The sequence below is a fragment of the Cavia porcellus genome, unplaced genomic scaffold (assembly GCF_034190915.1).
Source record: "Cavia porcellus strain 051 isolate PalLab524CR breed Dunkin Hartley unplaced genomic scaffold, mCavPor4.1 scaffold_10, whole genome shotgun sequence".
Lineage (NCBI taxonomy): Eukaryota > Metazoa > Chordata > Mammalia > Rodentia > Caviidae > Cavia > Cavia porcellus.
Genome location: NW_026947493.1, coordinates 37912266 through 38200623, shown reverse-complemented (window position 1 = coordinate 38200623; position 288358 = coordinate 37912266). Strand labels below are relative to the sequence as shown.

Here is a 288358-nt window from a genome sequence, read left to right as displayed (position 1 = left end):
ATGAACATTGACCACAGTAGTAATAGTAATAAATGACATAATTTCATAGTCAATAAATGTAACCTGCTCTGGGGAAATCACTGGCTTTGGAGAATATGTTTGAATGCCAGCTTAAGTGCCAACAAACTGTGTGACCTCAGAAAAGAATCTCCTACTCTGAGCCTAGGTCTTCCAGAATAAAAATATACTACTAATGAGTTGTTGTTCCACCAGCAGCATTTCCTCAATCCCTTACATGGCTTCTGCTTTTGCTCCTCTCAGTGGCCTTAAAGTAATGTAAAGGTAGCAAGCTGCCTACCGTTCTTGCCCACTTCCAGGGCAGACATTACAAACAAATCATGATTTCTTCCCTGGAGAGTCCAGACAGCCTCAATTCTTTGGCACAGCTCTCCAGATATACCAATCAGAACTGCCAATGGGATGAAATCCATATGCCATAACTGCAAAGTTAGTGAAAAATCACAGCTGAGATGAGAATGAAAGCAGCACTTACTAGGTCCCTTCACAGTTATGCTGAGATCTCCGCTTCCAGCAGCTTTGGTATCAACTCTGAAGTCTGCAGTCTCCCGGATTCGAACACCTTTGGGCTGCAAGCCCCGGCCACTGGCCCGGCAGGCATTTGGATTGCAGGCTACAAGCAGAGTTTTGACATCAGTTCAAACTTTCATTCTTAGTCAGAAATAAGAAAACCAAGGTAACTTGGAGCCAATCTCCAGGAAAATATTTGCTTTGTACAAAGAAGTACACAGCAGTTGCCCAAGCCCAGGGTCCCGTTCAGGAAGCAAACTCACTCACAGACAAGGACACAACCCAGCTCTGTCTAGCCACACTGTAGAAAAACTGGACAAAACTACTTTGGCAATGAAGACAGGAGAGTGCAGCAAGCCCACTTCATGCTCCTGGATGGGCATTTATTCTTTAGTTAGCACAGAGTGCTGGACATTACTCAAACCTCACTGCTATACTCAAGGGCCCAGTAATTGGGAAGATCAAACATTTTCAAGTCTACTTGGAAAATTCAGTGCTTGAAAAAGTCTGTCTAGGTTCCAAACCATGGGTCAGCCATTTCTGAAGCTCTAAACACTGTTGTTGTCTTCTGCATGAACAGCCAGGCAAAACAACAAAGAGCTCCAGAGAAATGGTTGAGCCTACTCAGCCAAAGCAGCCCAATCTTTCAGCACTAGCTGTTACAAGATGCTTAGAACCTGGGAGGTTACAAAAGCAAGGATCAGCAGAAAATGCAACTGCCAACTTGATTTCTGGGGCTATTTTAAAATGCTAATGCTCTCAGTCTAAAAGTTAAAAACAAAGGTACTTTCTAATGTTCTTTTCATGAAAGGTCCACATGGACCTCTGGAGCTAGTCAGAGGTTGATAAATGACACCTCTGTACCCTAAGAATTTTTTATGCAGAATGGGCAGCCTTCTTTCTCATTAAGCAGAAATAGGAAACTCATGGGTATAAAGTCCTCTTGTCTAATAGGCAGCTTTTCCTTTCCTAGTCTCACACTGCATGCACCAGGGTTACAGACTCCAGAAGAGATTCTAATGCACAGGAGGAACGTAACTGAATGCCTGGCTGTTTCTCCCTGCCATGTCCACAACTTTCCAAAGGTACAGACAAAACATTCTTGGAATTAGGATTTTAGATGGATTGTGGATGGGCATAAGTATAATTGTGATACTTTGACAAGTGACATAGGTTTTCCATTGTGACACATCTAAAAGTCCTTTTAACGTTAACAGGAGGCAGTAAATCAAACGAAATGGTCTATTAATTAAATACTACACAGTATAAGTGATGGATGGGACGGATATGCCAGAAATGAAAAAGGTATTCCATGAGTGAGAGTAGGTCAGGAAACATTAGAAAAAGGAAACCTGTTCCAAATTCTTCCTTTCCTTATGTTAAAAGTAGTTTTGCTTATGAGTATGTTAGGGGTTTTTTTTGTTTTGTTTTGTTTTGTTTATCAATGGGAGAAAAGTTGCTCATACTAGAAAAAGTCACAAGATGACAGGACTTCCTCAGAGGGTTGTAATGTGTCTTAAAACACATATATTCATGGAAATTCTGAACATGTGTAACATTCTTGACATCAAAAAGGTAAATGCTCAGTTTATATAAACATAGAACAGAGCTAAAGAACTAGAAGGAAACAGTCAGATTTTCTGCTATCTTGAGAAGTCTTAGATATATTTAAAACAAATTAGTAGTTTTGGGGTCTGCACCATTTGTACTAAGACCTGCACAGGAATCTCCTGAAGTCACAAAGAGCACAGGCTCAGCTGACAAAAACAAGCAGCACAAAGACCTGGCAAAGACACCCCATCCAATCAGCCCTTACCAAGCAAGAGCCTCTGGCCCAGTGCTCGCAATTAGGAAGCCAGCAGCTTCGGATCCAGGCTGGCCCAGAGGCAGGATTCCCAAGAGGAAGCCAAGTGTGCAGGCGCAGAGGTGCAGACGCAGAGGACAGAACAGGAAAGGCAAGTCTGGGTTAGAAAAGGCAGCACAGTTGGGAAGAAAAAAATTAGGCAGCAACAAAGTCAGGGAGAAGGTCTAGTATTAGAGAAAAATGTATGTTCCTGGGCAAACAGGGTTTAGAAGTGTGGTTGGTGCACAGTTCACAGACACTCTAGTTCTACTCTTATTAATGCTTCATAGTACTGATGCCTCAAGTCCCCACACACACAGGTCAGGGTGACAGGTAGAGGCAGTTGTGCTGAGTGTCTGGCAGCCAGTGAAGGCCATGGAGAAGCAAGCTACCTGCTGTACCAACCTTGGTGACAGACCCCAACTTCTCTGTATGCGTGTTTGGGGAGCTAACCCATTAAATGAGTTCATAACGTCTGTGTGATTCACGAAAAAAACAGATTGAGTATTCTTTACCCAAAATGCTAAGGCCAAAAATATGTCTCAGGCTTCTGATTGTAATTTAATTTTTCTTTTTTGGGAAGGTTTTAGAATATCTGCATAGATTTTGATAGTTAAGCATCCCTAATCCCAAAATCTGAAATCTAAAATGCTCTAAAATCTAAAGCTCTCAAAGCATCATTTTGGTGCTCAAAATACTTTAGATTCCAAAGTTTCTCAGATTTCAGATTAGGGATGTTCAATGTACCACAGACTGGATCTAAACTGAACACCAGTGGCCCAGGTGTGGAAGCTTGGTCCCAGCCTGTGGCATTACTAGGAGGTAATGGGGCCTTTAAGAGGCAGGGTCCAGTAGAAGGAAATTAGGCCCTAAAGAGCATCTGAAATGGGATACTGGGGTCTTAGCCCTGGCTCTCTCTCCCTTTGCTTTCCAGCTGCCATGAGGTAGGCAGCTTCTGTGCCCTCATGTACTGTGCCAGGACAAGGTACAGAGGCAACAGGGGCAGTTGTCCATGGGCTGAAAAAAGTGTGAGCCAAAATAAAGCCTTTTTCCTATTAATTTGAGTTGTCTGGCATTGTATCACAGTGACAGGAAGCTAACAACCTACATTAGTATTTACAGTTTGATGACAAAGTAATTCACTTCCCACTGAATAGGCCATCGCAGAAAGGGCAAGCTCAGTATTGGGTGAAATCACTTTGTGGCCTCAGTGCCCAGTTGCACAGTTGGACTCCATGCCAGAATCACTCACCTTCCCCCACCTGCACAAGAAAGGGACTCTTCGGAATGGTGTCTCCAGCAAAGTATACCTTGACCACGTGAGGGCCAGGCTGCACTGGTTTGTACACACATCGATACACCTGGTTTCCTTTGTCTTCCACGAGCAACTCCACAGTGTTCTTCCCCTGGGGATCTTCCACCTCGACGCCAAGGTCACCCACACCAGCTCCTGGGAAACAGTGAGCAATTCCATGAGCCTGAGCTCCCCACTCCCCACAGGAGGTTCTCCCACCTGCCAAGCAGTGCAAAATACAAAGGGAAAGGGATACAGAGGCCTTGGGGAAAGTCGCATGGAAACATTAACCACCACCAGCATCTTAGGGTGGTAGGGGGATCATTGGACTTGTCCGGATTCACATTCTCTATCTTCTAAATTACCTACATCAAGAAGAAGGTTAATGATTCACGTAATATGCCTTAGCCCCTCTGCTGCCCCCACAGGATCTAGCATAGAACTTCTCATAGGTAGATGACTGTTAAAACATAAGTTTCCAGGCCAAGAGTTCAATCTCCAGTGCAAAAAAAAAAAAAACCTTATTTTTCTTGGAAAACATAGTGAAATCAAAAATTTTGCAGAAATTGATTACTAATCATAGTCAAGCCTGATGGGAATTTTTTTTAAAAAGCTGGTTTTACGAAACATAAACATATGTAACACACATTGGAAAAGGTTGATTTTGTTGTTTGTTCAGTTGAAGCGACAAGTCTTCAGCTGCATGCTATGGTGCATGTCTGTATTCCAGCACTGTCAGAAGCTGAAGACAGGAGAATCACAAGTTCAAACTCAGCCTAAACAATGTAGCAACTTAGTGAAACACGGTCTTCAAAAAAAGTTTTTTGGTGGTGCACATCTGTAATCCCAGCATTTGTGAGGCTGAGTTAGGAAGACTGCTGTGAGTTTGAGACCAGCCTGGACTACATAATGAGTTAAAGGCCAGCCTGAACTACAGAGTAAGACCTTGTTTCAAACAAACAAACAAACAAAAATATTTTTAAAGGGGTAGCAGACTGGGGGATTGTCATGGTTTATGTCTGTGTCCCCCAGGCCTCATGAATTTGAATAGTGCATTTGTTATTCGTTCATTATCTAGTGCTTGATGGTGTCTGTGCTCCGCCCACAAAGGGGTGGAGCCAGGATGTGATGTAATGGCAGGAAGAAGGTGTGTCTTTCTCTTTGCTGGTTTGAGTTTGCTGCTGGCGGCCGCCACAAACTGCGGCCCAGCCGTGCCTGCCTGTCTTGGAGACAACTGAGTGTGGACTGAAACCTCCAAAAACTGTAAGAAATAAACCTTTCCTTTCCCAACTTGGGCATCAGGTATTTTGTCTCAGCGACGAGCATAAAGTAAGACAGAAATGTAGCACAGAAAGAAGGCTCTGGGTGTAGTCCCCAGTACCAAAGGACTGGGGACAAATAAAAAGCAAGTCTTCAAATTCCTGAGGACTATTTGCATTTCAGAAATATGGAAGAAGGCCCAAAAGTTCAACCCATTAAAAAAAGACACATTACCTGCTGTGTAGATGTCGAAATAGGTGGACTTATTGGCAATGTTCCCTGCAGCTTCCAGCCCTGGGCCTTTGGCAGTGACTTTACTGGCATCTCCTTGGGCCTTGTCAACATTCACTTCAAATGGACTTTTGGAGATGTGCTGTCCTGCAAAGAGGACAGTGACCTACAGGTGACAGACAGGTGAGATATAACACCTTCTCCATGCTAGCAAAACCACTATTAAGCCTTGTGCATCAATGACCTTTTGCACCCTTCTCAACATTGCACACAAAAAGACAGCTGGAATTGGGAACAGGGAACCAACTTAAATACTCTGACAGAGACTCCCAGCTGGCCCCATTGGCTATACAGCTGCGAATGGGATATCATGCCCTCAGCAAACTAAAAATACTTACTGCAGATACACTTAGCCTTTCAAGCAAAAAACAATCACTTACAGTGAATCTCTAGACATGAGTCCATCAGAGGGCTGTAGATGAGGCCTCTGTCCTCCCAGAATATAGTATGTGTTCCCAAGATTTCAGACTGATAAAGTATTTTGCAAGAAACCAAGATCCTTCCTAGACTTACATATTTGAGACAAAGTACAATGATTTCCATCTAAAACTTGAGGCACACAGGTCTCAACTTTGAAATTTTTCAAGAGAAATGGATTGACTGAGTTCCATGTAAATCCATATTTGGCTAGAATAAATAAACTGCTCCTCTTTAAGATTTCTTTTTTCCAAATTCATAATTTTTTAAGCATCAAAGAAGGCTAAGTCCACAGTTCCATGGGGATTCATGAAAAGCCCAAGGTAGTAAATAGAGTCTGCATCTCAAAGACTGGGCCTGGTACATGGGCATAGGCCCAACTATGCTACAGGGGCCTTCTTCAAAGGTGGGCACACTGCTGAGTCACTGCACTCTCCTGCAGCACAGGTGCTCAGCCTCTGCTATCAGGCCACCTGGATATACTTGTGACCAGAATCACGGCAAGAATTAAGCTTCTAAAGTTAGGCACAAATATACTGTCTCAAAGAGAACTCAAGGTGATGCTGACACAAAGGGCCAGAGGCTCCATCACTATCTCCTTCTACTACAGTCAGCCTGCTTCTCCGACCTCCAGCTTCAATGCTGACATAGCCAGAGCCTCGAGACCACTTCAGTGGACACCTAAGGAATCACTGAGGACAAAGAGTCCAAAGTTACAGCACTACTGCATCTATATGCCAGAAACGTAGCTGCAATCACCGGATACCTATAATACAGAGGCAGACAAAACTTATGACTTTACAAAGAACTTGCTGGTGGGGTTTAAATACAATAAATGTATTAGCTAATTCGAAAGTCTGAATTATATGGATTTCAAATTTTCTACAATGAGAATGGATACTTTAAAAAGAAGTTAACTTGAGAAAACCTCTTTTGGGCTTGGGTATAGCTCAGTGGTAGAGCGCTTGCCTAGTATACGAGAGGCCCAGAACTTGAGAAAAAGACCACTTTTCTTCCAAGATCTCCCTTTTCTACAAATAGCCAAAAGAGTGCCAAGCCACGATAACACGTCTTACTTTGTGCAGCCCGGTGACCTTGGGCAGATATTCCACAGAATATGTCTTGTTCTTGTCACTGTGAGGGGTCACCTGTGCCTAAAAAGGAAGATGCACAACGGTTAGAGCAGGTGCCACGTGTGAGTAAGGAATGACGTGTTGGCCAAGGTCCTGCAGCAAGCAGCCAGGACAGGAACCTGGGCGGTGCTACTTTCTGTTCTGCCAGTCCTGCAGAGGGCACAGGAAAGAAGCAGCCTGAAATCACTGCAACAAACCAGCCAGCACAAAGTCAGGACTGTTAAAGTCCAGGACTAGTGCACTGTTAATGACAGGGAACATGTTTGAAACAAGTTTGAGCTCAGTAGTTATTCACTTTGGAAGTCAGGCACGCAGTACACATATATCATCCTGGCAGCTGGGAGGCGAGCAGAAAAAACAACATGTGCACAAGCCTTGAGGAAACAGAATGACCAGTGTGAAGAGATCAGGTCACGAATCACCAGTCTCTCAAACCCCCACTCACAAAGCCTTTTTACTAAATCCAAAGTGAACTTTACTCTGTTTGCCCTTCTATCTTTCCGGAAGCAATTTATAGTGTATTTCAAGGAACCGCTCTCCAGCAGGTTATTTTAACCACTACAAGCTTCAGTGTCCTCTTGGTATACAACTCTGTGGTTGTAATCTACAGGGAGGGAAATGAGCATCCATCCTCAGCCCAACGACAAACCCCGTAAGCAACAAGAATGGGGCATCTTCCAACATACCTCTTCTTTGTTCCCTTCTGGGTCCTCAACAAACACTATCACCTCTCCCTGCCCAGCGCTGATGGTGTCCACCGTGAACTTGGCCGGCTGCTTCACCATGTTTCCAGTGGGCTCGATTCCTGTCACAAGTTGACACAGCTCATTATTCACTGAGCAGGGCTGTGGTGCAACCATCACCAGCAGGATCCCTTTCGGGACAGAGATCCCATGTAGGAGACAGGGGCATGGTCAACTGCCACAGCATCAACAATCAGATAGCTGCAAAGCCCTAATTCTGTCCAAGTTATTTAAGCAACATCCCAGTCATAAAATACTCAGTGCAGTTCTAAAGGAAGCCATACTACATGACAGTGCACAGCTGTACCTAGCAGCAGAACACACCTGAAGGCAGGTACCGTGCGAGCTCAAAGACTCATTTTCCCTGAGACCCCTTTCTGAATCACTTAAATTTTTACAAATTACATTCAGCTATCATTTATTCAATTAGTTTTATTTTCAGATAACAGGAAATTAGAATCAGACATACATGCAAGTGGAAGAAATACCCTTTACCCACTCTCTCCAGTAGTAACACGCAAAACTGTAACACAGTAGGACACCAGGGTTAATGTTGACACAGTCAAGATATAGAATCTTTCGTCAGCAGAGACGCCTCGTGCTGCCCTTTTAAAGTCCCACTCACTTCTCTTTCCCCCCACCCTTTTCTTCCTCCTGACAACCACTATTTTGCCCTCTATCTCTATAATCTTATGTCAAGAATGTTATGTAAGCAGAGGCATGCATTATGAAATCTTACGGAATCAATATTTTTCTCCAAGAATTCTCTGTAGGTCTAACCAGGTAGCTATTTGTGCAATAATTGCCTTTTTTTTTTTTTTTGCTCTTTTTGAGAGAGGGTCTCACTATGTGGTTCGTTCAGGTTGGCCTTGGGCTCACTTTGAAGCCCAGGCTCGTTTCTAATTTGCAACAATCTGCCTACCTCCACCTCCCGAGTGCTAGGATTATAAAGTGTACCACCACACCCAGCTAATACTTGTTTTTTCATTGATGAGTAATATTCTGTGGATTGGGCTTGTTTAACCAATCACCCACTGAAAATCATCTTGGCCATTTCCATTTGTCTCCTTGCAAACCTACTATAAACACTGATGTATAGGTTTTTGTGAAGATATCAGTGTAAAAAAAATAATGACAGATAGTCAGACAGACAGGTTATCTGCTCCTAGTTCCTGACACAGAGCTTAATCTCCTACGTAAGGATGCTAGAAGCAGCCTTTGTTGTAAAGTCCGGTCTTTGGCCTAGTTCTGGCACACATCTAAACCTATTGAAAGTTACTGAGTATTAGAATCTCTCGTTCTAAATAAGCAACTTTTGGTGGGCTCCTGGTTAGGGGACAGTGACAATAAACACAAGGCTCCTTGAAATAAAATGGATTGAGGGGGAGGGGTGCTGTGATTAGCAGATGTGAAATTTCAGTCCACTCCACCCTCAACCTCTGCGGAAGAGAGGTGCTAAAGACTACATTGATGTCAATCGCAGATCATTAAAAATCCTGGAAGTGTAGAGGCTTATAAGCTTTTGATGGACAAATTCATGTGCCAGGAAGGTGGACAGCTCCAGTTCGACAGGCTAGCATCTCCTGCACCCAGGACCCTTTCTAATCTCACCCCACAGGCCACTTCATCTGTATCCCTTACACAATAAACTAGTCAGCATACATGTTCCCTGAGCTCTGTGAGCCACAGCAGTGACAGATTAAACCTCCAATTTAAAGGCCAAGTCAGAGAGAAGCTGCAACCTGCTGTTGGTATCTGGAGTGAGGAGCACTTAAGGGATGAGCCCAGAACTGGCCACATTATATATAGGACACTCTGGTGCTATTCACAGAGAATTAATTCAAGAACTGCTTGTGATGGAGAAAACCCACTGTTTGGGAACCAGGAGCACAATTCTAAGAATAGAAGGAGAAATGAATATTTTTCTTTTAGTTTTGAGTGAAACACAGGACAGTTTTTCCTACACAAGCTTCCATTCTTCTGGGATAAATGTTGGTGAGTTAACTCACAACTGACAGGTTGTATAGCAGTTCCCTGGATAATAGTTTAGTTGTTAATTTTTGTTTTTAAAGAAACTGCCATCCTGTGCTCTCGAGTGGCTATCCCACTTTAAAGTTCCATTGGCAATGTCGGAGTGATCCAGGTCCAGGTTGATGTTGTTAATCACTAACTTTTTAGTAACTCTGATAGACTGTCATGGCTTTAGCATTTCTCCGATGCCTAATGAGAATGAACATCTTTTCATATATGCCTCTTTGCCCTGATTTATTTTCTTAAGAAAAAGTGAGTTTTGCCCATTTTCCAATCAGATTGTTTTTCAACTACCAAATTTTGTAATTCCTTAGATGTCCCAGAGGCAGGTATTTTGCTGGCTATACAGTTTACAAATATTTTCTCCCAGTCTTTAGCTTGATTTTTCATCTTTTCAACTGTAAAAAGTTTTAAGAAGTTTTATAATTTTTTTAAAAGCAAAACCAGCCCCAGGCTCTAAGTTTGGAGATAATGTCCAAGTCTTCGGTAGGGATTGCAGGACTCTGTACTGCACAAGAATGGGGTGAGACAGGAATGTACCTTTTGCTGGGGGGGGGGGGGGCTTGCTTAATAGCATAAGAAGGCTTCCTTCTGCCACGCCACATATGGAACACACAGATTGCCTTTCTAAGACTTAAAAGTTTATGATGAAGTCTAGTGTATCATTTCTGTTCCCCCTTTTGGTGCCAAATTTACAAATTCTTTGTATAGTCCTAGATCCCAAAGACCTTTTTTTATATGCTTTCCTGGAAGTTTTATAGTTACATGTTCTACATTTAAGTTAGTGACCCAGTTTGAGTTAATTTTTATATTAGTTATGATACTAAGAGTTTGTGCCTATTTGTGTTTTTGCCTTGGATGTCCAGTTTTCCCAGCATCATGTATCCAAAGCGTCCCTCCCTTGATGACTCCAATACTTCTGTCAGGAACCAGAACTAGCTGCACTCTGGGTTCTCTACACCGCTCCACTCATCTATGATCTACCCTTCAACCAACATCACAAGGTCTGGATTTCTATAACTGAATGTGAAATCAGGTGAACTGATTCCCCCCCCCCCCCGTGTCCTTCTTTCTCAGTCTTAGCAGTCTCCCAACAAAGCTTTCCACTGCCTAGACTTTATTCTTTTATCAGAACTGTTTCCACTACTGTTGAAACTGTTTCCCCCTCTGGATTTCTGTATGCATTTCAGAGTAAAAATTTTGTCTACATCTGCAAAAGATCTTGCTGGGATTTGGCTGGGGAGGGTGTGAAATGCTGGGCGTCAAACCCAGGATCTCATGCATAGGCAGCAAGTACCTCACTACTGAACTCCAAACCCAGACATGCTGGAACTCAATAACAAATATGTTGATAAGACAATTTGGTAAGAACTAACATCTTTAGTATTTGATATTTATAATCCATGAAAATAGTACAAGCAGTATGTCTCTCCATTTACTCAGGTCTTTGATTTTTTTTTTTTTTAATCAGTGTTCTTGTAGTTTCTAGCATATAAATCCTACATTTATACTTATTTTATCTTTTTGTTTTGGGTTGATTGTACACTATTTTTAATCTGGGATTTAGATGCCTACCTCTGTGTACAGAAAAAAACTAATGCTGATGTACTGCTTTTTGTATCCTTGATCTTGCTAAACTTACTTATTCAAAGAGGTTTTTTGTTTTGTTTTGTTCTGCTTTTTGCCAGGCATAGTGGTGCGTGCCTATAGCACCAGCACTAAGGGAGGAGGCTGAGGTAGGAGGATCACTGAACGTTCGAGGCCAGCCTGGGGGACATACTGAATGCATAGCAGGAGCCTATCACAAAAAAATAAAAAATAAATAAAAAAACCCAGAACAAAACAAAAACCAGAGAGAGAGAGAGACAGAGAGAGAAAGATCCCTTTGGTTTTGTTAAGATTCTTTAGAACTTTCAACATGCACAATCATGTCATCTGCAAGCAGGGGAAGTTTGCATTCTTCTTTTTAAACCCACATGTTTTTAACTTCCTTTTCTTGTCTAACATCGCTGTTGGAAGCTCCCGTATCATGTTGAATAACAGTGGTCAAAGCAGCCTCCTTTGCCTTGTTACTGATCTGTGGGGAAGATGTTTGGTCTTTAGGCATTACTCATGACATTAGCTGTGGTTTTCTTGTGGTAGCTACTCTGTACTGAATTGAGAAAGTTCCCCCTCTATTCCTGTTTTTGGAACTCTTATCATGAATGGCTGTTGAATTTTGTCAGATGCTTTTTTTGCTTTTGATACAATCATATGGCTTTTCTCATTTGCTTGTTATAGTAATGAGATTGAAAACTTTTCTAATGCTGAACAAGCTTTGTATCACTGGAATAAGCCCCACTTGGTCATGAAGGATAATTCATTTTATGTACTGCTAAATTTTCTATGCTAATATTCTGAAATGGTCTTTTACACCTAAGAAATATTGGTCTGCAGTTTTCTTTTCCGGTATTGTCTTTGGTTTTGGTATTTGTTTCATAAAATGAGTTGCTAACTGTCCTTTCCTCATATTTTCTGGAAGAGGTTGCATAAAATTGGTTTCAATTCTTCTCTAAATGTTTACCGATCTCCACTGAAACCTTCTGGGCCTAGAGCTTTCTTTTTTCAGATGCTTTCAAAATTTTGCAAAATTAAGGCCAGCCTGGATGGTAGCACAAGCACACAATCCAACCTACTCAGGAGGGTGAGGCAGGAAGATCACAAGTAGAAAGCCAGCCTGGGCAAGCCAACAAAAACTTGTCTAAAAATGGAGGTGTCAGGATCAGGATGTAGCTCCCCACTCCTCAGAGGCACACCAATTTTGCTGGGCATAATGCTGCATACCTATAATCCCAGCACTCAGGGGGCTGAGGCAGAAGGATCACCTCAAATTTAAGACTAGTCTGTGAGAGACAGCAAATCCTTCTCTCCCCTCCCCGCAAAATATGGCAAATTAAATTTCCTTAGTGGTTACAGAATAATTCAGATTACTTCATTGTGGTCGAATTTGGTAGTTTATGGCTTTTGAGGGAAGTCTACTGTAGCTGCCCACATTTTTACTTGCCACATTCTTTCTTCCTGCTATTCCAAGATTTTGTCTTTAAATTTCCTTCCAAGGAAATTTAATTCTTCTTTAAATTCTTCCAAGAATTTCCTTTAAAAGGCCATCTCTTTAGGGTAAGGCTACTGGTGGCAAATTCACTTAGTTCCCTTTGTCTGAGAATGTGGTGATTTCCTGGTTCATTCATTAAGGATATTTCCCCTGGATGTAAGATTCTGGGTTCACAATCCTTTACCTTCAGCACTTGAACAGTGTTGGGCCAGTTGCTTTTGGGCTCCATGGTTTTGAATGAGAAATCTGTTGTTCTGTTTTCCTCAGTGAATAAGGCGTCCTACTACTTTGGCTGACTCCCCTTGTTTTTGCAGTACTGGGGATTAAACCAGGACTCTGCACTGCTGAGCCAAGTGCTCTACCACTGAGCCGCATCGCAAGCCCAGCTTGCTGCTTTTCAATGTTGACTGTCTTTAGATTTTCAACTTTATCTAAAGCCAGGTGTCGTGGCACACACCTGTCATCCCAGCACTTGAGAGGCTGAGACAGGAGGGTTGCCTTGAGTTCAAAGACAGCCTGGGCTATATAGTAAATTCAAGACTAGTCTACACAAGGAGACCCTGTCTCAGAAAAAATAAAAGTAAAATAAAAAAAATAAAGTAAAATTCATCTAAGAGGCAGATATAGTGGTACAACCGGGTAATCCTAGCACTTCCAGAGGATGAGACAGGGGTAGCCTGGGCTATATAAGTGAGTTGAAAGTCAGCCTGCATTATACAGTGAGGCCCTATTTTTAAAAAATCATCTAAGATGTATTTTGGGTTTCGGTATGCTTTTGATGGAGGGTACTATCCTGTTTGGGTTTCACATAGCTTTTTTTTTTTTTTTTTTTTTTTTTTTTTTTTTAATTTAAGGAGAAAAGAAAAGAAAAAAAAAAACCAGTGAAGGGGTACAAGTTATACAGATTTACAGAAGAAAAAAATGCGCAGTAGGAAATCACTAGTTAATGGATTACATATTGCCATCTTAGAAATAATTGTTCAAGTCACAAAATTAAAGCTTGTAGAGTGGACATTCCAACAATGATACTGCAAACAGTTCTGTTCAATGATCCAATAAAACTCTGTGATATCATTTTCTATCTTATACATTTAAATATACATGCAGTTATATAGTTTAGAGCACTTTCTTTTCCTCTCTTTTGTACAGTGACTATTACACATTTTGGGTTTCATTGCTCCCACGGTTCACATAGCTTCTTAAGACTGTAGGTTTCTCTCTTTTGCCAAATTTGGAAAATTGTAAGCAAATTTTTTTTAATAATTTTTTATCCATACTCTCTTTCTCCTGGGTCTCCTCTAACATGAAAGTCATCTGCTATAAGTTATAAATCCCACAGGTCCTGCCTGGCAAGTGTGAGGTTGTGAGTTCAATTCCTGATGCCAAAAAGAACAGAAATAAAAATCATCATCATTATCATCATGCCCCCCACAGGTCTCTGAGGCTCTGTTCATCCATCTTTCTTTCTTTTCTTTCTTCCCTCCATCCTTCCTTTCTTTCAGACTGGATGATCTCTACTGTTCAATCTTCCAGCACCCTGCTCTGTTCTGCCTTCCATTCTGCTGTTGAGAGCAGTCATTGAGTTTTACTGGCATTACCGTGCCGTTCAGTTTCACAGTTTCCCCCAGGCTGTCCTCCAGGTCTGCCCTTTAAAGCCGATCTCTGCCGATGCCACTCTTTGCTCACTTGTTTCCAGGGTGTCATACCCACTTGTTGAAGTCCACTTTAAAGTCTTCATCTGATAATTCTAACATCTCTGTCGTCTCAGGGTTGGCAGCAACTGGCATACACTGGGTTCCAGATCTTCCTAGTTCTTCATATAACAAGTGACGTTTTAAAAAGTCTGAATATTTTATGTCATGTTCTGCTGGCTTTTTATGATTCCACTCCAGCAGGGAAGGGCAGAGTAGAGTGCGAGCCTCCCTGGTACCAGTGAGAAGTCCGTGGATCTCCACCCTAACTCTACTGATCCCCAGGTGTGGAGAGCTCCCCACCGGGGTGTGTAGGGTGGGAGCTCCAGTTTCCCAATGGGCCCCCCCTGGGGGCAAGAAGGAGCAGGGCGTCCCTACAACCCCTGGCCTGGCCCCTGGTCTCCTTATCACCACACCAGGATAAAGGTGAGGTTCCTCTGGTGCTTCTGCTGGCGGAAGCAGGACTGGCACAGGTTTTGAATGGCACCTGGCCGGAGCAGCAATGGCTGCCTTACTCAGGTGCCCTTCCCGGTCTTTTGAGTAGAGATAGCAGGCTTCTGCCAGAACTTTTTATATTTGTACTCTAGTATCATCAGGGTTCTCATCATCTTCGGCCCAAGTCTGGGACATACAAGGCAAAGGAAAGCCCAAGGAACTCACTACCCGTCGTCCTTTGGGTCTCGGTCCTTCAGAGCTTCCTTATCTTATATTACATGTAATACCCAAGAATTTTAGTGGTTGTCAGCAGGATGAACTAGAGTAAGTTCTGTTTATTGATTTACCCAGAAGCAATAGTTCAAAGTTATTATTCTGAGGGGTGGGTGATGGGGACTGAGCCCAGGGCCCTCACACTAAACTACATCATCAGTCCTTTTTTGAGACAGGGTCTCATTAAGTTGCTAAGCTGCCTAGGCTAGGTTCAAATTTGCCATTTTCCTCAGCCTCTCCAAAGCACCAAGATTACAGATATGTACCACCACAACAAATTTATGACATGTTTTTAACTCTTTTTTTTCTAAGTTTCTTTAGATAGGGTCTCCCCATGCAGTTCAGGCTGGACTGTTCAAGCCCAAGATGGCTTCAAACTCATGACAATCCTTCTGCCTCAGCCTCCCGAGTGCTTAGGGATTACAGGCACACACCACGATGCCTGTCTAAGAAATTTTTTCTTATGGAGAACTCAAAACCTTTGCAGACATAGAGCTGTCCAACAAATAGTGTGCCTGTCGCTTTATTTCAAGTACTGTTCTGTGCTGTTTCACCACCTCTCTGGCCCCTTCCCTCCACCTGTATCATTTTAATGCAAATCCTAGACCTCCCATGTTTACCCATAAATATGGACCATGTCTTTAAAAGATATTTTTAATGGTGGTACACACCTGTAATTCCAGCACTCAGGAGGCTGAGGCAAAAAGATTGCAAGTTCAAGCCCAGCCTGGGCAATTTAGTGACAACCTGTTTCAAAAAATGGGGTTGGGAGGGGTTTTAAAAGTGCTCAGCGTGAAGACTCTAGGTTCATGAAGTTTTCTGTCCATCAACTGGAACAGGATCCAAATAAGGTTTATATAATCTCTTAAATCTCATTCAATCTCTGAGCGTGTCTCTACCTCTGTCTCCTTGTGATAATCTGTTGAAGACCCAGGTTCTCTGGTACTCCCCACACTGATAGATAAGAAGCACAAAGTGACCCAAAAAACCACAGTTTAAAGTCATTTCAACATAAAGAAAAAGATAGGAAAAAGGCCTGAGACTTCGAAGGGAGGAAAGTGATTGGCAGTTAAGAGGTGGGCTTTCTGGTTTTTGTTTTCTACATTTTTCTTTTGCTTAAACTTTACACAAGGACTGTCTCATACACAGATCTAAACATGCATCCACAATACTGATGCACATCCACTGCTTATTTCCTGTAGCCTGAGAAATGACCTGATCCTCAGCCTCACAGTGGACAGCTGGACCTGCAGGAGTCTGAGCCATGTCCCCACGCCCCTGCCCTGGTTAAAGTTAAATACAGAATTCCACATGCTCTAGCAATTCCACTTCTAAGTTTAGACTCAACAGAACTAAAAGCAGGGAGTCAGATACTTATAAACCCATGTTCAAAGTAGCATTATTCACAACTGCTGAAAGGTGCAAACAACCCAAATGACTATCCACAGACAAATGGATAAACAAAACACCATGTATAATACAATAGGATACCATTCAGCCATAAAAAGGAAATTCTGTACATGCTACAACATGCTTGAACCCTGAAAATGTACGTGCTGAGTGAAGTAAGCAGACACAAGGGTGCAAATAACACATGCCATTTCTACTGGTGCTTATACAAATTCAGAGAGACGGAGATTAGAACCAAGGTTACCAAGAGCCAGCAGAAAGAAGGAACAGGTAAGTTATTGTTTAAACAATAGGGTGTTTTAGTTTGGGAAGTTTAAAAATTCTGGAAATGGATAGTGGTGATGACTGTATGACATTGTGAATGTACTTAGTGTTGTCTGAACACTTAAGAATGATTTGTTACAACTAGTGATTTCTTAGTTTATTTTTTTTAAATTCTCTATTCCTTGTACCCTTTTTCTATTTTGTTTTTTTTTCCTCTTTAAATAAAATTTTAAAAAAAGAAAAAATGATTTGTTACTTCTTGGTTCACAAAATATACATATACATATTTATATTTCCAGACTAAAAATGCAAAGAAACTATAGATACCTACATAAATATGAAAGAAAAAAGGTTCATTTTCCCTTAGGAGTTCACATGCTTACAGAGTCAGAAAAAGGAAGTGACAGTGGCCAGCTACATTCCTGAATCCTAGCATGTGGTCATTTTCTAGAAAACAGTACTGTGAAAGGAAACCATCTCACATTAACAATGGGGAAGCTGGACAGTCAGTGATAAGGTCATTACAAACAAGTATCTTATACATTGATTAGATTCAATCCAGTTGGCCAATTTTGTTGACAAGAGTTTTATGTGGTGGTAGCTTTTCTGTCACTCAGGAAGCATAATCTTTCAACTCAGAGATTCCTCACTCCAACACCCACTTTGGTTATGGCTTAGAGAAAGGAAGGATGGACAGGCTGGCCTTGGAGTGACTGGCCTCCAACGACATCCTTAATCCCTACACAGACACAGATCACTGCACCCATTGCAAGTGTATCCAAACCAGCCTTTTCAGGCTCTCTGCTGGTCTAAAACATTTCCAAAAAGACAGAGAAGACCTGGCCACTGGGGGAGAAAGCAGCACCTGGTCAGTGTCTCTGGTGTGACCTGTGTTATCCTGAGGCTAATGTAATGCCAGGCAGGGTAATACTTCACTTCAAGGGAACATATGCATGCAACAGCCTGTGAGATACACATCTGAATTTCCGAAACTCAATGCTACTGAAAAAGCAGGGGAAAATTTTTCTACATTAAAAAAAGTCTAAAGAGAAATAATAAACAAATGTTAAGTGATCCTTAATCAGGCTTTTTTTTTAGAATCTCACTTTATATAGTGCAGGCTGGCCTCAAACTCAGTGATCCTCCTATCTCAGCCTCCTGAATGCTGGGTTATAGGCATGTGCCACCATGCCCAATGCTTAATCAGATCTTGATTTATAAAACTATAACTAAATATTTTAGGACAAATTGAATACAAATTGAATATTCGATGATATGAAATGACTGCCTGTTTTCCCACATGTGATAATGAATATTGTGGTAACGTAAAAAGAGATTCACTGAGGTATGAAGGAGCAACCATCACCATGCCTGCAGCTTATTTTCAAACAGTTCGACGACAACAACAACAACAACACACACACACATATTCACACTCACATACAGAGGGCAAGAGAAAATTAAGTTACAGTGGTAACAATTGTCGATTCTGGGAGCGGACGCGGAGGATATTCTGTGTGAAGAAATGTTATCCCAATCGTAATTATGAAAACAGAAATAAAATGTACTTTTCTTCTCCGTAGGAAAAAAGAGTAAGCTGCATCTCACTGAGATGATTGTTACCAGAAAACAAACTATACAACCATGGAATTTTACTCTGTAAAGGATTACTGTGAGTTCAAGACTAGCCTGAGACAGTGAGCCCCTTCTCAAAAAAAAAAAAAAAAAACAAGAGAGTGGGAGGCATTCGTGTGCTTTAGGTCAAACAGCAACCAGAGCACCAAGTGCTTCAAAACGGCTTTAACCTGCCCTCACATTCTGAGTGGTACAGAGTCCTAGATAAATCTGTCCAAATCATAAACAGGATGTCTCAGTGAGGAAGTCCGCCAGGGGTTAACAGTAGCTCCCACCCCATCTGGAAATTGGAGGCAGCTTTTGCCCTACAAGAGAAATGAGTCAGCAGCCAGGTGACCCGCCGAGTCCTGCCGACTCCATCAGTGAGAACCTAAGAAAAGACCCACCCCTCCCCATACACCAGGCTCTGACTCTTTGAAAAAATAGGCAGTGACCCTTTCTTAGTCCCACCAAAAAAATTACTGAAATTACTCTATCATGTGACATAAATGTTTCTTAAAGCCTTCAACTGACAAAGCAGAATATGATTGACAATCATAAACAAATCAGCCAGGCACAATGGCACACACTTGTAATCCCAGCACTGGGGAAGCTGAGGCAGGAGGATCCCTGTGAGGTGGAGGGCATCCTGGGCTACAGTGAGTTCAAGGTCAGGCTGAACTACACAATGAGAACCTATCTCAAAAAACCTGAAGAATATATAAATAAGTGAATCTCAGGTTTTAAAAAAAAATGACAATGGAGGCCTAGAACATCTTTTAAGGCTTAAGCCAATTCTATCTCTCTGATCCCCTTGAAGCAATGTAATAATGCCAGAGAACAAGCCTCAAATCCAGCAGGACCAGCACTTACCTCTGCCATAGGCCCTGGCTTTCTTTGGGTTGAGTTTGGGTTTCAGAGGAGCACCTGGCTTGAGTTTGGCTTTGGGAAACTGGGACAGATAAGTCATCACTGAGTGCTCATCCACATCTGGGTGAATAATTTCTTCAGGAGTGATGACCTAGGATAATGACACAGTAAGTGAATGACTACATTACTTCACACCCACAAAAGGCTACAAATATTAAGAAATTAAATCAGCTTCTCAGCTAAGTGAAATTACATTCAACCAAACACCAAGACCAGAATTTTTCGAGGCATCACCAGCCTCTTTGGAAGCTAGGGGACTCTAGGAAATTTGCATCAACAAAGATTCTTACTCCGACCTCCCCCAAAGGACCCTATTCAATCTTCCCAGAAAGGATAAAGAAATACACTATATCAAACAGGAGGAAGAAGAAATAAGCACACACATGATTAGAAATATTACCCAAAAAGCTCGTAAAAGGGTCTCTTTCTTCTGTTCTGTCTGCATCTCTATTAATCCCTACTAACAAAATAACATAGGGAGCTGGGCCTGGTGACTCACTCCTGTATCCCAGCACTCGGGAGGCAGAGGCAGGAGGATCCTTTGAGACCAGCCTAGGCTACAAAGTGAGCTCAAGGCCAGCCTGAACTACATATCCAGACTCCGTCTCAAAAAGACAAAAAAAAAAAAAAAAAAACTAGGAAAAAATAGGAAGTGATGACACAGAGAGCTCTCAAAACATTAGGAGTCATTTCTTTAAAAAGCAAAAAAAGGAGTGACATTCTCCTGACACTTGGCTGAAGAGCAACACTGCACAGGTGAACACCCTGAAGGTGTCAACAATCTCAGCTGCCCCAATGGTCTCCCTTCTAAAGCTCCCTTCTAAAACTCCCTTCTAGAGAGGACACAAAGTCATCTCTGTCTGCAACCATGCTGCTGCACATAAGCCACAACTCCTTGGATAAACAGAGGCTCTGTCTCACAAGTCAGATTAATCAAAGTGACTAACAGATGAACTCAATTTCACTCTCCCAAGTCAGATATGCTAGCAAATGCCTGCAATCCTAGCAGCTAGGGAAGCTAAGGCAGAATTGTTGTGATTTCAAGACCAGCCTGGGCTACAAAGTGAGCTCAAGGCAGACCTGAACTGCATAGCAAGCCCTTGTCTTTAAAAAAAAAAAAAATTCACTCTCCCTGTAATAGAAAGTACCAGAAAACACTGAGCATTAGCCTACAAGAACAAAACAGCTATTTGGGTTTGAGCAGTCGCCTACGATACATTCCACACAGAGTAGGATGTATGTATGCTGATCTGGTGTTTCTCCTCAGCTCCCTTAACAACATCCCAGTGCCAACAACACATCAATGTGTGAAGGAGATGGCTTCAGGTTTAAGATAAAAAGAAAAACATACCACATCACTTCCTGAGATTGGATGAGCCAACAAACAGATCATGTAGCAGAGACATGACTTCCAAACCAAACCACAGAAAGGGTAACCTTTTTCTACCTTTCAAATAATCCTGTTACAAATACACTGAACTCAGCTCTGAACACCAACTCTGATCCCTGCTGAGCCCAGAGCAAGGTGTGGGGTCCCCTGTCACTGGCTACCTATACCCACTCTCTGACAAGGCTTTCAGCATGGGAACCAGGGTGCTTAACAGGCAGGAGGTTTTTAGAGGGAAAACACTAGTTCTCAAATCAGTTAACAATACTGGACTCAAACGAGCAACATGACTGCTGTAGATGATATCTAAGACTTACTCACTTTCCAAGTTCCTTTTGTTATTCCTGTGACAGGAACACTGGAAAGTTCTTCCACAATTTCCATTAATGGCAAGATAGATACACAGATTTCACCAAAAAAAAAAAAAGTACACAGGGGACCACCACTTGGGACTCCCTTCTCTCTCTTTTTAGACAGGAGCTATCTTTCTTTCAAAAAATATTTTGTATTTTTTGGTTTTGGGGGTTTTTTTTTTTTTTTTTTTTTTTTTTTTTTTTTTTTTGGTACTGGGGAATCAAACTCATGATCTCATGCTTGCCAGTTAGGCACTTAGGCTACTGAGCTAAATTCCAGGCCTCAACATTTCTTACTCTTAAAAAAAAATGTATTCACACTTAACAGTTCACTGTACTCATGAATAATGTCTGGAAGCTCATGGCCAGCACTTTGAGCACCTCTTGTAATTGCAGAAGCCACAGGTAACTTGTTTTTCCTTGTTTTTCTTTTGTTTTGTTTTGTTTTTTTTTTTTTTGGGGGGGGGGTGCCGGGGATCAAACTCATGACCTCACACTTGCCAGGCAGGCACTTAAGCCACTGAGCTAAATCTCCAGTCTCGCCACAGGTAACTTGTATTAAATCTCCTGTTTTAATACATTAAATATTAAGATATTTATCCAAGTTTTTCTTTTCCTGATGTATACATTTCGTACCTAGATTTCCATACGTGTGTATGTGTGTGTGTATGTGTGTGTGTGCGCGCGCGTTGTGTGTGTATGTGCACCTCTCTTTAGTATCATCTACAGTAGCCATGGCTCTATGAGTTAAAACTTTGGATATGCAGCAAAAAGAACAAAAATTTCCATCACGTGACAAAGAAGAGCGAATGAAGATTTCTGGATAATGTTCAGGTACTAGGTCCATGAGAGCCTATTATTATGATAAATGGAAGAAGACTGAAGTATGCCAGTGGAAAGCCAAAGTAAGCTGAATGCCAAGAAGGTCGGCTGCCTGTCTGACCCAGAAAGATGCCCTACACAAGTTTAGAGGGTAGAAGCAGCCTGGTGGGACACAGCCCAGGCACACACACCTGCGGGACACCCAGCCAGTCGTCTGCCTGCTGCATGGCTTCTCGGGCATTATCCACAGGCTTTCGGGGATCCCACGATTCCCAGTCGGGGCACAGGCCTGTGGACACACACACAAAAGATGTTGTCAGCATCAACTGACCAAAGAAATTACCAAAAAAAACCACAGACCGAAAAATAATATCATTTTGTTTTGATTCCCCCAAACTCTTGGTGAATTACACATTTTATGGGCAAATTTTGCTACAGATAGAAGTGTGACAGAAAGGAGACTATTCTATATTAGCACTGATTTCTGCTTTGGTGCATTATCTTGTATTAAGAAGCACTTGAGGGGTTTGGGGATTTAGCTCAGGGACATGTCTGCCTTGCAAGCAAGCAGTCGTGAGTTCGATCCCCGGTACCAATTAAAAAAAAAAAAAAAGAAGTACTTCACATTCCTGGAAGGTCTGTTATATAAACAAATACTGTAAAATTGGTTGGGTCTGGGGCCTTTTCACAGGAGAGACTTTTTTTTACCCTATTCCTGGCTGTATCTAAAAGTACAGAATTAACTTACTGTGTGATTGACACACGTACTTTGTTCAAAGGCACAATACTACCAGGCATAGTAGTACATACCTGTAATCTCAGCACTGGGGAGGCTGAAGCACGAAGAGTGCTCCAAATTAAAGGCCAGACTGGGTTACGTAGTGAGTTCAGGACCAATCCAAACTATAGAACAAGACCCTGTCTCCAAAAGGAGGAGGAGTAGGGGCTGGGGATTTAGCTCAGCAGCATAAGCGCCTGCCTTGCAAGCAGGCAGTTGTGAGTTCGATCCCCGGTACCGATAAAAAAGGAAAAAAGACCAAAAAAAAGGAGGAGGAGTGCCGGCAATTCTACAATTACTATAGAGCCTTCATTAGCACAAGTCATACAGAACTACAGTAAAAATCCTCAACTTTAAACTGGAAAGAAGCTTCCTAAATTGTGTCAGAAAAGAGAAGGAAGAGGGCATAAGGCAATTAACTAGCACTGCTTCAGATCATTCCTGGGTAATACCATTTTACAGCCTCTGGAGGAAGAATGAGGCCTTGAAAGAGCCCTCCTCCGTGCTCAGCTGACATTAGCCTATCTGCTTTGACCATGCTGAGAACCTCTGCCTTACTAAATGGCAACATGCCTAGCACATAAAGAACACTTGGAAAATATAATTATTAGGCTTTTTTTAAATTAAAAAACAATTTTGGAAGAGATGTATAAACAGTGGCTCTGGTTTTTCTGTTGAGTGTGTATCAGCAAACTCTACTGATCTAAACCCTCCAATGAGGATAATTACAATCGTGGGGTACACTCAACCACGGGTGGAGAAGCCTCCAAGTGGATCCTGACCAACATGGTTCCCCAGCAATTCAGAAAGAAAAGGGCAAGGAAAGCCTTATATAGTCAAACCAGTGGTTAATAAAGGCGGGTACTTTCCACTCAGAGGAATTCTTTAGATTTTCATGCCAAGCCACCTAAGAGGACCACAAGTTTCTGTGGAAGCCAAAGGGAAACTAGGAACCGATGAGAGAAGATGTAGGACTTCAGAGTCTTGAAGCTAAACTCAAAGCTGGCTTGAAGCATTCACTCAGGCCTTCATGGGGAATTTGCACAAATGCCTGGGTTTGCCACTTAAATGTGCCTATGGGTCCCCCCGGAAGACCTGCCAAAGGAGGGCCAAACAGTATGCGTGGCCCCATGGTCTGTCTTTCACAGCAATCACAGCAGAGCCTCAGACTAGAGACCCACACACTCCAGGTGGAACACGCACCTGCGGGGGCCAGGGCACTCACCTGGAGCACAGCTGTCCACCAGAGCTCCCAGGGCTTTGCCATCTTGCCAGTTCTGGTTAAAGTTGGTGATGGGTAGGTAGGGGATCTTGTTCTGAATCCATCCCAGCAGCCTCTGCTTTGGCGTCTGCTTCTTGGCATCATCGTCCCCTTCGTCCTCCCACACAGGCATGGAGATGGAGTAGTGGAGAATCAGGGTCCACACCAGGCCGAGGATGAGTTTCAGGTTTCCATCCACAATGGCCTTGCTATCTGAGGAGACAGGCACAGGCTTGGTTATCCGGGGGTTACACAAGCATGAACATCACACTCTTGGTAAAAAGTAAATGAAGTTTTCACCCACTAGAGAACTGTAGTGAGAGTGAAAGGATGCAACTGCTAATACTTGTTTGCAAATATTGGAGGATGGGAATGGATGAAAACTGATCCTAAAATGTTATTCACTGATACCATCAGATCATAACAATATAGTATTGTCTCTATTTTAGTGTATACTTAAAATTTTCCAGAATACAATTTTTATCTTTGAAAGAAACCATGCCAGGCACATGCCTCTAATCCCAGCATTAAGGAAGGAAACTGAGGCAGGAGAATAACTACAAGTTTGAGGTAAGCCCTAGCTATAGAGTGCAGCCTAAACTACATAACAAGACCATGACCCAAAAAACTGAAAGAAAAACAAAATTTCAGAAATATAGACCAAAAGAAATGGAGTAGCTGCATCACAGACAACCAACTGATACTTGATGCCATATAACCTGTCAGAGTCTGAACGTACTATTGCACACACTAACAGCCACATGTGTGCTGCTGTATGATTAGGCTCTGTTTTGTTCTCCTGTTTCTGGCTTTGTCTTTGTATTGCTGCCCTGCCCTGATTTGTATGTCCAAACCTACAATTTTTCTCTTTTGCCTCAGTACTAGAGATTGAACTCTGGGCTTTCCCAATGAGCTACATTCCCAGTCCATTTTTTATTTTCTAATTTGAGACAAAGTTTTGGAAATTGCCAAGCTGGCAAACTTGTGATCCTCCCACCTAAGCCTTCTAGAACACTGGGAAGACAGGTGTATGCCATCATGTCTGGCTTATGATTGGTTTTGCAATTTTTTCCCACTAATACTTAGGTCTTATAGTCATCTTTTCCTAGTAAAGTTGTTTCTATTTACACCTCTATATACAGGTTCAAGAAGCCCGCTTCTCTTTAAATCTCACAACAACTGGTGTTACCATTTGTCTTCTTCATCTTTGCTGCGCTCACAAATGAGTCATTCAGAAGAGGAAACCCTGAACAAGCTAAAGAGGGTAAATGATAAGCCAGTCTTCCAATATGATGAAAGCTGCCTGCCACAGTCCTTCCAGCTGGCCAATCACTTTCCTCTCCTGCATCCACTAAATACAAACATCTATAGAGTCAGTATCTCCTCCTTTTCCCCTCTCCCCTCAAATGTTATCCACTGAAGTGGCATCTCAGAGCCATCACCCCAACCTGTCCCACCCAACCCCAGCAGCGACCTGAGCTGGTTAAACACAACCAAACTGCATGTAATGAAACCCAGTGACAACCACATGAAATGCACACACATGCTCTGCTGCTGGGGCATGCTTGGCCTGCCACTCAAAACAGTAAGACTAGGGCATTTTTAAACATTAACCTATTGTTACCTCTCTTGCAACAAAAGACCCTGTTTTAAAGCCCACATCCAAACCCACAGAAACCAGAAGTAATTTCACAGCTGTACATTCAATACCTATAATCTGATCATCTATAAGTAATCATCTATCTACATTGGACAAATAGAGATTACTGTGAACTGTCTGACAAGACTAAATTCAAACAATCCTCATGCCAAATTAAGCTATCAGGAGATTGTGGTTTTGTTTTCGTGTTAGAGATTGGACCCAGGGCTTTGTGAATGGCAGACAGCATTTTACCATTGAACTACACACATCCTGAGTCTTTTTTTTAGACGGGGTGGAGTAGTATCTCACTGAACTTCCCAGGATAGCCTTGAACTTGTGATATTCCTGCCTTGGCCTCCTGAGGAGTTAGGATTAGAGACATGCACTATGACATCCAACAGCTCCCGGGGATTTTCTATGTAATCAATTACATTTTAAAAAAAAGAAAGACTAGCAGGACTATTTACTCATACATAATTCATGGAGTCCAGTAAAAATGGAAATGAAAGGCCTTTTGTTCAACAGCATGCCAGTAATCCCAGCAATCAGGAAGCAGACAGGAAGATCCCCCGGAGTTCAAGGCCAGCCCGGGCTACATACTGAGTTCAAGACAAACCTGAACTAGACACTGAGACCCTGTCTCAAAAAAAAGAAACGAAAATTACAAAAAGCATTGAGAATTTAAAGGTGACAACAGCGGAGCATTCAATCAAGGACAGGGTCCTCTGTTGCCTAACCATGAGGCCAGCCCTGCTTCTGAGACCTACAGTCAAGATAGCAGCAATGGTCTGCATGGAACTCTGGGCCCTGCATAAAACTCAGACTTTTGGGCAATTCACCCAAGTCCAGCCACTTTTCCAGGTGATAGTCCTCGACTGTGACTTTAATGTTTTGGATTAGATGTCTTATTATAAATGTTGTCTTTGAAATGCTATTGATTATCAGCTACTACCTACTGATCACCAGAAATTCCACATCAAAAAAATTTCCAAGCCAGTTTTTTTTTTATTCAAGCTAAAGGGAGGAGGGAGGAATGCAATCTTCAAAAAGGTGGGCAAAAAAAGAAAACTGACATAAAACATGTGTTTGCATGGCTACATAGTCAGGGCACTGGTAGCAGCCAAACACCTGGAAGGCATCAAGGCTCTCGGACCTCTGAGACTCTAAAGGACTAGAGTGTCTCATCCAAAATGCTCTTCAAAAGTAACCCTGCGGCTGGGTCACGGTGGCACATGCCTATAACCCCAACACTGGGAAGCTGAGGCAGGAAGATCACCATGTGTTCCAGGCCAGCCTGGCCTACATAAAGAAAAATCAACAACAAAAAGATCTGTTAAAAAAAAGTAAACCTGTAGATTTAATACATAATTGAAAGCATAGAACCAGTTTGCTCTATTTTTATCCAGCTCACATGTGCTGCTGTAAAGGAATGAAACAAGAGATTCTTCTCAAGAAAAAAAATCTTGGGGGAAATATGACCCAGTTAAAATCTGAGCCAAATGTATGAAAAACACAATGCCCAGAACTTCTGTTTCCAATGAATTCAAGGTGGGTGTCCAAACAGGAGAGCCCCCATTAAGGTCTCACTGGGATACAAGATACTTCATCCTGCTATTCTAAGAAGCTGGAGCAAAAGCCATTTTCATTCCAAAAGTGATTTTGACAGGTGAAAGTTCAAATGCTTGACCAAACTCTTGGAACAATAAAAAGATGGAGGCTTGTTTAAGAGGCTTTGCGGGTTCCTATCCACAGGAAACAAGAGTCTCCCCAGGGATGAAAATGAAATGCCACACAGAGTTGCAGTGTCAGTGTCAGACCATCACTTGTATCACAGAATTCTCAGTATGGAGTGTGCCCCGCCACGTGTATGCCAACAGTAAACAAGAACAGAAATGCAGAAGGAGGAAAAGGCCAGATAAACTAAAGCCTGGCCTTCCTGAGAGCCATTTCAGAAATAAAATCACCCAGTGCCCAGCCTCCCAGAACCTGCCTGGATCTCAGTGGACGGAGAAGTTGGCCATGGGTTTCCCCACCCCAACTATATAATTCCTACCTAATGTTTCTGGTTCTGTATAATACCGACCCTCAAACCATTCGTATTCTCTCAAACTACTTAAAATTAAGCAGTGTAAGGGCCAAGGATTTAGCTCAGTGCTTAAGTGCCTGCGTGGCAAGCGTGAGGTCATGAGTTCAGTTCCTGGGTACCAAAAAAAAGAAAAATTAGGCAGTGTTGTTTTGACATTTTGTTTTTAAGATACAGTCTCACTAAGTAGTTCAGAGTGCCCTTGAACTATGTAGTCTAGGCTGCCCTCAAATTCAAAGAAATCCTCTGGCTTCAGCATGAGTGTTGGGAGTACAGATGAAGTAGTGTTTTATTTGTTTGTTTTGGTTTTTTGATACAGGGTTTCACTATGTAGTTCAGGCTGGCCCCGAACTCATTATATAGCCCAGGCTGGCCTTGAACTCATGGTAATCCTCCTGCCTCAGTCTCCCAAGTGCTGGGATTTCAGCATTGTTTTTAAATGAGGGTAGTAGTTTTTTGGGGTTTTCTGTTTGTTTGGTTGGTTGGTTTTGTTTTGTTTTTTGTAACAGGTAAAAGGTTCATTTGAGCAACTACAATTCTAGGATGGAATTTTTCCATCATTTCTGTACATTATTTCCCCAGTCCTGTATACCAGTGTTCCATGGAACAGGGATACTGAGGGGGTAAACCAGCTGTTTTTTAGGGATTTCTCAGCAGCATCTTGGAAGCATCTCCTGGGTGGACCAGTTTTCCAGAGGACAGGAGACTTTCCTCTCTCTGCTCTTGTATCAGGAGAGCCCAGATCCACATAGCCATCTTCTATGCCCCAAGTAGTGCACTATCCCTGGCATTCTTGGAAGCCAAGGTTGGCACCCATTTACTGGCTATTAGTGATTAACAAGTTTACAGGGTGGCCACTCCCATGGACAAAGACAATGGGTCATCCTTTGGCTACAATACAGCTGGCTGTCCAGTTACAAACAGGCACAAAGTAACTACAAGACTCATACAAAGAATGACAGTGTGTGCACTTGGGAGCTGTCACCAAGCCCTCAGTTGGCACCATAAGTTGGCCATTTGGGTAACAGGATGCCATGTACTCTATTCCCTCTCTCTTAGCTCCACTGCCCTCTGGGAGAAGGTGGGGCAGAGTGAACAGGTTCTGGAACAAGCAGCTCAACTAGTTTTGCCACTTTGAACAATCCATCCCCCTCTGTGAGCCTCGCTTTTCATCCAGCTCGAAGCCTAGAAGCCATCATCCTAGTGCTGCGTGCAAAGAAGAAACAAAACCAAGTGCCTCGTGAACAGGCACATAGTTCTTGCTCCACCTGTCACTTCTGGGTCAAGTGATTCATTAGGAAAGCCAGGACCATAGCCTCAAAGGTCCTCCTTTCCTGTCACCAGTGGACACACTGACCCATCATCATCTTGCTAAAAGCTTGAGGGCCCTGCAGAGCTGCCGCTAAGCTAAGCAGATAAGAGATTGTGAGTCAGATGTGGTGGCGCACTCCTGGAATCCCAGTACTCTGATAGACTGAGGCAGGAGGGTCACAAGCTCAAGCCCAGCCTAGGCAACTTAGTGAGACCCTAAGTCAAAATACAAAGGTAGAGAGGGATATTTTAGTGTGAAGGTCCTTGGTTCAATCCTAAGGTGAAAGAAAGAGAAACAGAAAAAAACATCAAAAACAACATAGCCTGAGGCTCCCAGACAGCACTCAGGAACAGAACTGCTGACCATGCACCTAACCTTTCTGAGAAATAATATGAGACTACAAGTAGCCCAGGTAAGCAAGGTGTTCAGCCTTCTCCTGACTTCCTGGCTTCAAAGAACCCCAAATTCCTTGAGTCGTGGCTCACAATCCACTGGCCTGGAACTCACCATTTCTTCTCCCACAACATCCAACTCTGCAAAACTAGAAAAGTGTCCCTGCTAACTGTCCCTCACAGTATATGTCCTTGTCATTTACCTACCTCCCACAACTGTACTCAGAGAACCACCATGGCAGCACATCAGCCTCTCTGCCCAAAGGGTCAGCTCCACCTCTCAGGAACCAGGTAGCTTTTGCTGTTCCCACAGCAGACCACCTTCACCTGTCTGGGCGACAGGCTGCCACATGCTCCACCCCCTCCACCTCCAGTACCCTAAGAGAAGCATGCTATAGATGTCTCCAAAAAGTAAGCTGGCATCTGTAGCCCCAGCTGCTTGGAAGGCTGAAGCAGGAGGACTGCTTGAGCCCAGAAATTCCAGGCTAGTATGGGCAGTGCAAAGATATTCTGGCTCAGAAACAGGTACCCAAGCAGCCTCTTCAGACAGAATCCTGAACCTCCCCACCCCCCCCCCCTCGCATCACACACAAGCAATATGGAATGTGGTCCTGAAGGCAGGCCAGGGAAAGCTGGGGAGGGGACATGTGGGCTACACTTCCCACTCTGCACCTCAGTCCCTAGTGAACACCAGGATGATGCTGGAACATGAACACATAATGGCTGCGAACCCAAATGGTAGACCCTCACTCAGATGCAGACTCCCAGTCAGTTTTCATTCAGTCAACACTAACGTTTTGACTCTTCCGTCCCTGTCTTCCATGTGAAACCTGAGACACAAGGCGGTAGGCTGCATGGCTGAGCCCACAGCAGCAGCGCCCAGTGCAGAGGACACAACTAAGCTCCAAGGTCACCCTGGCTGCAGCCCTCTGATGACCTGGCAGGGGACCCAGTGCTCACCAACACCCCAGGTCAGCTCTGCAGTTCCTCTCTGTCCTGCCTTCTTTTAGAGCTGAATCCAGCCTTCAAGTGCCCACCCCAATGAGGGCAACCTGAACTGAAAGGAAGTGACATTTCCACAGTTTCTCAGTGAAAATCAAATCTACTACAGATGCAGCCTATCCTCCTGAAACTGGGTTAAGGAAGATCCATCTTGGTCAGCTGCCCAGGAGTGGGTCACATGTCAGGGAGGTCAATGAACCTTACTTTTGGACAGCACTGGGGATTGAACTCAGGGCCTTCACCTGAGCTATAAAGATAGAGATGTTCAACCACATGACGCATATCTAAAATCTTCCTCCCTTTTTCCCTCCCAGCCATGCTCCTAGCTAGACAAGTCTCTCCCAGCCTCCTCCAGAATGCAGGGGTATGGCTGTCTCCCAGTGGACAGTGAGCTGGAGCCAAGCAGGCTATGGTTCTGGGCCCTGGGCAGTGAATGGTATCCTCCATGCATTCTCCCCTGAACCTTGCACATCACTTGCAGTGCCCAAGGCCAGGCCAGGGGACAAAAGAAACCTGGGTCTTAGAATTCGGCATCCTGCCAACCTGAAGGCCAGAAAGTAACACATTTCACATTCTTTCCACTACAGTTCATCTTGATTTTTTTTTCCTACCTCTTTATTATAGCAATTGAACCATAACGAGAAGATGTTCTTAGCTTAGAAGACCTGAAGTTACAAGGGCTTCATTCCCTTGTTAAGAGGAAAATACAGACCACAGTAAAATAAGGGCAGACTGGGGTGGTGGGACATCTGATTCCCATGAACTGCTCAAGGATTATGAAGGAGCTGTTTGAATGGCGTTTTATACATCACTATGCCACAGTTCAGTTACTAAGGGGTTCACTCAGCCTTTTCATGTTGGAGGTCCTCCCTTCTAAGATGACCAAAAAAAGGAACAATGCTCATGCCTGAAAGAGCCACGGCCACATGCAGCCTATTCACTGCAAGAGCAGTTGCATCTGGTGCATGTCCGGGGATAACGCTATTAGGTTGGTCATCCAAAGCAAAGTATTAGCTGCTGCTATCAAGGATGTTTCTGAAGCGAGTGTGGCTGACACTTGTGTGCTTCCCCAGCCCTATGTGAAGCTGCATTACTGTGTGAGTTATGCCATTCATGCAGGGTAGTCAGGAATCGATCTCACAAAGCCCAAAAGGAACAAATGCCTCCTCCCCAATTTGGACCCACATATGCTGCCCCCGACCTCCACCAAAGCCCGTGCAAGGAGCTGAGTCTCAATGGAGCTGAGTGAGAGTGCTCACTTGGCAGCACATATATTAAGGGAATGAAGAAAGAACTTCTTTATCCTGGGAAAGAAGTAATAAAAATGGATGTTATACTTGAGAGAGAGAGAGACAGAGACAGAGAGAATCCTGCATGGGTTCAGGCCGTATGTCCTGCAGGTGGGAGACATGAGGCCAGGGCCAGCACCTGTGCCTGCGGCCATGGGAAATCCAAGTATCTAAAATAACTCTAGAAGAGAGAGTCTAATAGACCAGTAGCAACGGAAAAACTGAGAAACTTACCAAAAAGCTGTCATTCCCTACAATGCAAGGCTCAGCTGGTAGTACAGGTTAAAAAAATCTTTCATGAACAAGAGAAGTCAGAAGCAACACAATGAATTCTGAAGCTCATGAAAAGAGGCCACCAATCCAACATCTTCAAAACAAGCCCGGTCCCCTCACATCACCAATGTCAGTGAAAGGAAGCATTGCTCGTGTGGCTACTGCACAGCTCACATCTCTGGTCTCAAAGGTCCTCTTTCAGCAGCAGCTTAATGGGATCCAGGGCCAGGATGCACTCACTACATCAGTTGAGGTGGGATGGATTTCAAACATCATGGCCTCTTTCCCCCATTAATGCAGGAAACAACTACCCTGACACTTGCATTTGGACTATATGAGGGTTTATCTTGCCTTCTCCATATGCAAACCACAATGTGCGGGCAAAACTTGAGGGGACAACAGAAGCCATTTTTCACTCCACTGGAAAGAGTTCAGACATTGCTTCAAGACCACAAACATCACGACAAACACCTTCCAGGCCTTCAGGGTGCTGAAATGTCATGGAATTTGAGTATTAGTGAGACTTAGTGCCCACTCTTTTCGGTAGTGGATTTAGCAATGTTCTTTTTTTCAGCCCTTCAGGATCCCATTCAAGATCATCTCCCTACTGCGACAATTCCAAGGGCTCATTTGGTGAGTGACTTTATCTGTGGGTATGTATTGGATGCCATGTTGGAGTTCTTGGGTTTTGCAGTTAATGTTATAAAAACTCTCATATAGTCTCAGATTGGTGGGGAGTTTCAATCTGTCTCCAGGGTTTTCAAAACAATCTAGGATGGGACAGAAAGCCAACACATCCCTTCAGGGATGCCCATCTGAATTATCACCCATCCCAATCTCTTGGGGCACAATTATGTGATTTATGAGTTTTTGTTAAAGATAACACAAAAAAAGGCATCAGTGAAGTGTCATGTAAATAGACCTGAGAAAAATGCATTTTGGCTTTGACTCAAATTGGCCCCAATACAAGTTGATGTCACTGAGTACAGGCCACAGTGAATTAAGGGCAGAGCCGTTTCCCATGAGTATGAATTTAAAAAAAGTTTCAGTAGGAAATGTTGGGTTTTTTTAATTGTAATTCTTATAATTTTAATACAATTTCTAGCATACAATGTAAACACTCATCTTTGGAAGGAATTGGATGTGCAATCACAGAGCTCAGTTCTTTGTTCTTGCCTTTCTCATCATCTCTGTTTTTAATTTTTTTTATTATTATCCAAGAGTTTTAAGGTAACTGCTGATGAACAGCTGTCTATCTGATGGTCTTTCACAGGGTATCTGAATAGCCAGCATATGAGTCTTTTCCCCAAAACAGCCTTGAAGCCTTCTGTGTTGAAGCATAAAGTGGCCATAACCAGCCAGGGGGAAAGTTCGTGGCCCCTGGGACTTCTCAGGCTTTCTGTGTCACTTCATTTCTTCTGCTCTTAGGGACAGTTGCAAAGAGTGGTCTTCAATAACCTCAAGCATGTATGTAGCAGAACATGAACAGAACAGAGAAAAAAAAAAAACAAGTTTAATGGGCCGTGCTGAAATTGTTGGTGTCAGTTTTGAAATGAAACACCTATTGGGATGGTCATAACCCAAACTATTTTCTGTTTAGATGAGATAGATGGAATCACGCAGCCAAAGAAATTTCTAATTTTGCTTTCCACCTCTGGAAGTTTCTTGTCTAATTCTGAACCTGACCTTAAGCCCTTTCAAAACATCCTTATGTTAATTTTACTGACTTCAGCCAAAAGATGAGAGGATTCAAATCTTTTTATAGGTGTTTCATTCTGTTAAGAAATTGTTAAATACTATATTCTTATTCTGTCAACTTGTTTTCTTTGAATTTTTGGCACCAACTTAGCAGAGGGCTTTGGGAGCTCTTTCCTCTGTAAGTGGTAATTTGTCACATTTGAGCATCCTGTTTTCTTCCAGCTATACTTTTAAAAAATAAAACATTTATAAAACTTTACCTTAGGAGGTAAAGTTTATATCCCCTGTTAATATCCCAGTTGTTTTTTGCTTGGTTTGGTTTGAGTTTTTTCCCTTTGGTTTCTAAATGTTATAAGGGGAGAGGGGAAACTGCTCAGGATTAGCTCTTGCCCCACAGTATTAACCATCTTGATTTTATTCTTGGAGTCTCCTCTAGGATTTAACATTGGGGGAACCTAGTTTCACCACTGTGTCATTAGAGCTGGATAGTTTAAGAACATTTGACCTAAGTAAAAACATTTGAAGAGCTACATTGAATTCCAGAGGTTAGTGGTAGCTAGATAGCCTACTCGCCTCTTACAGACAAAGCTTGTCATGAAATCAGAGAATATTTAAATATTTTTTCCAGATTGCTGAAATGAACTCATACAGCAATTGAATAACAAATAAAATATAAGAAATTCTGGAAAATAGAGGATGAATCTTTTTAAAAATCTATCTGTAAGCCGGACATGGTGGCACATGCCTATAATCCCAACACTTGGGAGGCTGAGGCAGGAGGATGGTTGGGAGTTCAAGACCAACCTGGGTTACAAAGAGTTCAGGACCAATCTGAACTGCATAGTGAGACTCTGTTTCAAAAAGACAAAAAAAAAAAAAAAAAAAAAATCTGTGAATATCAATGTACTTAAGATTCCTTCCCGCCATATTACAAAAAAATAGATTTTTCTTGTGGTTCCAGGGATTGAACCCACATGCTAGGCCATTGCTCTACCACTGGGTTATGCCGCAGCCATTCCCCTTCCTTTTTAAAGGTAGATTTTGAATTTCCACTTTTTATTTTTGGGGGTTTTTTTGGGGGGGTCATTTTTTTTTTCATTTTTCTGGGTAACTGCATATGAATCTGTACATATACAGACCCAAAAATCAGGGCCTCAGCTGGTTGCTTACTCCCTGGGCAGACAGCCCCAAACGGCTGTTTACCTGAAATGCACTATGGCTGATTCAACAGAGTGAACATCTTTTCTCCAGCTGAAAAGGGTTAGGAAGCACATTAAGCATTAGTAAGTAGTAACTGAGCTGAACAGCTTTATAGCAGCTCTGCTTGACAATTCTGTGCTAGATACGGCCGATTAGAGGACAAGGTGCAGATGTGAGGATTTCAGAAAACAAGAAGTTGACACTAAATATTTCAGTAGTGTTCTTTAGCCTGCTGAAGAAAATCAGAACTTGAAGAGAATTGCAGAAATGAATGGAGACAGTGCCTGGGTTCCTGGTCCCTCTCACATATGTAACTCTGAGCACCTGCAAGCCTGTGTAGCACCAGGGCATACCAGGAGAGTTGGGGCCACGCCCTCAGGCAGGAGCAAACAGCATGGGCCTTCGGTTCTCTCGGGTTTGCTTTTGTCTTGCTTTTATCTACACTCCATGCAGGTGACAGATTTTGCTTATAAAGCACTTTGGAGAAAACTGTAAAGAGGAGGTTTGGTATATGCCCCATCAAAGAATATGTGGCATTTTAAAAATTATTAATATTTTAAATGGTTTTTAACTTATCCTTGAATTTGTTACTTTTTACTTTTTTTTGAAGACCGAACTACGAACACATTACCAGAGAAGGTTTTGTATTATGCAGTAGACTTAATTTGACCAAAAAAAAAAAAATTTTTTTTTCAGAACTTGTTCGTAGCCAACAGTTTTAACTGAACTTTAAGTCAAAATGTGTAAGAAATTCTGTTGTTTTTACCATCCATGTAAATCAGCATGTAATAACTTTTAAGGCAAAAATGACTGGAAAACTGATCTTAAAAATGGTCCGTTCTATGCGTGGCACAGATATAGCCATGAGCACAAGTCCAGATTTCGTGTCCTATGCTTCCTGTCTGATGCCATCAGAAGTGTCACAAATACTATTCCATTGGTTTTTTGGTTGTATTGTTGTTGTTTATACCAGGGATCAAACTCATGAACTTGTGCTTGCCTGGCAGGCGTTTATGTCACTGAGCTAAATCTCCAGCCCCAGAAATACTATATTCAACACACTTTTTGAGTGAAATGATCCCTGCAGGCTGCACCTCACACAGCCTTTACACTGTAACTTTGTGTCTTCCTTGTTTCACTTGTGGGTGAGGATAAACTTGATGTTTTTCATCTAAACAATCACCATTCATCTTAACTTATGGTTGGTTATATAATCACCTGCTATACACCAACCTGCGCAATAAAACAGAATTGTGTACATATCAGTGACTTTGAATAGCTGAAATTCCCAAGCTTAACTACTGTGAGTATAAATGTCAGCATACGGTTGTGCAAACCTGTAAGGGAAGAATGAGTAGCGGGCAGGATATGTGAAATGGGATCCAGAAGGCTTACTGTGCAGAAGCTGATCTTGTTGGACTAATACTGGTGCTGTGTGGACGAGGGCTGTGCAGTCATGAAAGGAAGGCTAAGCAGGACATGATGCTGGAAGAAAGGGTAGTTCTCGGCCTTGCTTTCCTTTATATTGAAGTACTTGTTTTCTTGTGTATAAATAAATGCTTATCAAAGACCTGAACATCAATCTCTCAAAATCTGATAACTTTTAGTTTTTAATACTCTCTTTTTGTGTAAAAAAAAATACTTGCTTAAATGGCTCCAAGTTGTATGATGGTCTCTGTATGTTTCTTTTTTTTAAGTTATTATTAAAAGTCAATTATCAACCTTTACACACACACACACACACACACACACACACACAGAGTTAGCACTATGTTGAGATGGGCTCTCAGTCCACACATGGCTCTCAGCAAAAAAAGACTGCTAAGATAACCCAGGTGTGGTGGAACATGTCTGTAATTCTAGCACTGAAGGAGGCTGAAGCACAAATTTGAATCTCGCATAAGCAGTTTAGCGAGACATTGTTCTAAATTTTTAAAAATATATTTTAATATTATTTAAAATATAATTATATAGTTACTATAATGTCATTATAGTAATATATATTTAAATATAGCCATATATTTAAAAGGCTAGGGATTTAGCTCAGTGGTAGAACATTCCAAGGTTTGATCCCAGATACCAGAGGGAAAAGAAAGATTGCTAAAATCTATTACCAGTGCCTACAATGAACAAAGCATATGGCATGAGAGTCATCTAAAAAAAAAAAACATTGTACAAGGTAGCAGTACTTGCCCTGGGAAGGGCACAGGGGTGGTGGTCAGAGTTCTCTGCAACAAAACTGAATAAACACACTCAAATCCCTGATTTGAGATTTTTACTATAGGCTCATAACACATTCTTTATGCATAACCTCACACTTCAAATTTTCTACTTTGCAAACTATTTCTCCTGTTTTCTCTCACTTACTGGACAATCTGCCTGAAACCAGTTGAAACAATCAATTTAATAAATATCCAGTTTGCTGTGGATTTAGCTCAGCGGGGTAAGTGCCTGCCTGGCAAGTGTGAGGTCAAGAGTTCAGTCCCCAGTACCAAAACAAACAAAGAAACATAAATATATGGTCTTTATTTCAGCACAAAGAGCTTAGTGAACTTTTCAATCATAAACCTATGCTTGTGTACTGTTTTGCAATTTATCCCACACAACCTATTTCCTGGTTAAAAGGAGTCGCTTTATTTTCAATGCTACTTTTGAAACATTATTTAATCACTTTTAAGAACTGCACTATAGAGCCAGGGATTTAGCTAAGCTGCATAAGCACCTGCCTGGCAAGCCTGAGGTCATGAGTTTGAGTCCCATTTATCAAAAACAAAAACAAGAAGGAGGAAGATGAGGAGAAGGAAAACGGGGAGGGGGGAGGGGAAGGGGAAGAAAAGATTAGAATGAAGAATAACCTGATCAGAAAAGTTAAAAAGGGAGAGGACACTCTAAAATAGGCAAAGCAGTACACTATAAAAGTAGGTTTTGAACTGAACATGCCAGTAACCCCAGAAGGCTGAAATAGGAAGATCACAAGTTCAAATTCAGCCTACCCAATTTAGCAACATAATGACACCATGCCTCAAAATAAAACATAAAAGTTCAGTGCAAACATTCTGGGTTCAATGCCCACTATAGCTATCAATCAATCAATCAATCAATAAAGGCTTTGATGCCGGGTTTGGTGGTGCATGCCTATTATCCCAGCACTTGGGAGGCTGAGGCAGGAGGATCACTGTGAGTCCCAGGACAACCTGGACTCCATATGGAAGTTCAAGGCCGGCCTGCATTACATAGTGAGACTGTGAAAATAAAAACCAAAAAATAAAATAAACTAACTAAAGGCTACGGCCTCAAACCTGTAGGTCCCTACACAAACTCATTCTGTTGCTGCCACCAGTTCTATTGGGTAACAAACAAGGGAAGGCCCCCAGGGACTCCTCAGCACGAGTACATGTTGAGGAACCAGTGGCCAGCCACTGGAAGCTCAGGCTCACCCCAGCAGGAACTCACAGATGACAGTCATCAGACCCTGGCTCCCAGCTCCTGCACCCAGCATTCTGAGAACGTGGCCAGCTGCAACAACAACGGCTGGCTGTGAAGGAGGTCCTCGTGCCCTGCTAACACCAGTCCAGCTGACCTGCAGAGACCACCTCCCCTGAAAAGGAGCTCTCTTCCCTGGGAACCAAACCAAGCTGGGGCCCAGCTGGGCAGGGGCCAGGGCAAGCAGCCCACAGGGAGTCCTTGAGGTAGGGGTGGAGGGCAGAGACTAAAGCATGGCCTCCTCGTCGTCTCTCCTCCAGCCTCTCCCTGGGCACTTGCATCCCATCTACAACCACCACACTGACACTGTGAGGGGGACGTCCTTGGTTGATTCCATTTTACAAATGACGTAACGGAGGCCTGCAGAGGTGAATCCCAAAGTGACATTTAATGAAAGCCAAGATACTGTTTCTTAACCAGAGCCCAAAACCTCCCTCTTGGCTGCATGCCTGAATCTACATTATGTCACAGCAGGTCTGGGAAATGAGTGCAGTCATTAACTCATCCCTTAGACCAGGAGGCTGGGGACTGTCCCACAGTGTGAGGCACAGAGTGTGGGAGGTGAGCCGAGAGTCTGTCACCCAAGGAGGGCCCGGGAGTCACACCTGCCTGGCCACAGGCTGAAGGAGAAGAGGCGGAGGCACACGCGTATGGGGACAGCACAAAGGCGCGAACAGGAGTCAGAGCCTCAGAACCGGGTTCCTCTGCCTAAGGTCTCCAGGCAGGCCGAGGAACCATCCTCAGTCAGCTCCTTGCAGAAGATGCAGCTCTGCCTTAGGAACTCGATTCACCAGCCTGTTGTTTCTCTGGAAACTAGGAATTAGGTTGCTGGTATCCCTGCAAGCTCAATTTGTTCTTTTTTAAATTTATTTTTCAGCATGGGGCAGGGTGAGGGGGCAGGATCTCGCTATATTAATTCAGGTTGAACTCAGGAATCATCGTGCTTCAGCCTTCCAAGTGCTCAAACTACACCATGTCCCACCAAAGCAGCTCTTCTACTCATGTTCTTGTTCTTGTACTCAACAGATTTGTCTTTACTGCCTACTGAGTGCCAGGCCCCGTGCTGGATGCAAATTATACCTTTTTATTCTTTTACACCAGCAGTTGAACTCGGCACCTTTACATTGAGCTACATTCTCAGACCTTTGTCAGTTTTATTTTTTATTTTGACAATGAGACTTGCCAAATTACCTGTGCTGGGCTTGAATTCATGATTCTCTTGCCTCAGAGTGCTGGGATTACAGGAGTGCTGGGATCACAAGCATATGCCATGATGCCTGACACAAATTATATTCTTTTTTTTTTTTTTTTTTTGTCTTTTTCGTTTTTATCAGTACCAGGGATCGAACTCACGACTGCCTGCTTGCAAGGCAGGCGCTTATGCCGCTGAGCTAAATCTCCAGCCCCCAACAAATTATATTCTTAAATAGATTAAATTGGCTCTAAAATGCTCACAAAGAGATGGTGACATTATTACAACAAAAATGGGTATGTGTCCACATGACAAACACAGAAGGCCTTATATAAAGGACAAAAAAAAAGAAACTTCCAGTGGCTTTCTGTCACTCATGCTAGGTTATAGGAGAATGGGAGTCTTTTCTTCCTACAATTTTGAGTTAAATAAAAATAGCAGAAATGATGAATAGGGCAGGTACTCGTCCTTTCCACTGCACACTTGTAAAAGTCGGTGCTGTAACAGAGCAGATCGGGTGGCCTCCTTGTCGGAAAGGGGAGAGGTCAGATCGCACGTTCCCCTGTTACTCGCCTCTTGTTACACGACTCACACGAGATCGTTACAGAGATGGCGGCCGCCCAGCAAATGTGAAGTCATAAAAGGAACAAAACTCTCCACTTAAAGTCCTGAATGGAAATCAAACTCCAGAAAATTCAAATAATGTATACCCCTTGGCTCTCTCTGCCACCAACAGAAAGAGGATGCAGTCGGAGGGAAGAATTCTTGACTCCATGTAAGTGTCTCTATATGGACTCTTTCAGGCTGCTTCCCCTCCCTGTACTTGGCTTGGTTGAATTTAGAGTTTTCTAGCCATGATGACATGCAGGAGCCTCTGAATACACATCCTACCCAGTCCCAACGGAGCTCCCTGCAAGGAGTGTCAACCCAGAACTGGCCCCCTCCCAGCATGGGGGGAGGGGTCAGACTGGGGACATGAGGGTCAGGGGCTGGGCATGGCTCATCTCCTCACATGTAAAATGAGGACAACACGGGCCTCACCAAGCCACTGGGACGGCACATGGCAGAGCAGGTAGTGTCTGCCTGAGGCAGTTCCAACTATATCGACAGGGGCTATACAGACTATTATTTTTAGATGTTTGTTGTTATTAATGTATTTCTATTAGCACATTTGCAACACATCATGATTATACTTATCATAGGGAGTCCGCAAATGCACACATGTTAATTCTTTTTTTGTTTCCTTCCTACTCATTCTTATTTCCTCCAACTGTTACTCTCCTTCCCATTTGAAAAAGCTCCATTTCCATTTTTTTCTGTGAATCCTTTTTTTTAATCTTTCCTCCTCTCCTCCATCTCTATGCTATTACTTTTATTATTATAATAATATGAATACAAGTTTGAGGACCAATGGTGCCTTATGAGCACTGTAGAAGACTTCGTGGACCCCATTCTGAGCTGAGGCTTTTGAGAGCCAAGAGCCCCAGAACCCAGCCCCCCAACACTGCCAAGCATTCCATCTGCTAATGACCCGAGAGCTGGCCCAAGGGCCCCAGGATTAAGGCTGATAGAATCAAGATGTTCTCTGCTCCATGCACTGCTGAATGAACTGGCAGTTTGCTAAATAAAATCTGCAGGCCACCCCAGACTCCTCCAGCAGATTCCTGAGCAGTCTGCAGGGGACAGGCTAGGCCACTGCTGACAGAAAATTCAATGTGAGGTCCATAAATTTAACGCAAAGCATGAAGTATACAAGCAAAGTCCTCTAAGGTGATTTCTTTTCCGAATGGGAGGCGGAGGGGGTTTTGGTATTAAAGTGATTTAATCATTAAAACAGTTCATAACAATACAATGCAGAGAATACAACATGAATACTCCCACTCCACGTAGTCACATAAACTTCACATTCACGGGAGAGACCAAGCTGTTTGTGGAAACCATAAGAGGGCTGTGTTTGTTCCGATAGGAACAGGCATTGTGCCGTACTTCACAGGGGAAGAGGGAAATCTGCAGGAAAGCGCGGATCACGCAGTGCTTTTGGGGAGATGTACAGCTCTGCAGCTGAGCAGAAGGCCTGGGAGCAGCACACCAGTGTCCTCAAACCCTTGGCAGGAGATGGGTTTTCATTTGTTATCTGCTTCTGGTTTGTTTGAATTTTTAAATTTTAGAATATATTTATTCCTTTTATTATAAATGCTGACACATATCATCCCCAAAATAGAAACATAGCACACATGTTAAGGAGCTAGTTATTCTAACAAAATTGCTTGTTGGGATCTGCAGGCACTAATGTGGCCAAGTGAGTCGGCAGCCTTCCCCCAGTGACGAAAGCAAGCCGTTTGGCAAGTTTGTGTTTAGGAAAGTGATGGGGGTGCTGTATAATGGGTTCGTCTATATGTTCAGGAGCTTTCAGAAGAGGTAAGATCAGCTCCCCAACTATCCCAGGAGGAAGGGGTGGCCCCTTGCCCTGCACCCCATGTGACTTCCACTGTGTGTGAAGTTCCCTATCCATAAATGAACACTCAGATGTGTTGCACACTTCCTGGGTTGTCTTTGAGGATCTTTGCTCAGGGACTACAGCGGTCAGGCCATTCTCATTCCTCATTACACACCCTGGACAAACAGACACAGGTCTCAGGAGATGACCTTTGCCCATTCCAAACAGCGGCCTGGAGGACGGAAGATGGCAAGGGCTGCATCCCCATACCAGTGCCAGCTGGATGCCTTCAGGCTGTTTTTGAGCCAAGGACAAAAGCAATAACCCACATTCCCAGGCCCTCCCAACCCCTTCCCTGGCACCCTAAGGACACTCTGCACGAGGCAGAGGTCCAGCCTCAATTTTCACCACTGCTTTACGAGGTATTTTTGTTAGCTCCATTTTCCAGACTTATAAAAACTGATGAACGAGTAAACTAAATCTAAGCAGTGCAGCAAGGATCTGAACTCAAGCCCTCAGCCCCAAAAATCTGCTGTTGACCATTCTGCCTTAGATTCTGGAACAGCCACACAAAGAAAGAGACCCATACATGGACATGATCGTGTCACAAATGCTTCAAAAGTCATGAAAAGCAAAGGAGGAAAATAAATGCTGAGGGTTACATCATCCTCCTAAAAGAGATTTATCATTGTGCCCCTTAACTGTTCCACGATAAACGGCCATGGCAATAAGACAAACAGACTAAACCCACGGCAGTTCAGCCTTGCAGCTTAGAGGGGCACACTCTCACATTCCTGAGGCACACTGTCCAACTGCAGGGCAAACAAGGGCCGCATGATTAACACAACAGCATTGGCCCAAGCAGCAGCTGCTGCCCCCACCCAAGGCCACATGCACACTCCACGACTCTCTACCACCAGCGAGCTCCTCACTGATGGTCTACTGATGGTCTGCCCCTGAGCCAGAAGCTGCCTCGACTCTGCCAGAGTCCACAGCTCAGAACCCCTTAGTCTCAAGGTGGCTGTGAGGGGCATTTGTCCAGCAACTCTAGGCCACACAGGAAGCCAGCCCTAAGCTCTGGCCATATGGGCCATCGACTAGTGTTTTCCTTAAATCAACTCATTTTTTTCTGTCTCTAGATCTTAAGCAATTATGTCTATGAAATCATAGCTTTGACACATAGCTGCATTTTTCAGACACACATGAAAATATCTTTACAAATTTTAAATGTTGCCTGCCTAACCCAAATGTCATCAAGAATTCTGTTTTTGAGAGGGTGTGCTACATGTTTACTGGTCTTCCCAGACCAAAGGTCTCTGTGACAAAGTAACTGCAGATGCACTAGATTAGGAAGAATTTTTTTAAGAGCCTCACTACGCTGCTGCTCGTAGTGGCCCTGAACTCCTGGACCAAGTGATCCTCCTGTCTCTGCCAGGCTTGCATGTTGCATAATTTTTAAACTGTGGCAGGACTTCTAGGAGCTTTTAATATGCAAATGTACATGGATAATTCCAAGGAAGGACTGGGCATGTCAATTTTCCAAGCATTATTGGACTAGGGAAATTTTTAAAATTCTATTTCAAAGAAGACTAATATTCTGCAGAATACACTTTAAAGGATTCTACCTTAAACTGCTCTTTAGATCCTTCCCAAACACTTCTCCCAAATACTCCCAGAATCTGGGAGATTATATTTTCTAAGCCTGGTAGGAGTGGGGTAAGAGAGACATAGGAAACAAAGAATTGTAGCTTCTTTCTCTAACTTGTAACTGTTTCTAAGGCAGTGATTAAGAAATTACATCCCTGTTTGGAATCCAAAAGTTCTGCAGACAAAGGACAGAGAAAGGCACTATTTCCTAATTAAGAATACTAAAGGGAAGCACATCCTTCTGTACACTCCTTTGCCCAGTGCTCATGAAACTGGTAATAACCAACAACCAACTCAAAAACCCACACTAAGAAACATCATACAGTACTGTGCAGTGTGAACAGTAATTCTTAAAGAGGCAACGATTTAAAGGAATTCAGGCCAAAACCAGACTCTCCCTCTCCCAAGGTTTGCTTTTAGAGCTTCTAATGTCAAAATCTTTCTCTCTAGACAACATACTGCCAAAGTGGGAAGAGGCAGAGATGGAACCCAGTGATTTGGATAGAAAGAAAAGAAGTCATCCTGATGTGAGCAACTGGAATACCAATTTATGTGACCAGAAGAAAACTCCAGAACTTCCACCCAAAACTGCCACTTAGCTCTAAATTCCTGTGCAGGGGAGAGAAGAGAACTTAGTATTAAAGTTTAGTATGAATTGAGTTGGGCAAGATGGTGCATGCTTGCAATCCCAGCACTTGGGAGGCTGGAGCAAGTTTGAGGCCGGTATGGGCTACATAGCGATTTTAAGACCAGCCTGAGCTACATAGCAAGACCCTGTCTCAAAAAAAGAAAGAAGGGCTGGGGATTTAGCTCAGCGGCATGAGCGCCTGCCTCGCAAGCGCGAGGTCATGAGTTTGATCCCCGGTACTGCCAAAAAAAAAAAAGGAAAAAGGGTAGTCTGAATTATTTATTTAATAAATGAAACATATCCAAGCAGAGGTATTCCTGGTCTGGTGCTATTTAAGAATTTAATACTTCTAAGCACAACAATAATGGCAATGAGCCTTGCAACCCGGATGTGACCTAAGATGCAGTCAACTGTACCACAGAGACAAGGCCAGATGTCTGTAGCATCACCGGGATTCTAGCATCTATTACGGTCCCCACCACATAATGGGAACAAATAAAAGGAATGTAGGGGAGGAGAAAAGAATCTACCACCACCGGGCGCCCAGTCAACCAACCAGTTAGTTACACAGAGCCCAACTAAACAACCACTGACTCTTAAACATCCACCCATAACAAGCCAACCAAACCACAATCACAATCAACCAACCATCCATATTGATCAAAAAATAACCACCAAACACCAGCCACCCAATCACCAACCATTCCAGCCATAAACCAAAATGGACTTTGCCTTGCGCATCCTGTCCCACCAAGGCTACTCTGCCCCGGCCTGCCGCAGGCACAGCACAGAACTCTCCTAAGGCCCCTGAAGACAGCAGGGCCACCCCACGCCCCAGGCCCCTCAGGTCTCTGGGTCCTCACACCCAGGGAGTCTCTCAGAGACCTTCAAAGCATCCTGAATGCATGCACTAGAAGAAGACATGTACAAAACTAAGACAAACAGAAACTAAAAAAAACTTTTAATATATGCAAACCACTGTCTTTTACTGATTACTGTTTTAATATTCACAGAAATTTTATTGCTTTTGAAAATGAGTTATAGGTTTGTGTTTCACATCTCAAGAATTTCTAGGTACATGTTAAGATTATTAAGCAATCACAATCAACTATAAATTAAATTAGCCATAGCCAAAAAATAAAATGCAAAACAAACAAACAAAAAAAGGAAGCCAAGCATGGTAGCACACACCTGTGATCCCAGCATTCAGGAGGCTGAGACAGGAGAGGCTCACTAGGAGTTAAGGCCAGCCTAGGCTACTTAGTAAATTAAAGACTAGTCTAAACTATGTGGCAAGACTGTCTCAAAATAAAACAAAAACAAAATCCTTTTTTTCCTGTCACCCTGTACTCCACTATGTAGCCCACACTGATCTCAAATTGCTGAGTGCTGGGATTATAAACATGTACAGTACCACCATGCTCAGCATGCAAAACAATTTTTTAAAAAAGTCTTTCAGGCCAGGCATGGTGGCACAAGCCTGTAATCCCAGTACTTAGGAGGTTAAGGCAAGAGGGCCACCAAGAGTTTGAGGCCAGCCTGCACTACATAGTGAGACCCTGTCTCCCAAAAAAAAACAAAAGTTCCTTTTCTTTTCTTTTTAAATGGGAAAGACAGGTGTGTTTGATTGTATTTTGTACACTAAGCTCTGGGTCCTGAGTCTTCACACACCCCAACATCTCAGACAAAGCCACAGACTTTCAGAGGACAGCCTTCCCAGCCTGCCTGGTCCTCCTCCAGAGGAACTCCTGTGCTCCAACTGCTGGCAGAGCACCAGCTGAAGCTCCTCAGTTCCACCAGCCTGTTTCCTCTCTTAAGTCACCCTTGCTCCTGAGCCCGTGGTGCTCTGGCCCTCTGGGTCACCCATCAACATGCAGCCTCCACCAAGGGTCCCTTCTCTTTGGCCCTGTGTTTTGTAACTATGTGAACAGCCCTAGCACGGAGAAGTCTAACTTGCCATGAGATCTAGGATGAAGCTAAATGCCATGACATGTCTTAAGACCAGCCTCCACCCTCCCTGCCCCACCATGCCTAGGAAGGAGACTACCTACACATCAGGGGTTCTTGCAGGAACAGGAGGCAGGACAGTCTAGACTCCAAACAGGAAAAAAGTCAAACCGTGGTATTCAGTATTCCCTAGTCAATTAAAACTCGGTGTGTCTTTCCATTAGGAACAAAGGCTGAGCCTGGCATACTGGCACATGCCTGTAATCACAACACTCAAGAGGCTGAGACATGAGGAATGCTGTGAGTTTAAGGCTAGCCTTTTTTGAGATCCTGTCTCAAAAAAAAAAAAAAAAAAAAAACCACAAAGACCACAGGACACAGGTGTATCAGCAGCACCTGTGGTTTTGCCACCAATGAAATCATATCCTTTCCCATCACAGTAGTGTTAGTGACAGCTTGAAATATTTCCTATGCCATTACTACATCAAAACTATGGTAATGATTAGAATCACTACTCAATCTCAGTATTAAACATTTACTATATCGAGCTGGGGAATTTAGTTCAGCAGCATAAGTGCCTGCCTGGCAAGTGCACTGTCCTGAGTTCAATCCCCGTCCCCCCGGCCTCTGCCGCCAAAATTTAAGATAGATGTACATTTATTACTATATTCCAAAAGTTTATTTCTTGTAACTATATTTCAATATGACTGGCTTTCTGTGTAACACTACTTATCTAGTTATAGTCAAGGTCTTAACAGAAGCTCTTTCCCTTTGGGGAAAAAATATCTAAAAGTATATTTGGATTGGGTGGAGAGAAAGAGGGAGGTATGGGGGAGAGAAATCCAGCCCTTTTCATTTTGGGGCAGGGTTTTCCTAAATTTTCCAGGCTGTACTTGAAATTGCAATCCTCCTGCTTCATCCTCCCAGAGTGCTAGGATTACAGGCATGTACCACGATGCCCTGGCTTTGTACTTTTTAAAGCCTGGAATTTAGACAAAGGTAGAAAGTCTGAAACTCTGATGAACAGGCAGGGATGGTGAGTCTGCAGTCCAGATTGGCCTTGAGCTATCGATTGCCCTGTCTCTACCTCCCAAGTGCTGGGAATTGTAAGCCTATGTCACTATGTTGGGCTAGGCTCAAATCTTTTGAAAACATACATTCTCCTAAGAGTTCATTCACTTCGTCAATATTAGTCATTCACAGGGCAACAATTTCTTACCTGTGTGCCCTGCTAAGCATTTCATCCACAATGGGTATAGAGATTTAAAGATGTCAAAACAGGCTAAACTTCTGCCCACATGGCAGTGAGTACCGTGGAAGAACAAGGACATGGGGGAGTCTGTCTCAGGTGTCCATGTCAGGAACAACATTCTGAATCCTAAGCTGAGGCTGCAAGGCAGATGGGAAGGCCACTACTTCAGACTCAGCTCCAAGCCTCCAGCATATCATGGAGTCCTAGGGAGGCCAAGGATCTCCTGCAGGCAGTGAGGACTACATCACCAGCAGAAATGCTGGGCTGAAATCCCAAATGTAACCTCCAGCAGGCTCAGAGAACCCTAAACGACAACGAGAACCCCCAGCCCTGGAATCCCTCCTTTACTGAAATGGTGTGAGAAGCTTAAAGAAAGTAAAGTGGTAACAAAGCTGTCACTACTAGTTACATCAGGTCGCGCTCTCGTCTGAAGCCCCCATAGACCCAGCAAGTTACCTTCCAAAATGGGAAGAGATTTGGAAGCTTGTTGTACTTCTTCCAGCTCACCAGGTAAATAAGGGTTTAGGGAATGTCTACTAATCCAGAGGACTCCCCCACTCCAACCCAAGAGCCTTTCACAGTAAAAGGGGAGATGTGAGGTGGCAAGGACCCGGATGATCCCAAAGTGTGAATTCTCTAGGACTATCCTGAGCAGCGCAAGGAACAACTTCCACATGCCTCTGTGTCCCCCTGCCCAGCTGAACCCCGTGCAGCTCCTGGAGGTTCTCTGAGATGAGCCAATTTCTCCAGGGCCCTGGGCCGGCAGTGTAATTGCAGGCCACATCAGAAGCTTCTGGTTGCTCATCAGAACTCAGAAAGCTAACTGGGAGCTGCAGGCAAGAGGGAGGGAGACTCCATCAGGCTTCCTGTCATAATAAATTCCTCCACGCCCCACCTGTGAAACTCTGTTCACATTTATTACCAAAACTGGAGCTCTGGCTTTGGAGCTTTTTCCTGAGGCTTGGAAGCTGGCTTTTCCAGCTGATGACATCACTGACAAGCTCCTGACAATGGCTCCCAAGAGCCTAAACCTCTACTAATACCTAGCAAGCACGAATTCCTCCTGGATGAGGTCATGTTCAGCTAATTGCTAATCTGTGCCCCCTCCACTCCTCGCCGCCCTCCCCCACCCTTCCTCCACCTCCTCTCCCTCCCCCCACCCACCCACCCAAAGCACAGCCTCTGTACTCAGGCCCTCAGGGATCTCCTGCAGCTGCAGGCACCACCCCCTGGAGAGCTGCACAGTAGGGGCCACTAACCGGCTGCCAGTGGGACCTCGGGTAGCTAGATTTTGTCAATAAAAATACAAGGTGGCTAGTTAAGTATTAACTTGGAAAAAACAACAAATAATTACTTAGTGTATGTATGTCCCACGCAAGGATTTGTTAGAGCAAGACCTGGGGCATACTTACATTTAGAAAGTTATTCATTGTTTATCTGAAATTCAAATTGAACTGTGTTTTCTCTGGCAATTCTGGTGGGAACACATGTGAATCTTTAGCCTTTTGTCTGGCTTATGTGATTTCCTAAACTGTCAATTACATATTACAACAAACGTTCTACCAACAAAATAAACAGTGCTGGGGATGTAGCTCAGTGGGAGAGCACTCAGTCAGCATGCAGTTGGCCCAGCATACTGTATGTGTGTGTCTATGTATTGTGTACACAGAAAAATACACACTAGGTTATATCTAGGAAAAAAGCTAGGAGCTGCTGAATTATGTGGAACTGCAATCACTAAGAAATCGAGGTGGCAGGGACACTGCAACACAAATCCAGAATTCCACTCTGCTTTATAAATATCCTTATTCCGTCTTACAGATGCAAAAACTAGAAGTAATGCACTTTCAACGTGATTTATGCAAGAAAACCCACAGGCCTCCAGACACTGTACTGATTGTTAGGGGGAATATCTTGGCCCTACATAGAAACAAGGGTAATCGACCACCAGGATTCTGAGTCACGTGTGCAGACCCCGAACTGGAAAAGTGCCAGCACAAAACAGGAGCTCAGGGATAGGTGCAGAATCAAGCTCCCCAATTAGGCTTACTTCCAGAATAACAATGCTGCCAAAAGTGGGGCTAATGTAACCCACTTACTCATTTCCCACTGACACCAGCACGCTGGGCACATAATAGTATCTATTTTAGAAATTTCAGTTCTTAAATTACCTCAATAAACCAAAACATACAGAGTCTCTAATACAAGCTAACACTCATTTGTTGATTTAACAGGGATAAAATCAAAAGCACAAGTGCTTGAAAAAAACATCAAATATGCTATGTAGTTACAGGTTTTAAACTGGTCTAAGATACTGTTTTAAGAACTAGAAATTGGGGGTTGGGTATAGGTCAATAGATAGTTGGGCATGATCTTAGCATGTGTGAGAAATTCATTCAAAAGGAAAAGGAAGCTGGGCATCATGGCGCATGCCCATAATCCCAGCACTCGGAAGGCTGAGGCAGGAGATCTCTAAGTTGGAGGCCAGCCTGGCTACATAAGTGAGTTCAAAGCCAGCTGCCTGCACTACATATAGTGAGATCCTGTGAAGAAGATGAAGAAGATGAAGACAAAGCAGGGAAAGGGGAAGAGGAAGAGAAGGAGGAGGAGGAGGAAGACAGGAAGAGGAAGAGAAAAAAGAGGAGCTAGAAATTCATTCAAACATGTCTAGTGCAAGTGAACCAATCCTTATGTTAAGCATTCCCAAAGTCACCTCCTACTTTCAAGAGGCCTTCCTCAGGAGGCCAAGACCCATTATTACCCTAATTTCAGGGACCAGAAAACTGGGGCTCTGAAACTTGCCCAAGTCCACTGTGCAGAGCAGGAGGGACTGCAATTAAGGACACCCTTCTCCCAGAATCTTTTCTCCTCCACACACCAAGATGAAGCTCAAGCTTAAGGGTTCAGGGCTAAGATTCCAGACTACCAAGCACCCCAACATTTACAGGTAAGGAACCCTCACTTGAAAATGCTCTACTAGGGTTTTCATTAGCTGGGAGATCACTGGAGCCCCAAACCCACATAGCATATGTTTTGTTTGGTTTTGTTTTGCTTTTGGTCTCTTTGAGATAGGGTCTCACTATGCAGTTCAGGCTGGCCTTGAACTCACATCCATTCTCCTGCCTCAGTCTCCCAAGTGCTAGGATTATAGGCATGCACCACCACACCTGGCACACTTTTCTGAAATACCTAAATACTCCATTCTTGGTCACCCAAGTCTTTATTTCAATTAAAAAAAAAAAAAAAAAAAAAAAAACAGTAACTTCTCAGAACTGCCCGTCTGCTGAGTAATTTTCTTAAGTTTGTGGGATAAGTTACAATCCCAATTAGAGTACTAGCAAATAACCCTAAGACATTTCAAAAACTTTTTAAATTAATTGATGGGGGTGTTGCTGGGATGGAACCCAGGGGCACTCTACCACTGAGACATACCCTCAGCCTTTATTCTGAGTCAGGGTCACACTAAAACTGTCTCAACTGACCTTGTAATCCTCCTGACTCAGCCTCCAGGGCAGCCAGTATTGCAAGCATGTGTCACTAGAAAGAGCTTAGTTGATTCTTTAAAAACATCATACTTCCCTGCTTGTGGGACACAGACACATCTCACAGGAACCATATAAAATAGGGTTTTAACACATCAAAATTTGGAAAGCTGTAAAAGTCAATGTTTACCAGGTGTGGTGGCACACACCTATAATCCCAGCACTCAGGAGGCTGAGGCAAGAGGATGTTGTGAGTTTGAGACCAGCCTGGGCTACAAAGTAAGCTCTGAATAGTGAGATCCTGTCTCAAAAAGACAAAAAATGAAATGAAATAAAAGTCAATGTTTAGCAGTATGAATGGTAATCAGTCAAGCACTAGTTACATTTTTTTAAGTTACACATAATTAGCTACTCATTACATAAGGAACATATGTTACCAGCAGGGCATTATAATTGCAAGATATTCTTTAACCTAAAAAAAGTTCATCAGTGGGTGAAAATTACTAACAAGACAGCCATGCAGTCTCAATGACTACTTACTAATTATAATTACAAATTACCTAATAATTAAACTAGAAGAAAGCTACCATTTCAACAGACAGTTAACAGATTCCACTTGGATCAAGTAATTGCACTTAGCATTTTTAATAACAGGACAAATTGACCTGATGTGCCTGTTGGTCTACTCCAGGAAGTATCTACAAGCTCTGGAAGGCCACTCACCAAAAATATTTAACTCATTTAATCTTGAGGCCACAGACATCTAGAGGATAAAACATTCTACAACTACTCCAAGCTACTCCAAGTGTGCATAGCCTTGTCATCACCTCGAAACCAGCCGGAAAGCCAGGTTCTCAGGCCTCCACTATCCTCCAGAGTCAGAATCCACATAGACCGAGGGGAAGGGAAGGAGACCCTCCTCAGGCATGTGCCCAAAGTTTAAGACAGCTGGTCTAGATTCTTCAAAACTGTCAGGATCCTAGCCAGGTGCAATGAGGTGAGCTTGTAATCCCAACCACTCGGGTGGCATTACCCTGTCTCAAAATTAAAAGGGGCTGGGGATACAGCTCAGCGGTAAAGGGCTTGCCTGGCACTCACAAGACCTTGGGTTTAAAAAAAAAATTTTTTTTTTAATGTGAACTTTTAGAGACAATGTGACAGAACAGTAATGATTGGAGATGGCAGGGGAAGGCTTTATGAGAGCCTGCAGGACCAATTTTTCACACCATCTGGAGGACTGAGGATTCCTAATAAACTCAGGAGGAACAGAAAAAGTAACTACATCACTGCTAAAATGGTAATTTTCAAAACAAGTCCTTATTTGAAAAATAAATAAAGAAAATGTTCATTAAACTCTGTTTTAAAAAAACTCTGATTATTAAGTATCTGTGTTAATTGTGTATATTAATTTTCTTGGCAGTGCTAGAAAGAACATTCTTTTTTTTTTTTTTGTGGTACTAGAGATTGAACTCACAACCTTGCGCTTGTCAGGCAGGCCCTTATGCCACTAAGCTAAATATCTGGTCCAAGAATATCATTTTTTCCAGAAGCCAACTTTTCTGCCCAGATGTCAAAACATTTCAGAAAAGCAGCAGTAATTTAGGTATAAGGAGGCCGAAAAAGTCTCTCATTAAATGTCAAATGTAGAGACTTGGCACTCCAAGAAAAAACTACAGGCAAATGAAAAATAAACCTGGAAGCTTTATCTCCAAACCCTATACATTCTATCATTTGACCATGAAGAGGAATCATACATGAATATAACATGGACGAACTTGGAGACTATTCTGCTGCATGAGAGAAGTCAGTCCCATCGGACTATGTGCACAGTGAACTCCACTCTCGGAAATGCCGGACAGGAAAGGGCAGAGCAAGAAGGGATCGTGTGGCTGCAGGGTCAAAGAGAGGAATGGGAAGCAGCGCCGGAAGGGTATGGCGATTTCAGAGGGAATAAGTGTCCTGAACTTTGCACAAATGTGTGAATACACTTAAAAATGTATCCTTTAAAGAGCTGAATTTCAGGATATATGACTCTTACGAAAGCTGCTTTTTTAAATAAGTCCTATATGTTTTTCTTTTCTGTCTTTTTGAGACAGGGTCTCACTGTGCAGTTCAGACTGGCCTTGGTCTCACTTCGTAGCCCAGGCTGGTCTCAAACTCACATCGATTTCTTGCCTCAGCCTCCCAAGTGCGGGATTACAGGCGTGCACCACCATGCCCACTAAGAAGTCCTATACATTTTTTCCAGACTACAAGCTCTGGCCTATTCTTTCTAGCAGGAAGTAGAGACACTTACAAGGAAAACTAAAAAACAATCTCTACTGAAGTAGAAAAAATAAATGCAAAAAAGGGTACAAGGAAGTCATAATTTGTACTTTTTTTGTTTTGGTTTGGTTTGTTTGTTTTGTACTAGGGATCAAACTCATGACCTCATACTTGTCAGGCTGGTGCTGTGCCACTGAGCTAGATCTCCAGCCTAGTTTGGTTTTTTGAGGCACAGTCTGGCTCTGTAATACAGGCTGGCCCTTGAACTCACTATGTAGCCCAGACTGGCCTCGAACTCATGGCAATCCTCCTGCCTCAGCCTCCTGAGTGTTGGGATCATAGGTGTGTGCCACCAAGCACAGCGACAAAATGTATTTTTAAGAAGTCTGCAAGCAACTTCAGGAAGCCGGTGAGTCACCCAGGGCAATCCATTGCAGCGTTCCCTTGTTAAATGTTGGGCTCATTTATTTTGAGAGCCATCACATCCCAATTCCACATGAATGCTTAAAGTTGGTAAATCAGCTTGAGAAAGTGAAAGACAAGAACCTGATCCTAAAATAAAGGAACAGGTTGAGAGAATCCAAAAAATACCTACCTTAGATTACCCACGTTTAAAAAAGGAAAAGAAAAACAAAACGGGGGAAGGGGGATTAAAGAGACATAGGGGAACGGGAAAAAAGATATATCATGCATAGGTCTAAACTCCCTATGATGAATGTTAACATTATGTATATCTGAAATGTACCAATAAAATAAAAATAAAAAGGATAAACACTGAGCTCATACTTGTAAAATGGGCCAGTACCTTTCTGGGAGTTAGGCCACCTTTTCCCAGTTTCCACCACTTGAACAGCAATGGCTCACACTCTAAGTTTTCAAGTGCCTAACGAAGTCTTCCTGAGCCTCTTACTGAGGAGTCCTGAAAATTCTTCTTCTGGGATCCTGCTATCCTACTGTAAGGGTGGGATGGTCATTTCTAACAGTGACTGCAGTAAGGAGTTTTATGCAAGTTTTCTTTGACACAATTTCAGGCCTGCATTTAAGCAAGCCATATTCCTTCTTCCGGCTCCACTCCCACACACTAATGCTGGAGGCCAGCCACTGGCCTGGGAAATGCAGTCACCTCTGTTTTTCGCACCTAGTGAAAGTCAGCACGGTGGCAGGACACATCGCTTCACCCAGGCTCATCCCTACAAACTCATTTCTCATCTTCTGGGCAGCAGAAGCTAGACACTGGAGCCACAGTGGACAAAACTCCCTGCAGAGCCAAGGCAACACACTGGAAGTAATCAGCGCTGATTAGTGTTTGGGGAAATCCTTGGCTGGAGCGCGCTCTTTGATTCAGTTTTTCCAGTCGAAGCCTTAGAGTCATGCTGACTCGCGCCTGGAAGGAGGAAATTCCCATTCATGCTTCTCAGATGTCAATGTCTCCTCTACAGGAAGGAAGGGCCCGCTCTGGAACAGTCCCGAGGTGCTGAGCCGGGCATCCCTTCCAAGCAGGAAGCAGCCATCCCGTAGCGAAGCTGGAGCTTCAGCTGACACCTTCCTAGCTTGATGAGAGGCCTTTGACACTACTGACCACCAACATCTAAGTGACTGCTTCTTAGCCATGCAAGGAGGCTGTGTTCTCTGTGTTCCTCTGAGTAACCTGCACCTTTAAGGGCAGGTGCCACCCACTTTTGTCTTAAAGACCCTGCCTCAGCACCCTGTCACAGCTAACTGGGCAGGCTGGGATGTAGGCTGAATCAGGTTGCTGTTCTTGAATCAGATTGCCATTCATGGTCTCCACCTTGGCCAAGAAAAAGGGGGAGCAGCAGGCAGGAGACAGCAGACACAGCTGTGCTATGTGGAGTGCTAGCAGCACTCACAGGCGAAGGGGCAGAGACAGACCCTGGGGAACAGGAAGCCAAAGGTGATCTCGGCGGCCTTTTAGTCTTTGGTTTTCAGTACTGGAGGACTGACCCAAGGAGGACTTCTCACTAACCTAAAGCCCCCAACACTTTTTCCTGTTTATTGAGACAGTACTGCTAAATTGCCCAACTGGGCTCAAACTTGTGATTCTCCTGCCTCAGTCTCCCAATCCTTTCTACCTCGCAGAGAGCTGGCTAACAGGTATTTGCCATGTGCCCTATTTTCATGGCTTTTTGAATTTTGGATTCCAGGCTTCCTGAGACAACACCCCCCCACTCCCCACCCCCGCCGCCGCCGCTGCCGAGGATTTCCCATGACCTGTGAACTCTTAAGTTTCTTCTAGAGATGAATGGTTTGTTTCTGCTGCCCGGTACAGGGTGGGTGCAAATGATGTGCCCCTAGTACAGGACTATTTTAGAGCAAGGCATGTGATTCTAGAGCTCTGGGGGTTTTACAAGAGTTAAAAGAAAGGATTTATTTTTGTCTCTCTGCCTTTGCCTACCCTCTGCACTGGGCTTGGATATTAGAGGCCCAAAGGCATAGAGATGACAAAGGCCACTCTGCCACCACCTGGTTCCCAAGCCTAAAGCTGACTGACACCATGGAAGTCAAGAGAGAGATCAGACACTGGTGACCCTTTTCTGTTTTTGATTTTGTTTTTGGTTTGGTTTGGTTTTTGAGCCAGTTTCATTGTGTAGTTCTGGCTGGCCTTGAACTCACTATTATAGCCCAGGCTGGCTTAACTCGAAGCAATCTTCCTGCCTCTACCTCCCAAGTGTTGGGATTATAGGCATTACAGCACACACCACTATGCTGGCTCCTGGTGATCCTTTTTTTATATATAATTTTTTTTTAATTTTAAAGAGAGTAAAACAAAACATAACAAAGCAGATCAGAAGAAAACAATGACACAGTATTTCAAAGCAAGACAACAAGAGATCAACATTGGCTACCAGAATGTTTCTTGTTTTCTTCTAAATAGTTGTCTGTATCTTCACACACAATGAATTCATACAAATGTTAGTATAAAACTGATCAAAACAGAATAATGAAAGCATTATAGGCCTTCAAAACCAGACAATAGGAAAATCAACAATGGCTGCATTAATGTCTGCTGTTCTCTTCAAAATAGCTGTCTATACCTTCATGTATGCTGAAATTAAACAATACAAAACAGACTAAAACCACTCTGAACAAAGAATAAAAGCATTACTGGATTTCACAGCATGATGACAGGAAATCAGCAATGACATCTCTTTTTCTTCAGAGTAGGGGCTGGGGATTTAGCTCAGCGGTATAAGCGCCTGCCTTGTAAGCAGGCAGTCGTGAGTTCGATCCCCAGTACCGATAAAAACAAAAAGGACAAAAAAAAAAAAAAAAAATCCAGAGTAACTGTTCATTTCATCACACATAGTACAATCAATTCTTGTAAGCTGTTCAGAGAAGTTCTAGGCATATATAAGCCTCTACACGGGCTGGGGATTTAGCTCAGTGGCATAAGCGCCTGCCTTCCAAGCAGGCAGTCGTTGAGTTTGATCCCTGGTACCGATAAAAACGAAAAAGACAAAAAAAAAAAAAAAAAAAAAACAAATAAGCCTCTACATGTACACTTATCTTTTCTGCATTATAGGGAAAAACAAAACAAATTACTAGAAACACAAGAAACAAAAAAGACAAATAACAATAGCAAAGAGCTCAAAACAATGATGATGTAGGCCTTCAAACCAAGGTGATAGGAGCATAACTAGGGTTGTTATTTTACATAGTGATCTTCAAAAGAGTTCCTCAGATCACCAGACACTAACATGCAAAATTGATTCAACCCTATGATCCTTTTGAGCCCTTGTCCCAGGCAATCTATTTGGGAACTTCTCTGTCCTTGAAGAAAGTGGTTTCCTCTTTTGTCTTTAATTTCAAATAAGGTTCTACCACTTGGCAATTTAAAAAAATAAAAGTCATAAAGCTCTCCTAACAAAAGATAATTTTTTTCACTTAAAGTAGCAAGTTTTTCTCACTTGTATTCAAAAGAAAAAAATCAGTAGTGCACACCTGTAATCCCAGCAATTGGGAGGCTGAGACAGAAGAATCACTTCGAGGTCTGAGCTACACAGGGAGTTCAATGAACTGTAGACTGAGACTGGCCACACACACACACACACACACACACACACACACACACACACCTGCAAACTGATGCATGAGATTAAAAAGGTTATGATGATATACATCTGTGGTCCCAGTTCCTCAAGAGACTAAGGCAAGAAGGATCACAAATTCAAGCTCAGCCTAGACATCTTAGCACATCCCTGCCTCAAAGTAATAAAGGACAAACCATAAAAAAATTTCAAAAGCAATTTTTAAAAAGCAGCTCAGTGGTAGAGCACTTGCCTAGCATGCATGAAGCCATGCATTGCATCTGCAGTGCCAAAAGGCTAGGCATGGTGGCATGTGACTGAAATTCTAGTATCAGGAAGGTGGGGCAGGAGAATTGCTAAGAGTTTGAGGCCAGAATAGGCTTAAAGACCCTGTTTTCTCAAACATGCACACACAGACACACACACACACACCCCGACACAGAGAAATCGGTAAACACTAAACCACCTGAAAGCTGAATAAGAAAGAACACACCCTTAGAAAACTCTCTGATCAAATAGAACTGATGACAACATGTACCACTGTTGCCACATGATTGACATGTTTTGAAATTTTGTTTTATTTTGTTTTTCTATTGTCTCTTTGAAATAAAATGGATTTGAAGAAGAAGAAAAAAACCAGAACTGATGTATATCTGAGGTTTGCCCTGTGTAAAAGAGAAAGATCAAGTTCACTACAGTCCCAATTCTATTCAAGCAACTGTTCAGGATTCTGCTGGGATTGCAGAAAACCCTCCTGCACCAAACAGAAACTAACACAAGGCCTAGGACACAGTGGCTTCAAGGGCAAGGGAAAGAGGGAGCAAACTGGCAAACCAAAGAAATAAAACAAATTAATTGAACAGGCCACAGAAAGAATCTCAAGAATGCAAAAATCTCTAAACAATCTAATGAGTCTCAGAACACTCTAAAAAGCAAGCAAGCAGGCACCCAGGCAAGTCAGCTGGCCAGGATCCTTTCTAGGGCAATGGACTGTTAGCTGTGGGCCTGGGACCACCCAAATGGCCTCGCTCAAGACTGGCTGCAAGGCCCCTGAGGGAGCCAGTATAAAGAATGGCCAAGCAGGGTACCAGGAAGGATTGTGAGGTGGGTTTGAGGAATTTCAGAAGCACAGCCCAGATGATCTTGAGCAATCATGCATATCTGTTTCAACCTTAGTTAAAACAAAAGACAATTTACTGATACCCAAACCACATTCAAGGATATTTGGCTCAAGGCAAATTCAAGGCTGTACAGTATTTTAATTCCCCCTGCCTCAAGACTGCCTAGGATAGAAAAGTACTGGGAGTGGGTATGTTAACCATTACTTGGAAACCAAGTTAGCAATGGGAAGGAAGGCTTACGGGCTTAGAGTTCACTGGTTTCCACATTGGTAATACTGGTTAAGAAGCAGGGTCTTTAGGGAGAGCTGAATCCTTCAGGAAAAGCAAGTGGTCATCTGAGGCCACCCAGAACCCTACTGATGGCTCGAAGACATCTGAAATTCCAGAGGCCCTGACAAAGTGCCCCTAGGCTCAAAGACTAATCCAGCTCAGCCAGCTGAGATGGATCGATACACCTGATGATTCACTGTAGGAAATCCCTACTCACATCTTCTGTTATAGATTTAGAAGAATACAAGCTCACTGCGCTAACATGATACTGACACAAAAATAAGCAAACTGAGTCCTTATGTCCATAAAGATGGCACACAGAGTTCTGTTCTGTTCTGCTCTGAGCCCACCCCTATCTGCAGCCAGTCCAGCTAGGAACTTTAAACAGAAGTGTTTCCTCATTGGTGAAGTGGGAGTTAGTACCATTCCTCAGACCCCCTGAGAGGATTGACCAAGAAGAGACACAACAAGCCTTTATCTGGTATATAGAATAACACTCATGGGGGCTAGGGATTTAACTCAGTGGCATAAGCACCTGCCTGTAAGCAGGTGGTCATGAGTTCGATCCCCGGTACGGATTAAAAAAAAAAAAAAAAAAAAGAATAAGCACTCAGTCACATGGTTATGCCCAAATGACATTGTGCATTTCTATAATGATCTGACTGTAAACAAAGGTATCTGATTTGTGTTGTTGTCAAGTTTGTTTTGTTTTTGAGCCAGGGTCTCACTAGGTACTTCAGGCTGGCCTTGAACTCACTATGTAGCCCAAATTGGCCTTGAACTTATGGCAATCCTCCTACCCCAGCCTTGGTTGCTAAAGTTACAGGCACCAGTTCTAATTTGTGATCTATACAAAAACAATAAAGATTAAGGAACAATTTTAAGGAAAAAATCAAACACATAAGCAGGGCATGGTGGTGCATGCCTGTAATCCCAGCCCTTGGGAGGCTGAGGCAGGAGGATTCCTGAGCATTTGAGGCCAGCCTGGACTACATATTGAGACCCTGTTTCAAAAAAGGAAATAAAGATACACTCAACTCCTGTATGTGACAGGGTAGCGGGGGAGTGAGTGTGTTTTAAAGAACTTTATGTTTTCTAACCTAGCCTATCAGGGACCCAACTCTTATCAGGACTCCCAGGTGTAAACCGGGGCTCCTCTCACCCTACTCAATGAGGACAAGGACTCAGAAAAGTGGGGTGTAAACACAATCATGTTGCTGGCCAGAGGCCAACTTGATGCAGTAAAAAGGTAACCATTTACTCAGGGTCCCCAGCAGAGCCGCTGCTGTCTGTTTGCTTCCCTCCCTGGATCAGGGTGTCTAATACTCAACAAACACCAACCCTGTACCACAGTGAGAGGCTGGCACCGCTGCACACTCCTTGGGATCTGCAGTCAGCACCGCAGGCTCTGCTTGCTTGTGGCATCGAGAAGTCACCTCTTACATCAAAGCTGAAACAGCCGAGGTCAAAGCCAGAAACTTCTCACAAGTCAGAGCACCTCTAGATTTGGGGAGAGGAAAGACAGCCCACTACGCCCCACAAATTTCAATTTTCAGAGCTAGTTTTGTTCAGCTACTCAGCATGGCTCCTGTTAATTGAATAACTTGAACTACAGCTGAGAAAAATCTGGTAGGAAATGCACTAGCTGCTAACACCTGGGCATCACTTTTCCCACCCATGAAAGGAAAAGTCCACATCAAGGCTTTCCTTGAGTGTAAAATGCTAAAGAATCAACACACATTTTTCCAGCAAGTTTGTTCAAGCTAGGGGTGGCACACAGCTATAATCCCAGTGCTTTGGGGGCCAGAGGCAGGAAGATTAAATTCCAGCCTAGCCTGGGTAATTTACAAAAACTTTATCTCAAAATAAAAAATTTAAAAAGGATTATTTAGTGCAAAGGCCTTGGATTCAATTTTCAGTACCAAAAATGGGGGAAGGGGGGTTTCTCACTTTCCTGTATTACTTTGTCACGTATCAAATCCTAATCTGAGAAAGCAAGAAATGAGTTCAGTTGGGTGTGATGCTGCATGCCTGTAATCCAAGCATTTGAGAAGCTGAGGCAGGAAGATTGCCATGTGAACTTGAGGCCAGCCTCAAACTACATAGGGAGTTCAAGGACAGCCTGGACTGCACAGCAAGGCCCTGTCCCAACAAACAAAAGAAAAAAGAAGAAGAAAACTTCTGAGTAATAATGGCAACTGGAGAAATCACACTGTGATACAAGTAACAAGTCCAGTACTCCCGAAGGCTGAGGCAGGAGGACTCCAAATTGAGGCCTGGTCTGGGCTACTTAACGAGATCCTGTCTCAAAAGGAGCAGGGATACAGCTCAGTAAAAAGGCCCAGCATTCCATCACCACCACTGCAAAAAAAAAGTGGGGGAGTGCAAGAGGCTAGGACTGGCCTGGTACAGGTCACGGTCATCAACAGCAGCACGCCACTTCACAATGACAATTTGTATGTACAGCTCTGTGGGAACACGGGGGAAGAAATGACCAATTCCACACAGGGATTAGAAGAGGACCCCAGAAGAGAAGGGATACCCTGCCGATCCCTGAAACACAAGGAAAACTGAGTGACAGGGCAGAGGGGAAAGCAAGGTAGGCGAGGGTAAGGAGAGCTGCCCAGTGCCCACCAGAGCAAGGCAAAGCTGCCCCTGAGGCAAACCGGAGCTGGGCCAACAGCCCCGGAGCAGGGCTGGCCCAGTAGGTGCTGCCTGGGGAATTCCAACCTTCCCTGACCAAAGGCAGCTGAAGCTCTCAACTTACCAGCAGTTTGGTTTGGTTTTGGTTTTGGTTTTGACCTGAAACAGGGTTGGTCTGTGAGTGTCCAGAGGAAATAAAGGCTCAGAGACATGGAGGTGATGAAGAGCAAAGCTGGAACAAGAAACAGGAGACCCAGCCCCGCAGCATTCGCCTTCTATGCTCCAGGATCCTCCTTCATTTGAGTCAGATGCATTTAAGGCCATGGATTTACTTAGAAAGAAAAGCAAATCTGTCCTAAGACTTGAGTCAATTAATTAAGAAGGTTACGTTTATGGGCCTAAAACAATTAGGCTTTGTGGAGTAAGAGCCCTGGTGAGCTCACTAGTGAGAAAAGGGTTTCATCAGAGAGAGCATCTTTGCAGAAAGCTGGTCCCAATAAAAACCTTTCCCACGCAGCTGCCGCAGGAGAAGGGCATGAGACCAACTCATCTGTCCAGGGAGCAAGATAGCATTTTCTACCTGGGCCTGTGATAAGGAGCCACTTCACTGTTCAACTAGAAATTCTCAGCGTGCCCCCTTCCTCCTAATAGAACCCTCTGGTCTGGAATAATACTCAAAAACGACTGAGGCTGCTGGCTTGTCTGTCAGAAGTCCAGGCCCTATAACCATGATCTTCTTTTAGGTTTTAATTGGGCAGTCACTATGGCGAGTTACATTTTCCTCTCCTTCAACACAAACCCTGGAAGGCAATCACACTCCGTTTTCCCACTTGTTCATTCTTTCAACTCTTCCTCCACAGGAGGAGGCAGGGGTACCTGTCGCTCTCCCTAAGTGGCCATTCTGCACACTCTTAGGATGAGAACCGAAGTCTGCAAGACTGAGGGTCACAAATGCAGTTACCTGATTTTTGTGGGTTTGGGTTCTTTGCGGGGTGGGGGGGAGTTTTTAGAGACAGGGTCTCGCTGGTCATGCTGGTCTTGAATTCACTATGCAGCACAGACTGCCCTCCAACTTGAAAGCAACCCTACCGCCTCAGCTCCCCAAGTGTTGGGATTATAGGCGTGTGCTAGCACACATTACCTAGTATTTTAAAAGGCATGGAAATTACACCACTTAAATTGGAAATCAGATTTTATTATATCTGCTTCTAAGTAACACCTTTTAATTATATGGACAGGTTAAAAGAAACCTCAAGGACTCTACAATTTATACGTGTGTTGTCCCTGTTTGAACTGCTGGTGAGGTAGAGATGTAATCTTACTTCACAGATGTAAACATGGTACTCTGCTTTCCTTAAGCCACCAGGGAAAAAATACATAGACAGGGACACCAGCATTTCATAAAATGAAGGCGTTTCTAAAGAAAAAACAGCAAGCTTCTATAGCAGTAACCCAGTGTGAAAACTTTGCCGCTCCCCCACCCACTTTGCAATCCCCAATTTCAGTGGCAGTAGAACGTGTGATCTCGGTTAAACCAACCTTAACAAACACCATCACCAATGATTGATGGATGAGCAAGGGACATAACCTGGACCAGTCACAGTGTGTGCAGGGCCTTCCTGGGACTGCTGGGCCCAGAGGCTGCCTTCCCTCCCTCTCCAGGAAGTGCAAGGTGTGGCAGTGGAAACTTGACACAGGTCTCCCCAGGCAGGGACAGCAGAATCACAGAAACAAAGCCAGGGCTCTGATGACCTGGAAACCTCTAGGTCAAACTGCCTGACCTAGTCCTAGACTTTTCAGTTACTGGAGCCAACACATTCCAGTTTGGACAGCCAGGATTAGTGAGGTTTGCTAAGACTTGGAACCACAGGACCGTAACGTGATCCTACTCTACTGCTTCCTTGCTGGGCAGCAAGTTACAAACCCTTGGGGCCAGGTCTCCCCACTTGTGAAATGAAGATGCCACCCACCTCAGGAAGTGTTAGAGTTAAGTGAGATCCACAATAGAAAGCACCAGCTTCACAGTCCTTGGAGTCCAGCGGGCACTAGCTCTTCAGCCAGTCCTAAGAATCTGATGGAGAGCCATTAGGCCCTCCCAACCTCAAGAAGCACCGTTCCTGTTTAGCCTCTCGGTAGGACTGCAGGGACCCCTTCCTGTAATTACTTACAGAAACTGCCAAATGGAAACCTTTGGGATGCAGGATTTCGGGGGAAATGACTAAAGCCATAGCCACTTTCACCAACCAGTGTTTTCTCAAACTGGTTTGAATGTGCAAGAACTGAAAGTGTCACACTGCTGATGAAAATGTAAAGCAGTACAATCACTTTGGAAGACAGTTTGGCCGTTCCTTAAAAAGTTAGACAGACCTATGCCACTCAAAAAAATAAAGAAAAGAAATAAATGTCAATAAAGCAATAAAGTAGTAAGAAATGTTCACAATAGCTGTTTGTAGAAGCAAACCAAGTTATTAACAGATACGTAAACAAAATGTGGTACATCACACAATGGAATATTGCTCAGCAATAAAAATAGAACTATTAGTAAAAAATAATAAAAAATAAATTTAAAAAAATTTTTTAAAAGAAAACTATTAGTACGGGCAAGAAGAATGTAAATTCAAAGTAACTGTGCTGAATAAAAACAAGTCACACAGAAAAAGAGGACTCTGTTTCTTCTATTCAATGCAAACTGACTTATAGTCACAGAAAACAATTACATGGGAGGACAAGAAGGAAAAATTACAAAAAGGCACAAAGGAACTTTCAGAGCTTCAAGGTATACTCTTTAGTTTGATTATGACAATGGGTCCCCATGTGTAAATGTATGTATACATCTTTTAATTTGCCCCAAACACTCTACGGTATATGTATATATGAATATAGTGTGTAAACTTATAAAATGGGACATTTTTAAAGTGTCATTTATTGCCTATGAGCTATACCTCAATAAAGCCATTTCTGAAAACTAAATATTTATAGCAGAGTGTGGTGGTGCATGTCTGTAATCCCAGAAATTGGGACGCTGAGGCAGGAGGATCTCTGCAAGCTTCAGGCCAGCCTGGACTACCGTAGTGAGTTCAAGGCCAGACTGAACTACATAACAAAACCCTATCTCAAAAAGAGAAAAAAAAAAAAAAAAAGAATGCTGGGTGGGGTGACACATGCCTGTAACCCCAGCTACTCAGAAGGCTGAGGTAAAAGGCTCACAAATTCAAGGCCAGCCTGGACACCCTAGCAAGACCCTGCCTCAAAATAAAAAGGGCTAGAATGTAGCTCTAAGGTAAAGTAGCTGTCTAACATGCACAAGGCCATGGGGGCCTCAGCACTGAAAAGGAAAAAAAAAAAACATTGACCACTTTAAAGTTTGTGTCCAGCTGTCTGAGAGACCACCAAACCCCATAATGCAGCAGCTGAAGTTTGGCCACAAATACAAAGTTACTCTCAGAGGGCGAATTTTCTCTTTCCACTATTGGACAATCCCATCCTCTAGACGTTTATGTCTTTTCAGCATCCATGCAAGTATTTCAGCAATTACTGGAACTATTTCCTTGAGAAACCTACTGGCTAGCCAGCCACTCCTGGAGGCAAACTGCTGGGGCGTTGCGTCTGAGAGCCCCAAGCCTACCAACAAGAGGGCTGGCAAGCTGGGGTGACTGATTACTCTGGTGTTTTCGCACCCTTGGCGGTGGGAGGAATAACTCCTACTACGTGTAAATATCTGTGGCTTAACAGCATCCTGGTGTCTTAAGGGTAATCCAAGTTTGTCTTTAAAACAAAAGTGTCTCCTGCCTTCCGCCTTCCTCTGCCTTCCTTGGGCCAAACTGGCAGTATTTTACCGATACACTTCAAGCCTCTGACAAGCCCATGGCACTTGTGCTGCTGTGGGCCGACTGAAAGTTCTAAGAGGTTGACGGTGACTGCCTAGACAAACACTACCGCCTGACAACTCTTCACAAGGGGAACTTCCCAGACAAACATGCCAAGGGAGATGCAACATAACTACCATGCAAGGAAGAGATCAAAGCTACAGAGCCACACTCTCCAGCACACCCCCTCATGATTGTATGCCCCTCTTCCTGAATTCCTAGCAACTACTATCCAAAACCTGGTGACCACTCCCATTAACACATGCATGTGGAGTTTCTTGGAGATTTTTTTTGTTGCTGTTGTCGTGGTGGTGGTTGAACCCATGGTTTTCACACAGAGGTACACCACCAGTCTTTTTTCTTTTTTTAAATTGAGATGGGGCTGGGCGTGGTGGTGCACACCTACAATCCTAGCACTCAGGAGGCTGAGAGGATCATTATGAGCTTGAGGCCAGCCTGGTCTGCATAATGAGTTCATGGCCAGACCAAAATACACAAGATCTTGTCAAAGACAGACAGGAAGCTGATTTAACTGAGCAGTATAAACACCTGTCCAGCAAGAGTAAGGTTGTAAGTTCTCAAGAGAGAGAGAGGTTGAGAGAGACAGAGAGAGAGAGAGAGAGAGAGAGAGAGAGAGAGAGAGATGCAAAGAGAAATTAATTTGAGACAGGGTCTAAATGCCTAGAATGCTCAGGGTGGCCCTGATCCCCCTACAACAGCTTCCCAGACTGCTGGAATTAAAGGTACACATTGCCATGCCTGTTGCCATATCTGTATTTTTACTACAAGTACAAAACAAGTATCACATCAAAAAAGTAGCACAGCATCTACATCAATCTGCAATGTGCCTTTTCTGCTCCATATTAGGATTATAAAGATGGTCCGGTGAGATACACGATGAATGCCTCTGTGGCCTGCCTGCATCCACCTCCACCTGCAGCAGATTTCACCTGCCTCAGATCACCTCCCACCTACTAGCAGCTCCAGTAGAGCCCACACACATGGGCACCAGCATGGCAGCTCCAAGGATAGAGTGGACACCTCCACTACCAGGGAACGGGAGCTACGGGAGCCCCAGCACCTTGCCTCCTCAGACACATAATTCCAAAGGCATCTACACACTTCATAGGGGGTGCCAGCAGAACTGAGTCCCTGCCGCCCACAGCTGTGGACCAGTTCATTCATCTGAATGCTTTCTTCTGCTTTCCAGCCTCTCTCACTACCCCCCCCCCCACACACACACACACTTCAGTTTCCTGGGGTCACCTCTCAAAATAAGCCATCTCTGCTTGGGTACAGGTCTTTACGTCCAGCACTTTCTTAGAACTCAAACTAAAACGTTCTCATTTGTACATTTTTATTTCTCTGTATTGCATTTTTAATGGCACAATTTTCAAAAGGATATGCCCTAATTGGAGTGCTGCTTAAAAATCATGCTTTAAATGACATTTCATAGTCAAGAAATTATCAACATGAAATATAAAGCTAAATTCAGCCTTGTTCCTAAGATGCTGGTAAGATATACCATTCGTAACATGTGGGCACGTGGCATGTGCTTGCGTCTGTGCAGAAAATTCAAGGAGAATGTAATAAATCCCATGCCTTTGTCCAGACAACTGAAAATACAGGCAACTTTTTTCTCTCTCATTAGTGTTCCTGGTATAGACTCAAAAACCCACCCAACATTTTTAAATTTAAAAAAAAAAGTGCTTCTAACCAGGAGAAAAATAAATGCTATACAGATTATACAACCCTAATCAGCACGAAGGTCGAACAGGAAGAGGGGGGAAGGAGCCCCAGAGGGACCCAGGGTGTGGAGGAGAGGCCCCGGGCGTGGCCCTCTCTAAAGGGCAGGCTGGAGGCAGTAGAGCGAAGCAGACTTTGCCATCACACTCCCTCGTAGATCTCCCTATGCCCTTTCCACGTGACACTTACTAGAACAAGGCCACGAGTAACCATCCAACCACCTCTGCCCTCCCACAGCGATCCGAGTCCACCTGTCGAAAAAGAATCCATGGTCCTGCTCAAGGGAAGTGCTCCACAGAGTTCTGGCCCCCAACTGGGCCTACATACTGGTTAAAGAACCAGCTATATGATTCAGCTTGGGCCAGTGAGACACAAAGCAAAGTCTGCCACAAGGTCTTTTCTGCTCCGAATAACCAGCTTTAGGTTTAATCAAAATAACACAGAAACCCAAAGAATGTGGGTCCTTGCTAACATCGAGGTGCAGCTGTGGGATTCCAGAAAATTATTACCTGGGCTTGGGGGTGAGCAGGAGCCAGTAAATTTCCTTCTACAGCTCTCAGGCTCCCTGCTGGCAGCCAAGGAGCCTAACCAACTTAGTCTCAACACCTGGTCACAGGCATCACATCAGCTGCCCCATATCCCTGTCCCTTCTCCATGCCCATTTGATGCCAGGCAGCATGATCTAAAACCCCAAATCCACTCTGGACTTCTAGCCTGATGTCTTTCAGTCAGACAGCTGTGGATTACCCACAAGCACTTTTGACTACTTCCCATGCACCAAGCACTTTACAAAATGTAGCCCATTAAATCTTCACACCCACTCCTCCTTAGAGAGAAACTATGATTATATGATTACCCTCAGTTTACAGTCTAGTGCTATAGGGACTGTGGCTCCAGAGAAATTGTGTAACTAACTCAACCCCAAGGTCCCACAATAAATCCTAGCTTCACCCAAGAACTGCCTCATGCCAAATTCATTCTCATATTCATTTTCATTCTTTCTGTCTCATTCTATTTGGCTGTCTCTCTGTCTGTCTTGCTAGGTACTCCAGGTTGGCCTTGAGATCCTCCTGCCTCAGCCTCATGAGTGCTAGGGTTGCACCACCATGGTCAGCAAAATCCTCATTCTTAACCATGACTTCTCTACTCCCAGTAATTCAGGAAAGAATGCAGCACTCCTGCCTACAGGAGGGACACAAAAAATGAATAAATCACATGCTCAGCCTCGTATCCTATTAACTCAAAGAACACCATTGCTTCCTAGAAATTAACAGTTTTAGGCATCTCAGAAGTCCATTCCTAGAGTACATCTTGCTTTACAGAGCCCACAGGACACACTGAAGGGAGCAGGTGGTTGAGAATTGCACAGCCTATTAGGACACTGTTCTATCTTATCTGCTGTAACTGACATGGACTCCAAGAGAACTTGAATCAGCTTTCAAGGAAATAGGGTTAGATATTTCATAACCCATCACATAAAAAGTTAAGATTCATAATTATATTGACATCATAAAAACAACAAACAAGAATACAACTCTAATGCAGTTTCTCTAGAATCATTTGGGCTGAAATAGGCTTATTGTACATTTCACAAAAAATTCAAATTAAAAAGAAAATAAAACTTTCTAAACAACCCTTAAACCCCATATACATGGCAGAACTCAGCCCTGTAGTTTTTCTTTCAAACTGCTTGCTCGTCTACATCAATCCACACTGGCCACTGCCTCCCGCTCCAAGCACACAGGCAGCCTGTGGTCAATGCCCAGGTCCAGCCCTGGCTGGCCTCAGCTCTTCAACACCCGTACAGGGCAGAGACCACACAGGTCCCTGAAAAAAAGCACCTATGCTGATGCACCTCCCTATCTGCAGACCACTCCAAAACTCCCAGTTGATGCCTAAAACCACAAATATGGAAGCGCTGACCCCGGTAGCTCTAGGCCTTCCCCTCTTCACCGAGTGCTTCTCACGCACTTGAGCCATCCTTCAGTGCAACCAGCATGAATTGCTCTCTTCAATTCCACAGGTAAATCTGTTACTATAGATTTTAGCAACCTCAGCACACAACTCTTTTTCTGTCCTTATTAAATAGTGAAGAACTTTCACCTTTTTGCTTAAGGAAGTACTTTCCAGCTTCTCCCCTCAGAGCCACAAATCAGCACCAACTGCCCACCGCAGACTGATAGGAGGTGAACACAGTGGGCAGAGGGTGACTCCGGCCCTGGGTGGGACAAAATGCAACAGTACAAGGGTTTGTCACACTGCTCAGGACAGTGCACAATTTAAAATTTATAAATTGTTTATTTCGCAAAGTGTCATTTAGTATTTTCAGGCGGTAGTTGGTTTCACATAACCAAAGCCACTGAAAGCAAAACCACCACCAATAAGGGGACCCTGGGACACTTCTGCTCTCGGCTCCCTGGCACTCTCACCAGTCACTCTGCATTAGAGAGATAAGATTCTCTTTCCAATCCTAATCCTTCCTTAGGCCCTGGAGGACAGCGGCTTAGGGTGATACTAGGTTGCCTTCAACACACCTCTCAAACTCCTGCTAACTTATTCTTTTAACCAAATGAGAGGCGCCTCATGCGGAGAACAGGCAAACCGCTGGCTGGGATTTAATAACACTGTTTTGGTTTTATTTATGGTTACCTGCCATTTACTTAGTGACACTGCTTTTCCACCTATGATAGTGACACAGTCTCCTCAAATACATCTGCTATAAAAATGAGTCACCCGCAGGGGAAATATGTGAAAATTGAAACAGTGACAGCCGTAGGGTGTGGCAGAATAGGGAATGTGGTTCCAGCTAGGTATGGTAGTACTCAGCAGGCTGAGGCAGAAAGACCTTTTCAAGTTTGAGACCAGCCTGGGCTACAAAGTGAGCTCAAGGCCAGCCTGAACTGTACAAGGCCCTGTCTCAAAAAAACCGAAAAAAAAAAAAGAAATGTGGTTCCTTTAGAAATGACTAAGTTTTGGGAAACACAGACCTAGTCAGTGTTTTCAGTTAGGGAAAAGGACCAGAGAGGGTCCTAAGCAGTGGCATAAGTAGGTCTGGGAATAAGACCTGGGACCCGCTATCTTGCCAAATCCAGGGTGGCCAGGACCTTTCTCAGGCCCAGGGACAGCTCTGCCTAAGGGGCGTGGGTTAACACCTGTAGATCCTATTGATAACACCTAACTAAAGGCAGCTTTAGTCACTGGGAAAACAAAAGCCATTGTGCTAGTGTTTAAGTTTTTGCCCGGTCACATGGGAAAAAGCACCAGGGCTGACTAATTTGTTCCCATTGTTAAAAGTAAAGATCTGCATTAATCACTCACCCTGAGTAAGAAGTTTACCTTTGGGAAAAGTGCTGCTCCCGGACCCCACCAGAGATAACCTTAAATGACAGTCATTTGACGCTGCCCTATTCCCCTATTGGTTATCTGGCACGGACCATGTAAACGGCAGGCAACTTGTGTTTGGGGGCAAATGGAGGAAGCCAGCACTTTAAGCAACACACACTGATCCCATCAGCTGGCAGGACAAACACCAGCTTAACTTCTAAAAAGAACAGAGAATGTTGTCCCTGTCCGAACCTCCGAACATACCTCCCCACCCACTGGTCTCAGCTGCCCCTCCAATCCCCTCCAATCACCTCAGCCCAGCAATTCTGACCCAGAGCAGCTGTCAAGCACTACTGTAAAACCACTGTGCAAGCTCCATGACATGAGGCTGGATTTGCTAGGATTAAGGCCACACCCTGGGACACCAAAACTCTTGGCAGGAGGTGCAGGCAGCCCCACCATGATCTCAGATGTCAAACAGCCAAGACTGGGGAGAGGAGGAACCCTGTCCAGGGACCATGGCAAGCAGGAGACAGGTCCCAGTGGGTGGGAACAGCCACGCTCCCGCTTGCTCCACAGCAAATCATGCAGGTGGTCAGAAGCCTCTTCCTCCTCCAGGGATTTACGCTGGAAGACCCCTGTGCCTCTTCGGTACCTTGCTCTTCTGCCCTTCACCCCCACACTCTGCTGAAGCTCTGAAGTGGAAGCCAGCACAGCCCCAGCAGTGACAGAAAGACTCATTCTTCTATGGGAAGTGGAGGCGGGCAGGCCTCACAGCATTTCAACCTGCTGGCGGGAGCAGCAGCCGTCAGTCACGGTCACTTACCAGGCACTTGCAGTGTGGAGCTTCAGGTGCACACTCTCTTTTCTTTAGGTTTTGGCTTTGTTTTGGGTTTTTTGTTTGTTTGTTTGTTTGTTGAGGAAGGGTCTTGCATGTAGTTCGTTATGTAGTTCAGCCTGTTCTTTGCCTTATTATGTAGCCCAGGCCTAGGCCTCCCCTTTTTTGTCATTGCTTTATTTCTGAAATGAGGCGTTCTTATGTCCCCATGCTGGTCTTGAACTCAGGGGTTCAAGTAATGCTCCCACCCAGTCTCCAAGATTAGCCAAATCTACAGGCCCACCCACCACAGCAGGCAGGAAAAGTACTTTATCATCACATTTTGCAAAAAGCAGCTTCCTAGGGCAGCCAGCTATAGGACAGACCCAAGATTCGGATCACACAGAGGACAGCCATTATACCACTCTCAGGAGATGTCTCTCCAAAGGGCTTCCCTGGAAAGAAATGGGAAGGAGCACACTAACAGATAAAAAGGAAAGATGAAAGAAAGGGAGCAGAGGGCTGAAATTCTAGCCCTCTGGGAGGCTGAGGCAGGAGGATCATGAGTTCAAGCCCAAGATCAACTTAGTGAGACTCAATCTCAAAATACAAAATAAAAATAAAGGGTAGGGCCGGGGATTTAGCTCAGCGGCATAAACACCTGCCTTGCAAGCACATAGTTGCAAGTTCGATCTCCAGTACCAAATAAATAAAGGGTGGAGGATATGATTCCATGCAAAGGTCTTGGGTTCAATCCCAGGGACAGGGAAGGGAAGAGAAGGAGGGAAGACAGCAAGAAGAAGGAAGGAAACATCCATTAGTTAAACAGGTAAGAAGGTATGAAGAAAAAGCCCTCAAGAATAGCATCCTTCCTATACTTACAGCAACATTGGTCACAAGACCTGCATATGCCACTTTCCCATGGTTTCTTCTCAGCAGTTACTCAGATTGCCAAGTCTTTTTTGAAAAGTCTTTCAGCACAAGATACTTTTGACCTATTTCTGGGCATATATTTTCAGCTACCTTTCCCCCTCTTCCAGTAGGAGGCTCCATGCCAGGTCTAGGAACTGACAAGGAGTTGGAGAGGGACAGCCACTCCTAGGGCACTTAAGATCCTCATGGCCTGGCCAAGTGCTGCATGGGAGCATGCTCCGGGTCTCTAGCCACCGGGACCAGAGCTCTGCAACAGCCTAGGCCCTAGATCTCAGTCAACTGCCCAGCTCCAAGGACGCCAGCCAGGAAGTGGCAAGGTCTATGTGATCCAAGCCCCTAAGCACTCAGGAAGTAGCTTGATCTATGCCCCAAAGTGGTTTCCATTCCATTTCTCTGCCACAAACAAAGCTGAGACTGGATGATTCCATGGGGCTGGAATTCCTGAGGGCTCCCAAGCAAATGGTGCCTCCAAAAGACCTACACTGCAACACCGCAGGGCCGTAGAGTCTCGGACTTCTCAAAGCACCAAGGAGCCAAAGGCAGTCCCAGCCGCCCGGCAACATCCTGTTAGGGAATCTTTTCAAAACTCCTAAAGTGCTGCGCAACTGAAAAATAATGAGTTTCCGTGCTGGGCTAGTCATGAGACAAGATCGCAACCTTAAACAAACATAGCAACTGCTATTAACAGTCCCCGCCAGCCTCAATAAAAGTTGGTCCGAAAAGCTTTTCAGAGACAAAGTGGCTGGGACACCCTTGCTCCATGGTTGACCAGAAAGTATTCCTGGACCAAGAGAGATTTCCAAACCATAATGAGACTCAAACAAGACCTCCAAGTCTAACGCTGGCCAAAGCTCAGCACTAACCCAGTGGTGACTCCTGTTACAATCATCAGCCCAGCCACAATGACCTCACAAGACATTTCCTGCTCACAGTCTCCTGTGGTTGTTTGCTTGTTTTTGTTTGTTTGTTTATTTAACATGGTAATATGGACTGAGCCCTTTTACTTTTGAGTTGAGACACAGTCTTGCTAAATTGCCCCAGCTATGTTTTAACTTGAACCCTTCCTGCCTCAACCTCCCAGAACGCTGGAGTTTACAGGAATGCACCATACTATGCCTAAGTCTCATCCCCCACCCCTAAAAAGGTATTTCCCTCTTCCTCATTCCAATCAAAGGGCTGCTTTAAGAGAAACTCCCTGAAGGCAGAAAAAGATCCGTTGAAATTCTTCACAGGTGAGGTATTCTTTCTTTAAATGCTTGTCTTTTTTTTTTTTTTTGTACCAGGGATTGGACCATATGTTTGCAAGGCAGGCACTTATGCCACTGAGCTAAATCCCTGGCCCTTAAATGCTTGTCTTTGGCCTTCCAATTTTTTTTTTTTCAAACCTAAAAACTACAAATAGAACTTTTAATGACCAAGTGACAAAAAAAAAAAAAGGCATTAGAAATTAATTTCAACTCTGACAGCTTTAAGGTTTCAGGGAAATTCATTCAGTTTTCTATTGCTCAGCAGTTTAAAAGTATTTGAAAAATATCTGTAATGGACTTAACATTGTACTTCAAGGCTGGGGGTTTAGTTCAGCAGCACAAGGCCTGCCTGGCAAATGTGAGGTCTCAAGTTCCATCTTTAGTATCCTCCAAAAAAGGGAAGATTTAAAATGTCAGAAGGCTGGAGAAATTCTCTGGCCACTATGGGCATGCTGCAGTTTCCTCATCTGGATAATGGGATTACATCAACCACTACATCTCCAGAGTTGTAATGAAATTTCCTTTAGCTTTGCACTTACCATTCCCAGATACTTGGTAGGCGCTCAGCATATATTCCCTATGCTTAATGACACCATTATTATGATTACTGTGGCTCAGTAGCTACTTATTAAGTTCACTTTCTAAGCTTCACACAGCAACCTGGAAAAGGCCTCATCCTTTAATGACCAAAGCAAACTCTAGGTGCTCAGAGGACGAACATGAAGTGCTAATTTCTTTAGTTCAACCTCACAGATTTCAAAGTGAGGCACTCTTCTGCTCTTTACGGCCCCAGCCTTGCTATCCTCCACTCAATTATCACTGACTTCAAAGAACCACTGCTTTGCATTTTCTGTTTGTTTATTGTTTTGCATTTTCTGAAAATAAACATATTGCAAGTAAGTCTACTGTATCGGACTTATTGCTTAACAATTATACTATTAGCCGGGTGAGGTGGTGCACTCCTGTAATCTCAGCACTCAGGAGGCCTGAGGCAGGCGGATCATTGCAAGTTCAAGACCAGCCTGGGTTACAAAGTGAGCCCAAGGTCAGTCTGAACTGCGTGGTGAGACCCTGTCTCAAAAAGACCAAAAAAAAAAAAAAAAAAATTATAGTATTATTCATTCAGTGCTATTTATTAAATCCCTACTAAGTGTCAAGCCTCAGAGCTGCAGAAGGCACACCTGACTCTGCTCCAGCCCCTGGAGCAACAACAATCCATACAGTGGGGTGGGCAGGACATGAGACACACCAAGAGTGCATCAGGAGCGCAGGCAGGACCTGGACTCCAACTCACGAGGGACCCTACAGGAGAGAGCCCAGAATGTGGGACAGAGACCATTTGAAAGGAGATGTACGCCCAGAGGAAGGAATGTAACAGCTGGCTGCTCCCGGTACAGAAAGCCACCCCCAGTAGCAGCACGGCCTCCTGCAGTGGAGATAAGGAATGTGACAAGCCACTGCATAGGTGCATTCTGCCAAGATCCACCAGAACACTGCTGGTTCCTGCTGGTAGGTGGCCAGGAGTCTGCTGAAAGGCTCCTGTCCCATAGGAAGCAGATTCTTGGGCTTCAGGCCAAACCTGCACCTTCTCTGAGAATTCAGGCAAACAGCTTCCCAACTCCATTCAATTCACAGAACTGCCAAGTCACACAGGGTTTTCAGGACTTCTGCCACTTAGGCTCATGGCAGGCTGGGTCCATGTTCCCAACCTCCCCACTCAGCCTTTGGCTATTTAACCACAAAAGGGATACTCATTTTGGTGTTTGTTTGTTTGTTTGTTTTCTTTTTTTGTTCTTGAGACAGGGTCTCACTATGCAATTCAGGCTGGACTTGAGCTCACTTTGTAGCCCAGGCTGGTCTCAAACTTGCAGCAATCCTCCTGCCTCAGCCTCCCTGAGTGCTGGGATTACAGGCATGTACCACCATGCCCAGCTCACTGTTTCATTAGCTAGAAGCCCAAGCATTAATAAGTTACTTCACAAAGGTACAGGGAAGTCAGCATGATTCACACAAGACAAATGGTACCAGCATTTTTGGTACTGGACTGTGGGAAAGGGGAAGAAGAGAGACGCAGAGAACCTGACCTTAGGTCCTGAAAACCTCACCTATCCTCCCTAAGAGGCACACTGAACACTGGGCAGAAAGGAACACCATTCTGCCAGTCAAAGCAAAGCTGACTGCTACTTGCATTTTTCATCTCAAAATCTGAACTTATTGCCACAGTGAATTTACATAGTCCCTGCCATAAATCCACACCCGTTTCCCTACATAGTGTGAATGCCAAAATTCCACCCTGTGTTCCACATGACTCCAACCTCATTGGCTGCCTTTGTATCTGAAAGGAAATTCCAGAAAAGTTGTCTGGCGTGGCAAAACTGGCCTTATAAAAATACCCAGAAAGGTGACCTATTTAGTCAAAAGAGCTTTCAGATCTCCATGAGAAAAGGAATTCATGCCAGCATAAAGAGCCTTCAGAGAGGGAGAACAGGAGTGTTGTGTTAACGCCTAGACCTTTCAACAAGCCAGCACTGAACTGCTCAGCTCGGGAGACGCTGAGCGCTTCGGGGCCCACAGAGGAGCCCTGGGGGTGCACAAGCCCAGCTCATGGACAGAATGGCCCATGAGGCTGCCAGAAGAAAAGACCGTGGCAAGCAGGCTGCCCACTGGCTGGCCACCATACTGACAAGGGCTAGGTGCCAGGCTGGGAAAGAAAGGCAGTCTTGGCTCCCAGGCAAGCACACTCCACACATTCTCCCACTGGTTAATGTTTAAAGGCAACAGAAGAAAGGGATGTGGGGGAGGTCACTTCTGACAGAGCACAGCAGGGCCAATGGCCACTGTCACCAAGGAGCTCCTGGCACAGGTGGCTGTCAGCAGCCCACACACACACACTTGCCCTGTGGTGTACATGGAGAGCTCCTGCTACCCCAGGACTCAGAATGAGGCCAGGAGAAACCCCTGGCCCCCTCCCTCCTAGCTCTGGATTCCGTCACAAAGCAAGCCCTGCCCAGCAGCCACGAGGCAATCTCTAGTTGGTCCCCAACTGTCCAGACCTGCAGTGACACTACAGCCCCTAGAAACTAAACAAAGTGGGAGAAATGTGTCTCCAGAAGGAGGGGTGGTCCCGACCCCAGAGTTCCTTGGTGTTGGAACAGGTAATGCAAATGGGCCGAGCAAAGTTTTGATGTGTAGGCCCAAATGAGTAAAATCTGAAGCCAAACAAACAAAACTGAAGCAGTAAAAGACAATCCCTCCCACATCTTCTCATTCCAGTAAGTTTATTTTACTATACAAAGTATTGAACCTGACCGACATGAAAATACTTTACATTATGCAGATGAGCACTGTGCCCGGCCCACAGAAGAAGGCAAGTTTGAGCCCGGGGTTTTCATCTATGAAAAAGGAAGATATGCAGCCGCTAGCTTTGCAGGATCCATAATGAGGAACACAAATAATGAAAGTGATTGGGCAAGTTGGGCAACGTGATGCATTCCTGTAATCCCAGCCCTGGGAGGCTGAGGCAGGAACATTGCAAGTTCAACCTGGTGAGGCCCTGTCTCAAAAGAAGGGAGGGGACGGGAAGGGGAGGGGAGGGAAGGGGAGGGGAGGGGAGGGGAGGAGAGGAGAGGAGAGGAGAGGAGAGGAGAGGAGAGGAAAGAAAGAAGAGAGAGAGAGAGAGAGAGAGAGAGAGAGAGAGAGAGAGAGAGAAATGTAAGCTCAGTGCAAAAGTCCTGGGTTCAATCTCCAGTGCCACCAATAAATAAATAAATAAATAAATAAATAAAGTATCTAGGCAGCCAGACATAGTGGTGCAAATCTATAATAACAGCACTCCAGGAGGCTGAGACAAGAGAATTCCAAGTTCAAACCCAAGTTGGGCAACTTAATTACTTAGCAGGACACTGTCACATCACAATAAATAAAAATGGACTGGAGATACAGCTCAGTAAAATAGGCCCTGGTTTCAATCTTCAATGCAAAATGAAAGGAAAAGGGGGCAAAAACTTCGCTGGGCACATACCTGTAATTCATGATATTTTGGAGGCTGAGGTAGGAGAATCACAAGTTGAAACAAGACAATTTATGAGATACCTCCCACCCACTACTCCAGTCTCAAAAATCATACAAAGGACTGGGGATGTAACTTAGTGCTTCCTGAGCTCGACCCCCAGTACTGAAAAAAAAAAAAAAAAATAGTAAAAGTAAGAGGCATTCATGCCAGGCATGGTGAAGCACATCTGTAATCCCAGCACACAAGAGACTAAGAAAAGAGGATTGAGAGTTTGCGGCCAATAGGGCTACACAGTGGGTTCTGCAAGACCCTGTATCTCAGGAAATAATCCCCAAAAAACCAAAACAAAGTAAGGGTCTCAGGACAACGCTTAACAGCCAGAAAGCAGGCAGAGCAACTAGATACTATATCAGAGATGGAGCATGTGCACCTCACCACTCAGAGCATGAGCAGGAACATCAGCACTGCACTATCAGTACCAAGAACAGGGGGAGGGCAAGAACCTCCTCAGCACACTTCCTACTGCGCTGCATAGGAAACCTGGCTGCTGGTGGTGGAGAACAGCAGACATCAGCATCACTGCCAGTACTCACTAAGTGGAAAGCCAGGCTATCCTTGGCTTGGCTGATACGATGTTAAAGGCTGGCTAAGGGCAGGGTACTCCACTACTGCTTGGGGCAGGCTGAGGACAGGGAGTGACGATCACTGGGCACATTCTAGTGAATACCAAGTTTTACAACAGTAATGCAAGCCAGCTTCTATTAGGTGATCGTGAAAGGCAACTATAATCACGACAAAAGCAGGAAAATAGCACCCACCCAGTTAGACTATAATGGCTCATTCCATTGGATGTGCTCAAATAAACATTTTTATTGGGGAAAGAGGGTTATAGCTATAGATCCAACCCATCAGGACAATCAAAGATGCAAATTAAATGCAGGGTACTCATATGGGAAGGGAGACTAACTAACATCAGTATGTGGCCAGTAGCAGCGTGCTAGCCCAGCATACACAAGGCCATGGGTCTGATCCCCAGAACCACAAAAAGGAAAAAGATAAAATAAGATAAAAGAAACATAGGCCCTTAGGGCACTATAAGGCACATAAAATAACATCATAACAGCCAGGAAAATCAGGTCTTCTACTTAGATTTCTTACATAAAGAGAAACTAAGTTTTATAAAACAATATATAGACTGATAATGGTATACGTATAATAGTTTATGAATACACACAGATGAAAAAAGAACGTGCCAGGCATGGTGGCGGGGAAGCTGAGGCGGGCAGACTGCATCAAGTTTGAGGCCACATGGGCTACATAACAAGAGCCTATTTTGTAAAAATAAAACAAAACAGGAAAAAGAAGAAAGGGGGCACATTCTAAACCTCTCACTGAGCAACAGTGCGGAGACCACAAATTAAGATGATCCACTGCTGCCAGCTTAGCCCCTCCCACTCTGTCTTAGTTACTTCTCCCCTTGCTAAAACAAAGTACTTGACACCCACTCATTAAAGGAGGAAAGGTTTACTTCAGCTTGCAATTTGTAGAGGTTTCAGCCCATAGTCAGCAGGCTCCAAGGGATGGTGGCACTGCAGAGGAAAAGTAGCTCATGACAAAGAAGGGCGGGCAGGCAGAGGTAGCAGGGCACCTTCCTTCCATCCCTTTATTCTCTCCAGGCTGCCCGCTGGGCTATCTGGGGATGGCTTAATACCAGCAGCATGCACCCTAATCTAGCCATCTTCAAAACATCTATGAGCACATGAGGCTTTGGGGGACACCGAGACACAAGCCATAACGCACCTTATGCTTGCTGTCCAAGGGAAACATACTCCTGCTTAGAAGCCCCTTGTGAACCTGTCCTTTCTAACCATTTACTACTCCTCTATCCCAAGTCGTATGACGTCCAAGCTAACGTACTCTTCTGTGCTCAACTGCCTACAGATTTACCTAATTCTATTTCAAATTTGAGACCTCAACTGTAAATCCCTTTCCTCCAGGGAGACTTTCAGATTGCACACTCCACACTGAGGGGTACGAGCTCCTCCTCTCAAGGGGGTTGGCATCTAGGTCCCCACTAGGCACAGCAGCCCCAAGACAGCAGCATTGGGAGGTGGCTGAAAATGTGGACTCTCAGCTGTCACCTCAGCCCAATGTTTCTAACAAGGTGCCAGGTGATACATGCATGCCTGAAAGTCTAACAAGCTCTCTCCTCTACAGCCTCTTCTGCATCTCTTCTCGCTGCTCAGCATGTGAGGCAGACACATGATATGACTCTCATTATTCCTGTGGTCCTAGCATCTACCACTGGACTTTGTTCAAAGCTGGCCTTTCATATACCTGTCAAATGAAAAAAGATGAGCCAAGGATTTAGCTCAGTGTTTTAAGTGCTTGCCTGGCAAGCACGAGGTCATGAGTTCAATCCCTGGTACAAAAAAAAAAAAAAAAGGAAGGAACAGATCTGGGAAAGCATGTTCATCAGAGGTGACAGCTCAAGCTAATAAATCAGGTGATAGCAACAGAAGCCCAAGAGCATCTGGACCAGCAGAGAAGAGATGGAAAATGAGACAAAATCCTGGACTTTAACCAGGGTTAAAGCACAAAAAGATCAGTAACAACAATGCCATGGTTGTGCTGGAACTGAATTTAATCAAATATGGTGCTCTCAACAACTCTGAGGAGAAAGAATCAGGCTCAGAAATGTTAGGTAGTGGGCCAGAGTTGCACAGCTGTTGGGTACAGAGTACGGGTGAGAATCCAGGGAGTGTAGCTTTAGAGTCACACCCTGAATCATGAGGCTATATCTAGCAGCATCTAGCATGCACTGACCATAAGGAAAGGAAAATGACCAGGGCCCCTGGCCTTTGAGCCCCTGGAGGCAGGGCCTAAAGCTTCTAGTTCTGAGCATCCGCTGCCCAAAGAGCAGGACAGTCAGTCAGTCACACTCCACTAAACCAGCTGCCCACTGTCTAACACCTGCCTCCAAGCTCAGAACCAGGTCCAGGGCTGGGAATATCTGGAGACACAACCTGGCTCCAAACCACAGTCCTCCCCAGCACTAGCTCTCCAAGAAAGAAAGCAGCCACTGACTGGCACACTGGCTCTGCCACTGCTGGAGGAGCTCCGCAGAGGCCCCACCACCATCTGGAAGTGATTTGGCGCAGAGATTCCTGAACTGGGTGGGAGGTTGGAATGACCAGTGGCCTCAGCTCCCAGAAACAAAGCTGATGTGAATGTGCCTAGAGGCAGCCACAATACATCAGGGGTCATCCCCTTCCAAGGTCGGGACACCCTCCAGGAGTCCCTTACTTTTTTAGCAAATGGGCTGAACATTTGCCAGCCACACTGGTCTCCCCAGAGTAGCAGTGACTTTAAGTATGCTTTATGTGCACAAACTCCTCCAGGTATTAAGTTATTAAAGGACAGTACCTTATCTAGTTAACAAGCACTCCAAATAGCACTATATGCCTGAACTGGTTCTAGCATTTTTTTTTCCCAAACATTTTTTAAAATATTAACTTTTTATATCTTTGTAACAACTTTTAAGGAGGTAGTTATCCCATTTTAGCAAAAGAAAACCAAGGCACAGAAGTTTCTTAATAGCTACTTTGTCTCAAGTGGAATTTGATCCAGGGCTCCTAGCTCCCAGAAGGCCACAGCTAATGTGCTACCTTGTTGCAAAGGGCCCAGAATTTGTTAATTCTGACACAGCAAAGCTATTTTTTAAGCATTTTCTGGGTCCAGGCTACCCTGGCCAAGAGACATAGGGCAGTTTAGGAGAGCAGAACTTAGGGTTGTTTGTACATTGGTTTGGTGGTGAAAGGGACAAAGGGGAGAGGAAGGAAACGGTCCTGAGTGGAGCGGAAGGACAACCACCTCTCTGGCCACTGTCCGAGGACCAGAAGTCTTGGGAGCACAGCTGGCTGCTATACTGGCCTGGTGCACGTAAGGTAAGTTAACTCTTAGGTTCTGAAAAAGAAGCAGTACTTTCTCTAAGGGATCAAACCCCAACACACTACCAAAACTTCCAGGCAGCCTGGAACTCATCCTCAAGCTGACAGACCCCTTTTTCTCCAAATTGGCTGGGCTGCCTAGTGTCAAAAAGGTTTTTGGAAAAACAAGTAAATAAAACTGCCAGCTTCTGGCAGACAACTAGAACTAAATAGCTGAGGCCTCACTCTGAACTGCCCAGGACATAACCAGAAACTAAAGAACATCCTTAACCTTGGGGAGGAGCCTAGAGCGGGCCTGCCTCAATGAACCTCAGTGACCAAGCAGCCGGGGACACCCGTCTCTGGCAGTCACCACACCACCCCTAGTCTCGAGGCTGGGCACACGCACGTGATTCTAATGGTTCCCACAGTGGACACTATTGAGAGTCATCCAAAGCACATAAAGCCCAGTATTCATTCAAACATGCCCTCCCTGATTATGGAGTAAAACATGATCCACTGGATAGCAGAAAATCTCAAAAGCAGAAAGCTGCCTGGGAAGATGGAGCTGCTGTTCCTCAATGGATTCAGCCTGGACGCAGGGCAGCAAACTGACTCTACCCACCAAAGCAGCAGTGCAGGCCACTCGACTGTTGGGGCCCTCAGCACACTGCAGGGCCCTGTCACCCACCCAAGGCCCTGACACCCATCTGGTCCAAGGCTAGAGGTTTAAAGGGCAAGTACACCAGGTACCACCTAATTGCACTACAGGGACCTCTGAAAGGTGGAAACGGGCTGGATTTTACTCATCTCTAACACTAGAAGGAAAGTCAGTTAAGCCTTCAATTGAGCAGTTTGGTAGATCTGGGGTCTAAATCACCAGTGACACAGAACTTGCTAGCTAGGTCACCTACTTGATATTATTGAAAGAACAGTAATTGCTGTTAATGGTTATCACAAATACTCAATGCAGGTGATCAACAGAACACACTTAGCAGGCAGGTATCCCCAAATATAACTAATGTTCTTGTCAAAACAAGGCAATGTAACATAAGCAATAAGAAAACTAAAATCCAGCTTGGATATGACTTCTTTTCATCTTTGTTTCTTCCTTTTTGGAGGACTGTTAACCCACCATAACTGCAGGAGGAGAGGAAAGAGGCCTCAGGCTTTACCCCTAGACCAATCCTGGCACCTGGCTAGACTCCCTCCAATCTCCAGAGGCTGCAAAACCTGCTTGCTCTGAGATTTTCCTGGACAGGGATTAGGCAGGGGTCATAAAAGTGGTCACACCCTTTGACCTAAGAATGCCACTTCCAGGTAAATGTTGGAAAAAAATAATTAAAAATGAAGCTGGGCGTGGTGGTGCATGTCTGCAATCCCAGCACTTCCAAGACTGAGGCAGAAGGACCACTGCAAGTTCCAGGTCAGTCCAAGCTACATGGTAAGTTCAAGGCCAGTCTACACCACATATCCTGTAAAGCAAGTCCCTGTATCAAATAAAATTTGAAAAAAAAAAAAAAGTTTAATTCTTGGTAGAAAGGGGTCTACAAAAAGAAGCTGCTAGAGGCTGAGGATATAACTCAGAAGCAAAGTGCCTGCCTCACAAGGGCAAGGAAGTGGGTTGCACCCCTGGTACAAAAGGAAAGACAGAAGGAAAGAAAGAAAGGAAGGAAGCAAGGAAGAAAGAAAGAAAAAACACTGCTGTAGTCTTCAGGCCCACTTGAGAAGAAAAGGAACTAGGCCTGGAATGCAGGCCTGAGGCTGAGAGGTGTTCAGCAATAAACTGGGAGCCCAGCTAGTTGCCTCTAGACTCAGTACTCAGGAAGGAGGCCAAGACGCAATAAATTCAAGCCCAGCCCGGGCAATTCAACAACTGCATAGACAAACTTTCCCCACCCCTCTGAAAAACATTTTTTAAGTAAAAAGAGCTGAGGATGTAACTCAGTACAACAGCTCTTTGGTCTCAATTCCCATCATGAAAGAAAAAAAAAGAAAGAAAGAAAACCTTGAGGAATATAAGGCATCCAACAAAGCCTAGAACAGGACTCGCTAACCGGGCACTGTTTCGAAGCCATGCTGGAAGCAGATGCTGCCTGTGTAAGCAGCTGGTAAACCAGGCAGTCTAGGATTTTCTGGTGTTGTGGTTTCCTTTTTTTTTAAAGAGAGATTTTATGTCATGTTTGGATACTCCTGGCTTACTTGAAATTTCTTTGTGTAGTTAATTAAATAAATACACATTTTAAAACAAAAAATGGATCCAAGTAGAGCTCAGCCAGGCTTTGAAATTCCTCAAAGGCAAGGCTGGTTTCTGAAAAAGAAAGAATTCCAGAATTCTTAAGTTCTCCCTCCCTAGTACAGGAGAGGGCCCCCCAAAGAAGACAACACCACCCCACCCCCAGCAGCTTCACTGTGTAGAAAAGCATGCTGGGGAGGACAGCCCTGCTAATGAGATAGCTGGAGAGTGGAGCCGCCAGAGCTGGGGGCCCAGGAAGCAGGAAGCAGCCCTACCAGCCAGGACAGGTGTGGGGAAAGGCCAGGGTGGGGCAGGGTGGAGGCTCAGCCTGGAGGGAACCCCTTTTTGCTCAAGAGAAAGTGCCAGCCACCACCTCCCTTTCTTTCCATCACTAGAATCATCATAATGCCCTCATTTCCTTAGGAAGAGACCCCCCGGACCCAGGCCACTTCCTCCCTAGCAAAACACACACAGAATGCAGGCACACAACCTGCATGCCTACACAGACTTTTTGCACAATATACACATGGTACATGCACACATGCCTGAGTGCATGAATGTACACTACAAACCCCCTTTCTTACTGTCACAGCCCACATCCTGGGCAGCCCTGTGACCCCTGTGCAAGCCTCCAATCACCCCAGGCCATAAGGGAGACCTCATTGTTATCCTCTTGCTCCCCAGTCTAGCAGAAGTTGAACCCTGACACCAGTGCCCTCCTTTTTTCTGGAAGACCCTGGTGAGAGGGCAGGCAAACAAAGCCTTCTCCTAATTGTCACACACTGTCTTCCATCCTGGACCCTACTTAAGAGATGGAGACCTTGGGAAAGTCAATTAATCCTCTGGACTCCCTTATCTGTAAAATGGCCTACAAGCACCTCAGCTGGTGAATATACAGGGACTCACGAGTTAAGGAACACACGGCAGGCACCAGCTGGGCAACTTGGCCAGAACTCGTTTGAAACAAAATTTAAGAAGACTACGGGGGGGGGGGGGGGGCGTGTCCTCAGTAGTGCCCCGATTTCAGGTCCCAGTACCGCAAAAAATGTCAGAAAAGTCAGCAGTAACTATTACCACCACCACCTCTAAACCACTTCAAGGCGAAAGGACCCGCTAACGCTAAGCTGGGAGCAGAAGTGACCAGAAGGACACACCCCCGCGGGTTCCCTTCCAACCTCCAGGTCCACACCCTTTCCGGTGAAAGCAGGGGAGGGTACCAGGTGCGGGTCTCCACCTTGGCAGGAAAGCCCCAAACGCAGAGAACGGTCCCTCTGCATGTCTCCCGCCCGGCCTTTGAGCCAACGCCCATTCAGCGGCCGCAGAGCACACCGGCCTGGGGACAGACGGCGAGGGCTCCAGGGAACATCCGAAGCGAGGGCCCTGCCCTGGGTACTGCGGGAGCAGGTTTCCAGTTCTCGGGCTCCAACACCGGCGCCCCACGTTCAGAGGAAAGCCACATCTTCACCTGCGATCCCAATTCCAACCCTCAGCCTGCCACAGCCTGCCCCTGCGGTGGGACGCACGGTGGGGTGCACGGCGGGGCACGATCAGGCCAGGTGCCAGCCCACGATGGCACCGAGGAGGGGACCTGGGCGTCCACATCCCCTTCCCAGGGATGGCCGCCCCTGACCTCAGCGCCCGCTCCCAGCGGGGAGCGAAGGGGCGCTCTGGGTAGCGCTAGGGCACCCCGCCTTCTGCAGGGGCGCGCGGGGGGGCCGTACGGGGGGGGACCGCACGGGGCACCTTCCGCGCTGGGCCCGTCCGAGCACTCACCGATGGACACCAGCTTGATGCTCTCCCGATCCAGAAACTCGAGCGCCACGGACACGTTCTCCAGCTGCATCTGGCGGAAAGTGGGCCGCTGGTGGTACTTGCGGTACATGTGCTTCTGGCTGAGCACCTCGAGCAGCGCGATGAGCCGCAGCCCGTCGCTCAGGTCGGTCTGCAGGTTCCCGATGCGTTTGTTCACGCATTTGAGGTGCTCGTTGCACCAGCGCGTGAATGTGTTCTGCTGGATCTTCTTCCAGGGCGCGTCCTCCGCCAAGTCCTTCTCGGTCACCGGCATTCTGGCGGCAGGGAGGGCGCACAGCGCGACGAGCTGCCGGGGACTGGCGTCGGGAGGCCCAGGGGCCGGGAGAGAGAGAACCAAGCGGGGCGGGAGCGAGGCTCGAACACGCTGCTGCCGTGGCCGCGGCCGGAGCTGCTCTGCGGTCCCCCGCCCCTGGGCGCCGAGGCGGCTGGCCCTGCGCCTGCGCGCTGTGCTGCCCCGCCCCGAAGCGCCGCCCCGCTCACCTTCCTGCAGGCGGCCCGGGCCGCGCTCGCCCCCTACCGCTGAAAACGGGTACTGCGCCTCCGCAGCCTGCAAGGCCACTGGGACCAGAGTTCTCTTCCCACCACCCTGGCAGTCAGGACAGGACGTCTGGCCGCTTGAGGAGAAAGTCACCCGGCCAGGCCCAGAGCAAGAAGACTTGAGGCAGGGCCTGGACAGTATAGGCAAGGACTGTGACCTGGAGAGAAGCTCATGCGTGGGGAAGCGTTCATCATCCACCTACAGGATCAGGAAGTTTTTTGTTGAGCTCCTGCTGTGTGCCAGGCACTTTTCTTAGCCAACAAAGCAATGGCAAGGAAGACAGATTTAATCCCTGACACCAAGGAGTTCATAGCCTGCTGTTCATTACCACAAAGTGTAGTAGAAATAACAGAAATGAGCAGTAAACTGGATGCGGTGGCACACACCTGTAGTCCCAGCATTAGACAGGAGGATCGTGAGTTCTCTCCCAGTCTGGGTGATTTAGTGACTTACCAAGACCCTGCTCAAAATTGAAAAATAAAATAAGATAAGCTATGAGGTTGTAACTCAGTAAGAAAGCCCTGAGTTCAATCTCAGTACCTAATAATGATGCTTGCTGTTAGTCACCTATAGCTGTATACAACAAATTATCAAAGTCAGGGCTGGGATTTAGCTCAGCGGCATAAGTGCCTAGCTTGCAAACGTGTGGTCGTGAGTTCGATCCCTGGTACCGGTAAAAATACCAAAAAAAAAAAAAAAAAGACTAAAAAAAAAAGTTATCAAGGTCATGTATTATTTATGGAGACCAGACAGGAGGAGAAGGTCCTAGTGATTTAACCCAGATTTTTGCACTGAGCTACATCTTCATTCCTTATTTTGTTTAGTTTTATTTTGAGACTTTTCTTGTTTTTGTCTTTGTGGGGTTTTTCTGAGACAGGGTCTCGCCATGCAGTTTAGGCTGGCCTCAAACTCTCAGTGATCCTCTTGCCTCAGCCTCCCAAGTGCTGGGATTCCAGACATGCACCACCACGCCCAGCTGAGACAAATTCCTGCTAAATCACTAAATCATCCAGGCTGGTCTCCAACTTGCCATCCTTTTGCCTCAGACTGCTGGAATTACAGGCGGACACCACCATGTGCAGCTAAACTCTAACATCTTTTTAAAATACAGATTTCTGAAAGCAAAACAAAACAAAAAAAGAGGTAGGTGTGGTGGCACATGCCTATAATCACAGCACTCAGGAGGCTGAGGCAGGATTACCAGCCTGGACTACAGAGTGAGTCAGTCTGAACTACATGGTGAGACCTTGTCTCAAAACAAAAAAAAAAAATGTTAATATTAAAATTAAATTTTCTTATAATTTCATAGATGTCCCACATGTGTCTCACTAAACTGAAATCACTGACTTTCTGGAGTCTCTGGTAAGAATCTATTCCCTTTTCTCCCAGCTTCGGAAGCTGCCTGCATGCTGTGGGCTGTGATCCATTCCTTTATCTGCAGAGTCTCTGACACTGTCATGTCTGACTCCCCACAATCACATCTTCCTATAACTTTTACAGGCCCTTTTGATTACATAGAACCAGTGGATTAGTCCAGGGTGCTCACTCTAAAGTCAGCTATTTAGCAATATTAATGCCATTTGCAGCCTTAATTCCCCTTCATCACGCAGGTAACGTTCACTGATTCTGGGAATTATGATGGGAACATCTCAGGGGGCACCATTCTGACTACTACCCCTACTGTGTATCATCCAGGTTCTGCGGCAGGTGCTACGGCACAGTGGAGGCCCAAGCCAGGACTCCGCTACTCAGAACCTTGAGTAATGATGAGCAATAGCCAGCATTTATGCAGCAGATGCTATGCACTTGTGCTAAGTACTGTGCTAAGCACTTTCCTTGCTCAGAGCCCCATCTGGCAGGAGTTAACCAAGGGGTTAAGTAATTTGCCCAGGCTACACAGCACAATCAGAATTGGAAGCCAAGCCTGTAAAAAAGGCTTGTGGTATGCTGGGACAGAAGAGGGGCTCCAAACCAGGCTTATGGGAGGGGTCAGGGCAGACGGGCTCCCTGAAAAGCAGGGTAGGAAGGATAGGGGCATGGGCTTCCAGCCCTGGGGTTACCCAGAGAAGCCTCATTTCAGTAAAAGAGGTCTACCTTTGTGCACCTCTTTCAGACAGATTGCCTCACTCACTGAAGTGAGCACAGCAGCCTGAGGACACTGTGTGTGTTTCCTGGTGCCAATCACAGTAGCACACTCCTATAATCCCAGCCCCTGGGAGGCTGAGGCAAGAGGATTGCCACAAATTTGAGACCAACCTGAGCTACGTAGTGAGCAAGTCCAGCCTGAATTACATAAATAACCCCTTGTTTCTTTTCTTTTTTTTTTTCTTTTTTCTTTTTTTTTTTTTTTTTTTTTTTTTTTTGGTCTTTTTTATTTTTATCAGTACCAGGGATCAAACTCATGACCGCACACTTGCAAGGCAGGAGCTTATGCCGCTGAGCTAAATCCCCAGCCCCTATAACCCCTTGTTTCAAAAAAAAAAAAAAGTAAAATGAAAGGAGTTAAATTATAGTAATATGTATTTGATTCAGTGTTACAGTGTTAGAGGAACCAACAGTCTTGCTTCACCCAGGACTAAGGCATTTTCCAGGAAGCAGGCCTTTAAAGCCAGAAAGTCCCTGGCAAACCAGAACAAGTTAGGTACCACCCAGTATGTCCAAAATATCATTTCAACTTACAATTGATATTTTTCAATATTTTGATACTGTATTTTACTTCTTTTTTGGTACATCTTTCAAAATCGAAGTATATTTCATGATCACAGACAATGTCAATTCAGATCCGCCACATTTCAAGTGCGGATTTCAGTCCACATTTCAGTCCCCTGTGGCTACCTGAGGGTGTGGTACCAGGTAGGGCAAGACAGAGATGTCCCTAATACTGCAGGTAAGAAACCAAGAGAGACGTGTGACTCTGTCCAGGCTTCTGACCTGGAGACCCTGTCTCTGTTTGTGCAATCCACGTCCCCACTTTGGGAACTCCTTACTACATCTGACCTGTCCCAGGTAAATTGCATTCCGTGGTTTCTTAGCATCTTGGGCTAGCATAGCAGGATATTCCTAAAGGCACAAAACAGGAGCAACAATAATAATAGAAACTTCCATTTCTGGAGCATTGGTATTATCTCATTTAATCTTCCTAGGAACTCTAAAGGACACTGTTATCATCTCTATTTTACTGGCAAGCCAATTGAGGCTGGAATGGATAGTCAGATGCTCAAGATCACAGAGTGGCACAGCATAAATATAATGAAAAGCAATAGTCACAGTTAAGAGCAAGGACCTGGAGCAGTCTCTGACCTTATGTAGCCACATTAACATTAGACCTCCCAGGAGGACTGATCAGTGAGAAAGGTGTCTATAGCAGCTTAGCATCAAATAGTCCTCTGAGGGAGATGATACTGCTGTCATCATGATAATTACGCCTTCCAGAATGAACAGCCAAAGAGGGTGAGCTAAAAGCTCTAGATTTGTTCATCTGTTTACTCATTTTATTTTTGTGATGCTAGGGATCGAAGCCTCATGCTTGCCAGGCAAGTGATAAGTGATCTATACACCAGATCCCAAATTACAAATTTAAAAACCCATTTCCCAAAGGGACTAGAAAAGGAGAAACAGGCCTCGAAAAATGATTTTCTGTGCTCTCCAGGGCGTAGCCCCTAGGCTTCTCTCCCCGGGGTGGGAGCCTTCTTGGTTGTAATTTCACACCAGCGTCCACACCCTATCTACAAGAAACAGAAACAAAATCTACCAGAGAAGATTTGCTCTGCCTCCACCCCACAGAAGGAAAGGAGGTAGATGCCAAGCAGCTCCCTGAGAGGTGAGGGCCCCAAGTCGGGAGGAAGCCCCTCTGTGGGGAGGAGAGGAGCAGTGGGGAGCAGGATACGGGGTCACAAAAGGGAAGGGGGTATTTTGAAGGTGCAGAAGATTCTGTATGGAGCAGGCAAGGCCTGTACCCTGACTAGCTGCCTGCCACCCACCTGCTGTCATGGGGCTCAGGATGGCCTGGCAGCACTCACAAGAGTCACCCTCTACTGGCCTAGCATCTTGGGCACAGGAACCGGATGCAGGTTCTCTCCTTTATACTCACAGTTGGACTTAATACCATTTCCTAGAGCTGGGAACTGAGCATCTTAACATGGTTTTCTTTGGGAATCTTTTCAAGAACACTATGAGCATGATACTATTATTATCATGTTATAGGTAGGGAAACTGAGGCACCAAATAAAAGTCAAGTCATTTACTTGAGGTTCTATGGATACTAACATCAGTATCTGGATCCACACCTTGTTTTAATCAATTCAAGAGCCTATTCTGAGCCTCTGAGCTCCCTAGTCCTCAGAACATACCAGCTTGCCCAGGTAAGGCCGGGAGGGCAGCAGCCACTGTCATTCCATCAAGGTGTTGCCCCTTCAAGGCAGGGAGACTGTGTGGGGCTTTACTTCTTGCCACGGGCCTTCTCAGCCCTTGGTGGACACCAGGCCAGAGCATGCCTGAACCACCCCAGTCCTGCTGGAATTACAAAACAAATTTTTTTTTTTTTAATCGGTATGGGAGATCGAACTCAGGACCGCCTGCTTGCAAGGCAGGTGCTTATACTGCTGCCCCTGAGCTAAATCCCCAGCCCCACAAAACAAATTTTAAATTGCAAATGACTGGGGCCCTCTTCCTCCCTGAAGTCTGGCTTTCGCTTCTTCAGAAGATCTATGTGTAAATCTGTCTTTTTTCTTTCTGTGTGTCAGTCTGTCTTTTAAACATCAGACAAATACCACAGGACACTTTTTTGCTAAAGAAAATTATGTCTAGACTGTACGTGGTAGCACACGCCTCTGATCCCAGGTATTTGGGAGACTGAGGCAGAAGAATGATTTTAAGGCCAGCTGGAACAGAGCAAGACCCTGTCTCAAACAAACCATAACATGAAAATTCTAAACCAGGCACGGTGGCCCTTGCCTGTAATCCCAGCATTCTGGCAGGCTGAGGCAGAAAGATCACAAGTTCAAAGTCAGCCTGGGCCCTGGACATGGAGGCACACACCTGTAATCCCAGCACTCGGGAGGCTGAGGCACAACATTTTTTGTTTTCTGGGTTTTTTAAAGACAGAGTCTCACTGTGCAGTTCAGGCTGGCCTTGAGCTCACAATATATGTGATCCAGCCTGGCCTCAACTTCCCGTGATCCTCCTGCCTCAGCCTCTAGAGTGCTGGGATTACAGGTGTGTCCCATCCTGTCTGGCAACGTTTATTGCTAAGAGAAAAGTATACAGCAAGTTACATACCAACTTGCATTTGTGAAATCCAACCTATATACATTCTTTAAAAATATAGCAATAACAACAACAAAAACATGCTGCACCATAAAAAATAAATTTTTATTTACTACCAAAAAAAAAAATATATATATATATATATATATAACTAAATTGGGCATGGTGGCACATGGCTGTAATTCCAGCACTCAAATGGCTGAGGCAAGAGGATCGCAGCATGTTTGAGGGTAACCTGCCTAACACAGGTTAGGTGAGTTCAAGGCCAGTGAGCGTAGTGGCACATGCCTGTAATCCTAGCACATGGGAGGCTGAGGCAGGAGGATCATTTCAACTCTGAAGCTAGCTTGAACTACAAAGTGAGCTCAAGTCCAGCCTGAACTGCATAGAAAGACCCTCTCTCAAAAAAAAAAAAAAAAAAAAGTGGGACCTTGTGTCCAAAAGTGAAAAAGGGCACCAAGGCACTAACATGTTAATTCAGGCAAAGAACAGGATTTAGTTGTTCCCTGGCTGGAAAGTTTCCCGGGGCATTGGCCTAGAAGCAGAGACAAAACAGTACCAAAATGAACAGGACGCAGATCCAGTTAGTGAGCCGTCCAGACTGGGCAGACTGTTCACATAAGTGAGTGGGAGTGAACCCCATGCTCTGCGAAGATTAAATGTTAACAAGGCTTTGGCCTGGGTCCAGCAAACTCATCCCTTCCTTTTCTACTGTAAATTTGTACTTTAGCTTTGTAGTAGCCACCTGTGTATCTCAATACCTTTCTCTGAGGTATACAGGAAGCAATCTCTGTGTTTACTCACTAGGTATGACAAGCTTCAAGGAGTGTGGATGTGTGCAAAAGTGGCAAAATGGAATTTGAACCCACCCAATGCCCCATGGAATAGCTTTTGTATATGTTTACCTGAGCATCACAGAGGGTCCAATAGACCCACACCACTCCAGGATTTGCTTTTTCTTTTAAAAAGTTTTCTTTGGATTTTTCTGGTACAAGTAGCCCAATTCAGTACAATGGCACACACACAAAAAAAACAGATTTGCAAATATTGAAGTAGGTCAGAAGTGAACCAGAAGGTTACACATGCATGGAAGGTGAAGATGATCCATTACAGTAAAATATGTGCTTTCCCGACAGAAGAATGCTGTGGGTGTAGGGTGGCGATGCTGGTGTGGCAACTTTGATGCTGGCCATGTGAATCAAAGCTTCTGTGACAGTGAAATGGGGCAGGAGTCCACTGACAACAGACACAGGGAATGCAGACTTCTTTGATTCATATGATGAAAAAAACAACACTGTGAGTACATATTTGACTAGTTGAAATGTTGCAAAGTGGTCACTCAACCAAATGGAATGATCCAATGTTAGAATTAGGTCCAAAAATATAGTGAAGGTCTTGGCAGGGATAAAATGTATTTGATAGAATGCTCATCCTGCCATTCAATGTTGGAAATCGTTTCTTGTGGGGTTTTTTGTATGTTTGTTTTTGGTACTGGGAGTCAAACTTATGACCCCCCACTTGCCAGGCAGGCACTGTGCCACTATGCTAAGTCCTTAGCAAAAGTGTTCAAAAGTGTAACAGACAAAATGATACAAGATGCTATGAAACACACAAAGGCTGAAATGCAAATAAAATGTTCTGTATGTACCAATAGCCATATTCAAAAAGGTATTTATCATGACACCACACTAGATAAATTGAAAGCATTCATGGGTCCACTGTACTTAGCACACATTTCTTACAGTTATCACAGGAATGTAAAACACTTATGGAAAAATGCTAAATCACAAAAGAATCAAAAACATCATACCACAGTGATATACATGCACCTATGTTTATAGCAGCACAATTTGTCATAGCCAGATCTCGGAAACAACCCAAATGCCCATCAACTGAAAAATGAATAAAAAAGATGTGGTATTTGAGACCAGGGATTTAGCTCAGCGGTGTAAACACCTGGCTGGCAAGCATGAGGTCATGTTTCATCCTGGTACCAAAAAAAAAAGTGGTGTTTTTATTTGGTGGAGCACCACTCAGTCTTAAAGGATATATTGGAGACTTTTATAAGTATATGGATGCAACCTGAGACCATACTCCTAAGTGAAATAAATAAGTCACATACATGTAAACACTGTATTATCTCACTAGTGTGAGAAGCTGAAAGAAAAACATATATATATATATATATATATATATATATGATAATTAAGATAGTTATACTACTAGTTTCTCTGAATTCACTGAAGAGAAAGATTTGTGCTGGTCACAGTGGTGTCAGTGTTCAGGCAACTGATTGCAGATGTCTTGTGCTCTGGGTGAATGATTCGGGGATGACAATGTGCATTACATGTACTATTGCTGCCCCTGATTGATGTGTTTTGAAATTTTGTTTTAGTTTCCTTCTTCTTTTTTTCTATTTGAAATAAAGTGGATTTGTAAAAAAATAAACAAAAAGTTAAAACAATGGGTCAAAATATGGCATAAAATTTATGCTCTTGTAGATGTGAAGACTTGTTACACTTTCAGTTTCCACATTTATCCTAGAACTCAGCCACCAGGCCCTTACTTGTGTGGTAATAAACTGAATGAAGTTGGAACAGACTTGCTGCTCCCACCTGCTCCCACCTCCCAAGCTAATCGGAACCTGACAATTGGCTTAGTAGTTTCCAATTGGTGTGACATTTGCTAATAGAGAACAGGTTAACCAGCAAGTGAACAAATCGTAGGCGGGAACAAAGCGGAGACTCTAAATGAAATGTTGCAATTTCAAAATGGAATTATGTAGTGCAATCTTTAAATTTCAGGAAGATTTAACATTGGCCTTGTATATGGCAAAGAAGAACAAACTGGTGCTGCTGATGTCAGTATTTCACCATGATGTAAATGTTAATAAAGAAACCTCAACAAAATGAAAGCCTGAAATGGAAACTGTCTATAGTAAAACCAAAGATGGAGTAGATGTTGTTGATGAATTATGGGCGACTATGATGCCATTGGCCAGTGGTTGTGTTTTACTCTGTCCTAAACATGTATGGTGTAAATATCTTGATAATTTTACAAAGAAAATAATGAGTGCAAAAGATCACAGAGAATTTTCTTAGAGGATCAGGACTGGAGCTTGCAAGAGTTCATTTACAACAGAGAGAAAGAAAAATGTCTCTGCCAGGGAACTACAGAAAACAATTGTGGAGCACACTGGTGAGCTGACAGGTGAACAAAGACCTAGTACGACAATAGAAAAATGAAAAAGATGTCAACTGTGCCCTGCAAGAAAGAACAGGCAAACAAAACGTGCTATCAGCATAAGCATTAGTTGCATATGCAGCTGTCATGTGTGACATGGGTGTGACAGTTGAAACAAAGCTTATTTCTGTGGCAGACTTTTGTCTGTATTTGAAGTAGTTCACGTTTTTACTTTTGATGTTATCTTTTAGGTTTTGTAAGCAAGTGAACACCTGATACGAAGCATGATGTGAAGGCACATGACTGTAATCCCAGCACTCTAGAGGCTGAGGCAGGAGTATCCTTGCAAATTCAAGACCAGCCTGAGCTACAAAGTGAGCTCAGGGCCAGCCTGAACTGCATAGTGAGACCCTGTCTCAAAAAGACAAGAACAAAAAAAAAAAAAAAAAAAAAAACAGAGATAGAGAGAGAAACCCTGGAAGGATCTATAGCAGTGAACAGGGGTAATGATTAGGGGTAAAACTATAATCCTACCAGTGTGGGAGGCTGAAGCAGGAGGATTAAAAATTTGAGCCCAGCCTGGGCAGTTTTAGCAAGGGCCAGTTTCAAAAAATAAAAAGGGGCCATGGTTTTAGCCCAGTGTGAAGGACCTGAGTTCAATCCCCAGTATTGAAAAAAAAAATACAAAAACTTTTATTTTCTACCTTAAGGTCCTTATGTCTACCTTAAATATTTCTCTGGTTTACATTTATTTATTTATTTATTTTAAACTGGGGGATCAAATCCAAGTGCTATCACTGAGCTACATCCTCATTATTTTTTATTTTGAAACAAAATCTTGCGAAATAGTCTAGGTTGATCTTAAACTTCAAGTCCTCCTGCCTCAGCCTCCTCAGTACCTGGGATTATAGCAGGTACTACCATGCTGTTCCTGGATCTCCAGTGTTTTCTTTTTCTTTTTTTTTTGTCTTTTTCCTTTTTGTTGGTACCAGGGATTGAACCGACCACTGCCTGCTTGCAAGGCAGGCGTTTATGCCGCTGAGCTAAATCCCCAGCCCCCTCCAGTGTTTTCTTTTGGTTTGGCTTTGATTTTTTTGGTTTTTGAGGCAGTGTCTCACTACATAATTCAGGCTGGCCTCAAACTCATGAGCCTGTGTCTCAGCCTCCCCAAATGCTGGGATTAGAGGCCTGTGCCATTGTCATGGTTTATATTAGTGGCCCTCAAGCCTCATTATGAGCTCAGTCAAATCTAGCATTGTGATTGGTTCATTGTCTAGTGCTCAGATTGGTGGTAACATAGAGAAACTTTTCCTCACAATCATGTTCACAGAGCCCAGTGATCCCCGGCACTTGACCTCTACAGCCAAGAGATAGAAAAACCTGGCTACTGCTTCAGCTGGCAGCAAATCTTGGCAGCATCTACATGGTGCTGATTTTAGGTGCAAGGAAAATGCACAAATTCTGAGGGTAAGATGGCTTCCACCTCGATTGCAAAGGGCCTGGGAGGCCAGTGTGCCCCTGAGAGGGCAGTTTGTAAAGATGTAAGGGTGAAGCCAATGGTGCAGTGGAGACCCCAGAAGTTTGGAAAAGCCAGGAACGTGGATCATCCAAGGAAAGCTGCAAAAACCGAGCAGAGGGGGCTTAAGAGAGAAGCTGCTGGAGCTGATATCCCTAGAAGTGCCGTGGGGTTGGAATCCCCCAAGCGTTTTGGAGCTTGCAACCAGATTGTTTCAAATGGTGAGCATGGAGCTCTAGGACTTAATGTTCACCCTGCTGGATATTGGACTTGCTTTGTTTCCAATGCTTTGTATTCCCCTGTTTGCAACTTTTGGAATGGTAATGTTTATCTTGGGCCTTTGCATTTTGGAAATGATTAACCTTGTTTCATTTGTACAGGGGGTTACAGTTAAGGCTTTGTCATAGATCTCAGAGAAGACTTGGGACTGGACTTTCCAGCAACGCTGAAAATCTTAGGATTTTGGTAACTCTTGGAGATAGACTAAATGTCTTTTGTAAAAAGGATGTGCATGAGTCTTTCAGGGGTGAGATTTCATGGTTTATGTCAGTGGTCCCCAAGCCTCATTATGAACTCAACCAAATCTAGCATTGTGATTGGTTCATTGTCTAGCACTCAGATTGGTGGTGTGAGCGCTACACTCACCTAGGGGTGGAGCCAGGATATGATGTAATGGGGGGAGGAAGTGGTATTTCTCTTGCTTGTCATTTCTACTCTTGCTTTTTGCAGCCAGCCATGCCACCTTGACACTTGGAGACAACTGAGTATAGACTGAAACCTCCAAGAACTGTAAGAAATAAGCCTTTTCTTTCTTAACTTTGGGCATCAGGTATTTTGTCTCTGCAACAAGTAAAAAGTAACTAAGACAGCCCACTATGCCTGGCCATCCAGCATTTTTTAAACATACACTGTGGAGCCACGTGTGGTGGCACAGTCCTATAATTCCAGCACTTGGGATGCTGAGGCAGGAGAGTAATTGCAAGTTTGAGACCAGCTAGGCTACAAAGTGAGCCCAAAGCCAGCCCAAATTGCATAGTGTCTCAAAAAGGAAAAACAAAAAACAAAATATATCACGGTGAGGAAGAATGTAAAATGGCATATCCACTTCAAGAAATGATTTCTTTTTTTTTTTTTTTTTAATTTTATTGAGAAATGATTTCTTAAAAAGTTAAACATATGCTATCACTTGATCCAACTTTTTCACTCATAGCCAATTACGGAAGAGAAATAAAAGCAAATGTCTATAAAAAGACTTGTGTGTTCATACCAACTTTACCGTTTGTTTGTTTGTTTGTTTGTTTGAGGCAGGGTCTCACTATACAATTCAGGCTGGCCTTGAACTCACTATATAGCTCAGGCTGGCTTGGAACTCATGGCGGTTGTCCTGCTTCAGCCTCCCAAATGCTGGGATTACAGGTGTGTACTACTATGGTTGGCCATGTTTATTTAAAATTGCCTAAATCTGCAAATAACACATAGATCTTCTAACAAATGAGTGGATGAACAAACTGGAGCATCCAACAGTGGGTGTCCCTAATAATGGAAAGGAAGTGCTGGTGCACAATGACATAGATAAATCCCAGGATAATTATACTAAATGAAAAGATTTTCAGCCTGCAGCAGAAAAACAAAAGTGCATAACTTAAGTTTCTATTTTACATACAATTCTGGAAAGTACAAACTAACCTGTAGTAACAGAAAGATTAGTGTTGTCCTGGGGATGTAGGGGCAGGCAAGGAGGTCTGGGAGGTGACCACAGAAGGTCTGAGAAATGTTTGGGGATGGTGAACACATTCAGCATTTTCACTGTGGTCATGCACACCTCCATAGGTGGTAGGAACAACATGGATGGACGGATGTCAAAACAGCAAATTGTACACTGTAAGTCAGGTTTATTATTTGTCAATCATAAAAGGAAGAAAGGGGGAATAGAGAAGAGAGAGATGGAGGAAGAGAAAAGAGAAAAACAGAAAGGAAAAGAAAGCAAGTCTATACTTCTGTGGGTAGAGAAGCACTAAGGAAGGCTGAGGATATAGCTCACTGGTACAGCACCTGCCTGGCACGCACAAGGCCCTGAGTTCAGTTCTCAGTACCAAGAAGGAAGGAAGGAAGGAAGGAAGGAAAGCAAGCAAGCAAGCAAGCAAGCAAGCAAAGCAAAGCAATAAGGATAACTGCACAGGCACCACACAGAAACCTGTGCTCTCTGACTGCTGAACATGTTTGCCTTCCAAACCTCGTTTCCCATCATTTCAGAGCCTGCAGGGCACATTTCTCCACTTCAGACTATCTGCTCCTTTCTCCCTCTTTTCCCCCCATGAAAAGCAAATGAGGTGAGACCCTGCTGCTGTCCTTTGCTCCATGATGGTCCCAGCACCTGCCTACAGGCTACAGGCTGCAAGGAATGTGATGACAGGTTTTCTTTGGAGCTAGCTTTGGCCAGTAAATACATTCTCCATTCAGGCCAGAATCACCCCACAAGAAGTCAGGCCCGTCCAAAATAGGGGGAGCTCAGCCCTCCCTCCAAAAGCTCAGGCTTCTCTAACAGAGAAGGCAGCAGAGGGGCTAAAGAGCATTTGTTCTTGAATTTGCCTGGAGGCAAAACTGGGAAGCTCCAGTGCAGGGGCACATGCCTACAATATGGCACTCAGGAGCCTGCAGCAGGAGCATGGCTACCTCTTGGGCTAGCCTGGGCTGCATAACAAAACCCTGACTCAAAAACACACAACAAAGGAACAAAGCTAGGAACAAAACTCCAGGCTACTGGAAACTCATTGACAAGCAACAAGAAAATTAGACTGAAGCTGGCCAAGCCTTCAGGATGTTTTGGTGAGTCTTCTGTACACCAGGCATGAGAGGCTTGATTTCCGCCCCCTACTCCCTACACTTTTTAGGGTGATGAGTATGTTCGCTTTTTTGTGGTAGTAACGATGAACCCAGAGCCGCTTTCCACTGAGCTGGTCTGAATTTTTAATTTTGAGGCAGGGTCTTACTTAGTCGTTAGATTGCTCAGTCACTGGGCTCAAAACTGTGATTCTCCTGCCTCAGTCTCCCAAAGTGCTAGAGTTACAGGTGCACATCCATATACCCAGCTTCTATACACATATATCTTTTTTGTCCTGTTTTATAATGCATGTTAGCAATACAGAATAGTGAGGTTTGTTTTAGAAAATTGGTATATGGGCTGGGCATAGTACCTCATGCCTGTAATTCCAGCACTCAGGAGGATCACTACAAGTTTGAGGCCAGTCTGAACTACATACTGTGCCCCAGTCTCCAAAAGACACTTCCGCACCCCCCAAAATTGGTGTATGCATTCACCGTGGTGTCTTGACCATTTTCAATCCTGTTATCTCCTCTTTTCTACCTCCTTTTTCTCATTGGCAGACATCCCTGCCTTGTGTATAGTGTATCAGCTATGCGTGCGATATAATTTATCTTGTTTATACTCGGCCTCTGCAAACAGCTTGAGGAAGATAGCACTGCCTATGTCGTGTCTGGTCTGTAGCAAGTGCTAGGTAAGTACCTGAAATGAATGAACCCTTGCTGAAGGTTTCAGAATGGAAGTGAGGCCTTGCTTCTTCTTCTTCTTAATCTTACGACTTTCCTTGTGTTATGCAACTGCTGAGGCTTCACCTGCCTAGGTGGCCAAAAAAGAGCCGTAGCATTTGTACTCCTCAGGTCACCAGCAGAGCCTAAGACAGAAGTTAGTCCGTGCAGAGAAAGAGCCATCTTCATTATGGTTTGCATTCAATGTCGCAGGAAGACGCACCGTGCTAAGGGCTGGCTGCTGGTGGGATGTGGAGGAAGGAAGGGACTGGAGGAAAGTGCGTTGCGAAGCCTGTTGCCTGGGTGCTGTGCCTGGTACCCAGCTCCTTCCTCTTGGGCTCTCTCACCCTCTGCTTCCAGCTGCTGTGAGGTGAGCAGCTCTCCTCGGCCACTCTCTCACCACAATGTCCCTGCCTCACCACTGGCTTGAAGCAGTGGAACCAGCTGACCATGGACAGAAACCTCTGAAATCATCCACTGAGATAATCTTTCCTCCTCTAAAGTGATTTATCACAGTGATGAAAAGCCGACTAATGCTCTGGAAACTTTCAGAGGGTCTGCTCGGTGCCAGGTGAGATGCCAGGCACAGAAGGGTGCTGCGAAGGCTCCTGCCCTCCAGGAGCTATAACCTAGATGGAGACAGATACGGCCACAAGCGCAGCCCCAGCCACAGCGCTGAGCTGCCATCGACCTAGCTAAGCACTCTGCTCTGTTCCACGCTACCTTTACAAGCCCTTACAGCAGCCCTATTTTACACACAGAGAAATCAGAGCAGAGACAGGAACCCAAGTCCAAACACTTCCTAGGCATTGTTCCTTCTGACCTAAGAGCAAGGAATGAGCAGTTTTAAGAAACCAGAATGCCCAGGTTTGAGAGGGCAAGAAAGCCAGGAAAAAATGCCAGTGCCATGAAGAAAATGGCTAATGAGAAAGAAGCAGTGATCTGGAGACAAGACTAGAGTTCTGAGTCCCATTCAACGTGCCCTGGCTTCAAGGACACGGGACTTGGCCTCTCTGGACACAAAGTCACCTGCTGTGGGGCGGGCCTGATGAAGGCACTGGGTGTGGGCACTCACTCCTGCAGCAGCGCCGACCCTTTCTTTCCAGGGAAAGCTGACCTTTCCTCTCCATCCTTCCTGCTCCAGAGGACATTTGGGTTGGGGAGAGGAGCAGAGCTTCAGCCTCTGGGCCACACAGGCCGGGACCACATCCGGCTCTTGGAGGAACTTGACTTTGGCACCAGGCTGCAGTAGGGAAGAGTGGAGAGAACACAGTCCCAGGCCAGCTAAATCCCAGCAGCCCCCATGCTCCTGCAGGGGAGCAGGACATTTAGCATACTGTTACCCCAAAACCAAAGGGCTCCTGAGAGTGACAGTGCTACAGCCTCAATGCCCACTCAGTGTCTTGGTCCGCTCATATTCATTGAGGATTGTCTGTCACTTAGGACAGAAACCTAGATTAAACTCCTAAAGCAAAACGAGGATGAAAGTCAGGTTAAGGTACAGGTCTGTAATCCCAGCACTCTGGGAGGCTGAAGCAGGAGGATAGCAAGTTCGGGTAGTCTGAACAATTTAGCAAAACTTTGTATAAAAATTAAAAAAAAAATAACATAAAGGTTGAAAGCCCTGAGTTAACTCCCTAGACCATAAAGGGTGGGGGAGTGACGGGTCCTTGTGCCCAAACCATCTATGGGTGGTTCAGATATGTTTGGCTCCAGGGTCCTCAGTGGCATCTGCACCATTTCTCACTGCATCCGTGGCTCTGCCCCCTGCTCTTTGGCTTCCATCTGAGGCAGGCCCTTCCCCTGTGGTGACAGAGACAAGGACCAACCATGCCAGGCCAAGCGCTCAGCAGCCCTAGTAGAAGGGGAGAGAGACAGCTTCTCATCAGCCAGCCCAGACACAAGGGGGCAGCCAGGCTGCTGCTATGGGGCATCATACACAGCCAACTTGCCGAACCATACCCTGCTCCAGACACTGTTCTGAGGGCTTCAGATATATTTAAGCCTCCTAAAATCCTGTTCTGCCTCTCAGGCAGGTGAGAAAACAGGCACAGAGGGATCAAGTTAGTTGCCCCAAATCACATAGTGAGGAAAGAACAAGGCTAGGCCCCTAATTCAGGCACTTATAACGTTGCCCTCCTTCCTAGCCTAGCCTCTCAGCGCCTAGCATTTCACCAGCACCCCTGTCCTCTGCCACACTGAATCTCTCTCAGTTCCTCAAAGGACAAAGTGAGCTTCTTCCACACTAGCTGCTCCCTTCAGTCAGCACCATCCCTTTCTTTTATTTGTTGATTTATTTATTTATTTTTTATAAATGCATTCTCTTTCCAAATATTTGTTGATTTATTAATACTACCTTTTTTTTTTTTTTTTTTTTTTTTTTTTTTTTTTTTTTTGAGGCAAGGTCATTTGAGCTGGACTTGAACTCCCTATGTAGTTCTGTCAGTGATCTTCAATCTTGGCAATTCAACATGATGATCTTCCAGCCTCCCAAGCACCAGGATCACAGACCTGTGCCACCACACCTGGTCTATAAGTAATATCCTCCTTGTTTGTTTTGGTATGGAGGATTGAACCCTGAGCTACATCTCCAGTCCTTTTCTTAATTTTTCATTTTTTGAGATGAGGTCTTATTAAGTCACTGAATTTCACAGGCTGGGTTTGAACTCAGCCTCAGCTTCCCAGAGTGCTGGGATTCCAGGCATGTACCATCACACCCTGCCAGGACCAGGGTATTTTGAAGAGATGCTCTTCTGCCTACCACAGGGGTCAGATGTGCAGACTGTAAGCCAGAGGGCTGCTCTAAAACTGGGTTAGTTCAGCCTATAACTTGTGCAACCAAAGCTTTGATGTTCCTGTACTATAGAGCGCAGAGGTTGGGCTGTGAGGCTGAGCAGGACAGTGAGAGCTGAAAGCAGCTCAGGCAGCAGCCAAGGAAGCAAGTCTGGGAAATGCAGGTGGCAATAGTCCCTACTCACAGCACCCTGGGCTGTCACAGGAGTGAGTAGACTAAGAAGTGTGAAGCCCAGTGAAAGCGATGGGCAGAGGTTGGTGGTGGCACTCTGCTAGGTCTGGGGTAGGGCTCCGTTGCACAGTGCTTGGCTAACTGCCTGAGGGCCTAGCAACATGAAGTGCTTTAAAAAGAGACACTGCCTTAGTTTGGTCCCTCCTAGGTCGAGTCCAGGGTTCAGAGGCAAGGCATTTCTAGGCATTCTTCCCAGAGGGGATGCCCGATGGTCCTGGCAGCGAAGGTGGGAGGTGGGCAAGAAGAAGGCAGAAACCTACAGAGAGTGTGTGAATAAGCCCATGGGCAGCCAGAGCTGACCCTGCAGAGCAGCCCCAAGCCAATGCGGAGCCTGCCCTGGAGGCACCTGTGGTCGGGAGAGCTGCAGGATCTACTCAAAATCAGACTTGGGAACTGTGGAGAGCAGAGGCGCCATTCCAGGCCTCTGTCCTGCCATGTGGGCTGAGCAGGCTCTGATAATCAGGGAAAGTCTTTGGACACAGGGTCTCAGAGCTGGCAGCTGGCCTAAACTAGGCGGAAGGCTCTGGGTGGTCACAAAGGGTATGCTGCAGACATCACCCTCGCCCCCAGAAACCCTGACCTCAGCACACAAAGCAGACCCTCAAGACAGTGGCTCAGCTACCTTGCAAATGGACTGGAACCGAATGGAGACCAAAGCCTTTGGAGCTCTCTGGCCAGTGGGGAGAAACTTTTCAGCAACTTCCCTGACTTTCTCCAATGCTTAGGTGCCCCTCTGGTCAGTCTGAGGTGGAAGCAGGAGCCCTACAGATCCAGGCTGGCCTCCCCTGGAAGCAACTGTGACAGCCACTCAGCAGCCCAGTGTCTGGGACCCAGAGGAAAACTGGGTCGGTAGGCAAATTCCTGGTCAGGCCTGAGCACTGGGAATACTAATCACAATCCTTGCTTTGCCCAGGGAACAGAGGGGCCACAAAATGCCTGGGGTGGGTAACATGGTAGAAAACAAACCCATGGAGACTGTATGGTCGAGGATGGAGGACAGAATGTGGCTTTCCGAGCTCTGGGCATGGGTAATGCTCAGATAGTCAGGGTGGACACAGGAAAGGGAGAGAAGTCCCAGAGGCAGGGTAAGGCCAGCTATCCTCAGCATTCACAATTTCCCAAGTCCTCTTTGTTCTAAACCCTGAGGGACTCATCTAACAGAATGTGGCCTGTTGCTTTGAGCCTGGGATTTGGGACACACTTTGACTTTACTGTGTGAATTTCCGAAATGAGGCCTTTCTTGAGGTGCTGCTCCAACACTGGGACCCAATCTACACCCATGATCTGTACACATGGTCTCATCCAATTTCTGAGATGCAGAGGAAGAGAATTCAGCACCATCCTTCAACTCCCTAAACCAGGAAAGACTGCCGAGAAAAGCTGTGTGATTGTGGCCAAGTCTGCCTGATCTAATCTCTCTGAACCTCTGACACCTTCCTTTTGGTAAATGAGTTTGGTAATTGCGCCTGTCTGGTAGAATTATGCTGACTAAAGGTGTAAAGCGCTCAGTGCAGAGCCCCACGGCAGGAGAGCATCAGCTGCTCCGTCTAATATGCATTATCCTAGAATAACCCAAGCTGTGTTCACCTCAGGCCCTGTGCAGGAAGTTGTAACTTCCTGCTCACGTTTCTATAGATGTCCCCTAGGACTTGTTCATCACGTTTTCCTACATAGCATGTATCTTAGGTGCTCAAAGTGTTCTTTTTGAAGTAATTCCTGTTTGGCAGATCAGGAAGCTGAGGGTAGAGGGTCTCAGAGAAATATTCATGGTTCCTTAGTAATGAGGACTCGACATAGCATCCAACTCTACCAGGAATTGGTGCAATGCTTAAGCACCTTCTGTATGTTAGGGCTTTGGCTAAGTACTCGGGAGAGACATAGGAGAGCCACAAACCCCTCAACACAGCCCTTGAGGAACTCATAATCTTTCAGAGAGGAAAAATCTAGAAATACTGAGACTTTACAAAGCATAACATACACACAAGGACTCACTTCTTTGGTTCAGCCTTATGTTCCTACACCCTGCCCATAGTTAATACTCAGGAAATAGGCTTTAAATCAATAAGAAAAACAAGAAGGGAGAAACTGTTGCTGACAGTACAGTAACAGTGACAGGTTTGGGCGAAGGACCCTAGAGTGTCAGGTAGCTTCACTGGGTTCTTATGACATCCTGCAAGGAAGACAATGCTGCACACTGGTTGCACTTTTGTTTGTTCATTTTGCTGTACTAGGGGCTGAATCCTGGGCGTTCTTCTACTAAAGTGGATCTAGAGCCCTTTTTATTTGTTTATTTTATTTTGAGACAGAATCTTGCTAAATTGGCCAGTCTGGGTTTGAATTTGCAATCCTCCTGCTTCAGCCACCCAGAGGGATGGGATTATAGGCATTGCCACCATGTCTAGCTAGGTTTATTTTAGAGCCAAGAATACTGAGGCTGTGGGTCATTGTGATGCACACCTGCAATCCCAGCACTAGGGATGCTGAGGCAGGAGAGTCACTGAAAGTTCAAGGTCAGCCTGGGCTACATAGTGAGATGTTGCTTAAAAATAAATAAATAAATAAATAAATAAACAACAAAGAATAATGAAGTAGGCTGTGGTGATGCACACACCTGTAATTCCAGGGCTCAGGAGGCTGAGCCATAAGGATCATTGTGAGTTCCCAGCCAGTTTTTGCTACATATTGTGTTCAATGCCAGCCTAAACTACATAGTGAATTCCCCTTCTGGGTATCTTCCCAAAAGAATTAAAAACATCATACCACAGTGATATATGTGCACTCACGTTTATGGTAGCACAGTTTATAATAGCCAGATCTTGGAAACAACCTAAATGCTCCTGACTGAGGGATGGATAAAAAAAGATGTGGTATTTTTATACCATGAAATACTATTCAGCTATAAAGAATGATAAATTGGACACTTTTATAGATAAATGGATGTGCTTTGAGAACATACTCATTAGTGAAATAAATAAGATACACATTTGTAAACACTGTATTGTTTTATTAATGTGACAAGCTGAAATAAAAAACATGTATATGTGTGTATATATGTATATATATATATATATATATATATAAAACTAGTTAAGATAGTTATACTACTGATTTTTCTGAGTTCACTGAAGAGAAAGACTTGTGCTGTGTTGTTTGGACAATTGAATGCAGATGTCTTGTGCTCTGGGTGAATGATTTGAGCAATGTATATACCATCGTTACCTCCTGATTGATGTACTTTGAAATTTTATTGTAGTTTTTTATTTTTTCTTTCTTTTTATGTTTAAATAAAATGGACTAAAAAAAAAAGAAACTGTAAAAAATGAACTACATCACAAGACTTTGTCTCAAAAAAAAAAAAAAATAGAATAATGAGACTCGGAGAGGTGAGGAGACTTCCCAAGGCCACACAGCTGGGGAGGGGAAGGCTGGGCCTACAATTCAGATCTGGGCTTGAAGTGGGCTTCAAAGGAAGGTTAAGGGGCCATGATGAATGTAGAGTGCAGGAGAAGGATGTCATGGGCAGAGGTATGGCAGGAGTACAGCCTTCCACGTGTGAGGGATTTCTCTGGAGGGTGAAGAATGAGGGGCCAGCTGGACCTGAGAAAAGCCGCCTCAGCAGGCACGCAGAGTACCACGGCCGTGAGGGGCACAGGTCCTGCTACCAGTCCCTCCTGGGGCAGTGTCCACCTTTACTACTTCAGAGTATGTGACCCAGCGGTCACGTGGACATGGCGTGTCTCCCGCCTACGGCCCACTATGGAGAGGAAAGGGCTCAGACCGGAGAGAGGGCTTGCTAAGTGACTGCTGGGACCAGCCCGTGGGGTGGGGTGGGCCTTTTCCCTTAGCTTTCACCAAGAGTTTCTTTCTTCCCTCAGCACCTGGCCTGGTAGCTCAGCTTGCACATTCCTTCCTCTGTGAAGCTGTGTCCCCTGCGTCAGGAAGAATGTGGAGCTCTCCAGGTACACACGATGGCCAGTGCCACATCGGACTGCAGGCTCCACGACAGCCACAGGCTGGTGGGTGGTGACAGACAGACACGGGGGAGAGGTGTGAGGCCAAGACATAGCCTTTGCCCCGCAGCAGCAAGCAGCACTGCAGAGTGGGACGCCCACAAATATGTGGCCCTGAGCCTGGCAGGTCCAACGGTTCCGGGTCTGAAAAATCTGCATCTTGTTCCCACCCTGGGTGTGATGTTTGCTCTACTCTTATTTCCACAAAGCAATTAACTACAAACCGTGTCAATCCAAGGAGATAGATTCTACAAGGTCAAGCAACACTTACCTGAGCAGGAAAATGTAACAAGAGCTGCCCCTGGCCAGTCCTAGAGGAGTTTACATTCTGTTTTTCCTTTTATATGCAACACTCACAAGCCTTATCTGTGGCTTACAGTTCAGAGTTCTGTGACCTTTTCTACACTCCACGGTCCTAAAAGTGGACTTCTACTGAACTGCCATCGTAACAGTGTGCTTGCGACTCTATCTTTTTTTTTTTTTTTTTTTTTTTTTTTTTTGTCTTTTTCCTTTTTATCGGTACCGGGGATTGAACTCATGACTGCCTGCTTGCAAGGCAGGTGCTTATGCGGCTGAGCTAAATCCCCAGCCCTGACTCTATCTTCATTTGCCATCTTAGGCTTCCACAAAGCCAGCTACTGCTCATTTGTCTAAATGCTGGTGACTGCGGCCAGGTCCTTGCTAAAACACATGGAATCCACTTCCCAACCCTCACCATGGGACAGTGGGCCTCACCAGTCCAGGCAACCCTGTGGTTGGGTGCAAAACAGTGTGGTCACAGAGCCGCCTTTGTGTAAAAAGGTGGAGCAAAATATACGTGATTGACCTTCCGTGCATAAATACCTCTAGAATGAGTCACATGAAAAAGGCTACCTTGGAGACAGATATGGCAGACTTTTCTTGGTATCTTACATTTCTTTTTTACCTGTACCAGAGATCAAACTCACAACCACGTGCTTGCAAAGCAGCTGCTTATGCCACTGAGCTAAAACCCCAGCCCAGTATCTTACATTTCAAACCATGGCATTTTGTCTTTTGCTTGAGCTAATTCTTTTTATTTTATTTTAAAAATAAATAAAGATTTCAAAATATAAATAGATAGACAGATAGATTTTCTCCTGGAGGTGCAGGCTAATTCCTCCTCTTTCCTACAAAAAGGTTGGGTTGGACTTATTATTGCCTCACTTCCAGAGAGTACACATAGAAACTGAAAACTAGTTGCTTGTAGGTTGAGGATGTAGCTCAGTGGTAGAGCACTATCCTGGTGTGTGTGAGATCCTAGTTCCATCCCGTGGAATGGATGCTTTCTATCTATTAAAAAGCCTGGGAGAGGGGGGAAGAAGCCTGATCTCATCTGAATACCCAGTCAAGAGGAGCCTGACTGATGGTATCCACCCCTAAGCCCCCCAGTTAGGGTACAATGAGGTCTCACTGTGTAGTACAGGTTGGCTTGAACTCCCAGTGATCCTCCTGCCTCAGCCTCTTGAGTACTAGGATTATAGATGTGCACCACCATGCCCAGATTTGGTTTTGTTTCTGGCAATACTAGGGATTGAACCCAAACCCTTCACATTGAGTTACATTTGCAGACCGTTTTTCTTTTTCTTTTTCTTTTTTTTTTTTTTTTTTTTTTTTTTTTGGTACTGGGGATTGAATTCACAACCTTGTGCTTGCCAGGCAGGTACTTCTGTCACTGAGCTAAATCCCTGGCCTTTATTTTTCCATTTTGAGACAAGGTCTCTATCACCAAATTACACAGGCCGGGTTTCAGATTGTAATCCTCTGCCTCAGTCTCTCAGGGTACTGGGATTTCAGATATACAGCAACACATGTGGCTTGTGGTGTTCTTTAAAAAACAAAAACAAAAAAACAAGAACAAAATTACAGCCCTGGTATCATTATGAGGAAACCACTGGAATGTGGATGGAGAGAGCCTACAAGATAGTTGGCGAGTCTTCCTCAAGACTGTCAAGGTCATTCCTTTCACGGAGGGACTGTCATAAACTAGAAGGGAGCGTTCACAGCTCAGGTCTCAACCTGACAGCCAGGTAACCTGAGTGGAAAAGAAAGAAGATATTAGAGGGGCTGGGGATTTAACTCAGTGGCATATGCAGCTGCCTTGCAAGTGTCTGGTCGTGAGTTCGATCCCTGATACAAAAAAAAAAAAGGAAACATTAGAGGGAAAATAACAAATTCAAATTCAGTTGGGGCAATTTTTTATTTATTTTGGTTTGGTTTGAGACAGGGTCTACCTACGTAATCCAGGCTGGGTTTGAGCTCACTATTTAGTCCCTGCTGGCTTCAAGACCCTCCTGCCTCAGCCTCCCAAATGCCAGGATTACAAGTATGTGCCACCACACCAGGCATAGCCTCTTCTTTATGTCTTCCTTTTTAAGTTGCCCACATGCCCTACAGGAAGATGCCATCAGCATGTGGGGCCACCAGCAACCCATTGCCTTGCCTGATTTTCTTGTGGCCTCTGATAAAATTCCTTCCAGGCAGGGCCTGTTGGCGCTGGATTAGGCCACACCCTGCTTCTCTCCCAACCCCTAATTTTTTTCTATCTTGCTCACCTCCAGCAAAACCATCAAGTCACTCGGCACCACCCAGCCCTAGATGAAGGCCAGCCCAGCCTCACACCTGCCTCAGCATAAGTGTGGCTAGAAACACAGGGAATGTCCCCTTCCTTCCTGACTCAAGAGGCCCAGGGTGACTTTTCTTCCAAGATGAGTCTCTTCCAGCTGAGGTCTGCACTGCCTGTGCACTCCCATGAGGCAAGGTCCATGTTCTTTTCTTGGGGGCTGGGGAGGGGGATGGTGGAAATGGCTCCAAGATAAGGAGGTCTAAAAGGCCTCCAATCTGCTATGGGTCAGCAACGTGCCAGCTCCAGTGGGGGTAGTTTCTGAATCTTACTTTGTCCATCTGCAAAATGGGATAACATTTATCTGATAAAGAGTATGAGGGCTAGGGATACAGCTCAATGGCACAAGCTCCTACCTCACATGCACAAGCTCCTGAGTCCTATTCCTGGTACCAAAAAGACCAAAGAACAAAAACAAACAACCTCAAAAAAACTAGAAAAAAAATTGAAATAAAGAGTATGTACAAGCACTTTGCAAAAGGTCTGATCAAACTGGGCATGGTAATGCATTGCAGTGAGTTTGAGGCCAGCCTGGGCAATACTGTTTGTTCAAAGTTAGTCTGAACTACATAGTGAGACCCTGTCTCAAACAAAAACAAGCACAAACCAAAAGGTGTGATCAGAGTTTGGTGAAGTGGCACTCACCTACAAACCCAGCTAAGTGGGGAGGCTGAGGCAAGAGGATCACAGGTTCAAGGCCAGCCTGGGCAACTTCAAAAGATCCTGTCTCAAAATAAAAAAGAATAAAAAGAACAGGGAGCTGGGGATTGAGCCCAGCAGCATAAGTGCCTGCCTTGCAAGCGCGCAGTCCTGAGTTTGATCCCAGGTACCAAAGGAGAACAGAGAGAGATGCAACTTCATGGTAGAGCACTAGCCATGTCTGAGGTGCTGGGTTCAGTTTCCTGCCTGAGCTAGGGGAGTCCTAGGGAAAAGGAAGGCGGGAGAGCAAACTCCAAGCGGTTCAAACAGGAGCCCTTGAGCTTTCTATGGAGGAGGTGGAAAGTAGGGGTTCAGAGCAACCCCCTTCTTTTTTTTTTGTACCAGAATCAAACTCATGACCTCACACTTGCCAGACAGGTGTTGTGCCACCGAGCTACATCCCCAGCTCACAATCCTTCTTGAAATAGGAGAACACAAAAGGAATCTCAGGTTCTAACGTTAAAATCTGTGAAAGCCTGACATTCTGGCAGTTTGGGTGCAGGCTTAGTTCAGGCGTGGTGGCCCATGCAGGCTACAGGCTTCAAGGTTCAGTGGGGCTTGGCATTTGATCTATTCCTCTGCTATTGGTCAAATTCTTACACAATTTCTGGTCAAGGGTCCATGTTTTCCTGATCAGCCTCTGCAAATGATGTCAGCTCTGTGAACGGTACTGGTGTCCCTGTAGGAGGGCTGCAGCCCTGGATTCTGAGTGCTGGGGTGGGAGAGGTGGCTTCAGACAGAGGAGGCATTAACTGAGGAGGGAGAGATTTCCATGAAAAGGGCTGGGCTAGGAGGTAACTTTTTCAGGAAGGAAATACTACTAGAGTGGGAACCTCACCTTCTAAATTCCTAAGATAGAAGCCATCAGTAACTTGAACTGATGGTGTTGAATTTGGTTGTTTTGTTTTGCTTTAGACAGCGTCTTTATAGTTCTGGCTGGTTTTAAGACTCACTTTGTAGCCCAGGCTGGCTTCAAACTCATGACAATCCTCCTGCTTCAGCCTCCCAAGTGCTGGGATTATAGGTGTGTGTCAGACTGGGATTTGGTTTTATTGGTTTTTTTTTTTAAATCTTGGTATCAGGGACTGAACACATGTTTGCAAGGCAGGTGCATATGCCGCTGAGCTAAATCCCCAGCCCCTGGGCTTTAGTTTTAGAAGGTGAGCATCAGAATTCAGTCCTAGGGCCGGGGATACAGCTCAGTGGCATAAGCATCTGGCTGGCTAGTGTAAGGTCCTGATTTCGATTTCTGATACAAAAGAAAAAAAGTGGGTCCTATCTATTTCATACAAGTGGCAGGAGGTCTGAGATAGACGAGGCTGTGCTAAACACCAGCCACAGTGTGTTCCCCATAAGAGGAGAATACAGCAATAAAATCTGGTGAAGGCCTCTGCCCTTCTGATCCCTGCTAGATCTAGGCTAAGTTTAACCGGAGGCCACTTATTTCCCTCAATGATGGGATTTCAAAGGGGCAGGGACACTTGCTTCTAGTTAAGAGCTCCTTCTAGAGTCTCTGAGAAGGGGAAAGCAAAGAGCAGGACTAGAAGGTACTCAGAGCTTGGCCTGAGTCCCACTTGGCAGGTGGCCAGCCCCCTCCCCTGGCCCTGACTTTGCCCTACACACTGTCTCTTGCTGATGCCCCACCCAGCCCTGCCCACCCCACCTCCACACCTTTGCCCCCGCCTGAAAGCACACCCCTCCCAAAGCACCAATCCATTCCCACCTGGTCTTCAGGGTCAAGGCCATCCCTCCCAGGGCCCAGCTGGCCCCTCCAGCTCCTCTGCCCTCGCTCCCTCCCCTTTGAACACCTGCAGCAGCCAGTGCACGACCAGCATCCCAAGCCCTCCTTGTTTTATGTGGTCACCTCCTCCACTGTCACCACCTAGGTTCAGTGTTAGCTAGGAAAGTGCAGTGTTAGCTAGGTAGTAAATGCCCAAGAGTGAGCGAGAGACTTGAGTTCAAATCCTGACTCCACCAGTGTGAAAAGAGGTGAGGATACTGTGTGGGTTTTTGAGAGGATGCTAACCAGGGACTGCTGATATTGTTGTGGTTGCTGTTTTTATTGTAACTCTAGATGGATGAGCAGGAACATTTGAGCTGCTGTAGTGCTCACCATGTCCTGGGCGATGCTCTAAGGGCTTTGTGTAAAGTCATTTAATTTGGGAAGGTGGTATTAGTATTGTCCTTAGAGAGAGGAGGAGACTGAGGTACACAGAAGGTTGAGTGATTTGCCCATCACACAGGTAGCAACAGGCAGAGCTAGGATTTTAACTCAGGCAGTCTGGTTCAAGGCTGTATGTACCCTGGCCCACCAGCCCTTTCCTTTGTAGCCTGGCCTGGGTACCACTAGTCTTGCCACATTGAGAGTAGGTTGCTGCTGCTAGAGGAAAAAGCCCTTTGTCTTCAGATACTTCTACTTTCCAAGTAGCTAAGACAGTGGTGCTTCGATTTATCAGCTTAATGTGTTTTAAGGTCTGGGGGAAGACAGCCAAGCTTGTGTTTGCGTGAGAAAGACAACCACAGTCATATTTGTTGCCCAATGTAAAGTCTGTCAAGGGAGCAAAATTTTGTCAAACTCTTTTTTTGTGAACTGAACTGTTTGCAAACAGAAGGAAGGTATTACTGTATGTACTAACCAAAAAGCATGCTCCAGGAATTATGCAAAGGTTAAAGCATCTCATTTAATCTTCAACACAACCATGTGGGTGAGGCACCACTGTTCTCCCCACACCACCAATGAAACTGTGCTCAAATGGCGTAGGTATCCTGCTTTGGGAACACACTGTGACTCGGCATTGCAGGGACTTGAGCTCAGGTTTGTGCCGCTTTCTTCCCCACTGCAGGCGGATGAGTCCCTTCCTGCAAATCATGTTTGGGGACTACTTGGTTCATGCTCCATCTGGATGCAGGCTACAGTTCACGACAGCAGGTTTAGAGCAGCTGGGCATGGAGGGGTTTGGCGACACAAAGATGGGATGAGGTGAAGGTGAGCCAACCTCTCACCTGCTGTTCCGCATCCCCCCACCCTGCCAGGCAGGGAGAGGCAAACTCTATCCCAGATTCCAGAAAGCTTGGTTTTCCCAGAAGGCAGAATGAGAAACATATTAACTTTGTAGTGAATATTTGGGGAGGAGGGGGAGTACTTTGGTGGGCATCACCCACGCTGGAGTCAGAGGCTGGGCAAGGTGACCTTGTGGCAGCCTCTCCTCTAGGCCTGGGCACCTTAGAGGACTAAGGCCCCCGAAACAAGAAGGCAGCCAGGCATGGTGGTACCTGCTTTCAACCCCAGCACTTGGGAAGCTGAGGCAGGAAGATTGCCATGAGTTTAAGGCAATCATAAAGCAAGACCCTGCCCCAAAAAACCAAGAACCAAAACAAAAATCTAGGGCTGGGGATATAGCTCAGTCTATAAGTGCAAAGCCTAAGTGCAAAGTCCTGAGTTCAATTCCCAGTAACAAAACAAAACAAAACAAAGCAAAAAAACAACAAAGAAACCTAGAGACATGGAGGTGGCTTTGGCCACAGTGGTGGCAGCATCCCATCAGTGTTGGATGCCAAGTCAACTGGGGTCTTTGCAGAGTTAGTACAGCTGTTTTGCTCACTCCCGCTTCTACCCCAGATCACTGGGCCTAGGTGCTGTCTTCGGCAGACAGATCTGTTTAGCTGGTTGTTGAAGGAATCTGACTGATGCCACTCACATTAAACACCCCCTGCTGTGCTTAAGTACCTGCTAGAAATGTGTAATAATGGCTGATAAGGCCCTGTAATCATCACTGCAGCCTAAACTCCCATAATTATTCAGCCCTGAGCTGGACAAGTATTGACAATTCCCTGTGCATTCTCAAGCCTTGTCCCTGGCTGGCAACCACAACTTTTTACTGGCCTCCTCCAATGTCTCATGCCCCTGACCCTATAAAAACTTTTGTAGCCTGTATGAGAGTAGCTTGTCTGGTCTCTAGTGCCACAGCAGTCTCTCAGATTTGTTCTGAAATAAACCTGTCCTATGAGTTTATACATGTTTCTTTTCCTTTTTCCTAATTATTTGTTTGTTTATTGGTTTTTTGAGACAGGGTCTCACTATGCAGTTCAGGCTGGCTTTGAGCTTACTTTGTAGCCCGGGCTGGTCTTGAACTCACAGTAATCCTCCTGTCTCAGCCTCCTGAGTGCTGGGATTACAGGCATGCATCACTATGCCCAGCTAACAGTTGTTAAACTAAAAAAGACAAAAAGCTGTGGAGATAGATAATGGTGATGGTTCCACAAGTATGTGAATTGCATATTCAAGAAAGCCTGAAATTCAGACCACAGTGGCACATCCCTATAATCTCAGCATTTGACAGGCTGAGGCTGAGGCAGGAGGATTTCTGTGAGTTTGAGGTCACAGGGAGAGGAGTGAGGAATCCTGGAGGGATTCCTGGAGATGATTTGTTGGTCAGGATCCCATATTGCAGCCACCTTCCCAAGAAAACAGGGAAAGGGGGGTGGGTAGAGGAAACTAGGGGCTGGGGAGGGTTTCACAGGGATGTGGAGCCCTTGCCCACAATCTGCTCCGCCCCATCCTGGATGTCCCCACAGGCTCTTTGGCCTAGGTCTTGGCCCTCTCCTGAGCTGGGTGGGCAAACAGTGAGCAGGTGACAAATCCTGGAGCTTCTTGAGCGCAGATACTTGGGCAGCTGGGCAAGAACCATCTCAGCCCCTCTTCTGGACAAGGAAGGATGTTCTCTATCTGAGGTCACCAGCAACTCAATTCCTGAGCCGGGACCTGCTCCGCGGGACCCAGGACTTGTCAGGTCACGAGCCCGATTACTCATGTAGCTCTGGGTTACACTCCTAGTAGCATCCATCATTTACTAGTGTGTGGCGTCAGCTCACCCTGCTGAGCCTCAGTTTTCTCTTCTCTGGAATGGAAGTGCTTGCTGTGCTGCTTTCCCAGCATTCCTGGGAGGACATGGGGACAGGGTTCTCACAGGCAGTGCTCAGCAGTGCTGATGGCTAGTCAGGGGCTAGGAATGGGCTTGCATGGCCCTGGGCACACAGGACACAGGAGACAGAGGATTATCTTTAGGCTCCTGGGTAGAGCCGGAGGGCAAATGAAGATTTTTTGAATATCTTGGTTATTAACCTTCTCTGAGCCTCAGTTAACCTCTCTGTAAAAGGGAGCTAAGAGTATGAATGTATTGGGCATGGTGGTGCATACCTGTAATTCCACTTTCAGGAGGCTGAGGCAGGAGGATCGTCGAAAGTTTGAGGCCAGAATGGGCTACACAGTAAGTTTAAGGCCACCCTGAATTACACAGTGAGAACTTGAAAAACAAAAACAATGGGGCTGGGGATTTAGCTCAGTGGCATAAGCACCTGCCTTGCAAGCAGGCGGTCGTGAGTTAGATCCCCAGTACCGATAAAAAACAAAACAAAACAAAACAAAAAGAAAAAGAGAGAAGAGAAAAAAGAAAAGAAAAAAGTAGGAACTGCCTCATCTTGTCAGCATTAAGTAAAATGATGTATGCATACAGCAGGTACTTAGTAAGTGTCAGGCTTTGTGATGATTTCCTTCAGCTCTGACAAAAACCTTCCAGTAATCTCTATTTTTCAGAAAAAGGAAGAGCCCAGGGAGAAGGAGTACTTGCCCCAAGTCATACAGAGGTAGTGTTACAACAGCTAAGTTGGGAAGAAATATTATACACAATCAGAGCTAGGCCTTCAAGGGAGTCAGTTGCAAAAGAAGACATCAAAACCGTGGCTAGAGGGGCATCTAAAGAAGACCAAAATCACAGTGGCCAGATGTACATATGTCCCTAAAGGATAAAGGGAGATTTGAGATTATTGGTGTCACCCTCTTGAAATTTCCTGTGTACATAAATCATTATGTCATTAAGGGCAGGCCATCCTCTCCCACTCACTAAGACTAAGGCTATAGATGATTATCAAGGTTAGTGATGTCACCCATGGACATTTGCTACTACTGGACCAATCCCACCTGAACCACTATTTTTACAATCTCATTGGTTGGTCATAATTTTGCCCCATGTTGTACCCATCTCATGACTATCTCATCTCTATAAAACTTCCTTTGAGAAATGGGCTCAATGGCCACCCATTTGGGGCCCCTCCTGTCTCTCAGGAGCTATTCCTATTCCCCATTCCTTTTCTCCAGTAAACTTTCCTACTCTTTCTTGGTAGTGGAGATTGGACTTGTGCCCTCCCGCTTGCCAGGCAGGAGCTGTGTTACTGAACCACACCCATGGCCCAAATTTTCCCACTCTTAACCTCCATTGTTTCTTAGCATTCATTCTTCAACTTCAGAGAACACAAAGCTCGGGTGTCTGACACCTAGCACTTCCCCTGTATTAGTAGAGTGAGCCTTAGGTTGTGACATCAGCTTCCTGAGAACTGTGACAAAGAACCAGCAGGCCAGGTGCGGTGGCACATGCCAGTAATCCCAGCACCCTGGAGGCTGAGGCAGGAGGATTGCTGCAAGTTTGAGGCCAGCCTGGGCTACATAGTGAATTCAGGGGCAGCCTGAACTATACAGCAAGAACTTGTCTGAAAAACTCCCCACTCCAACCCAACCCAAAAAGAAACAGAAACAAAAAAGAACCAGCAGATGAACATGACAATGCTCAGGCCAGGACAACTGACTCAGGCACTGTAACCCGCTGACAGCAGCTTGCAGGGCATCTGACTCCTGTCCAGTGTTCTCATGTCCACTGACTCAGCCTCCCGGAAGGTCAGCTTAGGAGCTGTGCCCTGGTTTGGTGCTCTAGTCTGACTATCTAGGGGTGGAGTTTCCCCTACACTCCTGCTGTCATGTTGGGAGGACAGTCAGTCTAGTTAATTATATTACTGCCATGTGTACTGCAGTCTGCCACAGCATTCTTCAAAGCTTGCAGCCCCTGGCTAAATCTATTTCTACTCCTGTGTTTGTGTTCTGATGCTGGGGATCTTGACAGGGCCTAGGCAAGTGCTCTACTGCACAACTCACTTTCAGCCCCTAAAGAGAAATCTTTTCTCTTTCAGAGAGAAACCTACTCCTGCTTGACTCATTCCTGGCGTCACCCTGGCCTGATGATTGGGAGTGGACAAGCAGGTAGGTGAGGAGCTAACCTCAGGATGGCCGTGGTCTCATGGCTTTGGCTGCCTCTCACTCTCTCTTTTCCCATGTATGCCATATGGTCTGGCTGCTGTCTCTCCCTCACATGCCTGCTCCTGGGCAGGCAAGACCGGCTCTACCAATCAGAGAGCCCCTCCTTCTGCAGCCTATGGTGATTGGTTCAGGGGAGGCATGGGACTCAAGCCAAACAATTGTTTTCTGGGGCTTCTCTGCCAGAGACCCAGATGGCAGGACTAAGTCTGTGGCATCTAGCAGACATCTTAGTTCCATACAGGGAACAATGACTGATCTGACTGATAAAAGCTGACAGAACAGAGTTCGCCTTGATGACAAAGGGGGCTCCCTGACATGAGTCAGAACCTTCCCTTTTTTGGAAGTGCTTTTCTGTGTTGACTAATAGGCCCTGGTCTCTCCCACTGGGTTGGGAATTTCCTGGTCTTTTATCTCATCTTCAAGCACCACACCCTCTTCCCCTTCTACAGCCTGGAAGTAGAGCCTGCCAGACAGATGGGGTCACCCAACTGTTCATTCTTGAGCTCAAGTTACTCACCTAATGTCCGTCTGGCCTGTGGAAAGCATCTGGTTTTGTGGGTCATCACACAGATGAGGGGACTCCTCTCCTCTTGGAATCACTGGGGTGGACAGTGGTTTATTGGTCCTCCTTTGAGGATCCTATTTAGGCTACGCTATAGGCAGCTCCCTAGAGACAAAAACTCTAGAAACTCACCTCTGCCCTCACTTCCCATTCTCTTGGATTTTCAAATGAGTTATGAATTTTGAGCTAGGCTGGAACCCTGAATCTGCTGCTACACAGCTGAGTGAGAGATTTTTTCCCTGAGCCTCAGTTGCTCTTCTGCCAAACCAGACAGTAATAACACTAGCCCTCGGGGTGGTCGTCACTGAGGTGAAGCACTCAGGATCTGGTAGTTGGCAGTTAATCCATTTTGGGGGTAATAATAATATTCTGAAAATATTTTGTTTGCAAAGTACATACTGAGGAGCCGCCCTGAGGTGCCCCTCCCACCTTCAGCTAGCGGGGTTAAGGAGCCCTCTGGCAGGCCATGGCCACCCTCGGGAGGGTGTGGAAGTCCATCTGGCTGGCCCGCTGGTACTGAGTGGCGCAGGGCCCGGCATTTGCAGACTGTCTCGCCACACCCGGGCCCTCTCCCTCATGAGTCAGTACAACTCCTTAAGCCTCTGCAAAACCCCTAAGTCACTTCCTGGCGGCCTCAAACAAAGGCCTAGAACCCTTAGTCCAGGAATTGGTCCTTTATCACTCCAAGAGCCTGATAAGAAGGGCAGGAGGGCCTGAGTCAGCCTAAGGAGCTGTTTCAGGACTCTCCCCAACCCACCCTGCGGCCACACCCCATTCTTTCTCCCCATTTCCACTACTACAGTAATTGCATAGTGATAGAATTCTGGTGGGCTGAAAAGATAAGAAGTATGAAATATAAATGACCTTTATTTTAAGAATGTGGGGAGAGACCCCCTGACCCTCCGGGGTCTGGCATTGTCTCCGGCGGCTGACATTTTCTCCGGCAGACACATGGTGTGGGGGAATACATGTAGCTTAGGTTTGGGGTGGTGCCTAAGGGGCATTAGTGATGCACAGGTAGCCCATTGGTATTCATTTCCTGCCACAGGTAAATTCCTAGGGGTCGGAAAGATGACCTCAAGATAGAACCTCTTGGTTCGGCCTCCAAGGCTTTACTGGCTACAGTGTACCTCTGGGCCAAAATCCTTTCATTAAGACCTCCAAAAGTAAGTGTCCCAGGCTGGGGATATAGCTAGGTGGCACAGCATGAGGTCATGAGTTTGATCCTTGGTACCAAAAAAAGAAAAAAAAAATTGAAAAGTAAATGTCCCAGTACCACCACTTGGTCCTCCAGCAGTACGTGCGAAAGAAGCTGGTTAGAGCTCTCCCCAGGAGAAGCAGCAGGCCAGGGTGAGGAAGGAGGGCAAGGAAGAGCTGAAGGGGGTGGGGGTGTCCTACCTCCAGCTGGAACTCTCCACTGGTGCCCTCACCACGCCGCCTGGTACCCCTCCTCCGAGCCCCTTCTGACATCTGCCACTCAGGAGCTGCCCTCTGCCTTAAGGCCACATCTGGAGGGCATGAAAAAGAAGGAAGACCTGTTGGGCACTTGTGCCGACTCCCCACGATGAATGTGATCAGTATGCACCACAAAAGTATACCAATAAAAACTAAAACATGCTGCTCATCCCGTTCCTGCTCAGGATCCTGCAGAGGCTCCCCACTGCCCTTGGTGGGAAAAGCCCAGCATCTTAGCCCAGTCAGACTGCCATAACGAAAGGCAGTTTATAAACAGAAAAATATTTCCTCAGAGTTCTTTCTGGAGGCTGAGAAAGCCAAGACCAAGGTGCAGGCTGATTCCATGCCTGATGAGGTCCTCACTAGCTGCCTCACTGTGTCCTCCCAGGAAGGGGACAGAGAGGTCTCAGGACTCAGTAACAGGGCAGGAATCCCAAGCGAGGGCCCCACCCTTGTGGCCCATTTACCTCTCCTAGGCCCCACCTCCTAACAGTGTCACTTTAGGCACTAGGATGTCAAGCCAGGACTTTCAGAGGGACATAAACATGCAGACCATCACTAGGTTCCCTTCTGATTCCTGGGGCCTCCTTCCTTGCACACTCTGGGAAAGGACCACAGCTTCTTGGCTCTCTGGGCTTCCAATGCAGGCAGAGTGGGTGGAGGTCGAGGAAAGGCTCTTAGAGGTAATGATTCAGCTGTCCTGGTGTTCCAACAGGAATGAGAAAGGCAGGAGAGGGATGCAGGGGAGTCCCAACCGCAGTGTGTTCTGTGGCAACCTGAGCGAGGGGCTGGGCCTCTTCCCAGGCACAGGAAGCTTGGTCTTTACCCAGCTGTGCTGCCCTGGACAAGGGCCTACTCTGTGCCTCTGCTTCCTTCTCTGTACAATGGGCTGAGGCTGCTTGTCAGGGCTGCTGGTGGGCAGAGAGGAAGGAGCACAGACAAAGTGCGCAAGTACTCAGGAGATGCTTGGTCTAAAACCTCTGCAGCGGGGTTTTCTCTGCAGCAAGTGTTGGCTGCTTCTCTGATCTGGGCCAAAGGGCCAGAACCTGGGGGGAACAAGGCCAGCCCAGCCCAGCCCAGATTTTCCAGTTGTTCCTGGCTGGGTTTGTTTTGTGGGCTGGAGGAAATTCCCTGCACAAAGACAGGAAAGCAGAGGTGCTCTGTGGCAAAGGCAAAGCTCGCTGTGCGCCTCATGTGATTCTGGCACCATAGCACCTCTCACCTCCTGGGTCAGCAGGATGTCACAGATGGGGAAACTGAGGTCCAGAAAGAGATGGATCTGCTTCTGGGCACACAAAGGCAACAGCTTCAGTTTTTCCTCTTTCTATCACTAAAGACCTTTTAAAAGGTGACTCAAGGGGAAAATAAAAAGTGCCTCAAGAAATACCAGTTGTGGCTTTGAGAATTCAGTTTACATACATGTTTTTAAACAGTTTTCGTAAGTGCACATGTGCATGTGTGCACGTGTGTGGTACTGGGGACTGAACAGTTGCAGCTACATCCTGACCCTTTTCACATTTTATTTTGAGATAGGGTCTCAGTGAATTGCCCAGGCTGGGCTTGAACTTAAATTCTCTGGCCTCAGCCTCTTTGAGTGCTGGGATTATAGGCATGGGCCATCATACCTGGCCTAAATAGCTTTATTGAAGGATAATTTACATGCTAAACTGTTCACAGTGTGTTGTTCTATGAGTTTTAGCGAATTTACACAGTAGTACAACTGTCACTACCAACCAGTTTCAAATACTTCCCTCACATTATTTGTTCATCTATAGCTAACTCCCACCCTCTGCAACAGTGGTCTTTTTATCTTTACTAAAAAGTAACCTCACTAAGGGACAGGGAGAAAGAAGAGAGGAGGAGGGGGTGAAGAAAGAGAAGAAAAGAGAAGAAGGAATGAAGGAAGGCAGGAAACAGGAAGAGGGAAAGAAGGAAGAAAAAAAAGTAAACATCATATCCGGGAGTAACCCCTGCACTCCCGGGCCAGCCTCTCTGGTTTAACTCTTCTTTCAGATACGTTTCAGGTCAGGTCTGGGGAGGAGGTACAGTGGTCCCAAGAGCCAATACCTTTCTTCCACAGACATGAATAAAAACAGCAGTCACCCGGCTTGTTGGCACATGCTTGTAATCTCAGCATTCTGGGAGGCCAATGCAGGACTGCAAATTTGAGCCTAACCTAGGCAAGTTAACATTTAGTGACAGACTCTGTTTTGAAATAGATAATATAAAAGGGGATTGGTGATACAGCTCAGTGACACGGCACCTGTCTTGAAAGTGCAAGGTCCTAAGTTTAATTCCTGGAACCAAAAATTAAATTAAATTAAATTAAAAATACATAAAAAAGGGCTGAGGCTGTAGCTTGGTGAGAAGGGCCAGGATTCATTCCTCAGTAGTGAAAAAACAAAACAAAGATACCAGCCAAACAAACAAGAGTTAAAAAAGATAAAAAAGGTTGGGTCTGATAGCACATGTCTGTCATCCCAGCACTTAGAACACTGAGACAGGAGTCCCCGGCCAGTCTGGGCTAAAGAGTGAGATTTTGTCACAATTTTTTAAAAAAAGCTCAAAGGGAGGGGACATATGTCTATAATCGAGCATTCCAAAGGTGAGGCAAGAGACTGCATAATAAGAGTCAGCCCCCGAAACAAAAGCAAAGCCCTAGCAGCAGTGGTTGCGGCAGCAATGGTAGCCTTCAGCCTGACCGTGTGGTGTCCACCTGAGAAGAGAGGAGTCTAGATACGGATGACAGAGCCCCTTCCGTCCAAAGTATTGTGGGGCAGCTGTGAAGTGTGGCAGGTCTCTCTGCCGTCATGGAGGCGAAGACTATTCCTGGTGCAGTACAGGTCTCTGACATGCTGGGCTCAGGGCGGTTCTGGTTTTACCTGGAAAGGCTGCTGTTCCCAACCTTTGCCCTGGAATCCAAACTGCCCTGCTACACTGACTATTGACTAAATGTTCAGGCAGGAATCACCAACTGCACTGACTATGTATGGGGGAGAAATCACCTGAATCAGAACCAGAACACACAGCTAAGACAGCTCATTTACAAAAGCAGGGCAATCTGGTGGTACAGTCAGGACATGGGCCTGCCCTTTTCCTACTAATCCCTGGGCAAGCAGAGCAGTCTCTGTCCTCATCAGAGCTGGTCTTGATTTATTTGGGGGGGGTGGAAATTTTCCAGTGTGTCTGCCAAAGTCTGTCTTATTCCCAAAGCAAAACCTCGAGTCTATCAGTAGAAGTAATTAAGATACTGATAAGTAACTGAGGATATAATGCGAGCCTCTTAGCAGTTTTTTCTTAGCTGTTCTAAGTAATGCCTTACAGGGTATTAACACTCCCATTTCACAGATGAACTAACAGAAGCCCAGAGAGGTGAAGAAATACTAAGGGAGACGGAACTAGCAGGCAAACCCTGGAAACTGAGTCCAAGTTTCCCCCTTCATCTTCAGTGAGGTACTGACTTCTGCTATGGGGACGCTTCCTCTTCTGCTGACTTTAACAGGCTGACACAGCAGCCCAGACTGCTGAGACACATCAGAGCTGATGCTCACATTACTTGGGGCTCTGTCTTTCTGGCATGCCAAACTGCCTTTGTGAAACCAAAGGTTTGTGATGCTGGCTAATGAAAAATGAGCTGGGTAAGGTAGGTGTTACAAGTTCAGCTCTGTCTCCCAAACAGCAGTAAAGTGCTGACACCAGTACCTATGAATGTGACTTTATTTGGAAACAAGAACTTTGCAGATATGATCAAGGTAAGATGAAGTCATACAGGATTAGCATGGCTCTAAACCCAATGACATGTGCCCTTATAAGGACAGGGAGATTTAGAAATGCCAATACACTGACAAGGAAGAAGGCCATGTGACTCCTAGGGGCAGACTATAGGGAATCATCTACAGGCTGGGACTGCAAGAACAGCCACAAATAGGAAAACAGTGAGGAGCAGATGCTGTACCCAGAGGGAGCCCACCTTTCTGACACCCTCACTTTGGACTTCTGGCAACATCAATCTCAAGATCAATTTTTGTTGTTTCAAAAGCACTCAATTGGCAACACTTGTTTTGACAACCCTAGCAAACAAATTTTCTCGCAGCTTGGCCTCTGCTGGTGTCTTTATTGTTAGGGATTAAATGCTGTATTCGTGCAGGAGATGCCTCCTGAAATTTTTCCTTTGCCACAGCACAGACCCAGAGCTGCCACTGCAGCTCATTCTGCCCATTGTCTGGGAAATGCTGTCTTCTATTGCCCGCACTGCTTTTCGAGGCATCAGGAACAGCCAGGCTTTCCAGGAGAAAAAAATGGCCTCTTGTCCTTGGTTGCTTTAGTAGCAAGCAGAGCCAATCTTGACAGGGCCAGTCTTGGCATGGAAAATTGAGAGGCAGAGGGCAAAAGGAAGAGTGACCTTTCCAAACCCCAGCCACATTTGAGGAGTGGGAAAAGAGACGACTCATAAATCCATGTTAGAACAGCTGGTGGCTCAGCTCTGTGACACAAAGCCGCAGCCAAGCAGGCCACTGAAGACAGTGAAATCATTCTGAGGCTGACTCACTCAAGCTGGCTGAGAAGTGTGTGCAAGGAGGAAGTCAGCCTCCCTGGACCCAGATATGAGTGGCACTGGCTGGACAGGGCTGGCGGAGGTTTAGGATAGGGTATAACCCTCGCTCAGAGCTGCAGCCTAGGGTTAGGCTAGAGCAAAGAGCTGAGCTGGAATCCCACCTCCCTCTTTCACTTCACCAATGCGGAGTCTGACCTTCAGTTTTCTTATCTGGAAAATGACCTCCCTTCCCACTGATTGCCCTAAGGCCTTGATACTCAGGGAACGAGAAAGCACAGGGCCTAACATGAGACTGGCACAGAAACAGGAAAATAAAGTAAGGTACCTGCAAATGCAACTCCTTCAGCTTTTTTTGAGAAACTCACTGTGAGCAGGTGGTGGGAGGCAAAATCAACCTAAGTAATCCTCCCCAATAGAAATTTTTTTTTTTTAACCTGTACCGGGCATCAAACTCACAACTGCCTGCTCACAAGGCAGGTGCTTATACCACTGAGCTAAATCCCCAGCCTCTTAGAAAATATTTTTTGTTTTTGTTTTTTTGGTCTTTTTCCTTTTTATCGGTACCAGGGATTGAACTCATGACTGCCTGCTTGCAAGGCAGGCACTTATGCCGCTGAGCTAAATCCCCAGCCCCTAGAAAATATTTTTAATTAAAAAAATTAACTCAGGGAGGCCGGGTGGTACACTCTGGAAGGTTGTGGCAGAAAGATCTCAAGTCTGGACCCAGCCTGGACAACTTAAGAGATTTAGTGAGCCTGTTTCCAAAGGGCAGGGGGAGGGAAGCTGGTGATACAGCTCAGTGCAAAGGACTAGGTTCAATCCCTAGTACCAGAAAAAGTAATTACTTCAGTCTACAAATTCTAAGAGGTATTCCTCATCCCTTACCCCTCTCCCTTTTTGAAGACAGGGTCTTGTTCTGCAATTCACACTGGCCTTGAGCTTGCTTATATAACCCACGCTGGCCTCAGACTCAGGGTGATCCTCCTGCCTCAGCCTCCAAGTGCTGAGATTATAGGCATGTGCCACCATGCCTGGTTTTCAAAACCTTTTTTTAAGACAGATTCACTTAAATTTTATTTATTTATTTTTTTGGTACCGAGGATCGAACTCATAGCCATGTGCTTGCAAGGCAGGTGCTTATGCCACTGAGCTAAATCCCCAGTCCCCTGTTCAGTTTAGGTTAATCTTTCTTTCCTACTCAAACCCATTTTATTTCCAGGAGTAAAAGAAAAAAAAATTTCAAAATACATCAATCAGGGAGCAACAATGATACCATATACATTGCACCTCGTCATCCAGAATCGTTCACCCACAGCAAAGGCATCTGCATTCAGTGGTCCAAAGAACACTGGCACAAATCTTCCTGTTCAGTGAACTCAGAGATCAGTAGTGTAACTATCTTTTTTTATATATACATATACATGTGCATATACATACACATATACATATTTTTTCTGTCAGCTTCTCACCCTGAGACAATATGATGTTTACACATGTGTCTTATTTACTTCACTAATGTGTATGGTCTCAAGTTGAGGCCATTTACCCACAAAAGTCTCCAGTTTTCCTTCTTTATGGCAGAGTAGTACTCCATTGTGTAAAAATACCACATCTTTTTTATCCATTCCTCAGTTGATGGGCATTTAGGTTGTTTCCAAGAGCAGGCGATTACAAATTGTGCTGCCAAAGCCTTTTTAAAACTACATGGTCCTGGTCTCAAAAAAAAAAAAAAGTACATGCTGGGTAGTTGGTAGTTTTATTACTTCTAAGTGACAATGATCAGGGAGGTGTGGAACCTGAGGGATTCAGAAAGCTGGAAGGGGGCTGGGGATTTAGCTCAGCGGCATAAGTGCCTGCCTGGCAAGCAGGCAGTTGTGAGTTCGATCCCAGTACCAATAAAAAGGAAAAAGACAAAAAAAAAAAAAAAAAAAAAAAAAGAAAGCTGGAAGGTAGTTGGAAATCAGAAAGACGTCCTCTATACAAGAACAGGTTTATTAGCTGGTTGTTTGGGGAGAGGCAGTGCTGGGGAGGGAACTCAGGGCCTTGTGTGTGCCAGGCAAATGCTCTTCTAAGCTACTTCCAGTGCAGGACAGATTTATTTTTAAACCAAGACACAATTTAGCAGAACCACCATGGCACTTCACACTCAGCACTGTGCCAGCCTCACTATACAGGTGGGAAGCCATCCACTTGGCTCCCAGGAGGAAAACGGCTTCACAACACGTGCTGTCTCTGCTGAGCAGTTACCTCTGGGGCACTGTTGGGAGGACTATGAGCAAATTTTTCTTCGTGGTTGTTTTTGAGACTGTCTTTTGTTTTTTGTCTTTTTGAGACGGGGTCTCTCAATGCAGTTCAGGCTGCTCTTGAGCTCACTTCGTAGCCCAGGGTGGTCTCGAACTCCCAATGATCCTCCTGCCTCAGCCTCCCACAGGTGTGAGCCACCACACCTGTGTGAGACTGTCTTGATAGTCTTACTATGTAGTTCAGTCCAGGCTGGCCTTGAACTCATGGGGAATCCTCTTGTCTCAGCCTCCCAAGTGCTAAAATTACAGGTGGGTACCACCACTCCAGGAGTAAGCAAATAATTGAAATTTTCTACTGACCACTGGCACCAGCCTGAGCTGCAGCAGCAGGCAGGTCCAGAGCTCTTTCTGCACGGCCATCCCTCCTGCACCATTAGCTATGCACAAAATCTCCTTTGGCCCTGGGTCTATCTGCAGCTCCTACAGGATCCAAACTCAACAGAAGCCTGAAATGAGAAGGGAAGGAGGGGTGGAACCACAAGCTGGGAGACTGTAGGGCTATGAATGAGACTTCCATTTGTTGCATGTGGAGAGCTGTATATGAAAACAATGAAGGGGAAGGAGGCAAAAGCATGTTCCCCAAGCAAGGCTACCATGCCTCTCCTTTCCTCATTTATCAAAGACCTGCTGTGGGAAGCAAAGTAAAGGAGAAGCTGGTGGGGGGTTTGCTTAAGTTTGGGGGAGTTCAGGTGTTTCGGATTGACATGCCAATGCCAAGGGGAGAGAGCCAACAGAAAAATCAGGGGCCTTTGTCAGGCACAGTGGTGCACATCTGTCGTCACAGCACTTGGGAGGCTGAGACAGGAGGACTGCTGCTAATTCAAGCCTGGCCTGGGCTACATAGTGAATTCAGGACCAGCCTGGACTGAATTACATAGTAAGACCCTGTGCCAAAAAAAAAAAAAAAAAAAAAAAAAAAAAAAGAAAGAAAAAGAAAAAGAAAAAGCAAAAACCCCACAAACCAAACCAACCAAAACTAAAAATGTGCCAGGCATTATCCTGCCTCAGGGCTCTGGCACATGCCAGTACATCAGCACTCCTGGGTACCTTCTTTCCCTGGACTCACATGGTTCCCCTATCTTTTCAGACTTCTGCTCAGATGCCACCTTTTCCATGAGGCTACTTGTGATACTTTAGAGAAAGTAGCACTCTGCTGACTGTGGTCTCTGTCCACCATACCATGCTGGTTTCCTCCAGAGTACTTATCAGCCCATGATAATACTTTATAATATACACAGGTTTCTTTATTGCCTCTCATTTCACTACATTGTACATTTCACAAAGGCAAGGATTTTGTTGTCAGTCTTACCATTATGCTTGGCATGCAGTGGGTGCTTAAAAAAATATTTGCTGAATGAATAAACAATGGTTAAAAGAAAATGCTGGATATGGTGATACATACCTGTAATTCCAGCATTCCAGGAAGCTGAGGCAGGAGGACTGTGAGTTTAAGACCAGTCTGGGCAAGTCAGTGAATTAGTGTGACTCTTTCTCAAAAAAAAAAAAAAAAGACTGCCATAGAGTGATACGACATAAATCCTTTTCTGTCATCCAGAACATTTGGCCATTACTCTGTGCCAGGCACTGACTTAATCACTTGTCAAGCATTAGCATATTGATCCAGATATTATTATTCTCTCTTTTTTGGTACCAGGGATTGATCTCACGACCTTGCAGTTGCCAGGCAGACACTGTGCTACTGAGCTATATCCCCAGCCCTCCAGGTACTATTATTATTTTGTTTGAGATCCAGGAAACTGGATCTCAAAGGTTAGAATAGCAGAGCCAGGGCTATGTATAGTTCTGACAACCCAAGTGTAGTACTCAGCTGCCATAGAATGCTCAGTCTTGGGGTTGGGGGTTTAGCTCAGTGGCATAAATATCTGCCTTGCAAGTGCATGGTCGTGAGTTTGATCCCTGGTACCGATTAAAAAAAAAAAAATGTTTAGTCCTGAAGCAATAGGGAGCTGCAAAGGGCCACCAGAGCCACAGAAGATGACTAGCATCTGCATCCCTTCTGAATATGTTTCTATACATTTATTCCCACAAGAATTATTAATTTTATATTTGGAAAAAAAATGATAGTTTCGCCTGTCAATTTACCCTAGAAAGCATTGTTAAGAAAGTGGGATGCTAAGCAGGGGTGTGTGCACTGTTGTTCTGGGAGTCCCTGAATCCAAGGTTTTGGTAACTTGTTTAAGTGCAGGAGGAGCATGGGGCCTCTGTTCAGATGCTGGAGGCCTCTCAGGTGGGACACGAGGATGGCAGCTGTCACCTCAGGTTGCAAAGGCTAGGATGGAACAAAAAGCTTTCCCCACAAGTGCAATAATGAAAGCTTCTTTGCTTTCTGTATTCGCCCACTGCACACTGTGACTCAATCCATGTCACCTTTACCATTTCCCAGTTGGCTTTGGTTTTTTTGATAGGGTCTTGCTATGTAGCCTAGGCTGGCCTCCATCTCACAGTGATTCTCCTGCCTCAGCCTCTGAGTGTTGGGATTACAGGCCTGCGCCACCACACCTCGCTGTGCTTGGCTCTGAAGCTGTGACAACACTCATGTTTGCCCCAGAAACAATAGGCAAATTTTCCCACAGGGACTCGTACCACACTTTTCAGGGGGGGTTTTGGTCTCGACAGGGTCTAGTAAGGAGAAAATAAATGCTGTGACTACTTTCTAATGAATTCCCTGAGATCCATAAAATCTCCCTTCTTGCACCCTTTAAACACTAGTAAACACCATATTAGAGCAAGAACCAGTACTCCTAGTAAGATACAAAAACCCAAGAGAAGGTCTTTGTTTTTAGGAAATACACACTTAAGTCTATAGGGGCATAGCAAATGATTCAGAAAATAAAACTGTATAAACTATACAGTGAGACAAGGCAATGGAGCAAAACATAAACAACTGGTAAATCTGGGTGAAGGGTAAGTTCCTTATATTATGGCAATTGTAAATCTGGAATTACAACAAAATAAAAAGTTACAAAGCTTAGGAGTCTTTGTGTGCTAACTCAACTAAGGTACTGAGCTTCGTGTGCTCAGAGAAGCTGGGCAAAGGGTCCATACCCTTTCTTGTGGTAAACCAACGCAGTGCCAGGTGTGGTGGCTCTTGCCTGTAGGCTCAGCACTTAAGGAGGCTGAGGCAGGAGAATTACTGAGTTCAAGGCCAGCCTGGGCTACACAGTGAATTCAAGGCCTGCCTAAACTACACAGCCAGATCTTGTCTCAAAATAAAACACAAACACAAACAAACAAAAAGCAAATGCAGGAACTGGAAAAACTGTGATCAACCCACTGCTCATGGCTCTCCATGGACCCTCTTAAACTGCCTGGTATTGAACACATCCTGTACCTGGAGCGAGATCTGAATCTTTGTAGGAGCTCAAGTACACCCTCCAGGGTCAACATAGAGACTCTGAAAATCCCCAGGACAGCTGATGGAGCCTGCTAGTGCAGAGCCTTGCCTTATCTTACAGTTTAATAGAAACACTTACATGACTCTTGTGGCTAAAATGCTCAGGCTAAGAGGGTTACATAAAAAGTCCTCCAGGGGCAGAGAACAGGGAGACTGGAAAGCAGACAGAAACAAGAGCTGCATATGAAGCTGCAGTGTGGCTCCATGATGGCATTTTTCTTCTGCTTAAACCTGCTGCTTCTCACAGGCAAGTGTATGTCTTCCCAGTAGTGGGGCACGTTCGGCACACTGTGGGCACATACCTAGCAAGTCTCCTCTTGCCTCAACCATGGCTCCCACCTGGTTTCCCATCTCAGTGTGTTCTAAACCTGTTCTCTAGGTCTAACGCCAATGTGTATGAAACTACTCATTCCCATCTTTCCTTTCCTCAATAGGACCAAATCTTCTATTCTTCAAGGTCTGTCTCCTAAGTCCTGCTCCTTCTCAACATCTCAGGTGGCTCCCTGATGTGTCATCTGATTTGGACTTGAACCAGGAATGTAACTTGGCTGTTTAGCCGCACAGTACCTGCCTGGCAAGCCTGAGGTAGTGAGTTCAACTTCCAGTACAAAAACGAAAAAAAAAAACCAGTCAGTTGTTCAAGCAATTAATGCTTCTTATGTGTATGCACAGTGTTTTTTTTTCCAGGAAAATATTTTGAACCTATGCCATTGTGTTCTTTGCACTCCAGATCGTTTAGAGGACCTCAACGGTGTTTCTATTAGTATGTTTGCAGTACACAATTATATTCATTGTGAAGTTGGTACACGTACATAACACAAGTTTTTGTTTTGTTTTTATCTGAGACAGGGTCTCACTATGCAGTTTAGGCTGGCCTCAAACTCACAACCATATATATCTACCTACCTGTCTATCCTCCCCTTTTTCTTCAGGGTCCTTTGTTTTTTCTCTTTTTCTTTTTGAGACAAGGTCTTGCTAAGTTGCCCAGATAAAGTTTGAACTTGATTTTTCTTTTTCTCTTTTTTTTTTTTTCAAGAAAAGGTCTTGTTATGTAACCCATACTGGCGTCCAAATCATGGCAATCCTTTTGCCTAAGCTTCCCAAGTGCTGGGATTACAGGTATGTACCACCATACATCAAAAACCAGGAGGCTGGGTTTTTAAATTTGTTTTATGTATGTGTGTGTCTTTTTGAGACAGGATCTCACTATGCTGTTCAGGCTGGCCTTGAGCTCACTTTGTAGCCCAGGCTGGTCCCAAACTCGCAAGGATCCTACCGCCTCAGTCTCCTGAGTCTTGGAATTACAGGTGTGCATCACCACAACCAACTGTAACTAGAGGGCTGCTCTTGAAAGCACTGATTGCTACTGCTGCTCTAGTCAGCACTCAGTGAGGAGGGCAACCTTGAACAGCAGAGAAGGCCAAGCTCAGTGGGTTCCAAGCCAAAATGAAGAGCTGGATTCCAGTAACTGAGGAGTCACAAGAGCAGTTGAGATGTGATACCACAAAGATTACAATGAGGACCAATGTGACTGAAACAGCAGGAGACAAACCTGGCATTATAGTAACAAGGAGCACTTTATACCATAGGTATCCAACCTTTGAGCATTCCTGGGCCAAAATGATTGAGGAATTGTCTTGGGCCACCTATAAAATATGTAATATATTTAATGTATGTAAGTTACAAAACTTCCTTTTTAAACATGTTTTTCACTGTAGCATTAAAAAAAGAGGGAAACATAATCATAAAACTAGTGATTAGTTGATGTTTTTGTGAAACTAAAGCATCAATATCTGGTTCAATGGAAGTGATTGCCCAAATATGATGGTAAGAAAACTCTTATGGCTAGCCGGGCCTGGTGGCTCACGCCTGTAATCCCAGCACTTGAGAGGCTGAGGCAGGAGGATCATTTGAGTTTGAGACCAACCTGGGCTACAAAATGAGCTCAAGGCCAGCCTGCATAGAGAGACCCTGTCTCAAAAAAGCAAGGGAAAAAAAAAAAAAAAAAAAAAAAAACTTCTTATGCTGGGTGTGGTAGTGCATACCTATAATTCCAGCACTCTGAGAGGATGAAGCAGAAGGATCACAAGTTCAAGCCCAGCCTGGGCAGCTTTGTGACTCAGTGAGACCCTGTTTTAAAGTAAAATATAACAAAATAAAATAAAAAAACAAACAAAAAGGCTGGAGATGTGGTTAAGGAGAAGACCCTGGGTCCAATTCCCAGTACTGGAAAAGAAGAGGAAGAGACAAGGGAGAAGGGAGAAGGGAAAAGGAGGAGAAAAAGCCCAGGTCTCTCTCTCTGGAACTCTTGTGTAGGTAGGCTACAACACTGTTACTGGTAATTGTCACATTTTACTTGCCAAATCACACTAGTACATGTAGTAGCTAATAGGTGCAGCATTTTATTCTACTGTGTGTGGCACGTACTGTGGGAGGCAGACTGTGAGTGCTCTCTGCTTCACAGCCTTCCGTTGCCTATGCAGTCTGTCTTCAAGCCTTGTGCAATCAAGCCACAAACAATGCTTTAAAAATCACATAACGTTAAGAGTTCATGATTTAATTATTTATTTTTTGGGGAGGTACTGGGAATTGAACTCAGGACCTCGCACTTGCCAGGCAGGCATTTGTGCCACTGAGTCATATCCTTGGCTATATCCTGTTGTTTTGTAATATAGGGTCTCAATATGTAGTTCAGACTAGCCTCGAACTTGCAGTGATCCTTCTGCCTCTGATTCCTGAGTGCTAGGATCATAGGCGTTTGCCAATTCGCTTGGCAAGTTTATGATCTTATAGGGCTGCATTACTAGCTGTCTTTGCTTGCATGTGGCCCTTGGGCCACAGGGTAGACACACCTGCTTTCCAGCATGAAATGCTGTCACATGCAGTATGCTCCCTGTCCCAAGGAGCCCAACGATAGTGAAGCAGCTGCAAAAAGATTTACCTCCACTCAATCAAAAGCACACAAATGTATAATAGTTAGTGTAGCTTCCAGTGGTCCAGGGTGACCAGAGAACGATAAAGCCAAGCAAGTTTCGTGTTTGTTCATTTGTTTTTGGTACTACTTAATCTCTGAAAACCAACGCTTTTGGTTTGGTACCCACCAACTCATTTGGTAGGAAATTTTGACCTGATTAAACATATGGTAATTTATAGTTTTTACTTATTCTTAGTTGAACATTCATATGGTTCTTTGCAGGCATTTTATACTGTATGACTTGATTGTTTTGATTCTCCTGCCTCAGCCAAGTTCTTGAATCATAAGCATGTGCCACCATGCCCCGAGTACTTCTGAGTATTACAGGCACATTACCTTTCAAAAATATAAATAACTTTTAAATTCAAAACACATCTGGCCTCCAGGGTTTCATTAAAAATTGTGAATTAGGTTTACTGGGTACAAAAGGTATGGGGATTTAGCCCAGTGGCACAAGTGCTTGCCTGGCAAGTGCGAGGTCATGAATTCAATCCCTGATACACACACACACACATATATAATATGTCCCCTTACTAACTGGGGTTTGAAAACAGGCAAGCACTCTACCACCAAGTTATACTGCTGCTTCTTTTTAAAGTTTTGAGGCAGGGTTTCACAAAATTACCCAAGCTGACCCTGAACTTGTGATCCACCTATCTTACAATCCCAAGTAGCTGGGATTACAGGATTGTACCACTACAATTGGAAGAATTTCTTTAATGAAATGAGAGTTAATAATAGCTGGGCCACTGTGGTGGTATATCCTTGTAATATCAGGTATTTGGGAGGCTGGTCTGGGCAATGTAGTGAGATTCAGTTCCAAAAATTAAAAAAAAAAAAAAAAGACAGAGACTAGTACATCTAGCCTGAGTTACATAGCCATTTGGCCCTCCCTGGGCCCAATCCTCAGTACTAGAGAAAAGTTGTCTTTTCTGTGCGTATGTTTAATTAGAATCCATGATAGAAATCACAGGATTGAAAATCTTGAATCTAGCTCCAAAATTCTCTGAACATTATCTATGAAGTCCAACTTTAAGCATAATGCATTTCTGGTACTTTATAAATCTAGGGCTTATTAGCACACAGCTTGCCAGCTGGAAGCCCCAGTGGCCCTTCTGGGCCTCAGGCACGTTTGTCTCACTACCACATTTTTTTTTTTTGAAACAGGGTCTTGTTATGTAGCTCAGACCAGCCTCAAACTCCAGGCAATTCACCTGCATCTGCCTTGTGTGTGTGCTAGAATTACAGGAGTGAGCTACCACACTTGGCTCTCCCTGACCCTTTAATCTGAGAAGTGAAGAGGAAGCCCAGTTTTGTTTCTCTTAAAAATTCAGAAGATGGGGCTGGAGGTTTAGCTCAGTGGCATAAGTGCCTGCCTTGCAAGCAGGCAGTCGTGAGTTCGATCCCCGGAACTGATAAAAAGGAAAAAGACAAAAAAAAAAAAAAAAAAATCAGAAGATGCTGGCAACTTTCGAGTGACATAGCAATCAGTTGGTGCCCTCTCTACCCTCTGCTGACTTGAACACCCAATTTGCTCCACTATCCCTGAACAGAGGACTAGAAGAGACCTGCTTGCCCCAGCTTAGGACAGCTGCCTATCAGTTCTCCCAGAATGGTGCCCTGGCCAATGCCTCCTCACAAAACCAAGACACAGATGTGCAGCAGAAAAAGGAAAGGGTAGAAGGCCAAAAGCAACTTGTTCCAACTCAGTGGGTCCTCAGCTGACACAAAATAATTTGCTTGATTAGAAACTTCCCTTCTCACTTCAAGGGTGGCAGCTTTCAGAAGAAAAATAGTTTCAAAGGATGGTGTCCATTTGACTCAAAGAGCTTTAAGAAAAGGGCACAATAAAAGGTAAAATAAAGATATTAAATTTCAGATACTCAGCTTTCTTCAGTTAAAGCCGATCTTCCTATTTTTTCCTTCACTCCTGTAAACTTCATTTTTCTCCCACCACCATTCTCCAAGAAAATATAGGAAGCTGCTATCTGTATCACTGCTACTTATACCTTCCCTAACAGACAAAATACAGTGGCTTTTACTTTTTTTTTTAATTTATTTTTTATTTTTTTTAAATCATCGGTACCAGGGATCGAACTCACGACCATGCATTTGCAAAGCAGGCGCTTATGCCACTGAGCTAAATCCCCAGCCCGGCTTTTACTTTTTATTCAGTATTTTTTTCAGTCCTATTGGGATTAATACTTATATTATATATATATATATATATATGTATAGTGCCCCATCATTTAGCCAAATACTGCAATTCATGTCTCTTTACAGATGAACACTTTTAGGTTTTGTTCTGACAAAGAATGTATGTTGCTGGACATGGTGACGTGGGGCTATAATTCCAGGACTCAGTAGGCTGAGGAAGGAGGATCATCGTAAGTTTCAGGCCAGTCAGTGTTATATAGTAAACTCAAGGCCAATCTGAATTACATTGCAAGACCCCATGAAAGAAAAGAAAAGAAAGAAAGAAAGGAAGGAAGAAAGGAAGAAAAGGAAAAAAGGACAGACCTTTGATGGGGGAGGTTAATTATCTCACATTGAGTTTTCAATCAAACCAAAATGTGCTATGTAAAGATGATACAGACAGTAAAGTAATTTATGACAGGAAGGGGGGACTGAAGGAGTGGAAATGGTACAGGTTTTCACACTGTGGGTGCTCCTCCCTTGTTGACCATGAAGAAGGCCTCTCAGCCTAGGGGAAGGGCTCTAACACTTACAAAAGAAAGGAATGACAAATACGGAGAAATTCAGGATGAAAAAAATTCAGGGTGTTATTTCACAGAGAACTATGAATCTGTGAAATGAAGTCTGGCTACCTAGGTGTGCTCTGGCCAGTTCAAGCAAGAGGTGAGAATGCAGCAATGAAACAAAGAGCAGATGTGTATAGCAGGAACACAGCAGACAAAGCACATCTACTTGATTTTCCCCTCTTCCCTGGTCCCGTTAGCCTTTATTCATAGTGTTTCTTTTTCACAGGCCTTATAGGATTTATTCTGGTGTTCTTGTATTATAGGATAACACATATCTTAAGAGCTGAGACAAAACATGCTTAATCTGCTGAGTGAGCAGCACCGTAAACACTAACTCTGCGATACAGGAAACACACGCCACCATGTGCAAGGAGCATGTCCATCAGTCCACGCCCCAGGTCACCACGAACAGACTCAAGGGGCAGTAAGGAGAAACATTTTCCCCTGGCTTAAAAAATAAATGAATAATAAACAATCCTTCATTTTAAAAAAAGGAGCCTTTGTTAGTTATCTATTACTTGAAGGGCAGTGTTCAACCACTTAACAGGCAAAATTCTAGGACAGCACAGTATGCGAGGATAAGCATCACTGACACACAAACCCTTAAAAGTACTTCCAATCACGATGCCTTTAGCAAGTACTTCAAGAGAAACCAGTTTTGATCCCAGACCATCTAGAAGTGCAACTCACCTGTTGTTCTGCAGCTGACTATTACTGGCTTGGATGACAGGATGGTAGAAGGTGAGAGGAAATGCACCCTCCTCTCTAGTTCCACAGCTTCCTGTCTTCTCTTTCACTGTCTTGTAATTGTCAGGGTGGTTCTTACCTGTACTTGCCTTATATACTAAAAGCTCTAAAATAGAGACTAAGTATTGCCAAGATTTGGAATAGTACCTCATAAAAGACATTCACTAAGCATCTTTTTCTTTCTTTTTTTGTCTTTTTCCTTTTTATCGGTACCGGGGATTGAACTCACGACTGCCTGCTTGCAAGGCAGGCTCTTATGCCACTGAGCTAAATCCCCAGCCCCCTGTTTCCTTTCCTTTCTTTTCTTCTCCCTTCCTCCCTCTTTCTCTCTTTTCCCACTAAGCATTTCCTAACTGAATGGGTATAAAGCCACTGAAACTTGGAGGCATAATTGGATTACCAAAAAAAGGACTGTTTGGTTCCCAACTTTCTAACTACAACTCCAAGTTAAAAGCTTTGAATCTTCTCCCTAATAAACAAAAAGGTAAGAATGGATTCCTATAGCATCGTAACTCCAGGTAGACACGTAGAAAACCATGTTCAAAATTACAACTGATTGTTGAATGGCAATTACAATTTGTAATACAAATGGGCATTAGATCCTTTAAGGACAAGTATGGAAAAAAAGACAAGTATGGTACTTTGGCAAGTTAATTACTTGTTCAACTATAGAAACAAATTTGGAATCCTTTTTGTTTCTAATTTAAAGTAACTCTGAACAGCTTTTTAAAAATTTGCAATGGTGCATGCCTGTAATTCAAGCATTCTGGCAGGATGAGGCAGGAGGATTCCAAATCTGAGTACCCTGTGGGCAACTCAGTGAGAACTTGTCTCAAAATAAAAAATTCAAAGGGTTTGGGATATAGCTCAGTTTGTGCAAAGGCCCTGGGTCCAAGCCTCAGTACTACACCATCCCTATTCACAAAAGAACATATATTTACTACTAAAAATAAATCAGAAATCATAAGGAGGAAGGGAATTCACAGAACCACTAACATTGCCTGGGTATAAATTTTTTCAAGTCCTTTTGCTATAAACATATCATATTCCATATGTCTATGACTTTTTGCTTTCTTAAAACCAGGATTATTTTACACTGGTAATCTTTCTTTTACTTAATAGCATGAATTACCTTTCCACATACTTTGCAAGCACAGAAGTCTGTCGGGTACCAATATGAATTTACTTAACCAATGACCTACTGTGGGATATTTAGGTTATTTATCTACTACTCTTATAAAAATTCTGCACCAAATGTCCCTGTAGTTAAATTTTGTGCCCACAGTTTTGTTCTCAAAATAAAATTATACAAGTGACATTTTTGGACAATGATGCATTTTCAACTCAGTTGTTTTTTTGCTTTGGCAGCTGACTTCCATCCTCCTGGTAGTAGATTTAATTTAGACACTATGAAAAAGCAAAAAGTACCTTGGAGTCAAGTCTGGAGACTAAGGTGAGAGATCAAACTATTCAAAACTATTTTGGGGGCCAGGGATTTAGCTGAGCAGTGTAAGTGCCTGCCTGGCAAGCACAAGGTCAAGAGTTTGATCTCTAGTACTCTCCCTAAAAATAAAATAAAGTAAAGTAAAGTGAAATAAAATAAAATACTATTTTTGGTTAAACGTTTTGGACTACAAAGCAATGGAACTGGTTTTCACATGCGACTCAAAGTGGCTCTGAAAGGCTATTACAATTCTAAAACTGTTATGGGCAATAGGTTCATCGCTAAACTAAGTTCGTTACTTCTAAAAGACACAAATATAAAAGGGCCAAACATAAGGTGAAGTTACTTTTATGGGATTCAAAACATTACAATCAAGTACCAACTGAATATGTAGACTTTTCTTTTCTTTCTTTTTTTTTTTTTTTTTTGAGACAGGGTCTCACTATGCAGTTCGGGCCAGCCTTAAACCCAACTTGGAGACCAGGCTTGCAGTCAATAGCAGTCCTCATGTTTCAGCCTCCCAAGTGCTGGGATTGCAGGCACACACCACCACGCCTGGCACATATATAGATATTCTCAAGAGGCGAGTCACTCAATTCATTTAAATAGAATTGGGGTCAGGAAGGCTGAGACAGAAAGGTCATTGTGAGTTTTGAGGCCAGTTTGGGCAACATAAGCAAATTTAAGGCCAGTCTGCATTACACAGTGAGACTTTGTCTCAAAACAAACAAACAGCCAAAAAAATAAAAATTAAAAAAAAAAGATTTACTGAGTTCACCTAAAATTTTAACATCTAAGGCAGTTTTTCAGTATGACATTCTCTAAACTATTTATTACAATTATTAAATGGCATTTCACATACATTATCTTTAAAATTTTCATACAACCATCACAAATATATTATTCTCTCTACTATATAGAGGAGGAAATGGAGATGCTTTGTCTAAAGTAATGAAATCATCAATAAAAGTTAGAGCCAAGAGGCCAATTCAGATCTGTTTTACTTTTTTTCTTTTGAGATAACTATGTAGCCCTGGCTGGCATCAAATTTGCAGTGATCCTCCTGAGTACTGTATCAGCCTCCTGAGTACTAGGATTATAGGCATGTCTCACCACACCCAGCTAGATCTGTTTAAATACCATGTTTTCATTTTCTGACCATGTTATGTAGCACTTCGGAAAATGTATTATATATACGTATTTCACAGTACTAGGGCCGGGGATTTAACTGAGCAGCATAAGTGCCTGTCTGCCAAGCAAGAGGTAGTAAGTTCAATCCCCAGTACCAAAACAACAACAACAACAACAACAACAACAACAACAACAAAAACTTTAATTCACAGTATTAGGGATTGAAGTCAAGGTCTTTCCACTGAGCTATACCCCCAGCCTTTATTTATTTGTTTTTTTTGTACCAGGAATCGAACTTAGGACCTCTTTTTTGCCAGGCAGGCACTATGTTGCTAAACTATATTCCCAGCTACTGTTTATTTTTGAGACAGGGTCTCAGTCAATTGCTAAGTGACCCATGTTGGGATGTGATCTTCTGGCCTCAGCTTCCTGGAGTGCTAGGATTATAGGTATGAGGCAGCTTCTGTTGAATAATTTTTAAATGTATCTTTATAGAATCATTCAATTCTTAATTGCTGTGCTTTAAATTTCTTAGTGACTACCACTACCAGAGAGCAATCATACTTTTGATTTAACCTGAAAGCAAACTGAGCAAAACTAGAGGTACTGCTTGTAAATAGGCTCATTTACATTCTTGAGAAAAAAGATGGAAGTAACTACTCTTTTATTCAATTTGAATAAAGTAAATATTGATACTTGACCTTATATTTAATGAGTCTTTTCTGGCTAGAAAGTCACATTTTTATAATAACCACATTAAAAGAAGGAAAATTAGAGAAGTTAAACAAAAGGTCAATAAAACCTGGAGGAAACAGCTCGGTGTTTTGTTTTAAACCCTGAAGAACACCAAATATATGTCATGTTGCGTAAAGAGCCATTTCAAGGAAAGACTATTAACAACTGAACAGTAGAGTCAGGATTAAGAATGTCAATGATATCCAACTCAAACATGCATAGGGAGAATCAAGTTATTTTATTAAATCATGCACATCACTTGTGTTAGTGCAAATAGTTTAATCTGTACTCCAGAAATTCTAATGTATTTTATACCTTTACAAAATAGATTTCAAACAATTATTTACTTTAAAAAATGTAATTCTGAAGTTAAGCATTTCAGAACAATATTTGCAATAACCTATATACAAGAGGTACTGGGTACCACTGGCATATTAGCATTCTGTGGTGGAGTGGCTTCCTGCAACAGAAAATGATGAACTAGATGACAGTATTTTCTACAAGTCATTTGTGACTAATTCCTCCATAAATCTAGTGATCTTCCCAACAGCAACCCCAAATAGCTTAAAATATAACCTTTAGAATATAAACAATGACTGCCAAACATTACAAGGCAAATTATACCCTCAAGTCTTATTTCAATATTTGGCTAGACCTGTTATTTCCACAGAACATTCAAGCTGATTCACTGACATTCATTCCTTCCCAGTCTTCTCTGATTGAAAATTTAACTATGTGATACTTGAGGATATTCTATAACTAAATAAACTTTATTGATATAACTATGGTGCTGCACAAAACCATAGCTAAACTTTCACTTCTGTGTTAAATTTGTAACATCAAGCAGTGTTTAGGTGCTCATTGTGCATGGAACATTATCAATCTTGGGAATAGTGCTTCTAATTAACATAAAGCCCCAATTAACCACAAGAAAAAGAAAATAACCATTTGTATTCCCAACCAGGATATCTGTTGGTAGATAACAGCTCACTTTGAACATGAATCCTCTGAAACATCATAACCAAATTAAGTCAATAAAAGCTTATCTAGAGAGATACAAGTCTTTCTTCAATTAAACATGCTTGGAGGAACAGATGACAGAAAAAAAAATCATGCTTCCTAAAATGCTGTATATGAGAAAGTAACTTGGCTTTTAAAGAAAGTATTTCTTTAAATACATGAGGTTTAATAAATTACATTCCAATTGACTTAACAGTTTGGTTGACTGCACTGAAATTGTGTAATTATTATGTTTTTGCTCCCAGAAATACTTTAGTTTGCTCAAGAAAATACACACTCTCATGGAAAGTTTTTCAAAGTTGATGTCCTCTACATCTTCAAGTCACATTAAGGCTGAACAAGCGTGCACATACTCCCCAAATTATCACTATAACAGAATATTTTCCAAATGTTTTTCCTTAAAAAAAAAAAAATCCACACAAATAGTTGTCTCTAACTCTTGTTCCCAATAGCTCAGTGGTTTTATAACAAGTAAAAATGGCGTAAATATGTAAAAAATATATATATATATATATGTGCATATATTCCAAACTAATAGGCACTGAGCACACAGGGCCTCTCTTCCCATGTATGTATTGGTTGTTTGGTTTGGGTAGTTATCGAATCAGAAAGACAAATTATCTGGCCATCAGAATTCAGAGTAAAATACCATAAATTTAATGGTATAAATAATCTGGTGTACCACGAAGCCTACTTTAGGCCACCATAATATTCAGAACCTCAACATACTAATTTTAAAATTACATGAAAAATTGTAAGCAAATTATTGCTTACAGTAGAATAAAGTCACAATTTTATATTCTCTCTATAGACAGTTACAGTTTTATATAACTTAAAGCAATGACCCTATATCTGTGTTCTTGTACTTCTGCTGTTTTAAGAGGTAAAAAGGAAGAAAATGGTTCTGTTTGTCCCCAGCATGAGTGTGATGCCAGCTTCTAGAGGGAGGACGGTGTACGGACTCAAGAAACGCTCTCATGGAGAAGCTCTGGCCAGACCTGGCACATACAGCACGATGGCTGTCACCGCAACCAGGGCAGCCAACATGGGCATCCAGGGCCAGGGTTTCTGTGTGGAAAGAAACCAAGAGTCAATATCACATTGTCCCCTCTTTTAATACCTATCAGCCCCTTGGTTCCAGAGAGTCCTGAATATATAACAGAATATTGAAACAATTCCTGGCTTTGCATTGTAAGAATAAAATGTAAAAAGAAAAAAGAGTAAAAGGAGAAAGAAAGAAAAGAAAAGAAAAGAAAGTACATGTACAAGGAAAGCTGTAACAAGACTACTACAATATATCCCAGGGCTGCTTTCAACTTTGATAGCTGAAACCCAATGGTGACTTTTTTCTTCTTTGTTTGGCAGGGCCAGGGATGTAATCCCTGTGCACACTAGGGAAGTACCACTGAGCTACATCCCTACCATCCTTCCTATTGGTGACTTCTAAAAATCCTCTGAGCTTTGCCTGCTTTATTTGGTCTGGTATCCATATAAAGACACCAATGTAATTGATGAATATATACATGATCTCTGCACCATGCTTCTACCTGAAATGTTTATTTCTTTGTTCTGTTTTTTTTCCCCCCAGGACCTTATGCATGCCAGCCAAGCGCTTATGCTGCTGAACTATATTCCTGGCCCTGAAACGTTTATTTCTTGATGAAAACCAGACTGATGTGCTGAAGTAATTTTTTACAGTGGCTGGTGGCTAAGTGACAGCGGGCAAGGTTTTTTTCTGTTGTTGTTTTGAGACAGGGTCTCACTCTGTAGCCCAGGCTGGCCCTGAACATGAATTGATCCTTTTGCCTCAGCCTCTAATGTGCCTCCATGCCTTTGCCCATCTTACTTGTCAAATACTTCTCTCTCTCTCTCTCTCTCTCTCTTTTTGAGAAAGGTCTCACTATGTCGTTCAGGCTGGCTTCAAACTCTTGGTGATCCTCCTGACTCAACCTCCCAAGTGCCTGGATTACAGGGAAGCACTACCACACCTAGCTCAGGTTGTCTGATATTTCTGATAAAGACTTTGTTCAGTGTAATGAAGCTGCTTCTTTTGGGGGGGGAGGTGGTACCAAGGGTTGAATCTGGGACCTTTTACATTCAGCTACACCCCCAGATCCCCAGTCCTTTTTAATTTTGAGACAATTTCACTAAATAGCTATGTTGCCCAAGGTGTGCTCCAACCTGGGATCCTCCCAGAATGCTGAAATTACAGTCCTGCACTACCATGCCTAGCTCTTGTCATTTTTTCATATGTGAATTAAGACTTTCTAATTCATATGTCAATTAAGAGGCAACCATGGGTGGACTATTCCCTATTAAATTTCAGAGGGTTTTATAATCTTAATTTGCTTTGATTGGTATCTCTATTTTTAGTACTGTTCTGAGAGTCTTACTGAAAAGTCATTTTTCAAAGAAATATTCTGATTTGCAGATTAGGGTTAGGAAGGTATGTGATACCATTTATATTATCACAAGTAAATTCATATTGGAGTTGGGACTGTATGGCAATGGTTCACTATACTAATCTCATTCTGTTTCTTTTTTGAGGCAGGGTCTTGCTATGTAGTTCAGGACAGCCTTGAACTATCTATGGAGCCCAGACTGGCTTAGAACTCTCCACACTCCTCCTGACTCAGTTTCCTGAGTGATAGGGTTACAGGTGTATGCCACCATGCCTGGCTCTCTTTGATTTTAATAGCCACAACACAAACAGGCGGAAGGTTGAAACAAAGAAATTCTACAGTAAGGAAGGGAAGAGGGAAAAGAAGAGGGAAGAAAGAGGCTAAAAACTTCAAAGAGGCAAACTCTTCATTTCTCAATCAAATCTGATTAAAACACAGAATTGGGAAGTAGATACTAACATTGCAGAAATTCACTGCTTATTCCAGTTTGCTAGAGATAAAGACTCAGTTAAAGGAAGCATATTAACAACTGGTTAGGTTTGAATTAATTCATGGTTAGCATTACTACAAAGGAAACGAGACAAAACATTATGTGATTAGTTGACTATTCATTCACTGGGAGGACACAAATACATGGCATACTAAATGAAGGGTTTGCTTCAGATAACCCATGTGGTTTTGCCATGCACTATATTACAAATATGGCACAAACAGGTGACGACGGGAACAGACAGACAAGGACTCAACAGTAGTGCTTGTACCTTTCTCTACCACAATGGACCGAAACACCAAAACAGGAAAGCCAGGAATAGGCCGATGAATACGGCTGGGACGGGTTGTAATATGGAAGGCTGAAGAAGGGAAGGGATATTAAAATCATTTTATGCTATGAAAAAAGTCAGGTAAGATGATTTAGACCCCAGGTGGGTGGGAGGAGGAAAGGAAGACTGAGGTAAGAGAAATACACCACCCAGGTTTCTTACTAATTCATACATTTTGAAAGACATCTAACACAATCCAGAATAATGGACTGTGGCATTGAATTTACAAATGACTACTTTTGTTTCACTTTGTTTTTTGAGACAGGGTTTTGCTGCATAGTCCAGGCTGGTCTCCAACTCTGGCATGCTCCCATCTCTGCCTCCCAGTGCTGGGATTACAGCACAGCATCACCACACCTAGCTTGACTACAATGGTCAGTGTGGGTGTCCCTAACAACCTCATAAAACAGCACACTCAGGCAGTGCTATAATAATATTCTACCAAGTGATATTCTGTTTAATAGTACATCATTTTGTATCTGAAATCTATTTTTTGGAGTATATTCCCTCAGCAATAGTTCATTTATTTTATCCCTCCATTAAAAAACTTCTCAACCAAAACTCCTCTGCTTGACATATTACTGCTTGCAAGCTTAAAAAGAAATGGTTTGTGACGATGCATACGTCTTTTGTTTGTTTGGTTTTTTTTGACACAGGGTTTCACTATGCAGTTCAGGCTAGCCTTGAACTCACTTTGTATCCTAGGCTGGCCTTGAACTCAGCAATCATCCTGCCTCAGTGTCCTGAGTGCTAGAATTACAGAAATGAGCCGCCACGCCTGGCCTAAGGCATACTCCTTAATGCAGGTGGGAGGTGATAATGTATAGTGAATATCTGTACTTAAAGACAGGCAACTGATGATTCTTGGGGCTTTCAGTTATGATACCAGAATAGAACTCATTTTTTAAATGGGAAGAGAATTATTTAGAATTATAAGCTTGATATCACAAAAATGAGAAATTCACTGTAAGGATTACTGTGTTTTATCACTAATAAACAATAACAGGGTTATCACTTTTGAAAAGTTCCAAATATACAGAGGAAGGGGGTGTCCATTATGATCATGTTAGATGTCTTCATAAGTTAATTTAGTAGGAAGTGTACTGAAATTTCACAATCAGAGGGGTATGAATTAACACAAAAGAAAGAAATCAGCAAACCATTAAGATCTGATTCTAGAATAATTCTGTAAACTACATTTAAAAACAAATGCAATCAATTTTTTGCTTAGCATAATGCTTTTACATCCAATTAATTTCTAAAAGCTTTTTACTTTAAGCATTAATCCTTTACTGTCTAAAATCTAAGACTCTCCTAAGTGAAAAACAGTTGGACACAGTTCATGAACATTCTGTGTACAACTATATAATTAGATGGCCATGCAACAACACTCTTTTATACTTGGGTTGCAAGTTAAGCAGAGTGCCTGTCTCTGTAGGAAGCGTGTGGCTCATGTTTAATGCAGTGTCCATGCCAAGACAGAGTTGGAAATAAGTCAGAGCACAACCACACTGAACAACCATCAGTTAAGGCCCACAAAGGCAATGATCACCAAAACATACAACACAACATTTATTTAGTATAACATCTTTTAAAAAGATTTTCTAGCAAATGAAAAACAAGTATTATCAAGCTTATTTTATACCAACGATGTCTCTCATCTTTATCTGTGTCATACACACTCACACAAGCACGCTGAGAAATTGCTATAGTAACCTACCAAGTATTTCCTAATACTTACAAGATACCAAAGAAAAACAGCTTTTTAGGAAGGTGTCTCAGTGAAAATATGATTAGCACAAAATGAAAACCATACCAAATTTCTCTTTTTTGATACAGTCAAATGCTAAAGATCAATATGTACTTCTACTTCCAGGCAGTCCTTAGGCTTTTTTTTGGAGACAGGTCTTACTACATACTCCAGGCTAGCCTTGAACTCACTATGTAGTCCAGGCTGGCCTTAAACTCACAGGAATCTTTCTGCCTCAGCTTCCCTACAGGTATGCATCACCACGCCCAGTGAATTTTTAAGCTTTTCTAGGGGTAAAGGTAAAGGAGCAAATTCTTACTTAACTATCTGACAGTACAATGATTACATCCCAGAATTTTATAATGAAAAGCATACTTTATCTGTATCCCAGGACATTAGGTTCCCAACTGAGTAATAAAGTCTTCTGAAAATCAGTCTCAAATATCTCCCCTTCCTCTTGATTAAAGCTAAGCCAGCTGGCAAAGACTTACATTATTTCCTTTCTCTCGGAGCAGCTTCAGGTTGTCTTTACATTGTTTGAGCTGATCTGTGATTGATTGCTTTTCCTGCTCAGTCATTTCAAACTTCAACTTCAGTTCTGAGAGTACAGTCTGTGTCTTTTCATACTAAAGGCAAAGAAAAAAGAGTGTGCAGACTTGACTTAAAATGGGTATGAAGTTAGTTCTAGTCAGGCTTATATATGAGGCCCTATTTAGTCACCTCAAATACCAAGTTGAGCTTTTTAACTTCCTTTCCTTCCTTTTTTTTTTGACTAGGGATTGAACTCAGGACTGACCTTGTGCTTGCCAGCTGGCGCTGTGCCGCTGAGCCGCTGAGCAATATCACTGGCCCTCTTTTCTTTTTTTGAGACAGGGTCTCACTATGTGTATCAAGCTAACTTGAAATTCATGACAAGCCTCTTGCTGCAGCTTCTTGAGTGCTGAGATTACAGGTGTGCCAGGTTAGCCTTTTTGTTTCAAGGAGGACGAGAATCATTTGTACTTATAGTCAAGCATTTAACATTGACCTGATCCATGTAACTATTTTTTGGCCCTGGAGTTAAAAATGAACAGAAGGCACCATCTTGTGATTTGTTTCTAATATAAAGGGTTACTTTCTCCACAAAGCAAGTTATGTGAAAAAAGGGAAATTTCAAGCTAAGCAAAAGAATGGCAGATGAAGAAAATTTCAAAGCCTAATTAAATTGCAATGTTAGGAAACTTGAGTTTATATCCCGGTAAACATGCAATGTCAGCCAAGCTACTTTAACCTGAAAGTAAAAAAACACTAACTTTTAATAGGTCTCCCTTTACCCAGCATCAGAGAGTATTAAAATGTAAGTGAATTTTCTAGGCAAATGAAGCAAGGAATTGCATTTAAAGCACCCACCACCAAGGCTGAAAAACATCTTTCCATTTAAATCCTATGAATATTCATCAAAAATATTTTAAAATCTGCTTCAGAGAAGAATTTTTCTATAGAGAAACATGCCATGTTCTTCTCTGTAAAACAGTTCAAACACTTACAATCTATCTCTCCATATATATTTTTAATATGTAGGTATACAACAGTGATGGCACCCTGTAGAGTCTTCAATGATATAGACAGTCTGCTGAGGCACATGTGCTATAGGTTTGCCATTATGGATATATAATGTGCCTTTCAAACTACCTTGAACACAGGTTAAGACCAACATGACACACAATGTGGTTTGCTCCTTCTTTAAATGTCCTGAGAAGCTGGACTTCAGGGCGAGTCCACTTTTAGATGTATCTAATATGGGAGCTATGCTCCCAGAGCAGACAAGTTGTTTTGTTGCTGTGCATATCTTTGTCCCTGCTTCTGCTGTCCCACTCTGCCATCTCTGAATGTTTCAAAAGGAAAACAGAAAGACAAAGACTGAATATACAATGATATACCACTGGTGTAAGCGTAGAGAAAGGCTCCTCTTCCTCCCTTAATATGGCTTATGAGGCTGGCAGGTTTCCAGTTCTTCTCTATATATGTTCTAAAAATTCCTCAACAAAGGGCATCTTTAATAAAAGTTATTTATTGACTGATCATAGTACTGCGGATTGAACCCAGGTCCTCATGAAGGCTAGTGTTTCATCACTGAGCTATATACATCTCACTCTTTTTTATTTTCCCCCACTTAATATTTAGAGACAGGGTCTGGTTGGCTATGTAGTTCAGGGTATCTTGAACTCATCATGCAACCCAGGCTGGCCTCAAACTCACAGTGATCCCCCTGCCTCAGCCTTCCAAGTGCTGGGATTACAGGTATGTGCCACCATGTTGGGCTTCTTTTAGGTTTTTGAGACAAGTTCTAACCAAGCTCCCCAGGCTGGCCTTGGTCTTGCAATTGTTTTGCCTCAGCCTCCCAAGTACCTGGGATTATAGTATGTGCCTCCACATTTAGCCGAAGGACACCTTTATAATGGAGCTTATGAAAAATGCAAATACTTTATAGAGTGACCAGGAGCTCATCATTATGCTCAACAGAGATAAAGATGAAAAAATATATATTAAAGAAACAACATTAGGGGAGAAAGGGGGAAAGGAAGGGGTTAGGGTCAATAGAAAGGGGGAAGAAAGATTTGAAAGAAACCTCTTACTATCTAATAGTGTTCCCAGAACATCCTGGGTAATACATCAAAGAATAAACTAAGAAATAAAATATATGGGCTTTATGACATTATTTTTTTCAACTGATGTGAGAGTTGATGAACTTCTTAAGGTAGAAAGTTACTAGAAAGCTGCCAAGGCACAGTCAGTATATTGAGGCTACTTTCTGCACCTCAGAACATAATAATTCTCAATGATCTATAAATGGATTCTTAATTGACCAATAAAAAAATGAGTAAAAAAGGGCTTTGTTGGCCAAAATTTTCTCTTCCTTTCCTTTTCCATCATTCTTATATCCAGACTGCCCTTTACAGCAAAGCACTTAGCCACTTCTCCACTGTAAGAGCTCTGAAGCAAAAGCACATAAAGGCAGCTCATCAGGATGACCCTGCTGTGGAATGGCTGGGGAGAACTCTGGCCCCACAGCACAAAAGCGAAGCCAAACAACTCTCTGAATCAGTTTTTGCAGGGTGGACTTGTGAGCTCAATGTTAAATTAGCCCTTTAATTACAGATATTCCTACTAATGTAAATATATAAATGCTTTTAAAATAAAATATGATAGAATTATTATTTTCTCTTAGGAGAGGATTATAAGATATTTTTCTTTCTTTCTTTCTTTGAGACAAAGTCTCGCTATACAGTTCAGGCTAGCCTTGAGCTCACTGTGTAACCCAGGCTGGTCTCTATTCATGATCCTCCTGCCTCAGCCTCTGAGTGCTGGGATCACAGGCATGCACTGCACAGTTAAAGATACTTTTCTTATACTTTTTTGTTGTTAAATAGTCCTAAAAGCTGTCCCATATTCAAAAACAGCTGCCACAAGTGTAAAATTCAATTAGTGAAACAAAGATCACCTTTCGTAGCCTTAATTTCATACCTTGCTTGGATATCATTTATGCCCCATCTTGCTTTCTAATTCTGAGGTGAGAAACAAGCTCAGTCCTGATTAAGAATGAAATATCACTTGATAATACCAACACCTTTGGTCTTTCTTCACAAAAATAATCATATCTGGGCTTGTAATAGCCTGTCAGTGCTTGGCCTGTAATAGTTTAGCCTGTTAGTGCTGAAGATACATCGTGACACTGCGTATTAAACATGGTTCTATGAGAGAAAGAATAGAGAGGAAATATTGAAAGGAAATAAATGTGTATTAGTAAAAGAAAATAAATCATTTGCAGTGGGTTACACAGAAATAAGAACCTCATTAAAGAATATTTTAGTTATAGACTAGTATCCAGTAAGTTGACACCAGGACAAACGGAAAGAATAATTTCACATTACAAAAGAATATGATGACTACACATCATTTCACAATGGAAAACAGTAAACAATAAAATAGGAAAGAAACATACTGACAATCTCAGACATATTTTTAAATGTGCTGCATTTAATGCATTCCAAAAACTACCAACATTTTAGACGCTGTGACAACATGCCACTGCCATTCGTGAAAACAAGCATTTTGCACTGATTGCTCAGTGTCTTAAAACAGTCAAGCAAATAATGCAATAGCTAAATGCATCTATAGTAACATACAACAGAATCACCTTCCAATCACACCATTCTTCCCAGATTTTCAAAGAATTATATAGCATATGAACCAGAAGGACACAAAGTGCTTACGGTATTAACTACTAGGATATTTACTTTTGCACAGAATTTGTGTTCTGACCAATAAAATGAGGTTTCTCCTAAAACACATATTCTTAGCAAGGTAAAGACAAATGCATTACAATATGTCTATATGAAAATAAAAAAAAGTTACACTTTTTTTCTTTAGGAACAAACATGGAAACAGGAAAACAATAATCATTTTCAAATTCAGGATACTACAAGGAAAGGAAGGTGTAAAAAGTGTATTAATTAAAGTACATATTATATTAATAATGAATTTTTTGTGTGTGTTTTTCTTTTTTTTATCGGGACCAGGGATCAAACTCATGACCACACACTTGCAAAGCAGGCGCTTATGCCGCTGAGCTAAATCCCCTGCCCCTAATAATGAATTTTAATAATGATTTTTTTTGTAAAATTCATTATTAAAGACAAAGAGCTGTCTTCAATTTTTTTCTAATTTGTAAAGAATCTTTCATTTAAGCGAGTCTATAGTTGGGGCGGTCCCCAGAGAGAAAATAAGCGCTACCACCCTTTTCCATCAAAAGAGCCAGCCAGAAGACAATGCACGCAGTGGGAGAAAGCCTGCAGGCCCAAACATAGCTCTCACTGCCCTGCTGTCGACTTCAGGGAAAGGCACCCATTTGCTCAGGAAGAGGCTGAGCTGCGGCTGTATTCCAGCTCAACCCTCACCATTTTAAATACTACTTTTCAAAAAGCCACCCAGGTCAAAGTTTTAAGCAAAATGACATAAAAACAGAATGTACATATTTGTGGAGAAGGGGAAAAGTATAGAAAGGAGAAAATCAAGGGTCATAGAACATTGTGTTTAGCAGCTGGCTATGAGGTAAATTTTAAGTAACTATTTAGGCTAGTTTCTCCAGAGGATGTGGCCCCAGTTTGGTTTTAAGAACTAAAGTTAAATAAGATAATTTCTTTGAAAGATAAACAGTAGAACAATTGCTCTGGTACAAATTGCTTCTTGTATAGATCAATTAACTAGCAGAGAAAAATTAAAATGTAATTTTATATACTTATACTTTTGAGAACAAACTTTATGCTAATTAAGACTATTTGTGGACCATGATACATAGCTACAGAAATCACCAAGCAGGGATGTTGCAAGTATCAACTTTGTGAAAGGTAACTTGACTTGTACTTCCCTTTATTTCTAACTAGCATGGATATCTGATTTGCTTTTGGCTTTAAGTCCAATCATAATTGGGCTCATAATGTCTTTTCGCTTTACCTCTTTCTGTACATCCTTTGCTTGGCTTTCAGCCTTACTGAGAAGAGTTTTTAAATCAGTCGAATCTCGAAGATGCTGTTCTTTCAAGGATCCCACTTGGTTTTCAAGCTCTTTTCTAGTCATCTGTAGAATAGTGAGATCACTGGTAAGCTCTAAACTCTGCTTCTGAGAACTGCAACATAAATATTGACAGACAGTTAGTCACGGGTACAAACTGGATGCAGCAGGAAGTCCAATTCTTAATTATTTCACTAGGTGAGATAAGAGTGAATTTCAGAAGAAGAAAGAAATATTAGAAAAAGAAATGAAGCTGGGCATTGTGGCAAAGGCTTGTAATTCCAGCACTAGGGAGGTTGAGGCAGAAGGACTGCCACAGATTCAAGGCCAGCTTGAACTACACAAATAGACCCTGTCTCAAACAAAAAACCAAAACAAAACCAAACCAAAAACAAAAAAGAAATAATATGTGTAATAAGAAAAAAGCATGAAAATACTAAAAAATCCTGTCCATTTAGAGCTGTGCGCTATCAAGTATACAGAAAGGTTGAAATTTCAAAAATAGGTGCTGGATGTGATGGCTCACAGTATTTTAGCTCAGAGAGGCTGAGGCAGAAGGATCACTATGAATTTGAGGATTGCCTGGGCTACACAGTGAGTTCAAGCCTAGCCTCATTACACAGCCAGACCCTGTCTTTAAAAGCAAACCAACCAACCAACCAACCAAAGGAGATTAAAATTGTATATTTTTTTTTCCATTTTTTTTTTTTTTGTCTTTTTCCTTTTTATCGGTACCAGGGATCGAACTCACGACTTCCTGCATGCAAGGCAGGCGCTTATGCCGCTGAGCTAAATCCCCAGCCCCTAAAATTGTATATTTTGAGGTTGGGGATTTAGCTTAGTGGCATAAGTGCCTGCGTTGCAAGTGTGCGGTCATGAGTTCAATCCCTGGTACCGATAAAAACGAGAAAGACGAAAAAAAAAAAAAAAGAAAGAAAATTGTATATTTTATTATAAAAATTATATTAATTGTATCATAAAAAGAAGCCCAGCACTCTGGGTGGCTGAGGCAGAAAGACTGAGCCCTGCCTGATCACTCAATGACTTAGAGAAAGTCTGCCTCAAAATGAAAAGGATCAGGGATGAAGGATAGTATGAAGGTCCTGGGTTCAATCCCCAGTACCATTAGGTGATTGTGTGTGCACATCTATGTGCATGTGCGTGTTTGCAGGATTCAGTGTAGGTCTTCTATAGGAAAATAATACATATATAAGATACACATATTTCAACTCATATTTTTGTCAGTTTAAATAACTAACAAATAGAATGGGGTCAGAAATTTAAAGCTTGCAAGACACTACCAAGTCAAGTAAGATAACCCTTCTCAAAAAGCATAGGATAAAAAATGAGAAGGTTGGGATCAAATACTGCCCTATCACTAGGATGTTTAGCCAATCACTTAACTGATAAATTTTATCCATTGAGTAAACATTTCCTGAGCTCTCAGATTATTCCCAGGTATCATTCACAAAGACAAAAATAACATAAGGAGGTTGTTGGTACCCTGCAATGTCAAAATAAGAAAGCTGAACCAAGTAATTGCTGAACTGTTCTCCAATTACATGCTTACTTTATAATTTGATATTAAAATAGATTACACATGAGGAAAACAATTTAATGCATGTGAATAAAAATTCCAGTTAAGGGCTGGGTATGATGGCCCATGCCTTGTAATCTCAGTGCTCGGAAAGCTGAGGCAGGAGATCACCACGAGTTTGAGGCCAGTTTGAACTGCATAATGAGACTCTGTCTTTAAAAAAAAAAACAGAAAACTGTTCAATTTCTTCTCCTATATGTCATAGACAACACAGAACAAATGGTTATGCATCTTAGCTGTGTTAGGAAATTTAGCTCCTATAAAATGCTAAAAAGAAAATCACATTTTCAAGGTGACATTTGTTTTTTTTTTCAGAATCAGACTCAATATTCTAATGACAGAGGAAAAAAATCTCATTCTGACTGTGCTAGGCAGATTCTCAAAGGTAAATCTGAGGGTTTTCACCTAATACAGCTAGGATCAAAATGGCAAATAAGGCCCTGAAATGAAAAGCCAGGTTCTAATGCCACTTAAATGTTGAGGGAGAATTACCACGTAAATTTAGAAAACTACTGTACCAGAAAAACTTCAGAAATAGAATTACCTCACATGCTTTATTTGAGTTTAGGCAGATAACTTGAAAAACATGTAATGTAACACAGCCCACCTTTCTGGAGTCTTTTCTTTTTCTGAGATGGCTCTCACTATATGGCTCAGAATGGTCTCAAACTCCTGAGGTCAGTGATCTTCTTGCTCAAGACTTCCAAGCAGCCGGGGCTATAGCATGTGACACCACATCTGACTAAAGCCTAGTATTTTTTTTTAAAGATGGCAAGGTTTTATGTTTATTGATGGTAGGAAAAGAAATATGCTCTGCAGAGTGAATGTAGGCCAATGAAATATAAGAAAAGATGTATTTTCTACAGGGAGAGTGTAGACCACTGTGGAAGAGGATAGGAACCACATGGTTAATAATGGCAGCCATCTTTTGTATTGCTCACTCCTCAGGCTTACAGCAAGTCTAAAGTCTAGTATTTTTAAGCCATATGCTTCTACTCAAAAGAAATCTGTAGACTTGCTTTTCAATACCTATGCAAAACTGATATATATAGAATTAAAAATTGTATTTAACAATATGCCACCTTTTAATTAATCACATCTCAAAATAAAAGATCATGGTCTAGTGAGAGGACTGTTGCAAGTTCAAGGCCAGCCTAGGCTACACAGTGAGACTCTGTCTCAAAAAAAAAAAAAAAAAAAAAAAAAAGGTTTAAGCAGGCCCACATCTTTACCAAAACAAGAATGACTAAGATAATCACCACTGATACCTAAACAATGGTACTTCTTTTTTTTTTTTTTTTGTCTTTTTCGTTTTTATCGGTACCAGGGATCGAACTCACGACTGCCTGCTTGCAAGGCAGGCGCTTATGCTGCTGAGCTAAATCCCCAGCCCCAACAATGGTACTTCTTGTCTGACAGAACATCAAATTAAGTGGATGCCTCCAAAATCCTAATGCATTCTAAGCATGAAAATATTGGATATCTGCATTGACACCTTATATACACTTCATTGAAAGATTTGTCCAAGGGGCTGGGGATTTAGCTCAGCGGCATAAGTGCCTGCTTTGCAAGCAGGCAGTTGTGAGTTCGATCCCCGGTACCGATAAAAAGGAAAAGGAAAAAGACCAAAAAAAAAAAAAAAAAAAGAAAGAAAGATTTGTCCAAAACATGCTGCCATTTCATCAGTTCACTCACACAAGCACACACAAACACATAGGTATATTTGTGTTTTTGGCCTCTGTCTTGCCTATACTCTGGAACCGATTTTTTTTTCCAATCGGTACCAGGGATTGAACTCATGACTGCCTGCTTGCAAGGCAGGTACTTATGCCGCTGAGCTAAATCCCAGCCCCTGGAATCGATTTTTATAAACTTTTACACATTATAAGCAAGTGTTTGTCTCCTTTTTACTTTTTTTGGTGGTATTGAGAATCAAATCCAAGTGTGCTCTAGTGCTAAACTATATTTCCTATGCTTCTCATTTTTAAAAATTTGAGAAAGTGTTTAAATGGCCTAAGTAGGACTTGAACTTGTGATTCTCCTGCCTCAGGCTACCTTGGTACTGAGATCACAACTGTGCATCACCTTGCTTGGCTTTGTTTATTTATGTTTTTGCAACAGGGTCTCAGTGAGTTTGGTCTTGAACTTGCAGTGATCCTCCTGTCTCAGCCTCCCAAGTGTCACTATGCCTGGTTTGGCTTTTAGTTTTTATCGTGATCTCCACACACTTGAAAAGTAATACACCCCATAATCCCAGCACTCAAGAAAGGGAAGCAAGAGGGTACCTCGTTCAAGGCCAGGGCACAGCAAAACCAAACCAAATCAAAATGTATGAAAAAAGACCAGGGAAATTACACTGCTAGAAGGGAATATAAAAGTGTTTTCATAGATACATATATTGAGAAAACATGCTGCTGTCAGGGGGGCTTTACAGAACAAATTGGTGGGGTTTTTTTGTTGTTGTTGTTGAAGTCACTACATATTGTACTTCAGTTAGTTCTTAGTTTTATATGTAAAATTAACATTACAATTTCTTTTTCTTTTTGGTTTGAGAGGGTCTCAGGCTACATAGCCCAGACTGGATTTAACTCAAGGTGATCCTCCTGCCTCAACTTCCCAAGTGCTAGGATTACAGGCATGCAACATCATGCTCAGATCTGTTGTTATTTTTAGTGCTTTCCAGGAGTGAAAACACAAGGCCAACAAGAGAGTGATGATCTCCATTTTTGGGTGCTGAAGGAGTGAACAGGTATTTCTCATTTAATGACTGTTCAGACTTGCAACTGAAGTACACTGTTTAGATTTAAAACCAGTCTTTTTGTTGTTGTTGGTATAGTGCTGTATGTTTTTAGAGCTTCAATGTATTTTTTGTACACACTTTATACAGAACTATAATTTTGCTGATTGTACTGTATAATATAGTATTGTAGTTTTATGTTATAAATTACAGTATTACATGTAATCGTTATGCAAATAAAAGCAAAGCTATCAAGCTGGTGTTTCCTTAGAGCATTTCTTTGTTATAAATGTTGTAATGCACCTACTAGATATAACTCATTTAGCAAGAAGTGCCTATAGTTAAGAGAGGCTTCAGTGCCGGGTGTGGTGGTACATGACTAGTTTTAGGCCTGCTTGAGCTACACAGTGAGTTCAAGGCCAGCCTAACAAACTACATAGAAAGACTATCCCCCTCAAAGCCCAAAAAAATTACAACACTAAGAATGACTTCAACAAGAAACATGGATGACAGGCATGTTGATATACACCTATAATCCCAGCACTCTGGGAAGTTTAGGTAGGAAGATCAAAAGTTTGAGCCCAGCCTGGGTTATTTAGTACTCAGTAAGACTATCTCAAAATGAAAAATGGCTGGAGATGCAGCTCAGTGCCAAGGTGCTAGGTTAAGTCCCCAGCACTCCCACAAACCAAAGAAATATATACTAGTTTCATAACTCTGAATTAGAATACAAACATTATTTTAAAAACATGTTACTAGAGAGGCTGAGGCAGGAAGATCACAAGTTTAAGGCCAGGCTAAGCAACTTTGTGAGATCTGTCTCAAACTCAAAATTAAAAAAGGCTGGGGATGTAGTTCAGTGGCAATGTACCTGCCTAAGATGTGAGAGGCTCTGGTTTCAAAGCTCAGTACTGGAGGAATACATCACACTTCAGAAAAGAAGCCAGTTTTTAAAAAAGAGTAGAGCTAGGTATGTTAGTATATGCCTGCCTGTAATGCCAGCATTCAGGAGGCTGAGGTGGGAGGATCACCATGAGTTTGAGCTTAGCCTGGGTTCCATAGTGAACTCAAGGCCACCCTGAAAGACACAGTGACATTCTATCTCAAAAAATAAATAAACAAACCAATTTTTAAAATTTGTTTTGAAACACAGTCTCATTATATAACTCAAGCTGGCCTAGAATTTGCTAAGGAGCCCAGACTAGCCTCAAACTCTCTGTGATCCTCCTGCCTAAGCCATCTGAGTACTGAGATTACAGGCGTGTGTCTCCATGCCAGGCTAAGAAACCAATTTTGAATTTAAATTTAAATGTGGCAAATGGAGCCAAGTATGGTGGCACATGTCTGTAATTCCAGCACTCTAGGACAGTGAGGCAGGAGGATCACAAATTCAGGTCCAGCCAGGGCAATTCAGAGACTTAGTAAGAGCCTATGGCAAAAAAAAAGAAGAAAGGAGTGGGGGGAACACTTGGAATATCTCTCAGTGTGAAGCCCTGGATTCAAAACTAGTGTGGGGGATGCAAGGGGAGAGACAAATGGTGGGAAAATAGAACTCTAAATTTGTTGGAATAAATCTAATTTATCAGTTTGCTCCTAAGGTTTCAGATGCTAGGAATATTTAATTGGTTTTGGAGAACTTTTGATGTTATACATTATTCTTTTTTATAACTGTGTTTAAAATGTTAAGCTGAATGTATACCTTTCAGGAGTACAAATTCTTTATTAGTCATCTGATCACCATTCTTCAAACAAAAGCATTTAAGTATCAAAATTTAATGTAAATATTTTGAAGCTAAGAGGGTTTTTGCATACTTGTGCAGTTCTTTTTCTTGGCGCTGCAGTTCTGATGATAGCAAAACATTTTCTTTTTTCAGAGAATGGCACTCGGTTTCCAATACATTCCATTCCTTTCTCAACTTTTCTAGTTCACCTAAAACAATTCCAAAACATGTCTGTCAATATAGGAACATAATTCCACACTAAAAAGATGAAAGAAAATATTTCAGAGAACATGACTCTTTCGTCCCATAAAGATGTGTAGATTTTTTTACATGGTGAATGATTTCTCGTACTTTGTATCAAGGAAGTTCTATCATCTTGAACATGAGCAGTATTTTTTTATACAAATAACTTTTAATAGTACTAAACTGCAGTTGCATAAAACTGGAAAAAAAATTGTCATTGATTACATAGCTTATACAGGTGAAGAATACAAGGGTTGATAAAAATACTTTTAACAGTGTATTTAAATTAAAAAGGTGGCAGATACAGCACATGTCTAGCAAGTGCAAGGTTGTGAGTTTGATTCCCAGTACCAAAAATAAATAAATAAAATATTTATTACAGTAAAAGACACGTTATTAAACCTCTTCAAAATATGCCTTCCTTACTTCAAACACATTTGTCCCAGTGTTCTTTCCACTTCCTGAGGTAGCTCCAAGAAGTCCTCTTTCAGGTCTTTATGAAGTGTGATTGAAAATACAGTGAGTGCTGCTGCTAAGTGCCACTCAATGGCAAGGAAGGTTGGTAAAAACATTACAGCATGTCCTCACCCATCTCATTCACTGGCGCTCTTCTACGCAGTCAAAATGGCCATAAAAGGTAAACATTTTAAATAAAGTCAGGACAGAGGCAGCCACAAGAGCAGAAGTAAAGACACAAAAGAAGTCTTCTAGAAATGCTCCACAAAGTGGCAAAAAGTGGGTGTGTTCAACATGAGGGGAAACAATGGCAATATATCTTCAACTGTAATACTTGTTTTTAAATTTTTTATTTATCTTTTTTGAGACAGGGTTTCACTATGCAGTTCAGGCTGGGCTTGAGCTCACTTTGTAGCCCAGGCTGGTCTCGAACTCACAACCATCATCCTGCCTCATCTTTCCGAGTGATAGGATTACAGACATGTGCCACCATGCCCAGCTAACTATAATACCTTTTAAAAATTGTTTCAGTATTTTTTGTGCTTTTTGATCACACTGTGTGTATTTCCATCTCTGCCCCCAACCCCTCGCTGCCCAGGTTTATTGTTGTTGTTGTTTTGACACAGGGTTTTACTTTGCAGTGCAGGTTAGCCTTGAACTCACTATATAGTTCAGGCTTGCCTTGAACGAGCAGTGATCCTCCTGCCTCAGCCTCTCGAGTGTTGGGCTTACAGGCGTGCACCACCCCATCCGGCTCTACCCCCAATTTAGAAGCAGTATTTAATATAACTGATTACTACCAATAAAGGAAAAAAACCTCTACTTTTTACAAGTTATAAACTTATTCAATAGTTAAGAGCTTTATGTAAAATATACTTACCCTGCAACCTTATTGTTTCCTCTCTCTGCTGGTCCTCACACTGTTGACATCGCAGCTGAAAACTGTTTTGCAGACCTGTGATTTCTCTCTCATACTCAGATGCTGCTTTCCTCCATCGGTCAAGCTCACCTCGCACCTTCTTAAGCTCCTCTTGCAAAGAAGCTATATCAGTGTCCCGCTCTGAGGCAGCCTTTGCTGCCGCTTGATGAAGGAGCAAAATTTCATCTCGGGCACTAAGCAATTCATCTCTTGTGCTTGTGATTTCATTGTCCTTCTCTTCCCGGAGGTTCTCAATGTCAATATGTAACCTCTGCAGTTGGGCTATAAAAGTATATTTACCCATCATTTTCTTATTTCATAAGGATTAAGAATAATAGCCCATTAAAGAACGTTGATACCACAGTCTAGCTGTCAGAGTTGTTGCTTTTTTTGGTTTGTTTGGTTTTTGTTTTTGAGACTGGCTTCTATTTTGCTCACTGCTCTATCACCCACAACTGGCAGTAAATAATTAACAATTATTGTCTACATTAATGAGCTGATGAAATTAGTGAATTTCATCTTTAATAAAGATGTATATTTTAAAAAGATGGTCTTCTACACTTATCCAAACTGGGAATAATTCATATAGTCATATTTGGCTCAGAAATAGCATACTAGTCTTGGTAACCACAATACCACAAGGAAATTATGGGTATAAAAAGTTAAAGAGATTAAAATAATTAAGAGGATTTAGGAGCAGGAGGAAGTTGTTTCACAAACAAACATTAAAGAAGGTATCAGATCTTTTAAGTTTGTAGAAAGGAAAGAGAACAGATTGAAAATCTGAAAAAGTATAATGGCTAGATATAAGGTGAAGAGTTTTATTGATAAAATCCTTTTCTTTTCCGTTCCAGTTTTTTGTTTGTTTGTTTGTTTGTTTTTTTGAGAGAGGATCTCACTGTATAGTTCAGGCTGGCCATGAATGCATGGCAAACCTCCCCAGCGCTGAGATCACAGGTTATGTGCCACCACCTCCAACTACTGATAAAAATCTTGAACTCCACATGTTGACACTAGGGGGCACTCAATGAAGACTAGGCAAGACACTTTAGGACAAAACACAGCACCATTACACAGTCTTTAGAGAAAATTGCCCATACACAATAAAGGATGGAAATGTAGACATGAATAAGGACTATATACATTAATGGACAACACAATTGAGGTATTATAAGAGTTTAAAGAATTTGCAATTTAAAAACATATACAACTTACCCCATAAATTCAAAATGAACCATAATAAAACTGAAATTTAAAAAAAGAAAATCAAAATATTGTGTGTATTCATATTTTGAGTAGGGTCCTGCTATGTAGCGTAGGCTAGCCTTGAATTTGAGGCAGTCTTTTGGCCTAAGGCTTTTGCATGATGACATTACAGTCAAGCAAGACTTCAAGCTAAAATTTTAAAATAACAATGGTTTAGTCAGACTTGGTGGAGCATGCCTATAATCCTAGCACTCAGGAGGTTGAGGCAGGAGAACTGTAGTGAATTCAAGACCAGCCTGGGTTACACTGTGTGTTCAAGATCAGTGTGAACTTCATAGTGAGACCCTATCAAAAAAACCAAACCAGGAAGCCAGGCGCGGTAGCGCATGCCTTATAATCCCAGAGGCAGGAAAACTCTTGCAAATTTGAGACCAGCCTGGGATACAAAGTGAGCTCAAGGCCAGCCTGAACTGCATAGTGAAGTCTCAAAAAGACAGAAGACAAAACAAAACAAAACAAAACAAAACACCCAAACCAGGGCCAGGGATATAACTCAGCAGCATGGCACTTGCCCGGCAAGTGTGGGATCATGAGTTCAATTCCTAGCACCAAAAACAAAATACCAAATCAGACCAAAAAAAAATTGGTTCTTCTTGGATAATGAAGGCAAATTAATTTCACTTTAGGAATTTTATGACATAGGAAAGAAAGATCTCTCCTGGGGTATCTCACAGAAGACACAGAATTTCACAGTATGAATAGCTTAATCTTTTTTTTTTGGTGCCAGGGATCGAACTCACAACCTTGTGTTTGCCAAGCAGGCACTTACGCTGCTGAGCTAAATCCCTGGCCCTAATAGCTTAATCTTGAAGTAAACATCTGGCAGAGAAAGGACTTTCTGGTGATTTCTGTAATGACCTTGTGATAACCCAGAGAGCAAAACAGTGAGCATGGAGAGTAGCCATTATCAATGAAAACACTGTACAGACCATATTCTACTCCATGTGGTATATAGTTTTCAGTGCAACGCAAGTATGTTTTGAATATTAGATATGATATCAACAAGCTCAAAGTGTGGAGGCACAGAGTAGCTCAAGCAGATTTCCCATCCAAAATCTTTCCTTTTAGTCAGGCATAGTGTAATCCCAGCACTCAAGAGGCTGAGGTGGGAAGATTGCGGCAAATTCCAGGTAAGCCTGGGCTACATAGTGAGTTCAAGGACAGCCTGCACTACCAAGCAAGATTTTGTCCCCTCACCCTTCCCCTAAAAAAAGAGAAACAAAAGAAAAGAACCCAAAAAATTAAAAAATAAAATTGAAAAATGGAAAAAAAAGTTTTCATTTTAGTAACCCAAGACATAACCCAGATAGCATCCATCTTACCAAATCCAAATCTTCATCTCTGCTCTTTCTACTCCTAATATCTAATAATGGACTACTAAGAAATCTATCCTTGTGTTCTTTAAAGGAAAAAGACCTTAGGTTAGGTCAGAGAAGAACCATGACAACTGGGGAACCTTTGTACTCTTTTTTTCTTTTCCTTTTGAATTAATAAAAACCAAAAATAACAATCTCAAATAGTGTTGGAATGTTCCATACCTTGAAGAACCTGTATTTGTTTAGCAGACTCCTCAACTTGATTTCTGTAGGCTTTTCTTTCTTCTTCCAAAAGAGCTAAAGTAAAAACACAGTATATCTAATTTTGTGAGTTAACAAAAGTACTCAGCTGAAAATGTCTAAGAAATTATGTCCTAAAGCTTAACAAAAGAAATAAAAGTTAGGCAATAAATATTATCAGTATTAGTAGTTAGACAAGATTTTAGGAAAAAAATATTTTAGGAACACAAAATAGTAGTAAGCAATAAATCTATTTACCTGAGCAACAGTTTGTATTTTTTCACCAAGATAATATACCCTAATCTTCACATGAGAGGCACACTTGATAAATGTCAGTCACTATTTTGATTATTTGTTTTTGTCTTTTGGAGACAGGGTCTCCCTGTGTAATTCAGGCTACCCTTAGCTCATTTTTTAGCCCAGGCTAGTCTTGAATTTATAGTGATTCTTCTGCCTCAACCTTCTGAGTGCTGAGATTATATGTGCATGCCGCCATACCCGGTCCAGTCATTATTTTGAGCTTAGTTTTTTGTTGTTTTGTCTTTTGTTTAGTCAGGGTTTTGCTAGGCAGTTCAGGCTGGCCTTGAACTCACTTTGTAGCCCAGGGTGGCCTTAAACTCCTAGTGATCATTTTTCCTTAGCCTCTTGAGTGCTGAGATTATTATAGTCATGCTCGGTGGAATGCCAATACTTAAACAATTCTTTGGTAGTGCTGGGAAATGAACCCAAGGCCTTGTGCATGACATCTGGGTTACATTTCATTCTTCAATTTTTCAAGATACCATTCAAGAAGCAGTAAAGGAAGGAAGTAGTAACAAGAAGTTCCAAGGATTTTTCCTAGGTTACAAATTTTCTGCTGGTCAGGAAAGCCATCTTAGAGAACATGAGAATGACTCTGTAGGTCATTCACTTTCTCATTGTAAGACTGGCCAACACAGTAATGAATGTCGAATAGGTAATTACTGTGAATGATAAGGAAGGCTCATGGAACAGCACAGACTTTACTAGCTTATGACACTATAGATAACTAAGCTACTAACAAAGAAGATTCTACACCTTAACTGTTACAGTTCCTCTAAGTCCTTACTGAATTTTAAAATATTGCAGGGATTATAACTTTTACTTATTTTGTACTGAGTAGACAATACTAAGTGTAACTAAAACTTAAAAGAAATCTATATTTGCTTTTTCTTTATTCCTGTAGTTTGAGCGTCTCGAATCTGAAAATCTGAAATGCTTTGAAATCTAAGACTTTTTTGAACACTGATAAAATGCTAACAACTTTTCAGACTTCGGAACACTCTGAATTTTTGGATTAGGGTTGCTCAACTGACATATATTCTAAAATCTGAAACATTTCAGAATTCAGGTAAAGGACATTTAACCTATACTTAATGCTTTTTTTTTTTTTTTTTTTTTTTTTGGTACCAGGGACTGAACTCATGATCTTGTACTTTAGGGCAACTATACTGCCCCTCATTTTATTGATCTAAAAAGTAAGTTTAGAGAGATTAAGTCAATGTCTCAAGATCACATATTTAGTATATAAAGGCTGGATACAGAACAAAGTACAACATCTTGCAACTCCAAGTTTGGGGCTATCTCACTATACCACATTGCCCTATGCATCCCCTAACAAACCAAAGTAATCTTGGATCTCACCTTGGAGTTCAAAGCATTTTTGTTTACTTGTTCTAGCTAGCTCCTGGGCTTCAATCAATTCCTTGCGAAGATGCTGAATTTCTTGTTTTGCCTCAATTTCTGACTGTGCACCCTGTGAGTCATCTGACAAAAATATGTTTATTTTAAAAGCAAGAGTTAGTATCACACTATAATCTCTACAATTAAAGACAGACAATTTTTCAAGTTTCAACATGCAAAGTTAAAAACATAGTATATTTGAGTTAAATAAAACTTAGAGGCATATTGTAATAAGCATTTTTAGTCATTTTACCTGAAGAAAGAACAAAAATATAAAAACAACACCAATATACGTATATGTGTATAATTCATGGTACTAGCACTACAAAATATGTATTTATTAAATTATATATTGCCTTTATGTAGAGCTTATGTAAAACTTGAAATTCAATGAGATAGGTATAATATTATTCATCAAACTTTTCAAAATTTTGATGCCAGAGAAGCAGAGCCAAGTATAACTTTTCACAATACAGTTACAGTAGATCATACATGTATTTCCACACTTATAGACATTTCATATTTTCCCTGTTAAAATTTTTGACTCTAAGCTCATGTATATTCTAGCCAAACAATAATTTCCCTCTTTAGAAGCTTTTTGGTCAGGGTAGGGAATGTAGGCAGAGATTTTTTTCAGTGGCAGAGACACTGTTATATCAGCTATGAACTTTCATTGACAGCTCTATTAACACTATTTATTGGTATGTGAAAAGACCTCATTTCTGGATTTGTTGTCATGTAGCGCAATGCCCTTATGCTAGGAGTATTTAGGAGAGAAATGACATGATGGTTATATTTTCAAGTGGTTTGACAAAAATATTATGTAAAAATCCTTCAGTAGATATTTTCCTAATTCTACAGTGAAGTTTTTTCATCCTTAGCACTATTGAATTATCTTTTGTTGTAGAGCCTGTCCTATACCTTACAAAATGGTCAGTAATTTCCATGATTTTTACTTACTAGATGCCAGGAGACCTCTCTCAGACATAACAAACAAGATGACTCCACAGGACTAAGTGCTTCCTGGGGGTAAAAAGTACCATTTGAAGACAACTGCTCTATGTTAATCACTTGACAGCTATGAAAAGACCCTACCTATAGGCTAGAAATTGTGGATATACTTCCTATGCATTCTAAAAATGATCAAATAAATATATTTTAGTTCCCTCACTGTTGAAGAAGAGTTATATATAAGGGAATAAAGAAAATGGAATAGAGTATACATTTTAACAGATTTGAATATACAGAAAAACACAGCTGTAAATATTGTGTAAGACTATGTATATATACATACATATACATATGGGTATAAACATCCATCCATTCATTCCTTGCTTCTTTGTTTCTTCTCCATCCCTGCCTTTCTCACCCCAGCCTCTCTGCTTTTTAAAGTGCTAGGAATCAAACCCAAGGCTTTGTGCATACTACCACTGACCTGTACCTTCTGTTCCGCACATCTACTTAGTCTGTCTACTGAGTGGAATTAGAAGCAATGACACCCCAGGAGCAATAAGAACACTGAACAGATTTTGGTTAATACCTGCCATTTTTTGAGGGGGTAAGTCATTTTTTGAGACAGGGTCTCACTATGCAGTTGAGGTTGGCCTTGAGCTCACTTTGTAGCACAGGCTGGTTTCACTTGCAATGATTTTCCTGCCTCAGCTTCCAAGTGCTGGGATTACAGTCATGTGCCACCACACCCAGCTTCTACATGCCATTTTGGCGAGAACAAGCTAGAGTTCTTTAGAGAAACAGTTGACCTGGGCTAAAGCAGGAAAAATTAAGTGTATCTACATAAGTTTTATTATTTTTGGCAGTACTGGGGATTGAACTAAGAGCACTGAACATGCTACGCAAGTGATCCTCCACTGAACTACATCTCCCAGGTCCTTTAAAAATTTTACTGGAGACAACTTATCTAAATCCTCAGGCTATTCTGGAACCTGTGATATTCTACCCTCAGTTTCCCAAGTAGCTGGGATCACAGAGCTACAATTGTGCCACAATGCTAGCTCCAGGACAGCTTTTGTGCTGGTAAAAAAGGGCTCAAATGCCAGGCGTGGTAGTTCATGCCTGTAATCCCAGCACTCAAGAGGCTGAGGCAGGAGAATCGTTGAGAGTTTGAGACCAGTCTGGGCTACGAAGTGAGCTCAAGGCCAACCTGAACTGCATAGAGACACCCTGTCTTAAAAAGACAAAAAAGGTGGTGGTGGGGGAAGGGCCTCAAAGAATGTATTTGTCAGTGTTAATGGTCTCAATTTACCAGTCACAAGATACAAACTGGTAGAATGGATCAAGAAGCAAGGTCTAACAATACATACAAAAAATACATTTAATACAAAAAGAAATTCACAGATTAAAAGTCAAAGGATGGAAATAATATTCCATGCAACAGGAACCCAGAAAAAAGTAGGGGCAGCTATTTTATTTGCAGACAAAGTGAATTTCAAGCCACATCTGAAAGAGAGATAAAGAAGTTTACTTGTGAAGGGAACAATCCATGAGGAAGAGATAACAATCATAAATATATATGTAACAAATACCAGTGCACCCAACTATATAAAACAATTACTAATGCACAGGAAAAGTCAAACAAGCCCTAATACAACTGTATTGGGAGATCACAATACCCCACTGTCACAAAAAGACAGATCAACTAGAAAAAAATCAATAGTGACATTAGAACTGAATGAAACTTTTGAATAAATGGACTTGTTAGATGTCTACAGAGTATTCCACACCACATCAGAATACAAACTCTTCTCAGCTGCCATAGGACATTCTCCGAAACAGACCATAGACTAGCTTATACAACACAGTTAAGTAAATGTAAAGAAACTGACATTATCGCATGCATACTGTTAGATCATAGCGCAATAAAATTGGAAATCTACGACAACAGAAACCACAGGAACTTCATAAACACATGGAAATTAAATAGCACCTAATTAGGCCCTGAGTTCAATTTGCAGTTAACTCCCCCCACAAAATAAATAATAGCACTTCCTGAGCAACCAAGGGGTCACAGATGAAATTAAAGAAGAAATCAAACAGCACTTCCTGAGCAACCAATGGGTCACAGATGAAATTAAAGAAGAAATCAAACAGTAGCACTTCCTGAGCAACCAATGGGTCACAGATGAAATTAAAGAAGAAATCAAACAGTAGCACTTCCTGAGCTACCAATGGGTCACAGATGAAATTAAAGAAGAAATCAAACAGTTATTACAGTTGAATGATAATGCAATACAACAAAGTCAACACTCAAAAATCAATAGCCTTCCTGTACATGAATAACAAACTCAGTGAGAGAAATCAGGGAAACAATACCTTTTACAATAGTATACAAAAGAAAGAAAGACAGACACACAGACAGACTGACTGACCTAGGAACCAATCTAATGAAGATGGTAAAAGGCCTCTACATTGAAAACTACAGTACTCTGAAAAAGGAGACTGAAGAGGATATTAGAAAATAGAGAGACATTCTGTGCTCTTAGGTAGGGAAAATGGTCATAATTCCAAGACTATCACACAGATTCAATGAAATCCCAATCAAAATTCTAGTAGCATATCTCACAGAATTAGAAAAAAATGATCCTAAAATTCATCTGGAGCCAGAAGAAACCTAGACTAGCAAATGCAATCTTGGGCAACAAAAGCAAGACAGGGGATATCACAATCTCTGACTTAAATTATACTATAAAGCTACTGTGATTAAAAACAGTGTGGTACTGGCAAAAAAAAAACACAGACCTGAAGATCAGTGGAACAGATTAGAAGGTGCAAACAACCCCAGACACACTAAGCCACCTTATCCTTGACAAAGCTGCCAAACACAGTCACTGGAAGAAAGATAGCCTCTTTAATAAATAGTGCTGGAAACACTGACTGACACTACACACACTGAAGATTAAAACTGGACCCATATCTTTCACCATGTATTAAGCTAAAATCAGAATGGATCAAAGATCTTTATATTACTTTTATGTTTAATTTTTGGTACCAAGGATTGAACTCTTGACCTCGCACTTGCCAGGCAGACGCTTGTGCCACTGGGCTACACCCCTGGCCCAAGATCTGAATATTAAAACAGAAACTAAATCCACTGAAAGACAGAATTGTAAAACTCTTGAAGACACTGGAGTAGGCAAAGACTTTATAAATAAAACCCTGGCTGAACAGGAACTATCACAAAGAATCAAAAACACCCTACTGAAAAGCTCTTGTTCAGCAAGAGAAACCATCAACAGAGTGAAGAGACAACCCACAATGTGGGAGAAAACGTTTGCCAGCTGTTCCTCAGACAAAAAATTACTATCGAGAATACATAAAGAACTCCAAAAAATCAGACCTTCCAGATTTAAAGACCCAGTCCAAAAATGGACATCTCAGATGAATACATACGTCTCAAATGAAGAAGTACAAACAGCAAGTAAATATATGAAAAAATGTTCAACATCACTGATCATTTGAGAGATGCAAATTAAAACACTGAGATCCCCCCTCACCCCAGAAAGAATGACTACCATCAAGAAATCAAGCAATAGGGGCTGGGGATTTAGCTCAGCAGCATAAGTGCCTGCCTTGCAAGCAGGCAGTCGTGGGTTCGATCCCTGGTACCAATAAAAAAGAAAAAGACAAAAAAAAAAAGAAAAGAAATCAAGCAATAACAAATGCTGGAGGGGCTCTGAGGAAAAAGGAACCCTTCTCCACTACTGGCAGGAATTCAGACTGGTGCAACCACTGTGGAAATCAGTGTAGAGATTCCTCAAAAAAATAGGCTTGGAGGTCCCATTCAACCCAGCTATTCCTCTCCTGGGTGTCTTCCCAAAAGAATTAAAAACATCATACCACAGCGATATATGTGCACCTATGTTTAATGCAGCACAATTTGTAATAGCAAGATCTTGGAAACAACCTAAATGCCCACCAAGTGAGGAAAGGATAAAAAAGATGTGGTATTTTACACAGTGGAGTACTACTCAGCCATAAAGAAGGATAAACTAGAGTTTTATAAGTAAACAGAGGTACCTTGAGACTATACTCATAAGTGAAATAAGCCAGACACTCATGTGTAAGCATCATATAGTCTTTTTAATGAGAAGTTGAAACAATATGTGTATATATTAATATATAAAATACACAATGTGTATACCACTGTTACCCCTTAATTATTGTTTTGAAATTTTATAATTTTCTCTTTACAATAAAAGATTTGAAAAGAAAAAAATGATAGTGACAGATTGTAACTCACTGAGCAGAATATGAATACAAGAATTCATAATGAAATAGACAAATAAATGAGATCACTTTTTAAAAATTTTGTACCTGGGATCAAACTTGCAACCTTGTGCTTGCCAGGCAAGTACTTATGTCTTAGGGCTAAACCCTCAGCCTGAGGTGACTTTTAAAAAAGAAAGTCAACCAGTAAGTGTAGAAAAAATGACAGAATAATAAAATCACCACTTGGCAACTAATATAGTAATAATCTATCAGGCAAGAATCATCTGTGGATGAAAAAATTAAGTGATTAAAAGCCTGAAAGGGTAACAGGGTTTTATAGTATTACATTGCCCCCTAGAAGATACATATTAATCACAAAAAGGAAAACCACTTTACAATGGAGAAACCTGAGAGACAACATCTGAATTAAACAAATATCCCAATAACAGAAAATTCAGTATCAGGTGCCTATTGATATGATACTTAATATAATGTCTGTTACATTACTGCCAAAAATGTATACCTTGAATCTAATCATGAGAAAACATTAGACACTAAAAAACATTTATATCATTCTTGACTTTAAAACGTCAGTGTCATGAAAAAAGACAGCTGTACTCAGTTATCATCTCTCTTTTGTCTCCTTTAGTCTGGTACTGTTCTGTCTGTCTGTCTGTCTGTCTGTCTTTTTTTAAGACAAGGTCTTGTTATGTAGTTCAGGCTAGCCTTGAATTCATGGCAATCCTCCTGCCTCAGCCTCCAGAGTGGCTGGGATTATAGACATGTGTCATCTCGCCCAGCAAACAAAGAAAACAATTCTTGTCTGCACCAGAACATTTCTTTTCATCAGTGAAACTCTGAAAGAAACCTAGCACTAGCATAATCCCAGCACTTGGAGGCTGAAACAGAAGGATTATAAATTCGAGGCCAGCCTGAGTTCACAGCAAGCTAAGGCTGGCTTAAATCAAAATCACCTTGGAGCCAGCTAATCATGGTCTGAAACCTCTAAACTGTGACCTAAACAAACTTTACCTCAAAAAAAAAACCAATTTCTTGGTTTTCAAATTAAAAAATAATGGAACACGTTTTGTGTTAAGTAATCATGTTTCAAGAGACAATTTAATCATGACAATGAGTTTTGCTAATACATGGACCAACTATTTGCAAATCAGTTTTCTATTATACTATAATGAAAAAGATCAGCATTTTAAAATAGAATAATATGCCATATATCAAATTATGCAAATACACAAACTCTACATAGTATTTGATCATAGAAATAGGTACTGAAGAATCTTTAATAATCAAGTTTGATGTAGTAAACACAAATGATTACATTCAAATTAATCAAGTAGCGTGCATATCCTTTTTCCAGAAAATTAAGTGCCAATTATTTTTTAACCAAAGATTAATGTGCAAATCCTTTTGTGCTAAGGTGGATCAAAGATTCATTGCATTCCATATGACTCTGTGGGAAAATACATTATTAGGTTATTGTGGCGTAGGTCCACAGAGCCTCACTTCTATCTCATAGGGAATTTTTGTATTAACTATTCCCAACCTTGAGAAAAGTCTGCTACTAAGTTAAGTTTGTTGTATTAACTATTCCCAACCTTGAGAAGTCTGCTACTAAGTTAAGTTTGTTTTTTGAGACAGAATCTCATTATGTAATTCAGGCTGGTCTTGAACTTACTATGTGCCTCAGGCTGGCTCAATCTCATGGTGATTCTCCTGCCTCAGTCTCTCAAATGCTGAGATTACAGGCATGCACCACCTGGCCAAGTCCGATAATGAGTAATAAACTCTTTAGATGAAGGTAAATGGCAGACTTTCTGAGCCAAACCCATTTTAGTTAAAATAGAAGTCAAATGAAAATACGGGGCTAGGGATTTAGCTCAGCGGAGTAAGTGCCTGCCTTATAAGCAGGCAGCCGTGAGTTCGATCCCTGGTACCAATAAAAATGAAAAAGACAAAAAAAAAAAAAAAAAAAAGTCAAATGAAAATAAATGTTATTTAGGAATTATAACATGAAAAGAATAAATGAATGTGCTTTTTCTATAACACAAATAGTAAATCTTTGGAACTGCTTGGTGTACACTCTGGGCCAGCTTCAGCTGTTCTCAGGCTAAGGCTAAATTTTGTAAATTCACACTATGCACAAACCAACTAAATTAACCAGCCCTGGCACACAAAACGCCTCCATAATACCTTAGTCTCCAAATTACTCCACAACAGTAACCAAATACCTAACTTAAAAGTCTGACCTAAACATGGTTGAGACACACTGAACCATTTAGTAAAGGACTAAAACCAAGTATTGTTTTTCCTTAGACCTACCTTGCATGTGCATGCCTGAAAGCTTGTCCAGATACATTATCAACTGATAAATGTGATCTAGTTGAGTTGTGCACTCTTTTCCCACTACTGTATCATAGTTCCCAGGCCTGACTTATCAGAATAACCTTCACAATAGAGAAAAACTATTGTCCCATCACATATAACGCAGCTAAATTTAGTCCCGGGAGGAGCCTAATTGCAAATTTAACTCTTGCAGCCAGCTCTTACTGTCAATTATCACTCTTCTGCCACTCCTTCAAAATAGGGAGGATCCCTCTTGTCAGCTGGATCTTTTGTTAGTTCATTTGTTATCCCAGTGTTCTCTTCTTTCTCTAGATTCCTACAACTATTGCCATTCACTCACATGCAGTAGATTCCTGTACCTGCAAACCACTGTCTTATGTTTGCTCCACAGTGCCTGTACTTTAAGAGATACCTCTGTGCTCTTGACTCCTGATAAATGTTATTTCCATTCTAAACATTATTCTTATTTGTGTTTGTGGCATTTTAAAGAAATGCATGACTCCCTTTCCCTTCTTGGCATAGTTTCATTTATTTCCAACTACATCTTTTGGGAATCCTATCCTGACCACTGTTTCACCTTATCCTGCCCCTGGCCAGGAAATTAGTTATGCTCTAAAGTACCCATAACACCTATTAAAATATTTATTACATAATCAATATCCCTAAACTCAGTCTTCTCAAGTGTTCTATCTCTGCATCCAACAGATCACTACATATCTCAGAATAAATGAAAACAACTTTTTAAGTCTCTGTTCTGTACTTAAAAGCTTCATCTCTAGTTCCTAGAGTGATCAGATAAAACTAGAATATCTTTGAATGTGAGAAGAAATACTTTTAATAATTATGCTAGAGCAGAACTGATGGTTACTCGTGCTGCTCAGCACATCACAAACTAAAGCCACCACTGTTCCTTCCAGGACATCTCTTCTTCCAGAAATAAGTATTCCTGTTAACTATACCACCATCATTTTAATATCAAAAGTTGAAGTTATATGCAACTTCTATTTTTCTCCCATATTTAGTTTTTCATGCTTATAGATTCTAGAGGAGATTACCAAGGGAGACATGAAAGACAAGAAAAACAGGGCCTTACATGAGATTTTGTTCTTTTATTTAAGTTTCCAAATAATGATTCAACTTCAGATTCTCAATGATTACCTAAGCCTCCTAACGGTTGCCTTACCTGTGATTCCTACTTACTCTAGGTCTCCAAATAAAACTCTTCCCCAAAATAGGTCTGATTATATCATTTCTTTTTATTTTTGGTACTGAGAATGAAGTCAGGACCTTGCACTTTGCAGGCAGGTACCTGTGATGCTGAGTTATATTACTAGCCCCTGATTATATCATTTCTGTGCCCAGAAAGATTCTGAATTCTGTCTTAACAATCATTCAAATCTATGAAATAATCAAATGATTATATAAACCAACTTTGTACTTCTGACAGCTAATCTTTATTGTCAATATTGATCTTTATTGATCATATTGAGAAACTCCTAGGAAATTAGTGAGGCATACTGACTGTGTCAGTGGATATTCCTAGATATGACTGGATCATGAGGACTCTAACTTCACTAGTGGATTGATCCATAATGAGATTTAAAAAAAAAATTTTTTTTGAGACAGCATCTCAGGTTGGTCTTGAACTCACTATGTAGCCTAAGTTGGCCTCAAACTCAGTGATGCTCTTGCCTCAGCTTCCCAAGTACTGGGATTACAGAATGCACCACCAAGTCTGGTTGATAACATCATAATTTTATGGCATTATTGGGGACAATGGAAACAGTAATGAGACCTGGCCGGAAGGACTGGATTGTATGCACGTGACCTAAGAGACTGTGATCTGGTTCCCAAATCCTTTTTTGAACTCTCTTACCCTTTCTTCTTCTTGGTGCCATGAGAGGAGCAGCTTTCTTCTGCTGTATCCTTCTCCTGTGATTTTTCTGCCTCACCACAGGCATAGAAACAACAGAGCCAAGTGATCTCAGACTGAACTCTGAAACTATGAGTCAAAACAGATGTTTCCTCCTCTAGGTTGACTCTTTCAGGTATTTGGTCATAGAGACAAAAATTTAACATGCTTCTTAATCCCCAAACTCAACTCAAATTATTTAACTAGTAGATTTTAATATTTCCTTTGTCTGAGAGGATACTCTGGTCTCTTCTTATGGTTCCTATCCATTTAAAAATATCCTTAATATTCTTTAAATATATTTAAATATAAATTAGATGTATGTATAGACTATAAAAGAAATACAGTAGCTACAGTACTATAGGTACTATAATAGTATAGTAGTATACTATTACTATATTAAGAAACGCTCAGAACTAGGGGTGCAGGTCAGTAGTAGAGAGCATGCCCAGCATGCATGAAGCCTTGGGTTCAATTGCTAGTAACTAAAAAAAATCCCTAATATAGAATATGTTGCTGGGTGTGGTGGTACACACTTGTAATCCCAGTACTATGGAGGCTGAGATAGGGGAATTTTCATGCGTTTAAGGCCAGCCTGGGTTATACAGTTGGTTTAAGGACTACATAACAAGATCCTGTCTCAAAAAAAAAAAAAAAAAAGAGACAAATAGGAAAAGAAAAAAAGAGAAGAGGAGGGGAGGGGAGAAAGAAGGAGAAGGGGGAAGGAGTGAGAAAATAAACAAGAGAATCTTCATAATCTCTCTTTATCACTATCATTGTACTAGCAAGTGAGCAGCAAGGTCAACTCGGACACAATTAAATCCTCCTTCCCTCTATAATCTTAAAGCTCAAGACTAGAACATGATAGCTCTCAGTAGCCTGGCAGAATGAAAGGCATATCTACAAAAAGCAACTTCCACAGCCTCCTACTGTTCTGATTCTACAGTTTCTTCCACTCCACCAACACTGCTCTGAACTTACATGTGAACTTTTCTAGTATAGCATACGCAATATAAAATAACTTCTGAAAATTACAGGTTTATAAGCTTCCCCAAGGCATTTTCATAAATACTGACTTATCTCCTATCCACTTCATTTTAAATAAGTATCAAGAACAAATGCACTTCCTTTTAGAACTTATTACATGAACTGCTTGTTTTTGCCACAATTTCTAGTCCCAAATTTCTTGGTAAATATCTTAAAAACTGAAATATTTTTGGAGGATGAAGAGAATCAGAAAATTAGGAAATTTACAACCACTAGCATATAATAGCAAACAGATGACTCTAGAAAGTTGATTTTCATCTTATCCTAACTATGTTCAAAGTTCCTATCAGACACACAAGGTTAAAAAAAATCAGCTTCATAGTGTACCACTTATAACTCTGCTCTTTAGGACTTTTTTTTTAACGAAATAGAAAAATTTCTAATTATTACTTTAATTAGAAAGTAAAAGAAAATGGTAGGAGATTTTAGTTTGAGAAGCTGACAATGATCAGGCCTTAACAAAAGAGAGCAAGAAAAAGGACTCCAGCTTGAGCAGCTGGAGGGGCACACTCTGAGAAAAGGGATCAGATTAGTCCCACTCTTTATGGTCCTGATTGATCTAAATTATTCTAGAATTTAACTATTTTTGAAGTACTGAGCACCAACACAAGTATTTCAAATTTTGTTTCCTATATTCAACTAAATTTCACACAACAGATGAAACAGATTTTGTGTTGAAGTATGAATCTGATGACTTGGTTTAAAATGTCATAAAAAATATATTACGGTACCTTTTAATAAAGCAACTTTGGCAAGAGGTTCATTTAGGTCTTGCTCATCCATTTGGGCGTCTGTTGGGGGGGATAATTACAAACAGTATTTAGATCTATCAGCAATCTACTATTATCAAAATTAGTAACTAATATTTATACAGTTATTGTATAGTTGAAAGTAGTTTTAACAAAATATCCAAGATTCAAAGGATTTGATAAACCAAAGCACAATTTTTTCTCTAAATGCAAACAGTGCGATCTCCACTCACATTAATCTGTTACCTCACCTGCCAATAATAGCTGCAGATATGCAGGTATTAGGTTAAAACTCACCTGTAGTGTCGTCACTGCTTTTTTCCTTGCTTGGACTCAGAGTATCTGATAAGTCAGACTCCTTCGCTCCTGCTTGGTTTTCTACCACCACCAACAACAAAAAAGTAAAAATCACTTTTAATTAAATCTCTTGTATCAAGAAAATTACTTCAGGCTATGAATGCTCAAAATCTATTCAAAGCACTTCTATAATTAGCTGAGATCATTTATTTTGTCACCATCCCAGTAAAAATGGAATGCTGGTTATTATATGTAGCTCATATTAAATTATAACATAGATTATGTTTGCTATGCAGAGGGCTAGAGCTTTTGTTCAAGGCTGTTCATTTGCCAGCTAGAAACAAAAATAAAGCAAGTCTTGTTAAATTTTTCAGAGAACTGTAACAAATACAGCAAATTCTCAGGACAAAGTGGACACTGTAAAGAGGATGAAAGGAAAAGACAACATTAGTAAAAACCTAGCTACAAGGTTGCCTTAGTGACAATTATATTCATAATAAAACTTTTTCTAAAAATCATATTTATTTGTTTAAAATGCACCATTAAGAGCTGTGTGTGGTGACACCCTGCAATCTCAGTATTAAGGAGGCTGAGGCAGGAGGGTCACAGAGTTTGAGGCCAGTCTAGGCTACAAAGTGAGTCCAGGTCAGCCTGAACTATATTGCAAGATCCTGTCTCAGAAGAAGAGGAGGGGGTTGGGGATTTAGCTCAGTGGCATAAGCACCTGCTTTGCAAGCAGGCAGTCATGAGTTCAATCCCTGGTACCCATGAAAAGGAAAAAGACAAAAAAAAAAAAAAAAAAAAAAAAAGAAGAAGAGGAGGAAGAGGAAAAAGAGGCAGAGGAAGAAAAGGAAGAAGAAGAGGAAAAAGAGGAAGAAGAGAAAGATGAGGAAGAAGAAGAGCACCATTTAAAACAACAAAAACAACATTATTTTTAGTCAAACACAACTATATGATTTTGCAGTGAGAAAAATCTTGTTAAAATGTCTCAAAATTATTTGCAAGCTATTTTGCCAGCTACAATGAAGACATTTTAGGCCTCCTTTCAATGATTGCTCTCTGAAAAATTCTAGTTATAGCTCAACAACTTATTAAAGTTGACTAGCAATCAATTAGGTCCAAGAGATCTTTATTTGTAATGAGTATCTGTATAAACTATAGCACTCTTTAGCAATGCATCCACAAAGATAATTTCTCTGACCAGAATCCTGCAGCATCTTCTGATTTTCTATAAGGCTTCAGCTACACTTTGCATGGCAGAATTGAGCCATAATCTAGTCTTGCATTAATTTCCACAGGAGCTCTGCTTTAGTCAGTGAGTATCCCTAGAGGGCTGTGGTACACTGCAATTCTTTGCTTAAGTCTATATTTCTGTAACCTCAACAGCCATTTCCTCTACTTGGCCTACTTTTAGGATGTAGCTTAAGGCTCTTTATCTCTACAGAAGTCTTCATTTCTCCAGTACTCTGCTCTTTTTTTATTACATCTTTCCTCTGTTTGTGTTTTGCATTTAATCATACTCTATTTAATATCATTCTGTGTAAAAATAAATGCATTTTATTTCCCTATTGTATAATTTATGGCAATTTATGGCAATTTATATGAAAATTTAAAATATGTAAAGCCACTTCTAGCCCTTTTTGAAAAACAACAGACTACATATGGTATGTATAAGGGTATTGTGGTACTGTTCATTATGCAAAAATGAAATGTACCATGGGATGGAAAATATTCAAGATCTACTTTCTACTATTGAGTAAAAATAAAGTAAAAGAGCAGTATGTATAACTTTATATAGATTTAAAAATACAGTGGTGCTTCTCTTCATAAACACTTTTGTTTGGAAACAATGTGGTTCACAGAATTGTTTGGCAAAATTTTTGTTTGCAAATTTTGCATCAGGTGACAAACACAACCATGGTCATCTTTCCCACACAAACACAAACATGGCCATCTTTTCCAAAATCACAGAACAAACTAAGTTTGTGAACCGAGGTATCACTGTATGTATTTCGCTATGAATTTTTAATTGATGATATATTTTTCAAGATCTGGAGGGATCCAGAAAGATATCAATAATTATTTCTGGAGAGGCTGATGGTAGAATCACTAACTTCATAATCATAATTGTTTTAAAATTCTATAGTGAACATATGTTATCTCATAGTCAACTAAATTAAGAGATTATTTACCACCAACCATGATGAAGTTATGTCTATAATCCCAGCTGTTAGAGAGGGTGAGGCAGAAGGATCACAAATTTGAGACCAGCCTGGACAATTTAAGGAGACCTTGTCTCAAAATAAAAAACTAATGGAGTTGGGGATGTAAGTCAGTGGTAAAGGGCTTAGCTAGCATGTACATGGCTTTGGGTTCAATCAATCACCAGAGAAGGGAGAAGAGGGGAGAGGAGGGAAGGGATAAAAGAAGACAAATTTTCTAGTTTGAAAGAAATAACAAACACATCTAAAGCCATTATTACTGCCAAAATAATTAATATAATATTGCTGAGTGCGGTGGTCCACACTTGTTATCCCAGCATTCAGGAGGCTGACACAGGAAGATCACTGGGAGTTCAAGACCAGCCTAAGTCCAAGGCCAACCTGAGCTACATAGTAAGATCCTGTCTCAAAAAACAAACCAAAACATTTAAGACAATATTAAAATGAAACTTGTTATGGCGATTCACACTCCTAGAATTTGTGACTTAATGTGTGAAATGGGTTATGAATTGTTAGAAATCTTTTCTCATTGCCATTTCTAATTAAAAGTTCACTGCTGAGCAACAGGGAGTGTAGATTAAAAGTGAAGTCACCAATCACAAAGACTCATGGGAATCTAATCTGTGAGTGCTGCTGCTGCAATTTATGGTATACTGTAGTCAGACATTTCTGTATTCTTTGATTTACAAAGTTACACTCTCAAATAAAACTGGCTAATATGCTTAATTTCTACACTGTGGAAACCACTTTGGACTGCCTTAAAGGTAGAGTACTAAATATTCCACCAAGATCTCCCTAAAACGTAAGCTGCGGGGCCGGGGACATAGCTCAGTGGCACAACTCCTATCTGGCAAGCAAAGGTCCTGAGACTGATTCTTGGTATCAAACAAAAAAAAAAGTTGAGGGCAGTTTTTGGTCTGTCTCTCTACAGGATTAATTCCAGTGAATAGAACAGTGCCAAACAGGAAAAAACAAAGCTAACTGATAGAACATATTGACTCTGAATAGAAAGGCAAGCTTTTAGCAAATCAAGTCATAGTTCATTATTGTGCCTGGATAGGTTGTACACAATCAAATCTATTCATGAAAGAAAGACAGGACACAACAAATGGTAGAGTATCTGCTTATTTTCAAATATCTATCCATCCAGAAGCAGCACACAGCTTTCTAGTATTATTAAAGTTATTACTGACTGATTTTCAGCCCCATACTTAATCATTAAGACATATACCAATAGTACATAGGAAAAAGATGGAAGAACAACTACTAATATCAGTATCAAAACTGATTCCAGGGGGCTGGGGATTTAGCTCAGCGGCATAAGTACCTGCCTTGCAAGCAGGCGGTCATGAGTTCGATCCCCGGTACCGATAAAAAAAAAAAAAAAAAAGAATACTGATTCCAAGTCGGGAAGCCTAAAACAAAGTGACTACTTCACTGTTGACGTAGTCCTAATTATGGATCGTCAAAACAAATATACTAACCATATTTCATTTCCTATACAATGAAACCATTATTGGGAAAGAACGCAAAAATACAGATCAAGAAGGGGGAAAATTAACATTTGTTGGACATGAGAATGATGCTTTCTTGCTTTTTTTTGTACTGAGAATCAAACTCAGGAACTTGTACTTGATAGGCAGGTGCTGTGCCACTGAGTTGTATCCCTGGTCTGCTTCTTGTTTTATAAGAAGCAGTTTATTAAATTCCCACAATAATCCTATAAAGAGCTGGGAGTGGTGGCACATGCCTGTAAGCCTAACACTCAGGAGGCTGAAGCATAGGATTGCTGTGAGTTTGAGTCCAGCCTGGGCTACAAAGTGAACTGAAATGCATAGTAAAACCTGTATCAAAGAAAAAAACAAACAAACAAAAAACTCCCAAAATAAACAAACAAACAAAAAATCAAGTACATCAAATCTCATTTTACAAATGAGGAAACTGAAATTTAAAAAGCTAAAGTGAGTTGCCTGAACATGTACTTAGTGGTAGAATTACTTACTTGCAGTTCCACTTCCAAAGCTACTTATAAACACATGACTGTAAGTTGAGTTAGGCCTTAAACAGAAAGCATGTGGAACTTATGTATTGGTGAAATGTGGACATACTAACACTGATAACAGGCGGTAATTGTCAATTTCTAGCAGTTTATATTTTCAACACAAAAAGAAAATTCCACAAAAAAGTCACCAATGAAAGAATTACACAGTAACTGTCTCAAACATTTAAAAAATTAATTAAAAAGCCTGATCAAAAACATTTAAAATGTAACATTTTTGCCCTCTAGTTTGCTATAAGGACTATAGCACTGTGAGAGATACTAATAAAATACTGGCTACCAGGGCTGGGGATTTAGCTCAATGCTTCAAGCACTTACTTGGTAAATGTGTGGTTGTGAGTTTGATCCTCAGTACAAAAAAAAAAACTGGCTACCAAGAGAATCTTGACTACATAAAATTTGTATATACCTTACTATTCCTAAAGGATGAATTTTCTTCACTTGTGTGCCATAATTTATTTAATAAATGTCTTCCTAACTGGACATTTATGCTTTCCTATTGTTGCTTTCAAAATACTAAAGCAAACATCCTTGCATACACTTCCAATATGTTCCTTAATCCAGTAAGTGGAATCACTGGATCAAAAATCATGTTCCTAAAAATTTTCAATACATGTATTTTATAGCCAGGTTTAAGAAGATACTCAGTAATACTGCACAAATCTTTTTCAATAATGATAGTGCATAATTTCACACAAATATATTCTAATTCCGAATGCATTAAGGTAGCAGATAAAGAAGCGCTGGTTCTTCCCAAGGACTTTTTTCCACATCAAAGAGCTGGATACTCAAGCAACACCAATCTGAAGAGGTGTTTAGGTGGTAAAGTAACAGCTATTTTAAAACCTGTTCTCATTTCACTTTAATAGAATGAAGCAAATTGTCATGTGTACTAAAAATAGTTCACTGTTCTGAAACTCAATGCCTGTTTGCCAGAACAATATTTGTGATGCATACTCTATGCATTCCTTCCCCAAATATGGCATCTACCATGCACAAAATTCAGAATAGAAGCCATCAGACATCTGAAATAACATCATCATTTTAAGTATTTTAAAAAGTCAAATAAAACCAGTTAAAAAACATAGTGTACTAAACTTAGCATTCTGAACTTAACATTCGTTGTTTTTATTAACAAAAAAGATTGTAAATCCAGTTTTAAATTTTACACTGGCAAAGTCTGATTAAAGTTTAGGTATTGCAGTAAGCATATTCGATCAGGCTTACTTGCCCAATTTCCCTATATGTAATAGTGACTTGAGAATATGATGCTTTAAAATTTAGTTTTCTAAGTCTGACAATTGCATTTGAAGAAATTAACAAAATAAGTTACTTCGAGCAATTATTGAGCTATTCGTTATAAAATATAAAAGTCTACACTGACAAAAGTTATCATTTTTGTTGAAGTCAAACTGAGACATCAAAAATTAAGGAAATATTAAGCATAAGGAGTTTTAAAGGTACCACAACCTCAAAAATGAAACTAAGCATTTTTCACTATCATAAAAGACTTATGTTGCATCTGATTAAACAAGTTCAAAGTAAAAAATAACATTTGAAGTGACACAGAAAGATCATAAAACTTTAATTGTTAAAGAAAGCTGCAGCAAATATTAAGTTTCAAACCACATATAGATGACCACTTTAAAAAATACTTTTAATACTGAAATCCAACTATTTTATATTATCTGATAGTATACTTGGATTGCCATTTTGAGCTATAAGAAATAAACTGATAGTTAAAACATTATGACCTTGAAATTTACACTAACCTTCCTTATCCAAAAAAGCTGTCAAAAATCACACAAATAACCAGAAAACAAACCTTTTGAAAGCTTTGTTTCTTCTACCACTTTGGTTAGATGCCCCTCCAAGATCAGCTTCTCTGCCAAAGAAAATAAATGTTACCATCTGCGCCCAAACAGAGCAGCATTTCCCAGAGCGGGCCGTGTAACACATTCCATGACCAAATTTAAAGATGATAACATTACTCCTATGACCAAGCTTGAACAAAAATTTCAACTTGGAAGGGGAACTAAGAGAACTTGAACTATGATAGAGTAATCAGGTCAATGCAGAAAACCAGACCTAGGGAGACAACTTGCCTTTTATTTTCAGGGGAATTCCTTTTATTTAAAAAGTCTAGACCTTTTTGTGAAGGAATGAAAGGAAACGATATAATCTTTAAATTGATGACATTATGTAGAAATAAATGAATTCTGACAAGATGCTTTAGAGTAGAAATAAAAATTATGTCATACAGATAGTTTACTTTGCCCTGCTGATATATTATGTAGAAATAAATACATTTTGACAAGATGTTTTATTTAGAGTAGACATTAAAATTATGTTACACAGATAGTTTACCTGCTGATATAATTCAGTGGCAAGGTCTATGGAATATATTTTAAGATGGTTAACTTTATGAGAACTAATCATTTAAAAAATTTTAAATGTTGTTTTATGCATGCTTCTCTGTAAACATATAACATACCTTCTTTATAATTTATCTTAAGTCCTATTTTCATATTCTACATTTTTACTGAGGAGGATAATGTGTCTAATTTAAATATGCTCTTCTTTAATGCTGTAAGACAGTCTCCTTCTACTGACTTCTTTGCAATATAATAAATAACTTCTATTTTTTAACTTTTTAAGCAGCTCAATTTGGTCAATATCTACCACTCAACCACTGAAACTATTTGAAGATTATTACAACTTTATTTGTTAAAGCCCACAGTCCTTTCATAATTTTTGTTTCTTACAAAGGTCAAAGACAGGGATTTAAATAATTTTAAGTGGTATTAGTTCTACAAGATGTAAAATGTAAGTTGTTTTTCCTGCCCTGTCTTATTCCACTCCATTCCTGAAAGTTTACTTCCTATAAGCAACAACTTTTTAATGTTCAGCAATTTGTTTTGTTATAATACATTTGTACTTCTAAATAGCATATTGGTTTAACTTTTCCATTTTCGACCTTGACAATCTCTTAAATATTAAGTCCTTACAGTCCATTATCACCTTTATAAGTTACACATTGCCAATTAAAAGATCAGTATTTTTACTGACCAATTATTTTACATATGAATCATATGCCACATTTTGTTCTTACATAACATTTAGTATTTTTGGAATTTATAGCATTATGTTTTGTTTTCCTAATTTTTATGTATCTACTTCAAACATAATACAAGTTCTCATAAAACTGTAAAACTCACGACATTGTCAAACATAAAGGATAATTAATATAACGCATTACACATCTCCATCTCTTCCTTCCTCTAGTTTTTTAATCTTATTGCTTTAGTATGGGCTATATTTTGTGTTCCATGCCTTGTTCTTTAGTTTTTAATCTTTCTCTTCCTGTTTTATTCCTTTTCTTACTGCAACACATCCTCTGATAATATCCTGAAAGAGGGTGACAGAGGATAAATGTTTTGTTCCTCTGAAAATGTTAAGTGTTCCACCCTTCCATTTATTTGGTTAGTAAATGCTTGGGTACTCAGCAGTGCTTTATCTGCCTGGCCTTTCTACATACATGGGAGCACTATACAACCCAATTCCTGAGCACTGAGAAAGTTCCTGCAAGACTCTTGGCAGCCAGAGCTAAAGCACTTGCGACTGTTTGCAACCCTTCTTTCACCTTTCACCTCAGAAACTCACGAAATGTGTGGAGGCAAGATGTAGAGCAGTGTTCTCCCTCCTACGAACATGAAGCACCAGTGAAAAAGAAATACTTGTCAAATCAAATTGTTAAGATTTCAGGGTTTGGGGGCTGGAGATTTAGCTCAGCGGCAAAAGCACCTGCCTTGCAAGCAAGAAGTCGTGAGTTCGATCCCCGGTACCGATACAAAGGAAAAAGACAAAAAAAAAAAAAAAAAAAAGATTTCAGGGTTTGGTCAGGCCCAATGTGGTGGTGCATACATTAATTCAGTGGTCAGGACACTGGGGCAGGAGGATCCCCATGAGTTCAAGGTCAGCCTGTGCAAAATAGTATGTCAAGGTCAGCCTAACTATACAGTGAGACCTATCTCAAAAACAAATCAACCAACTCCAAACCAAATCAAAGCAGAACAAAACAACTCACAACAGCCACAAAAAAACAAAAGTCTGGTCATCTTAGTTATCTGTTTTAGTTATTTTTCCCTCATTGCTGAGACAAAAACCTACTGCACAAAGTTAAAGAAGGAAAGGTTTAGTTAGCTCACAGTTTCTATTTCAGTCCATAATCAGCTGGCTCCAAGGCAAGCTGGCATGGCAGAGGCCAACAGCTCATGGCGATGGAAGGCAGCAAAAGCAACAAGAGCAAAAGGAAGAAGCAAGCCTCTTTCTGCCTCTTTTATTTCTTCCAGACTGCTGGGATTAGGGTAGTGCCAATCCAGTTAGTGAAGCAATCCAGCAATCGCCCAGCCTTAATCCCCACATTGCACTACGAATCAGTCATAAACTCTAGATTCAGCTACATCCAAAAAAACTTGCACCCCATGACTGCATCCAGTCACAAGCTGTAACATTATCTCTATATTCAAGGGTGAGGCAATGAAAAGTTGCCAATTCCTTTTTGCTTGTTAACTAACAGGTGACATAAGGCAGTTTACCGGGAGACTTCCAGTATTGGTATTATTTCATAAACATGTGCTCTTTGATCAATTTCTCTAGAAGGGAACTCTGTAACTACCTCATTAATTAATTAATTTTATTTATTGGTTGTTGTTGTTGGAGACAGTTTCTTGCTATATAGTCCATGCTGGCCTTGAACTTGCAGTGATCCCCTTGCCTCAACCTCCCATGCCTGGAATTACAGGCATGAACCATCAAGCCCAGTATCACCTTCTGAGCAATGTAAACTTGGTGAAAAGCATTCTGACCCCATATATAGGCTTTCACTTCATTCTCTCACTTTTTATTTTTTTCAGTAAGTTGTTCATATCCACCCAATCCTCAGCCATATCTGCAGCACCCTAATCCAAAGACTTTCTCGGTATCTATACTTTGGTTTTCAAAGAACAAACCTCCATCTTTCTGTCTGTTTCTTGTTTGCACAGACTGGAAAAAGAGCTCAAAGCACTCTTTTTATGACCTTTTATTCTTTCTCTTGAGCACTGCTATCATTCCTACCCTTTTGTTGCTACCTGTTGCCTGCTACAGTCATTTCTTCCATTCCTTTTTCCTCATGATCTTATATCTTTAATAGTCCTTGGTTATGAGTAGTTCCATTCACTGTATTTAATCAAAATGCTACTTTAGCTCATTAGCTTATTAGTTTTTGTCTTTTCAAAAATGTAAACTCAAGGGCCAGGGTACAGCTCAGCAGCACAGTGTCTGCCCGACAAGTTGTAAGGTCCTGTGTTCTATTCCCAGTACGAAAAAAAAAAAGTAAACTCCACTATGAAAAGCTTTGTCTCATTTACTTTTAAAACTCTAATGGTTATCATCATGCTTGGTAGAAACATAGTACATGTGAATGACTATTTAGTTTTTTTGAGGCAGGGTTCCAGTATATATTTCAAGCTGGTCTTGAACTCACTATGTAGCCCAAGCTGCCTTTGAACCCACAGCAATGCTCCTGCCTCAGCCTCCCGTGTGTTGAGACGATAGATGTGTGCCACCAGGCCCTGTTCGGCTATTTGCTAAACGTACGGATTAAGCATTTGTTTTAAAGGAATTAAACCTGGAAAAATTATTTGAAAATTTTCTTCATACTAAAAAGAGTAATTTACTATATATAAAAATTTAATAGTACTAGGGCTAAATAATGATTAGCAGCTATTACTATCACTATGAAAATTATCTGAGGTTATTATCTGAGGTAATCAAACCTGATGAATCACTAGTGGTCTATATTAAAGTGGTCTATAGTTACATGACTTTAAAAAGTTCTATTAAGTCTCAAATGTGAGGTAGTAATCTCAATGCTTGGATTTTACTAATGCTTGGAATAGTAAAATCTCTACTGTAAACACAGGATCAAAAGAGGTTAGCACCAGATCTCTGCCTTTAACCATACCTCCATGACAACTCAAAAAGAGAACTCCCTTGAAATGAAAATCACAGGTCTTTAAAGAGCTGTCTGGCTTGGCAGAACTAAGAAAAAGTCAAGCAGGAGACTTTCATTTTTTAAACTCTTTCCTTCCCCAAGGTTATTCTGGAGAAAAGATTATTCAATTTCTCCTATTTTTAAACTTTTTTATTGTGAAAAGTAACAAATACATATGCAATGTAGAATAAAGTACAAAAGTACACATTGAAAAAGTTTTATAAAGCACAGCCCAAACCAGCAAACAGAACTTCCCTACTAGCTTCTAAAGTCCTCCACATTTTCCTTTAAAATCAAGACCCTGCCTCTTCCATAAAGGTAAGTAGTACTATTCTGACTTATATGGTAATTAATTTCTCAAGTTTCTTTATGGTCACATTACTCAAATTTAGTGACACTGGCATGACACTAGCATAACTTTAGCAGTTCTGAATTTTATATAAACTGAACACATTCTAATATCTTTTTTTTTTTTTTTCTTTGTCTTTTTGAGACAGGATCTCATTATGCAGTTCAGGCTGGCCTTGAGCTCACTTTGTAGCTCAGGCTGCTCTCACAGTCCTGCCTCAGCCTCCCAAGTGCGGGGATTATTGGCATGTGCCCCTATGCCTGGCTTTTCATGTTCTAATTTCTTATGCATCATACTTCTTTAATTCAACAGACTGCAGTATTTTATTCATTTGACTCTTGAAGGTCTTTTGGATTGCTTTATGTTTTAAACTAGTAGCCCAGCAATGGTGGCACATGCCTGTAACCCTGGAACTGAGGAGGCTGAGGCAAGACAAGCTGGGCTACATAGTGAGTTCAGGAATAGCCTAAACTACATAGTGAAAACCTGTCTCAAAAACTAAAAAACAAAACAAAACAAAAAGTTTAAAACTATTGTGAACATTGTTGTAGGGAACTTACCAAGGGGTAGAACTGAAGGTACAGTAAGTTTGACTACATTTGAGAACCATCATCCCCTAAGCATAGTCAGATAACATATGACAGAGATGGGAAAATTAAATAGAAGGCAATCAAGCTGATTTCTTAGTTGACAGAAATGAATTATGCAACTAAATTATTATCTGGCACAAAATAAAAACAAAGAACAATGAAAACAATGAAGTCAAAAGAAGCTCAAAGGGAGTACAAGTGTCCCAAGACTGGACTGAATTGTTAAAAGCTAGATTCTTTATCTCTCTATTGATGAGAAAGGTTTGCCTTGTACTGTTCAGACAATTGAATGCAGATGTCTTATTCTCTGAGGGACTGATTTGAGGATGGCAATGCTCAATGTATGTACCACTGCCCTCTGATTGTGTGTTTTGAAATTGTTTTATTTTTTCTCTTTGAAATAAAATTTTAAAAAACTATCTCCCACATGTAGTCATACTGAGAGAAAATCTGATAGAAATGTTATAAAACTGGCTGACTGGGGAAATGATATAAACAAAGAACCTTCCAAAGTACCCTAGATCAAACTCACTAAGAAGAAAGAAACGAGCAACATTTAGCTTACAGAGTTTTCATGTAATAGGGACATAACCCATAATGTGCAGTAAACCACATCAAGTGTTTTCTATTTTTTTTTTGTCAAAAATAAATTCCTTTAGCTTAAGGAAATAAAAGTTTTTTAAAATGAAAGTTTAAAACTGGTTCAAGTAGAATATGCAATGGGAATAATCCTGAGATTGTTCAGAGAGGCTGATCCCATAGTAATGAAGAGTAAACAATTCAATCACACAGTAATACTGACTGAACGCATTCCTCCAAATAAGGCAAAGTCTATGTCAGAAGAGAGCCCTAGCAGGCAGGCAGGAATGAAAGAAACACACAGAGATTAGTGACTATAGTTTCAAAATGCGGATGAGTTCAGGGAGACATTTTTTGAAAAATCAGAAAAAAAATCCTGTAAGAAATGAAACATTAAGAGAATTAAATTTTGTCTAATAGTAATAGCAAAAACAGTAAACATGGATGAAGATACAAAACATGGGGTTATTTCAGGGCATTTACTAAACTCAATCAACAAGTGGGAGACTCCCCTGGGGAAGAGAGAGTTTTTCTCTATACAGTGGATTTCAGGGGACAGTTGCTGGGGCACCCAGCGTCAGGCCCTGTCCTCATCAAGAGAGCAGTAACAGAAATGAAAGAGGCAGGCAGCAGTCCAGGAGGACCTGTTTCGCTGTGTTCAGAAGTGACATTCCCTTCCCCTTCCTTTTGTTTCCTTTTCAAAGACACTGGCATTGAACCCAGAGACTTAGGCCCTCAACTCTTTTTAAATTTTTTCTTGAGACAGAAAAGTGGCTAAGTGGCCTAGCCTGGGCTTGAATTTGTGATTTTCCTGCCTCACGTGCCCAGTGTTAAGATTACTAATGTGCACCACCATGCTTGGTTTCATCGTTTCACTAAGCACGTAATTTTAACAAGTGAACGAGTTCATGGACATGATACAGATGAGAGAGTAGCCGAGATTATAGCTGCACTACTACACATACCTAACATTCTTTTTTTTTTGTACCAAGGATCGAACTTGTAACCTCGCATTTGCCAGGCAGGTGCTCATGCTGCTGAGCTAAATCCCCAGCCCCTAACTTTTTTTTTTTTTTTTTTCTCTTTTTGAAACACTTAAGTAATTCAGGTGGGCCTCACTTTGTAGCCCAAGCTGGCCTCAACTCTCCTGTCTCCGCCTATCCAGTGCTGGGATTACAGGCCTGTGCCATTACATTCTGCCAACACTGGCTTTTTAAAAGACTGGAAACAAGAGTACAAAGTACCATTCCAAACTGAATGTACTTTGTAACTGAGATCATAAATCATTCAAAAATTGTATCAAAAGTAAGCAATGCCTTTCAATGAGAACAACAGCAAAAATGTTGGTGTGACCTTGTTAATGAATAATCCAAAATTGTTTTCAAAGTATTTACAATAAGTTCACTTGCATAAGACACTTGCTGAATTTGACTTGCTTGAATATTTCTCATTGAATGCAATTTCCACAATGGCTGCTTATCATAAAATAATGGAATGTCCCTCCTGACAACAAATCAAACCAAAGAAAGCCCTCGCTGTGCCAATTCTGACTCTCCAGACTTAAGGAACCAAACAGATTTGGAAAAAATTGAGATAGAAAACATCAATAATCAAACCATTGCTACTTACTATCTGAAACTGAGAAAGCAAACTGATCTCAAAGTCTCTCCTTCGCTACATTATTATGTAGTCTAAAACTTTCACCATTTGTGCTCAGCCAGCCAGTAAGCTCTTGCATCTAGGAATACTTGGCATTTTAGTTTTTCTGATCTTTGACCTATTTTTTTGTATAAGAATGGGATGCTTATATTTTGATTTTCTGTGTACCACATTTTTAGTTTTTTCCCATATAAATATATACTCTTTATAAACATCCCTTTATTGGTAATCTAATATTTCTATTGAGGAATTTTGCCATAATTTATATAACTTTTGAGATATCTTTAGGCTCTTGCTATGTAGTTTAGGCTGGCCTCAAACTCACAGGACCCTTCTGCCTCAACCTCCCGAGGGCTGGGATTACAGGGATATGCCACCACACCCAGCTAATCTCTTATGTTTCTTTGGTTCATTTCCTCTTGTAACAGTGACACAGTGAAAATCTTCGGCTCTTTCTTTTTCTAAAATAAATGTTGCTCTATGTAAAAATTACAGCTATAAAACACACTTAAAAGAAAAAAACTCAAAACTATAACTAAATATTACAGTTATTTTAAATGTTATTTTAATAACAAGTTAAACATTAAAGTTTTTGTTTTCTTTCTCTCTCTCTCTCTTTTTTCTTTTTTTTGGTCTTTTTCCTCTTTTATCAGTACCGGGGATCGAACTCACGACTGCCTGCTTGCAAGGCAGGCGCTTATGCCGCTGAGCTAAACCCCCAACACCCTCTCTCTCTTTTTTAATAAGGAAGGCTTAAGGAAGCCTTTAATAAGGAAGAGTTAAGGCTAATGATCTTGTCACTAACAAGTAAAAGGATTTTTTCAAATTGTAATTCAGTAAAACATTATTTAATTCTTCTTATTTCTTTGGGCTCAAAATATAAATTCCTAAAAAACAAAATTCAAAATAAAATAAACTATCAAAGAATGGTATGTAACAAACACATAAAATCTTTCACTTAAGTATTTATATTTTATTTTATTTTGGTTTGTTGAGATAAGGTCTCATTATGTAATTCAGGCTAGTTTTGAACTCACTAAGGAGTTGATCTTCCTGCACCAGGTTCCAGAGTGCTGGGATTATAGACTCGCACCATCATGCCTAGCATAAATATATGTGTTTGTATGTGTGCCTATGTGTGTGTTAAAGACACGGTCTCACTATGTAGTTCAGACTGCTCTCAAACTTACGGCAATCTGCATGCCTCAGCCTCAGTATTTTTATTTTAGATTTTGTTTTACTAGTTTCAGTGATTATCAGTTATCTTGCCCCAAGTCACTGAGCCAGTTTTTTGTAAAAGTGAGATTTTTCTTTCTTTTTGAGACAGTAGTTCAGGCTGGCCTCAAACTCACAGTGACCTTCCTGTCTCAGCTTCCAGAGTACTGGGATTATAAGTGGGCACTATCATGCCCAGGAAAATTTTCAACTTAGAATAAAACAAAAAGATGCTCTAAATTGGGCATGGTGGTGTATGCCCGTAATCCCAACATGCAGGAGACGGAGGTTGCAAATTCAAGACCAGCCTGGTCAGCAGTTTGGGCTGACCAACTCAAGGTCAGCCCAAACTGCAATAGCAAGACCCTGTCCCAAAAAGAAAAAAAAAAGATACTCTAATTTTAGCTTTATGAATAGTTTTAAAAGAATAAAGAAATATGCCATGTTTATTAAATAAATTGCTTCAAAGTAACCTTACACTTAAATTTACCTAAAACTGACAAAAACCAAAGCTCTTCTAAAACCACTTAACAAAACATCACATTTCATGAAGTATCTTTAAGGAATGTAACATTTGATCTGTTAATTTATGTCTTTAATTACAGATAATTTATGTCTTTAATTAACAGGTGTGACCATTACAACCCTCAAGTGCTCCTAAAATTGTAGTTGAGGGAACCACGCTTGTGCATCCCAGAAAATGACACAAATGTATACAATTTTGGAAAATCACTCAATTGAGAGAGGGAGGGGAAGGAGAAACAAGGGAGACAAACATGTTTGATAGGAAAGGCTGTGCACTATCAACAAACCTTTATGCTGTGACCTTCACTTGTCATTAACATGATGAAGCGAATATTACAACCTTTTGTTACAGATTTAAGCAGCTACATGCTTTTCAAGTAAAAAGAAATCCGCAATATTTTTGTTCAGAATTCAGCAGGGGTCTAACTTCCCTTCCATGACAATTTTTAAAATATATTTCAGACCTGGAAGGTATGAAGTGTATTTCTCTTTTATATTCTCTTTTATGAGAAACTGAAAATATAAGTAATTTAAAGAGCAAAATAAAAGTGGGGTGAAAGGAAACAGAGAAGTAGACTGCGGAGATGAAAAGGGGATTTAGGTATGGGGTAAAGGAAAGGGTTAGGAGGGCAAGGAGAAAAATGATTTTATAATATTAATATATATACATATACCATTTCCCCAAGAGGAATGTAAATCATTAGATATCAAGAACATATACCAACAACAACAAATAAGTTTCCAACAATAGCCTAAGTACCTGAGAGTACTTAGTTGGCATTAAAACTATGGGACAACCTTCTGCTACTCCTTCCCTAGAAAGAGAAAGCTCCTGCTACCCTGAAGGCCATCTTCAGAACTGAGTCCCAAACTGAATAACTGTTTTTATAGCTTCACTTTATCTATGAAAAATTTATTTAAGAACCCCAAAATTCAAATGTGTAATAAAACTAGAACTTAATGAAGACATAGTAATAATTTGTTCACACAGAAAATTTAGACGCTTGACATTCTATTTTACTCCCTAATCAGTGATGGTTCTTAGTTCACAAATTTGAAATTTCCTCTTTGTGACTATTGTGAAATGCTCAACATCACCTGTGTAGGCAATTACACTAGGAGATTTATTTATTTATTTGATCTTTCTGAAACAAGGTATCGCTATGCCTTGAGCTTACTTTGTAGCCCAGGCTGGTCTCGAACTTGCAATGATACTCCTGCCTCAGCCTCCAGAGTGCTAGGATGACAGGGTGCACCACCATGCCTGGCTAGTCATTTTTCTTAATACAAAGAAATTAACAGTATGAAAAGATTCACTGCTATCTGAAGATGGCTCTCTGTGTACTTTTTTTTTTTTTTTTTTGTCTTTTTCATTTTTATCAGTACCGGGGATTGAACTCACAACCGCCTGCTTGCAAGGCAGGTGCTTATGCCGCTGAGCTAAATCCCCAGCCCCTCTCTCTGTGTACTTCTATAACACACTGAGATCCTCATGTTTTCTTCTCACTTTCCCATTTTAGCCCCTTAAAATTAATGTGAAAAAATACTCTGTACTCACTCTGGCATTCTATGAATTGATGAATAAAAGTGCAGTCCCCGCCACTCTTTGAAAGCAAGTACTCTAATAAAGAAAGAAACACCTTTAAGGATATAATTTGTTGCTGTCTTTGAAATTCAACAGCAAAGGTAGGAAAACTGAAATGTTTTAACATTGGTAACTCTAACTAGGTCTAATAAAAGCTGAACATATTTTGATGCTAAAAGCAGACATATTTTGGAGTTAAAGGACTGAAAATTGTGATTACATAGTCATGAGTAGTATCCTGAATGGTTAGCTTTTAAAGCATTTTTTATCCAAATAACACAAAAAAGCCACTCAAATATATTGCTTTAAAATGTTTCTCTCTCAAAAAAAAAAAAAAAAAAAAAAAAATCTCTCCATTCCCACAACCCCTGAAAAATGAAAGTGAGATAAAATTCTTCTCCCAGCAGCAGTACATTATCAGTTATCCTAGAATATTTGGAAGCTGAGTGTAGTGGTACATTATCAGTTATCCTAGAATATTTGGAAGCTGAGGCAAGAGGATTACAAATTTGAGCCCAGTCTAGGCAACTGAGTGACTCAGTGAGATGCTGTCTCAAAGAAAGAAAGAAAGAAACAAACAAACAACCCCAAAAGACTCCAAATGGGGATGGAGCTCAGTGTGAAGGCTCTGGGTTCAATACCAGCACCACTACCACCAAAAAAGGGGAAAAATTTCTCCCATACTTAAAATACATCCTCCTTTCTGCTTCATGCAAGCTTAACACATATTCTTAAATAATTTTAAAATTACATATTTTTATTACTATGTTAATCTTCAAGTGTATACACTCTACCAGTCTCTCTTCAAAGCTATTTAACTAACAAGCAAAAGGTAAAAACTTTATGAATACTATAAAATAATTCCTTAACATTTTGAAGAAATTGATGAAATACCTGTACTTTCACAAATGAGCTTCCCTATTGAGTACCTTAATCTATGCCTCTTACATGATTCAAATATTCAGTGTTTATCTCTGCCCAAATGAGTAAAATAAGTATCTGTATATTTTAGAGTAAGAGTTTCATAAATGGTTTTTCTCAGGTCAAACAGAATTTGGTATTGTTGAAAGAAAGAAAGAAGGAAAGAAAGAAAGAAAGAAAAGGTGGAGACAACCAAAATCTACAGGTGTTTCATTAAAGTTTCACCCTTTTTCTTACAATACTTTTATTAACTTTGCTTCTGAATCTGGATAACATGCTTCATTACATATTTGCATCTTTCAAAACTATCAGATTTTAGAAACATTCAACATGAGGTCTATCTAGAAGGCATAAAAGCACTGAAACCTGTGAAAGAGGACACAACAGTTGGCACTATTCTCACTTTGTAACCCAACCTTCTCTTTCTCTTCTCCATGTCAGCTTGCTCCACCCTTAACTTATCTCAACTTTGGGCAAGACCTATACACTACCTGCTCTGTTAGTATCTCACTCTTCTGACATCTTTCTTGTTAAGTGTCTTCTTCACCCTTACTTCCCAATTCATCTTTGCCTTTAGCTAGTTGTATGGTGTGCAAAGCCCCCACTTTACCAGCCAGTAGCCACATAAGACAAAAACATGAAATAAGACTGATACATCTTATGTTTGGGAGAGATGAATACATTACATACTTAGACACAACACCTTTGAAGTGCTAACTTTAACAGGAAAATGCTAACTCCAGCAAAACTTCAAATGATAAAAATTTAGATAAAATTTGTCAATTGGAGCCCATGAAAGCAAAACAGAAACCCTCAGTGGAAAGTAACCGTCAAGATGAAAAGTTATTTTACACAAAATCTATCTCAGCTGTGACATTTTCAAACTTCAAACTAAATAGCATCATGCTAAATATTAGAACTCAATTAGAATCATATTTTAATATAACTAAAGAACTTTTTTAAAAACTTATGTGAGATCAAATTTCAGATCAGAAGGGGTCAGGGTACAGCAACATAGTATCTATCTGGCAAGCACAAAGTCCTGAGTTCAATTCTTAGTACCAACAGAAAACAGAAACAAAAATGGTACAATTTAAGTGATTCCTCAAACAAATTTCAAACCAGTATCAAAAGACTTAAAGTGACATTTATTGAAACATGCTATGCATCCATCACTCACCAGGCTATAAAAAAATTACCCTTTATCCTAATTTTACTATGTCTAGTCTACAATAAAATGTTTACTATACTTGTTCAGATAAACCCTAATGGTAGTCGGCATGGTAGCACATACCTGTAACTCCAGCACTCAGGAGACTGAGGCAGGAGGATCACTGTGAGTTCCAGGCCAGCCTGGATACAAAGTAAGTTTAAGGCTAGTGTGAACTACACAGTGAGACCTTATCTCAAAAACACAAAAAACAAAAACAAAAACAGCCTACTAGTAATGTAAATTCACATAAGAAAAGTGTCTTAACAGGGAGTATTAAGTAAAAGATTTGGATCATGACACTTAGTATTCTATCACTTGAATTCAGGTCTATAGAAATTCACTCTCCTTAAACTACAAAAGAAGCATGCCACTGACAATCCAAAAGAAACTGGGTATACAAGGTGTCCGCAATGATGCATTTTTATTAAATACGTGAGTTTCTTATGGATTTTCATTTTCTTTTTAACCTATGATATCTGATAGTATACTTTTAAATTCTTTGAGTGTGGCTAGTCTGAGCTGAGGTATGCTATATGTATCAAACAAATGTACAATGATTTCAAATAGTAAAAAAATGTAATGTGAGCTGGGCACAGTGGCAACAAGTCTGTAATCCTGTAATTTGGGAGGCTGAAGCAAAAGGACAGTGAGTTCAAGGCCAGTCTGGACAATACAGCGAGACTTTGCCTCAATGACAACAACCACAATGACAACAACAAAGTGAAATGTTTCATGAATAATCTTTTACATATTGAAACAATATTTCTGGTAAGTAAAATACATGACTAAAATTTGTTTTTACCTGTTTCTTTTTATACTTTTATTTTTATTTATTTACTTTTTTGGGGGTACTGAGGATCGAACTCATGACCTCATGTTTGCCAAGCAGGCACTTAGGCCACTGAGCTAAACGCCCAGCCCCTCCTTTTATACTTTTATTGTGGCTACCAGAAAAGTCTGCAACTGAATTTGGTATAATGAAGTATTCATGTATATCCAGATATTCACTTAGTTTCTTTTAAAATTGCCTTTTAGCTCATTTCACACTACTTAGTTTATCACTACCAAAAACTATAAAAATCATTTAAGGAAGATAAATTTTAAAAATTTAATTCATTTTACACAAGTCTGCTAAATATATCTAATGAATAGCAACTAATAATTTTGGTACAATGAATATAAACTATACCTTTAAAAATTTTCAAACTGAAACTTGATCAAGTTGGGAATTTTACAAATATCAATGTATCTTATAAAACATGCATACATATGTCAAATGGCAGTTTAAAGAAACTTTTCTTAATTGAGAGTTCTAAGACTGAATATGTAATACTAGGTCTTGACCTCACAGCTCACATACACATGTTTCCTGGGTTTGTTATGTCAGTTCTTCATTAAAAGCCAGCCAAACAAAAACAAAGCAAACCACCTCCGAAATTCTACCAGTTTTACTGCTGCTCAGGAACTGAAAAGATGCCACCTGACACATAGAAACAATATTTACTAGCAAGTTAATGGTATTGACTCTGCTATCTCTCTTTAATTTTTGTATAAAAACTATGATGATATGCACATAGATCAGTACGTACAGAAAACAAGTATTGGAGTATGTACAGTATGTACAGAAAACAAGTATTGGAGCACCTAATGTAAGATCTAGCACATTGCTGGTGTTCAATTAATACTGGATGAAAGGGGTCAAAGGTCAATGGTGATAGTCAAGACTAAAGAATTATAGAAATCACTATAAAAAGCCCTTCATGTAATAATGAAAACTAATACACAGTAGCTACAAGATTTTTGAGTAAGAGAGAACCTAGGCTATCAGAAAAGTCTTTTGATGGCAGAAGTGACTGTTTTTGGTTAATGAAACAGATGCATAAAGGCAGTAGTTTCTATGATATGTACGAGGGCTCAGTGGTCTGTTAAATTAACTCACATATTAAAAACAGAGATTTTACTAGGTGTGGTGGCACATGCCTGTAATCCTAACACTCAGGAAGCTGAGACATGAGGATCCCTGTGAGTTTGAGGCCAGTTTGGATGCAAAGTGATTTTAAGACCAGCCTGCACTACATTGTGAGACCTTGTCTTGAAAACAAAACAAAAAACAAACAAACAAACAAAAAAAACCCCTGCGAAAACAAAACAACAAAAAACCAATAAAAATAGGGCTCTAGAAACCAGAGCCTGATGATAAAAAAAACCCAATAATATAGCTTTGATAAATAGTGTGGGAAAGAAAAAGCTTTAATGATATAAGCCACTGCTAACAATGAACTTTATCATTTTCTTATATTTAAGCAACTGAAATTTCTACATAACACAAGATATCTAAGAATAGGTCAGAGCATCTCTTTATGTCTTAGAAAACAAAGGGAAACCTGATTTTAACTGTACTACTTTTTTTTTTTTTTTTTTTTTTTGGTACCAAGGATCAAACTCATGACCTCGAGCTTGCAGGCAGGCACTTGTGCTGCTGAGCTAAATCCCCAGCCCTGGAAACCTGATTTTAGTTGTTTGGTGTTTTTGTTTTTGTAGTACTGGAGATTGAATTCAGGCCTTTTACATTCTAGGCCAGCACTCTACCACTGAGTCTCAGCTCTAGCTTAGGAAGCCTAATTTTTTTTTCTTTTTCCTTTTTATCGGTACCAGGGATCGAACTCACGACTGCCTGCTTGCAAGGCAGGCGCTTATGCCGCTGAGCTAAATCCCCAGCCCCAGGAAGCCTAATTTTAAAAGCTAAAATTCAACAGTTTCTGAATAGTATGCTTTTTATTCTGAACATTTAAAATCTTAATACCCTGAGTTCTCTAACCTACTCAAATAGTAAAAGGATATCATTAAAAAAAAAATTTTTGTTTTTTACACTACCTTTTTCTGTGCTCCCATTTATTTTAGGTAAGAAGTCATCAACTTGTATCCCTAAGATTAAGACAGAGTATCATTGCCTGATTTAAAAATGCATTACTTTAAAATTGGTCTCAAGTACAGCCACGGCATTTTTTATTCCTACACATAATAACACTTTACTTTTATAAGAAGAGTTCAACATGCCATTTCTTATGACAGGGTCAAGCCTAAATGTCTTCCAATGAACTATGCAAGATAAAGAATGTCCATGGATTTATGTAGAATATTTCAGATGCAGAAATTTTATTCATCTTAAGGACTAAACAATGGTGCCCACTAGTGGCAATCAAATATTTTAAAGGGAAAATTTCCAGGACTGTAACATTTTATACCAAATATTTTATACCTTATTTTAAAAAATAAGTACTCAGTGTAAGACAGTAAACAAGGTAAAAAAAGTGTAATGATTGAACTCAGCTTCAAAGAAGAAATGTGGATGACACCTACCTAAACTGTTGCATTCTTTAAGAGTTTTCTCCTGAAGATGTTCTAACCGTACTGTAAATAAAATTCCGAGAAAGATATTTCACAGACAAAAAAATAAAATAAAATAGAATAGTCTAATAAATTTCAGAATTAGCTAATTTACCTTGTAAAGCTGTTAGTCTCTCATTGGTGAAGTCATTATCAGCTTGCAAAGCTTCTATTTTTGCCTGGAGCTCTTGTTCTTTTTCTTCCATTTCATCTATTTTATGTTGTAATTCTTTCTTTTCCGCTTGTCCCTTCTGTTGGATTTCCTCTTGTCTCCCCTCTGCCACCTGTTGAAAATTCAGTTACTTACTAAATCCTGACCTTGTTTTTAAGGGAGTTTAGGCAAGACTGCTTTATTCATTTAAAATTTCAGCACTCAAAAAAAAAAAAAAAACCAAAATAAAACAAAATTTCAGCACTCAGGAGGCTGAGGCAGGAGGATCTGCATGAGTTCAAGGTTGGCCCAGGATACACAAGTGAGGTAAGGGCAGCCTATACTACATGACAAGCCCTGTTCTTTAAAAAAAAAACAAAAAAGACATAGACAAAACATAAAAAGTGATCGGTATTGGGGTCATTCCTCCATAACATCCACAGGAGGATAAAGAGTCAAAAAGGAATATTCACCAGTTTTTAAGTGCGAAGTACTATTTCCTCCTGTAACCACTACTGTTTCAATTTGTTAAGTTTTTGGTTTTGATTTGATACAGGGCGTTGTTATGTAGCTCAGGTGGGCCTTGAACTCATTTCCTTTAATAAGACCAATGTTTAAAACTATCAGAAGTTAACTAACAATACAGAAGACAGTTATGCTCTGGTCTTCTCTAACAAATGCGTATCTCCCAGGTACTGAATCCATGGTCTGAATTATATTAAGATGAATCTTTACTAATTCAGTTACAAGATTTTAAAGCATCAACTAAATATTACCTTAATGTCCAACCTGTTCTTATCTTAAATATCCCATCCCTATAGGTAACAGCAGCGGAAGCAGAATAAACAGTATCCCACCAGGCTAGCAGGAGTCAAAAAGATTATTCCAAGACTCCTCTGGTCTGGTTTTAGCACTGAACAGCCGGACCACGCCTTTGATGCAGCCAAAAAAATAAGCAGTTTTGGGTTTAAAGAACCCATCTGAATATCTTAGGTTTTATTGATTTTCAACTACTTAAACTGCTGGAACTTAGAAGATGCCTATCGTAAAGCACAGACTACACTGATACCTTTAAGAAATATATCAGTGTATATAGGCTTTCAGTTTCTTATGATAATAAAAGCTGGGGCTAAAAAGAATACAAACATCTTATTTTTACTATAAATGTCAACCATTACCAATGTTTTTTCCCCCATAGAACTGGGGACTAAACCCAGGGCCTTTACATTGAGCTTTAATTCCAGTCTTTCTTTAAAAAATTATTTATTTATTTAAATTTATTTATTTATTTTTGTCTTGAAATAGGATTCATTATGCAATTCAGGCTGGCCTGAAACTCACTTTGTAGCCCAGGCTGGCCTTGAACTTGCAGCAATCCTCCTGCCTCAGCTTCCCAAGTGTTACGAATACAGGCATGCACCACGATGCTTAGTATTTTTTAATAGTAAGTTGCCTAGGCTCGGCTTTAAACTATGATCGTCCTGTCTCAGTCTCCCAGAGTGTAGGATTACAGGTGTGCATCATCATACCTAGCGCATTACATTTTACATAATCAACCACCAAGCAACACCTAAACTTTTTAAAAGGCACTTTGTATTAATGCACATTAGTTATACAGAATAGTGGATTTCATTTTGGCATATTTGTACATGTATATACTGTACTTTAATAGTTTATAATATGTGGATTACAAATCTTTAAAGTATAGTAATATAGTTGGATCAAATGACAGTACTATTTTTAGTTTTTTGGAAGAACCTCCAAATCAACTTCCACAGTGGCTGTACTAATTTACATTCCCATCAACAGTGTCTAAGTCCCCCCATCCCGTTCTTGCAGCATTCATTCATTCTTGTACTTACTCATTTAGGTAGTGGAACCCTGTATCCCTACCCCCTGCTACCTTTTTGGTGCAGGGACTTGAACCTAAGGCCTCAGCACAGAACTATATCCCCTGTCTACTTTATCTTGATACAAGGTCTCACTACCTTCCCAGGCTGAGTTCCCTAACGGCAGAAGATGCTGAGGATCTTTTCATTTATTTGCACTTTTTTTTTTTTTAAAAGTACCTATTCAGTTCATTTGTCCATTACTGGTTGTATTATTTGTTTCCTTTGTTTTAAATTTTTTGAATTCTTTATATACTCTGGATATTATCCTTTGTCAGAAAAGAAACTAGCAAAGATTTTCTCCCATTGTGTTGGCAGTCTCTTCATTCTGTTGTTTCCTTTGATGTGAGGAAGCACTTTAATTGTTGTAGTCTCACTTGTTGGTTTTCACTATTATTCCTTGTGCTACTTGAGTACTACTCAAGAAGTCTTTGCCTATGCTAATGATTTCAAGTATCTCCGTTTTTCTCCAGCAGCTCCAAAGTTTCAGATTTTATACTTAGCTCTTTGATTCATTTCAAATTGATACTTTGTTTGCTTGTTTTGAGATAGGGTCTCACTATGTATTTCAGGCTGGCCTTGAACTCACAGCAATCCTCCTTCCTCAGGCCTCTTGAGTGCTGGGATTACAGGTGTGTGCCACCATGCTTGGCTCTGAATTGACTTTTGTACAGGGTAAGATATAAGGATCTACTTTCAGCCTTGTACATCTAGATATCCAGTTTTCTCAGTACTATTTTAATTGTTTATTAATTTTGGCATACAGAATAACCACATTCATCATAGGAAATTTATACTAGTACATTATATATCTTTTTTCCCTATTTCTCTACTCTCCAGTCAACTCTTCTTCCCTTCCTTATTTGTAAAAGCTCTGTTTCCATTTTGTGTGTGTGTGTGTGTGTGTGTGTGTGTGTGTGTCTTTCTGAGACAGGGTCTCACTCTGCAGTTCAGGCTACCCCTGAACTCACTTTGTAGCCCAGGCTAGCTTCAAATTTGTAGTGATCCTCCTGCCTCAGCCTCCCAAGTACAGGGATTATAGGCATGTGCCACCACACCTGGTTTCCATTTTTTCTTTTTACTTTGGCCTCCCCCATCCCTGTTTAGTTCTCTTTCCCATTTGAGCATTTTCTTTATATTTCACAATATCTATTATACACTTTGGTCCCTATTTACACTTTCAGTTTCTCACACCAGAGAAATAATGCAATATTTACTCGTGTTTGTTTTACTTCACTTAACACTATGGTCTCAAGGTCCATGCATTTACTTAGAAATGTCAAATTTATCTTCTTTTATAGTTGAGTAGTACTCCATTGAATGAACAAAAATCTACCATGTTCTTTATCTGTTTATCAGTTAGTGGACAGTTGGGTTGTTTCCAAGACTTATATGTTACAAACTGTGCCATTAGAAACATGGGTGTGCATATATTGCTATGATATGATGTTTTTAATTCTTTGGGGTAGATACCAAGACGGGGGATAGCTGGGTCAAATGGGACCTTTAGTTTTAGTTTTTTGAGAAAACTCCACGCTGATTTCCACAATGGTTGCACCAGTCTACTCTCCCACCAATAGTGGAAAAAGCACTATTTATAAAGAGGCTTGCCAGGGATATAGTCTAGCAGCACAGTGCCTACTTGGCAAGCACAAGGTCATGAGTTCTTTCCCTGTACAAAAAAAAAAAAAAAAGGCTGTCTCTACTCCAACATAATAATGATTCCTTAGCCAACAGTCAGGTATAGTTTTGTTGGGTGTCTTTCCTCTGTTCTATTCTGTTGGCTCTATGTTTCTATATTTGATTGATAGTGATTAACTGATTGATTTTCTTTTTTTTTTTTTTTTTTTTGTAAACATAGGGTCTCATAGGTGTTGGGGATATAGCTCAGTGACCCAGTGCCTGCCCAGTAACCACAAAGTCTTAAGTTTAATTCCCAGTACCAAAAAACAAAAGAAAGAAAGAAAAAAATTCCACCAAAACAACAAAACTTGTTGTAAATTTATGGAAGTGCCTTTCAGTAAGATAGGATTTGACTATGTAATTCAGGGTAACCTTTAACTCACTATGTAGCTCAGGCTGGCCTTGAACTCACAGTGATCTTGCTTCAGCCTCCCAAGCGCTGGGATTATAGGCATGCACCACCATGCTTGCGTATGCCTCTGTATTTATACTAATACCATAATTTTTTTGTTACTATGCCCTTGTAATATATTTTGATCAGGGATTATGGCACCTGCAGCAAGCAATATCCAAGCTTTTAAGCTTTTAAGTGTGTTAGGGACATACTGTCAGGCTGAATAAATACATACCTTTAATTTATCAGATAAATCTTTAATCTCATTAACGGCTCCATTGTATTTATTGGCTAATTCTCTTAATTCTTCCTGAGTCCGTTCATTCATTTCTTTTAGGTGGGTACATTCATCTTCAGTATTACTGAGACTTCGCTGCAATGCAAGTTCATAGGCAACTTATTCAGAATAAAAACATTATTTAGAATTCCTTCAAAGTTTATTTCAGAAAAATTAATTCTATGGGCTATTCTAAATCAGCATTTACTCTGGACTTCATACAAAGCTGAGCTAAAAAATATGACTTTTATTTTGGGCACATACTAAAACATACCTACAAATAAAAACTTTAGGAGAGAGTGAGTGAGGCAGGAATAGGAAGCTACTTTTATATAATTATACTTCTAAAAGATTAATAGGTACAACTTTAGTCTTCAAAATACTGCTGAGCCTTTTTTTTTCTTTAAGACCAAAGTCTAAGTTGCCTAATCTGTCAGTAAAGTTGTGATTTCCCTGCCTTAGCCTCCCAAGGATTTGGGATAACTGGTATGCACCACTGAGCCCAGTTTAAATCTATCAATTAATTCTACAGTAGGTTTATGCACCAGTTACATTTCCTTTATGTCAAATAATGAATCAGGCACTATGTGATGAGGCCATTACAGAAGTATTGTGGTATTAAGGATAATTAAGGATATGCTTATTATTTAGTCTAGGATGGACATTAATTTCTATGTTCATTTTGCAGTGGTTCAAAGAAGTGATTCATATTATGCATCAGGGTTTTTTTTTTTTAGCAGTAAGAATTAATCTGCCTCATTTTTCTTTCCCTCCCCGTCTATCTCTCTTGTAATGACAACTGAAACCAGGGCTTTACCGAGCATGTGCTCTACCGTCAAGATACACGTTGTCTCAAGAATCACACTGTGATTGGTCCAAATAGACCTCAAAAGGATGTTAGCCTTCCGCTTTGAATCTCCATGTAAAAGACAACTTAGATTTCATCTCTGGAGAATGGGTAAAGAAGGAACATGAGTTGGGGCTATAAGCACCAGAACACAAATGATTATGTTGGGAATTCTTACCAATGAAAGCAGCAACCTGCTCCTTATCATCACACTCACAGAAAACATTTCCTAACTATATAATAATAATTAAATTTCAAGTGTCCTGGAATATTTGAAATTCTTAAGGGAATACACACACATAACACACACATATACTCACATGTGTGTTTGTACTTTTTAAATTTTTTTGGACAAGGTCTCATTCTGCAGTCCACTGCTGGCCTTGAACTCACTATTAGCCCATGCTGGTCTCAAACCTGCAGCAATTCTCCTGCTTTAGACTCTCAAGTGCTGGGTTTACAGGTATGCGCCACCATGCCCAGCTAAGAATCATACTATTGTTTAGTATTTTAAAAGTGAAATACCTCAACTTCTGAAAGTTTTCTAACCACTTCTATTTTCTCCTGAAGAACCCGCCTCAGGGACTCTTTGGCTGTTGTTTCATAGTTGTGTTTATCTTCTTGTAATGCTATAAGTTCCTTCCGTAAACTGTCTTCTGTTTGATTCTAGAATAAAACATACTTACAATTATAGTCAAGTATTTTTTAAAGCTTCTTACCATTTGAAAGAAAAAACCCGAACACATTATAATGCTTTTGAAATTATATATTAAGTTATCTTTAAACACAAATGATAGAGATCCTGTATTAACTGAAGCTGCATTTAAAAAGTACATCAATAAATTATAACTTTTTTTTTGTCTTTTTCATTTTTATCGGTACCAGGGATCAAACTCACGACCGCACACTTGCAAGGAAGGCGTTTATGCCGCTGAGCTAAATCCGCAGCCCCAATAAATTATAACTTTTTAATGATATTAATTTCTACTTCTAATAGGAAAAGTTTAAAGGCAATTGAGAACTTCTCTAAAATTCATAAAATTAATTATATATGTTATACTCTTTTCAATTTACTTTTGTGGTAAAACAATCAATTACCTTTCAACACATCAAGTATTTTAAATCATGGTTTAAAAAGTGGAATCCATATCTGGCGCAAGAAATGTACCAAATCATCTTGGAATATCCTTTTTAGTACAAGAGCAAGAAGCTGTCAAAGTCTGCTACCGTTCTACAAAAAGAGCCACCCTAACCAGGCTCACCTACACAACAAATGGGATAATGTGAGTATAAATATGGAAAACAGTACAACAGATTTAAACACATTAAATATGTTTAAATCTATGTGGAGGTGGAAACTATTTATGGTCATTTTTAGGTGAATAAAAAGAAACCACTCATTTTGAAATCCAGAAAATAAAGGAAAAAACCCATCTGCCCTGCTTTTCCTGTCAAAAATGTACCCCAGGGTACCCAAATGTTTAATGAATAAAAACTTCTCTTTAAAGAAGTAATCCAACTAAATAAATGAAGCAATAATAGAGTTACATCACCATTTTATAACAGTTAATGAAGTAACGGATTTAGTTATACATTATTGATGACTGACAAAATCCCTTAAAGGACAGATAACTAGACCTTATGTTGCCTTTTGGTAAAAGAACAAATACTACCCATGAAGTGCTGATGGCCACAAAATAAGGACCCAGATTCTGCAACCAGGTATCAACTGAAACAGAAAAGATAGACTTGCACAATGGCATTCATTATATTATTCTTTTTACTTACAAGTATACTTAAAGTTTTTCTAAACAATAGATTTAAAAGAACAGTGAAAATGTACAAAATTTTAGCACATACTCAAAATGACAGTCAAAGAAATGAAGTTACATTAAATTAAACCCCATGCATTCTTTTTTATGGACTTGAAATTACATACTTTGGAGCATGCCTGTAATTGGTTTCCCATAACTTCTAACCGTGATAAGAGTCTATCTTCATCTATTAAAGCCTGTTGAAGAAGAAAAATCAAGTATCAATAAAACCTGAGAGTAACTGAAAATATATGTATCACAAAGGTTCTACAGCCAACAACAAAAAAAATTTTAAGACTGACCAATGATGGCAACGGGAAGTGCCATGGATGCTTCCCCAGCTCAGCCAGGGCTGGCATGAGTAACCCTGGCCACTCCCCAGTATCTCACATCCCCTTGTATATCTCTTGCTTGCTGCTTCTCCCTTCTCTCCCTCAGCATTCTCTTCTTCCTCCTGCCCCCGCTATGCAATGCTCATGCATTCTTTGCATCCTTCCCAGTCCTCCCCCAGGTGGGGATGGGGGTAGATGGATGGATGGAGGACTTACTAAAAAACATGGTCACCATTTGAACAAAAACTTGACCAACATCCACTCTTAAAATGCTAATTTCATTATGTTTTTTTAGTTAGAAAACACTACCTTGTTAATATTTTTAGTTTTAGTTCATTCAACACATAAGGAATATGAAACTTTAAAATGTTTCCTGAATACACAGGCAACAGTAATACCTGCCAGCTGGTATCTGAAGCCTCTTGGGTGATGGCCAGTAGCCTCTGGAGCGTGGCTAACTTCTGTTCCAGCATCTGCTCCCGATGTAAGGCCTCCTGTTCTTACAAAACACAAAAGAGTGTGATCAACTTGGAATGATTCCCTTGAAGAGTAAGCAATTTCAGCACATCAGAAATATATTCTGCTACTACATCCCTTTGATGTGTTTCAAGTTATTGCAAACTTATTTCTTGGTACTGGGAATCAAATTCAGAAACTTGCACTTGCTAGCAGATGTTCATGCCTCTGAGCTATATCACTAGCCCCCAGGTATTCCAAACTTGATAATCCTTTTAATATTATATACATGTGTGTGTGTATACAAGCCACATCATTTTAGGCTTATCTTTTGGGCTTTACATACTGTTTCTTCAGTTACTCTAGCTGTAGCTTCCTCTGAGACAAAAATAAGTCACTTGTTTTGTTTCTTTTTTCTTTTTACAAATAACTTTAAAAATTGCATTTTATACACACACACACACACACACACACACACACACACGTATATAAAATGATTGTATCTCAGAACAAACTCATTCCAAATTAAGAAGAAGTAATTTGGTCAGTACCAAAGGCATTTTATAATGGGTTATCTACACAGAATGATGCCTAAAATATGTATGTATTACTATTATGATCCTTTCCCTGACTGTATGTAATTAGCATTATTTTATGCTCCAAATAATGAAAAGTTCATCAAATACTGATTCAATGTAGTGAAGGGGTCAAAGAGTTACATATGGTAGCTCCAAAGTAGTATTTTACAGAGAAAGACATTGGTAAGCAAAATCTGATCTCTAAGTGACTTGTTTTGATTTAGTATCTATTAATAGGGTCTCCTCCATTGGGAGTCAAAGTAAAATCTTACAGCATTATTTGTGGCTTTGGCACATTTTCACCTTCTTCTCTTCCTGCCATTATCCAAAGAACACTCACTACCCTATTAGCTTTGAGTCACCTCAACAGATAAGCATATACTTCAAAGACAGTACTTAGGTTTAAAGCATGAATTTATTGCTTCCACATCTTTAATAAATAATGACTAGGAAAAATCTGGTATAATTATAAGCACATACTATGTTTTACTATAACTCAAAAAACGTAGGTTAAGGAATTCTATAAAACCAGTATCATTTTTAAACACTACTGCTTTCAGTGTACATAATTTTGCAAGTCTTCATTTGAAAGAGACTTTTTTGTTTTTATCGGTACCGGGGATCGAACTCACGACTACCTGCTTGCAAGGCAGGCACTTATGCCGTTGAGCTAAATCCCCAGCCCCTCTATTTTACATTTCTAAAAGATTCCTAATATGCAGGAAATTATACAAATGAAAAATGTTTTACTCAAAAACAAAACCACCAACCGTGTCTTTAAAACCCACCTCCACTAGATGGTGCAATTTCACTTTTTGAAATCAGATTCTATTAGCTTAATATGAACCACATCATAACAAATGTGGCACCACCAGAAATGGTCTTTTATTAGTTTTAAAGCATGAAATGCATGTAGTTCAACTTTATCCAAATGGTTCACAATTTATATTAGAACTTTAATTCAATAAGCATATATACATATATGACTGTGGTACAATTTCTCTCAGTCTTAGAATAGTAATTAGACATTCAAAGAACTGACAAGAAAGTTGAAGAGTAAGAGTCAAAGGATAAGATTTACAATTTATGGTGAGAACAATAATCTATATAGCCTTGTGCAAATTATTTAACCTATTTAGGGCCCATATTTCTCATATGAGAAATAAAGTATAGACCTAATTAATCTCAATTTTCTTTCACCTCCGAACAGAGTTCTAAGTCAATTAATGTGCCCTCTGATTGAATGGCAGATGACTACTGACATTTATGGCATACATTCTATGTGCCACCTCTGTTCTAACTGGTTTACACATAAATTGTTTTCTATGAGCCAGTATATTATGCCTGCTGGAAGATAAGATATAAATTAATACAATGATTATTTTCTGTTCATTTTACAGAAGTAGACAATCTTAACTAAAGTGGAACTGCTCTCAGTGAATGATTCACCAGCTCAAATCTATATAAGCTAAGGGAAGAAAATAGCACTTACTTGCTTTTGTATAGTATGTTAAATAACAGAGTTAACTTCTTTTGGAGCAAAGCCCATTACAAATATCTGCTCTAACCAGAAATCTTTCTATTCGGATCCAGCAGCACAATACAGAAGAGATTCAGGTTTAATTATTAAATCAATGAAACTCAGACTAGGTTCAAATCCCAACTCTACCACATATTAAATACGTGATATTGTATAAATCACTCTTTCTGCCTTTCAATTACTGTATTTATAAAAGTGGAACTAAAGTATGTACTAAAATATGGGACTGTTGAAAGAAACATTAAGTGAATACAGGTAAAGTGCTAATATAAAGCGTGGCCTACAGTAAATACTATATAATTATATGTTATTAATACTAAGCAACCAAGGCTAGGTGTGGTGGTGCATGCCTATTATCCCAGCGCTTGGGAGGCTGAGTTAGTGGAGTTCAAGATCAGCCTGGACTACATAGTGAGTGCAAGGCCAGCCTGGATTACATACTAACACCTGGGGGGGGGGGGTGCCAACCCAAATCATCCCTGCTTTAATTTTATTTGAAAGTATCTACAGATTAGGAACTATTTTGGAACATTCTCATTTAGAAGAAAATTTTTTCTTGTACAGAAGTTTGCTTTCTCTAGATTTAAAAATCCTAGTGTTTTTTTAAAAATTCGTAAAACCTATTTTTTTAATCCTTTGTTCTTCTTTGAAAAGGTGTTTATTTTGAACTTGTATGCAGTCATTTATACATGTAGCCTATATTTGTGAACTGGCAAAATAAAAACTAAGTTGTTTAACTCTACCTTTAAAGACTATGAATTTTCAAGATCTACTTTTACCTGTAGATACTGAGAAAGCTGGAATAATTCCTGAGAGTACATACTTGGAGTGTTAGCAGCAACCTAGAAATAAAATGACACAGTGTCAACAGTAACAGAAAATATTTTGTAAAAGACATTAAAGAGAAACCAATTCCTTCAAGTGTCTATTTACTTAAATGTACAGATAAAAATTATTTTAAAAATTAATAATTTTTCCTAGTTCTCAAATTATTTTTGCCCTGTGTTTGGAATTTATGAATGGCATTACGCTGGTAAGTATGAAATTTATAAGCAAGGTAGCTAAACACCTACTATTCATGACAACATTCCTTGGCAAACCAAATCCCAAATTTATAGCATAAAGAAAATACAGCCTTTTCTTAATCTGCACACAACTCCTAAATCAAAAAAGCCACATATTTTCTCTTTTAAATTCATCATTAAATAGTTCTTTAATATACCAACAAATCACAATTCATTTAGAAGTGACAGATTCAAAATTGTTATTCTTGTGTGTGTCAGGGGATGGATAAATCTCACTAATGGACAGATGCAATGGAATTAATTTTGTCATTTTTTCTTTGTAAGTATGTCTTAATAAAAATGACAGAAAATAAAGGTATTTAAACAATAATAATGGTGTCGAATTGCTTAGAACCCAAAATACTTTTTATAAGGAGTTTCCAAGATTGGAGAACCTCAAATGGAGGGGAAAAAGGGACACACTCAAAAGCTTGCTGTAAAAGTTACTCAAACTCTCAACACTAATAAGCCCTGTGTTAACTTATTAATGATGCTACATTATCATTCCTTATTAAGCTCAGAAAATATATCCTTATTAACATACTGGCTAAAAGAGTTGGTATTTTTTTAAAATTAGCTGTAAACAAGGTAATTATTTACTCCTGAAAAATTCTTGGTATTGCAGAAGTGGATAATTAACAACTTCTACTCCTAAAAAAAGGAATCTAAGCGACAACTTCAGTTTAAGCATTCACTTTCATCTAAGTGGAAGAAAAAATATAAAGTATTTTCCACAACAGTTTAGTTACTACACTAAGGAAAATAATATCCACATTAATGTTAAATGATGCAAAAGATGTTTTTGTTTCTTTTTGCCACTTAGCAACAATACCTCTTGTTTGTTTCTGAAAAAAAGAAATGCTTTCTAGCAAGAAATTAATGTTTCTATTCAGAACATGTTAAATTAATCTTCAAAGATAATAAAAAATAAGATGCATACATTCATACTTCTGTGATTCTTCCCTAAATAGGTAAATGTTGAGTGAAACATTTTGGTATAAAGCTTTCACAAATTTCTGGACAGAACTGTCAGAATAAAAAGTAATAGCTAACACTCCCTTACCTCTCTGAGTAGGCACAAAATAGTCACTCCTAATTTATACAGACAACAGTTTACTTGAAATAAGAAAGTTTTTTTGTTTTTTTTTTTTTTTTTGGTAAAGAAACATCCATCCTAAGTTCTCTAGACAGGTATATAGTTCTGTTTTGTTTATGAATAGAATTTCTAAATAAAGCATATTAAAAATAAATACTTTCAAAGCAATATAACTGAGTTTAGAAAAAATAATCATTAGCAACTTACTTTGTCAACAGGACTTGGTAATGGAGCATGGATGACACTGAAAAGTAAAATTTAGAATTTTTATCTAATTTCCTGACAACAGGGGAAATGATGTGATGGTACCAGAATATCTTAACCATAAAACTGATACATTTCTTTATATAATTAAAATAATGCAAATTACATTTTAGTATTTCATTAAATCTATTCAATTCTTAGAAAAGAAATAAATATAAAAAGCTACTTTTTAATACAACAATAGATTTTTTTTTGAGACAGAGTCTCATTGTGTAGTTCAGGCTGACCTTGAATTCACTATGTACCCAAGGCTGGCCTTGAACTCACCCAGATCCTCCTGGCTCAGCCTCCTAAATGCTGGGATTACAGGCATGTACCACTATGCCTGTCTACAACAGATTTCTAAAAACAAATTTCAAATTCAAAACATAGTGAATGTCTTTTGAGGGCGTACTATCTAAGGGGTATAATCAATTCTTTGATTTTAAATGTCCTATACAGAAAAACATACTCCTTAAACAACTCATATTTAATTTTGTAATATATAAACTAAATTCCTTTAAAATTAAACATTTCTATATGGAAAGCCTTAAAAAAAATTCAACAGCTAAGAAAGGCTACAACATGGAACTTGAACCATGATCAAGACAGTAGGAACTGTACTCAGTCACCTTAGAAGCAAAGTGAAAGCTTATCAGTGATGATAAACCTGTTAGAACTTTCAATGACACAAACAACTCATGGTGGATGGCATGTACGGCATAGGTTAACCACTACTAGCTTAGGTATATCATTTTAAAACAAAGTATTAAATAGATGCATAAATTAGCACTACTTGTCTTTTGGGCCTGATAAAGAACTAACAGGTAACACAGCAGTTAAACATATAGGCTCAGAAGCTAAACTCACTGCACCCAAATTCTGGCTCCAATTATCAGTTGAAAGGAAAACTGCTAAAGTAAGACAGATCTCAACATCCTCATCCATAAAAGGAGAGAATTATAAAACTAGTTGCATACAATTATTTTTAGTAATGAGCATGTTAATATAAATGAACAGCTTAAAACAGCGTCTATGATGTAGTAAGCAACTGATCACTACTATCACTCCTAAGACAAGTAGCAATTAAGGAAGCCAGAGCCCTACTCCACAATGTCCTACAAGAAGCGCTATTACATGTTGAAGGTAGGTAAAGGCGACATACAGCAAGACTGTCACCCGTGTTCCCTACTAGTTGCTTATCACATCACATCTTAGAAGTCACTTCATATCTTAGAAGTAATGGCCAGCTTGAAGAATGACTGTAAAGCACCTAGATTCAATTGCTTAATCATACATAAAAGCTGCTGAGAAACTAAGCTGGTATGACTTGAAATGGAATACTGAGTACCAGCACCCACCTCCTTTCTGAGCACCACAAATAACGTACACACGAGTTCACTAAGCCTGTATAAACCCTTACTACACCTTGATTACATGTTTGTGTCTTACATAGTTCACATCTGAATTTCCAGAGCCGATTACAAGGCCTTAACAAAGCTGGTGTCTAGTAAAAGTCTTAAAAAATTATGTATAACTAGTTGTTTTCCTACATCAAACTAAACAGATAAACATAAGTTTATTTTTATTTTTTAAATATATATGAAAAATGTGAAGTAAAACAAAGAAATTAACTAAAAATAACCAATCTCAGTACCCAGAGATAATCATTTTAGGTATATATTTCCTTTTCTCTACAGACATACCCACACAGTCCAAATAAAAACAAATAGTTTTAGTTTTTTTCTTTAAGACAGGTCTCGCTATGTAGTACAGGCTGGTCTTGAACTCACTTATGTAGCCTAGGGTAGCCTCAAACTCACAGCAATCCTCCTGCCTCTGCTTCCTGAGTGCTGGGATTACAAGAATGTGCCATCACTCCTGGCAGAAGCAAGTATTATTGAATTCCATTATTTTTGACCCAATGATCCAAATACAAAATCTGTTTTATGAAAATCTGGGGGCTGGGGATTTAGCTCAGTGGCATAAGCGCCTGCCTTGCAAGCAGGCAGTCATGAGTTCAATCCCTGGTACCGAAAAAGACAAAAAAAAAAAAAAAAAAAAGAAAATCTGGTTAATAAAAGGCTAAAAATCCAGCAACACAGTGCATAACTGATACACCATTTGTATTTTATAATAATTATCTTGAATATGTTTATTCTGTTTGAATTTATAGACAAACTTCCTATGTACATAAAAAGTAGAAAAAGAATGTAGAAAACAAAAACTCTCAGGGTCATAGTGATTATAAGAAAATTTCTGTTTCTTAGCATTAGGAAATTATTTGTGCAATATAACCAAAATTGAAAAAGAAAAAGCTTTTTGAGAACTATCTACCAAAGATTTTGAAAGCACTAAATGATATCTGCATACATATATTAAAACTCTAGGCATTCAAGCCATGTAAAATTGCTAATAAAAACTAGATTATAATTAAAGCCAATGTATATTCTTTATTTACAATATCAATACTATGCTAAACTTTTTCTTTTTTTTTTGAGACACGGTCTACATAGGTCAAGCTGATCTTAAAGTAGTGGCAATCCTCCTGCCTCAGCCCCTGCATGATGGCATTACTGGTGTGCACCAACATGTCTAGCTACTAAGCTAATCTCTTTAAGTATACAATCCTCATAAAATATTTGCTCTGTAAGTACTATAATCATCTTCATGTTTCAAGTGAGAAAAGTGAGGTTGAACAAATGACAGAACAGTAGATGAGTGACTTTTAGGCTTTGCTCTTCCTCTAGTTCTAGAAAACTGTTTAAATTTATCTTCTTCAGAATGTCAGTCAGATTATATATAATGAAACTGCCAATAAAAATTTAAATGAAGCTAATATTTAACCACATTAAACAAACAAACAAGAAAAAAATAATAGTAAAGATTAAAAGGAAATGAAGCATAGGGACAGAATTCACTGAAACAAACTTCAAAAACTTCCCATATTCCATTAGATGAAACCTGAGAATGCAGATGACTCCTTATGTAACTGCTCCAAGGTTATAACTTCATGAAAGATTCTCATTACCAAATATAAATATCAAAGTCTTAAAAGACACGTGTCATCAGTCAATAAAAAATGCTATTTCTAAAACCTTAACTCCTTTTTTCAAAACCTTAACTTTTGACTCATAAACTGTTGCATTAAAGTTTTTAAATTTTACTACAATATTAATAAATTAATCTAAAATAGGTAGTATTTTAAACTTAAAATGTTTTTAAAATTTTTCTTTGCTTCAGCTAGTCTTAAAACGAAGAGAAGTTGACAGCTTTTAACTAAAGCATAAAAACATATGATTCTAATAAAACAAAATATTGATTATCACACTAATGGTAGGGACTCTTGCTGTGTCATCTTTCTCTCTTCTTCTCTCTAGTCATTATTCTACTTTTCCTCAAAACTAAGCATTCTGGCATACCTCAAATCATGCAAACTACCAATAAAAAATAGATTATAGTAACAGAAACACCTTTTGAAGGACAAAAATATTAAGTACAAAAACAAGCTTTCAGGATATTCAAGGTTCTCCCTCAAATAAAAATGTTTGAAGTCTAAAGATTACTCAACTTCCTTCAATTCTTAATAATAATTTGTAAAAAGTACAAGATTAACTGAACTTACGTTTACATGGTAAAATCTGCATTTTATAGGAAATATTTAAATTGTTTCATCTGAATAAAACACTGAGAAACACTTTTTAAAATTCTCACCAGCACAAGGTATTAACTATATTTGTTTTTGTTTTGTTTTTTTGAAACAAGGTCTCACTATGTAGCTCAGGCTGGCCTTGAACTCACGGTGATTCTTTTGCCTGAGCCTCCTGAGCGCTGGGATTGCAGGTATATACCACCATGCCTGGCAAGTATTAACTATACTGATTTCTTTATGGTCTTACAAGAATATGACACTGGTATTAACTTCAAATGCAATCACAGTCTAAGAATTATATTAAATGTAGATCAAAAGGAATACAGTTACTGTTCACCAGTAACAAATATACCTTAAACATAGAGAAACAACTACCTATTCAAATATAAAGTTAGATTTTAAAAAATAACCTGTCTTTGATTATTATTAATAAATTATTAATATTAGTAATATTTACATTAGTGAATTATTATCATGGTTCTGATGCATAAAGCAATTTAAATTGGAGTATATTATATTCTAAAAGCACTCTATCAATTATCCAATATTATTAAAATTATCCTCAAATATCAGCAGTATGTCATCATCTAGAATGTTATTAAGCAAAGAAATTAATCCAAAAACTTCACAGCACTAATTAATACTCACTCTGAGCGCAGCCGGGCTTCCATACCATCTGGTAGAAAAAGTTTTATTGTGGAAACAATACACCCATGGGTAACTGGTTAAAACAAACAAATACATAAAATAATTGTTTAAAAATATAAAACTTTGTACCTTTCATAGGTAAACGTATGTTTTACTTCTAAAAGTAACAAGCTGGGGAAAGAAAATAAATCTAGAGGTTTAATGACAATATTTATCACCCTGAGAAAACTCATCTCTGTCTATAATGAATCATAATTTGAAGGTAGAATTACAGATAGAATTGTTCCACAACAACAGTCAATAAAGGCCAGCTGAATATGTGGAAATACAATTGAGGAAGGGAAATACACTTTTATCCCTATCTACTGACATCAAACCTAGTTCTAATCTCCTTTAAAATATAGCATAGTTCTTATTCCTAGTTCTTTGATTCCCATACAATATCCCAATTATGCCTCAAAAATGCTGTGTAATATAGTTCAGGATACATCTTTTTTTTTTTTAATTGTCTTTTTCCTTTTTATCAGTACCATGGATCGAACTCACAACTGCCTGCTTGCAAGGCAGGTGCTTATGCCACTGAGCTAAATCCCCAGCCCCAGGATACATCTTTTCTATCCCACCTTTTAAGGGCAAGAAAACCAAGACTTCAGACAAGCGAAGGTGTCTCTATAATGCCCTGCTGGTAAGTACTAGAGTTGCTTGCTAAAACTCATATGGGAACTTTTTCAGCTCAGTTTAAAGTTTTTCTTCTTGATTGTTTCTTCCTCCATTTGCAACATATGGTTATAATAAACACAGTTGTCCTTTTTAGACAACTTCTATCATTGTTACCACTTCCTCCTTTTCCTACTAAAGATTTTAAAAGACAAAACTCCCCAGATGTGGTGCTTATACAGAGCTGGTCTGTGAGTTTTACTTTTAAAGTTGTTTTTTTTTTCTGGCTTAAAAGATTTATCACTTTATTCTTCTATTCTTCAGATGTTGCATCTTCCAAGGTCTAATGAATTAGTTTATTTGATTCACTGAATTCTAATGAAGTGATAATACCAACTGATGAGAATATATTATATACTGGCTAGAGGAAGTGGTGTCTGTTGCCTATATGCATTTGTCAAAACTTAGGAGTTTAATAAAACTGAATTTTAAGAATGCATTTGGGGACAGGGATATAGCTCAGCAGCACAAGTACCAGCCTGGCAAGCATGAGGGTTGTGAGTTTAATCCCTGGTACCAAAAAAAAAAAAAAAAAAAAAAAAAAAAAAAATCACAGTTTTTGCTCACTGAGGAATGGATAAAATGATGTGGTATTTTTTTTTTTTTTTTTACAACAGAGTACTACACCGTCATAAAGAAGGACACACTGGAGACTTTTATATACCATTGTTGCCCTGATTGTTGTATTTTGAATCTTGTTTTATTTTTTCTCTTTGAAATAAGAGGGAAAAAAGAACGCATTTGGGGATAACACTGAATATTCAGGCCATAATATCAAGATGATATTATAAACATGAAGTAATACGACTGTCACCCAGAACTATACATTAAATTCAAGAAATTTAGCAGTTTATTCAACATTAATTTTCATGAAATAACTGAATATATCAAAAATGTTAACACAGATCAAGAACTATCTATCAGATAGGCTTCTAAACTCTGTCCACCATGGCAGTCATAGTCATCAACCATTTAGCTCTTTCCTTCCCTCTGGCCTCATTCTCTGTCCTGTATACCATAAGTGTCCTACACTAAGGAAGGAAGGAAGGAAGGAAGGAAGGAAGGAAGGAAGGAAGGTAGGAAGGAGAAGAAGGAGAGAAGGGAAGGAAAGGGGAAAAGAAAGGAGAACGAGAGAAAGAGGGGGGAAGAGAGTAAGGAAATGAACGAAGGGAGGAAGGGAAGGCAAGCAGGAAGGAAATGTAGCTCAGTGCAAATGCACTGGGTTAAGTCCCCAGTATATATTGCAAAAGAAATAAACAAAAAAATTAAGACCTAAACCAGAGATGTTAACATTTTGCTAAAAATAATTTCTAATCTTAGGGTTTTGGGCTTTATTGTAAAAAGTTAGAAAGAGGTCTAGTGGCACAGACCTATAATTCCAGCACACTAGAAGGCTGAGACAGAAGAACTTCAAGTTCAAACCTAGAACGAGCAAGTTAGCAACTTACCAAGGCCTTGTCTCAAAACCAAAAATTTAGAGCTGAGGATGTACTTCAATAAGTAGAACACTTGCCTAGCAAGCACAAGTCCCTGGGTTTAATTTCTGGTGCCAAAAAACAAAAAGGGAAACAAAACAATCAAGCAAGCAAGATCTGGTGATAGCTCAATACAAAGGTCCTGGGTTCAATTTCTAGACAGGCATGGACATGGATGGACCCATACACAGAAAAAAGGCAGGGTCAGGCCGGGGATATAACAACTGGCATTCTGTAGTGAGATAACTAGTACTGAAGGTTTCTTAAAGCAGGAAAAAGACATAAGTAAAGCTGTAATAGAATAATGTCTGGAGGCAGTTAGTTGGTAGAGTTGGTCAAAAGTAAGGAGTTGCTATAATACTCTGTGGTGGCAACAGAAAAAAACGAGGATTCAGAGAAAAGACACAATGGTTAAGATAACACAACTGTTAGAGGTAAGGAAGACACAGGATTTAGAAAACGGTGAAGCCAGGGGCTGGGGATTTAGCTCAGCAGCACAAGCGCCTGCCTTGAAAGCAGGCAGTCCTGAGTTCGATCCCCGGTACTGATAAAAAGGAAAAAGACCAAAAAAAAAAAAAACATGAAGCCTCAGCAAGAGGGTTTGGGAGAATGATGGAATAATAAAGCACTTTGCAAAGTCAGTATAATGATCTGCTTAAAGAGAAAATTAATTTTTGTAAAAAGTTACTGTAATAAGGTGGTACAACCTTCAAAAAGAAACAAGCAAGCATCTAGAAATACAGGTTTAGAGTCTACAAAAATGGATTCACAGCAAACAAACTAAGAAGGGAAGCTGGGTACTGAGAGGGGAAAGCATATAAACAGTTTAGGTTTGAATTCAGAGGCTTATGTATGCTAGGAAAGCACTCTACTACTAGAGCTACAAATATCCTCACCTCTTTTAAAAATGTGAAACAAGGGGCTGGGGATTTTGCTCAGTGGCACAAGCACCTGCCTTGCAAGCAGGCGGTCGTGAGTTCAATGGGGGGCGGGGCAAAAAAAAGAATGTGAAACAAGGTCTTGGTAGGTTGCCCAGGTTGGCCTAGAACTTTCAATCCTTCTGCCATGGCTTCTTGGGTAGACAGGATTATAGGTGCAGCACAACACCCAGGTGATGTTAGTAACTTAATTGAGCACAGTTCCTAAACTCAAACAACAGAAATCACAGGTTCCACATCTATCAGTGTACCTTCTTAGACATCCATAGTTTTACAGATGAGTCAGGAACCCATTTTTTTAAATAAACAAAAGAAAACGGTCATGCCATCAGAAAAGTTCCCTTATTCAACCTAGTAAAGTTAGTACAGTTTGTATTTTATAATCAATTTTTTGGTTTCTCCTGGCAGCTATAAAGTGCAAGTTGGTAAGAATTCTTTTGAAATGGCCAATGATGGGTTCCAAAAAACAAAAGATCCTAGAACTGAAGTTACTAAGAGAGCAAATTTAATGACATACACTATATAAATGATTAGCAAGGCCTTTAGTAATAGTTACAGTGCCTGGCCCTGAGCTGAGAACTTTTTTCACACTCTTGTTCACACTGAACATTGCCACAATATGACCATTAAACACTGTACAACAACCCATTAAACTGATGATAAAATCATGATACTCAAGTTATAAGATGAAATAAAAAGGATACAGAGCTAAGTGACAGTATAATAAAGAAGTGAGTAACAAGATTGTATATTTTCAGCCTGACGATGAGTCTGTGTGGATTAGGAGGAAGCTCGTAAAAATCTTGGTTGTGACACTTTAGTCACATGGTAGAGGGAGATTCACGAGATATCTTAAATCTACTCAACTAACACGTGGCAGGTTAAGTGAAGAGAGATTCTACAATGAAGACAGATATTGGCTACTCACACATCTTAGAGTTTAGTGAGCAAGGCAAATATATGAAAGGGAAGATGCAAGGTGCAATGAGGCATGAGGCACCTTGTCTAGACTTGTGGAAATAAGAAAGGTTTGTAGGCATATGAAAAAGCATATGCAAGAGCTTGAAGAAAAAAGGCAAGGTCTACAGTTGAGAGTAAAGCAATTTAGTGCGGTCAGACGATAAAGCCAAAAGAAGATAGCACTGATTCTGCTCATAACAAGCCCTTTTTCATAGAGGCTTAACTAAGAACAGACATTGGTGAACAGATCTGGGATTGGTGAGCAGTTAGATGCACACCTGACTTGAATTATGAGTAACGTTTATAGAACTAACTGGCCCAAGCTTTGCAACAGAAGTTTATGGTGTGTGACAGTAATGGTGTGTGACTCAAAACTCAGGCATTGAGCAATTAGTAGGTTCAGCAACCAATGAGTGGCCAGTAACTAAGTTGAGTGGCTAAGTCATAGCTTTCTGTCTTCCTTTCTTTTCAACAACCTACTAGAATGTAGGCCTATTTGTTAACAATGATATTTTAAGCAGACTATTTTGTACATGCCTAACTAGTGAAATCTGCCCATTTGTTAGCAAATTAAAGACTCTGCTTGCCTTAAGTAAACTAAAATTTGATTTCTTCACTTTTATCAATTAATGCCTAATCATTCTCTGGGAAATGTAAGATAAAAAAGCAGTCCTTGAAGGACAGTGTAATAAAATTCTCTTCTCTGTGGTTTACACACTGTCAAGGTTCCACTTATTGAGCTTACTGTACTGTGTACATTATGGAACATGAGATACAGGGACATCCAATGTAGGCTGTTTCCAAAATGATCACACATAAGTTGAGTTCTCTCAATAAGGAGTAAATGTATTAAAATTCAATCTCTCTTTTCTGGTTTACAACTGTAAATAGCAATTTCTAAAATTACCCAAAATGAAATAAAAACCTAATTTCCTGAAGCCAGCAAAAGCCAGAAAAATACTATTGTTGAAATTCCACTGAGAATACATATACAAATATATGCATGTACATATAAATTGAAACCATTACCACCACCACACCCACATCTATATGAAGTCTGATGACTTAGTGTACCACCAAATCAGAGTGTTCAGAGAAACAAAACAAGAAATTTGCCAAATTGTTGCATTGTTCATACTGAACTAATATTCTGTGATGCTGTACACTTTGGTTTTTAATCTATTTAATTTTATGATTCAGCCATACAATTTCACTTTGAAAGTTGACAGTGAGCTTTATGAAGTTCACTATATGAAGTCAGGAAGCTTCAAATTATAAAAATAAAGACCAATCTACATTTATTTAACTAGAGAACTTCCAGTTTTGAAAATTTTCAGACATTAAATTTTACTTTATAGTTGTGACAGGTACTACTATCTGCCTACTTCCATTGCTTTCTCCCTTACTTCTTGTTAAAAGACTCTGATTTTGTTTAGGAGAAGAATGTATACACAACCAAAAGAGATAAATCACAATTGAGCTACACTAATAATGGCTGTCTTTCTTCTCCTTTGCCAAGTAACTTCTTAGGCTTCATATTTGTGAGCTACTCACGTGACCAGTGAGACATAACGAGAAATACACTGAGTACATTCTCGAAAGACTATTCTTTCAACACAGACACACACAAAGATCTTTTTGCTTGAAAATACATGTATGACAAAAATAAAGCCTTAGGCTGTGGGCCATCCACTTTGACAAGATAAGCAAAAAAGCCTAAGAAACCAACACACTAAGGACCCTAAAACACTGATTATATCATTGAGCCAACAGAATAAACACGGGACCTATATCTATTTACCTCTAGACTTTTCATTAAGTCTCCTTGTTCTCAACACTGTGTTACTAATAAATATCTTATAGTTTAGGCTAATTTTAGTTGGTTATCACTGCAGCTAACTGCTTCCTAAGTGAGATACATAATAATATCTGTTTTCATAATGCGATAAAAAATATAAATAAATTACTACTTAATATTTCAGAAATCAAAATTTCAGAAAAGCAATAAGCGAAGTGGCAGACTTAACTTTTCACTATATATATGTATATATATATAATTTAATTAGCTACTTTAAGCATGGGAAAAGCACATATTGTTTTGTAACATTAAGAAAGAAAGAATAGATAATCTTAAAAAGAAAAATAATGGGAAAACTGATCCATACCCGTACCTTTCCGTGTGTTCTCTGTCACATCTACTCCAAACTGGATAATGTCACCAGAAAGAATTTCACATGGTGGACTTTCTTCAGAGCCTCGACTCAATCTCTGGCTATTTATAAAGGTACCATTACTACTTTTAGTGTCCTGAAGATAAAACTGCAAAAGAAAAAAAAGGCCAAAGATTAACAGCAATAACTTCAAACTTATTTTTTAAAACTAAAGTCTGCTAAGATGAACTTTTTTCTGTTAACAATTGTACTAATTTCAGCTAATGTTCAACTTATGAAATTAAAACTTTAAAACTAGATGACTTATAATCAAACTACATAAAATGTTTACAGCCAAACTACAAAACAGACTGGCAGTTCCTCAAAATATTAAACATGAAGCTACTGTAACCCAATAATTCCACCAGCAGGTATTTAGCCAACAGAACTTAAAAACATGTCCTCATGAAAATTTGTACATGAATGTTCACATTGGCATTATTCATAACAGCCAAAAAATGGAAACAATCCAGAAGTCCATCAGTTGATGAATGAATAAGCAAATGTAGTGTATCCATACAACGGGCTATTATTTGGCAATATGAATGAACAAAGTACAGACATATACTACAACAAGGATAAATCTTTAAAACATTACAGAAAGTAAAAAAAGCCAGATACAAAAGACCATTCCATTGATATGAATCATCCAGATTATGCAATTCTATAAGACAAAAAGCATGTTAGTGACTGCAAGGGACTACAGTGGTAGATGGATCGAGTACTAACAGAATAAAATTCTTTTAGGGGGTGACAAAAATAATTTAAAATTAGAGTGATGACTGCCCAACTCTGTGATTATGTTAAAATCCACTGAATTTACACTTTAAGGTGAATGTTAGCTGGATACAGTCATGCGTGTCTATAATCGTAGCACTGGGGAAGCTGAGGCAGGAGGATTGCCAGTTCAAGTCCTGTCTTGGTTACTTTTTTCTCATTGCTGGGACAAAACACCTGACACCCAAAATGAAGGAAGGAAAGGTTTATTTAGCTCACTGTTTGTGCAGGTTTCAGTCCATAGTCAGCTGGCTCCAAGACAGGGTGGCACTGCACAGGGGCAACACTACAAGCAGCAGCCTAAGCAAAAAGCGGGAAGCAAGTGTCTTCTCTTTCCTTGTATCATACCAAAGCCACTACCCGCTCCAGGGCAGGTGTAACACAAAATTTCTGTGACCTCCTCTTGCAAAGGATGAGGATATTAACAAAGTAAGGTTCTTAGCTCCCTGCTGAGTCTTTTAAACTTCTAAATGTTTCAAGTTGACACAAGGTATCAACCATAATATTCTGCCTGTGCACATCAAAATAAAAATGGCCTGAGATGTACCTCAATGTACAGGCCCTGAGTTCAACTGCCAAGTACCACTACCTACCCCCAAAGGTGAATGTTATAGTATATGAATTATATCTCCATAAAGTTATTTAAAAAGAAAAAAAAAAGGGCAGCTAAACAAAAATTCTATCTTTCCATTGCATACTGATTTTATAACTGCTGCTAGGATGCATGGATTAAAACGAAGCAGAATTTACTGCACAAGCAAGGGCAATTGGTTTTTTGGTAACGCATAATCAAGAGATACAAGCTAATACAAGTTGGTATCGGGACTAGTACTTTCTTAATAAATTCATGATAAAGCATATTTGAGACCTAAAGAGTATCTGAAACACTGAAATACTGGAACCATCTACACAGATATAGCTTCCTAGCCTCTCAAACTTTCCTTTCATATAGTCTTCCCTCTTAGGAAGGGAGGGGCAACCCTAGTACAGGAAGCCTAGCTATCATCTGCCAATTCTAAAAGAAATTAGAAAGACCTGGGGTCACATACTAGGAAGAAAATCAATTTTTAGAAAGGATGTAGATTTCTTTCATACTTTCCTATATATTTTTACCCTACTTATTCTAATAACATCCGAATTTCCCTTCCCAGAGAATAATAGACACATTATATTAAAAATTAGTTTATGAAAAAAAAAAAAAAAAAGAATAAGGGGCTGGGGATTTAGCTCAGCGGCATAAGCGCCTGCCTTGCAAGCAGGCAGTCGTGAGTTCGATCCCTGGTACCGATAAAAAGGAAAAAGACCAAAAAAAAAAAAAAAATTAGTTTATGCCATCAAGACTTTATATAACTTTAACAGTGAAACTGTAATATTTCATTTATAAATTTTTATAAAAGTGAGATTTAAGACATGTAGGGACAAGGGGTGCATAGGCAGGGAAAGAATAGAATAAGGGCCTCAGTAGGTTTTCTGGTTAATCCTGATAGAGGGAATTAAAAGGAGCTATTAAAAGGACAAAGAGAAGCCAAGTGTGGTGGAGAAGCAGGAGGATCACTGTGAGCTTTGGCTACGTATTACATTTAAGGCCAGCCTAACCTGTATAGTGAGACTAGAAAGCTACTGTGATTAAAAACAAAGTGTGGTACTGGCAAAAAAAAAAAAAAAAAAAAAAAAAATTGGACCCGAGGATCAATGGAACAGATTAGAAGATGCAGAAACAACTCCAGACACACTAAGCTACTTTATCTTTGATAAAAGTGCCAAACACATTCACTGGAAGAAAGACAGCCTCTTTAGTAAGTGGTGCTGGAAAAACTGACTCTACATATGCTGAAGATTAAAACTGGACCCCTATCTTTCACCACGTACTAAGCTAAAATCAGAATGGAATATACAAAATAAGGTTCAGTACTGTTCAGCAAAATGTGTTGAAAAATAATAAAAAGAAATATATATTTATGTGTCAGTGTCATATCTGTACTTCCTATATCCAAAGCCATAACATATTTTCAAATTAAAAACCTGTAAATCAGGACCAGGTGTGATGACACATACTTGTATACCCAAATATAATAGGTGCATATACATGTGTTATGTACATCATTATATAACACATGTTACATATAAGTATTCTTACTGTATGATATATATGTAAAATCAGTATTAACTTAGGTTCTTTTCATTCTGAAGTAGCTGTATTACTATCCAAGCCACATTATGGTACCGGTATTGGCCTCTATTTTAGCCTCAACACGTTATTTATATTATTTGTTCATTCTTCCTCTGTGCTCAATCTAAAGGCTTCCCAATACCATGGAATAAAATCCAAAGCCCTAGGGACCAGGGATGTGGCTCAGTAAGCCATTGCCTAGTATGCAAAAAGACCCCAACTTTGACCCCTAGCTCTACAAAATAAATAAACAAAACCCAAAGTTCTTACCACTGCAGTCGATAGAGTGTTACATGATCTGGCTCTTGGCTCTTTCTCTGAACTCAATCACTCCAACTCTTTTTTATCGCTGATCTCTCTCAATCGCACAACCTCCACTTGTGCCCTTGGCTTTTTGAAGCACTTGTACAGAGCTAGAGATTGCATTTAGTTCCCAGTAGAGATATAGTATCTGCCTCTGGCTGTTTTGAAAGATTGATAATAAAAATGCAGTAATGGCTCTGTACTTTCCGTAACACAATCTATTATTAAATCTACATTATACTAAAGTTATTCTATTTACTATCAGACTAGGTTCCTAAAGGTTTAAGGGTATCAACTTGTTTGCAAGAAACTGGAATGGGACTGTGTTTATTACAGTCCCTGGAGGCATTTCCTGAAACCAAGTATATTAGTCGGTCCTCCATGACTTTCAAATGAGAAATATTCTTTTCCTCTGTGCCAATAAATTCTCTACCAAGATTTCTGGCTCCTTAAATAAAATTAGTTTTGACTATAATAAAAAATAAATAATTAAACAGGAGCCAAAGGAATGTTCTAGCAGCTCTAGTGTTTGCACTATGGACCTTCATTTTGATGCTGAACAGGTGTACAAGAAAGCCTAAATTTATAAAACTCTCTCTGACATGTGGTCAAAATTTGACAACAGTATTATCTTTGTTTTCAGGCTTCAATTCTGTAATCAACTCCTTCTTCTACCTGAGTGAACAATACAACCCCCAAAATTCAACCATTGTAATCAAGGATATTGAGCTTTAACTGAAAAGCTTTTCTCTATCAGTCATTTGTTATTGTCCTGCTAATTAATTTCAGTAAGACACAGTATTACAGTTAGCATAATTCTCTCTCTGATACTCAGAAAGTTTCTATTGTAGATTAATTCATTCCATAAACATGAATTTTGTCTTACTTTAAACTTTGTCACAATCTGTAAATATTGTCCTTTCCACTACTATGATATAGTGTGCTTTCTAATCCTTTATATGTTGGTAAGTTTTCCAATATCCAAATACCAATAGGTGAGCTAAAGCGTCAGAATAAAACACAAATACAATAGACATACCATAGATAACCATGAACTGCAATTCCTTACAAGGTAGTTTTAAGAACATGCATGGTCGATTCTCTGCAGGTGGTAATGTTAGGACAGAAACTTTTCATCTAAACAATCCAAACAGTGTGGCTAAAATAAAGCCAAGTATCTCATGGACAACATTTACAGTAAGAGTAGGTTACAGAGCTAAGTATGGTGGCGCATGCCTATAATCTCCATCCATCCAAATCTATATATAATATATCCATAGATAGACAAGGAGGTATAGGTATAGATGTAGATATATTTTTGCCCTGGAGTCTGGAATTCAACCCATGACCTTGTGCATTCTGAGTCGGCTCCACCACTCACCTATATATATTTTTATTCGCTAAGTAAATTATTAAAGCCAATCTACCAACCAAGCTTCTTCCCATGAAGGAAAACTGCTGGGAACAGAACCAAAATTGAGCAGAATAGGGGTAGTAACAGGATAGAGAGAAAAAAAAGCCTAGATAAAAGTGGAAAGGGAGACAGGCATGGTGGCGCATACCTGTTATCCCAGGCCAAGACAAAAGACTGCAAGTTTGAAGTCAGCCTAGCTAACGGTGTAGACCCTGTCTCAAAATAAGGCAGAAAAAGGTTAGGGATGTAGCTATATTGTACAGTACTTGCTCAGCATGTAGGTGGCCTTGCTGGAGGTGGGGTGGCACTGAAGCAAGGAGGCCATTATATTGTTGAACATTTTATAAAAACAACAGAAGAGGGAGCTCTATGAATTAAGAAAGTTATTCTGAATCATGAGTTCTTTTGAAGCACAGAAAAATTAATTTTACCTGAAAATGAATAAGAAAACCTATCAAGGTCACATCCCATACAGTTAGGAGAAGGACAAGGAGAAGGAAGAGGAGGAGGAGGAAGGAGAAGAAGGAGAAGGAGAAAAAGGAGGAGGAGGAAGAGAAGGAGAAGGAGAAGAAGGAGGAGGAGAAGAAGGAGAAGGAGGAGGAAGAGAAGAAGGAGGAAGAGGAGGAGGAGAAGAAGTAGAAGCAGCAGCAGCAAGAAGAAGGAGGAGGAGGAGAAGGAAGAAAAAGGAGAAAGAAGAGAAGGAGGAAAACAGAGAATGAGAAGGAGAAGGAAGAAGAAGAAAGGAAGGAGGAGGAGAAGGAAGAAGAAGGAGGAGAACCAGAAGGAGAAGGAGGAAGAAGAAGGAGACAGAAGAGGGAGAAGGAAGGAGGAGGAGAAGAACGAGGAGGAAAAGAAAGAAGAAAAAGAAAACACCTTTACAGATAATGAAAGACAGACCTTAGAACAGATCAAAATCGTCCAATTTCAAAACAATCTAAAAGACATTAAGGAAGATAATTCAAAACACAAAAGAACAATATTAATCATAATTATAAAATTATGAAAAGTGAAAACTAAAAAAACTTAAAATTCATTTCAGAAATAAAAACTAGAAAGAAAACATTAAATATAACAATACCTGAGGAGAGGGGCTGGGGATTTAGCTCAGCGGCATAAGCGCTGCCTTGCAAGCAGGCAGTCGTGAGTTCGATCCCTGGTACCGATAAAAACGAAAAAGACAAAAAAAAAAAAAAAGAGGCAAACAATACCTGAGGAGAAATAAAAGGTAAAAAGGAAGAAATTTTTTTAATCAAAAAGAAAAGAAGAAAATAACATCAGTAATGGTGGAGCAGGCAGCTCCAAGCTTCTGTCCCAACATGCAAACCCTGAAAATGAAGAACCAACTTTGTTAGAACTCTGAAAAATACTTGAAGGCTTACAATAAACATTTACCCAAAAAACTGTTTTAAAACTTAAACATGGTAGAGAAGCTCTCTAGCATTACTTACCCTTGTCCTACCTCCCCCTTTAGCAAAAAAGAAGTCCTAACAATATCAGCAGGATTCCCAATGTGGGACCCTAGTATAGTACTTACTATTCTAGGGGCATTAGAACAGAACTTAGTTACAAATTACTGAGTCAATCTAAACCTCTTTGGAGGTGACCTGAAGAAGTAAATAAGGTTCTTATCTGTTTTGCCTAACTCAGCAAAATGGGGGGTAGGGGGGTGGGAGGGAGTTAAATCCAGGCTCTTGTTCAGGGCTAGGCAATGTTCTACCCATAATAATACAGCGCTACACTCCCTAACCCTGTTTCCCTAAATCACAAACCCATTCAAGCAGCTGCCACTCCTTGAAAAGTGGGTTGTACACTAGGTTAATCAACTTAACAAAGTCAATCAATGTAACACATCATACCAGCAAAAATGGAGAAACCTACACAACCAGCTCAATTTCTACTGAAAAAGCATTAGCCAGAACATAACATCCCTTCAAAATAAAACTCAGAACCCAGATATGGTGGTACATGATTGTAATCCCAGCTAAGGCAAGCGCATCACTGCAAGTTTGATGAAGAAAAAAAAAAAACATCACAAAGTAGAACTGAAAGTAAACTTTCTTAACATGAAAAAGATCACTTATGAAAGACTCGCAGCTAAACGACACACAGTGGTAAAAGTTTTCCTCCTAAAATCAAGACAAGGTCACCTAGTTCTACTACTGCTATTCAACACTGTAATGAAGTTCTAGAAGTGACAAGAAATATAAGACATCCAAATTGGAAAGGAAGAAGTAAACTACTATATGTCTATTCATAGATGATGTGATCCTATATAGAGAAAACTCCATGGAACCAGAAGAATGACGTTAGAGCTAATAAATTCAATAAAGTTGTAACTCACAAATACAACACACAAAAAAGGAGTTGTGCTTTTTTGTTTGCAGTATTGAAGACTGAACCCAGGACCTCAGGCATGTTAAGCAAGTGCTCTACCATTAAGTTACTTTCCCAGCCCTAGAGCTATGTTTTTATAAGCAAGCAAGGCATAATCCAAAAAGGAAATTAAGGAATCACTTCTATTTGTAATAGCATCTAAAAGAATAAAATACTTATAAACAAATTTCACCAAGGATGTAAAATACGTGTACAATAGGAACTATAACACATTATTTAAAGAAATTAAAGATAAGCTAATAAATATAAAGATGCCTCACGTTCATGAAGAAGACTTAATATTGTTAATGTGCCAATATTACCCAAGATTCAACACAATCCATTAAAATTTCAATAGCCACTCTACAGAAATGGGAAAACGGATGCTTGAATTCACATGGAATCAGCAAGAGAACATGTAGAGCCAAAACAATCTTGAAAATGAAGAACAAATTTGATGGATGCTTATTTCCTGAATCCAAAATTTACTACAAAGTTAAAGTCATCAAATAGGGATAGTAATGCTATAAAGATAGACATACAGACCAGGGGAATAAAACTATGACTCTGGATATCAATATATACATCTAGCCAGTGGTGGCAACATATGCATGCCATAGCAGGTTATTTGCATCATTGAAATTGCCCTAAAAGGTTCTCCATCACTAATAGGGTAAGCGAATTTTTCACAAAACCAATTCAAATGAATGGCAGTCTCTTTGACGAATGGTGCTGAGACAACTGATTGGTCATATGCAAAAGAATGATGGCCCCCAGGTCACATACCAAGTACAGAAAAACAAACAAATAAAAACCTAAAAATTAATTAAAGATCTAAATATAAAAGCTAAAAATATGCCAGGTGTGGTGGTACACACCTATGATCCCAGCACTTGGGAGGCTGAGACAGAAGGATCACTGCAAATTTGAGGCCAGCCTAGGTTCAAGGTCAGCCTGAATTACCCAAGGAGACCCTATCTAAAAAAATAAATAAATAAATAAATAAAAACATAAAACTCTTTTCTGGGATTACCATAATGTATATGTTGGCATACCTGTTGGCTTGCTGATAGGTTCCATAGATTCTATTCACTTTTCTTCATATATTTTTTTCTCTGCTGCTCCCAAGGGTGATTTCAATTACTTTATCTTCACATCTATTGATTGTTTTTCTCCCTGCTCAAAACTGTGGTTGAACCATTTACTGATGATTTCTACTGATATTCTTCACTTGTTCAGGCATCACTTTTCTGATTTTTAATCCATGTTTTCCCTCAAGTATTTGAGCATATTTAAGATAGTTAAAAGTCTCTGGGTAGTAAGTCTGATGTCCAAGACTTCCCTGAATACATAGGGCCTTAGCAATGAACTAAGTAGCAGTGCTGGTGAACCTATGACATGCATGCTGCAGTGGGCTCTTTATCATCACTGAAAGCTCTAAAAGATTTGCCATTACTAGACTAAAGAGTTGAGATTTAAAACAAATAGCACTACTAGAAGATTTGACCAAAGTACTGTTTTAAGAAGATTACTCCAATAGTTCTGATGACCCGGCAGCTGTGTGTAGGATGAACAGCAGTAGGAATCACTACCAATAGGGAGACCCATGACCCATTCTCTTTTGCCATCAACAGTTTAGTTGTTTCTTAGAGTACCCACACTTATTCTTTACGTGTTCAATATAAATTTATTTACGAAACCTTTTTGATTTTCTGCCTAGCAAAGTACTATGCATACAAGAGCTGAAATTTTTAAATCATTCTACTGAAAGAGGTGAGGGAAATAAAAGGTTTACTTACAGGTTCTAGACAAATGTATAGGAAACTGATGATATATTTTCACCAAAATGAAATATTGCATCTACTAAAACGGAGTAAGCTAATATCCTACCCAAATATCTTACAAATATAAATTTACCAGAAAATTTTCCATTTTCCAAGTGGCATTCCAGAAACCTTTATTGTACAATAAACTTTTCCTGTAGGTCACAGGGGAAAAAGGAAAAAAGAAAAATATTTTTATCTCTCTACATAAGAATGAAGATAAGATTACGAAGGACTAAGGTAGAGAGGTGGGAAGGAGAAAGTCTTAAAACAAAAATCAGAACATTACAAAAAAACAACTAGACTTATACTTTTCTTAAATATGCTTTCTTAAATGTTTTCAAGTTGTGACAGTTTTTCACCAAGAATTCGGAATAAAGTAAAGTAGATTTCTGAATCTCAAAAGATATCAAATAAATATATCATAAAAATGTTATTTTGAGAAATGAGGTTACTGAAAGTCCACAAAATTCTAATCAGGAGCAGACTGACCTTTTGCCACACCATAAACCTGATGGGTAAACAAACAAATTTTATTTTTTGTTGTTGTTGTTTCCTCTCATGGTTTGTTAATAATAGCAAGAAGCATTCAACTTTGCCTTCAGGCTATTAGGTAGCTAAGATCCCAAACTCAATCTGTTAAACTCTAAAGGTCAGCAAAATAAGGGTATTTAAAACACTCAATCCTCTACATGTTATAAGTCAGTATTTTCCCTGCAAAAGTTAAGGTAAACTGGGCGTAGTAGTGCACACCTGTAATTCCAGCACTCAGGAGGCTGAGGATGGAGAATGGCAGTGAGTTCAAGGACAACCCGGGCTACAAAGTGAGTTCAAAGCCAGCCTGAACTATAGAACAAGACCCTGTCTCAAAAAAACAAAACAAACAAAAAACCACCAAAAAATGTTAGTTTAAAGCATTCTGAGATTGGCTAAAACAGCAAAACAGTATACCACCACTACACTATACTTCATCCATAGAATAGTTGTTTGTCACAAGAAATAAATCACTGGAATCACATTTGTAAGATAAAATGAATAAGGTCACTGGGTTTAAAGCCTCACACGCTATTTAGTAGTGATATAATGGGTTCAATCTAAAAATGGTTAATATTGTTCTATATAGTCACCAAGAGGTAGGAAATAAGAAATTAAAATTTTTTTCCATTTAAAAATGGTAAATTTGGCAAACTACAGGAATATAGATCTTATTTAGGGAAAAAAGGCCCATATACAAAACAATGTATTTGACAAATTCAACAGAGATGTTAAAAGATGCAAATAGTACATCTGCCTCCTAAAAAAATTTATGGTTTAAAAAAGTTTATAAAGTAATAAAAATAATCATGATGCTTTTTTCCATTATTCAGGCACAACCACTCAAGGTGGCATATAATTTTTATTGTGCAAAAAACCTTGGTCTTAAAGGATTACTATTGAGAACATATAAAGAATTAAAAAAAAAAAAAATTTGGTCGTCCCAGATTTAAAGACCCAATCCAAAAATGGACATCTCAGATGAATACATACTTCTCAAATGAAATACAAACTGCAAATAAATATATGAAAAAATGTTCAACATCACTGGTCATTCAAGAGATACAAAACAACTTCCATCCCAGAAAGCATGACTTCCATTCTCATCCCGGAAAGAATGACTACCATCAAGAAATCAAGCAATAACAAATGCTAGAGGGCTGTGGGGAAAAAGGAACCCTTCTCCACTGTTGGTGGGAATGCAGATTGGTGCAACTACTGTGGAAATCAGTGTGGAGATTCCTCAAAAAAACTAGGATTGGAGGTCCCATTCAACCCAGCTATTCCCCTTCTGGGTATCTTTCCAGAAGAATTAAGGGCATCATACCACAGCAATATATGTGAACCTATGTTTATAGCAGCACAATTTATAACAGCAAGATCTTGGAACCAACCTAAATGTCCATCCACTGAGGAATAGATAAGCTGATGTAATATTTTTCTACAATGGTGTACTACTCAGCCATAAAGAAGGATAAACTAGACTTTTATAGGTGAATGGATGCAACCTGAAACCTTACTCATAAGTGAAATAAGACAAAATATGTAAACACCATATTGTCTCACTAGTGTGAGAAGCTGAAACATACATATGTATATGTGTGTATGTATAAAAAAAAAACTAAAGATAGTTATACTACTGATTTCTCTGAGTTCACTAAAGATAAAGATTTGTGCCGGTACTGTTTGGACAATTGAATGCACATGTTTTGTGCTCTGGGTGAATGATTTAGGAATGATATACAATGTATGTATCCTTTGTTGCCCCCTGACTGATATGATTTGAAATTTTTAGTTTTCTTCTTTTTTTCCTTGAAAAGAATTTTTGAAAAAAAAATTTTAACAAAAATAAACTCAAATGTCTCCATTTTATCAGCACCCCACCACCCTACCCACACACACACAACCTGATGCTGGAGATCAAACCTAAGGCCTCAGCACACACTGGCCAGTGCGCCACCACTCACTGAGCTGTATTTCTAGCCACTACCGCCCCCAAACATCCCCACCCCCAGGATTCCATTTTCAGTGACAATTCTGTAGAGATTTTCTTAAGGCTTGACAATTTATATACACAACCACAAAGATGTTCTTCAAAACTACAATTTAAAAAATAAAAGGAGAGGTGCAGAAACAGAGAAGAAACCAGGAAATAGGGTCTTAGTCACTTTCTGGGTCCCACAGCCAAGATTTATAGAAAGAAACAGAATTTTGACCTGAAAAACATTTCAAAATGAATGGGCACACCTCCCCCAAGACGCAGGTGGCCCTGGCAGCCAGCCTTAACATGGAGTTCCATGTGCAGGTATGGTTCACAATCCTAGTTGAGGCTACAGGTCTCTTCCACCCCCTGCATACCTACCTCCTCCTCTGCTCTGGGCTCCACACTTGCCCAGCTCCTACCTGGCATGAGAATCCTGGACTGAAGGATGAAGGACCTTCCTGAGATCCACTATCCTGGATGCCCTCGACACCTTTGAGATTCTCATTCACCACTACCTCTGCATTCCAAGAGACCTTTGAACACCAGGGACCTTTGAATACCAAGGGACCTTTGAATACCAGGACACAATGGCCCAAGACTGCTGAGTCTTCTGGGGGAAGCCATGATGGGTCCTTTCCCACTGGAGGTAGCATTTGTGCACATGGAGTGTACGCTGCTATGAATATCCCATTTCCATATTTACGTCTCACAGGAGCATTTCAGTGGGTTTGCAGGACTAGTTGGTAACACTCCTGGATGAGGTTTTTGTTTGAGACCTGGCCTCATGAAGCCCGGGCTTCTCTCTAACTCGTGATGCTTCTGCCACAGCCTCCCTTCAGTGCCAGGATTATAGGTGTAAGCCACCTCAGTCGGCTCTTTTTTTATGATTTTTAATTTTGATATTTGGCCTTGCTAAGCCTGCTAAAGTGCCTTGGCTGCTCAAATTTATAATCTCTCTCCTTTAATTCCCAGAGTTGATGGGATCACAGGTCTAAGCCACCATGCCTGTGCTTTTATTTTGAAACAGCGTCTCAGTAAATTGTAAATTGCCTGGGCTGAGCTGGAATTTGGAATCTTCTTGTTCTGTCTCTGCCTCATGAGTGGCTAAGATTAGAAAGGCATGTGCTACCTTGCCTCTGCTTGGCTTTTTCCTATTTTTGCCTTCTAGGGTTTTGAAGTCCCATCCACCTTTTTAAGAAATATTTATCACATGGTTATGAGAGTATTCTGTAATCTTTATAGTTCTGCCTGTTATAAGAAGGATGCCATGTAGAATTGGCTGTCCATGGTGTGAGGTATCTGCCCCTCTGTGGATTTTCAATTGAAAATCTCTTAATTATTTTGTCATAAATCAAAGGTCCATTAACAAAAGGAGAGAAGCAAAGTTACAGAGGACAATAAGTGCATACATAGTAATAATACTATAGCTAGAATTGTCCAGACAATTGAATGCAGATGTCTTGTGCTCTGGGTGAATGATTTGGGGATGTCAATGTGCAATGTATGGAACGTTGCCCCTTGATTGACATATTTTGAAATTTAGTGTTAGTTTTTTGTTTTTATTTTTCTCCTTAAAACAGATTTGGGGGAAAATAAATAGCAAGTGTGAGGTTGCAATTTTGATCCCTGGTACCAAAATTAATTAATTAATTAATAATGCAACTCATGACACAATCATTATACTTAAGATGAGAAATTTAGACTAAAGAAAACTAACTCCTTACTGGGCTGAGAGCATCGTACGGATGTTCCAAATTTTCCATTGCCACACAATTCAGATGTTCCAAAACAGTCTACTCCCAACATCCCTCATTCCACTTCTGAGGATGAGTAATATTCCCAGTTAAGAATCACTAATTCTTTGGCTGGGTGTGGTGGCACCTGCCTATAATCCTAGCATTAGGGAAGCTGAAGCAGGAGCATCACCATGCGTTTAAGGCCGGCCTAGCCTACACTGTAAGGCTGTGTCTTGCTTGCGGACCGCCCTCTCTCACCCAAAGGCCACACCACAGAGCTGGGCAAGCCGCGGGTCCCCGTTCCAGCCTTGCAGACCACCCTCTCTCACCCAAAGGCCACACTGCAGCTGCCTGCTGGGAAGAGGGAGCTGGGCCGAGCTGAGGGAAACTGCTCCAACCTTGCCTATGACCTTCTTTCCGCCTGGAGAGCACCAGGACTATTGCCAACACCTGGAGGAGGGAACAGGCCTGCTAAGGAGATTTGAGACCTACCTATGCCACTGGGGGACCCTCTATCAGCCTGAGGAGCTTTGCCATCCAAAGAGCTGGATGGTTACACAACATCCAATCCCCAGGAGAATATGAGATCCTTGCTTTAGGGAGTTGGGGGCCGGCTGGGCTTGCAGCCACAATAGATTGGGCTTAGCAGGATTTGGGATTACCTGGACCACGCCAGGTGGCCTTCTTTCCCTCAGGGAAGCTTTGCTGCAAGAGTGGGGAGCGGGGTAGCTTGAGGAGGCTTTAGGCCTACCTGAGAGGAACCTGGCAACCTTCTTTCAATCTGGGGGCTTCGCTGCCCCAGGAGGGAGCTACACGACCAGAGGAGTCTCAGGAGTCCAGGACATAAGAGACAATTTCCAACACGCCCAGGAGAAGCTTTGGAACAACACTTGAAGCACGGAAATATAGGAAAATGAGAAAATGAAAGACCAAAATGCAATCTCAAATATCCAGCCCATCCCAAGAAAGCCTAGGGGCCATGTACATAGAAGAAAATACATGCCATATGTCTGAAATACCTCAAATAATAGTAACCGAAATAGAGAAGCAACTCTGGGAATTCAAACTAGAAATAATCTCTCAGGTAAAAGAAGAAATGAAGGAGATGTTGAACATATTTGAAGAAGACACAGTTAAAAAATTGGAGGAACTAAACAAAAATATAGAATGCCTGGATGAACAATATAAGAAACAAACAATACATAAAGCAGATGCAAAAAGATATACAGGAAATCAAAAACTCCATTGAAAGTTGTAAACACTACCTCAATGAATGTGAAGATAGAATTTCAGACCTTGAAGACAAGATGGCAGCCAGTGAACAGGAAAGGAAAGATCTTTTAAAAATAACAAGAAATCAGGAAATAACAATTCAACACCTGCAAGATGATGCAAAGAAAAACAACATAAGGTTGATAGGGATAAATGAAAAAGAAGGGAACAACATAAAGGATATCAAGAGGTTATTTAGAAAAGTAATAGCTGAAAATCTCCCAAACATGAGATTGGAAACTGATATCAAGATCAATGAAGCATACAGAACTCCAAATAGCCATAACCAAAATAAAACTACACCCAGACATATGATAATCACCATCCCAGAAATTGAACAAAAGAATACAATATTAAAAGCTGTCAGAGAGAAAAGACAGATCACCTATAAAGGAAAACCTATCAGAATCACAGCAGACTTCTCAGCACAAACAATAAAGTTAAGAGCATGGAGTGAAGTATTTGAGATCCTAAAGGAAAATGATTTCCAAACTAGACTGATGTACCCTGAAAAACTGTCCTTCAAAATTGATGGAGAAATAAGATACTTCCATGACAAAGAACAGCTGAAGAACTTCATGATCACCAAGCCAACCATGCAAAGAATACGGAAAGACAGTTTAGATACACTTAGGAAAAAACCACTAAACAAAGCAGACAATTAAACAGAACAGAAAGATAAAGATGCAACAGCAGAAAAATAACATGTCAACAATAAACCAATATATAACAGTTATAACCATTAATGGAAAAGGTCTCAATGCACCAATTAAAAGAAACAGACTGGCAGAATGGATCAAGAAACAACATCCAATCATATGCTGTCCACAAGAAACCCATCTAATACAAAAGTATACTCACAGACTGAAAGTCAAAGGATGGAAAACAATACTTCATGCAACAGGAACCAAAAAAAAAAGCGGGGGTACCTTTCTGTTTGCAGACAATGTGAACTTCAAACCAATAATGATCAGAAGAGGTAAAGAAGGTCACTACATACCCGTTAGGGGAAAACTTCAAGAGGAAGAGATAACTATCTTAAACTATAACTATATGCACCAAATTCCAGAGCACCCCGTTATAAAAAACAGGTATTAACAGAAATGAAAAACCAAATTAGCAGTAATACAATTACAACAGGAGATCTTAACACACCACTGACACCAAGGGACAGATCAACCAGACAGAAAATCGGCAAAGAAATAAAAGAACTGAATCACACCTGAGAACAAATGGATTTGACAGACATATACAGAGTATTCCACCCAACAATAACAGAAGACACATTCTCCTCAGCAGTACATGGGTCACTCTCTAAAACAGACCATATATTAACTCACAGAATATATTTAAATAAATGTTAAAGAGTTAATTATCTCTTGCATGTTATCGGATCATGGCGCTATGAAATTAGAAATTAATGATAAAAGATACTGCAAAAATCCCACAAACACATGGAAACTGAATAACACACTCTTGAGTAATCAGTGGGTCACAGAGGAAATTAAAGAAGAAATTAAAAAATACCTACCAATAAATGAAAACACAAATACAATTTACCAGAATCTGTGGGATGCAATGAAAGCTGTCCTCAGAGGAAAATTTATTGCACTGAGTTCCCACACCAGGAAAACAGAACGAATACAAATAAATAACCTGATGTTACACCTCAAACATCTAGAAAAAGTGGAACAAGTCAAACCCAAAGCCAAAAGAAGAGAGGAAATTATAAAAATCAGAGCACAAATCAATGCAATAGAGACTAAGAAAACAATCCAAAAAAAATCAGTGAATCAAAGAGTTGGTTCTTTGAAAGAATAAATAAAATCGATAAGCCCCTAGCCAACCTTACTTTAAAAAAGGGAAGAAAAAGCTCAAATTCATGCAATAAGGAATGAAAAAGGTGAAATCACTACAGACTTTATAGAAATACAGAAGACCATCAACACCTATTTCGAAAACCTCTACTCTCAAAGGTTTGATAACACAGAGGAAATGGACAGATTCCTAGAAACATATGAAGTACCAAAGCTAGGTCAAGAAGATGTAAAACTGCTGAATAACCCAATTTCTATTACTGAAATTAAAAATGTAATTAAGTCCTTACCTACAAAGAAGAGCTCAGGCCCAGACAGATTCACTGCATAATTCTACAAGAAATACAAAGAAGACCTAATGCCAACACTCCTCAAACTCTTCAATGAAAATGAAAGGGAAGCAATCCTTCCTCAGTGATTTCTAGAAGCAAATATTACTCAAAATCCAAAACCTGAGAAGGACCCAACTGAAAAAGAGAACTACAGACCAATCTCCCTAATGAACACAGATACAAAAATCCTCAATAAAATATTGGCAAATAGGATGCAGCAAATCATCAAGATTATATACCATGGCGAAGTGGGATTCATCCCAGGCATGGAGGGATGGTTCAACGTACATAAATCAATAAATGAAATGCACCATATCAATAAAGCCAAAAGTAAGAATCACATGATCATTTCTATAGATGCAGAAAAAGCTTTTGATAAGGTCCAACATTCATTTATGATAAGAATCTTGCAGAAAATTGGAATAGATGGTCTTTACCTCAATATACTAAAGACCGTCCATGACAAACCAACAGCCAGTATCATACTAAATGGCCAAAATTTGAAAACTTTTACTTTAAAATCAGGCACAAGACAAGAATGTCCCTTATCACTGCTCCTATTTAATATAGTACTGGAAATACTAGCCAGAGCAATTAGACAAGAGAAAGAAATAAAAGGCGTAAAGATAGGAAAAGAGGAAGTTAAATTATCATTATTTGCAGATGACATGATACTCTACATAGAAGACCCCCAAAACTCCATTGAAAGACTCTTAGATATAATAAATAAATTCAGCAATGTGGCCGGATACAAAATCAATACTCAAAAATCAATAGCATTCCTAAATACACTAACAACAAAATCACAGAGAGAGAAATAAAAGAAGCCACACCCTTCACACTAGCAACCAAAAAAAATGAAATATTTAGGAATTATTCTCACGAAAGAAGTGAAAGACCTATAGAGTGAAAATTATAATACATTGAGTAATGAAACTGAAGATGATCTCAGAAAATGGAAAGACATCCCTTGCTCACGGATAGGAAGAATAAATATTGTGAAAATGGCCATTCTCCCAAAACTGTTATACAGATTCAATGTAATCCCAATAAAAATACTATCAATATACCTCATAGATCTCGAGAAATCACTTCTAAAATTCATCTGGAGCAAGAAGAGACCTAGAATAGCAAGGACAGTTCTAAGCCGCAAAGGCAAGGCAGGAGGCATCACAATCCCTGACTTAAAGTTGTACTACAAAGCAACTGTAGTAAAATCAACATGGTACTGGAAACCAAAACAGAGCCGAAGATCAGTGGAATAGATTAGAAGATACAACCACAACTACAAACACACTCAACCACCTTACCTTTGATAAAGGGGCCAAACATGTTCACTGGAAGAACAACAGTCTCTTTAATAAATGGTGTTGGAAAAACTGGGTCTCTATATGCCGAAAACTAAAACTAGACCCATGCCTATCACCATGTACTAAAATAAAATCTAAATGGATCAAAGATCTAAATATTAAAACAGAAACACAGATCTATTGGAAGACAAATTGGTTAAAAACCTTGAAGACATAGGAGTAGGTAGAGAATTCATGAACAGGACTCAAACCACATGGAAAATACTTCCCAGAGTCAATAACTGGGATCACTTCTTATTAAAAAGTTTCTGCACATCAAAAGAAATCTCCAGCATAGTGAAAAAAAAACCCACAAACTGGGAAAAAATCTTAATGAACTGCCCCTCAGACAAAGGACTTCAGTCTTAAACATATAAAGAATTTTAAAAAATCACACCCCCAAAATTCAAAGACCCAATCCAAAAATGGGCATCTGAGATGAATACACACTTGTCAGATGAAGAAATACAAACGGCAAATAAATACATGAAACAATGTTCATCATCATTAGTCATTAGAGAAATGCAAATTAAAACCACACTGAGATTTCATCTCACTCCTAAAAGAATGGCCAAGATCAAGAAAACCACCAACAACAAACACTGGAGAGAGAGGCTGTGGGGAAAAAGGAACTCTCCTGCACTGCTGGTGGGAGTGTAGACTGGTGCAACCATTGTGGAGGTCAGTCTGGAGATTTCTCAGAAAGCTGAGATTGGAAGCCCCATTTGACCCAGCTATTCCACTTCTAGGCATATTCCCAGAACTGAAAGCATCATACCACAGTGATACACGTGCACTCATGTTTATAGCAGCACAATTTGTAATAGCCAGATCTTGGAAACAACCTAAGTGTCCATCAACTGAGGAATGGATAAAAAAGTTGTGGTATTTTTATACAATGGAGTACTACTCAGCTATACTGAATGATCACATTGAGCTATTTATAAATAAATGGATGCAGCTTGAGACCATACTCATAAGTAACATAAATCAAACTCACATGTATAAATACCAAATAGTTTCCCTAGTGTAAGAAATGATAAGAATACATAAAAGTATGTGGTAATCATGATTCCCAATCATACTAGTTTGAAGCCATATAATGTTTTCACTCTTTAATTAGAATGGTTTTAATCTGAGTTGTTTTATTTTCTGTGATAGTACAAATAGCTATTTTGAAGAAAACAAGACATCATAATTGCTAGTGCTGATTTAATATCATCTTGTTTTGAAGTCCCATCAAGCTGTTGTTCGGCTGTTTCCAATGGTTTTAACATGTTGTATATTATATTTTACTATATGCGACAGAATAAAAATTTTTTATAGGCAAAGGGATAATATAGAAACTGTTGTTTATTTTCTGTGAGCTGGTTCTAAATGCCCTGTAATACTTTCATTTTCTTGAATGGCTTCACAATTTCTTGACATGTTTGATGCTGTAGTATACGAAATTATACTCAAATATTTCAAGGAAAGAGACACTATGGTGACTTCTATTATGTCAGGTATCTGGTGGTGAAACACAATGAAGCTTAAATTGTTCGGTTCTGACTTGTGTTGTTCTATTGCTATGTCCTCTTTTATCTCAATGTCCCCCTTTTTTTCCTTTTAAAAAAAAATAATTTATTTTTTCTTATTTTATTTTAATTAAGGGAAAACTAAATTAAAAAATAGCGGGATATATTAATTTTTTTGTTTTCCTATTACCTGATTTGAACCCCTGTAATGCTCTCCCCATCTTGCTCTGACTGATTTTACTATATTCTGTTTTGTTTGATAGTATCAAGTTTGAGGGTATAGGCAACTACTTTGAAGGCAATAAGATTTACTATGATACCCATTATGGTTTGACTATTATCTTCTTTTGAAGTTCTGTAAGGTCTCCAATGTAGGTTTTATTGGTCTTGTTCTGTACTGTTTTGTTCAATTCTACTATACCTGATGATATAGGCAACTCTTTTTAAGATAGCAAGAGGCATAATGGTAACTATTGTTGATCACCTGGTATTCTGTTTTTGCTTTATGTACTATATCCATCCTTCTATTCTAATTGACTCTGTTTTGCTTTGTCACATTTTTTTTTCTCTTCAAAAAAAAAAAGTTATAAGGACTGTGAGAGTACTAAAACCCAAAAAGTGTAATTTTTATTGCAAAAAAGAGAGGAAAAAAAAGTGATCTAAAGGATATAACTGCATGTATATTTAAGTGTGTAGGATAGAAAACCATATTACGGAGTTTTTGTTGGATCATTAAACAGAACTGTCTGCAGTCTCACTGTATGAATGTCCACTTTGTATGCTTTAATACTGTAATTTGGACAACTGTTTCTAAGATGACAATATGTAATCTATTCTATCACTTAATCTATTAAGTGATTTCTTACTCTATATTTTTTTCTTGAAATTCTGTATCACTTGTACCCTTCTACTGCTTTGTTTTTTTTTCTCTCTCTTAAAAAAAAAAATCAGACTTGCAGATGATCTACTCGTAACAAGGTCTGCTCCTTGGTAGGAATCACATCAAAGGAACAAGACATTAGCTAACCTTAACACAGCATTTTGACTAAGCACACATTTCAAAGTGGTATATACCCAAGACTCGGTTTGAACATTAGGATTTCATTAATGACATTTAGAATTTAAAAAAAAAAAAAGACTGTGTCTCAAGAAAGAAAAAAAGAAAAAAGAAAGAAGGAAAGAAAAGAAGAAGGAAAGAGGAGTCACTAATTCTTTTAAGTTTTTGAACTGAAATTTAGTGATATTCCCAAACCCTTAAGGAAATGACTACTGATTAAGCACCAATTTTGTTTTGTTTTGAGACAGGATCCCACCACGTGGTTCAAGCTCCTTGAACTCACTATGTAGCCCAGGCTGGCCTGAAATTCACAGAAATCCTCCTGCCTCAGGTTTCTGAGTGCTGGGATTAAAGGTGTGTGCCACTAAAGGTTTAACACTAAGCATTTTTTTAAAGTATTTCATGACAGTAACATTTATAGCCTAGTTTCATCCCATCATTTACCTACCATGTCCTGAGCAACTCTGGTCAAAAATTTTCAGCAAGAAGACACAACAGAATGAGTATGTAACTAGCATAAATCACTCAGCAAATGAATAGTAGTAGTAATAATGACTATAGTAGTGTTTCTTATTCATGGGAGAAACTTAAAACCTTGTATAATGCCAAATGTTGCTGCCAGCTAAAAAACATTTTTCTACTTATATCTCCTACCTACAGCATTATACACTAATGCTAGACTTATTTTCTACAACACAAACCTTATCACACAGTTTCGCTTTATCAAAGGGCTACTGAGCCATGGCTTGAGTGAGTGGTGGGCCAGCCAGGAAGAGAACTAGTCAGCATCTCCTGAGATCTGGCCATGCTGGAACTCAGGGTGCAAGAAAGCAACCCACCTGCCTTCCTGGTAAGCAGCCGTGGCTCCAGTGAGTGGCAGGTGAGCCAGGAAGAGAACCAGTCATCCCATCCACCCTCGGTCAGCAACTGAGAGCCAGAGGTCTGAGCATCTCTTCGGAGGATGACCATATGCAATATAGCAAATATACAGGATTTCTTTCTACCATCTCTTTGAAGGCAAATATTGTTTTTACTGTTTTGCTTTGTTCTGATTAATTGTGTTGCTCTATTCAATATTCTGTTTGATAGGTTTTATAATGTTCTGTTTTTGGTTTGATTTTGCTATACCTGATTGAAAGGACAACTACTGTGAAGATAACAAGATGTACTATGGTACCTATTACTGTTATCCCAGTATCCTACTCTGAAGTTCTGTACCAATTTCACTGTATTGTCTCAGTTGGCTTTGTTCTGTCTTGTCCTGTTATAAATTACTACCCTGAAATAAAATAAAAAATTAAAAAATAAAAGGGCTACTGATCCTCTACTGACTTCAAAATCAAGTCCAACAACTACAATCACTTTCACTTTCAAAGTCTTTCAAAATAACTAATTACCCTATTTAACTTGATCTTCTGCATTTGCAAATAGTTCTATCCATTCCAACCTTGCCTAACTACTTACTAGCAGTTCAATAAACAATCTCCACGTCTCGTAAGTGTTTGTTAATGCTGTTCTTAGGACCTGAAAAGCCCTTCCCATCCACTCAACCACACACTCTACCTGATAAAAGCCTCCTTTTCTTTCTGAAGTTTAGTTTAAACATCTTAACAAGTAAGATTTTTCTTTTAGATAATATTTCTCACCAACTAAACACCATCCCCTCAATTAAATCAGAGACTCAGGCTTTATTTTAAATTAAACAGCTAATTTCCAAACCACACTTTGAACTCACTATAATCCTATCTTTTCCTATGTTCATTTCCTGTCAAAAAGTTCCAGTAGCAACAAGTCACAAATGATTTTTTAAAATACAGAAGCAAAAAATTAAATAATTCACATTTTTAAATGGAAGCTCTTTTTTTTTTTTTTTTTTGGTCTTTTTCATTTTTTATCAGTATCGGGGATCGAACTCACAACTGCCTACCTGCAAGACAGGCGCTTATGCCGCTGAGCTAAATCCCCAGCCCCAATGGAAGCTCTTTTTAAACAAAGGTTAGGACAAACAAGCTTTATGGACTACAGCATACACTGAAATTTTAAATTCCAGCCCTACCATCTCCTAACTTAATGTGTGACTATAAGCAGGTATTGATTTCTCTAAGCCTCCTTTTGGTTACATTTAAACTGAAGATAATATTAGTACAGTACCTACCCCAGAATATCTGTTGTAATTGTAAAGATTAAGTGATATACAGGATTTAGCACAGTATCTGAACCCAAAAACGCTAACAGTAGCAGCTTTTATTGTCAAACTTACAGAATATGTATAAATGTGTAATCACTGACTTTCTTCAGTCAGGGAACTGATTCATGACTTTCCTTTTTGGTTAAGGATTTAGCTCAGTAGTCCAAACACCTGCCTGGCAAGCATGAGATCATGAGTTGGATTACCAAAAAAAAAAGTAAATAAAGTTATTTATAAACAGTAAATAAATACTGATAGTAATGTAAACACATCAATAGCAGCTGAATTCTAATACATATAGTATTAAAAATAGTATACCACTGCCTCCATTATGTATGAATATTATTATAAATAACTACAACTTGTGGATACAGGAAAAGCAGTGAAACCTTTGTCTCATAGCATGCACTGAAAACCTACAGTAACAAACATGGAACACCAGTTTATATATATTGTGTACACACACACACACACACACCAGAACAGCAATCTACAGATCAATTAACAACATGAATTAGTACATAAAAAACTAAGGCAAATAATATTAATGGCAGATGCTGTACTATACACTTGACCCTGAACAAAGGACTGAAAAGCAAGTCAAGACCTACAATAATGCTGTTATGGTTTGTGTCTGATGTCCCCCAAAGCCTCATGCTGTCATGGCAGGGGACAGGCTTTTCCAAGCCAGCTGAATCTAGAGTTTGTGATTGATTCATGGTCTAAAGCTAGGGTTAAAAGGATATGAGTGCTACACCTAGGGCGGGTAGCCTGCATACAATACAAGGAACAGAAAGAGGCTTACTCTCCTTTCCTCTCCTGTTGCTTTTGGTATTTTATGCTACCATGAATGTACCACTTTGCCTTGGGGCAGGTAATTATGGGCTAAAACCCACCACAAACTGAACTAAATAAATCTTTCCTCCATTAACCACAGGGTTACAGTGTCAAGTATTTTGTCTCAGTAATGAGAGAAAAGTAAGATATTGATAGATGCCATACCTCATTCTGTTAAAAACTCAAAATGTTTTTTGGGACACCCTATCAACCATTAGGGAAGGGTCAGAGGCTTTCCCATTACATGTATCAGAAAATATGTATGAGAAAAAACAGACAAGTGATTCAAAAACTCTTAAGAGATTAAAAGCTTGGGAAGACGAATAAAGTGGCCAATTACTTGGTTTTGGCAAGAATGTGACAAAACCACACTCTCATACTGAGCATAAGAATTAAACTGATACAACTTTTTAAGAAAAGACTCAGCAACAGCTACAAAAAATTTAAATGACACAAGTACCTGTCTGTTAAGCACAAGGTCCTGAGTTTGATTCCTGGTACCAAAAACAATAAATAAATACATAAATAAATAAATGTCTTTTGACTCCATAATTTCACATCTAAGAATTTAACCTATAGAAACAATGAAATATACACATATATCTTGCCAAATGCGTATATACCTTCACTGAATTGAAGTTACTAACATTTAAAAAATGGAAACAATTCTAAATCCCATTGAAATTTCATTATAGGGGCTGGGGATTTAGCTCAGCAGCATAAGCACCTGCCTTGCAAGCAGGCGGTCGTGAGTTCGATCCCCGATACCGGAAAAAAAGAAAAAAAATTAAAAAAAAAAAAAGATAAGAAATTTCATTATAATCATTTGGTGACATACATTATAATCAGAAATAATGAGGCAGACCTATAGATACTGGAAATAAATATAACCACAATATATAGTGATCTCTTTTTGTATAAAAATGATATATGCTATACCCTGGAAAACAAGAATCTTTTCTAAAAATGTCCCTAAGCTGCTCACAGTATTGATCTCTACAAAGAAAAATTTAAGAATTAAATTTTAGTCAAGTACAAACTCCACTTGGGCAGTTTAGTGACTTTATAAGATTCTACCCCAAAAGAAAAGGGCATGAGTCCAATCCCTAGTTATGTATATATATGTGGGGACTTGAGGTTTAAATTAAGGATACAAATTTTATTCAATAAGCATAAAAAATCTTCAATTGCATATCAAAGTCACTTAGTAGAAAAAAATGTATGAAATGGGAGAAGATGACTAAGACACAGGGAGACAAGCACTATACAGTAGTATCATACAATGAGAGGAAAGCACACAAAACCGAATTTGCCACACAGAAGAGGTAAACAGCAAGATAAGTGAAAGAGGGAAATTTGATAAATTGATAAGGGAAGTTTGATAAATTCAAAAGAATTATAAACTTCATAGTGCCTCGGACTTGTGAACAATAAAGCGGAGCATTAAAACAGATTTCAGATATAAAATCAGTAACTTTTGAAAATAACTTAATAATTCAATTACTCTTCCCACAAGACTGAGTTCTGAATGGAAGAGCCTTGGCAACTAACCAGAGGTTTTGTTTTTGTTTTAACGTGGGGTTAATTTAAACCAAGGGACTTTTAATTATGACCTCAGTATCCCTCTCCTTAAATAAAACATTAACATTAACTTTTACAGAATAACGCATACAGAAAATGGTATGGTATTTGTACAGAACAAGGTTTTTCAGACAGATTGCATATACCATATGAAAGATGTCAGAAGGCCGAGTGTGTAGTACATGCCTGTAATCATAGCACTCTGGGAGGCTAAAGGATGAGAATGGCAAATTTAAGCTCAGGTGAGCAATTTAGCAAGACTGTATCATAAATGCACACCATACATATAAACATATATACATGGGGGCTAGAAATATAGCTCAGTGTGAAGGTCCTGGATTCAATCCACAGTTGTGGGGGGGAAGCAAAAGTGTCACAAAATCTGCCACAATTTGGGCCTGTGGTGAAAACTAAGAAAAGCCCAGGGGCCAGGGATATAGCTCAGCAGCACAGCACATACTAGGCAAGGACCCAGCCAAATAAAAAATACTACAAGCCAATCTCTCTAACAAGCATAGACACAAAAATCTTCAACAGCATATTGACAAACAGAATGCAACAAATCATCAAAAAGATCACAGGGATGGAAGGATGATTCAACATATGCATATCAATAAATGAAATATATTACACATGTAGAAGCTAGAGCAAAAATCACATGATCGTCTCAATAGACAAAAAAACCTTTGACAAAATGCAACATCCATTCGTGAAAAAACCTCTGAAGACAGTAGGTTCAGGAGGATCTTATCTCAGTCTAATAAAAGTCATCTATGCAAACTTACTGCCAACATCATATTAAACAGGAAAAAAACTGAAAGCCTTCCCTTTAAAACTGAGAACAAGACAAGAATATCCATTATCAAAAAAAAAAAAAAATCCACTATTACCACTCCAGTTCAAAATAGTACTTGAAACATCAGCCATAGCAATCTAGCAAGGAAAAGAAATAAACAGAATATATACAAAAAAAAAAAAAGAAAAAGTAACCGTATTTTCAGATAAGATAGCAGACCACAAAAATTCCACCAAAAAGATTCCTAGAATAACCAAATTCAGCAATGTGGCAGGATATCAAATTAACACAAAAACCAATAATGTTTCTCTAAAAATTAGGAAAACCATTCACAATAATATTAAAGAAAAATAAGTAGGAATTAACCTAAGAAAGTAAAAGACATCTACAAAAAAAGTTAATATTCTAAAAAACAGAGAAATTAAAGAGGACATAAAATAGAAAAATATGTCCTATTCCTGAACAGGCAGAACCAATGTTGTGAACAATGGTCATACTTCCAAAACTGACATACAGATTGTCTTACTTACTTTTCTCTCATTGCTGAGACACAATACCCAACACCCAAAAGAAAGGAAAGATTTACTTAGCTCACAGTTTGTAGAGTTTTCAGTCTCAAAGTAAGCTGTCTCTAAGGCAGGGTAGCACATGGCAACTGTTCATAGCAACAGAAGACATCAAAAGCAACAAGAGGTGGAGGGAAAGAGAAGAGAGAGAAAGAGTGGCAGCCAGAGACACAGAGACAGACACATAGAAACAGAGACAGAAACAGAAACAGAAACAGACAAGACTCCTTCTGTCCCTTATATTGTATGCAAGTTACCTGCCCTAGGACACACACATTTAACACAATCATAATCAAAATACCAACAGAATTCCTCACAGAACTAGAGAAAACAATCCTACAATTCAAATGAAATCAAAAGAGACTCAAAACAGCAAAAACAATCTTCAGTGCAAAGTAGGAGGTACCACAATCTCTGACTTCAAGTCATATTACAGAATTATAGTAATTTAAAAAAACAAAAAGACTAATATAAGGTACTGGCACAAAAACAAACATGTGAATTAATAGAACAAAATGCTAGATGCAGAAATATCCCCAGCCATATTCAGCTATCTAATGTTTGTCAAAGTGGCCAAAAATCATATACTACAAGAAAGATAATGTCTTTAATAAATGGTTCTGGAAAAATTGGCTATCCACATGCAGAAGATTGACTCTAGACTCATCATCATATATTAAATTAACTCAAAATGGATCAAGGATATAAATGTTAAAACAGAAACAATCTGCTATAAAACAGGCAAAACTCTTGAAGATATAGGCATAGGCAAACACTTTCTGACAGAACCCCAACTGTATAAGAAATAACATCATCAAGAATCAACAAATGGGATCACATCAAATCAAAAAGCCTTTACAAAGCAAAGCAAACTACTGAGTGAACAGATAACCTACAGAATGGGAAAAAAATTTTTGCCAACTATTCCTCATTCAGAGGACTAACACCTAGAATGTATAAAGAACTCAAAAATTAGGCCCCCACCAAATAAAAGATTCAATCAAAAGTTGGGCAACTGAAGTGAACTGAGACTTTTGAGAAGTACAAATGGTCAATAAATACACAAAAATATGTTCAACATCTCTGACCATTAGAGAATGCAAAATCAGACAATCCTAAGATTCTATCTTATTCCAGAAAGAACAGCTACCATCAAGATATCAAACAGTAACAAATGCGGGTGAGGTTGCAGGGAAAAAGGAACCCTCCCACATTGTTGGTGGGAATCTAAACTATTAAAACCACTATGGAAATCAGTACAGAAAGTTCTCAAAAACTGAAAATAGAAATTCCATTCAACTCAGTTAGTCCTCTTCTTGGTATCTTTCCAAAAGGGTCAAATACATTCTACAGTGATATATGCAAATCCGTGTGTACTGCAGCACATTTCAGAATAGTTCAATCATGGAAGTGGTCTATATGTGCATCACCAGATGAATGGATAAAGAAAATGTTGTATTTATACCTAATGGTGTATTACTGTGCCATAAAGAATAAATTTTAGTCATTTGTAGGGAAATGGATGTACCTTGAGACTATAATATTAAGTGAAATAGGGGCTGGGGATTTAGCTCAGTGGCATAAGTGCCTGCCTTGCAAGCACACAGTCATGAGTTTGATCCCTGATACCGATTAAAAAAAAAATAAGTGAAATAAAATAGATATGTAAGCTTAAATATATGGTTTCTGTTGCACGAGAAACCCACAATATAAAAAAAAGCAAAATAAAAGAAAGAGACTAGGAAATAAGTAGGTAGATCTTTTGAAAATTGGAAGGGAACCAACAGATCTTTTGCAAACTGCCAGGGGGAAAATGGAAGGGGATGAAAAAAGAATTAAGACATATTACGTACATATACCAATTCTCTACAAAGAATGTAATCATTATGTACTGCAAACATATACTAATAAAAAACACAAATCAAAATTTTTGATCGATGTAAAACAGCAATTAATAGAATGCAGGGGGAAAAAAAATCACCTCATCACCTCAACTGATACAGAAAAGACCCCTGATAAAATTCAATACTACTTCATGGTAAAAGCACCTAACAAATTAGGAATAGAAGGAAATTACCTCAATATAATAAAAACTATACATGAAAATCCTGGAGCAAACAACATATCCAATGGTGAAAAGTCAAAACAAAGCAAAGATATCTCTATTCATTATTTGTATTCAACATAGTACTAGAAATTTCGCCTGAGCAACTAGGCAAGAAAAAGAAATGAAAGGCATCTAAATTGAAAAGAAAAAAGTAAAATTCCAACAGAAAGTTCACGGACAATATGATTTCATATGTAAGGAAATCCTACCTAGCTGTCATGGATTTCCTTACAATAGCCTACCCTTCTTTCCCCCAGAGTATTTCCCCCAGGCATGCTCTGCAGAGCCAGTTTCTCTCTCATCCATTTACTTTTATTTTTTCAAATAAATCTTGCCACTGCTAAACACTACCTAAAGTGTCCACACAAAACTGTTAGGGCTTATGAACTCAGAAAATTAGCAGGCTATAAATCCAACACATGAGTCAGACGCATTTCTATACATTAACATGAACAATCTGAAAAGGAAATTACAAAAACAGTAGCATCAAAAAGTATGATATACTTACAAATTAATCATGGATATAAAAAGTTCCTACAATGAACAGATTAAAATAATGCTGATAGAAATTAATGAAGAAATTAAATAGAAAACTGTCCTATGTCCTAAGTCTTAATACTGTTAAGATGGCAATACTATCCAAAACAATCTACAGATTCAATTTAATCCTAGCAAAAATTTCAAATGATTTTTTTGTTTTGTTTTGGTTTATTTTTCAGAAATAGAAAAGCTTACCCAATTACAGAGAATGTCAAGTGTCCCTGAATTGTCCAAAACAATTTTTAAAATAAAACTGGAGGATTCATACATCCTGATTTCAAAACCAACTATCAAGCTACAGTGGTGAAGTTAGGGTGGAAGTTAATTCTGGGTTTAAACTCAATGTGATTAAACAAAAAAAAAAAGTACATCAATAAAAACAGCATGGTCCTCACACAAAGAAAGGTATGCAGGTCAATAGAACAGAATAGAGAGCTCTCACATTTATGTTCAACTGATTTCTGATACAGCTGCCCAGGGCATTCAATGTGGGAAAGGACATCTGTTTCAACAAATGGTGAGGGAAAACAATGGACATTCAGATGCAAAATAACGAACATGGGGGCTACCTAAGGTCACACACAAAAATTAATGCAGAATAGATCCAAGGCTAAAAGTATAAAATTCTAGGGCTGGGGATTTAGCTCAGCGGCATAAGCGCATGTCTTGCAAGCAGGCAGTCATGAGTTTGATCCCTGGTACCGATAAAAAAAAAAGTATAAAACTTTTAGAAGAAAAATCAAAATCTTCACAACACTGGATTTGGCAGTCATTTCTTGGCTATGATACCAAAGATATCAAAAGGAAAGAAGATAAAGTAGATTTCATGACAATTTAAAAGTTTATGAATCAAAATGTACTACAGAGCAGTGATGGTGATCTTTCAGCACTTTCAATACAAACAGCCAACTGTGGCCACCAATACTATTGGGTAAAACAGCAACTTACCGGATAAGAAACAGAATTTGCAAATATATCTGACAAGAGTTAACATCCAGAATACATTAAGAAATTCTAGAATTCAAAAACAAAAAACTAAGCAACCCAATTAAAAAACAGACAAGAGGATTTGAATAGGTATTTCTCCAAAGCAGATAAACAAAAGAGAAAAATAAGTGCTAGCAAGGGTGGAGAAATTGGAACTTCTGTGTAGTGCTGATAGGGATAAAAACATACTACTACAGCTACTCTGGAAACTCTATGGTGGTTACTCAAAAAACTTTAAAAAAATGACCATAGGGCTGGGTATTTAGCTCAGTGGCATAAGGCCTGTCTGGCAAGCGCGAGGTCATGAGTTCGATCCCCAGTACTGGGAAAAAAAAAAAAAAAAAAAAAAAACCATAAAATCCAGCAATTTCATTTTTAAGTATGTACTGTAATTTAAGCTACTTGGGAGGTTGAAGCAAGAGAACTGCAAATTTGATGTCAGCCTGGATAACTTAGTGAGACTGTCTTAAAATAAAAAACAAAAGGCATTAAGTGATAAACTGCCTGATTTTCATCCCTAGTATCAAAAAAGAAAGGGGAAGGGGGTGAAGAGGGAGAGGGAAGGAAAAAGGAAAGAAGGGAGGAAGGGAAGGAGAGAAGAAAAGAAAGAGATTGAGACTGAGATGCTAAATATCTAAAGGCAATTAGATATATGAGCCTAGGAATGCTGGGTTTGAGATATACGTTTTGTTATCATGGAATACCAAATCAAGAAATCGGATGAGATCACCAAGGAACAAGTACCAATAGATAAGAGGTCCAAAGACAGAGCAGTGAAGCAGTTCAAAGTTTAATCAACGAGATGACGACCAAGAAAGGGTTGAGGATGCAGCTCGGTGCAAAGGCCTGGGGTTCAATTCCCAACACACATGTGTGCACACACACACACACACACACACACACACACATTCAGGTAGAATAATCAGAAAGGAAAATAAGAAAAAGTAATACCAAAGAGACCAGGAAAACAGCCAAGGATTAACTAAAGCTCTACTAGTAGTATACAGACAAGCCACGGATTTAGCCCGGTAGCATAAGCACCTTGCCTGTCAAGTGTGAGGTTGTGAGTTAGATCCCCAGTACTACAAAAAAGAAAAAAAAAATTCACAAAGTAGTATACAGACAGAAATCATAGTGACATGAATAAGCTGACAGACATCAAAAGAGATCAAAGGCACATAACACAACAGCCTGGATTCTCCAATTCTATTATATTACCTTTTCAAAATTAGTAAAATCAACGGGGTGGGTGATTCATACCTATAATCCCAGCACATTGTGAGGTTGAGACAAGAAGATGGCACCTTTGGCCAAGGATTTAGCTCAGCAGCATAAGCACCTGGCTTGCAAGCACTTGGTCATGAGTTCAATCCCCAGTACCAAAAAAAGGAAGATGCACATTCAGACCCAGCCTAGGCAAGTTAGCAAGAACGTGTCTAAAAATCAAAGTTAAAGTGGGATGGGGAAATGTAGCTAAGCACAAAAGTTCTGGGTTCAATTCCTACTACCAAGCAACCAATCAATCAACACAATCTACAGAGAAATCTCTTCTTGGAGTCCTCAGGTAGTTAAGTCAATCCGAGTCAAAAAGACTAAAGGAACTAAACAGATGTTTTACTATCTGTAGTAGATCATTTACAATGCTAGGAAAAGACTATTTATAGTCAAAATTATTTTACTGGACTTCTAGGAGAACATGGCAGACAAATAACAGCAGCCACGGAGGCTCTCTGAGATTACCAGTTTAGAATCCAGGAGTGGTGCCCTGTGAGGAGTACTACGCGAGGCGAGATGTACCCTGCCCACCCAGGAACAAACTAAGCTGAGAGAAACCAACTGTAAATGCAATCCTGATGCTATAACAAGAACAGATAAAATCTCAGTGCGGACGCTAGATCCCGTGCCATTGGAAGCCGCGATTTGAATTTCCTGCTGCCGATACTGCTTCCCAATCTTCACGGCAGGGAGAGACGTGCGAAAGCTCTGAGAGCTGGAATCAGTGAACCAAAAGGCATTGAGAGCGGGACTGGCAGGGAGCCCTGCATTGACCTGCAGTGAGTGAGAGAAATGGGGACCCTTTCATAGACTAGGAGGCTCCAACAGAGGACATTCTGGGAATGAGCAGACTAGCCGGAACAGGGCCCTGCAGTGACTTTAGTCACATATTCCCCTCTCAAGCGGGAGTGGTGGGGAGCCCTTGGCCTGGTGACGCCGTGGACTAAGATCCAGTAGGCTAGCCCAAATCAGGTCCCTGCGCCTGGCGGTGCACCCTAGGAGTGAAGCATTCAGTAGGTTGACCTGAAGGGGCGGGCCCAGCAGAGGCTGCCCAGGTCTGTGGCTCCCTAGTACACTGCAGTAGGCTGGAACAACTAGCCAGCGGATTCAAACAAACTGTAACAAAGAGAAAAAAAAAAAAAAAAACTGGGCCTCCTACAGATGCTTGTATGGAAGGAACAAAAAATATGGGGAAAGGGAGCAACAAGAAAGGGTCCTCAGTCTCCAATCCTGAGAACACTGATCCAGGAAAGGTAAATGCAAAAGAGAATGAAGAGAAAACATGCAATATCAGACACGGCACCTAAAGACATAAAGCGGTATCTCCAGAGCCTCATAGACGAGTTCAAAAATGAAGTGTTTAATGAAATAAAGCAAGAAATAAGTAGAATAGTTAGAGAAATGCTAAGCACCACCCAAGAAAAAAACAGATGGTGGAATGGAAGAACAGGAAAAAAGGGGAGAATTGTTTGATGGAGAAAATAGAGAAAACATAGAATACGTGAAGCAGGTTCAAAGAGATTACCAGGAAACTAAAAACTCTACTGAAAGCTGGCATAACAGCTTGAAAGAAACTAAGGATAGATTATCAGAACTGGAGGACAGATTTGTAATGTGGGAGCATGAAATGAAAAACTTCTTAAAAATAACAAGAAAACAAACAGCAATAATACAAAGACTAGGAGATGATAAGAGGATCTATACTTAAGAATTAAGAACATAAAAGAAGAAGTAGGGACTCAAACAAATGAACTACAAAAGCTATTCACAGAAAAAATCCAGAATTTCCCTAATTTAGCAAAAGGTAAAGATACTCAGTTGTATAAAGCATACAGGACCCCAGCCACCTACAACCCAAACAGAGCTACACCCAGGCATATAATAATCAAAATTCCAGAAATCCAATATAAGAACAGAATATTAAAAGCGGTCAAAGACAAGAAACAGATCACTTACAAGGGAACATCCATCAGAATTACAGCAGACTTCTCGGCACAAACCATCAAATCACAAAGAGCATGGGGGGAAATAATTCAAGCTTTGAAAGATAATAACCTCCAGCCAAGATTGATATATCCTGCACAACTGTCCCTAGAAATTGATGGGAAAACAAGGTGCTTCCAGGATAAAGAGGAACTAGGGGAATTTGCAACCACCAATTCAACTCTACAGAGATTACTGCAGGATATTCTAAAAATGAAAAATACCAAGATTCCAGAAACAGTGGCACAGAGGCCACAATGAATGGAGCAGAAAGCGAAAGGAAGAGGACAAACTGACAACTAATGACAGAAAAAGAGCTCAACAGAAATGAGGCAGAGAAGGTTGGATGGTAGGAACAGCCATTTTGGAGAAAACAAGACATCATAATAGGTAGTGCTGATTTAACATCCTCTTGTTTTGAAGTCCCATCAAGCTTTTGTTCTTCTGTCTCCATCAGTTTTAACGTATTGTATCTTGTTGGATATTATTATATGTGATAATATAAAGAAAAACCTTTGTAGACAGGGAGATTATACAGAAACCATTGTTCATTTTCTGTTAGTTGATTCTAAATACCCTGTAATACTGTCATTCTCTTGAACAGTTTTACATTGTCTTGATATGTTTGATGCTACAGTATACGAAGTAATACCCAAACATTTTAAGGGAAGAGACACTATGGTAACTACTATTATATCAAGATTATCTGGTGGTGAAACACTATTTTGCTTAAATGGTTATGTTTTGACCTGCACTGTTTTGTTGTTATGCCCTCTTTTTTTATCTCAATCTCCTTTTCATTATCTACGTTTTCATTTTTATCCTTTTAATTAAGGGAAAAATAAATAAAAAATAGCAGTATATATTATAGTAACCCACTTTGATTTCCTATTAACTTGATTTGAAACTCTGTATTGCTCTCACCATCTTGTTTTGACTGATTTTCCTCTATTCTGTTATGCTTGATAGTACCAAGTTTGAAAGTATAGGCAATAACTATGAAGACAATAAGATTCATTGTGATGCCCATTCTGGTTGACTATTATCTTCTTCCGAACTCCTCTAATGTCTCCAATGTTTTGGTTTTATTAGTCTTATTCTTTACTGTTTTGTTCAATTTTATTATAACTAATGGTATAGGCAATTCTTTTTAACATAACAAGAGGCATTACGGTAACCATTGTTGATCACCTTGTATTTTATTTTTACATTATGTATTATGTCCATCCTTTTGATTTGACTGACTCTGTCCTGGTATGTCACATTTGGTTTTACTTTCTTCAAAAAAAAAAAATGTAATAAGAACTGTGGGAGCAGTGAAACCCAAGATGTGTAATTGTCATTGTACGGAAGAAGGGAGGGGAGAGTTCTCTGGGGGATATAACTGCATGTATGTTTGGGTGTGTAGGATGGATAACCATATTGCTGAGTTTTGTTGGATCATTGAACAAAACTGTTTGCAGTCTCACTGTTTGAACTCCCCTCTGTATGCTTTAATTTTGTAACTTCAACAACTATTTCTAAGACGACAATATGTAATTAACTAGTGATTTCCTACTGTTTATTTTTTCTGAAATTCTGTGTAACTTGTACCCTTTTTCTGTTTTTTTCTTTTTTCTCCTTAAATAAAATCAAAATTATTTTACTAAATGTAGCAATATTGTTTGATAAACCAAAAACTTTCACACATAATAAAATAGAAAAACTTTCACTCTTTATCACTCCTGACTTCTTGATTTTCACAATTACCTCCTCACCTATAACTTTGTGTAAACTCAAGTACTAGCAGTTTAAAAATCACATGGTCCTATGTAATAAGAAAACGTATTTAAGTACAGATAACATAGAAGTCTATAATGTCAGCAATTAAGCAAAAATATTGTCAATAAAAATATGACATTAGAAATGGAAAGTCTTAGATGTTAAAAAAATGTATAGGAAGAAATAAAAAGAGCAAGGATCAACTTCTTTTTTTTTAGTTCTTTTATCATGTTTTGGTAGATAATTTGGCGAACTAAAATTCACTTATTCTTAGATGACTACTGTACTAAACAAATAGACAGTGACTCACAAGTGTTTGGCCTACCCATACAAAAGAGCACCACAAGAATTTTTCTAAAACATCAGCATGGAGCTGGGGATATAGCTTAGTGGCATAAGCGCCTGCCTGGCAAACGCAAAGTCCTGAGTTCAATTCCCTACCAAAAAATTAGTTAATTAATTCAACAGGGAGCACATTTTCAGATGAGCACCTAAGGCAAAATCCATAGAACAGAAAAGACGACAGATTATCTATTTGAAACAGGAAAGTTAAAAGCATTTTTTTGGAGTAGGATAGGAGAAACTCCCAAGGTGTGAGTCACTGCATTTGGGATTTAACCAGAGCTAGAAAAGCAGGATTCAGGTCACAGCAGAATCAACATATAGCTCTCTGGCCAAAAAAAAAAAAAAGAGTCATATTGGGTTAGCTCCTCCAGAGTTTAGGTGAGTCACAGAGAAACAGCAGAGAGGAAAGCATGACTAGACTTGACTTCCACAGATGGGAAAACTTGTAGCTGTTTTTGTCTCTGTTGGTTTACACCTATCCTTATTCATTTAAAAGATTTTTAACTAAAACACTTTTATTGTACCTAAGAAAACGAAAATGAGTTACCTCAGAATCATTAAATTCAACATACACAATTAATACAATTTTTGTGGTATTAGGCATTTAGGTTTTGCTAATATAGCGCCAATTAGCAAAATATTTCTGTGATTACTAAAAGGATGTCTTTTATTTACTGTAAGAATATTTATGTTTTATTCCTTCCTTGTTTTGTTTTCGGCTGTGCCAGGGACAGAAGTCAGGGCTACACTCATGTTGGGCAATAACTAACCACACAGTTATATTTCCTATCCTTAAAAAAAAAAATACACACACACACACACACACACACACACACACACGCACATATATACAGTAATCTTCATGGTCATTTTTATATTGGGAAAGGAATTTCATATGTTATACATATTTATTTTTCGGTCATAATGAGTACAAATCACATCCCATTTTTATTTTTGTCATTTTTCACAGAACAAAGTTTCTAGCATTTAGACGCTGTTTTTGTTTGTTTGCCATCTTTACTTGGTTTCAGGCTCCAGAAAGTAGTCATTTACCAATGAATTTTAAATTGGTTCCTATTATTAAGCAGTTATACTAAGTGTTTTAGAACTTATTATTTGCCTGCTCCAATCACTCCATTTTAATTATATCTGTCCTCAATAAAAAGCTAGCATCCACTTTTTTTTAATCTTTATATTTTTCTTACATGTTTAATAGCATGATCTGGTAGACTCCTAGTTTTGATTATTTATTTATCAAATCCATTTTATTTCAAAGAGAAAAAAATAAAATTTCAAAACATGACAATCGGGGGCAACAATGATACATACATTGTGCATTGCCATTCCCAAATCAGTTACCCAGAGCACAAGACATCTCTAGCATCCATTCTTTAAAAGAAACTTTTTCGCCGGGCGTGGTGGCTCACGCCTGTAATCCCAAGGCTCTGGAGGCTGCGGTGGGAGGATTGTCGTGAGTTCAAAACCAGCCTGGGCTACAAAGTGAGCTCAAGGCCAGCCAGAACTGCATAGCGAGATCCAGTCTCAAAACAGACAAAAAAAAAAAAGAAAGAAAGAAATTTTTTCGTGCCTAAGTAATGGTATAAAACATAAGGAGTTCCATGCAATTCCAATCCCAGGTATTTATCCAGATAGGAAGAGGTGTACAAAAATATCCCAAGTAGCACTGTTCATAATAACCCAAAACTAGAAACAATCCAAAAATTCATCAACTATTGAATTAGCAAAATATATCAGTGATACAAACTAATGAGCTAGTAATACACTCTACAACATGGATGAATCTCAAAAATAAAGTGAAAGCTGCCAGATACAAAAAAATTACATACTGTATAATGTCACTGATTTGAAATTTCTATAGAAACAGAAAGGTGGTTGCCTGAGGCTGGATTTGGCACTGTAAAGGTAGATTGTGTCAACCTAAGTAAGAAAAGCTCAACTAAATCAGCTCAACAATTCCACTCCCTAGTGGCAACAAGCTACTAGAGATGGTATAAAAGGAAATGAAGAAGTGCAATTCAATCAGACTGTGACTGACAGGGAAGGAAGCTGGGCCTCCTATATACGCTTGCATATATAAGGAACAAAGAACATGGGAAGAGGCAGCAACAAGAAAGAATCCTTGGCCCCCAATCCTGAGAAAGAGGCAACAGCAGACACAGCACCAATAGACATAAAGCGCTATCTCGAGAGCCTCATAGACAAGTTCAGGAATGAAGTTATTAATGACCTGAAGCTAGACATAAGCAGAATAGTTAGAAAAATGCTAAGCACCACCCAAGAAAAAACAGATGGTGGAATGGAAGAACAGAAAAAGAGGGAGAATTGTTTAATGGAAAAAATAGAGAAAGCATAGAATACATGAAGCAGGTTCAAAGAGAATACCAGGAAACTAAAAAGTCTATCGAAAACTGGCATAACAGCTTGAAAGAAACTAAGGACAGATTATCTGAACTGGAGGGCAGATTTGTTATATGGGAGCATGAAATGAAAAACTTCTTAAAAATAACAAAGAAACAAACAGCAATAATACAAAGACAAGAAGATGATAAGAGGGTTTATAACTTAAGAATTAAGAACATAAAAGAAGTAGGGACACAAACAAATGAACTGCAAAAGCTACTCACAGAAATAATCCAGGAGAATTTTCCTAATTTAGCAAAAGGTAAAGATACTCAGTTGTATAAAGCATACAGGACCCCAGCCACCTACAACCCAAACAGAGCAACACCCAGGCATATAATAATTAAAATTACAGAAATCCACTACAAGAACAGAATACTAAAAGCCGTCAGAGACAAGAACCAGATCACTTACAAGGGAACATCCATCAGAATTACAGCAGACTTCTCGGCACAAACCATCAAATCACGAAGAGCGTGGGGGGAAATAATTCAAGCTTTGAAAGATAATAACCTCCAGCCAAGATTGATATATCCTGCACAACTATCTCTGGAAATTGATGGAAAAACAAGGTGCTTCCAGGATAAAGAGGAACTAGGGGAATATGCAACCACCAATTCAACTCTACAGAGAATACTGCAAGATATTCTAAAAAAGAAAAATACGAAGAATCCAGAAGTAGCGGCAGAGAGGCCACAATGAATGGAGCAGAAAGCGAAAGGAAGAGAACAAACTGACAACTAATGACAGAAAAAGAGCTCAACAGAAATGAGGCAGAGAAGATTGGATGATAGGAACAGCTATTTTGGAGAAAATGACGTCTTAAGAGGTAATAATGATTTAGTGTCATCTTGTTTTGAAGTCTCATCAAGCTTTTGTTCTTCTGTCTCCATTGGTCTAAACAGGTGGTATCTTATTGGATTTTATTATATATGATAGTATAAGCAAAACTTTTTATAGACAAGGAGATTATACAGAAACCATTGTTTGTTTTCTGTTAGTTGATTCTAAATACCCTGTAATACTGTCATTCTCTTGAATGGTTTTACATTGTTTTGATATATTTGATGCTACAGTATACGAAGTTATGCTCAAAGATTTCAAGGAAGGAGACAATATGGTAGCTACTTTTATGTCGGGATAATCTTGTGGTGAAACACTATTTTGTTTAAATGGTTATGTTTTGATCTGCGCTGATTTGCTGTTATGCCCTCTTTTATCTCAATCTCCATTTTATTATTTACTTTTTTTATCCTTTTAATTAAGGGAAAAATAAATTAAAAATAGCAGGATATATTATAGTAACCCACTTTGACTTTCCATTATCTTGATTTAAAGCCCTGTATTGCTCTCACCATCTTGTTTTGACTGATGTTCCTCTATTCTGTTTTGCTTGAAAATACCAGGTTCAAAAGTTTAGGCAACAGCTGTGAAGAGAGTGGGATTCATTATGACGCCCATTCTGGTTGACTATTATCTACTTTTGAAGACCTATAATGTCTCCAATGTTTTGGTTTTGTTCTTTACTGTTTTGTTCAATTTTATTATAACTGATGATATAGGCAATTCTATTAGAGATAGTGGGAGGCATTATGGTAACCATTGTTGATCACCTAGTATTATGCTTTTACATTATCTATTACGTCCACCCTTTTGATTTGACTGACTGTTCTGTTATGTCACATTTGGTTCTACTCTCTTCCAAAAAATTAATAAGAACTGTGGGAGCAACAAAACCCAAAATGCGTAATTGTGATTGTACAAAAGAGAGGAAAGGAAAGTGCTCTAAATGATATAACTACATGTATATTTAAGTGTATAAGATAGATAATGATATTGCTGAGTTTTGTTGGATCATTGAACAGAGCTGTTTGCAGTCTCACTGTTGGAATGTCCACTTTATAAGCTTTAATTTTGTAACTTGAACAATTGTTTCTGAGATGACAAAGTGTAATCCATTAACTGGTGATTTCCTACTGTTTATTTTTTTCTGTAAATCTGTATAACTTGTACCCTTTCTCTGCTTTTTTTTTCTCCTTAAATAAAATTTAAAAAAAAAAAAAGAAGAAGAAGACGAACCATCTGCATTTTAAAGTCTGTTTGACCAAGTTTAAGTAGATCATTACAAGGAAACTGTTAATTTATTATTATGTCTTAAATGGAACATTGATAGTCAACTCTAAAACACTTTATGTTGTAGGAGATACAGCTCAGTACTACATTGCTTGCCACACATGCTGGAAGTCCAAGGTTTGATCTTTAGCACCGTTGCTAGTTTTTCATAAGAAGAATAAAATCCAAAACCAAAACATTCACAAATTTGTTTAAGCTATGCTACAAAAATAAGTTTTAAAAGTTGGGGGGAAAATTGTAGTGAATTCCAAAGTACATCTGTACAGCGAAAAGTTCATTTTCCCAGTGTTTCAGTTTTCCAAGCTTCATCCACAGAAACAAACAGGCCATCACTCTCTTTATCTATTAAGATATGAAAATGTTTAATGAAGAAACTACAAACATGAGAAGTTTAAAATCTTTAAAGGAAATGCTCACAAATTCTGACATTCAGAAAAAAAAAAAAACATGTAGAGAGAATTATAAATACCACGTAATTAACAGGACTTAGCTAGTAGTATGTATAAGAAATATACAACTGGGGAATGTACAGGCATTTATACATCCCTGGGAAGATAGAATGAAACATTTGACATTTAGAGTAGAAGTCTCCCACATTTTCTGTATGCTTGATGCAAATAATTCATCTTAAAATTCATTCCTTAAGGCAAGTAAGAGCTGTCCCTTCCTTCTGTGAGCAGATCACAAACTGATCTGTCCCTATATCTAACTGTTCAGCCAAAAAAGACATATTAGGCTTCCCCTATGATTGGGGTTAGCTTGGTACTTTTTATGAATAAAAGTTACTACCATTAGCAGAGATTATCCTCTAATACCTAAGTAACAAATTACATCCTCTGACTGTGGCAAACTCTTCCATATGCTTCTTAGCAATGCTGTTCTAGTAATTTATAATGACCTCAGCAGCAGGCTGCTGCACAGCTGCACCATGTACCAAAGGAAACAGTTTCTAAATATCTAAGATCAAAGGTACTAAAATACAATTTCCATTTTTCAATTTTATCGGAAACAGAGCTTTCTTTGCAAATAGAGAGGGGAAGAAGACCTAGAGGAAGGGGGGAGGCAAAAAAAAAAAAGTATTATGTACATGTACAAATTCCCCAGGATAAATGTGACCATTATGTACTGCAAATATATAATGTAATCAATATGTGCTTCGAAAAGTACAATTTCCATTCGAACCCTCTCAGGGAAAATAATATCATCTTCATTAAAGCTATAAACCAGCAACCCATTCGGGACCCATCCTGCCTCTCAGAGTTATTCCTATTCCCCAATAAAATTTCCTACTCAAAGAAGAAAAGAAAATAACCTATCACCATAGGTACCACAGAATGACTTATAGATAAAAATTGCAAATACAATATAGATAAAAATACAGTACCTGAGTGAGTTAACTATTCACTGAAGAAATTATCTCTTTAGTCAGTGAAAGAAAACAATATATATTATGAAACCAATTTATGTCTGCAATCTTTGTTCTGAGTTCCAAAAAATGAATTTCAACATGGTTACTGATTCTGAAAGTGATTTTCATGTAGTCTGATTTATATTTTACTAGCATTTTGGGTATATTCTTTTTCTGAGATTACATTAAATAACATCTATGCATCAATTGAATTAAATTAAAAGTCATGCCCTACCAATTTCCAATTGAGTTTACATGTAATGTTAGCTTTTCTTATAATGTACTAGTCAATAATGTTCTGTTAGGCTTTATGGTATTTTCCAAATTTAAAACTGAAATATATTTAAAAAACACACATCTTAATAGTTCATGCAACAGAATCACAGAGTAATTAAACTCCACACATTAGCATCAGAACTAAGAGTCAGGCAAGATTCTAGAAAATTTAATATGAAATTTTTAGTGCTGAAAAAGATCTCCAAAATGCCTTCATTAATAAGGTAACCCCAAATAAACTGCCGGTATAAATAAGAACACAAAATAAGGCAAAGCTGGAAAGACTAAGTCCAAAGTCCAAAATGTTCTACTTCACTAAAAGATAACATCATAATTTCAAAAGCATCTGAATAAAAACTTAACTCATTTTTTCAATGATAGACAAACTAGTAACTACTAGTTAGATTAAAAAAAAAACTCTTGGCAACACATATTGTAACTGTACTGGGAAGGATCTTATAACCAGTAAGAACAGTTAACATTATTGAGTCTTTACTATATCTCAGGCCTTACATAAACTCTTTATATATGTGTACTAACTCATTTAGCTCTCACAATTCCCATGAGATATGATCATTCTCCCCTCTTTGTAAATAAGAAAACTAAGGCACAGAAAGGCCAAATTCTCACCAAATGTCCTTGTTAACAAGAGGCAGAACCACAATATGAGTCCACACAGCAATCACTATGGCAATAGCCCCTAATTCCCTATTCCTTTTGTTATTGCTGTTTCATTTTCCTGTGATGCTAAGAAACAATATACCACAGGCCTGATCACATTCACAGGCCTGATTTCTCAGCTCTTTACCATTCTATGATAATACCTTCTTTTTTTTAAATAGTACTTTTTAAAATTTCAGGCTAGGTGTGGTATTATACGCCCAGCCTCCAGAGGGTAAGGCAGGAGGATTGCTATGAGTGTCAGGCCAGTCTGCGCTACATAATGAATTCAAGGTGAGCCTGAACCGCATAGTAAAACCATCTCAAAAACACACACAAAAAAGCTGGGGATTTAGCTCAGCAGCACAAGCACCTGCTGGGCAAGCGCGAGGTGGTAAATTCAATCCCTGATACAAAAAAAAATTTTTTTTTCAATATAATTCCTCATTTTGCAAATGAGCAAACTGTTCCCCAAAGAAGACAAAATTCACTCAGTCAATAGCAGAATCAGTATTGGGGTCTGTCTCTCTTGTCTCTGCTTCTCCTTCTCTCCCCCTTTCTCGTACTAAGAATTTAACCCAGGGACCACCGGCAACATTTTCTACGGTTCATTGTTGTTGTTGTTACTATTATCATTATTATTGAGACAGGGTCCGACTGTGCAGCCCAAACTAGGTCTCAGCCTCGCAAGTGCTGAGATTACATGTGAGTCACATGCCTGGGCCCCTGTACTACTTTGAGATAGGCTCTGGATACGTTTCCCAGGCTGGTCTTGAACTTGCAACCTCTCTTTTAGCCTCCTGACTAACTGAAATTACAGATGTGGAACACCAAGCCTAGCTGGACTTACATTTCTTATTCACAATAAGAATCGCCTCATTTGATCCTTTTCAAAAATAATTTATTTCGGGGCTGAGGATTTAGCTCAGCGGCATAAGTGCCTGCCTTGTAAGCGCATGGTCGTGAGTTCAATCTCTGGTACCGACAAAAATAAACAAATAAATAAGAATTTATTTTCTAAGTATTATAGTTGAAATCAGAAAAATTTAATACAATGTGGAAGAAAACTAAAATAACCCATCCCAACTTTCAAGGATAATTACTGGGAACAGATTAACATTTTTATACGCATTATACAACCAACATTATACTCTCTTGCCTTGCATTTTAACATAAGTTATAGAGACACAGCTTGGCCTGACGGCACAGATCAGTAATGCAGTGCTGTAATACAGGAAGTAGAAGCACACGGATCAAAGTTCCATGCTAACATAGGTAACTCAGTCACTTAGGTGAGAACTTTCTCAAAGAATGTACACTAGGAATCTCACTCAGTGCCAAGCTACTCAGTCTGATCTTCAGAACCAAACACACACACACACACAAAGATATACTCTGCACAGTGGCATAACTGACTTTTTAAATTACATTATCCCCAAGCACTTAAATTTTCTTCATGGCATGAATATAATAACTTAAGGGGTACATAAAAATATCCCATAAATTTCACTGATCTATTTAACTACAGGTCTAATTTCTATCTATGATAAATATTCTATAATTAAGTCTCTGAGTTGAAACTGTTATATATCTTTATATAATATCTCTAATAATGTCCTTATATTAAATTCCTAGAAATGACATTACTGAGTAAAATGATACAAGAACACCTATATGATGATTATGTTACCAAATTGTTCTGAAGTACTTCACAGATATTCTAAGTTATATACACATATAACTCAAGTATAATACTGTAAGCACTTCCCAGCACATATGTTTTCAGTTTTAAGATTAGAGCCTCCAATTCTTGACATAATCCTATGAAGGAGAAAATGAAGGCCCAGAAAAACACTGACTTGTTCAACCACACAGCTAGGAAGTGACAGCCATGATTTACACCCAGATAGTACTGTACCAGTGCTCTTAATCACTATGCCACTCTTTCATCACATATGTTAAGTCTCCTAATTTACTACAAATGCACAAAAATCATCTGAAGAAATTTTGTTTTAATGAGTGTTCTAGGAGACTCTAAAGTTTAAAACCACTATTCTGATTTTTCACAAAATGAGCAGGACACTTACTAAACCCTTAAGCTTTGATAGTTGTATTGGTAGATGCTTTGAATATAAATGAGAGAGTCAAGAGTATTCAAAAATGGAGAAAAATCCTTAGGATCTTGAATTAGACAGTGGCTTCTTAGAAAGGACACCAGAAACACAAATGACAACATAAATATAAAAAAAATTTTTTTAAATCATTATAATTATGTATAAAAACAAAATCAGGCTTCAAAATAAAAACACGAGGCTGGGGATTTAGCTCAGTGGCACAAGCCCCTAACTGATAAGCATGAAGTTATGAGTTCAATTCCTGGTACCAAAAATAAATAAATAAAATTTTTTAAAAAAACACTATTTTAAAAAACATGCCATCAGGACAAATACTGTATGATTCCACTTACATTAGGGACCTAGAATTGGCAAAGTCACAGAATCAGAAAGTATACTAGACATTACTTGAAGATGGAGGAGAAAAGAAGGGAGAATTATTGTTTAAAGGGCACAGTTCTCTTTGGGATGATGAAACACTTTTGGAACGGATGGAGGTGATAGTTGAACAACACTATGACTATACTTAATGCCACTTCATTGTACACTTGAAATAGTGCAAAAAGTAAATTTTATGTGATATATATTTTGCCACAATAAACAAAACAAAACATAACAAAAAGATGATCACAGAAAACAGGCATAGTGGTGGCATAGGCCTGGAATTCCAGTACTCCAAGGGGCTGAGGCAACATTACAAGTTTGAGCCCAGTCTGGGCAAGTTAGTGACTTACTGAAACCCTGTCTCAAAACCCTGTCTCACAATAAAAATAAAAACGGGCTGGGGATGTAGCTCAGTGCAAAGACCCTGGGCTTAATCTTCAGTACCACAAGAAAAAGCATAAGGGAAAAAAAAAAAGACACCCTATGGAATGAGAGAAAATAATCATCATCATTTACTAGGTGCAGAAACTGTGTAAAAAGATAACCAAATTTTTTAAGTTGATGAGAATAAACATTTATCCAAAAATAACACAAATGGCCAATAAGAAAAAGATGCTCAATATTACAAGCATTACAAGTATTAGGGAAATGCACATTAAAATCATATTCACCAGACAGTTACAATAAAAAAGACTGGCAGTAAGTATTAACCAGGAAGTGAAGAAACTGAACCTTAATAATGAGAGAATGTAAAATGGTACAATCACCTTGAAAAATGAGCAGTTTCTCAACATGTTAAATATGGAGCTACTGTATAATCTAGCAATTCTACTTTTAGGTATATGCCCAAGAGAACTCAAATACATATCCACACAAATATTTCCATACAACTGTTCACAGTGGCATTACTCACAGGTCAAAAATAGAAATCAGAAATATCCCAAATACCCATTAACTGATAGATGAAAAATAAAATGTGGTATATCTCTACAATGAAATATTATTGGCAGTAAAAAATGAAGTACTGCTATATGCTACAAATTGGAGAAACTTTGAAAACTCTATGCCTACTGAAAGAAGGTGGGTATAAAAGACCACAGGTTATATGACTGCATTTATATAAAATGTTCAGCTAGGCAAATCTACAGAAACACAAAGTAGATTAGTGGTTGCCAGGATCTGGAGAGAAGGGAAAATGAGTAATAACTGTTAATGCATCCAGCATTTCTTTTTGGAGTTGTGAAAATGGTATTGTAAAGAGTAAATGGCTCTAGATATGATTCATGGTTAAAATAAAAAATTTTAAAAAAAGAGTAAATGGCTATACAATTTTGCAAATACACTAAAAGCTACTATAGCATACACATTAAAAAATTAAAAATAAACTAAAAATGGTTAAGTAATACTTGAGAAGAACATAAATTTTGAAATCCAGTACTCAGAACTGGAATAATTTAAGACCGCAACTATGTGAATTTTGAGAGGGAATACAAAAGGAGTGAATAAAAACCAAAAGATAAAGACAAAGACTTTGTAGTAATTATAGACCGTAGAGACAAAGACAGAAATATTAAAACCAAGAGGAAATTAAGACTCAGGAAAGTTAACTTTGCAAAGTTTTATTAAAATTCATACTGAAGGAGTTTGGAGGTGTTGCTCAATAATATAGAGAGTACAGAGCCTGCTGGGGGCCCCACCAAAATAAAACAAAACACACACTAAGGAATAGTAGGGAGAAAACAAAAACAAAACACCAAAAACTAAAGCCACCAAACTAAATCACTGAGTGACTCATGTAAAAGGTTTCCTGATGAATATAAAATATAATTTAAGTAAAAACAAAGAAGATATAGAAATGATATAAATTTCTAACAATGGAGAGGATAGGGACAGATTTCACCAAATGAGGGTGAACCAGTATTAACTGAGTAACCAGTATTAATTGAGGGTAAATCTGAATCTTAACCAGAATACTTTGAGGACAGATAAAATATTTCTTTTCCACAAATTTACAGGATTAATGAAGTATGCTGGACTTATTGTTAATAAACAGGACCAGGCATAGTGGCACACAGCTGTAAACCTAACACTCAGGAGAATGAAGCAGGAGGATCTCTGCAAGTTCGAGACCAGCTTGGGCTACAAAGTGAGCTCAAGGCCAGCTTGAACTGCATAGTGAAACCCTGTCTCAAAAACACATCATAATAAAAATAATATAAAACAAGAATCACTTCATTTATCTCTAGTAGGCTGAGGTGATAATGATAAAAGACAGATGATGGCACATTGCACATTACAATATTGGCTCTATGGGTCAGGGACTTTTGTTTGCCTAGAACTATGATTAACACAAAAGTACTAAGTAAGCTAGGTAAAGAAAAAACTGTACTTTGAAATCTATAAAGTATTGCATGTTTTAAGAATTCATATCTAGTTTGACTTCCAGTACCCCCCAAAATCATATCTATAAATGAAATTTAAGTGGCCAAAAAAGCCACAATAACACCTGAAATCTAAAACTAGAGTTTCAAAAGTTTCTCTTAAAATACCTAATTTATGGGAAGCCTATATGAATTACATCTGTTAGTTATTTTCATCTTATCTTGTTTTGAAATTGTTTTTTTCTCTTTAAAATAAAATTTTAAAATTTACATGGGTAAAAAAAAAAATTACATCTGTTAGTAAACATTTAAGCCAGCAGTGGTGGCACATGCCCGTAATCTAAGCACTTCAGAGGCTAAGGCAGGAGGCTCATCCTGAGTTCTAGGCCAGCCTGAACTACAAAGTGAGACCTTGTTTCAAAAAACAAAGAAAGTTCTTAGAAGAAAAAGCACAGTAAAGTGGGTATAGTGGGGCACATCTATAATCTCAGCACTCAGGAGGCTGAGGTAGGATGTAAGTTCAAGGTCTACTGAGTTACATCGTCCATTCAAAGCTAGTCTGAATCACACAGGAGAGCCTGTCTCAAAAAACTGAAAAGAAAAAGCACTGTGCTAAGTAGATGAAGATAAACCAGTGAGATAAAAAAGAAAAAGAAATTATCCTTATCTGTTTATCACTGTTTTTTCTCTCTTTTTTTTTTTTTTTCAATTGTGTGTGCACTACTAGGGATTGAATCCAGGACCTTCCCCCTGAGCTATTTTCTAGCCCTTTTAAAACTTTTTTTTATTTTGAGATAGGTCTTACTAGAACACTAATTGGGCCAGGATAGGCTACAACTTGCAGTCATTTCTAACAATACTGATTCAACTAATACATATCTAAATTCACATAAAAAAAAAGATAGTGATTTTATTTTGAAGCATTAATATATTAAAAATATAAATAGTAACCAGTATCAAAACAGAATGTTTTATATTTAGCTATCATGAAGGGTACATTTAAATAAATATATTGGTCAATATATTGATCAACATATTGCAAAATCTAGCTCTTTCAATAAAAGTACTCTGCCCTTAGAATAGTAACTGTGAACAGTTCATTTTGATTCTTTTTAAACAACATACCACAACTGGTGACCAACCCGCAATTAAAGCTGCATCTCAAGTTCAAACAGTTAAAAAGTAGGTTATTAAAATATCCTTGTTACACTTCTCACATTTGAATACTATTTTAGTTTTATCTATTAAATATTTTATTTAAATCTAAAATACAATGCAAAATTTGAGATTGACAGATATCTTATATAAAGTTTGGTAAAAGACATAAATTGTGAGACATCTACTACCTACTTAATCTGAGCCAAACAAGATGCTATACCAAAAACTTAAGTAATTTTTTTTTTTTTGTCTTTTTCCTTTTTATCGGTACCAGGGATCAAACTCACGACTGCCTGCTTGCAAGGCAGGCGCTTGTGCCGCTGAGCTAAATCCCCAGCCCCTAAAACTTAAGTAATTTTTAAAGTTTTCTGTTAACAAAAAGTTCATTTGACAATTTTTGGAAAATTATATTAGAAATATTAAAATGAACTTTAAAAGACAGTAAAAACTCAGAAAATATTCATACCTTAACTTTTTTCCTTATCAAACTGTTTTTCAAGACTTGGAAATCTACACTTGTTTCAAGCATGCTATCTTAGTACAGCTGAATTTATAATAAGGAAGTGACAGGGCAGATTTTGGGTTTTGACATATATGCTTTACAACAGATAAACATTATGCAAGTAAAAGGGAGTAAGGCTCAAAACTACAACATATGTTAAACAAAACAAGAGAGCTTCAATGTAAGACTGCTATACTAATACTGGGCCAAAACTCACAAAAAGTTGTTTCTCTAATATTCCTCTCCACCCTTATCCAAAGTAAGTTTTTCCATTTTAGAATCCATAAGATGTACTTAAAAATATACTACTTACAAAGGTGTACAGTATGATGAATCAACAAGTGAACATATCCTATAACTACCAGAGTTCAAAATATATAAACAAAAATACCACCACCTATGTGATTATTTTCTGGGTCATATTTTATTAGTGCTCTAATTTAGGTGCTGAATGTCCCCCAAAGGCCTGTGGGTTAAAGGCATGCTTCCTAAGGTGGCACTATTTGGTGGCAGTGAAACAAAGTTTTAAGAAATAGATTATTGGGACTGGGGAGTTAGCTCAGCTAGTGCCTGCTTTGCAAGCGCATAGTTGTGAGTTCGATCCCCAGTACCGATAAAAAAAGAAATAGATTATTGTACATAATCTTGTATCATTTACTCAACAGCATAAGCACCTGCCTGACAAGTGCAAGGTCATGAGTGTGATCTCTGGTACCACACACATACACTCATACACAAAAATAAACAGAACCTAGTGGAAAGTACTTGGTCACAGGAGGAATGCTGTTGAAGGGGAACATGTGATCCTGATCTCCCCTTGGGGTAAGTGTTTTTGCTCTACCACATATTCCAGCCAGGAATTTACCTTGCCACAGACCCAAAGCCCAGGACCAAGCAATTAAAGGCTATATAAATCTGTGAGCCAAAATAAACTTTTTTAAAAATGACTATTGCAAATACTTCATTACAGTAACAGAAAGTTAACTGACACAACTGGTACTTTCTAGCAACAGGTTACAGAAAACTATTAGTGCTGACTTTCTAGACTTCCATTTTGGAATACAGGTTAGGAGGTTATGTTTCTTTTTCGGCAGTTTAATTTTGCTATGTTTCTCTTCAAAGAAATTTTAATTAAGGTAAATACAAAAAAAATAAACATAGATAAAGAACAGGAACCAAAAATAATAAAGCAAGAAAGACATGGTGGCACATACCTATATCTTAGCCTTGGAAGGCTGAGGCAGGAGAATTGGTATGACATTGAGGCCAGCCTGGGCTACAAAGCAAGGTTAAGCCCAGCCTGAATTGCATAGTGAGACTCTATCTCAAAAAGACCTCCCTCCAAAAAAAAAATAATAATAATACAAAGTATTTACCCATTTACCTAACACCCAGTTTGAAAAGCTCTTTTCCCTTCCCCATCATGGTAAACTACATGGCTTAGCTGTTAAAAGAGTACAGACTCCAGGGGCTGGGGATTTAGCTCAGTGGCATAAGCACCCGCCTGGCAAGTATGGTCCTGAGTTCGATCTCCAGTACCAAACAAAACAAAACAAAAGAGTACAGGGCTGGGGATTTAGCTCAGTGGCATAAACGCCTGCCTTGCAAGCGGGCAGTTGTCAGTTCAATTCCCGGTACCGATAAAAAGGAAAAAGACAAAAAAAAAAGTACAGACTCCAGACCAAACTTAGATTTTCATTCTAAGGTCTACTACTGGGAGAGGTCTTTAAGAGACAGAAACTGACCTGGATTGCTCCGGTCTGAACTCAGATCATGTAGGACTATTAGTAGCATAATGACCTCAATGAGTTAAAATTGCACCTAAGTTATAAATGAGAATAACATGGCCTGCTTTCAGGTACTCGGTTATGACAAGTATATACTATATTTGTAAAGTACTTAAAACATTTTGAAGCATATGATATATAAAATTTAGCTATTTTTGTATTAACTATCTGCTGCCCTCACAAGGGAATGTTTACCATTCTATTACTATACACGTAGCAAAATAGATATTGTGATCTTTTAAAATTTGCATTAAATGGCACAACAGTGCAAATATTCCTTTGTAACTAGTTCTTTGCATTCAACATTTCAAACACTGACCCATATTGTATATGCAGCTATTGTTTAATTATGTCTACAACTGTACATAACAGATTTTATGTAGTACTATTAATTGATAGTCTAGATTTTTCCAGTTTTCTGCTATTGTGAATAAAATGCTGCTATAAATATGCTTAAATATGTATAGATGTTGACTGACTCTGGGTATGAAAAAAAAATATGTATAGATATAAAAATATTTTCTTAGAGCACATAGAAAAACTGCTGGGATACTACACATATATAAAAATTTAGCAAAAGAAGAATGCTAAACTTTATCAAAATTATAGAATTATATTCTTTTATTGGAAGAGAAGACAGCTTTAAATCAGTGATCTAACCTTTTAATTTAAGAAACTAGAAAACAGGGTTGGGGATTTAGCTCAGTACACAAGCGCCTGCCTGGTAAGCGCAATGTCATGAGTTTGATGGTTGGCACCAAAAAGAAAAAAAAACCCTAGAAAATAGAAGAAGAAGAAGACAGGCATGGCAGCTCTTGCCTCTAAAACCAGCACTTGGAAGGCTGAGGCAAGAGGATTACCTCAAATTCAAGGCCAGCCTACAAAACAAGACCCTGTTTTATAAAAACAAACAAACAGGGGCTGGGGATTTAGCTCAGCGGCATAGCTCAGCGGCACAAGCAGGCAGTCGTGGGTTTGATCCCTGGCGCCAATAAAAAGGAAAAAGACCAAAAAAAAGAAAAAAACAAAAGTAGAAGAGGAAATTAAACCCACAGAAAGCCAGAAGGGGTAAATAATAAAAATAAAAACATAAATCTAACCAAAGCAATAAAAAGATGAAAACATAGTTGTCAATATTAGAAACAAAGGACACGATTCTACACATAAAAGAATATGAATAAATCAGATAATATAAACAAATTTGTTGAAAGACATATCATAGATAACTGAAGAATACATAAATAACTTAGGTTTGTATGTTAAAGAAATGGCATTTAATGGGCATAGTGCTATACTCCCATAATCCCAGTATTCTGGGAGTCCGAGTAAGAAAGATCACAAATTTGAGCCCAGTTTGTGGAACTTACCAGAAATCATGTTTCAAAATGAAGGAAAAAAAAAAAATCCAGGCCTGCTGGTACATCCCTGTAATCCCAGCTCTCGAGAGGCTGAGACAGGAGGACTGCTGCCAATTTGAGCCAGCCTGGGCTACAGAGTGAGTTCAAGGACAGCCTGAATTGTTTAGCAAGATCCTGTCTCAAAAAACAAAAACAAAACAAAACCTTATGAACAAAGAAAAGCATAGGCTCTGACAGATTCACTGCTGAATATTATAAGAAATTTAGAGACATCCTGATGCTGCTACAGTGGACACTCCAGTTATGACCAGCCTCCAATACGAACAATTTGAATTTTAGGTTTAACTTATGATCAAACTCTTTAGTTACAACCTGAATGTCAGTCACTTGCCCAGTTGTAAACAAAGACTCATGTTGCCAGAAAAGTGTATGTAAGTGTATATAAGTAAGTGATATTCTGGGCCCAGACACATACGTTTTTGGACAGAATTTTAGTCAGGACTTTATATATAAATACTACAATTACTGCTATCAAAATGTCCCCCAAAAAGTTAGAAAAGAAGCTAAGGAAGGAAGGGAAAAGAAAAAAAGCAATCACAATCAAAAAGAAAAACATTGTGGAGAAATATGAGAGTGGCATGCGTGTGACCAATCTCAATACGTATAGCATGTTAAAAACTCAACAAACTTACAGAGAAAGATTTGTGTAAGGAAGCTAGTGTTGCTAAAGGTGTTACTCAAATTAGTAAGTCACAACCAACAGTGTTGCATGAGGTAGAAAAGCTATTATTAGCTATTATAAACTAAAGCAGATGGCAGGTTATACCCCGAATTTATAATTTGTGAAAAAGCTAGGACTATAAAAGCGTATCTCAAAAAAGGATAATCCATCAACAAGTGATACTAGTGAAACATTTCATGCCAGTAACAATGTGGTTTCACAATTTTAAAGGGAGAACTAGGGCTCATAGCCTAACTGGGCATGGTGAAGAAGTCAGTGCTGATGAAGACAGTGATAACATACATCACTTCAAAACAAACAACGACCCAAAGAAACATCTTTTGCTCTCAAGTTTTCACTGTGATAAAACTGGCCTTTTCTAGAAGAAAATGCCCAGGAGAACGTACATTACCCAAGAAGAAAAGAAACTGCCAGGCCACAAGCCCTTGAAGAATATGCTAACCTTACTGCTATGTGCCAATGCTAATGGTGACTTCAATACAAGCCTCTCTTTATCATTCTAAGACCCTTGGAGTGTTCAGAAAACATAAAGCCAAGAGGAATAGGCTAAGGATAATGTAGAAATCCAATACAAAAACCTAGGTAACAAGAATACTTTTTCTTGAGTGGATCAGGGAGGCTATCTGTCCTCCTAAGAAATATCTAGAGGACAAAGGTTTACCACTCAAGGTTTTCATCATGGACAATCCTCCTGCTCACCCACAAGAATTGGCTGAAGAATTTCCATGGGTCTAGTCAAGTTTCTCCCACCTAATACAACTCCTCTACTGCAGCCTATAGACCAGCAAGTTATAGCTAATTTTAAGAAGCTATGCACCAAGGAACTGTTCCTGAAGTGCTTCCAGATGGTTTCATACAGATATAATCATTAAGAGTTCTGGAAGGAACATTACAACATCCTTTCATGTGTGGGGTTAATAGAGAAATCTTGGACCAATGTCTTTCTGAGGACACTGAGATCTTCCTGGAAGCAAGTGTGGCCTAAAATTACACAGGAGACTATGCACTTGGAAAGCTGAGGCAAGAGAATCGTAGTAAGTTCAAGACCACCCTGGGTTACAAAGTGAGCTCAAGGCCAGCCTGAACTGCATAGCGGAGACCCTGTCTCAAAAAGACAGAAATTAAAAAAATAAACAGCCTTCCTATATAAGAACAGACAGATTAAGAACATACACAATTTTCTTCCAGTTGCAGTTCTATAATTCTTGCCCACCCCAGGCTTTTACCTTAGTTTCCTAAAGGTTTTTGCTCTACTGTCCTAACAACCATGTCATTTTTCTAGATGTCAGAACCTGAATTCCCTGAAATGAATGAATAATTAACCAATTTGCGTCAAGTATGGTGGCACACACCTGTAATTCCAACACCCTGGGAACTAACCAATTTATGTGAATTCCTGTCTCAAAAAAAATAAAATCCACAAAAATCAATCAGCTTTGTGGGAGACAAAACATACTCCCAACTGAAAACTGAAATGCAATGTGCTATTTTTCCCAGTTTTCTTCATAATTTGGATCTTGTCTCCCAAAAGCCTATGAGTCAAGTCAAGCTGTGGTGCTAACGGGGGGTGGTAGAACAGTGGTGGCAAACCTATGACATGTGTGTCACAAGTAACTATTTGTTATCACTGAAAGCTTTAACAGGTTCACCATCACTGTGGTAGAATCTTTATGGGTAGTTGTTTTTGAAATAGGGTCTCACTATGTAGTTCAGGCTGCCATGAACTCCCACCATGGCCCAGGCTGGCCTCAAAGCTGCAGTGATCCTCCTGTCTCCACCCTTTTCAAGTGCTAGGATTACAGATGTGCACTATCACGCTTGGCCTAGGTAGAATCTTTATAAAGTAAGGCCTAATGAAAAAAAGTAGATCATTCATTGGAGGCATGCCTTTTGAAGGGGATACTAAAACCCTAGTCCTTTTTTTCCTCTATCTTGTTTCAGCTCCTAGCAGCTATCAGGTGAGCAGCTTCCTCTGCCACATACTCTCCACTATGATACACTACCTTACCAAAAGACAATAAGACTAAGTGAGCATGGACTGAAAACTCCAAATCTGTAAGCCCAAATAAACTTTTCTTCTTCATAAGTTAATTTATCTCCGATATTTGTTACAGCAATGCTGCCCTGTAAGTCACGGGCAGCACAGCCCAGGCTCAGTCTATCAAACGTATCGGCTTCTATCTACATCAGGACTCAGGGCCACAAAGAAACATAATGGTAGAAGATTCCTCTGATGCCAAATTAGCAGCATCAGCATTAGTGCTCACTTTCCAGAGGCAGCAGTAACAGTCTAAAGGCATTCTATGCCAAGTAAATATCATGTTTATAAGCTGAGATGTCTAGTGCTCAGGAAATACAGCACCCATTTCTGCAGCCGGCTACTTCTGTGGCATGATATGGCTATGACTCTAGCATCAACGTCTTTCAACCTGGATTCCCAAGTAGAAGAATTCTGTAATATCAATGCCCTTTCAATAACGGCTGTTCAACTTAACTCAGCTACAGACAGTGACTACAGCACACAACTGAAACATGCTTTTTTGGTCAAAATTGCCTCCTGATTATCCTGGTTTTTATACCTTTTAAATACAAACTTATACATACCAATGACATCTATTGTCTACCCTAAAACTTTGTTTGGTTGGTTGGTTTTTGGTGTTTTTTGGTTTTGGGTTTTTTGGGGGTTTGTTTTTGTTTTTGTTTTTGTTTTTTTGGGTTTTTTTGGAGACAGGTCTCTTGCTATATACCGCAGGCTGGCCTCAAACTCATGTTACTCCTTCATCAGTCTACAGGGTGCCAGCTAGGACTACAAGCATGTGCCACCATGCTCCACTCTACTCAATCTTTCGGTTCTAATTCTAGTCTCTGTTCTTAGACAAACATGCCATACTATAATTACAAATGCTCTTGGGACGGGGATTTAGCTCAGCAGCATAAGTGCCTGCCTGGTAAGCACAAGGTCGTGAGTTCAATCCCCAGTACCAAAAATAAAAATAAATAAAAATAAAAAATAAACAAATGCTATTAATTCCATGTAGAATTTAATTCTTCCCTAATTTTTTAATGGCAGTTTTCACTTCCCAATTAAACTATAAACTCCTTTAATACTGATGTAAATCTTAATACCTTTATTACACCCCATGTTGCCAGTTATGGCATACAGGATGTTTTCTGATTAACTAGATTTTTATGTTTTAACTTACTAAACTTTAACTTTCAGATCACATATAGCACTGATTTTTCTTGCTTTAGAGAGAACTTAACAGTATCAGACAACAGATATTAGTTTAAAAATTGTTTCTTTAACATACTCTAAAGTTTCATGCATTGAAAACAATTTACTTTGTCTAGGAGATTCTAAACATAGATATACAAAAAATGAATTTTTAACAATGAAAAGCAGTTACAGAAAATAAGCAAATAAATATTACTACGTAAACATCACCAACTAAAGCAATAGCAAAAAATTACATAGCCACAAATTATTGGGTACTTATAACAGATATCTTGTTAAACTGAATTTGCATGAACTCTTTACAACACTCTTATGAAGAGTGTTGTACTTTTTTCCCTAATTTTTTAATGGCAGTTTTCACTTCCCAATTAAACTATAAACTCCTTTAATACTGATGTAAATCTTAATACCTTTATTACACCCCATGTTGCCAGTTATGCTACTTTTCCACTATTAGCCTACTTTTCTGGTCATTTATTCATTCATTTTTGTAGTGCTAGAGATCAAATCCAGGGTCTCAAGTATACCAGCAAGCCCTCTACCTATCACTGAGTTACACTCCTAGCCCTAGACTTGTTTCAGATAAAGAAAAGTACAGATACTCTCTAAAGTCATACATTGGCAAGCAAACAGGACAGCCACAAATTTTTTTTTTAAAGATACAGCTTCGCTGGGCTGGGGATTTAGCTCAGCGGCATAAGTACCTGCCTTGCAAGCGCGTGGTCACGAGTTTGATCCCCAGTACCGATAAAAAAAAAAAGATACAGCTTTGCTGTGCAGCCCAGGAGAGCCTCGAACTCACAGCAATGCTCCTGCCTCAGCCTCCTGAGTGCTAGGTTACAGAGATGTGCCATCACATCTGGCTACAATCACAATTTCAACTCAGATACTCCAACTGCAAAAAATTTAATTGCTTCAATCAGATTGGTTCAATCAAAACCCATAGTGTTCTACTGCATATCTCAAAGATTTCACAGCATTTCTGTTTTCCCTGTTAACTTCTGCATTTGCATTTCCCGGAATACATCATTACCTGTCAGGCTTTTCTACCTTAAAAAGATGCTGTTCCCTCAGACACCACCGTTTTACTCAGAAAACTCTACTCACTTTAAACAGTGGCTTAAAAAACAATGTCTGTAAAGTCTTCATTCCTCCTACAGTTTCTGCCCCCATTCCTAAGAGATGGAACACATCTCTGGAAACAATGATTTGCTCCCTGGAAACAATGATTCACAAATACTTCTATTGTTGTACTTATTTGTATTATATTGTTACAGAACTACCTACTGGGCATTACACGGCACTTCAAGTATTAGACATTGTGGCACTGAAGACCAGAAGTGCAATAGTCGGTTGAACTCAACTACAAAGAATATTGTCTCTAAACAAAATAGCATCATTTGTTCTAATAATATTTTATCCTTTATGTTGCTGCACACATCAAAGATTTAATGATGAGTAAAACTATTATCATATACTTACCAGGTTCAGATTGGAACTTTAAAACCTAATCTTATCAATCATTTTTCAATTCCCACATTAAAGACTAGTAATATTACAACTTTTCAATTACTATACATACTAGTAACAAATATTTTAAAATTGCAAACACATTCTTTACCTACTACATTTCTTAAAAGTCCAACCAAGAGTAAGACATTCACAATAAGGAAGCTGAGACAAAAAGAAAACTATATTGATTTTCAGAAGTGTTAATCCTACCAACATCTGAATTGTTTACTCTTTTCTACATCCCAAAGTGCTTTCATTAAACTATTACTCCATCTAATTTCTTTCTTTCTTTCTTTTTTCAGTACTGGGATTTGAACTCAGAACCTCACTTACGCTATGAAAGAGCTTACCACTTTCTTTTTTTTGGAGAGGGACTGGCTAAATTCCCCAGACTGGCCTAGACCTTGTGATCCTCCTGCATAGGCCTTCTGAGTGGCTGAAATTATAGCTATACCACTAAATCCTGAAACATGCCTTTATTTATTTATCTTGGTCTTTTTGAAATAGGGTCTCACTATGCAGTTCAGACTGGGCTTGAACTTACTTTATAGCCCGGGCTGACCTTGAACGCATAGGGATCCTCCTGCTTCTGCCTCCTAAGTGCTGAGATTACAGGCATGTACCACCACACCCAGCTTAATATTTCTTTTTTAAAAGAATTTTTTTGAGGTTTAATTCACATACAACATACAATTGTCTATTTACACCCAGCTTAATATTTCTTTTTTAAAAGAATTTTTTTGAGGTTTAATTCACATACAACATACAATTGTCTATTTAAAGTATACAACTGAGTATCATGCAACTATCACCACAGTCAATTTTCCATTTTCATCAACCCCAAAAGAAATCTGTACCCACTTAGCTGTACCCACTCTCTGTATTAGGACTTTTCAAAGAAGAACCAATAGCATGAGTATATATCCACAGAGAGACATCTATTTTAAGGAACTGGCTCATGACTGTGGGGTCTGGCAAATCCAAAATTTGCATTGTCAAGCCAGAGATCCAGGGAAGACCTGCTGTTGTAATCTTCCATCTAGTGGTTCCACAAGGGGAGAAGTCTTCCAGTGGGAAGAAAGGAGGTTTAATCTTTTTCCTAAACCTTTCAACTGACTGAATGAAGTACTCTCATATGAATATTAATCATATCTAAGAAAAAACTTCATAGTAACATCTAGATTAGCATTTGATTAAAAAACTGGATACCATAGCCTACCAAATTGACATACAAATTTAACCCATCACATTCCTTAATACCCTGGTCTCTAGCGATCAATCACTAATCTTCTGTCTTAATGAATGTGTCTATTCTACATATTTCATAAAAACAGAATCATAAAATGTGGCCTTTTGTGTCTGATGTCTGTCACTAAGGACAGTGTTTTCAAGGCTCACACACACCAGAACATGTTTCTTTCTGGTTTTGCAAATCATATCCCATTATATTGTATACCACATTGTATTTATACATTTATCAGTTGATGGGTATTTGGGTTGTTTCTACCTATTAGGTATTAGGACTAATGTTGCTATAAGCATTCATTTTCACATGAATACTTTCTTTTTGTGTGTGTGCAGACAAGTTTTCATACACATCTAGTTTGATACACACCTAGGAGTGGAATTGTTGGGTCATATCATAAAGTACTTCTACAATATTTATTTTTGTTATATAGATTTTTAAAACTCAAAAAGTTTGCTGGGTGTGGTGGCACATACCTGTAATCCTACCACTAGGGAAGCTGAGGCAGAAAGACTGCTGAGAGTTTGAGGCCAACCCAGAGTATATAGCAAAGAAAAAGGAATGAGGGAGCAGGAAAGGAGAAAGAAAGGAAGGGAAAAGAAAAAACCAAAGGATAAAGTGGAAAGAGAGCTTTGTAAATAAAGAGGGGTTGAAGGAAGGAGCCGGGGGCCAGGGATTTAGCACAGTGGCATAAGCGCCTGCCCGGCAAGTGCAAGGTCATGAGTTTGATCCCCTCCCCCCAAAAAAGAAGGGATTAAAAAAAGAGGAATCGAGATATTCTGGGCTGGGGATACAGCTCAGTGGCACAGTTCCTGCCTGGCAAGTGCGAGGTTGTGAGTTGGATCTCCAATACCAAAAAAAAAAAAAAAAAAAAGACATAGCATGTACAAATTTCCTATGACGAATATGATCATTATGTCTAAATTATACCAGTAAACTTTAAAAAACTAAAAAGTTTGTTTATATTACAAATAATAACTACCACAGCTATGCTGGTAACATATAGCAGGATCTGATTTTTCATCCCTGAACTTTAGAAATGGAAAGAACTTTATAAATAGTATCTAATATTATAGTTACTATTTCTAAACTCGGAGTTAGGGGCTGGAGGTATAGCTTACTGGTAGAGTGCTTGTCTAGCATGAGCCATACAAGCCTAAGAAAAAATATTTTGTGCTAGGAGTAATAGTTTAAGTTTAGAAAAATGTTAGCTAACTCAGAGAAATCATTAACTTGTATTCTTTCCGTATGCACCAGAAAACAACAGCTCAAATTACTTTTCAACATGACAAAAAGCACCAGGTGTGTTAATGCATGCCTGTAATCCTCAGGAGGTTGAGGCAAAAGGATTGCCCTGTGTCAGGGATATAACTCAGCGGCATAAACACCTGCTTGGAAGTGCAAGGTCCTGAGTTCGATCTCTGGTCAAAAAAAAAGGAAAAAAAAAGATCACTGTGAGCCTGAGGTCAGCCTAGGGCACAAAGTCAGTTCAAGACCTGCTTGAACTCCATAGTGAAAGAAAAAAAAAAGGGGGGGGGGGGCTGGGGATTTAGCTCAGTGGCTTAAGCACCTGCCTGGCAAGCACTTAGTCATAAATTCAATCCCAGGTACAAAAAAACAAAACAAAACAAACAAAAAAACCCAATAGGGCATGGTGGCACACTCCTATAATACCAGCACTTAAGAGGCTAATGCAGGTGGATTGTGGCAAGTTCAAGTCTAGCCTGGGCTACAAAGTGAGCCCAAAGCCAGTCTGAACTACATAGTGAGACCCTGTTTCAAAAAGACAAAAAAGAAAAGATGAAGGTAAAAGGTCATTCTAGAAGATAAAATAGCAAACAGACACTTGTTCCCAGCAACAGTGAGCACTGTCACATAGCTAGCAGACAGTTTGTGATGAAGAAAAAAAAGTCATAAAAGATGAAGTGGGAAAAAAGAAAATGAAGACAGATTTTAGTATTAAAAGTTAATGGAATTAAAAATGAGAAAAATAAAAAGTTTTATCTTAAAGAAAAGAAAGCTAATGGAACAATATAATGATTTTTAAGCAGGGGTATACAGTACTAATAAGAAAAGCATGAACCCTTGGAAGGAGTGCTGAAAACATTTTAGCAGCTAATAAATGCTACTTTTTTTCTTTAGTCAAGTAACTACCAAATAAGCCTGAATCCTAAATGACAGATACTCTCTTCTCTATTTATTGAAGAGAAAAGATACTAAGCTCTAACATAAATACCACTTAAGAAAACCAAATAGAAGCCCCCAAAAAGTAAAGAGTGACTTTAACCTAAGGAGTAAAGTCAAATCTCAATGGTGAAAAAACTTAAGTGTACATACCATCTCAACACAAAATAATAGTTATAGGGGGCTGGAGGTTTAGCTCAGTGGCATAAGCACCTGCCTTGCAGGTGAGTTTGATCCCCGGTACCGATAAAAAGGAAAAAGACAAAAAAAAAAAAGTTATGATTTAACAACTCAAAATAATAGTTAAAATATTTTAACAACTCAACATAAGTTAAAATATTTTATCGCCTTTCCATTAGAATTTTAAAAAGCAACATGGAATAAAATTTATGTGCTTTGAGTATCAAACTTTTTTTAATGTACTAAGGATACAATCCAAGATCTTATGCATGCAACGAAAGTGCTCTACCACTGAGCTACATTCCCAGCCCCACAACTTAGCTTTCTACACATATTCACATTAATGTGCCTTAAAAATAAAGTGTATCAAATAAATTACTTTCACAAAAACTGAATGGCCTTTTAACTTCTGTCAACAAAACATTAGCCATCGGTTAAAATACACACAAACAAAAATCAGTGAATGATCTGCCATTCTCTCGAAAGCTCAGGACAGGATCTTTATGGTCATGTTTAGATACATTAAGAAAACAGAAGGAATCTTGTTTTCTTTGTAATGTCACCGGAACATGCCATCTCATTACTTTAAGAAATTTCTCCCACCCAAAGCTACTTCCTTTGACTATCTACATGCTGTCCTTTTTTGGGGGATTGGGGGACCTGTGGTACTCAAATTCACAACCTGACACTTGCCAGGCAAGTGTTTATGTCACTGAGCTAAATCCCCAGCCCCCGTCCTTTTTAAAAAAAGTTTCAAGGTATAAGGACTTGTAGTATAGCTCTGTGGCAGAGCACTTGCCTAGCATGCACAATGCTCTGGGCTCAATGGAGAAGTGTGGAAGGGAGTCCTAAGGGCAACATCTTCAGTTCTTACAGAATTTCTCTCTCGATTTAAGTCCTAATGAATGCATTAATTTAATACAGTACCGTTTTCACTTTCCGGGGTTTATTCAACTTCATTCCTTAATCTATTCCTTTACAAAAATTAACACCCTATCCAAGCTGTTACATAGCCTTGGAATGGCAACAGTGGTTATGAACTTGAGCTCTAGACTTTTAAGAATCATAATACCCGGAATCAAGTCTCATCTCTACCATTTACTAGCATGTAAACTTGGGTAAGTTAACATAACTTAATCTTTCTGTAATCTTTCAATTTCCTCATCTCATGTAGGGTAAAATAAGCATCCATCTCAAAGAGTTGAAAGGTAAATAAATTAACATGTAAAACATTTAGAAAAGGGCACAGTGCATAGTTAGTACACAAGTATTTGTTAACCTGTTATTCGGTTTTTCTTGCTTCAGGTCTCTCTACAGTTATTGCCTCACTCTTCCTTAAATGGTGGTTTTGATACAACAGTGCTCTGCTCACTTTACTTGGTCTCTGATAACCCAAAGGCCCAAGAAGCCCTTAGCTTGGTAATCAAGCCAATCCACAACTCAGTTTTATTTACTCATCATTCACTTTATACAATATAGTAGGAAACAGAGACAAAAGACAGAATCCCTCTCCTCCAAGGTTTGATAATTAATTACAAAGACAAGACACATAGAATGGATGACAGTCATCCAAGGCTGCTCTCAAAAAAAGAAGTCTCCAAACAATGCAACAGAATCTGTTTCCTCAACATTAGGAAGCTTATTCAAAATTTTCTGGTTTTATTTTATTCTGCCCAAATCCTCTGAAAATGAATAATTTAAAAACAAACAAAAACAAATTTGTCCTAACTTGCAATCTATCCACATCAATTTTTTATTTTGTTTTCTGTTTTGTTTGGTTTTGATCACGGGTGATCTCCTGCCTCAGCTTCTCCAGTGTTACAGATGTGCACACAAACACTCCCAGGGTCACAGATGTGCACCACAAACACCTCGCATTTAGACATAAATAACATCTCAATTAACTGCTTTCATGGTGTACAACCAACCTCTATCAATTATACACAATCTTAGAAAAAATAAACACTTCTTCCAAATTCCTGGCTCCTCACCACCACCCCTTTCACTAAAAGAGTCATGCTAGAACAGGTGTTCAAACTTAGGCCCTGAATTTAGGCAAAAAGTGAGATGGGCAGCAGACAACTATTGTTAAACTTCACTGAGGGACTGGAAGAGTACTGCTATACACTACTGTGTCAACCAGTTTCCAAAACTTTAAATCAAAAAGGGTTGTCCAAATCACAAATTCATTCACCCTGGGTGTGATGGCCCATACCTGTAATCCTAGTGCTCAAGAGGCTGAGGCAAGGATAGATCCTTGCTTTCAAGGCTAGCATTGGGCTACATAGTAAATTCAAAGCTAGCCTGAGGGACGGTGACTTAGCTCAGCAGTGTAAGTGCCTGACAGGCAAGTACTAGGTAGTGAGTTCGATCCCGGTACACCCACCGCCAAAAAAAAACTAGCCTGAACTACATAACAAGATCCTGCCTCAAGAAACCAACCAAACAAAAAAAACCAAGGCTTTTCACAATCCCTCCTGTGTGACTTCCATAAGAGTAGATTTGCTTGCTCAATGCTATTTCTGAGTCAACTGAAAAATTAATAAGCATTCTATTATCTGCTACTACCTAATTTCAAGAATTTCTGGGCTAGGGATATAGCTCAGTTGCATAAGCACTTGCCTGGCAGGCACAAAGTCCTGAGTTCAATTCCTGGTACGGAAAAAAAAAAAGGAATCTGGACTCCAAAAAAGAAGGAAAGATGATACACAAAGCCAGCATGCAAACAGGACAACTGTTACAGCCCTGAAAAGATGATTTGGGAAAGATTATTAAACACGACTTTGTGGCAAATCTGTCATTCTCCAACATGTAGATTTAAGAACAGTATGACATTCCATGAATTCAGCATCAAAAAGTGTCACCTATGTTTCCATCTGCTTATTGTTTGCAAATTTTCTACAACATATATTAGTTGAATAATCAAGAAGTTTCCATGTTCATCATTTCTTCTAGTCTTTTCTTTGGTACTGGGAATCAAACTCATAACCTTGCACTTGCCAGGCAGGCACTGCACTGCTGAGTTACATGCCAGAGACTCTTCCAACTTTTACTGGATGTCTTATAATGGCCAATATAAAATATAAGTCACCCACAAACTGAAAGTCAATCAAAAATATTACCGCAGTTTTCTACCTCCCTAACAAAATGTTTACTCTGAAAAATTTATCAATTTCATTAGTTTCCATTTCTAAAATTATTTCACATGTGCTATCCTATTAAAGAATTTAATTTCTGACTACCTTCTTAACACTCCATGTACAAATGCAAATTGCAGTGCATCTAGGTGCGTCTCTCTTCCCCCACAAACAGGTTTCCTAAGCACTTAGTCCTCAATTAAGAACCAAGCACACAAACCACATGTATCAGCACACACCTGTAATCCCAGCATTTGGGAAGCTTCAGGCAGGAGGATTACCATAAATTGTAGGCCAGCCTAAATTACATAAGCCAGTTCAAGGCCAGCCTGTGCTACACAGTAAGACCTTGTTTTAAAAAAAAAGCCAAGCATATGGTGTTGAGTGCTAACCGATTTCCAAAATCACCTCAGTCTTCAGAACTGTAAAGTGGGAGGAATAGAGGGTATAGCTTAGTGATAATACAAGTGATTAGTATGTAAAAGGTCCTAGATAGACCCCACACACATACACAAGTATGTACCATAATTATTCCTATGAGAAAATCGGGGTCTTAGAAATATTTAAAAAAAAAAAAGAGTTGGACATAGTGGCACATGCCTGTAATTCTAACATTCAGGAGACTAAGGTCATGAGTTTCAAGCAAGCATGGGCTACATAATGAGTTCAAAGCCAGTCTGGACTACATAGCAAGACCCTGTCTCTACATAAATAAATAAATAAACAAGCAAAAGAGGAAAGAAAGAGCTTAAAAACAACTTGCATGATACTTACAGAAAGAGATTCTTGTATTACATATAGGAATTGCTTTTTTCTGAGTCAATGAGAATAAAAATCTCCAAACTACATATTTCACATAAAAAGCAATAAATGACACTTGTTCAAACTGGTATTTAGTACCTTTCAGCATCTGGCACACAGTACATGCACAACAAAAACCTGTCTGTCTAAGCTTTCAGTCAGTCAGTTCCTAAAACAAGTTCATATATGGCAAGATCTGAGAGGTTATTTTAACTAGATGAGTTGGAACAATAATAATTATACACACACATAAAGAAATAACGTAATATTCTAATTGTTATTTTAGCTAGTAAAGCAGAAAGAAAGAAAACAAGAAAGAAAGAAAAAGAAGGGCTGAGGATATAGCTGCTCAGTGGTACAGTGCCTGCCCTGCCTGGCAAGTGTGAGGTTGTGAGGTCAATTCTCAATACCAAAAAAAAGGAAGAAAGAAAGAAAAAGGTGAAAATAGTACAGATAGATAAATCAAGGCTACCCGGCAAATGTAAGTTTTCCTTTTCTTCTTTTCTTGCAGTGTTAGGAATCAAACTCTGGGCCTTGCATATGTAAGGTAAGCATTTTACCATTCAGCCACACACCCAGTCTAAAGGTAAGTTTTTTTTGTTTTTGTTTTTGTTTTTTTGTCTTTTTCGTTACCAGGGATCAAACTCACAACTGTCTGTTTGCAAGACAGGTGCTTATGCCGCTGAGCTAAATCCCCAGCCCCAAGGTAAGTTTTTCTAAACAACAAATTTCATTCAAAATGTTAACATGTCATCTAAATTCACAGCTAGGCATTCGATATTTATCTATGCCTAGTCATTTCAAAATAACCTGTCAGGGTTTTAGTACAACCATGCAAAGTACTATGCATGTAAGCATTTCTTAAAATTAAAAAAAAAAAAAAAAAAGTCTCTTAATTGTTGAATCAAAAAAAGTACATTTGCAAACTACGTACTGTATGATAAACCGATTATCCAATTATACTCTAAGTGAACCTATGTACTGTAAATGACCTGTTGCCCAAAGATATAAAAAGGCAAAAATATAAAAGCAGGTTGGGTTAAGGCATCAGTAGTTAACTGGAAAGATGAAAGGTGGAAAGATGAGCTCTATGAATAGTCATTTTAAAGGATTACAGGTAGTCTATGAAATCTTTGAGACACCCAAAAGTCAGCTTCCAGGGAGAAAAAAAGAGTCTGTTCCACAGGGAAAAGAGCATCTGGTGTTATACAGAAAAATTAACATACTTTTCAGTTCTCATCCAACACAGAGTGGGTTATAGGTATTATGCAAGCAAAGAATTTAGGCAATCTTTTCTTCCTTTCTTTAAAAGGTTATTTATATTATAATTTCTTAATTCAGTAGCTTCAAAAATATTGCTTTCTCTCTTCCATTTGAGGTTCAAGTTTCATTTCAAGACACTCTTCTTTTTTATTTATTTATTTTTTAATCGGTACCAGGGATCAAACTCATGACCATGCACTTACAAGGCAGGCACTTATGCCGCTAAGCTAAACCCCAGCCCCTCAAGACACTACTCTTGAAGACTTAAAACTTGTTTGTTCTTTGTTTTTGAGACAGGGTTTTGCTATACAGTGCAGGGTAGCTTTGAATTCACTATGTAGCCCAGGTGGGCCTCGAACTCACGTGGATCCTCCCGCCTTGGCCTCTCAAGTACTAGGATAGAAGCCATGCACTATCACATCTAGCTTTTAAAACTCTTCTTTTTTAAGAAAGACTTAATCATTTAACTTAGCAGGGGCAAAAAGTCAGGAGATGAAACCTGAGCTATTTCTATTAGTCTTACATAACTTACTTTAAGTTGGAATTGATTCAGTAGTTTAACTAAAACCTGAGGTTTACACAGAAGCACAAGATCTTTGGTATACTTTGCACACAAATAAGTTTTTAAAAACTGAAAGGCTCTTACTCTTGATTTCCTAAAATGTAAGAGCATATGAGTAGTAAATTAGAGTGCAGTGGAAAAATGCTAGAATGGCTACAATGAAAATGAAAAAGCACTGAAATCATCCTACTATATTTAAGTAATGTTATCAGTGATAGCACTAAATATAATTTCAGAAAATTTTCTAACATTAATATTTGAAAATTGCCCTGTAAATAGGCACTATTTAATAAATGATGCAAGGAACATCAGAAAGTGATTTTCAAAAAATAAAGCTAAAAAAAAAAAAAAAAAATCACAGCTGTTCATTCACCTAACTAATAAAACAAGCCAGGTGTGGTGGTGCACACCTATGATCTCAGTACTCTGTACTCTGGAGTCTGAGGCAGGAGGATCACTGCTAGTTAAGGCCATCCTGGGCTACGGAGAGTTCAAGGTCAGCCTGAATTGCATAGTGAGACCCTGTCTCAAAAAAGGAAAAAACAAAAACAAAACTTGAAAATGGAAGGTTACAGTTTTTCATGCTAAATTAATTATTTTGATTAAGGCAAATTATTCCTGCAAATGTATCAATCCTTTCAAAAACACTGGCTTGTATAGAAGGAATTATCCTTACAAGAAAGGCCCTGAATGAACTCAACTAAAAGCTATCTATTAAATACATTTCACCACCAAACCCTACAGCCCCACTGTAATAGTACTAGACAGATTCTCTGAATTGCTTTGGGAACTATTTGCTTCATCAAGCACTGAAGTGCAGATTCATCTTTCTAAAAAGACTGAAAGCCAGGTGCCAAGTTTCACTATCTAGTTTTCCAAAATGAATTAAGAGTTTGGGATTTCACTGAGAATGACCATGTTATCAGGATGCCATCGCCCTCCCAAGGCATTTAATTACAATACTGCCTCTGTTTTCCTTTCAACCAACTCAATTAAATTTCCTCTAGAATTAGGCACAGAAAAAGTTGATCCTGGGCCTTGCCAAAAGTATCGCCGGGTGTAAACCCTGGGATCCTGCACACATAAGGCTTCTCAGAGAGGACAGGAGAAATAAAAAGATTGTTAGTGGGGTGACATTACCTTGCCTGTTTTGTGATCAAACCAGACGAGAGCATGGTTCCTTGACAGCACTTTGCAATCGAAGGTGGCATTATTCTGCGCTGGCCGACAGCGTGCCACTGAGCGGCCGATTTTGATGGGCTCATCCAGGTAGACATGACGCTCCTGAAAAGGGTGCGAGTTTGGGCGGCAAGTGAAGATGGCCAAGGCTGACGGCATCGAGGACAAACTGGGTTTGTCTTTCCTACCAGGGACAATGAAGAGTTCCTCCAGATTCAGAATGCTCTTCACAAACCTGTATTTCTACCCCTCCCCAAATTTTAAATTAAAACAAACTGCACATTGTCTAAGCATAACCAATGAACATTAACAGCTCTTCACTGGGGTGGGAAGGCAAGTCACAGCAAACCCCATCACCTCCTTTAAAACACAACAGCTCCCTGATCACAAAACGTCCCCAACTGGCAGGTTTCAGTCCATCTTCCTTGGGAAGAAAAGGTTCAAACATCGGGCAGCTTCGGCCAAGAAAACTCCTGGAAGACAGTTTGGAGGCTGGAGGTATCCAAGCAGATGAGTCACACACCAGTTCTTGTGTTTTGTTTGAGAACGCGGCCGAGTCTCCCTCTCGGTGGCGGAAACGTTGCAGCACTGCAGCATGAAGGACGGGTCGGTTCGGCGCGGCCAGAAAGGTCTTTCCGGCCGGAGAAAGGTGTGCCCAAGCACCGCTGGGCAGCCACCGCTCTCAAGGGGCACCGAGAGGCTAGAAGCGAGGGGGTCTAGAGGGCCGGCCAGACAGACAGCATCGCTCCCGCTGCGCGGAGGCCGCCCCAGAGCGGGCAGGGATCCCGGGCGAGGCTCGAGCCGCCGCGGCAGTCCTCGACGCGAGGACTGGGGCCGCGGGGGCGCAGCGGCGGCAGCCGAGGCACCGAGGCACCTGGCGGGCGTCCCCGCAACCAGGGCGGGAACTCGGTCTGCAGGCCGGGTGGACCGAACCAGGAGCTACCCCGGGA

The 288358-nt window shown here is 40.2% G+C and overlaps 2 protein-coding genes, 2 long non-coding RNA genes and 2 pseudogenes across 40 annotated transcripts in view; 4 read left to right on the top strand and 2 right to left on the bottom strand.

Annotated features, from left to right (window-relative positions):
• Flnb (filamin B) overlaps nt 1-85492 on the bottom strand; it is a 148140-nt gene extending 62648 nt beyond the window's left edge. For 5 of the 6 annotated variants that reach the window (XM_003480081.5, XM_013143874.3, XM_063257339.1 and 2 more), the window contains exons 1-9: nt 85037-85491; nt 23814-24062; nt 22002-22099; nt 19192-19339; nt 7453-7571; nt 6710-6787; nt 5160-5322; nt 3624-3821; nt 494-631 (exon numbers count right to left, since the gene is read on the bottom strand). In XM_003480081.5, coding sequence (XP_003480129.1) covers nt 494-631; nt 3624-3821; nt 5160-5322; nt 6710-6787; nt 7453-7571; nt 19192-19339; nt 22002-22099; nt 23814-24062; nt 85037-85328 — 1483 coding nt within the window. In that variant the 5' untranslated portion in view covers nt 85329-85491. Of the gene's footprint in view, nt 1-493; nt 632-3623; nt 3822-5159; nt 5323-6709; nt 6788-7452; nt 7572-19191; nt 19340-22001; nt 22100-23813; nt 24063-85036 lie in introns of all 6 variants that reach the window. The other variant, XM_063257340.1, reaches the window with a different exon arrangement.
• Nucleotides 31159-31525, top strand: LOC106025764 (putative ribosomal protein eS26-like; annotated as a pseudogene).
• Nucleotides 31895-84938, top strand: LOC111754592 (mitochondrial nicotinamide adenine dinucleotide transporter SLC25A51-like; annotated as a pseudogene).
• Nucleotides 85493-116513: 31021 nt separating the features above from the next.
• On the top strand, nt 116514-135109 carry LOC134477882 (uncharacterized). The gene is made up of 3 exons (XR_010050134.1): nt 116514-116585; nt 129969-130051; nt 134932-135109. It is a non-coding gene; the product is annotated as an uncharacterized LOC134477882 (long non-coding RNA).
• Nucleotides 135110-136748: 1639 nt separating this feature from the next.
• LOC134477883 (uncharacterized) lies at nt 136749-141507 on the top strand. Its single transcript, XR_010050136.1, has 2 exons — nt 136749-136868; nt 141334-141507. It is a non-coding gene; the product is annotated as an uncharacterized LOC134477883 (long non-coding RNA).
• On the bottom strand, nt 138945-288136 carry Slmap (sarcolemma associated protein). Of its 32 annotated transcripts, none has more exons than XM_063257342.1 (24): nt 287370-288136; nt 219317-219470; nt 213062-213134; nt 208726-208762; nt 207138-207200; nt 204183-204278; nt 203578-203649; nt 202164-202304; nt 200750-200887; nt 196513-196681; nt 196371-196421; nt 195885-195935; nt 190850-190912; nt 180163-180222; nt 174057-174137; nt 173742-173801; nt 162426-162548; nt 160746-160820; nt 157903-158223; nt 156415-156532; nt 150212-150383; nt 145210-145344; nt 142909-142998; nt 138945-140813 (listed from the first exon to the last, which is right to left on the bottom strand). In XM_063257342.1, the coding sequence occupies exons 1-23, from the start codon at nt 287565-287567 to the stop codon at nt 142915-142917; spliced, it is 2535 nt and encodes an 844-aa protein (XP_063113412.1). In that variant the 5' UTR covers nt 287568-288136; the 3' UTR covers nt 138945-140813; nt 142909-142914. The 32 variants fall into 32 exon arrangements, with proteins under 32 accessions (XP_063113412.1, XP_012999410.2, XP_063113411.1 ...); XM_013143956.3 differs by having other exon boundaries at nt 219323-219470; XM_063257341.1 differs by lacking the exon at nt 142909-142998.
• Between the last annotated feature and the right edge of the window lie 222 nt (nt 288137-288358).

Excerpts from the sequence above, each read along its gene's own strand:
- Slmap (XM_063257341.1), bottom strand. The coding sequence starts at position 287,567 with ATGCCGTCAGCCTTGGCCATCTTCACTTGCCGCCCAAACTCGCACCCT. Across the intron at positions 213,135-219,316 it reads GAACACACGGAAAGGTACGG|TTACCCATGGGTGTATTGTT; the intron begins GTATGGATCAGT and ends TGTTTTAACCAG. Across the intron at positions 208,763-213,061 it reads GAAGCCCGGCTGCGCTCAGA|TGTCATCCATGCTCCATTAC; the intron begins GTGAGTATTAAT and ends TTTACTTTTCAG.